This window comes from Pelobates fuscus, chromosome 3 (genome assembly GCF_036172605.1).
Source record: "Pelobates fuscus isolate aPelFus1 chromosome 3, aPelFus1.pri, whole genome shotgun sequence".
Lineage (NCBI taxonomy): Eukaryota > Metazoa > Chordata > Amphibia > Anura > Pelobatidae > Pelobates > Pelobates fuscus.
In genome coordinates this window covers 267127171-267414792 of record NC_086319.1, presented here as the reverse complement: position 1 = coordinate 267414792, position 287622 = coordinate 267127171, and the positions used below count along the sequence as shown (strand labels likewise).

At 41.9% G+C, this 287622-nt stretch overlaps 5 protein-coding genes across 6 annotated transcripts; 2 read left to right on the top strand and 3 right to left on the bottom strand.

The window, feature by feature from the left end:
* The first annotated feature begins 47216 nt into the window (after positions 1–47216).
* DPYSL2 (dihydropyrimidinase like 2) lies at positions 47217–181583 on the top strand. 2 transcript variants are annotated; one of them, XM_063448493.1, is made up of 14 exons: positions 47217–47998; positions 136781–136869; positions 141670–141854; positions 142220–142384; positions 155229–155290; positions 172323–172403; positions 173504–173572; positions 173877–173997; positions 174153–174309; positions 176475–176616; positions 177047–177217; positions 177401–177580; positions 177750–177915; positions 180181–181583. In XM_063448493.1, the coding sequence occupies exons 1-14, from the start codon at positions 47672–47674 to the stop codon at positions 180270–180272; spliced, it is 2007 nt and encodes a 668-aa protein (XP_063304563.1). In that variant the 5' UTR covers positions 47217–47671; the 3' UTR covers positions 180273–181583. The 2 variants fall into 2 exon arrangements, with proteins under 2 accessions (XP_063304563.1, XP_063304564.1); XM_063448494.1 differs by lacking the exon at positions 47217–47998 and adding an exon at positions 106053–106257.
* An 11322-nt stretch (positions 181584–192905) lies between these two features.
* Positions 192906–193844, bottom strand: LOC134601764 (olfactory receptor 1G1-like). The gene has a single exon (XM_063446264.1). The coding sequence runs from the start codon at positions 193842–193844 to the stop codon at positions 192906–192908; it is 939 nt and encodes a 312-aa protein (XP_063302334.1).
* Positions 193845–207879: 14035 nt separating this feature from the next.
* On the bottom strand, positions 207880–208806 carry LOC134601763 (olfactory receptor 1G1-like). The gene has a single exon (XM_063446263.1). The coding sequence runs from the start codon at positions 208804–208806 to the stop codon at positions 207880–207882; it is 927 nt and encodes a 308-aa protein (XP_063302333.1).
* A 58136-nt stretch (positions 208807–266942) lies between these two features.
* On the bottom strand, positions 266943–267932 carry LOC134601762 (olfactory receptor 1G1-like). The gene has a single exon (XM_063446262.1). The coding sequence runs from the start codon at positions 267930–267932 to the stop codon at positions 266943–266945; it is 990 nt and encodes a 329-aa protein (XP_063302332.1).
* Positions 267933–285283: 17351 nt separating this feature from the next.
* Positions 285284–286225, top strand: LOC134601760 (olfactory receptor 13F1-like). The gene has a single exon (XM_063446261.1). The coding sequence runs from the start codon at positions 285284–285286 to the stop codon at positions 286223–286225; it is 942 nt and encodes a 313-aa protein (XP_063302331.1).
* The last annotated feature ends 1397 nt before the right edge of the window (positions 286226–287622 follow it).

Here is a 287622-nt window from a genome sequence, read left to right as displayed (position 1 = left end):
CTCTTATTATTACCTGATTTTTTACAGGCTATGCATTGCCTACAGCCGTAAAAACCTTTCTCGTTATTAAAAATTGTTCTAGGATTTTTATTTTTCTCTCTAATAAAACTACTTACCAAGGAACTTCTTAGATTCCTAACACCTCTATGGATAAACTTAGGTTTATTTGATAAAAAGGATTTTAAAAGGGGGTCTTGTAGTAGGATTGGCCAGTATTTCGTTATAATTCTGCGTACTTGGTGGTTCTTCGTATTAAAATTACAGATAAAAGGGACTTCGTTAGTTAACATAGGATTTTTTTTCTTATAGCTTAGCATCTCTTTTCTATCTTTATTACCTATTTCTATTCTTGATAGTTCCAACTTTTGTTCATCATAGCCTTTATCCAAAAAGTCATTTTTAATTTTTGAAGATTGAATTTTATAATTCTCCAAATCTGTGCAATTGTGACGAATCCGTTGGAACTGTCCTTTTGGAGCATTCTCTAGCCAAGGAGTGTAATGACAGCTTATACGTTCTATAAAACTATTACAATCCACAGTTTTGAAGTGTTTTTTTGTTAATATTTTCCCATCTTCAATATATATATTTAAATCCAAAAAGGTTACTTCCTTATTGCTCCATGTGCTGGTTAAATTGATGCCCCATGTATTTTGATTGAGGAATTTAAGATATTCTTACAAATCCACTATACTCCCTTTCCAAATAAAGAGAATATTGTCTTGGACCAATAAAAAAAAAGAATACATTATTTTAAATTCTAAATAAAGTGGACAGAGAGGCTCTGTTAAAAGGAGGGAAAGGCAGGCGGGTTTGCCACATGAAAAGGGTGGAGAAAAAAAATAAAAATAAGCAATTAGCACTCTTATATATTTAATGATTTAGTCTACGCTCTCTAATGGATTGATAGATCCATAGCAGAATACAGTACGGTAGCTTCACAATGGATTTGCAATTTACAATTAAGATAAAAAAAGTAATGTTTTTTCCATCTCATAACCCTCCTTGCTACATCTTCTTACAAACTGCTGATAAAGAATTTCCGGAATCAATTAGAGCCCCTCGAAAATGTGGGCCCTTGGGAAAAGCCTTTTCAGCTGAAAGGAAATAGCATTAACAAAGAATGTCAAACTGTAAACATAAACTTGGCCAACAGCCACGTAATGTGGGAAAAGGATTATTGAGAAATTGATCAAATCTTCTTCTCAATGTCACATTATCTATAATAATAATAATAAATAGCGTGATATGTCCAGTCTGACACTTTATACGGTGCAGTGTGTCATGGCAAATTCTATATTCTAGATGAACTAATAAACCCACTTGCATTGGAAATCCACTCACTAACCCACTAATTAACTAATAGATACACTATTAACCCACTTACTTGGGAAATATATCCTCCTGGGGCTCTCTGCAGTGCACATTTCAAGGGACACTCTAGGTGCCAATACAACTTTAATGCATTTGATAGATTTTTGCCTAATTAATATGCTGTTCTTTTTGCAAGCTCAAATTTTTATAGTTTTTGCACAAAACTAAATAAATGTTTTGCAGAATGCTGCCATATAAGCCTGCATACTTTGACACACTGTGACATAGAAGTCTTTTTCTGGAATAGGAGGTGTTGCTAAAGAGGCATCGGGTAATAAATGCATAAGATAATACATATAGAACTGTATACAGTAGCATATTAGCAATTTACAGAGTCTCACAATTGCCAATGATAAGTGTAAAGGAGATAGTCAAATTGTTTTAAAAAGAAATGTTTACTTAAAGCGGCACTGTCAGGCCGAACTTACCATTCTTTAATTGATTCCTCTTCCCTCCCTCTCTCAGGATCTGTTCTTCATTTTTTCCTGTCTGCTCTAGTTTTCTTTAAAACATAAGACATAGTAGGGACTATTTGTCTTATGAAGGTTTCCTATGCCTTACCATCTCCGACCAGCGGAGGAGCAAAGTGTGCTTCATTTCTGGTGGTCAGAGAAATTTTCCCACAATTCTCACATTTCCTCCGTGTTCCCGCGAAGCCTCCTTTCACTTTTCCCGAACGTCCTGTCATTTAGACAGAATGCCGGCAAAACTACCGAATTGCATCCTAACAGAATGAGAACAGTTTCTCCATTCGTGTTAGGACGCAATTCGGGACTTTGTTCGTATCGGAATTTCATTTGAATAAATTAAACTCTAATCCTATTCGTGCCGTGGCTGCATCTTGCAGCCGCTTAGTAGATAACTCCCTAAATCCCAAGGTATTAGGGAGCTATCTACCAAAAGGCTGAAAGACCTAAATTGGCATTTGTAAATTTTGCACCACTCGCTATGCTGTGAGTAGAGGCATGTGTACTAAACAGTTAACAGTTAACTGTTAAAAAAACAAAACACCCTAGTATCCCCCCTCCCGAGCCCCCACCTGTGCCGCATGAGTGGGGGCTATTAAACTGAAGGCGGGTGAGGGCCCTAAATTAAAATGATACCTGTGGCGGAACCCACCTCGCCACTGGACATTGGAGGGGCCTGGCTGCCTGCCTCTTACCCGCTGACTATGGCCCCTGGAAAACTGGTACATTTAAAGATTTATATTTGGGCTTGTTATACTGTATATTGCTGCTACTGGCCCTTTTAACAGCATCTATGGACACATTGGGACTTTTGGGACTACTGTCCCTTTAAGACTGTGAAGCATATCCTAGTGTACAGCCTGTAATATTATATATGTATTTATATATGTGTTAAGTTTAACCTGGGTGATTTGTATGCAGCATTCATCTGATTGTTCGGTAGAATCACTCCATTCATTATATTGAGTGAAACTACCGAACAACCAGACCACCCAGGAATGAGTGTGCCTCCAATTACCGTTTGCAACAATGTTGCAAACGGGTAATTGGCAATCAGTGCAGTGTGGTCTGTGTCCTCTGGGTGGCCGCCATTCGGGAGCCGAACACGTGGCGGCGGCCATCTTAAACTACCGAACAGCGGTGTTTTGCCGTCGAGCGTCTGGAACTAAAATCGGACACTCGACTAGGCAAACACCGCTGAGACCTCCAGACTTCCAGGATTTCGTGGGGAAACTACCGAACGGCCCGCCGTTCGGTAGAAAGAAACTCACGAACTAGGGGATTCATGTGAATCCCCCTTAGTCTCTATAACACCAGCAATTCGTCTGTTTCATTCCCTTGTTTGTGACCGACCGCAGGGCCAAAATGCATGGAACTGTTTTCGGATACTTTACCCATGCGGTCGGTCAAATCTTTGGAAACCCATATCTGCCGAACCATTCATCCGAATGACTTGAATTTTGAGTATGTTGTCCCCCTGAATAAGGGCTTTAAAGGTGTACCCCCTGTTTTTGGGGTACATCCAGGAATTGGGGAAAAGTGTGTACTGTATAATTGGGTTAAGTGTTAATCTAAGGGGAGGAAATGTGTGGGAGGTACATCCATGTGATTGGTCAATTTCATCCTCCCCCTGGGAGTGTCCTGTATGTACCTGTTTGTGAATAAAAGCCAGGCTGGATGAGCCAGTCCAGAGTTCCTGTTTTACCCTCAAAGTGATGTGTCGTCTCATTATTGGGGGAAGGATTTATTGCATGCTGTTCCAGTTGACTGCTAGGAGCACAAGCCTATTCGTATGGTTCCTATTCAATGGTCTACAGCATTCATATGCTTGGGAGAATTTAAAGGTTTCTCGGATTCGGTGATTGTGGTGTCTGCCAGAGTGCTTGGAGTCCTCAGGAAGCGCTAGGAGCATCCATTAACGGAGGTACCCGGTCGGGGTGCCAGTGGATCCGTTACCCCCCCAAGGTGACTAGGGGTCCCCAAGCCTCTAGTCCATCCCCTCACCCCCCAAAAAAATAATATACCCGTACCTACCCCCCTTACCCTAAAAATAGTAAGGGGGGGGGGGGGGGGAATAAAATAACTAAGTACCTGTAAAATAAAATAAAACTTACTTGATGTCTTCTTTTTTCTAAAATCTTTTTTCTAAAATCTCATTTTTCAGCCCCAAAAAAGGCTAAATAAAAATCCATAATATCCGTCGAACTTGTAAAAAAATATAAAAATAAAACCCAAGCACAAAAAAAAAGAAAAACCCAAAGCTAAAAAAATAATCCATCTTCACCCATGCAGGGCACGGTGCAGACTGTGCTCCGCAGGGCGGGAAAATGCTTATAAAGCCTTCCTACACCCTGCAATTAGGCTCAGAGCGCTCTGATTGGTTGGTTTAAGCCAACCAAATCATAGTGCTCTGACAGGTAAATGAAGAGACTGACAGGTAAGTCTTTACATTTACCTGTCACAGCACTTGATTGGTTGGCTTGAAATCCAACCAATCAGAGTGCTCTGTGTCATTTTACACAGCGTGGGAAAGTTCCAAACTTTCCCGCGCTGTGTAAAATGACTCACAACACTCTGATTGGTTGCTTTCAATTTGAAATCCAACCAGAGTGCTCTGTCATTTTACACAGCGTGGGAAAGTTCTTTGAGCCCTGTGGAGCTCAGTCTGCGCTGTGCCCTCCATGGGTGAAGATGGATGAATTTTTTAGTGTCAGGTTTTCTGATTTTTTTTGCGCTCAGGTTTTTTATTAAGTTATTATAAGTTCAAAAATTATGGATTTTTATTTGGCCTTTTCTGGGACTGAAAAATGAAGATTTTAGAAAAAAGAAGATATCAAATGGTAAGTTATTTCCCCCCCCTCACTATTTTTAGGGTGAGGGGGGTAGGTAGGGGTTTATTATTTTTTTTTTGGGTGGGAGGGTGACTAGGGGCTTGGGAACCCCTAGTCACCTTGGGGGGGAAGGGTAATAATTTCATTTAGGGCCCCCACCGACCGCTCAGGGGTGGGGGCCAGGGGGGAGGCCAATTGGTCCCCCCTTATTGTTATTTAGGGCCCCACCTGCTGCTCAGTGGTGGGGGCCGGGGGGGAGGACAATAGTTCCCCCCCTCATTGTTATTTAAGGTGAGGAAAATAGGTCCCCCTCATTGTTATTTAGGGGGAGGACAATAGGTCTCCCCTCCCTCATTGTTATTGAGGGCCCCCACCCAGTGCTCAGGGGTGGGGACAATAAGTCCCCCCCATTGTTATTTAGGGCCCCCACCCGCTGCTCAGGGGTGGGAGCTGGGGGGAGGACATTAGGTCTCCCTCTCATTGTTATTTAGGTGGAGGACAATAGGTCCCCCCCTCATTGTTATTTAGGCCCCCCACCCACCGCTCAGTGGTGGGGGCTGGGAGGTAGGACAATAGGTCCCCCTCCCATTGTTATTTAGAGCCCCACCTGCCGCTCCGGGGTGGAGCCAGGCGGAGGACAATAGGTCCTCCCACATTCTCATTTATGGCCCCCACCCGTCGCTCAGGGGTGGAAGCCTGGGGTGGAGCACAATAGGTCCCCCCTCATTGTTATTTAGGGCCCCCACCCACCGCTCAGGGGTGGGAGCCCGGGGGGAGGACAATAGTTCCTCTGGAACTCACAGAGGGCCACATGGGAGAAAATGGCGCTGGGGGAGGACGAGTACTCTGACTCCTCTGGTGACTTCTACCTCTTCTAGAAGGGGCTCCGATAAATCAGCCCTTGGTGCCCAAGTCCGAAGCACCCCCAGCGACAGGAGAACCAGTAACAGGAGCCCTGCTGACCAAAATGTTCACAGAGCTCAGGCAGGACCTTGCAGCAGACCGAGCATACTTCAAAGATGCCATTGAGGGGGCCACCACAAGGCTCACCCAGCTGGAGGCCAAAACAAGCTCCCATGACACGCGCTTACACAACTTGGAACTTAAAATAGCAGATCTTTACAAGCAACAGCAGAGCACAGGAGAGAAAGTGGCGAAGAAACAACATAAAGGTTAGAGGGATACCCAACGAAATAGGGCCTACTGACCTCCCACACTATGCGAGGTGCCTAATAGCGACCCTCCTGCAGCCCAAGCAGGCCAAACTCGTAAAAATTGACGGAGTGTTCCGTTTGACTAAACCAACAAACGCACCCCCAACCGCCACAGCCGACGTTATTGTAAAATTTCAGACTCACCAAGAAAAGCCGCCGTCCTGTCAGCGAGCCGGCAGAAAACCCCTCTACCATTTGAGGACTCCCAAATTGCGTTATTCCCTGACCTCACAAGAAGCACACTAAGTTGTCGAAAAACACTGCAACCAAGCTTACAACTGCTGAGAGCTAATAACATTCAGTACCGCTGGGGCACACCGCGACTGATCACATTTACTGCCAAGGGGAAAGAAGAGGGCGAGAAGCCCTCAGGACCTAGATACTTACCTGGGCCAATTGGGCCTAAAAACCCTGCACGCAGAATCCACGACCACCGCAACCAGGTTCGACCCCACCAACGCCAAGGAATTCATAACCAGGTCATCCCGTCAAGCCACGCCAGCAGGCAACACAACCTGAAGGAATCGCACTGACCGGAGAATTCTCCACCATCTCGGATGCCACAGAGTCCGCCGCCAAAAACCTGAGACTACAAAATCATAACCACTCTAATGGTGTTCTTCATGTATACTGTTAAACACTCTAGCGTACAACCTCAGAGACAGAGACCATAAACCATACGATCACTAATGTGCTGGAGAGGATTGAAGTTTCACCCTAACCGAAACTTTTTTTTTTCTTTCTTTTTTTTTCTTCTCTATGTTGTGTTTTTGTCGTTGCTCTCCTCTTCACCCTTATTCTAGTTAGGTTAAATTTATTTTTATTTTTCTCAGAGAAGAGCACACCAGCACCACTGGGACTCCCCCCCCGACCACCTTACTTAATCCAACAGATAGGTGTATTTGATGTAGTGTATCCCCAGGGCAGGCTTTTCTTCTCCCCGGAGTAGGTACACCGAAAGGAGATAACCTGATAATAACATAACCAATGGTTAATCATAAGCCCAGGGGCTGTTCTAATATTATTGTGATATTATATTGTTGACTAACATCTTGAAAAACTCAAAACCCATGCACTGGATATCTAATATGCTTTTGTTCTTGTATGTATACCAAAGGTCATAACTCACTCTGTTTATTACATTGCCTCCGGTACATGCTAAGTGACCAAAATACAGAATGTAAAATGCAAAGCACCTGCACAGACCTGTCGGTTTAACCTGGGTTCACTGGCTTGTCTCTTATATTTACGGTTCCCTTAAAGTTAACCCATGAATAACTAAGCATTTATAATTGTGCAGATTACTTGCAATATATGAATAAATATAGTGCTGGGATCTCAAGCAACATTGTGCTAGATAGCATGTATAACCTGATTGTTCCTTGTATTCTGTTACGCCTGTCTATGTTCACTCTTGAATTTCTAATCAACAAAAAAAAAGTGCGCTGTGTCCTGCAGTACTGAAACTTGTAATTATCTATGCACTTTCAAAAATAAAGAATTAACAAAAAAAAAAAGTCAGACCATAAAACGTTTCAAAACCTTTAATGTACATTTAAACTTTTCATTATGTCAATTTTATAGGAATAGCTATTTATTTGAAGACATTACTGACCCCTAAAACCTGCTGTAATTTAGAATTACCAATGTAAACAGCATGGAATAATTCTATATCTTAAATCAAGAGCAAAGTAAACAATGGTCCATAACAGGTTATTAAATGTCAAAGTCATGCCCATAATGGGCAATTATACAATGGTCCTTTAACTTGGCATGTATACACATCAAAGCTTGTGACAGGTACTATTCTACATTTTCACTAATATTTTGTTTACTAGACGTATGAACAAAGGCTATTTGCAACAAAACATTCTTATCTGTCCCTTTTATTTGTGATTTTTACATTTATAGAATGGAACTATTTATGTACAGTGGCGTACACACAACCCATGGGGCCCCGGTGCGAAAACTGATCCGTGGGCCCCCCCCCCCCCCCGCGTGCGCTTACTCTGCGCGGGCTGGGGCCGCAACACATGGCGGCGGGCACCTGGTCGCAGGGCTGCGACCCCTGCGACCACGTTATGTACGCCAGTGCATGCATAAACACATACACTTAAAGGACCACTACAGACACCCAGATCACATCAGCTCAATGAAGTGGTCTGGGTGCCAGGTCTCTCTAGTTTTAACCCTGCAGCTGAAAACATAGCAGTTTCAGAGAAACTGCTATGTTTCACTGAGGGTTAATCCAGCCTCTAGAGGCTGTCTCATTGACAGCCGCTAGAGGATTTTCTGCGTTTCTCACTGTGAAAATCACAGTGAGAAGACGCTGAACGTCCATAGGAAAGCATTGAGTAATGCTTTCCTATTGGCGGTTTGAATGCGCGCGTGGCTCTTGCCACGCATGCGCATTCGGAGCTGAGAGGCGGATCGGGGCGGAGAGATCCCCAGCGCCAAGGGAGTCCAGCGCTGGAGAAAGGTAAGTGCTTAAGACACACACGCACACATTAACTGACAGACACACACTCAGTGACAAACATACATACACACTCACTAACAGACGCACACAGACACACACTCTAACACTAACACGCACACTCCAACACACACACTAACACACACACACTCTAATACTAACACACACACACACTCTAACACTAAGACAAACACTCTAACACTTACACACACACACTCTAACACACGCTCACACACACACTAACACAAACACACACACACACTCACTAACATACACTCACACACACACACTCACTAACATACACTAACACACTCACTAACACACACTCACTCACACACTAACTAACATACACTAACACACTCACACACACACTAACATACACTCACACTAACACACACTCACACACACACACTAACGAACATACACTCACTAACATACACACACACTAACTAACATACACTAACACACTCACACTAACACACACACACACACACACTAACACACACACACACACTAACGAACATACACTAACACACTCACTAACATACACTCACTAACATACACTCACACACACACACACACTAACATACACTAACACACTCACACAAACACACACTCACACTAACACACACTCACTAACACACACTCACTAACATACACTCACACACACACACACACTAACGAACATACACTAACACACTCACTAACACACACTCACTAACATACACTCACACACACACACACACTAACATACACTAACACACTCACACAAACACACACTCACACTAACACACACTCACTAACATACACTCTCTCACACACACACACACACACACACACGCGTTTTTTTTTTTCTATTTAATCCCCCCAGCCTCCTTACCTGTGGGAGAGCTGAGGGGATTCCCTGGGGTCCAGTGGTGTCACCCGGCGGGCAGTCAGGCTGGCGGGCGCGCGAGGGAGCACTCTCCCCTGAGTGCTCCCTCTTCAGCTCCCTCGCGCGCCGCGTACTGATGCCGGAGCCGGAAGATGACGTCATCTTCCGGCTCCGGTTTCAGTGCGGTGCGCGAGGGAGCTGAAGAGGAAGCACTCAGGGGAGAGTGCTCCCTCGCGCGCCCGCCAGCCTGACTGCCCGCCGGGTGTAAGCAGGGCCAGCCTCGGGGGGCCCGGAGGTGGCCGGCTCCTGGGCCCCCCAGGAGAAGAGGCTGGCCCAGTGAGTACATACCTGGGTCGCAGGGCGGCCGGGCCCCCTGGTGGGCCGGGCCCGGTCGCAGCCGCGACCCCTGCGACCCCGGTATGTACGCCACTGTTTATGTACTTTGTGAACTTTAGACCAAGTTATTATGTAAAAGCTTTTGTACTACCCCGCCTCCCTCTCTGTACTCCTTTACCTAAGATTATTGCACCACATACACTTTAACCCCAAGACTGTTGTCGGGGCCAACAAAACAGGGGATGGACAGGAGCTCAAACACCAGCCGAGGCCAAGGACAATGGGAGACACAAGCTTAACCAACAACCCTAAATTCCCTGGTCCAAGTCATGGCTCTAAGCCCACAAAGAAGCCTGGACCGGTGACCCATTCATAAGCCTCGCACGAAGGTCCTCTCCCTAGCCCACCTATGTGAACCACATATGGCTAACCTTTACCATCCCTTTACACCTGGAATTGAGACCCCAAATTGGGTCACCAGGAGAGAGTGGTTGGACCACGACTCAGCCCAAGAGACCATTGGTTACTTTCTTAAGTAACCATAACTGATAAAGAAAGATTGAGGAATATTGACAGAGCTTTGTACTTACACATCAGCTCATATTTACCTATCCTGGAATCATGGGTATAAAAACAGGGCTCAAGCCCATAAATAAGAAAGGCAGAGAAGGAGAGAAAAATATCTGGATTAAAAATGTGAACAATTTATTGTGCAGCAAAATTGAAGAGTGAATACTAATACAACAAATTCAAATACACAGCACAGTGTAGTCCACTATAGGTATGAAATGGTGTAAAACAAACCCCCTCGGTTGCGACTCCAAGGGGTAATTAATACCTATAAAGTGCTAAACAAGGAAAAAAAAAGTGTCCAAAGTCACCAAACTGTGGAGTTGTAAAACAATACTTATGATGCTCGATGCGTTTCGTCCCGTGATCGTCAGGACTTCCTCAAGAGCCGGGGTGCTTGAATAGGAGTCTCTAATCCCAATCTTCTTAAATACCTATTTAAAAAGATAAGAGAGTGCAAATAAAATAGAAATAAGTGTACTAAGACACTATATAACAAATGGTTAACAGTTGCCAGATACTATAAAAACCTTCCCAAGTTTCCAATATAAAATAGATAGAAATAAATAAAAACCAGGATCAGCGCAGATATTCCCTTATCAACCGAAAATAGGGAAAAAGCAACAAACAATATTTGGATCAGGTCCACAATGTTAGAGTTCAAATGTTAATATATGGAAGGATATATCCAGGTGGTTATGGAATAACAGTGGCAACACAATAGTCTGTATGTTCTGAGGTTGAAATAAATCTCATCCAATGCCACTTTGCATCCAACCTTAAATTAAAAGAGATACTAACATAGTGTAAAGTAACAATAGTTTATTCCCTTAAAACCCCCCCTAAATAAAACTCTTACAAGATAAAGTGGTGGAACTTATCGCTAAGTGCCACTACAACAACATTGGTGCAATACAGTGCACTGGTCGGAATGTATATGGTTACCGCTCCTTAATGGACTCCTGCAGACTGGTCCTGTGCACTGGAACTGATGCCCTTGAAGGAACGCCGACTTGCAAGTGCTGCTGATCACTTCCAATATTCAAAAAGCGGAATTCCCACCAAACTCAATCTACGCGTTTCACCCATTAGATCGGGCTTTCTCAAGATAGAGTGTCTGGGGGATTAGGATGAAATATGTAGAGACTTTAGAGAAAAACTCTGAAGTTCCCAAAAGGTGGGCCCACTATTTTACAAATTCTACACGTACCACATTTGAAAAAGCCTATATGAGAGTTCAACCTTTTTTTTCTGGTGAAGGTCTTATAGGACTATGCTACATTTTTGCTTTGGCAATTGATAAAATGTTTTATTTCACGAATCCCCTGTACTAAAACTTTTAAAAGTGGTCGTGTTTCTTGTCCTGAATTTGCATGTACTACAACTACCACACCTGTGGAATCCCTTCGGTTGTTGAGGTAAAAAACTATCCTCTTTTTCTTTTTTTTTTAGGAAGTACACTTGGGGCCAGAATCATTTTGAGGTTCTCAGTTTTCTTATATATGACCTTGGGTCTTGCTGGAATAATATTACGAAGGTATTTATCTTGCATTAAAATGGGCAAGTGTTTCTTAATGGCTTTCTCAATTTTAGTTGCTTTACTGTTATACTTTGGATTGTGGTATAGTCTATCAAACTGTTACAATCTGTGGGCTTAAAATAAGTTTTATTGCACACTATTCCATTGTTTACAAACAGTGTTAAATCTAGGAAGTTAATACTAGTGTCACCTACTTCTTGGGTGAAGCGTAAACCATAACTGTTAGAGTTCATGTATTCAATAAAATCCTTAAAAAGGGGTTTATCCCCTTGCCAAATAATTAAAATATCATGGATATACCTTTTCCATAGTGCCAAGTTTGCCAAAAACGGATTTTGTTGCCAGATGAACTTTGACTCCCAGTTTGCAACAAAAATATTGGCATAACTGGGGGCAAATCTGGTGCCCACGGATGTACCGCATATCTGAAGATAAGGTGTGCCCTCAAACCAAAAAGCATTTTTCTTTAAAATGAACTCAATGCATTTCAATATGAATACCATCTGTTTCTGAGACATTTGTTCATCACCGGTGAGAACTTCCTGTACAGCCCTAATCCCTTTATCATGGTGTATTATTGTATATAAGGAAGTTACATCTATAGTAGCCCAGATGTAATACTCTCTCAATTAAAGGCCCTCCATTTCTCTTATTATGTTGGCAGAATCTTTTATCTAGGAAGGTGCTTGAGATACATATTTCTGTAGATAAAAATCTATATATTCTGATAAATTACTGGTCAAAGATCCAATCCCACCAATAATTGGTCTACCAGGTGGGTTATCTAGATTTTTGTGGATCTTGGGTAGGTGGTAAAAAAATGCCAATTTTGGATTCTGAATATACAAATAATCCAGCTCCATTTTAGAGATAATCTTGAGGCCATTTTAATGGAAGCCTTTAATAAAAAGATTAGTATACCTTCAGAATATTATACCAGAAAGACCCAAGATCATATATAAGAAAACTGAGAACCTCAAAAGTTCTGAGTGTACTTCCTAAAAACAATAAGAAAAAAGAGGAACGTTTTTTACCTGTCAGGACCGGGACAGGGATCCAACACGCAGAGTACAAAGAGTAGCAGATACGTATACCGGACCTTAGAATGGCCGGACTTAACGTAATACTACGTATAGAATGGTCAGGGACAAGCCGAGGTCGAGGAAACGAGAAGACAGGTAAGCGAGAGACAAGCCGGGTCAAGGATAACAGAGAAGACAGGTAAGTAATAACAAAGCCGGGTCAGAACCAAAAGACAAGAGAATACAAGAGCACTGTGTGACTAGGCTGGCTAGAACCACGACAGGGCAATGAGCAAATGCTGAGAGCTCCCTTAAATACCCTGGTTCTAGAGACTAATCACGCCTCCGCCGAGACCTGATTCGTGTCCGGGATTTGACTGACAGGTCGGGCTAGAATAGCGTCATGACGTCGACTATTGAGCGTCACGTTACAAAAAGGCATAGTCTCTCGCGGCCGGCGTTTACATGCGCGAGGGGACCGCAAGGAACGGGAGAATCATGCCGTCTGGATGGAAAAACGTCTAAGTCTCTACCCGTCTCAGGGGTAGAGACTACAGGTACCCTGACAGTACCCCCCCTCTCAGAAACGCCCACCGGGCGGAAGGAACCGGGACGAGATGGAAAGCGGGAATGAAAAGCCCTGCGAAGACGAGGAGCATGGACATCCTCCTGTGGTACCCAGGTCCTCTCTTCTGGACCATATCCCTTCCAGTCAACCAGGTATTGGATTTTCCCCCGGGAGATTCGAGAATCGATGATGGAGTTGATTTCGTACTCCTCCTGACCCTCAACCTGAACAGAGTGAGGAGAGGAGACCTTGGAGGAGAATCTGTTACAGATCAGGGGTTTTAGCAAGGAAACATGAAAGGAATTAGGAATACGTAAGGCAGAGGGGAGCGCTAGGCGATACGCAACAGGATTAATTCGATTCAGGATCCTATAGGGTCCAATGTAGCGAGGAGCGATATTCATAGACGGTACTTTCAAACGAATGTATGTTCATCTGTGTGTATCTGTATGTATCTGTGTGTCAGTGTGCATCTGAGTGTATTGTGTGTATCTGTGTGTCTGTCAGTTTGTGTATCTGTGTGTATGTTTGTATCTGTGCGTCAGTGTGTGCACCTGAGTGTATTGTGTTTCTGTATGTGTGTGTGTATCTGTGTGTGTCTGTGTATTTATGTGTCAGTGTGTGTGTAACTGTTTGTGTATCTGTGTGACTGTGTATTTGCATGTATGTCAGTGTGTGTATCTGTGTATCTGTATGTGTATCAGTGTGAGTGTATCAGTGTGTGTGGCAGTGTATACACTACACACAAATACATGCCTGCATTGAAACACCAACATTCACATACACACATACTTCATACAAAATACAATCCTGCAAGGATGGGCAAATTGTATCCCTAGCTGGAAAAACATTCTGAGACTTGTATGACAGATGAGGATCTACATTTTGTCCACTTTACACACACTGCATCCACTACACAAACACACTGCAACCCTGAGGGCAGGTCCTGTGGGCAGGTCTTGGGGCCCAGATGTTGATCTTTATCAGGGGCCCCAAAACTTTTGATGGCAGCCCTGATCTCCACAGAGGCATGATCAGCTGTGGAGAGGTGAGTAGAATCACCTTTAATTTCTTGAGACGGGGGGACAGGGATCTAATGCCATGTTCCAGCACTATTGTGTCAGGAATGTATTTGTGTACTAGCCATTGCTGAGAACATCCCATAAGACTTCCTGTTTTGGAGATGCTCTGACCTAGTCGTCTAGTTATCACTGTTTGGCCTGTGTCAAAGTCACTGAGATCTTTTTACTTGCCCATTTTTCCTGCTTCCAGCACATGAAATTCAAGAACTGACTATTTACTTGCAGCCTTATATATCCCTCCCTTGACAGGTGCCATTGTAACAATATAATTAGTGTTATGTCTTTATGTTTGTATATTTGTAAGGGGCTTTGATTCTCACAGGGAGAAAAGCGCTATAAAAATCGCAAAATATTATATTATTATTATTATTCACATCATCTGTCAGTGGTTTTAATTTTGTGGCTTATCAGTGTATGATACATTCATTTGTCAAATATAAATTATAAGCTCTCTAGATGATTTTATCCCTGCAATGCCCAAGTAATTAAACTCGCTCTAGCAGTGGGTGCCTTATAATTCTGTGCCTACAAGCACCTGACATGTAAATCCAACCCAGCTGTCATTAACAAGATAATGTGTTTCAACCACCTTTTCAATCATTGGAGGACATTGAAGAACCTTTTCATGACTGCTGACTCCTTCGATCACCAAATCCCGTTACCCTTCCATTCCCAATAAGTAACGCAACACCATGTTAAGTGGGTAAGGGTAACGGCCACAGCTTTATTTAAACCAGCATAATCAAATACTGTCAGCTGCTGGTTTTACCCAGCAGGCAGGTACACTTTAAACTTCTTCCAGAGCCTCTTCAGCCTGTCCTTCGTCATCAACCAAATTCAGGCTGCGACTCCCCAAGCCCATCCGGGCATTATTCATTTACCAAACTTGCTGGCGCAGGAAACCCGCAGCTGTGACAAAATGAGAACAAAGAAAACACAACACAAAACAACAATTACAGAACAGAACAGTTGGGGAGGGTGGGTGGGGAAAGACACTGCCAGGCTCCCTCAGCATTGTTCACCAGTAGTCTGGTAATTTTTCCCAGAATTCCATGCTTTCAACTGTAAAAACAACTGTATCCTTTTGGTTGCTATGGCAACTCCTCAGGGCAGCAGTCATGCTCCCCCCTCCCTATTCGCTCCGGGGGTTGGCCTTGACTGCTGACTCCTTCGATCACCAAATCCCGTTACCCTTCCATTCCCAATAAGTAACGCAACACCATGTTAAGTGGGTAAGGGCAACGGCCACAGCTTTATTTAAACCAGCATAACCAAATACTGTCAGCTGCTGGTTTTACCCAGCAGACAGGTATACTTTAAACTTCTTCCAGAGCCTCTTCAGCCTGTTCTTCGTCATCAACCAAATTCAGGCTGCGACTCCCCAAGCAAGTCCGGGCATTATTCATTTACCAAACTTGCTGGCGCAGGAAACCCACCACCGCAGACCCCACCCCTACTAGAGGTAGGGGGATGCGTCCCCCAAAGCCAGCACCTGTGTCATTATTGCTTGTAACCACATTTTAAATGTATCCAAACCAACATGATTAAGATGTACCAAATCAGTATGCATAGCATTATGGTTATCTCCTTCTAGTTCAACATGAGGAATCACCAATCCACCCAAGCATTGTATGAATCGTGATATTGTCATGTTGAAGCAACATCCACCTCATTATATCCCTTTTTGCGTTGCGCGCTCTTGACCCAGGTAATAACCACCAGCGTGGATCAGCAGAATCAGCAGTATAACTGGTTCCGTCACATATAGCTGAAGCGATCTCTCCAGATAAAATTGCTGCCAGCGCAACCCCCTGATCCCACACCACCTAACATTGACCCGGTGATGAGTAATCCCAAGATCCTGGTCATACGACCTCTGGTCTACCTGACAAGCTGCCCAATAAATAAAAGAATGCCCAAGGATCCAAACATATAGAGAATATCTAGCAATAAAGAAATCAACCAAACATTAACCATACCCAGGCACCTATTAAAGGCCGAACATACAATCGAAAACCTGCTCATTCCCACCGACCCACCCTCCAAATGGAAGAGTCTGACAGACATAACCTGCTAGCCTGCAGAGTCAGACCGATGCGGAATGAATGAGTTGAATAACCACTATCATTTTTTATTTTTGTTTGGGAGTCCACTCCTAACAAGCGCAATACAGTATAATCCACTCCTAACGAGCGCAACACCAACATAAACATTCTAGTGAATAGATAATAACCCATATGCATGCACTGGAACGTAACTCCAATTATGGACGCTCCAATCCTAATCACTCTACCACTACCCGCTTGATCAGTATTAGATCGCCAAATTAGAAATTTCACTTCTTTTAAAACTAAAGAACCTCCTTCCTAAAAAGGGGTGACTGAGCTCTAGAACTCCACCAATCTGCCGACGCATAGAGTTGCATAAAAACACACAGAAAAGGCTACCCGAAACAGAATTACCTCCAATGGGAAAACATAAATACCAGGCAGGATACCTATATCTACCAGAAAGTGCACAAATACAGGATGCCCAACGACCGCCACCAGTTTACGTCTCTAACAGTGCAATAACCGCTGAACCACAAATGCTTTAGTCACATCTTCCCCTCACATGAAGTGCATTAAGATTGAAAGAGCTGACATACCCTGTTCCACTGACACGGATGTCCCTCAATGCCGCAAGTCAGAAAGAAAGGCTAAGTGGATAACAACCTACTTTCTGAAGAAGACCAACCAAATTGATCCCACACCGTCAAGTATGCTGCCCAAGACTTAGGAGACAGGGATCTCTCAATCAAGTCAGTCAAGTTCCAAAACTGAGGTTCCAGAAGAATTCAGGGCCCTCCACAAGCTTCTGCCTCTGGAGTCACTTCCTGAAATTCATCCTCCTGGAAGCGAGAAAGAGAGTCGGCAATACATTAGACACACCTGGCACCTGCACCCAAACAAATATTAAATTCCAAGCAATGCAGAACCAACCGTCGCAATAAAGCCCATCCCAGAAGAGAACCCAAAGATAACTGGTTAACGACATGAACCACACTAAGGTTTTTTGCATGGAAAAGAACCTGCTTCTTTGCCAAAGCTGAGACCCAGAGCTTGGCTGACACTACAATCGGGAATAGCACCAAAAAAGGAATCTGACCACGCCAACATCATAGCCCTCAGAAAAAGCACCAAAACCAACTGAGTTGCAGCCTCCGTAAACAGCTCAAAGGCCAAGTTAGACACTGTTTTACTGCGCAAAAATGTCTGACCATTGTAACCCACGAGGAACAAAACTCCAAACTCCCAAAAGGCAAGTAAAGTTAAAAGGTAGATGTATACCAACCACAGTCAAGGAAAGTAAGTGACTGAAAGCACGCCCCATGGGCATGACTTACAGCCAAAAATCAAATGGCCCTGTTGGGATTGTAGAATTCAAATAGCCCAATAGGGAGCCCCCTAGATATGACAACCTGAAGCTTAGTCTGTATCTAAATCCCCAGGAAGAAAAATCGTACTAGTTGGAACCCCAAAATCCGCCACAACCCTATGAAAGTGAAACAACAAGTCCATACAAACCTGAGAACCCGACTAGTGCAGAAAGAGATGGACAAACCACTACACTGTGATGAATTAGAAAACCGACAAACAAGAAGTCGTTGAGATAGTGAAGGAGGGAAGAACAGCCCGACACCCACGCCACGATCCATTCCAGCAAGGAACTGAAAAACTTAAAATATAAAAACAAGAAATCGAACAACCCATGAGAAGGCACATGTTGAAGAAAAATCACCCTGAAACTGACACCCCAACAGATGAAAACAATCAGGGTGACCTGGCAGCACCCGAAAAGCCGACTGGATATCAGACGTCGCCAACAGGGCCCCCGGGTACTACTCCACAAACCAAATCCAATGCTCGATCAAAAGAAGCGTATCGCACCCGACAGTCCTCCTTTGAAATCCCATTATGAACCGAGGACCCCGACGCATAAGACAGATTTCCTACAGCTCCACCTCCTCCCCTAGATCAGCTGCTAGGACCCCCTCCTTACCCCGAACCGAGGACAGGCTAGGCGTAACGACGCCTCCCCCGATGGAGTAAATGGGAATGCCTGAGACAGAGTGAGAGCCACGGCATCTGTCTTTCTGCCCTCAATGGCGTCCTCTCCCCAAGGAACGTAAACCTTGGATTCCGACATCGGGTGGGGTTTTCACCTCTTAAAACAACGGACAGCTGGGTGAGCCCCACCACAGTGGGAGCACTCATGCTTAAACATTAAAGAGCCAACGTTTAGGATAGTATAGTAGGGATAGTAGGTCCACATACACACCCTTAAGCATCTTTTCTCTCACCTCCAAAGACACATGTAACCCCAGGGGTGCAATGTCACAGACAGTTCCCCCTGAAGTACTCACCTCACTTGTACCTGAAGGGGGAGCCCCAGAGGGAAGCGCTGAGCCCTGCGCATGTCTGCTGCCCCAACGGTCGCTGCAGGAGCCGACCGGCCAAGCGCTAAGCACAGCAATTACACCAAGTCTCCTTGACCCTCCCCCACTAGCCCTTAGTCCCCCCTAATTCCTGCCAAGCGCAAGCGCACTCCAACTCACGGTTCAGGAGAAGGGGTCTCTCTATCCCAGGCTATAATTCCGGTCCTTCTTGCTGTGAGGGTTCTGCAGTCTGCCTACCTGCTGTTCTGCCAGTGGAGCGGAGGCTCACACCCCAGGGAGTTCCAGTCCATCCATGCCAGGCATGTGGAGGGGAATCCTGCGTCCCTCCCTGGTGCTCCTTGGCCTCCGGTCCAGAAGCTAGTGAGATCCTCCACCAGCACGTCACCACCCGCTGGCCTGCTCCACTTCTCCTCCGATTCCCCAGTCCAAGGAGTTCTGTGAATTCCGGATTCGACGGGGGCCTGTGACGTCTGCGTTGCGAGATTTGCAGACGTCACGTACGAGCCCCCCAAGTTCCGGCGAGAGGCGCTCCGCCTCTTCCTGCGTGCAGCTGCACACGCCAACGTCACTTCCACAGCCACCGGAAGAGAAGGGTGAGGACTGTGGGACCTCACCTTGCCTCCGGCGCCATCTTGGGGACCGCCATCTTGCTGCCCAGGCCCAGCCCGGCCAGGCTCCCTCAGCATTGTTCACCAGTAGTCTGGTAATTTTTCCCTGAATTCCATGCTTTCAACTGTAAAACCAACTGTATCCTTTTGGTTGCTATGCCAACTCCTCAGGGCAGCAGTCATGCTCCCCCCTCCCTATTCGCTCCGGGGGTTGGCCTATCTTAACTCTTTAAACTCCTGCCTTCTAAGATGACAATGCTACTTTGTTCAATTAGATTCAATAAAGTTTAGTCATTCAGGCTTTAGATGTTGATAGTAGTTTGTTTATCCTGTGTGGCTTCTCCTCATGAGCCAAAACGTGGTGTTGGTAGATGTTTAAAAGATAATCAGTAAACAAATTAGCAATCTGCTCCTCACACAGTACCTTTCAGTGATATATAGCTACAGGTTTAGGGACCATTGAAATATTAAATGATTGTCTCAAGTAGAACTTGAAATACTCTGAAATATAATAGATTATTAATTAAGGGTGGTAAACTGGGGCTCTGTTTACAAACTATGCTTAATCCTTTAATTTTATAATGGGCTTTTTCATATGCAGTTCTTTATTTTAGAAATATAGATTTAGGTTCTCATCATTACTCTGTCTGATTTTTTTTATTTTATTTATTTTTTAAATAGAAAAAAGTTTTTTTTTTTTTATTTTTATTTTTTTTACAATTTCATTTAAAAAAGTTCTCTATTTACTTTTGCAAATGTGTATAGTCATGTAGACAGTGGCTCTAGAGTTGCACACCTTGCCAGATGCTGTGCGGAGTGTGATAACGTTATCTTGTACGCTGTGTGATAGAACACACCCTGCCTGATATTATCCATGTACACACTGTTATACATCCTCCTTGTGCTATGGGAGAGAGCAGAGTCCCAGGATTGGCTAGCTGTTCAGTGGTCTGACAGCAGATGTCACTGCGTCTGGGTCATTCTTGCTTTCTCCAGGCTTCCCTTAGCTGTGTTCTCTTATGCTAATGTATTTAGCTGCAAAAGAGGGCATCTGCTATAAATCTGGCCTCCCCTGTGCGTGTCTGACAAAGCTCATGTGGCATTAGGTTACAATAGAGGAGGCCTCAGATCTCCATGAGATCACTCCTCATCTCTCTGTATATTTGCATTAATCTAGAGTTACCAGACCACATCTTTTAATGAGAACACACGCAAAGCATAAATCAGTCTACACCGTTTAGGAACATTACTTAAAACACACATCAACATGCTGCCATGGAGACTTTTTATTGTGATATTGAGTAAGCAACAAAAAAGCTTGGAATTCCTCTTTGGTGAACTATTTTTTCGATGACCAGAGAGTTACGTTGGAATATATTTTAAAGTGCCAGGCTAGTAATGTAATTTTTAAAAAAAATCTTTTTATTATAAGCAACTTGTTTTACACATACACAGCACTTTAGCAGAGCAAAAAGATGAATAAAAGTTATCTTGGGGATGTAATGCTTTTTACCATCATCCACATTTTTTGTGGCACTTAAAAGGCTGTGATTTGCTTCTTTCTTATGACTTATACAGACACTGCATTATATACAAAAATATGTCAAAATAAAAACACATTCAATGTTCCTGCTGCTGCTACATATTTCCAGGCAAGTAGTAGTTGCAGCATAAGATTTACCTGCACCAGTAGGTGGCTCCGGCCTCTCATTCTAGTCTGCTGGGTCAGAACTTGTCCCGGATAAGATACATTCAGGGTTATCCACTAGACTCAGAACTACTGGGAATGCAAAGTTAATTTAAAGTGAACTGACAGCTGAATGGAGAAATTGTCTAGTTTGGCTATTTATGCCTTGAATTTGAAATTCACTTTGAATTAACAACAATTCTCACTTTAGTGAATAACCCTGTGAATAAGTAAATAACAGAAATCATGTGGTTGTTATTAGCAGAGGGAGGGGTACCAAGGTGCAGATTTTTATGCTCTCTGAGTAAGACCCCTCTATACCCTCTATATAAGGTATATCCCTCTAAATTCATAACCCTCTTAAAACACACCTTATCCTTTAAACACCTCACTCTTTTACCACTAAAGCAGATTGAGCAGAGAGGGATTGTCTTGGGACACACATAAAATATATAATTAATTTATATAATAAAACTTCACACTCTCTTTTCTTAATTCTGATATTTCATTTGTTTAGTAGATAACTCCCTTATTTGTTACACTTATGTGGGATTGCCATATTTAAGGATACCAAATTAGAGAACTATCTACTAAACACATACACATGTATGTACATATACACATAACCACAGATATACACATACACACACAATTGGAGACCTGGACACACATACACACACAGACCTAGACACACACACCCAATCACAGACATACACACGCACACATACAACCACAGACCTATACACACAATCACAGACAAACACATACACAAAATCACACATACTCACATATACGCTTAATCACACATATAATCACAGACCTACACACACACACACACACACAATCACAGACACACAATCACATACATACACAAATCACATTCATAGACACACAGTCATTAAGTAATTAAGAGGTCCACCCAGCCTCCACTCTGGGATCCTCTCTCTGGTGACCAGTGGTTGCTGCTGTGATGGGATCACTGTGTTGTTCCTGCACATATCCCTTGCGCGCTCAGATGTAATGCCGATGCCCGGATGATGTCATATCCCAGCTGCCGGCTCAATGCAGGGTGCGGATGGGAGCTGTGCAGAAAGAGCACAGTAAGTAATGGGCTCTTTGCCTCCATCACCGTCCGGTCCTGTCCGCCCATTCCAGGTTGGTTCCCTGGTGTTACATATTCAGGGACACCAGGGAACTATCTCTAGCAAGTACACCATGGGCACATCATTAAAAATGTTCATGTGTGCTGAGTAATTTCATGGCACTAGAGCCATGTACAAAGATATAGCTTCACATTTATTGTTCATAATTAAATTCCATTCACAACATGATAATATCAAAAAGTATTCAAATGGTCCTGGTCTTTCTCCCACACCTTATACATGTTGTGTACCTAGATGCCCTTATTCATAGGTAGATCCTTACAAGAACAAATATAATTTTAAATACAGGGAGTGCAGAATTATTAGGCAAGTTGTATTTTTGAGGATTAATTTTATTATTGAACAACAACCATGTTCTCAATGAACCCAAAAAACTCATTAATATCAAAGCAGAATATTTTTGGAAGTAGTTTTTAGTTTGTTTTTAGTTATAGCTATTTTAGGGGGATATCTGTGTGTGCAGGTGACTATTACTGTGCATAATTATTAGGCAACTTAACAAAAAACAAATATATACCCATTTCAATTATTTATTTTTACCAGTGAAACCAATATAACATCTCAACATTCACAAATATACATTTCTGACATTCAAAAACATAACAAAAACAAATCAGTGACCAATATAGCCACCTTTCTTTGCAAGGACACTCAAAAGCCTGCCATCCATGTATTCTGTCAGTGTTTTGATCTGTTCACCATCAACATTGCGTGCAGCAGCAACCACAGCCTCCCAGACACTGTTCAGAGAGGTGTACTGTTTTCCCTCCTTGTAAATCTCACATTTGATGATGGACCACAGGTTCTCAATGGGGTTCAGATCAGGTGAACAAGGAGGCCATGTCATTAGATTTTCTTCTTTTATACCCTTTCTTGCCAGCCACGCTGTGGAGTACTTGGACGCGTGTGATGGAGCATTGTCCTGCATGAAAATCATGTTTTTCTTGAAGGATGCAGACTTCTTCCTGTACCACTGCTTGAAGAAGGTGTCTTCCAGAAACTGGGAGTTAAGCTTGACTCCATCCTCAACCCGAAAAGGCCCCACAAGCTCATCTTTGATGATACCAGCCCAAACCAGTACTCCACCTCCACCTTGCTGGCGCCTGAGTCGGACTTGAGCTCTCTGCCCTTTACCAATCCATCCATCTGGCCCATCAAGACTCACTCTCATTTCATCAGTCCATAAAACCTTAGAAAAATCAGTCTTGAGATATTTCTTGGCCCAGTCTTGACGTTTCAGCTTGTGTGTCTTGTTCAGTGGTGGTCGACTTTCATCCTTTCTTACCTTGGCCATGTCTCTGAGTATTGCACACCTTGTACTTTCGGGCACTCCAGTGATGTTGCAGCTCTGAAATATGGCCAAACTGTTGGCAAGTGGCATCTTGGCAGCTGCACGCTTGACTTTTGTCAGTTCATGGGCAGTTATTTTGCGCCTTGGTTTTTCCACACGCTTCTTGCGACCCTGTTGACTATTTTGAATGAAACGCTTGATTGTTCCATGATCACGCTTCAGAAGCTTTGCAATTTTAAGAGTGCTGCATCCCTCTGCAAGATATCTCACTATTTTTAACTTTTCTGAGCCTGTCAAGTCCTTCTTTTGACCCATTTTGCCAAAGGAAAGGAGGTTGCCTAATAATTATGCACACCTGATATAGGGTGTTGATGTCATTAGACCACACCCCTTCTCATTACAGAGATGCACATCACCTAATATGCTTAATTGGTAGTAGGCTTTCGAGCCTATACAGCTTGGAGTAAGACAACATGCATAAAGAGGATGATGTGGTCAAAATACTCATTTGCCTAATAATTCTGCACGCAGTGTAGTGCAAGTGAAAAACCTTTCGCTAATTAAAAAACCTTGGTAGTCACAGCAATACCATACTATGTTCCAACGCTATAGGCAAGGATAACCATAGGGTTAAAGGGGAATAGACTAACACTTCTAAATAAAAAAGAATACAAAGAAAGGTTAACAAATTTAAACCTATTTAGTTTAGAAAAACGTCGCCTGAGAGGGGATATGATAACATTATACAAATATATTCGGGGCCAATACAAACCATTGTGTGGAAATCTATTCACAAACCGGACTTTACATAGGACACGAGGCCATGCGTTTAGACTGGAAGAAAGAAGATTTCGTCTAATGCAAAGGAAAGGTTTTTTTACTGTAAGAACAATCAGGATGTGGAATTCTCTGCCTGAAGAAGTGGTTTTATCAGAGTCCATACAGATGTTCAAACAGCTACTAGATGCATACTTGCAAAGACAGAATATTCAAGGATATAATCTTTCAATGTAGGGTAATAACTGCTTGATTCAAGGATAAATCTGACTGCCATTCTGGGGTCAAGAAGGAATTTTTTGTCCTAGCTTGTTGCAAAATTGTGCTTCAAACTGGGTTTTTTTTTTTGTTTTGCCTTTTGGATCAACAGCAAAAAAAACAAATGTGAGGAAGGCTGAACTTGATGGACGCAAGTCTCTTTTTAGCTATCTAACTATGTAACTATGTAACTATGTAACAAAATAAATATAATAAACCAACCAATGAAAATTACCTACTTAATGTGAAATGCCTAAAAAATTAAAAAAATAATGATATTAGTGAAAACGTCAATACAGAAAATAAATATGTAATACAAAGTGGTTTAATTATAGATATTAAAGGGACACTCCAGGCACCAAAACAACTTATTCTAAATGAGGTTGTTATGGTGCCAACAGGCTCCTGAAGACACTCTTTTTTTTCCTCACGAGTTAACCCCTAAGTTGCCTTTAGCAGCGAAGTCCACTCCCCCCCCCCCCCCCAAGGCGGCATCCGGCTTTTGGTTTAGAGCAGTCAGCTGATGCACTCAGCCAATTAGTGACTTCCCATTCACTAAACTGGCTTGGAAACGTAGCCAGTTTTGTGAATGGAAAAGTTTGAGCATAGCTAAATCAGGCCACATGTTTTACAATTCCTGCTATTTACTGTAAATGGTAGAGAACAAGTAGGAAGGACTGGCACTCCAAAAGTTATAGCTGGGTGCATGCTACCAGAGACTCCTTACTAGAAACAGCATAGAAATAATTTTTTTAAAAAACTTGTAACCAGTCTTGTAATATTAGGAGACATTTATTCCACCAAAGGGGAGCCAGCAACCTTTCAACCTTTGAAGGTCTCTGGCAAACACCAAGGTTGATGGTTGGTTGATATCACTGACAAAGCTCAGGCTGCTAGGTGAGTAGCCATAATGTACGAGGTTTCCGTGGTAGCTCCTGTAAGTCCCTTGGAGCACAGAGAAGGAACAGATGCATTAGCAAGTTCAAGTCTGTATCCAAAGTCAGGGACCAGGCATTATGTTCCTGTTACTGTAATTATTTGGTAGGCACACCTCCTTTAATATGTAAAAATGTGTTCTATGTATGAGTATAATTATATCTTTATTATTTCATGTTTCTCCATTAGCTAATAAACCTGAAGATGGTAAAGAAAATTGGATCAGAATTACACAGATGATTCACTGCAGTAATGAACTGCCCATCGTTCATATAATATTACTTAGAATTATGCATGTCTGAGATTGCCATGGAAACAGTGACTTTTTTTTGCCTAGTCTCCCTATAAAAATAACACTATGGAGAGTTAGTGTTATCATCAGTAGCATATATAAACCCTTGTCACTTATGTTATGTTAGTACTGAGATAATTTACAAGAAAAGGTATGCCATTGCTGGTTGGGGTTTTATTCATTTAACAGTGAGTTGTGCTGAGTTAACAGAGTTATAACATTTACAAAATAGAATTATCGGGGTTATTTACTTCAGACTGAACTATACCTTATAGGGCAAACCACCTGGCGGTATATGGGAACATTCAAACTGCAAAATCAAGACATCCTTCACACTATTCAACAATGTCCAGATTTTTGCAATTCAAAAATAAAAAGCCTGTGGGGGTCAATAAGACCACCATGTTATTATGTTATTATTATAAGAGAAGTTGTGGCAGGTGTTGGAATATCTACTGAACTTTTAAAACTAGCAACTGGGAAGCCAATGCTGTTAAGTAATGCGGGTAGTGGGGATGATCACTGTCCTCCTCCTTGCCCCAACCAGTGTTCTGTGGTTGGGGGCTATTATAATATAGGGCTCCTTGGTCCCAAACTATTGGTGACAAGTAATGGTCCCTAATTAAAATGTATTATTATTTATTGGCCTCTCTCAATAACTGTAAAAAAAACACATTTACCTTTAGAAGTCTTCTTTCTTTAGTCCTAAAAAAAGCCATGAAACATTATATTCCAACGGTACTATTAAAATAAAAAAGAACATAAAAAGTGACCATACAAACTCTCATGTACCTAGGGTTGCAAGGGGTTCTTATTTTCTTGGGTGTGAATTCTACCATGGGCATTAGTTGTGTTCCTAACTTGCATACACTTTACGTTTTTGAAACAATGTTTAAAAGGGACTTTGGTCTAGGGGGAAAACAAATATTTTTTTCACTCAATCCACCTATTTTTGTTGACATGAGTGATATAAACTAATGGCTTACAACTGTTAGTTTTGGAGGGACGGAAGGTTGTTACCTGCAAGAAAACACCAGTGGTTATGGGGAGAGAACTTCATGGGGAATTGTAGGTACTATTCATCAAGCTATTGAATGCTAATGACCCTCTTCAAGTATAAATACCGGTATCTAGCTGCAATAGGTGTGTTCTGTCTAATCCCTACATGTAGTTATCACTGGCTATGAGTCATCCTCAAAAGCAATATGATAACAGGGGCGCTCAGCTGAAGTACAAGCAGCCTTTACACAAACCATGCAAAAAAAGTGACGAAAAAAGAAAACTACAAACAAGTGATACCTGCAGGAGGTCAGTTTTTACACAAAGAGGGCTTACCCTGGATTGACTCCCTGAAAGTAGATTACCACAGAAAAATAGCAACTGTTTTCCCTACAGGTACTATAACAAACAAACAATTAGTTTAAGCAAGTGTCTGAAATCTTTCCATGAGAACAGGTTTCACAATGGCACAATGCCTTTCACTAAACAAATAATGAGGAGCACCAGCATGGAATGACAGGGCAATCTTCGGAACCACCCAGGATTTCATCATAGAATCCGATGCGCGCAGGCTCAGCTGGGGTACGCATTGTGGTCTCACCTCTACAGATGGAAAATGGTCCTCACACTCCTGGCAGGGTTGTTCGCCCTTCAAAACCTCCTCGGGGGCACAACCAATTGTTCCATCTTGCTTCTCATGGACAATATCTCGGCGGTCTGCTACGTCAACCATCTGGGTGGCACGAGATCCTCGATACTAACGAACCTAGAGAAAGAGTTTTAGCACTTCTGCCTGGATCGCAACATATCTGTACAAGCGGAATACCTTCTGGGTTTATCCAACATTGTAGTAGATTGGAATTCCAGACATCTGCAAGACAACAGTGCCTGGTGACTGAACCACACAATATTCCTGCAGTTCGAACAACGTTGGGACCTGATGCATAACGACCTCTTTGCCTCCTGGTTGAATTCTCAACTCCCGTCATTCTTCAGCTGGAGACCTGACCCAGACGCCCTGGCGGTGGAAGCCTTCCTCCAACATTGGCCGAACAAACGACTCATTTCCTCCCTTCTCTCTACTGGCTCGCTCCCTAATACTTCTAAAATTCTCCCAAGCATCACCGGTCCTGATAGCGCCGTTCTGGACGGCACTGCCTTGGTTCCCTTTGCTCATGGAAATGTCTATCGACCTTCCCAGACTAATCCCTGGATCCATGAACCTACTATTGGATCCCGGGGCATCTCAGACTTCTGGCGTGGCTCCTCTCCGGGGATCTTGGGTCGTGCCGAATGTTTCACAAGCAACTCTTGACTTATGGACAGGAGCTTGAGCTCCAGGAACAAGAAGAACCTATACTCATGCCTGGAACACATGGAGTGGTTGGTGAAAAAAATGCTCCCAAGCATCACCGGTCCTGATAGCGCCATTCTGGACGGCACTGCCCTGGTTCCCTTTGCTCATGGAAATGTCTATCGACCTTCCCAGACTAATCCCTGGATCCATGAACCTACTATTGGATCCCGGGGCATCTCAGACTTCTGGCGTGGCTCCTCTCCGGGGATCTTGGGTCGTGCCGAATGTTTCACAAGCAACTCTTGACTTATTGACAGGAGCTTGAGCTCCAGGAACAAGAAGAACCTATAATCATGCCTGGAACACATGGAGTGGTTGGTGCATGGAACAACATGTGGATCCCATATGTGCTTCTGTAAACCATATCTTGAGTTTCCTTACTGCCCTGTATGACCAAGGTTTGGCCTATCGCACGATAAATGTATATAGATCGTCGATCTCAGCTGGTCACAACGGAATGGATGGTTTCCAGGCTGGGAAACACTTGTTGGTCTGTCACCTTCTGCGAGGCATTAGATTTGCTCGTGCACCCCAACCCCGATACACGGCTCTGTGAAACGTCAACCTAGTTCTTCATCTGTTGGAGGATTGGCCTATGAACCCGAACCTTATGCTCAGACAAATATCTGCAAAATTGGCAATGCTCTTGTGTTTAATGTCCTGCAAAACGGTGTCAGATGTCCGAGCTCTGGATATCGACGCTATCGATGTTCCTTCACTCCGACCTTTGTTTTGTTTAATATCACCAGACGTACGAAAATGAAGATTACTTAAGTCTTCTACCCCTCTTTTCCTCATAATGTTAATCTCTGCCCGGTGGCATGCCTCCAGGAGTATGAACTACAGACTCAGTCATTCAGGAACCCAACACACCACAACTTGTTCCTGGCTCTGAAAAAACCTCATCAACCAGTATCCACGGTGACTTGGCCAGCTGGGTGAAATGGATAATGTTGTCTGCTAACATTGACACATCAATTTATGGAGCTCATTCTACCAGAGGTGCTATGACTTCAAAAGCATTCACATTGGGTTGTAGACTTGAGGACCTTCTCCGCACAGCTGATTAGTCTTGAGAATCGACGTTCAAAGATTACTATTTTCGTCCAGCAGAATACATCTCTTCTATGGTTATTTCAAAGCTTTAAACTAGCCTAATATGAGCCTCTGTGTCCTTTAATAAAATTACCAGATTTTACTAATTACATGACGTAAAGTCAGGATTTTATTAAGGACATGTAGGTGAGTATTAGCCCACCCAGAAGACAGGTAAGTCTTATGTTTTGTCTTCCCACCCAGTTTTCGACATCATGCATAGTTTTGACTTGACTTTAGTTTGGGTTACCGAATACTTAGAATCATTTTGTCTTTTGCTGGACTCATGTGACATGTTCAGTTTTATATGTTTTAATTGTCACAGATACAAATGTACGACATCAGTATTTGAACATATTTTACCACCTGTTTCTCTGTCTCTTACAGCTTGAACCTTTACAATAGGTTAATCAGGACCGTTTTTCTTCCCATTGCAAGAAAGAGGAGTGACTTAGGGTCACATGGAAGTATATGGAATGAGGACTGCTCCCATAGGTTGAATATGTTATATGGTTAACCCTTTAAGGGTATTTGTTTTTGATTTCTTTCAATATCTTAATATTCTTTATTTTCTGCTGAGGAATAAAGAAAGAGATAAAAGCCTAATACTCACCAAAGTGTCCTTAATAAAATCATGACTTTACGTCATGTAATTAGTAAAATCTGGTAATTTTCACTGTTTTATTTCATAACATACATTCCAGAGAAGTGACAGTTCCCCTTTAATGTCAAAGTCTCTAAGAAACGTAATCCAAAAAAAACAACAAAAAAACATAGAATAGAAGTGTGTGTGTCTAGTCAATTCATGTGGCAAATGAAACAGTTTAATGTCTATGTGAGATACTTTCTTCCTTTCTACGTGGGGTAAGTAGATATATATGGATACTTCAATGTATGATATAAATGGTAACACTCTCACCAAATGTAGTCGTTAGTTGTCCAGTGTCCTTATAACATTGTTAAGTCAGTTATGTCTGCTGGTATAGTCCTTTCAGATATGACTGAGTCAATTATCCCAGCATCAAACACTGCATTCTGAAGTCACAGGTGGAGTTCTCAACTATAGGCAGCTACGCATAAAGAAGCTAAGCCCTTCAAAGGCCTGGTTTTCTCAATGCTCCACTAGCTGATATGTGAAAGAATCAGAGTCTGCTGAAAAGGTTAGTAGAAAAGCTTATTTAATTTTCTTATTGGGCCAGGAATGTACTACTGTGTTCCATGAGAGAAATCCCTTGCAAGGTGTGCAAAGGCAGGTTAGCTTACCACAAAACATGTCCATTGCTTTTCATGATGCAGTGGAGAAGTCATAACAAATGCATCAGTAAAACCACTAGACTGTCTTAGTAGACCCTGCTAAAGTTTCCCATCATAGAATCCAGGAGCACAAAACGAAGTATGCAGCAAAACACATTTGGTTTTTAAAGTAAACCTTTTGGCACAGACAGCCTTCTTGTAGAAAAGTAAATTTGACTATGTAGTGATAGCTATTACCTGGTTCCTCTAATGCAGGTATCTTCTGGTGCTTTGACTATGTCAAATAACTAAGAAATACATGTTGAGTCTCATGATGACCCTTGTCATTCACTGCTGCAACTCTCATTGTAGTGTTACCAAACCGAATTAATCTATCTCATGTAATGTTACCGAATCTGAATTAAAGTTAAATGTTAAACATATATTATGTGATGATACAGGTGAGAATGTGGAAATCTTATGGGTAGAAATTTGCATATGGGGAAACAGTGGGCATTCATTAATAGTCGTAATATGTTACAAACCACTAAACATTAATACATATAGGGAAGGACAACTGCTATCTCAAATTAATAAGACTAGCACCTGGGTAATTCCCTAATACCAGGAGATTTTCATTATGCAGAATTTGACTGGGCCAGAGGGACTAGTAGTACAGACAAGGGAAACAGTTTTTTGAATCTGTTCAATGACACTTTTAAATCTCAGTTAGTAGAGGTACCAACTAGAAGAGATGTTTCAAAAAACAAACAGAAGGGAAGTGTTGGTCATCTAAAAAACAGAAATTGTAACACGGCAGCAAACAATTACAAATAACCATTATCATGGAGATTAATTTAACACCACAAAAAAATAAAAAAATAAAATAGAAACAGCCAAAATATAGTGGCGCCAAATATATTCACTCAGCACTGTCTGTAATAAAAACTTTCTATATGCAGGATAAAATGCACCAAGTATATACAGAGAATGTCATTACATATAAACAAGAGTAATGAATCCGGAGAAAAGGAAATCCATCAGAAAATGCAGGCTGGATCCCAGTAGAGTATATCAGAACCCACCTAAAATAAAGATAAAAATTCTATTTATCCAATAAAAGACCCAGTCCCCTAAAAGTGTTTGAAAAGATAGTACATACTATAAAACTAGTATATAAACTGTAACGGACCGTTTCGCTCAGCAGAGGATAAAAACCGTTTAGGCGATAATCCCCTTTCCCATAGACCCACAGCTACTGCAAGCACCAATCTCCCGAACTGCAAACTGTACGAATCTTCCAACTCCCGAACTGGAAACACACGAACCCTGGAATAGCTGAACAGGAAAAGCATACAATCCGCTTACACTCCTGGCAGTCAGCATACAATCCAATTCCCCCAATAACAAGACGACACTTCGTTTTGAGGGTCAAGCAGAATCTGAGGTGCTGGCACACCCAGCCTGGTTTTTATTGCGGTTGTTACAAATACAGGTCTGCCCACAGGGAGGTATAAAACAACCACTCACACATCAGTTACATCCCACATATTCCCTCCCCTTATCCTGAGAAGAAACTCAATTATACATACAGTTAAAACATACTTTCTACCCAACTTTCATAACTCTAAAACCATACATCACATTCACATAAAAATACATATCCACAATCAATCCATTCAGGGGAACAACATATTAAAAAATGGCATGAATCAGACCAGGGGTTCAAAAGTTAGTAAAGTATCTTTTAAAACCCCTGCCAGCATGCCTTTCCGGCTCAGACCGGTTTTACAGAGCCCTCTCTCCTGGAGACAATGGAGAAGTAATCCAATTACCTCCCAGGATAGAGACAGACTCCATTGAGCACATGGGGACACAAAGACAGTAAAACACTTTAACCCCTTAAGGACCAAACTTCTGGAATAAAAGGCAATCATGACGTGTCTCACATGTCATGTGTCCTTAAGGGGTTAAAATACATAAAGTCACCTTTTACACATAACACACAGACATTTCACATATCCCCAGATAGCTGGGATCTGAGCGCACAAAACTATCGAATAGCGCGCAGATCCTATTCACACAGTTCAATTGCCATGGAGCCGAAGTCTTTAACTACACGAATGGGCTCCCTGGCATAGCTATCTGCTATCTACCACAACCAGAGGACATAGTCTGAAATTAGAAGGACAAAGGTTTAAAAACAATATCAGGAAGTATTACTTTACTGAGAAGGTAGTGGATGCATGGAATAGCCTTCCAGCTGAAGTGGTAGAGGTTAACACAGTAAAGGAATTTAAGCATGCGTGGGATAGGCATAAGGCTATCCTAACTATAAGATAATGCCAGGGACTAATGAAAGTATTTAGAAAACTGGGCAGACTAGATGGGCCGAATGGTTCTTATCTGCCGTCACATTCTATGTTTCTATGTTTCTATCTGGGTTAACACATTCACATAAAGTCGGGTCCATAGTCCAAAGGCAAGAGGCGGGTAAGCAGCCCCCTCCAAGGACGTGGCGAGGTCGGTTTCGCCACACTTCTCCCCTTTACCCCCCAGACTAACAGGGTATCTGACCTCCTGCCTTTCAGTGCCCTGGTTAGCCCAGCAACCCACCCACGAAGCACAAACAGCAGTACCTCCCACCCACAATAAATGTTTACTCCACCTGGATAAAGTAGCAGCTTGTCCAGGTCCAGGTTCCTCACCACGGCTGTGCGGGGAGCTGGTAGACTGCCTTGGTGGGTTGCTGAGTGGGCAGAGACCAGCGGTACTCTGCCCTGGTGCAAGCGCTACCACTGAAGTAGCCTGATTGGAGCCTGGTTGTGGAAGGAGGAGACCGACCATCTCCCCTCTGGGTACACAGCTCTGGGGCTGGGGGACAGGACCGACCGTCCCTACCCCTTGTGCTGCAAGTGCAGAGACTACGGTCCCATCTGCACTGTTGGGGGGTGTAACATCTCTCCTTGGTGGGTTAGGCTGCCGCTGGAGAGAGGGTGTAACAAGCTCATCTCCCTGACACTCTCTCTGCTGGTGGAGAGGGGGACCAGCTGTCTCCCCTTTCAATATTTTGTCCTGCTGCTGGGGTGCGAGACTGACGGTCTCTGTTCCCTGCAGGACACTCTGCCGCTGGGGAGGAAGGACGGCACCTTTTGCTCCCTGGGGTACACACTGCTGCTGGGGAGGAACTCTATTGAGCACATGAGGACACAAAGACAGTAAAACACTTTAAAATACATAAAGTCACCTTTTACACATAACACACAGACATTTCACATATCCCAGATAGCTGGGATCTGAGCGCACAAAACTACAGAATAGCGCGCAGATCCTATTCACACAGTTCAATTGCCATGGAGCCGAAGTCTTTAACTACATGAATGGGCTCCCTGGCATAGCTATCTGGGTTAACACATTCACATAAAGTTGGGTCCATAGTCCAAAGGCAAGAGGTGGGCAAGCAGCCCCCTCCAAGGACACGTGGCGAGGTCGGTTTCGCCACATAAACCAAGTATGAATAAGCGCTCAATATCAATCAGAGGCTAGCAGCAATTCACCAACAAGGTGTTCCTTCACCCTTGTGAAATAAATAGTGAAAACAAAATGTAGGAGGTGATCAGCACTTAAAATAAATATATATTCATACGATACAAATGCTGCTTCTAGTATATAAAGCTATGGGTATAGGACAAGAGACAAATTATGTTGCAGTACTATTGGTGATAATTGGAAGGAGTATAGATAAGCAAATTGCACACTCATACTTTTTAGAGCTGTCTCAGCTCTATTTGTTCATTTATTTATTTATAAAATATTTTACCAGGAAAGATACATTGAGATTTCTCTCGTTTTCAAGTATTTAGAAGGTATGGATGGAATAATCCCCGTCTATGGAAATAAGTGGAGGGTCTTTAGGGCTTGGATTCAGAGTTATGCAGGCATCAGGTAAAAGAAACACAAGAGAAAATCCAATGGTATAGTATGTACAGGTAAATGGTATATTGGAGGAAAATATCCTACTTACGTAACCCAGTGCAATGACCTGCTCTGGTGTGAAGAGCGTGAGGTGGAACAATCCCCACCTATGGATATATGGAGGAACCTAAAGGATGATGAAGGCTGTATGAAGGATATACTCCACAGGTAAGTATATAAAATATAAATATTACCTTATTGTATAAAAAAGCTGGAAACAACAGCTATATTAATAAAAACAAACAAGTATAAAAAAACAAATGTGGGTATAGGAGGCCTCACTTGACGTGTTTCGGAGTAGCTTTATCAAATGTGGATGGTATTCTGTTGAAAAACTGCTTTTTATATGTTCCCGGTAGTGATGTACCGAACGGTTCGCAGCCGAATAGTTCCTGGCGAACATAGAGTGTTCGCATTCGCCACGGCGGGCGAACATATGCGCGGTTCGATCCGCCCCCTATTCGTCATCATTGAGTAAACTTTGACCCTGTGCCTCACAGTCAGCAGACACATTCGAGCCAATCAGCAGCAGACCCTCCCTTCCAGACCCTCCCACCTCCTGGACAGCATCCATTTTACATTCATTGTGAAGCTGCATTCTTAGTGAGAGGAGGGACAGTGTAGCTGCTGCTGATTTGATAGGGAAATTGATAGCTAGGCTAGTGTATTTAGTGTCCACTACAGTCCTGAAGGACTTATCTGATCTCTGCTGTAGGGACAGCACCCCAAAAATCCCTTTTAGGGCTAGAACATCAGTCTGCTTTTTTTTCCTGTGTAATCTAATTGCAGTTGCCTGCCTGCCAGCTTCTGTGTCAGGCTCACAGTGGATACTGTGCCCACTTGCCCAGTGCCACCACTCATATCTGGTGTCACAATAGCTTGCATTTAAAAACAAAAACAGTTTTTTCACTGTTATAGATTGAATAGCAGTTAGTTGTCTTCAAGCGTGTGTGTCAGGCCTACAGCGTCTACTCTGCGAACCTCTGCCAGTGCACAGTGCCACTCATATCTGGTGTCACAATAGCGTGCATTTAAAAACAAAAAAATTGTTTTCACTGTAATAGATTGAATAGCAGTTAGTTGTCTGCAAGCGTCTGTGTGTCAGGCCAACAGCGTGTACTCTGCCAACCTCTGCCAGTGCACAGTGCCACTCATATCTGGTGTCACAATAGCGTGCATTTAAAAACATTTTTTTTTCACTGTTATAGATTGAATAGCAGTTAGTTGTCTTCATGCGGGTGTGTCAGGCCTACAGCGTGTACTCTGCCAACCTCTGCCAGTGCACAGTGCCACTCATATCTGGTGTCACAATAGCTTGCATTTAAAAACAAAAAAGTTTTTGACTGTAATATAATAGCAGTCAGTGTCCTTCATAAGTGTGTGTCAGGCCTACAGCGTGTACTCTGCCAACCTCTGCCAGTGCACAGTGCCACTCACATATGGCGTCACAATAGCGTGCATTTAAAAACAAAAAATGTTTTTGACTGTAATATAATAGCAGTCAGTGTCCTTCATAAGTGTGTGTCAGGCCTACAGCGTGTACTCTGCCAACCTCTGCCAGTGCACAGTGCCACTCATATCTGGTGTCACAATAGCTTGCATTTAAAAACAAAAAACGTTTTTGACTGTTATCTAATAGCAGTCAGTGTCCTACAAGCGGGTGTCAGGCCTACAGCGTGTACTCTGCCAACCTCTGCCAGTGCACAGTGCCACTCATATCTGGTGTCACAAAAGCTTGCATTTAAAAACAAAAAAAAGCTTTTGACTGTAATATAATAGCAGTCAGTGTCCTTCATAAATGTGTGTCAGGCCTACAGCGTATACTCTGCCAACCTCTGCCAGTGCACAGTGCCACTCTTATCTGGTGTCGCAATAGATTGCATTTAAAAACCCCAAAACTTTTTTCACTGTTATATATTGAATAGCAGTTAGTTGTCTGCAAGCGGGTGTCAGGCCTACAGCGTGTACTTTGCCAACCTCTGCCAGTGCACAGTGCCACTCAGATCTGGTGTCACAATAGCTTGCATTTAAAAACAAAAAAGTTTTTGACTGTAATATAATAGCAGTCAGTGTCCTTCATAAGTGTGTGTCAGGCCTACAGCGTGTACTCTGCCAACCTCTGCCAGTGCACAGTGCCACTCTTATCTGGCGTCGCAATAGAGTGTCAGGCCTACAGCGTGTACTCTGCCAACCTCTGCCAGTGTACAGTGCCACTCATATCTGGTGTCACAATAGCTTGCATTTAAAATAAAAAAAATTTGACTGTATTATAATAGCAGTCAGTGTCCTTCATAAGTGTGTGTCAGGCCTACAGCGTGTTCTCTGCCAACCTCTGCCAGTGCACAGTGCCACTCATATCTGGTGTCACAATAGCGTGCATTTAAAACCCAAAAACTTTTTTCACTGTTATAGATTGAATAGCAGTTAGTTGTCTGCAAGCGGGTGTCAGGCCTACAGCGTGTACTCTGCCAACCTCTGCCAGTGCACAGTGCCACTCATATCTGGTGTCACAATAGCGTGCATTTAAAACCCCAAAACTTTTTTCACTGTTATAGATTGAATAGCAGTTAGTTGTCTGCAAGCGGGTGTGTCAGGCCTACAGCGTCTACTCTGCCAACCTCTGCCAACCTCTGCCAGTGCACAATGCTACTCATATCTGGTGTCACAATAGCTTGCATTTAAAAACCAAAAAAAATTTTTGACTGTAATATAATAGCAGTCAGTGTCCTTCATAAGTGTGTGTCAGGCCTACAGCGTGTACTCTGCCAACCTCTGCCAGTGCACAGTGCCACTCTTATCTGGTGTCGCAATAGATTGCATTTAAAAACCAAAAAACTTTTTTCACTGTTATAGATTGAAAAGCAGTTAGTTGTCTGCAAGCGGGTGTCAGGCCTACAGCGTGTACTCTGCCAACCTCTGCCAGTGCACAGTGCCACTCATATCTGGTGTCACAATAGCGTGCATTTAAAAAAACCAAAACTTTTTTACACTGTTATAGATTGAATAGTAGTTAGTTGTCTTTATGCGTGTGTGTCAGGCCTACACCGTGTACTCTGCCAACCTCTGCTACTGCACAGTGCCACTCATATCTGGTCTCACAATAGCGTGCATTTAAAAACAAAAAAACTTTTTTCACTGTTATAGATTGAATAGCAGTTAGTTGTCTTCAAGCGGGTGTGTCAGGCCTACAGCGTGTACTCTGCCAACCTCTGCCACTGCACAGTGCCACTCATATCTGGCCTCACAGTAGCTTGCATAGTACCACTAATCCAAAAAAAAATGACAGGCAGAGGCAGGCCACCCCGCAGGGGCCGTCGTGGTCGTGGTGCTGTGATTCCCTTTTGCCCTAGAATAATGCCCAGTTTTCAGAGGCCACGTACCCTGAACTTGAAAAGTTCTGAGGACATAGTTGACTGGCTAACACAGGACACCCAATCTTCTGACAAACCTAGTCAGTCGCACCGAAGGCACCATCAGCGACATCATACCATTTGTTTTCTTCCTGGAGCGTGCCCTGCGAAGAGTGCTGGATCAGGCCGTAGATGAGCGTGAAGAGGAAGAGTTGTGGTCACCATCACCACCAGAAACAGCCTTATCAGCATCGCTTGCTGGACCTGCGGCAACGCTGGAAGAGGATTGTGGGGAAGAGGAGGAATGTGGCTTTGAGGAGGAGGAGGAAGACCAACCACAACAGGCATCCCAGGGTGCTCGTTGTCACCTATCTGGTACCCGTGGTGTTGTACGTGGCTGGGGGGAAGAACATACCTTCATTGAGATCACTGAGGAGGAGGAACGGGAAATGAGTAGCTCGGCATCCAACCTTGTGCAAATGGGGTCTTTCATGCTGTCATGCCTGTTGAGGGACCCTCGTATAAAAAGGCTGAAGGAGAACGACCTGTACTGGGTGTCCACGCTACTAGACCCCCGGTATAAGTAGAAAGTGGCTGAAATATTACCAAATTACAACAATTAAAAATTATGCTTTACACAGCGTATAAGGGTGATGTCACAGCACAACGGGAATCTAACAGGGGAAGAGGTGAAAGTAATCCTCCTCCTCCCACGACCACGCCGGCAAGTGACCCTATGTAGGAGGAACAGTCCCTATTCTGCTCTGTGTCAGTGTGTATCAGGGTCCCTGAGGACAGGTGTCAATCCATATCTGCCAAGTGACCCTATGTAGGGGTATCAGTCCCTATTCTGCTCTGTGTCAGTGTGTATCAGGGTCTCTGAGGACAGGTGTCAATCCATATCTGCCAAGTGACCCTATTAAAGGGGAACAGTCCCTATTCTGCTCTGTGTCAGTGTGTATCAGGGTCTCTGAGGACAGGTGTCAATCCATATGTCAAGGTGTCAATATGTCATATGTCAGGTGTCAATCCTGGTAGGGATCAACCGATTATCGGTTTTACCGATATAATCAGCCGATATTTGGTATTTTCTGCAATATCGGTATCGGCCAATAAAGGTACCGCTATTGCCGATAATACCTCCTAGAAACACCGGGCTCATTACCAGTCCGGCGGTCCTGAGGGAGCCGGCAGCAAGCTGTTACTTACCTCTCAGCAGCTCCTCCAGCTCCCCAGTGTAAATCTCGCGAGACTTGCAGCCATCAGAGTGTTGCCATGGGTTACCATGGCAACTCTCCACGTGGCACGCAGGCCGCAAGAGTTACACTGGGGAGCTGGAGGAGCTGCTGAGAGGTAAGTAACAGCTTGCTGCCGGCCCCCCCACTGCTCAGCCCATACCGCTGGACCACCAGGGATAAACATTTCCCCCCTCCCTGGCCAGACAACAAGCAGGGAGGGGGGACAACATTTTTTAAACATAAACATTAAAAATTAAAATAAAATATAAACATTAAAAATTTAAATAAAAAATGCCTTTCCACTCTCCCCCATTTTACACAAATCACATCCCTTCAGGAAAAGACACACACTCTGCATTATATACACACACTACACACTCTGTATATAATGCAGAGTGTGTAGTGTGTGTATATAGTGTAGTGTGTGTATATAATGTAGTGTGTATATAATGTAATGTAATGTAGTGTGTTTGTATATAATGCACACACTACACATTCTGCATTATATACACACACACACTACACTACATTATATTAAATACACACACTACACACTGTATTCATTATATACACACACTATACAAACACACTGCATTCACTTTACGCACACTACACACACTGCATTCACTATACGTACACTACACACACTGCATTCACTATACACACATTACACACACTGCGTTTGCTATACACAATGCACTCACTTTACGCACACCACACACACACACACTGCATTCACTTTACACACCACACACTACATTCACTATACACACACTACACAAACACACACACTCTGCATTCATTATATACACACTACACAAACAGTCACTGCATTAACTATACACACTACACAAACACACCCTGCATTCATTATATACACACTACACAAATACACACAGCTCCACTGTCTAAACACACTGTATCCACTGCATGTGGCTTGTATATTTTGTGCATTTACCTTTAGAAATAGTTTATTTTTTCAAAATGGTAAATGCACAGAATATTGGCAAGTTATCGGCTATCGGCCTGAAAGTTAACAGATTATCGGTATCGGCTCTAAAAAATCAATATCGGCCGATCCCTAGTTCCCGAGTAGCAATATAGCGGGTTCCGGTATTCATACAGCAATTTCCGTTTTTCAGAAGGTTGATGAAATAGGTCCAGGTTCCTGGATTGAAGGTAATTGGACATCGCAAGAAGTGATGTGTACAGAAGTCTTTTGAGCGCCATTTTGGTTAAGGGCAATAGTCCGTTTTATATGCAATTATGCCGAAAAGGGGAAATCATGACTATTGAAGAAAACTATGCATAGTACATATACCATACAATCACAGGCTCACAGTGAGAAATCATTTCAATAAATAGATAATTGTATGGGTAAAAAAACGGAATGTGTGCCATTATATCAGCAGTTATGTGGCTACTGGCAATAAAGGCTAAATATATTCTAGATGATTAAAAACATACAAATAATTTTTTAGAGAGGGCTAACTAGAATATCTTCAATTTGCAACATTCCATTTTTTCATCCATATATAGTGTATATATTATGGACATTGCTGTATGAATACTGGAACCCGCTATATTGCTACCCGGGAAAATATTAAAAGCCGTCTTTCAACAGAACGCCATCCACTTTTGATAAAGCTACAGCGAAACGCGGCAGGTTTTAAGTAAGGACTCCTATACCCACAGTTTTTTTTATACTTATTTGTTTTAATTAATATAGCTGTTATTTCCAGCTTTTTTATACAATTAAGTAATACATGTTTTTGTATATATACTTACCTGTATCCTTCATACAGCCTTTATCATCCTTTCGGTTCCTCCATATATCCATAGGTGGGGATTGTTCCACCTCACGCTCTTCACACCAGAGCAGGCCATTGCTCTGGGCTATGTAAGTAGGATATTTTCCTCCAATATACCTGTACATACTACACCATTGGATTTTCTCTTGTGTTTCTTTTACATGATGCCTGCATAACTCTGAATCCAAGCCCTAAAGACCCTCCACTTATTTCCATAGATGGGTATTATTCCGTCCATACCTTCTAAATAGAGCCGAGACAGCTCTAAAAAGTGTGAGTGTGCAATTTGCTCATCTATACTCCTTCCAATTATCACCAATTGTACTGCACAAATATTTGTCTCTTGTCTTATACCCATAGCTTTATATACTAGAAGCAGCATCTGTACCGTATGTAAAAATATACATTTATTTTAGGTGCTGATCACCTTCTACATTTTGTTTATACTATAAAACTAGACAGGATAATATGGTCTGAACATGATTCAATTCTCTACAGAGGGATTTGGATAAATTTGAGGACTGAGCAAGCAAGTGGCAGATGAGATTCAATACACATAAATCAAAGTCATGCATTTTGAAGTAACCCACAAGCAAAGTATACCTTAAATGGGGTTGAGTTATGGATAACCTTAAATGAAAAAGACTTGGGAACAATTATAGATAACAAACTAGGCAACAATGATCATCTGCTGTTGCAAAGTCTAGAAAGATGCTGCCATGTATAAAAAGGGGTATTGATTCACATGATCAAAATATAATTTTGCCTCTGTACTAATCAATGGTAAGATCCCAACCTTAAACATGTGGTGCTATTTTATTTTTTAAAAAGGGCCTAGGTGTGTTTTTTTTTTTTTTTTTTTAGGCCGGTTGGGGGTGGAGGACAAAATACTGGAGGATATACTTAATCTATACATGAACACATTGTTGATCCAAGGAGAAATCTGATTGCTATTATGAACTCATGAAGATTTATTTTTCCATTTTTGTGGCAGAATTGCCCATCACTTCAAACTAGGTTGTTGCCCTATTTTGGATCAACAGCACAAAAAGATAAGTTTTAACGGTTGAACTTGATGGACTTGAGTATTAGTTCAACCTAGATCAACTATGTATGCATGGGGGCTTTGATTTGTGAGTAGATGTCAGCAATTGCTATGTATATCACAGGAGTTGTTCTCCACCACCTTAATATGGCCAATCATATTACAATAAATAGCCATATATAACTTTAGTGACAGGCACAGTAATTTTTTTTTATTTGAGCGTGCCTCATGGTGTACTCCTTCAGTAAGAATAGTAAGAATAATTATTTAAATTTAGACTATGTTACATACATGACCAAGAAAGAATGGGGAACTTGTTGGTGTGCTGCAGGACCCTGGGTGAGTTAACCCTAAATATCAATTACACAAAAACACAAAAGTGTCTAATGGGCTATAAAGCCAGGAAGGCACAACAAGAGGTCCCTTTTAATAACCAAAAGAAATAATAAAGACACATAATTTTATCAGATACAAACACAGGGACTATCAAAAGAAAAAAGTAAAAGTAAAAAAAAAAACATTAAAAAAGCCTGTGCGGCTTTACGGGTAATAAGAGAGGGAAAGAGGGTAGGGCCATTTCTTATGTTTGCTACTTTGCCACTTTGTATGGAACATAAATTATGCCCAGTTTCTCTGAGGAGGAGAAAATCTAATTTATTGTCATCTCACATTCATAAACAGATCCCCTGATATAGCAAGTTCTAACTTTGTATCCAGAGTTCTCTGTTCTCAGTCTCTTCTCCGTGACTGACCTGATAGACATAAGAAAATCAGCCCATATCTAAATAAATAAGATACCGTAGATACATTTTCAGATTTGATTTTAGGTCAGTATCATGGTGGAACTCTTCTTGGAAGATAGCCCCAACCCATTAATTGATTGTTTAAATTGTTTACAGATGATTCACATCATTATTTTTTAAAGGTTTTCCTGTTGTAAGGTACTCCCATGAATACATATTTGATAAATGTTGAAAATAAATTGAGTTCAGTCTTTTATACATTCCTTTTTTTACCTGTTGATCAAAAAGAAGGTGATGAACCCAACTTAAAGTGATTTCCAATTGTGTTGCAAATACATGAAAATTCCTTTATAACTTCAAGGTTGCAAGAATATTTCTCTTTGGCTCAACAAGCTATTAATACGACATAGAATAACAGTTATAATCTTTAATATCCTAAAATTAATATATATTCTAAAAGATATACAGAATATGAAAAATAGCATGTTGAGTTAAATAATTTCTAATGTTTTTTATTGTTTTTACTCTACATAACACTTTCTTCTGCTGTAGACAAAATCTTCTTTTGTTGTATCTCAATTGATTAACTCTTGTCCTTTGTACAGTCTTGTTAATGAACAAGTCGCCAGATAGCTGATTGTGCAGGCCCTGCATACACATTTGTTTAATGTAATAAATACATTTTACAACTAATGCTGGCCATAGCAACTTGCAATGTAGCCTTCAGTAATACTTGCAAAATATTTTTTTTAAATCCCGTAAAGTTCAACAAGATGAAATTTTCCCGATAAAGCTATTTTTCTGCCCGATGTTCTGCACAGTGCTAATATTTTTTTGCACTGAAAAAAAAACCAACCAAACTTGATGTCTTTCAGAAGGAAGTAGAGGCTTATCCTAAAAATGATTTGCTTTTTTTTTTTTGCAAATAACTTTGGCAAACTCTATATAACATCTGGCCTAATGTATGTCAAACCGGGGTCTCAGTTTCCTTTTACAAGAAAACCAATGTTATTGTGTTTGTATTCATCTACAATCTGTAGTGCCATCAGATATCAATGACACATTCTGCTTAATATGTCTTCTGATATGGAGCTACAACTTTCTTCGCATGGAATTCTGTCTAGTTCTTCATTCCTGTTGTAAACATGAGAGTTTTACTTTGTGATGAAGACGTTTTGTCTTTTATTCTCTACTTTCCAGTCTTTATGTTTATTTGTAGAACCACTTGCTAGCGTAATCAGTCATAGCCAGTTTCTATAAAATATTTACCAAAGTGATAACCAGTGTTGTCAGAACTGTCTTAATCACACTAACTATTGAATTCTGTTTTACAAGGGAATGCTCCAAACTCCCGAACTGCATACAAAATAGCACTTCAAACTCCCGAACCGGAACCTCACGAATAGCTGCTAGCAGACGAACAGGAAAAGCACCCAAGCGGCTTACACTCCTGGCAATCAGTCTCTAACAGCATATAGTAAATCCCCCCAAAGACGAGACAGAGCTCCGTGTTGAGGGTCAAGCAGTGGTCTGTTTATTGTGGGCTACCTGCCCGGTATTTATGCAGGTCTCCCACCTGGTGGACACTCCCCTAGGGGACCAAATGGGAGACTGTGACAAGGACATTGTAACAACCAATCACAGAGTTACACACATAGCCATTCCCCTTTAATTACCCAGGACCCTCTTCTCTGCCTGGGAGACAATTGTGAAGTAATTCAATTATCTCCCAGGACAGAGCCTAAACGCCATTTTAGGTGACAATGACAAAAAGCATAAAAATACATAACTGTACAATATTATACTATAATACAGGCATTTAACGTGTCCCCAGATAGCTGGGATCCGAGTGCACAAAACTACCGAATAGCGTGCAGATCCTATGCATACAGTTCAATCGCCGTGGAGTCAAAGTGTTCACATAGTCTGTTCTCCATACGAATAGACTCCACGGGATGGCTATCTGGGGTATGGCTTTTCATGTCAAAAGTACCGAATACAGGGATGTTCGTGAGCTTTCTACCGCACGAGAAGGGAGGTCGGCGGCTTCAGCGGTGTTCGTGACAAATAGTGTTCGTTTCTAGTTCCATAGAATCCTCACCGAACACCACTGGTCTTTTGCGTGTTTAAAATGGCCGCTGCCACGTGTTCGGCAAACGAACAAAGGCCACCCAGTATTCGTCAATTAAGCTGCGGTTAACCGCAGCTTCTGGGAGGTAAATTGCCGACACACTCCAGCTCCCAGGTGGTCCAGTCATTCGTGCATTAGGTCGGTCGATTGAATCTACCGACCGCCGGGCAGAAAGGCACGAACAAGCCTTTTCTGCAGGCAAAAGGAATACTTTTAAACATTGGGCCATAGTCCAGAGGCAACAGGCGGGCAACCAGGCTCCTCCAATGCAATGTGAGAGATTGGTCTCGTCACATGGTTAAACATGCCTCTATTGGTTGTAATACTGACAGCCTCTGGAGGCTGACGATGCAGCACATAGAAAGCATTAGTTTCAAAGCTTTCCTATCAGAAACCATGGATGCGTGCGCAGCACTTGCTGTGCATGCACATTAGGCTTCCAATGCCCTCTACGAGGAGCATTGGATTGGACTAACACCTGTGGAAGCCATGCCTCCTTGATGACATCACAGGAGGTGGGGAGGTGAGAAGTGATTAGAGAATTTAGATGCAGGAAAAAGTAGGAGTATTTTTTTATTTTTTTATTAATGTTATTGAAAAAAGAGACCTGGGGGGTGAATCTGTATATAACTAGGAACTGGGGCAATGCAGTGTTAGGAAAACAGGTTTGCATTCCTAACGTTATATTGCTCCTCTGGGGACATTACCTCATAATTATTTCTTATATATGTTCCACGTTATACACTAATCATCACAAAGAAAATGTGTTATAAAACGGAGTATGACTCAGCTTTGCAGTGCTTAGATATCCCCTTGCATGGACAAGGGAATGGTTTTGCAAGGAATATTTATTATAATCTCTAAATTACTTTGATCGATTTTAAAGGTAAATAAATGTAAGCAATGGTGCAGCTACAAAAAAAATGCCTGCACATACTAAGGATGTATTATCAAACTTGGATAAAAAGACGAGTCGTGTTCAGCAAATCTCCTGTTTGCAGAAAAATTATTGTAAAGTGCTGTGGAATAAGTTGTTGGCATTTAAATACCAATAATAATAATAATTACTGAGTTTGTCCAAGCTGAGCATCTGCTAAAATTTATAGGACTTTAGCAAGTGAATAAAAGGATATCTTTCTAGGGAAAGGCTCCACTTGTTCACTATTGGTGTAGCAGATATACATAGGTCTTTGTTACTCTGCAGATTCTATGGACCAATAGTATTACTTTGGAAACCCCTGTTCGAAGTTCATAATAACTAGTCACAACAGTTAAAAATCATATCTCCTGAGGATACCATATATCTCTAAGGGGAAAGTTATATCTATTTCAATATAGAATTCTGTCTTTGGCTAACCTGCTCTAATTAATAAATGTATCTGAATGCTTGGCAGTCAATAGTTGATCATTTCCAGTAAGAATCCATATTGCATTGTGCCATTTGCCTGCTAAAATACTTATACCATCAAATCCAAAATATAGAAGAGACTGACATGTATATTTAGAGAAAGCTTTGGGGAATGTCACGTTATATACACAGTAGGTCTGTAACAATTGCTATATAGATGGCAGAAAGCCTGGTATGCATGCAGGAGTCAAGGAGTACAAAGGTTTTAACTCATTGATGTCCATGTCACATCCCCCTCTCTTCTCGCAGTGGATGCTGATTCTACGCTTGCTGTTCCTGGCAGGATCCACATGTCACCTCGGAAAGGCAGCTATGTGTGGTGCTGAAAGGACAGCGCCTACATGGTAATGCAAGCAAACCAGATCCCCCACCCGCCCTTCCTCTCCGTGCCGCATACTAAGAGCCCCAGCCCACGGTACTGCTCAATCCTGCTCACAACATTCTATTGTCAATGTCCATTCATTGAATCATAATGCACCTCAGAACCAGCATACAGCCCAGAACCAACATTGCAGCCGAGACCCAGTATGCAATCCACACCCACGCTGAGCCCAGATCTAGCATGCAATGCAGAACCAGCATGCAGCCAAGACCCAACATCCTACCAATCATTCTAGAACAGTGTAGAACACATATTTTAGATGTAGTCTGCAACAATGTAATATAATTAATCTATCTTCTATCTATCTATCTATCTATGAATCTATCTAGTATATATCTATCTATCATGAATCTATCAATCTGTCTTTCTGATGTCTGTCTTTCTATCTCTATCTGTCTCATTGTCTATCACCTATTCAATTTAATTTAAAATATGCATATATTTACACCTTATAGCATTACCATTGGCTTTCAATATAGCCATTTACCTAATTCAGATAGAAGCAATGATGATGATGCATTTTACAATCCCACCCCGGAACATTTTACCGTATTGCTTTTCTGCATAGAGACACAAGGGCAAGTTACACACACAGGCACAGCTGACACAGCGTTGCCTCCACACACACACCCCCACCCACCCACACACACACACACACACACACACCCTATTTGAATCTTTCTCATAGGAACCTCACTCTCTTCACCTGCAGCCAACAAAAACACCAACATTCATTCTGCAACTTGCAGGATCCATGCTGAATGATTTATTTGCCAGATGCCTATTCACATCACTTCCGGATCCATCTCCCATTCTGCTGCAGAACCCCCTCCCTGCCCTTTAATTCTGTGAAGTTGGAGGAGCAGGCGGTGTGCTCCAGTGATCAGTGAGGAGGGTCTCAGCACAACCTTTAACTGGTTATAGAGAAGACCCAGCATGGTGTGAGGAGCAGTCAGTTCTATTGTTCGCTCTTAACCTGCAGTGCCTTCTCCTCCCACCTCATCACAGTCCTCCCCCTGCAGCTTTATTTTCCCCCCTTTATTTTTTTTTTTTTATCTTTTATTTCTCTGAATTAACTAGTCCATCCCTAGGGGCTCGGGATGGCTGACAAGAAGCAACCTGGCCGACAGAATGAAGGGGAGGAGGTCCCAGCTTTCTTCAAGAACATGGGTTCAGGGAGTCCCAAACCCAGGCAGAAATTCTGTGGAATGTTCTGCCCTGTGGAAGGATCGTCTGAGAACAAAACCATAGATTTTGATTCTCTGTCGCTGGGGAGAGGGTCTGGTAAAATCATTGCCCAGCAGAAGGACGTGGCTGGCACCCAACAGCCAGGTCCCAGAACTGGAGAGACACCAAATGGATTCGGGAGGAAGATAGAAATCAAGTGCCCACAAGGAAAGGAAGCCCTTCAGTATCTCAATGATAAGGTGAGTTATCACAGTGAATAGGGGATGTGACTGACAAGCCATAGAGAAGTAGGGTGGGTAGAACTTTAACCCTTTACTTTACACCTTCAGATACTATAGTGGGATCATCTTCCTCAGAGTGAACAAAGTTGATATGTCTCTATACTAGCAATAGGAGCATTGCAATGAACCTCTTTGTGTCTGCAATCTTTATTCTAACCATGTCCTGTTGTACCTGTCAGAGGCTGATGACACATTGTTCTTTATTTCTTCTTCTACATATTGTGAGGATGTGCCTGCTTGAGCATAGGTGAATCAGGTGCTAAATCATCTTACTGGTCTGTTTTTGCACAGCTAAAAAAAAAAAATAAGCAAATTTAGAATTATGCCCATGATAATATATGTGTTAATGTAGCCCTTGACTACATCTGGACATTAGCTATTTTCCCAAGGACCCCACCCTATACATGGAGTTTAAATACAGTGAAAATTTGACAGTTATGTCCATCTTCATGTTATGACTAGACAAAAAAGGCACTGATATGTTGAGTTTTTCCATATAAAGACCAAAGGATATCCTCTCACTTGCACATGATTGACGTGCCAATGACAATGACATAAAATTATGTTATGTGACTATATAGCTATACAAGACATGTCTATTGCATTATTATACTAAATCTTAATTTGAATAAAGTTGTTTTTTAATAGTCAACTCCATGATAAGCCCACATTTGTACATGTTGGCAAATTCTACAGTTAGAATAGAATGAAGTCATAAAGTTTTGGCTGTGGGTGTCTTGGGTGGGGTGACATAACTTCTTCTTGTGTATAGTCCTCTATATTTTATAAGAAGAGAATTACTTTTTAGTGTCAGGAATTAAGTCAGTATTAAGTCTGTTGAGTCATTTTTATTTGTTAAGAAGGGATGTACAGAATTCTGTGAAGACCTAAAATGGCAGAATTATGAGATTGCAATTGTATCTTAAGAGTATTTCACAAGGTATTCATTAAGGTAAATGTACAACCTACATATGGTAAACCTACTGGTATCAACTTACAAACTAAACTCAATGTTTGCATATATCATTCCTATTCATTGGAGCGGTTGGAAATACAGTGGCACCTGTTGTGAGCAGAAGCTCTTGAGAGGATCTGTCTTACCTTAGGCAAACCTTTTCCAAGTTCATCTATATAAAAAAAAAAATCACAGTCTACATGGCAGCACAGTTTACAACAGTGGATCCGTTAAACTCACACACGAATTCAGTCAGTGTTGCTCTTTATTTAGCTAGCTTAATTTGTTCCTAAAATTAGTATTTCTATGTAGGCCACAATGTATCCTCTTCTTCTCAGTTTGATGATGAGACTTGTTTGAAATTCAAAATAAATTCAAACGGAATTCCACATTTAAGGAAAAAGTACCCAATCTGAAAAAAAATTCTCCAAGTCAGTTAATCTTCCAGTTTGGCTATGTTTGCCTAAAATGTTGAAGTCCTGACAATTTGCACTTTAGTAAATAAACCTGCTGTCTGTAGTTCATAGTGTATGAGAAGGAAAACATAAATGTATGGCTATGGACCAGGAGCTCACACAGAAAACTAAAAATGTGTACGCATACAGGTGAAGGAAATAAAGAATAAAGGGCTCACTACAGGCAACAAAGGATTCTATATTATTATTTTTCAAGATAGACTGAATACCACATGACTTTTCTTTGTATCACTCCCCATAGTTTACAATTTTCATTTTAGTTAAAGGGAAATTATAGTGCCAGGAAAAGAAAGTTGTTTTCCTGGCACTACAACACCCTATATTGCTCCCCTCCTTTGCTCCCCCCCCCACCCCCCTTGTGGTGCAGAAGGGGTTAAAAACGCCTACTGCCGCCTACCTGATTCCAATACAGATTCACCTTGGTGCTGATTCAGGCTCCGCCTCTGCTCCTTCCCTTCCAACGTCAGCCAGTGGCGGAGACCTAATGTGCATGCACGGCGAGTGCCGTGCTCACATTAGGACTTCCCCCGTGGAAAAGCAATTTTATAATGCTTTTCTATGGGTTTTTGGGTGATGCTGGAGATCCTCATGCATAGGGTAAGGACATCCATCGTCAGTTAGGCGACCAAAAGTCGCCTAACAACCCGGAATTTCCTTTAGTGGCTCTCTGGTAGACAGCCACTAGAGGTGGAGTTTACCCTCCAAGTCAATTATTGCAGTTCTTCAAAAACTGCAATAATTATCATTGCACGGTTAAGGGACCTGGGACACTTCACCCAGACCACTGCCATGAACTTATTTGGTCTGGGTGCCTATAAAGTCCCTTTAATGTATCTTGTACTATGTCATAAATGTATCTTTAAATTAAAAATGTACCTGCAAAATGAATTCACTTTTTAGATATGACAGAATAAGTGTGACATATGAGGTGCATCAGATATTGAAATGAATAGGAGCTTCAAGGGACTGCCTTAGGCTTTCAGGTGTCCTGTACAAAATGTATGAGTGACGCCCCTCCCCATTGTCAGTGTAAGTGTTAGTGTTAACTAATCCATTGCTTTCCGGATAGAATGGACTTGAAGTTATGTGAGAAAAACACCTTGCATTGGCTAATGCTTTGGCTAATGCTTTAAATTTGCTGGATACATAATGGGGGCCATTGTCTGATATGACTGTCTCTGTCTGGGATCCCATGTCTTGCAAAGACAACCTTTAACTTATGTATTACAACAGCGGATGACATGCTGTGAAGCTTGTCAAGCTCTACATATCTCCTGTAGTAATCAACAAATTTGAGATAATCAATATTGTGCCAGGTGAATAAGTCAGTAGCCACTATTTGCCATGGTACCGTCTGATGTCGCTAATAATAGGCTCTCTAAAGTTGGAGGTACAGTATGTAAGGCATATATCAATGCCTTGGTGGCTGTTATGTATGTGTGACAGCATGTCAGGACGAAGGCTTGAGGGAATGACAATGTACTCACCTTTAAAGATTATGCCATATAGGTATGAAATTTCATCTCGGCGATTCCAGGATTTCAAGACATTTTGGGGTGATTTATTTTTGTCATCAGGCCAACAATTTTGTATATTGTCCTTAAGTATTTGAAACTGTGGGTTCCTTTCAGTCTGAGTTTTGATTTCTTCTATCTTTGGGTGACTGACAGGAAGACTGCTGTATACAGTGTACACTTTTATGTCCATACCGTCACTGAGGCTTGAGTCATAGTCAGATAATGACTTTCTGGACAGCGTGTCTACAGCTGGAATGTCTTTGACTGGATAGTGAGTGATAGTGAAGTCATACCTCTGGAGCTGTAGAATCCTTCTTTGCAGTTGTGGAGGACTAAATGTCATGGGTTTGAACATTATGGACTCTAAGGATTAATGATCACTTTTCATGAGGATATGACGTCCATAGATATAGTGATGAAAACTCTTGAAGCCAAACAGTATGGCAAAAAGTTATTTCAATTTGCAAGTAGTTAATTTCATTTTCAGTGAGTGATTTTGATGCATACACAATAGGTCTTCCATATTGCAGCAATACCACTTCAAGTCCATACTTGGAAACATCAACTTGCAGTTTTTGTTCTTTCTGAGGATTAAAATAGCCTAACACTGGTAGTGCTTTTTACTGGGACTTTCATTTGGCGGTATTGTTATTTTGTGTATATGCTGTGGTGCTTTGCTGCTTTTAATTTTGGCCATTATTGCAGTACCATACCACGCTGTATTTTATACATATATCTGCCTATTTTTGTCCTATATTATTAATATTTTAATATAATATTTCATCAATTAATAAACCCTTATTTACTCTTGAATTCGTGGAGTCTGGGTCTTCAACTGAAAATTATCGAAAGCCTGAATAGGCACCCGAGAGCGAAGTACATAGAGCCTAAGAGGCTCCATCCTTGTGAGTTCAATCCTCATATGATACAATTGTTTGTTTTTACCTATATGGAAAACACTATGTATGTCTCATTTGTTTTACAGATGTAACCACCATATCTATATCTGCAATAGGTGGTATATCCTTTTTACTCTGTATATTTTTCTAAGTGGGTGTGAATTATTTTAATTGTTTCACTTTACCTTTAGGTGTTAAGGGATTACACCTTTCTGTCACACTTACTTTTATTGTCTATTTTAAGTTGGAAGCGCCTACACAACTATACACCTTGTGTATATTTTGTTTGACATTTTGAGAGGTAGTTGACCATGCCTTGTACTGTCTCAAGTTCACATTAGTCTTTCGGTGACTTTATGTCTCTCACCGCAGGGATTTTAGCAGGAGCAGGTTTTATTCCATAAGTTGTGAAGAGATGCCTAAATTAACAGACTTCTGTGGCACAAATTATGTTTTTTTTCTGGGTTAAGCCTGACACTAGTGATGTCGCGGACATAAAATTTTCCATTCGCGAACGGCGAATGCGAACTTCCGCAAATGTTCGCGAACGTGCGAACCGAGCGAACCGCCATAGACTTCAATAGGCAGGCGAATTTTAAAACCCACAGGGACTCTTTCTGGCCACAATAGTGATGGAAAAGTTGTTTCAAGGGGGCTAACACCTGGACTGTGGCATGCCGGAGGGGGGTCCATGGCAAAACTCCCATGGAAAATTACATAGTTGATGCAGAGTCTGGTTTTAATCCATAAAGGGCATAAATCACCTAACATTCCTAAGTTGTTTGGAATAACGTGCTTTAAAACATCAGGTATGATGTTGTATTGATCAGGTAGTGTAAGGGTTACGCCCGCTTCATAGTGACAGACTAAACTCCCCATTTAACGCACCGCAAACAGTCCATTTCCACAACCGAAAACTCCCCATTTGCACAAGGTTGGATACCAAGCTAGCCATGTCCCGTTCCTTGTCCTCACTGATGTCATTAAAGGTCTCTTCCTCCACCCAGCCACGTAAAACACCAAGGCTCCCCAAAAGGTGACAACAAGCCTCATGTATTTTTTGTTTTAAATGTACACTACTGTTACACCAGATATATGAGTTGAACTGGTGTGACACTGTGCCTGTAACGAAAATATAACCCAACACGCAGAATTAAACTAAACAGAAGACAACAGAGGGGAGATACGTCTACCGGACCTAGAGTGGCCGGACTCGACGTAAAGGAGGGAGATACAGAGTCAGGAGCGATCCGAGGTCAAGGGCACAAAGAGACAGCGTAAACTAGGACTAGCCGGGGTCTGGTACACAGTACCGGCCGGCAAACAGAACAGATAAGGATAAAGAGATAACGTAGTCAGAAACAAAGCCAAGGTCAAGTACGAAGGAACACAACTGAACACAACAAGCGCTAAAGGGAACTGAAACAGAAACCATGATAGGGCAAGGAACTAAGGGAAAAAGGTTAGTATATATGCCTAAACATCTATTTTTATTGGTCCCTGTCACATCTACGCCCAAAAAGATAAGTGTATGGGGAGTGTGGCATGACAGGGACCAATGGGAGGCCTTTGCCAATTTAGGCTCCCACTGTCCCTTTAAGAGTGCGTCTGAGACCCGCGGCACGCTTTTAGAGTCAGGCTTCTCGCGGTCACTGCCCGCCTTCCTGTTGCAGCCGTCAGATGAGCCGCGCGCGGCTCTTGCAGCAGTAGAGCCGCGCGCGGCTTGAACAGAGGACCCCGGCCGGCCCCTGGAAAGGGTAAGTACCACTACAGTACCCCCCCCCCCCCTGAGGACACGCCCTCCGGGTGGGGAGGGCCAGGCCGGGCAGGAAAATGAGAATGGAAGGAACGCACAAGGTGAGGAGCGTAAACACCATCAGCGGAAATCCAACTGTGCTCCTCAGGCTCATAGCCCTTCCAATGCACCAGGTATTGAAGTCGACCTCTAAGGAAACGAGAGTCAAGAACGGCAGAAACTTTGAATTCCTCATGACCCTCCACAGAGACAGGAGGGGGAGGAGGAGTATGCCGGGTATAGCGGTTGCGTACGTAAGGCTTCAACAATGAAGTGTGAAAGACATTAGGAATACGCAGATTCTTAGGAAGACCCAAGGCATACGAAACAGGATTAACCTTATGCAAAACACGATAAGGACCAATAAAGTGGGGAGCCAATTTCATAGAAGGCACCCGGAGGCGAATATTTCGCGTGGAAAGCAAAACCCTGTCCCCCACGACATAAGAAGGAGCCGCCCTGCGGTATTTGTCAGCCTGCACCTTCTGGCGAGCAGCGGAATCCACCAAAGAATACTGAAGCTGCTCCCAAATATTACGCAAACCAGCCAAATGCTCATCCAGAACTGGCATGCCCTGTGAGGAGAAAGCAGCAGGAAGAACAACGGGATGCTGGCCATAGACAACGTAAAAATGACTTTTGCCGGAAGAATCATGAGTAGCGTTATTCCGAGCAAACTCAGCCCAAGGAAGAAGGTCAGCCCAATTGTTCTGATGGTGGGATACGAAACAACGAAGGTACTGCTCCAGAGATTGATTGGCATGTTCAGCAGCTCCATTAGACTGGGGGTGGTAAGCGGAAGAAAAAGAGAGAAATACCCATTTCCGAACAAAGAGCTTTCCAGAACCTGGAAATAAATTGGCTACCCCTATCGGATACAATAGATACGGGAATACCATGCAACCGAAACACCTCTCTAGCGAAGATAAGTGCCAGTTCCCTAAACGTGGGCAGCTTGCGAAGAGACACAAAGTGAGCCATCTTGGAAAACCGATCTACTATCATTAGGATAACAGTGTTACCATTCGAAGGGGGTAATTCAACAATAAAATCCATGGACAGGTTAGACCAAGGTCTCTCGGGAACGGGTAACGGATGCAACAGCCCACAAGGAACTCTACGAGAAGATTTCATACAGGCACAAGTAGTACAAGCACCTATATAGTCGGTGCCATCCTTGCGCAAGGAATCCCACCAAAAATACTGAGAAACAGCTGACATAGTTTTGGAAATACCAGGATGTCCAGCAGTCTTAGTGTCATGATACAACGACAGAATATCCCGTCTCTCGAGAACATCAACGAATAGTTTATTAGTAGACCTCTCGCTAGGTGCCATGCTTTGTTTCGCTTGTATGGTCTGTATGATGGACGAGGAAATAGACAAAATAGTAGTAGCTATTATCCTGTCTGGGGGAATGACAGGAGTAACATCAATCTCCTGTTTGTCAGCAGTTTCGAACTGTCTGGACAGAGCGTCTGCTTTAGTGTTGCGATCACCTGGCCTATAGGTGATAATATAAATTGAAATGGGACAAAAACAGTGACCACCTAGCCTGCCTAGAAGACAATATTTTAGCCTCACTAAGGTAGGATAGGTTCTTGTGATCCGTTAATATGAGGATGGGATCCTTAGTTCCTTCTAACAAATGTCTCCATTCTTTGAATGCTAAAATAATAGCAAGGAGTTCGCGATTACCCACATCTTAATTCTTTTCTGCTTTGGACATTTGTTTAGAAAAGAAGCCACAAGGATGCAATGGCTTTTCAGGTGACTCTCTTTGGGATAAGACAGCAACTACCCCAATATCGGAAGCATCAACTTCAAGAATATAGGGCAGTGAGGGGACAGGATGCTGTAAAATAGGTGCAGATGCGAACGTAGTTTTAAGAAATTCAAAAGCCTGAAGTGCCTCGGGAGACCAGACACGAGTATTGCCATCCTTTTTTGTCATACGGGTGATAGGCGCTACAATAGAGGAAAAACCTTTAATAAAGCGTCTATAATAGTTAGAGAAACCAAGAAAACGCTAAATGGCTTTCAAACCTTGTGGTAGAGGCCATTCCATGACAGCAGAAAGTTTCTGGGGATCCATACGAAAACCTTTAGCGGAAATCAAATATCCCAAAAACTGGACTTCGGATTGGTCGAATAGACATTTTTCTAGTTTACAATAAAGACCATTAGCAAAAAGGGTCTTCAGAACTGTTGTAACATGTCTGTGATGAGTGTGTAAATCTGTAGAGTATATTAATATGTCATCCAAGTACACAATTACAAATGTGTGAATAAAGTCTCTTAGGATGTCATTAATACATTCTTGAAATACTGCTGGGGCATTACATAGACCAAATGGCACAACAGTATACTCGTAATGGCCAGATCTAGTGTTGAATGCCGTCTTCCATTCGTGGTCTTTCTTAATACGTATTAAAATTGTATGCACCTCTAAGATCCAATTTAGTGAATACAGTAGCATGTTTTAGCCTGTCAAACAATTCCGTGATTAAAGGTATAGGGTATGCATTTTTGATGGTGATTTTATTTAGACCTCTATAATCGATACACGGTCTTAAATCACCTTCTTTCTTCGATACAAAGAAGAACCCTGCTCCAGCCGGAGAAGAGGATCTTCTAATAAACACCTTTTCTAGTGATTCCTTAATATACTCCTCCATGACACGGTTTTCTTGAACAGATAAAGGGTACACCCTGCCCTTTGGAGGTATCGTGCCAGGCAATAAATCGATAGCACAATCGTAGGGTCTGTGAGGCGGTAATTTGTCAGCCTCCCTTTTATCGAAGACAGTCTTGAGAAATAAGTACTGATGGGGTATTACAGTAGACAAAGGAGGAGTAGTAGGAACATTAATAGAATTCAAAGGGGTGACTTCAACAGTACAAGACTTGTGGCAGGCTTCGCTCCATGATTTTATTTGCCTTGACTCCCAGTCGAAAATGGGATTGTGAGCACGTAACCATGGGTACCCTAACACGACGTGAGAAGAGGGAGAGGTGATGACCTGGAACTGAATGGTTTCAAAGTGTAAAACCCCTGTATACATGTGTAACGGTACAGTTTCATGAGTAACAACTGGAGAACTTAATGGTCTACCATCTATGGCCTCAACGGCCAAGGGTATCTCCTTCTCTTTGATGGGAATGTTGTATTTCTTAACAAAACCAGAGTCTATGAAATTTTCAGCTGCTCCGAAATCAACCAGGGCGTGTATGTGTTCAGCTATGCAACTCTCTCCCATATGCAAAGAAACAGGGAGAAGCAAACGGTTAGGAGGCAATTTAGGAGACTTAGATATCACACCCAAGGCCAGTCCCCTATAAGGTCTTAGGTGCGAGAGTTTTCCGGAAGCAAAGGACATTCCTTTACCATATTGTCTCTCCTACCACAGTATAGGCAGAGTCCGTCCCTTCTCCTATGTAATATTTCAGTATCAGAGAGTTTGGCAACCCCTAATTGCATGGGTTCCTCCTCAGATACTTTAACACTCAGATTTATCAACTCTGGGGTTAATAGGTGTAACAAAACGTCTATTCCTGTTTTTAGTATATTACCTGTCACGAATCCTGTTATCTATATCAATGAGGTAGTCAATAAGGTCCTCTAATCCAATAGGAAGCTCCCTAGCTGCTACCTCATCCAATATAGTGTCAGATAAACCTTCCATAAATGCAGTAGTTAACCCATTGTTGGTCCAATCTACCTGTGAAGCAAGGGTACGAAACTGAATAGCATAATCAGCCACAGACCTAGAACCCTGTTTAATTCTCATTAATGCTCTAATGCAGCATTTTTTTACCTTTTCGTTGTGTCAAAAGTTCTACGAAAAGCCGTAAGGAAACTATTGAAATCATGCACCATAGGTCCATTAGCCTCCCAAATAGGATTTGCCCACTCAAGAGCTTTATCGGTTAGTTGGTGCATAAGGAACCCCACCTTAGACCTTTCTGTGGCAAAGGAACGTGGATACATCTCAAAGTGGAATTCTATTTGATTCATGAAACCTCTGCATGTCTTAGAGTCCCCTCCATACCTAGGAGGAGTTGTTAAATGGGCCGAAGTATTAGGCAAAGTAGATACTTCAGGAAGAAGAGGTGTAGGAGGGTTAGGTGTGGTTGCTGGAATAGTTCTAGATAAGAGCGTCTGGAGAGCCTGGGCTATCTGATCCATACGGTGATCCTGCTCTACAAATCTAGCCTCATGAGATGCCATCTGCGGGGTCCATGGCCCTATTGCAATGTAACGAAAATATACCCCAACACGCAGAATTCAACTAAACAGAAGACAACACAGAGGGGAGATACGTCTACCGGACCTAGAGTGGCCGGACTCGACGTAAAGGAGGGAGATACAGAGTCAGGAGCGATCCGAGGTCAAGGGCACAAAGAGACTGCCTAAACTAGGACTAGCCGGGGTCTGGTACACAGTAAACAGTAAGCCGGCAAACAGAACAAATAAGGATAAAGAGATAACGTAGTCAGAAACAAAGCCAAGGTCAAGTACGAAGGAACACAACTGAACACAACAAGCGCTAAAGGGAACTGAAACAGAAACCACGATAGGGCAAGGAACTAAGGGAAAAAGGTGAGTAAATATGCCTAAACATCTATTTTGATTGGTCCCTGTCACATCCACTCCCCCAAAAGGTAAGTGTATGGGGAGTGTGGTATGACAGGGACCAATGGGAGGCCTTTGCCAATTTAGGCTCCCACTGTCCCTTTAAAAGCACACCCGAGACCCACGGCGCGCTCTTAGAGTCAGGTGGGACACGTGACCGCTTCTCGCGGTCACTGCCCGCCTTCCTGCAGCAGCCATCGGATGAGCCGCACGCGGCTCGTGCAGCAGCAGAGCCGCGCGCGGCTTGAACAGAGGACCCCGGCCGGCCCCTGGAAAGGGTAAGTACCGCTACAGTGCTCTGGCAGGCCCTGTAACGCACACGTGTGAAGGAAACTGACTGCTATTATTTCACAGTCAAATTTCTAGTTTTTTTTTTAATGTACACTACTGTTACACCAGATATGAGTTGCACTGGTGTGACACTGTGCCCTGGCAGACCCTGAAACGCACACGTGTGAAGGAAACTGACTGCTATTATATTACAGTCAAAAAAGTTTTTTGTTTTTTTTTTAAATGCAAGCTATTGTAACACCAGATATGAGTGGTGGCACTGGGACCACCTTAAAAATATTGGATATCGCTAAAAATCATGATCACTATATACTTTCTCTACAAACCTCTTTATCCCATCTAGAACTAGTGCCCAGTTAAAATACTTGACTCTTACTTACCCACACTCAGTCATGCCACACACATTTCACCACTACTGTCACTGAATCCCTCTGACTACGGCTAAATTCATCTTCTACATCAGAACACTACTCCTAAGATTGGGTTGTATCCATGTCTCGGGTCTTTCATTTAGAATAGGGGCAGCTTCGGTCTCCTTCAACACTGACACTCCAGTGCATAGTATTAAAAGATTGGGCAGATGGTAATCCTCAGTCTACAACCGATATATTCCGCATCCCGAGAAAGAAATGAGGAAAGCTTTTAAAAGTTTGGCTTTGTAAATTTGATGCAATAAGTGTGTTTTTCTTTAATACCTTTTCACCCTCTTTGCATGAACCCGATTTACATATATTACTAATATGTTTCTGAACATATATATTATATTATTCACTCACTCACTCACTCTCTGGGCCGGCCTAAGACATCATGCTGCCTAGGTCCATCGATATATTACTATGGGGGATAATGTATAATAAACACAGGTTACTGTCTATGGGGGGGGGGGGGGGGATAATGTATAATAAACACAGGTTACTGGCTATGGAGGATAATGTATAATAAACATGAACACAAAAAAAAAAAAACACAAAAAAAAAATGAATGCAGCTTCAGAATTAATCTAAATTGTATGCTGTCTAGGAGGTGGGAGGGAGGGTCTGCTGCTGATTGGCTGGAATGTGTCTGCTGACTGTGAGGTACAGGGTCAAAGTTTACTCAATGATGACGAATAGGGGGCGGACCGAACATCGCATATGTTCGCCGTCCGTGGCAAACGCGAACACGCTATGTTCGCCAGGAACTATTCGCCAGCGAACCGTTCGGGACATCACTTCCTGACACCTCTTTTTTCTGGAAAGCTGTAACACAGTGGCAAGGTTTTGATCATGCTCTGCTCTGGTTTTCCCGTAGATGAGAAAGGATGATGTTTGAGCCTGTATCGCCTGAACACTGTTTAAAAATAGTGAGTTTGGAGGATTCTTCAGTGAGCTAATAGCCCAATATCCATATCTAGCATCTAGGACACTAAAGTACTGAGCACCTGCTAGCTTGGGTGTTATATATTCAAGAATAGGTAAAGGATAATGAGGTCATTTGATTTCCCTATTGAGATCCGTTAGATCTAGACATACCCATACTTTTCCTGTACGTGGCTTCTCAGCAATAACCATGATGACACTCTGACTTTATATGCTTTCGAGTTCTTATTTAAGGCGCTGTGTAATGTGAGAGGGATGTGTCTCTGTGGGTGCACTATTGTTGCTGCCTGTGAGTTTAAGTGTATGGTACACTCTCCAGGGAAAACCGATTTCTTTGAAGATGTCTGCGAAGTTCTCCATCATGGTATATCACTAGGAATGCTTGCGACAGATAGTAACAGTTTAATGAGGCAAAAATCTATGCTGCTTTTTAGGTCTATGACAGAAGGTGCTCTCTTGTTGATGATATAGAATGTCAGGAACATTTGAGCGTCTTTGTGCTGGCATTTCAGGTCACATTTGCCTTTAACTGCCAAGCATTCACTACCGTAGCCATATACAGTTGTAATGAAAATTATTCAACCTCCATTGAAAATCTGGTTTAATGTCAAAATGTACAGACTTTTAGCTGTTTGCAATGAACAAATCAAACAAAAGCAACTGAAATAGCTCAAAACAATGAATGCTTCAAGTGGTTTCCCCTAATTCAACTGAAAATGTAACTTAGAATGACTTCCCCAGTCTCAAAATTATTCAACCCCCGAATAGAATCCCTCACAACAGAACATATATGCAAAACAGGTGTTGTCTCAAACACACCTAATGCAGCTAATTAAGGGCTTTATTATTTGCACAAAGTGTACTTGAGCTGGAACACTTGAACTACCTGAACTGGCTAGGGGTTTTCTTGAATGTCATGTTTGACTGCATGTTAGAAATATGATGATAAGTCAAAACAATGGCCCACAACGTTAAGAGAAGAGATCATCAACCTTCACAAAAAAGGAACAGGATACAAAAAGATAGCAATGCACTGAATGTTTGAAGAGACACTGTTAGAAGCATAGTTTGCAAGTTCAAAGTTGAAGGAACAGTGGTTTACTACCTGGACTGGACAGAAAAAGGAAGCTATCAATGGCTGCAATCAGATTTCTGAGATAACAGGTTGTAAAAATAGAATGACTGCGCACTGAAGTTTCAGTGAGCATGGTAAGACCTGTACTAAATGCAGAACGTTTCCATACCACTACTGAACCAAAAGCACAAGAAAATAAATCAGTATGCTCAAAATCATATAGAGGAGCCACAGCAGTTTGGGGATTCTGTTCTGTTGAACGATGTAACAAAACTGGAACTTTTCGGCCCAATGGATCAACGGTTTGTCTGGAGGAAGAAGAATTAAGCATACTCTGAAGAGAACACTCTGCCTACAGTTAAGCATGATGGTGGCTCATTGGTGCTCTGGGGCTGCTTTGCATCCTCTGGCACTGGAAACCTGCAGCATGTGGAAGGCGAGATTAATTTATTGAATTTAAGGAAATCCTAAGAGAAAACATCATGCTGTTTGTGAGGAAGCTGAAACTTGGGTATCATTGGACCAACAAGATAATGATTTCAAGCATACCTCAAATTCCACCAAGGCTTGGTTTCAGAAGAAGCCCTGAAAGATTCTATCTTTAACTCCGTAGAAAATCTCTGGTGGGATTTGAAGTAGGTGGTTGCAGCACGCAAATCCAAGAATATTACTAAACTGGAGGCCACTGCTCATGAGCAATGGGCTAAGATTCCTCAGGAACACTGCCAGAAGCTGGCTATGCACCTTGTTTGCAGCAAGTCATAACAGCAAAGTACTCTACTTTGAGCTCTACTAAGTAGTAAAGATGCTTGCCATGAAGAGATTGAATAATTTTGAGACTGGTTGGCACATTGCTGGAAGTCTGGAAGTCTGTAATTTTGAGAATAAAATTCTTTTCAATGGGAAATACATAATTTTGATTACAACTATATGGGGTGAGGTGCCAGTCACACAGTGCATTTGGTTTTCAGCTTATTGTATTTGTATAGGGGAATGTTAGCTGAGGATCCAGTGTCTATCTTAAAATGTATTTCAATTGGTTTTGGACCAGCTTGAAAACTGGCAAAACATAAATTTTACTTACCGTAAATTTCTTTTTCCTGAAGATTAGAGGCAGTGCTTATACCCATGGGATTTAATCTAGAGGGATAAAAAACAGGCAGGCAATCTCCAAAACTTTTCAAGGACCTCCCCCAATTAACCTTTGGCCTTATAAATAGCTTCCTATTCAACACATCCCCAGAAAATACAAAAGCCGACCAACCATACCACTCTGACTATGAACAAATATGGGGGGGAAGTAAGCACTGCCTCTAATCTTCAGGAAAAAGAAATTTACGGTAAGTAAAATTGATGTTTTTCCCTTCAGATTAGAGGCAGTGCTTATACCAATGGGATCTCCAAAAGCAATCCCTTAGGGCGGGACTCAAGTCTCACTGCAAAAAATCTGCAACCAAAGTTGCATCTACCAAGAACAACAGACCAAAGTGAGTGAAGAGAACACCTCGTGGCTGTTATGAGAACAAGAGAACGTATAGCAGAAACCCTCAGGCAACCGATCTGAACATAACTGATCGAAGGAGCCTCAAAGGCGGTAGATGAGAAAACTCTAACGAATGCAGACATTTAAGGAAACGTAGACAAAAACTAAACGCCCAGGCAGTGGAATTAGACTTCCAAGACCCTAGAACGCTGTTGGGAAAAGTTAGAAAAATAGTGTTAGATGGAAGATAGAGAAAACTAACTAATCCAATCTAACTCCACTTTCTCCTGCCAAAAACAGAAACTTGAAGTCCTTTCCAAAATAATTTGGGCGACTACCCCCAAAGACTGAAGACTCAAATCAGCAGAGAACAAATCCCAAAAGAAGATCCCTTGCGGAAAAGATTCCCTGAAGATAGGAACAAACCACAAAGAGCCTAGCAGAAACTGGTGATCTGGAGACCAACCTCTAAATATCAACTGATAACCGAAATTCGACCTTGAGGGGCTCTGGCTTTAAACCATATGCAAAGCCCATCCGAAGAAGAAAGAAGAGATTAAAACTCTGAAGCGGACGCCTGTTTTACTAAGGACCAATATCCTAAAAAACAACACCTTCCATACCTGGAATACATCTTGGAACAAGATCAATTTATAGTAAAAGAACTTGTTAATAATTTCCTGAGACAAAACCTTATCCTTCAGTATCTGGAATACATAAACCAGGTAGTCAGATTGAATTACAACAATTTTGAGAAGCGGTACCCTTGAGAATTCCAGGATGACTATATACAGTTACGGTCCCCAAAGATACCTGTGGAACATATATGATGAATGGTGAAACAGCTACTTGCCACCAAGGTAGGAAGACTTTCATTCTCACCTTTCCCATCCTATAGGATCTTGGGAAATAGGGAACCAGGAGGAAACTATAGGTTAGACTGGAATACACAAAATAGAAAAGGAAACCAAAGCTTACGGCTCTGTCCAAGCTTGAAAACACTTCATGCTGTATGATCTAGAAGTCCCAGTTCCATAACTGGAAAATCAAATTCTTACTATTGTTAGAGTGAAGATTAAGGAGTCTGAACCAATCTGCTTTGTATTAAATGTTGACTACGTAATGTTACAGCTAAACAGAGGAATATTAAGTTCTATGCATAAGTGAACAGATCTAAGAAAAACTAATCCAAGCAAATCCAGGAACAAGATTTTTCAAACAAGATGACCTTGTATGTACATAATTGCTACCGAATGTGGAACTATCTGACCAGATCCGGATAAGAAAATACCTGGTCTTTATCTGAAAGGCAAAGAGCTATCCAGCTAGCCTTCAGTCCTATGTAGTCGGATAAGATTTGACAAATTATCTCAGCTAAATTCCCTATCTCCCTATGAGAACCTAGCTGAGACCTGAAACATCAGACGTAAAATTGTGGACGATCGATTTGAGAACTAGAACCAAAGAAAGAATCGACTGGCATCCTTTATTTCTGCCTGGTTCAGAAAGGAATGACCGAAGAATAGGATTTTACTGCAAAATCTTATTAGTAACCATAACTGGCCACTGAAGGACCTGTAAACAGTACTATACCTAAAGAAGCTGAAGAGACCAAGCAGGTTCTTACAAGACAGGAACCAATATTATTTCCCAAGAATCTGTCTACTGAAGAAGCAGAGAGATTTCAGGTGTTAATGCCAGAGATAACCACAATTTTTCCCTCAGGGAATTACCATTCTCTGAGAGTCAAGACCCTTGTCAAAATATTTACACCTGAACTGTTCCTTGACAAACACCAGAACCGCACACTTCCTGAAAGGGGAATTATTTATCAGAAGATTGATTAGCATCCACCTGTATGCTGTCGAAACACCCTAACCTTTAGGGCTGGTGTACAAATTCATTAGATGCCCCTGAGGAAGCAGAATTGTAGAGATTCAACAAATTTATGGATGGCAATATTTTGTATAGTGAGAGCATCTCAAGCGGCAATTGCCATAAGCATTTTCTTAAAAAACATTTACTTAAAAACTGAAAAATGCAGACAAACCTAGGCAGAAAACCATCTCAGTCATATCGTGTCTATTTGCAGGGAACAAATTGAAACTGGTGGAATTTACTTACGGCACCTGAGGTTCCTAGTTGGTCTCCCATACAAGTACTAACCAGGCCCCAGACTGGATGGCTTCTGAGATCTGACCAAATCAGGCATTTACAGACTGGTATGGTCGTAGACTACACCATGATCCATAGGTTTGCAGCTGTACTAGAATTTTCTTCAAGCCCAATAACATGAGGAAGAAATAATTTCTCATGAAGACTAGTTCATACAGGTTACCAACTTTAATGGCGGAAGCGAGACTGATTACATAGATATACAGTCAGAATAAGACAATACCCTAGATTTAACACAGTAAAGGAATTTAAAGGGACACTCCAGGCACCCAGACCACTTCTGCTCATTGGAGTGGTCTGGGTGCCAACTCCCACTACCCTTAACCCTGCAAGTGTAATTATTGCAGTTTTTCATAAACTGCAATAATTACATTGCAGGGTTAACTCCACCTCTAGTGGCTGTCTACTAGACAGCCACTAGAGGTCACTTCCTGGGTTCTAGCACGCTGTGTGAGGACCTCCAGCGTTGCTCAAAACCCCATAGGAAAGCATTGAAATGATTTTTCAATGCTTTCCTATGGGGAGACGTAATGCGCATGCGCGGCATTTCCGCGCATGCGCATTAGGTCTCCTCGGCCGGTGGGCGAGATCAGTCTCGCCCACCGGCCGACGCAATCACAAGGAGGAGCGTCGCGGAGGTGGAGACAGCGGCGAGGGACATCGACGCTGTCCCAGGTAAGTGACTGAAGGGGTTTTCACCCCTTCAGTAACCGGGGATTGGTGGGTGGGAGGGAGAGGGACCCTCCAGTGCCAGAAAAATGGATCGTTTTTCTGGCACTGGAGTTTCCCTTTAAGCATGCGTGGGATAGGCATAAGGCTATCCTAACTATAAGATAAGGCCAGAGACTAATGAAAGTATTTAGAAAACTGGACAGACTAGATGGGACGAAAGGTTCTTATCTGTCGTCACATCCTATGTTTCTATCCAGGCTTTCCATAGCCGTAATTGGGAAGCAAAGGCTAGAACAGAAAGAATATCTATAAACTGTACTACAACCTGTTTGATGCAGGCTCTGCAGAATCAATAGCAGAAGAAGTACTTTAAAATTGGAATACCAAACAACAGCCTTACCTGCTATAGGCTTTCATTAGCCGCATTTGGGTAAAACAATGTATGAAAATTGAATATAGACATTTAAAAGCGTATACCCATATGTGTGTTATGCACGTTTAATAGAGCAAAGTGCTCCGTCCCAATGTTTATTGTATGCTTGTTAATGCCCCTGTTTGAAGGAAATTAACTTGTCGGGAGTGTTATATCATCTGTGATATGGAATACAACTGTACCCGGAAACATGAGTGTAGTGAACAATGACTGGCTGCTGAATAACCTAATGTGTGAAACTTGGGCCTTTTGGGTCCCCCAATATGCTTAAAAAAATTATATAAGACCTAAACTTTTTTTGCAGATATTTTTGTGTAAGAGTGACAATGGAACACACATATTTTTGAGCCAACACACCTAGCTCTGGTATTAATAGCTGCAGGGTTCGTAGAGGTGACCCTTCCCATTCTTGTTGCCACTTATCTTCTCGATGTATCCTATGGAGTGACTCAAAGGAGCAAATACATATAGTAGTATTAGAGTAGAGTAGTAGTAGTATTAGAGTATAGAGTAGTTTTATAAAATATATTTAAAACAGGGTACTCGCAAGTAAAGAGCCTCTAGATAAGGCTCACTTTCAACACTTGTATTGCTAAGGGCCATACCACCTTCTTTAGCAGGATGTAGGAACCAAGTAGTAAAGTCATGCATTAAGTGCAATAATTTATAATATACAAACAAATATTATATAAAATAACTATAAATTATTCCAGAACACGTTTCACCTCAGGCTTTATCAACTGGGTATATATATCCTATGGTGAGGCTCCTGTTTTTATACCCCCTTAATAGGGGGGTAATTAGGGCCAAACGTGTGCATTCCAAGCCTCCTTTTAATTTTTTTCGGGTTCCTCTATGACACGGAATCATTGGGGTCAAACGCGCGCAATCTACTGGTTCACCGGAAGTGCATTGCATTTCATGTCCCCATTTCATTCCCCTTCCGTACTCCTCGGTGACGTGGAGGTCGCATCTGTTTCTAATTCATCGCGTCACTTCTTTGTCAATTTTCTTCCAATACATACGATACAAAAAAAAAACATTTAGCTGCTGAGGCCAATTTCTGTCTCTATGCATCTCCCTTCTTACATAACTTACAGCAACCTTTGTAGTTCATATTTCAAGGTTGCATTTCAGTTACCAACGAGGTGGCGGGAGGCATCCGTTGGCTACCCTTAAATTGTAAGTGAGATTGCAAAATCACAGGAGAATCTGTAAAAAAATATTGTTTTTGGCTTTTTATCATGCCTGGCCTAAATATGTGTTCTCCTGCACTGTAAAAAAACGTGAAGTACAAAAATAGGGAAAAAGTAAGTAATGAAACAACGGTCAGTCTGACCATGGCTATAAATAAATAAAAAGGGAATAAACCAGTTGAATAGTTTTTTTTGTCCTTTACACGTTATCAGTCATCTGCACAAGTGTTAAATTTCTTCACTAATAAAATCATGTGTACACTTTATAGTTTTTACTTTAATTTGCTTTGCAACATGAAATGTACTACCTAAATTACCAGCTTATTGAAGAGCACATTTTGTTGCCATTCCAATTATTTAAAGGGATACGCTAAGCACTAAAATAACCTTTGGTTACTGAAAAACACACAAAAATATGGTTACGTGCTAAAAGAGTACTGGTGGATGCAGGGCCGGCCTTTGGTGATCAGGCGCCCTGTGCGAGCCCATCTCGTGGCGCCCCCCTCCTTCAGCAAAACCCCTGATCCTTCTACAATAACCCTGTTCCGCCTACTACAAAACCCTTCCACAAAACCCCTGCCCCATTTCTACAAAAACCCTACCCCCCTTTTTTACAAAACCCCTGCTCCCCTTTTACCAAAACCCCTGCCCCCCTTCTGCAAAGTTCCTTCTCCCCCTTTAACAAAACACATGCTATCATTATATATCATTCTATATGTCTACTATGCAGCAATGTACACAGTGGTGTATTCTGGTTTTGTGCTGCCCCCCGCGCCACCCCCTCCCAACCCTTCCCCCCTGCCCCGCCTTCTAAATACACACACACACATTCACTGCCAGATACACATACACTAGCTAACAGACATACACACTCACTAACAGACAAACACACACTCACTAACAGACACACACACTAACACACACACACACACTACCAGACAAACACACTCTCACTCACTAACAGACCCACACTCACTCACTAACATACACACACACTCACTAACAGACAAACACACACTCACTAACAGACACACACACACACACACACTAACAGATACACACACACTAACAGACACACACACTAACAGACACACACTAACAGACACACACACACTCACATTAACACACTCACTTTTTAAAAAAATTTAAACCCCCCCAGCCTTCTTACCTTTGGGAATGCTGGGGGGGAGGGGGTTCTCCCTCTCCCTGGGGTCTAGTGGGCCCATTTGAGGATGTGCGGTGTGTGGTCATGGTTTATATAGAGGCTCTAATAAAAGTGAGTGCACCCTTTCTACCTATTTTATAGACTCATAAAATCGAAAGGTTCGTACCCAATATAGTGTATATTCATGCTTTTGTTTCATATATTTGGACTACCCACCAAGACCACACACCGCACATCCTCAAGCGGGGATTGTACCACTTAAGCGCTTTCCATTGAAGCTATTTATTAGCTCCATTTCCTGTAAGTGTATCTCTTTTTACTCCATCCTCTATTTGTAGAATATGCAATACTATATTCCCTCCTATTATCCTCTGATTTCTCATTGCATATATCTAGGGTAGCTTAATGAAGCAGTTTTGGTGTATATATTATGGCTCTGCAGTGTCAGGGCTTCATTTCTTGCCTTATAGCCCTAGTCACATGTCCCCTGGCTGTAACTCACACAACCTCCATAAAATAAAGCTTTTATTTTCAACTATTACAGAACAGTGTGTTTACTTTAGAAATTCTTATCTCCTGCTCTGTTAATTGAAATGTACTCATACATAGGAAGCTGTTGCAGGCTCTAGCAAACAATTGACAGAGCAGGAGACAATAACTTCTAAATTAAACACACTGTGCAACAAAGTAACCTACAAAATTTGAGAGCTATTTTAGGGAGTGTGTAGGGAGGCTGAGTCACATCCAAGAATGATATGGTTATGGCTGCATAAATAATTAGATTTAACTCCTAAATGACAGAAAGCTGAGATTTGAGACTGTAGGGGCATGATCTATACACCCAATCCACTTCATCGTGTTAGTTGCTTTGGTGCATGGAGTGTTCCTTGAACGTCTGGCTGACATTAAAGGAACACTTCCAAACTGTAAATGAAGCTTCAAAGATCATATCATTCAAGAGTCAGGGAGAGGGGAGGAGTGAATGAGTTCTACCATATGTCTCTTAGTATTACATTAGTATTACAGAGATTGCTATCATTTTTTAAATAGCTTTTCTTTTGTGGAAATATATGATTTAATTGTACTTAGTATATGTGGGCATTATGCTCAAATTCATACATTATTTTTATATTCTGTTGCCATTTCTGGTGACCTGAACTGCTAGTAATGTCATCAGGGTCCTAACAAATAAATATAGGCATTGTATTTGACCATATACATGGTTCGATTTTTTTGTCTCACCTACTGTATGTAAGAAAAATTATAGTTTTGCTTTATATATGTCAAACCCTTATGAAATATTGTAAGATAAAGGATACGGTATGCTGTCTAAAGCTTTTCATTACCCAAACATTAATTACACAGATATTTCTATAAACGATGAAGTAATAAAAGGAAAATAAATGTGTAAAACTGCATAATTTATATATTTAGAGTTGTGTGAACAGCAATCTGTAAACAAAATTGCTGTTTTATCATATGTTTATGTACTAACTATACCACCCATGTTTCAAGTAAGTGTTTTGTTAAGATTTTTGTAACAATACATTGCTTGATAATGAAGGTTAACAGTCTGTGTAAAAGTGTTTCCAAACTTTGTTTTCCTGGTAAGAAAAACCCAAACATATTATTTTAGATTTCAAGGAAAGTGTATAAATAAGAACTTGATTAGTACTAAAATATTATAAAGAAAAATATATTTCTATATAGCTCTTACCTATTCCCAAGCTATTTCTTTCTAAAACTCATGGCAGAGACTTATTTCTTATTAATAACAAAGTGGTCCAAAGTGACAGGCAATTTGCTTTTCTAGCATGTTAGGGCTATCCCTTACTAGAATTAATATTTAATTTGCAAAACAGAATCTGTGAATCATAAAACCATTGTCCTCTACATGCTGCACAAAACCTTCCTGAAAAACCATTATCGCTCCCACTAGGCTCTACTGTACTTGATAATATAATGAACAACTATTAACTCAAATCTACAGACGATATATGGGCTTCCATATAATAAAAAATATGTGATATCAATTTATTAGGCCAATCTCCACTGAATATACACACTATGGAGCTGAGTGAGAGTGCCCATAGAAAATGTATATTTAATTATTTAAAAATAATACTAATAATAAAAAAGAATACACAACATTTGTTCCTCATTTGCAGCAGGTGCAGTGATTGACAAATGCAGGATGTAACTACCTTCTGCAGTGATGAAGGAAACAGTTAATGCTCATGCAATCATGCTGTTTTGCATATAACCCATGATTCCTATGAAACATTACAGATATCATGGCTCGGGAGAATAAATATTCTTAGAGCATACCTGTTACCTAGGTTGGAGTACCTTTTTTCACACTATTCCTCTTAGAGTACCCAGGAAGCTGTTATTTCAATTTCATAATCTATTTCTATCATACATCTGGGGAGATAAGAATCCTAGTATTGCGTTCACAGTAATGACAACATGGTTAGCTGCTTGGGGGTCAATCCTTTCTCAAAGTTTTATTTATACATGATACTGTGATGTTCGCTCACTTTCTTGAATGGGAAATAGAAACCCAAAAATGAAACCTTGGTATGCTTATGAGAAAAAAGCCTGTGGTAATCCTTATCCTCCTCTCCTCTTTGGGTCGACAACATTTTTTTAAAAAAAAAACTTGAACATCGATAATCCAGTCATACTTCAGGTCTTTTATTCTATAGAACCAATACAGAAGTCTTTTCTTTTTCTTGTAATCAAATCTCAATACAAGCTCCCTTAGCCGCCTTGAAACTATATATCAACAAATATCAACAAATATAATAAGATCTGGGCAGAATGGTTTATGGCGTATATATAACCCTGGCATTGACGCATTCTCATCTTGTCATAATAATTACATAGTTACGTAGTTACATAGCTGAAAAGAGACTTGCGTCCATCAAGTTCAGCCTTCCTCACATTTGTTTTTTGCTGTTGATCCAAAAGAAGGCAAAAAACCCAGTTTGAAGCACTTTCAATTTTGCAACAAGCTAGGAAAAAAAATCCTTCTTGACCCCAGAATGGCAGTCAGATTTATCCTTGGATCAAGCAGTTATTACCCTACATTGAATATTAAAAGCACACTATAGGGGGGCACTATAGGGTACTATAGTGATTGGTATACAATTTTGTATTTCTAACCTATAGTTTATCTTTAATGTTAGATTGCTCCCCTATATGACTATTAGCTCTGAAGTTAGCTCGGCTGGATGAGCCTGTGATCCCTGTCCTCTTCACATTTCTCCATGTTTTATTTGAAATAAGCAATACCTTGTATATTAGATCATAACTTCTGCTTTTCTTTATTCTATATTTATATGAATGTAATGTAATGGCTTGTAATGTGATATTTATACATTTTTTTACATTGTTTTTAACATAAAAAAAGTCAGAAAAGTAGTGAGAGAATATAAAATATACACTCGCAGGGTCAACTGAGGGAGCAACCCCCGCCAGTCTTAGGTAGCAGTGGAAGCTATATCCAAGAAAACAGATATTATAGTAGCTTTGTGGCAAGTCATTAAAGGATCACTATAGGGTCAGGAACACAAACATGTATTCCTTACCCTATAGTATTAAAACCACCATCTAGCCTCCTAGGACCCTCATGCCTCCATAAATATAGCAACATCTTACTGTATTCAAGCATGGAGCTGTAGATCTGCATGCTGTTTGCCTCAGAAAAACAAGCTGTCTGCTGACATCATCAGAAGTGGTGACCTGATCCAATCAAAATGCTTTCCCATAGGATTGGCTGAGACTGACAAGGAGGCAGATCAGGGGCAGAGCCAGCATGATTCAAACACAGCCCTGGCCAATCAGCATCTCCTCATAGAGATGAATTGAATCAATGAATCTCTATGAGGAAAGTTCAGTGTCTGCATGCAGAGGGAGGAGATACTGAATGTTTTGATGCATTTTAGGCAGCCATGACCCAGGAAGGATCTCTAACAGCCATCTGAGGAGTGACCAGTGAAGTTATCACTAGGCTGTAATGTAAACACTGCATTTTCTCTGAAAAGACAGTGTTTACAGCAAAAAGCCTATAGGTAATGATTCTACTAACCAGAACAAATTCAATAAGCTGTAGTTGTTCTGGTGACTATAGTGTCCCTTTAACCCCTTAAGGACACATGACATGTGTGACATGTCATGATTCCCTTTTATTCCAGAAGTTTGGTCCTTAAGGGGTTAATCTATGCAATGAGTTGATCCATATTTCTGTTGCCTTCCCATGTAGAATGTTGTGCAATTCTGCATTGGAAGGCAATGCAAATTAGTTCAATGCTGGGTCAATGCTCTTCTGTCTGCTAAGGCAAGCTTTTTTCATTAATTTAGTTTAAAGTCGTTAAATTATTTGTTTATCTCACACAAATCAAACTGATGTGATTGAGTTTTTGTTTTTGAGATTGCATGGCATCTGTACAGTATTCCTTAGGAAGCTATGACAGAAATGTGAATATATCATAAATCTTCACACAGCTTTCACTAGGAAACTTAAACAGACCTGTATGCATTGCACAAACATTGGCAATAGGTTTGTTTACATTTTTTTTCTCCACCATAGCCATTACGAATAGTTCCTTCAGAGTACTAAAGACAATTTAGAGGATTTGGAGTTAGTCAATTAAAGTAGGGTGCTAATAAACCTTTTAAGGCTGGTAGGGCATTTGAGGAATTATGTAAGGCTGGAATGGAATTTAAGAAACGTTGCAAGGGTAAGTTTAAAGGGACGCTCTCACCCAGACCACTTCCTCTCATACAATTTGGCTCCATGAAGCGACACTGCATGTCTTCACGTTTTGCATGAGAATGTCCAGCATCAGAGAAAACCCAATTTTCTTTCCACAAAATGGGTCATATATTCTTCTCAGCCCTTTGTTTACACCTCCTGCTTTATACTAGATCTTTTGCATAACCATCCTTTATAGACAAGATTCACATTTACCTTCTCACTTTATCTGCATCTGGATTTTTCTAAGCATTATCTATTATACATCTATCTTCCTTCTTCACACCCTCAGCTCCAATATATCCTCTTTTTAAGTGCTCTCCTACTTACATTTTCTTTTGCTTGTAACAGTTTGTGATACCTCCTCTCAATAAAAATGTCTCTAATTACCAAGCCTGTTTTCTCTCATCTATTTAGTTCCTAGTAGTGATGTCCCGAACGGTTCGCTGGCGAATAGTTCCTGGCGAACATCGCTTGTTCGCGTTTGCCACGGATGGCGAACATATGCACTGTTCGGTCCGCCCCCTATTCATCATCATTGAGTAAACTTTGACCCTGTACCTCACAGTCAGCAGACACATTCCAGTCAATCAGCAGCAGACCCTCCCTCCCAGACCCTCCCACCTCCTGGACAGCATCCATTTTACATTCATTGTGGAGCTGCATTCTTAGTGAGAGGAGGGACAGTGTAGCTGCTGCTGATTTGATAGGGACATTGATAGCTAGGCTAGTGTATTCAGTGTCCACTACAGTCCTGAAGGACTCATCTGATCTCTGCTGTAAGGACAGCACCCCAAAAAGCCCTTTTTAGGGCTAGAACATCAGTCTGCTTTTTTTTTTTCTGTGTAATGTAATTGCAGTTGCCTGCCTGCCAGCCTGTGTGTCAGGCTCACAGCATATACTGTGCCCACTTGCCCAGTGCCACCACTCACTCACTGGTGTCACAATAGCTTGCATTTAAAAAAAACAAAAACTTTTTTGACTGTAATATAATAGCAGTCAGTTTCCTTCACTAGTGTGCATTTCAGGGCCTGCCCAGTGCCACCACTCACTCACTGGTGTCCCAATAGCTTAATTTAAAAAACAAAAACAAAACTTTTTTGACTGTAATATAATAGCAGTCAGTTTCCTTCACGCGTGTGCGTTTCAGGGCCTGCCAGGGCACAGTGTCACACCAGTGCAACTCGTATCTGGTGTAACAGTAGTGTACATTTAAAAAAAAAAAAAAAAAATTGACTGTAATAGATTGAATAGCAGTTAGTTGTCTGCCAGCGTGTGTGTCAGGCTCACAGCGTATACTGTGTCCACTTGCCCAGTGCCACCACTCATATCTGGTGTCACAATAGTTTGCATTTAACAAAAAAAAAAATTTTTGGACTGTAATATAATAACAGTCAGTTTCCTTCACGAGTGTGCGTTTCAGGGCCTGCCCAGTGCCACCACTCACTCACGGGTGTCCCAATAGCTTGCAATTAAAAAAAAAACTAAACTTTTTTGACTGTAATATAATAGCAGTCAGTTTCCTTCACTAGTGTGCGTTTCAGGGCCTGCCCAGTGCCACCACTCATTCACTGGTGTCACAATAGCTTGCATTTAAAAAAAACAAAACTTTTTTGACTGTAATATAATAGCAGTCAGTTTCCTTCACGCGTGTGCGTTTCAGGGCCTGCCCAGTGCCACCACTTACTCACTGGTGTCACAATAGCTTGCATTTAAAAAAAACAAAACTTTTTTGACTGTAATATAATAGCAGTCAGTTTCCTTCACGCGTGTGCGTTTCAGGGACTGCCAGGGCACAGTGTCACACCAGTGCAACTCATATCTGGTGTAACAGTAGTGTACATTTAAAAAAAAAAAATGTTGACTGTAATAGATTGAATAGCAGTTAGTTGTCTGCCAGCGTGTGTGTCAGGCTCACAGCGTATACTGTGCCCACTTGCCCAGTGCAACCACTCATATCTCGTGTCACAATAGCTTGCATTTAACAAAAAAAATAACTTTTTGGACTGTAATATAATAGCAGTCAGTTTCCTTCACGAGTTTGCATTTCAGGGCCTGCCCAGTGCCACCACTCACTCAGTGGTGTCACAATAGCTTGCATTTAACAAAAAAAAAAAACCTTTTGGACTGTAATATAATAGCAGCCAGTTTCCTTCACGCGTGTGCGTTTCAGGGCCTGCCAGGGCACAGTGTCACACCAGTGCAACTCATATCTGGTGTAACAGTAGTGTACATTTTTTAAAAAAAATACAATTTTGACTGTAATAGATTGAATAGCAGTTAGTTGACTGCAAGCGTGTGTGTCAGGCCCACAGCGTGTACTCTGCCAACTTCTGCCACTGCACAGTGCCACTCATATCTGTTGTCACAGTAGCTTGCACGCATAGTACCACTAATCAAAAAAAAAATGACAGGCAGAGGCAGGCCACCCCGCAGGCGCCATCGTGGTCTTGGTGCTGTGATTCCCTTTGGCCCTAGAATAATGCCCAGTGTTCAGAGGCCACGTACCCTGAACTCGAAAAGTTCTGAGGACATAGTTGACTGGCTAACACAAGACACCCAATCTTCTACAGCTTCCGCTCGGAACCTTGATGCACCATCCTCCTCCAGCTTAGCTTCGGGCACCTCTCAAGTTACCACTCGCCCGCCTGCCGCCACCACCAACACTAGCACCACAGCAGCTTCACTTGGTATGTCAGAGGAGTTATTTACACATCAGTTGGAAGAAATGAGTGATGCACAAGCATTATTGCCAGAGGATGTAGATAACAGGGATATCTCTCAGTCAGGCAGCATTACACACATGGACGTACGGTGTGATGATGAGGATGTTGTACCCGCTGCTGCTTCCTTTGCTGAGTTGTCAGATACAAGTGAAGCGGTTGATAATGATGATGCGTCCGTGGATGTCACGTGGGTGCCCGCTAGAAGAGAAGAACAGGGGGAAAGTTCAGATGGGGAGACAGAGAGGAGGAGGAGGAGACGAGTTGGAAGCAGGGGGAGGTCGTCGCAAGGAGCTAGTGGCACAGTCAGAGAGCATGCATCAGCACCCGGGGTAAGCCAGACAGCACACCAATCAACTCATGCTGTTGCCACCACCAGAATGCCGTCATTGCAGAGCTAAGCAGTGTGGCATTTTTTTGTGTGTCTGCCTCTGACAACAGCGATGCCATTTGCAACCTGTGCCAAAAGAAACTGAGTCGTGGGAAGTCCAACACCCACCTAGGTACAACTGCTTTGCGAAGGCACATGATCGCACATCACAAACGCCTATGGGATCAACACATGAGTACAAGCAACACACAAACTCAAAGCCGCCATCCTCCTGCTGGTCCAGCATCTTCAGCCACGTTAACCACTGCTGTCCTCCGTGCCCCCTCTCAACCATCCGCCCCTCCGTCTCTCGCCTTGAGCAGTTCCTACTCATCTGCCCACAGTCAGGTGTCTGTCAAGGACATGTTTGAGCGTAAGAAGCCAATGTCACAAAGTCACCCCTTTGCCCGGCGTCTGACAGCTGGCTTGACTGAACTCTTAGCCCGCCAGCTTTTACCATACAAGCTGGTGGAGTCTGAGGCGTTCCAAAAATTTGTAGCTATTGGGACACGGCAGTGGAAGGTACCCGGCCGAAATTTCTTTGCACAAAAGGCAATCCCCAACCTGTACTCGATTGTGCAAAAGGAAGTAATGGCATGTCTGGCACACAGTGTTAGGGCAAGGGTCCATCTGACCACTGATACCTGGTCTGCAAAGCATGGTCAGGGCAGGTATATCACCTACACTGCACATTGGGTAAACCTGCTGACGGCTGCCAAGCATGGAATGCGTGGCTCTGCAGAGGAGTTGGTGACACCGCCACGACTTGCAGGCAGGCTTGCTGCCACCTCCTCTACTCCTCCTACTCCATCCTCTTCCATAACCTCCTCGGCTGAGTCCTCTTCTGCTGCTGCGTCTTGCTCCACATCAACGGCACCCCAAGCTCCCCAGGTACTATTCCACATCCCGGATATGGCAGTGTCACGCCGTCTTGGGGTTGACTTGCCTGAAAGCAGAGAGTCACACCGGACCAGCAGTCCTGTCTGCCCTGAACGCACAGTGGATCAGTGGCTGACTCCACACCAACTGGAAATCAGCAAAGTGGTTTGTGACAACGGAAGAAATTTGTTGGCGGCATTGCATTTGGGCAAGTTGACACATGTGCCGTGCATGGCACATGTGTGTAATCTGATCGTACAACACTTTGTGCATAAGTACCAGTCCAGGAAGGTGTGTGGCCATTTCAGGCATTCCTACACGGCCATGGCGCACTTTTCAGATATCCAGCGGCGAAAAAACGTGCCAGTGAGGCGCTTGATTTGCGACAGCCTGACATTCAACACTCCTAATGTTCGACCGCCTGCTCCAACAAGAAAAAGCCGTTAACGAGTATTTGTATGACTGGGGTGCTAGGACAGCCTCTGCGGAGCTGGGATTTTTTTTGCCACGTTACTGGACGCTCATGCGCAATGCCTGTAGGCTCATGCGTCCTTTTGAGGAGGTGACATACCTAGTCAGTCGCACCGAAAGCACCATTAGCGAAATCATACCATTTGTTTTCTTCATGGAGCATGCTCTGCGAAGAGTGCTGGATCAGGCCGTAGATGAGCGTGAAGAGGAAGAGTTGTGGTCACCATCACCACCAGAAACAGCCTTATCAGCATCGCTTGCTGGACCTGCGGCAACGCTGGAAGAGGATTGTGAGGAAGAGGAGTCAGAGGAGGAATGTGGCTTTGAGGAGGAGGAGGAAGACCAACCACAACAGGCATCCCAGGGTGCTCGTTGTCACCTATCTGGTACCGTGGTGTTGTACGTGGCTGGGGGGAAGAACATACCTTCAGTGAGATCACTGAGGACGAGGAACAGGACATGAGTAGCTCGGCATCCAACCTTGTGCAAATGGGGTCTTTCATGCTGTCGTGCCTGTTGAGGGACCCTCGTATAAAAAGGCTGAAGGAGAATGACCTGTACTGGGTGTCCACGCTACTAGACCCCCGGTATAAGCAGAAAGTGCCTGAAATGTTACCGAATTACGGCAAGTCGGAAAGGATGCAGCAATTCCAAAATCAATTAAAAAGTATGCTTTAAACAGCTTATAAGGGTGATGTCACAGCACAACGGGAATCTAACAGGGGAAGAGGTGAAAGTAATCCTCCTCCTCCTATGACCACGCCGGCAAGGACAGGACGCTTTACAGACGTGTTGTTGATGGAGGACATGCAGAGCATTTTAAGTCCTACGCATCGCCACAGCCCTTCGGGGTCCACCCTCAGAGAACGACTCGACCGACAGGTAGCAGACTACCTCGCCTTAACTGCAGATATCGACACTCTGAGGAGCGATGAACCCCTTGACTACTGGGTGTGCAGGCTTGACCTGTGGCCTGAGCTATCCCAATTTGCGATAGAACTTCTGGCCTGCACCGCTTCAAGTGTCCTGTCAGAAAGGACCTTCAGTGCAGCAGGAGGTATTGTCACTGAGAAGAGAAGTCGCCTAGGTCAAAAAAGTCTAGATTACCTCCCCTTTTAAAGATGAATGAGGGATGGATCCCGAAGGGACTGACAGTGGGCGATACATTCGACTAAAAAAGGCCTGATGAGGGGGACGTAACAGGGTGTCGCGGCTGCCGGCCCGCCGCGTGATATTTAAATCCCTAGCTCACACCAGTACCTTGCCCTGTCGTGGTTTCCTATTCCTGGTTTCCTGAGAGTGCTTTATCATTGTGAATCTTATTTCCTGGTATCCTGATCTTGGCTTTTCCCTGGTTATTCTGAATTCTGGTTTCCCTGACTTGGCTTGTGTAAACGGTATTGTGTATTTTCTGGCTTCCTTGACCTCGGCTTTCCCTTTGACCATTCTCTGTCTCTAGTGTATTAGTCCGGCCATTCTAAGGTCCGGTTTACGCTCTGTCCTTTTATTCTCCTTTTCTTGCCTATGTATATGTTTACATAGTTTCTGCATGCTGGAACACACTAGTAGTCGTGACATTGGAATTAAACTGATAAGAATAGTACTACTTAACACACAGTGCGCCAAATTTGAAGTAGGAGGACCGACCAAGCATCTTTTTCCATCTCCCAGTTCCTAAAATCGATGCCATATACACGTCCCCTGATAGAGGACGTAACAGGGATTAAACTGATAAGAATAGTACTACTTAACACACCACTCCTATCTGGTGGCACATTAGATTGCACGCACAGTGCCCCAAATTTGAAGTAGGAGGACCGACCAAGCATCTTTTTCCATCTCCCGGTTCCTAAAATTGTTGCCATATATACGCCCCCTGATAGGGGACGTAACAGGGAATAAAATGATAAGAATAGTACTACTTAACACACCACTCCTATCTGGTGGCACATTAGATTGCACGCGCAGTGCCTCAAATTTGAAGTAGGAGGACTGACCAAGCATCTTTTTCCATCTCCCGGGTCCTAAAATCGATGCCATATACACGTCCCCTGATAGGGGACGTAACAGGGATTAAACTGATAGGAGTGGTGTGTTAAGTAGTACTATTCCTATCTGGTAGCACATTAGATTGCACGCGCAGTGCCCCAAATTTGAAGTAGGAGGACCGACCAAGCATCTTTTCCATCTCCCGGTTCCTAAAATCGATGCCTTATACACGTCCCCTGATAGGGGACGTAACAGGGATTAAACTGATAAGAATAGTACTACTTAACACACCACTCCTATCTGGTGGCACACTAGATTGCACGCGCAGTGCCCCAAATTTGAAGTAGGAAGACCGACCAAGCATCTTTTTCCATCTCCCAGTTCCTAAAATCGATGTCATATACACGTCCCCTGATAGGGGACGTAACAGGGATTAAACTGATAAGAATAGTACTACTTAACACACCACTCCTATCTGGTGGCACACTAGATTGCACGCGCAGTGCCCCAAATTTTAAGTAGGAAGACCGACCAAGCATCTTTTTCCATCTCCCGGGTCCTAAAATCGATACCATATACACGTCCGCTGATAGGGGACGTAACAGGGATTAAGCTGATAGGAATAGTACTACTTAACACACCACTCCTATCTGGTAGCACATTAGATTGCACGCGCAGTGCCCCAAATTTGAAGTAGGAGGACCGACCAAGCATCTTTTCCATCTCCCGGTTCCTAAAATCGATGCCATATACACATCCCCTGATAGGGGACGTAACAGGGATTAAACTGATAAGAATAGTACTACTTAACACACCACTCCTATCTGGTGGCACATTAGATTGCACGCGCAGTGCCCCAAATTTGAAGTAGGAGGACCGACCAAGCATCTTTTTCCATCTCCCGGTTCCTAAAATCGATGCCATATATACGTCCCCTGATAGGGGACGTAACAGGGATTAAACTGATAGGAATAGTACTACTTAACACACCACTCCTATCTGGTGGCACATTAGATTGCACACGCAGTGCCCCAAATTTGAAGTAGGAAGACCGACCAAGCATCTTTTTCCATCTCCCGGGTCCTAAAATCGATACCATATACACGTCCGCTGATAGGGAACGTAACATGGATTAAACTGATAGGAATAGTACTACTTAACACACCACTCCTATCTGGTAGCACATTAGATTGCACGCGCAGTGCCCCAAATTTGAAGTAGGAGGACCGACCAAGCATCTTTTTCCATCTCCCGGTTCCTAAAATCGATGCCATATACACTTCCCCTGATAGGGGACGTAACAGGGATTAAACTGATAGGAATAGTACTACTTAACACACCACTCCTATCTGGTGGCACATTAGATTGCACGCGCAGTGCCCCAAATTTGAAGTAGGAGAACCGACCAAGCATCTTTTCCATCTCCCGGTTCCTAAAATCGATGCCATATACACGTCCCCTGATAGGGGACGTAACAGGGATTAAACTGATAAGAATAGTACTACTTAGCACACCACTCCTATCTGGTGGCACATTAGATTGCACGTGCAGTGCCCCAAATTTGAAGTAGGAGGACCGACCAAGCATCTTTTTCCATCTCCCGGTTCCTAAAATCGATGCCATATACACGTCCCCTGATAGGGGACGTAACAGGGATTAAACTGATAGGAATAGTACTACTTAACACACCACTCCTATCTGGTGGCACATTAGATTGCACGCGCAGTGCCCCAAATTTGAAGTAGGAGGACCGACCAAGCATCTTTTTCCATCTCCCGGTTCCTAAAATCTATGCCATATACACGTCCCCTGATAGAGGACGTAACAGGGATTAAACTGATAAGAATAGTACTACTTAACACACCACTCCTATCTGGTGGCATATTAGATTGCACGCGCAGTGCCCCAAATTTGAAGTAGGAGGACCGACCAAGCATCTTTTTCCATCTCCCGGTTCCTAAAATCGATGCCATATACACGTCCCCTGATAGGGGACGTAACAGGGATTAAACTGATAAGAATAGTACTACTTAACACACCACTCCTATCTGGTGGCACATTAGATTGCACGCGCAGTGCCCCAAATTTGAAGTAGGAGGACCGACCAAGCATCTTTTTCCATCTCCCGGTTCCTAAAATCGATGCCATATACACGTCCCCTGATATTGGACGTAACAGTGATTAAACTGATAAGAATAGTACTATTTAACACACCACTCCTATTTGGTGGCACATTAGATTGCACGCGCAGTGCCCCAAATTTGAAGTAGGAGGACCGACCAAGCATCTTTTTCCATCTCCTAAAATTCCTAAAATCTATGTCATATACACGTCCCCTGATAGGGGACGTAACAGGTATTAAACTGATAGGAATAGTACTACTTAACACACCTTATAATAATGCAGAGAGAGGCAACACAGAGAGAGGAGTCTGAAGAAGAGGAGTCAGAGGAGGAAGGTGGCTTTGAGGAGGTGGAAGAGCAAACACAGCAGGCGTCCCAGGGGGCTTGTTGTCACCTTTCGGGGACCCTTGGTGTTGTACGTGGCTGGTTGGAGGAAGAGACCTTCAATGACATCATTGAGGAAAAGGAACGGGACATGGCTAGCTTGGTATCCAACCTTGTGCAAATGGGGAGTTTGCGGTTGTGCAAATGGACTGTTTGCGGTTGTTTGCGGTGCGTTAAACGGGGAATTTGGTATGTCACTGTGAAGCCATGGATCCCCCTCCTGCATGCCACAGTCCAGGTGTTAGTCCCCTTGAAACATCTATTCCATCACTATTGTGGCCAGAAAGAGTCCCTGTGGGTTTTAAAATTCGCCTGCCCATTGAAGTCTATGGCGGTTCGCCCATTCGCGAACATTTGCGGAAGTTCGCGTTTGCCATTCGCGAACCGAAAATTTTATGTTCGCGGCATCCCTAGTTCCTAGCGTTTGCACAGCCCAATCTAAGTGATCCTCTGAATTTGGTTAAAACATGCACCTGAAATTGCTCCACTAATTCTTTGCATTTCTGTAAATTCTGACACTGTGACCCACACGCTTCCTCTTTTTACCTTTCATGAACTCCGTCTTGGTTGCATTTTTCTTTCCTTAGAATTTTATTATCACCTGTATGCAAATAATACATCTCTCTTCCCTAGGTTTAGTCTTTTTCTGCTTCGGCCATTTAACTAATGCAGTTGTCGTCATACATTTGCATTTATGATGTGGTTAACATAATACACTTGGGTTTGTGATCAATATTACCATAGTGTCATATTTAAAGTAAACTGTGAAAATTTGGTATCTGGGGCCCATGCAATGCCCCTGCTTTGCTGTCAAATCAAAGTTACAAGAAAAACACCCATTGGTCATTATATACCCAAACACTATTTTTCTAATGACACCACACAAGCAAGATATAATCTGTGTAGTGTGACAGAATTCTCTTTTTAGGTTTAGCTACAAAAAAACACCTTTCTTGTCAGATGTTGTTAGTGCTTACACTTGATTCCTGTATGTTTTGGAATTAAATTTAACCTGGGTCTCTACAAAGCTCTTGGGGCACTGGTAGCAGCACATTCAGTCGGTGTGGTACTTGCTCTGCTGCCAAGCTTCCAGTCTGTCTATGGTCCCTCATCTTCCTCATGCAGTCCAGGAACAGGGCAGGGGAAGCAGCATATGGAAAATTTGCCCTTGTGCTGCCCTCCTCTTCTGAAAGCCTGCGGTCCAGAGGCAGGGTCTTGAGAAAAAGTAAAAAATATTTAAAATTACCTTGTAAAAGTAAAAATATTTAAAATTCATTTAAAATGCTCCTCCCCTCACCCTTGGCCTTTGGGGGTCAATATAACCACATATTAGTATAAGGGAGTTTTATTTCTCCCTCCTGCCTCTACCTGCCATTTTGTGAGTGGGGGCATGTTTACTAAATAGCGAGCAGCCAGTGGCTTAGAGTAGGGCCTGCCGAGAATGTGGCAGGCTTATGCAATGTCTGATCATATAATGTAACTAAACCCCTATTATTTGTTACCTAGGTGAGGTGTTTTTAAATAAAACTATTTAGGATTTGAAATCATTGTTTAGTTAATAAGCGAGTGCGCTGGTTTTTGCATTTTGTATTTTGGTCCCAGCAGCACCCTACAATGTATGCATGTACAGGTGAGTGCAGCCCTCCTGGTTTTGTTTATAAATATATAATCTGCCAAATGAAGCCAGCACTCAAGGACTTGTAAAAAATGAAAAAGGTTTTAACCCCTTCAGGACGGAGTCAATAGTACACGTTCTGATCAAAACAAAACGTAAACAAAAACTGGAATTTGCGCTATATGTCTGTTCAACCGTAATTCACCTCTTTCATATTAAATGCACCCACACTTATTATATATCATTTTGTTCGGGAGAAACAGGGCTTTCACTTTCATATAAAATATTTGTATATGAAACAATTTATTATGAATAAAATAAAAAAAAACTGTGAGAAATTTTAATTTTTTTTTTACATTTGTAGTTCCGCCTCACATTTTAGCTGTAAATGTCATAATACTGTTAGGTTTTACTGCAACAAAATGCACATATTTGTAATCAGCAATGTCTCACGAGTACAACAGTACCCCCCATTAACAGGTTTTATGGTGTTTTGGAAAGTTACAGGGTCAAATATAGAACGTTCCATTTTCAAATTGAAATTTGCCAGATTAGTAATGTTACCTTTGTGACGGTGTGGTAGCCCAGGAATGAGAATTACCCCCATAATGGCATACCATTTGAAAAAGTAGACAACCCAAGGTATTGAACGTGGGGTATGTTTAGTTTTTTTTAGTAGCCACTTAGTCACAAACACTGGCCAAAGTTAGCGTTCATATTTGTTTTTGTGTGAAAAAAGCAAAAAACGAATATTTGGCCAGTGTTTGTGACTAAGTGGCTACTAAAAATGACTGGACATACCCCATTTGCAATACCTTGGGTTGTCTACTTTTGCAAATGGTATGCCATCATGGGGGTAATTCTTATTCCTGGGCTACCATACTGTCTCAAAGGCAACCTAACTAATCTGGCAAATTTCAATGTCAAAAAAATGAAATGCAAGCCTTATATGTGACTCTCTAACTTTCCAAAACACCATAAAACCTGTACATGGGGGGACTGTTATTCTCGGGAGATTTCACTAAACACAAATATTAGTGTTTTAAAACAGTAAAACATATTACAACAATAATATAGTCCATAAAAGTGCTGTTTGTTTGCAAAAAATGCAAAAAACTTCACTTTTACTTAAAATATCATCGTTGTAATACAATTTACCAGTTTTAAACACTAATATTTGAGTTCAGCGAAGTCTCCCGAGTAAAACAGTACCCCCTATATACAGGTTTTATGGTGTCTTGGAGAGTTACAGGGTCAAATATAGTGCTTGCGAATTTAATTCTCTGCACTTTCTCCCTGTGTTGTCAGGCATGTCAATCAAATTTTAATTAATCAAATGACATAATTATGTTAAAAAATTACTTAAATATACACGTAGAATTTTAATATATATGCATTTATAGGTATATAAATTCTACGTGTATACTAATGTAATCTTTTATGTAATTATATGTATTTATCTCTATATATATATTTGCGGTTATTTGTATTTTATATATAGATAGATATATATAGAATGTCATTCTAAGTGTATTCTGTTTCCAATATATATATATTAATAACAAAATACAGTTAGAATGAAATTACATATGAATATTTAATTTATTTTATATTTTGTTTCAATATTTTATTTATTTATTTAATTATTTTATTTATTTATTATTGTAATTATACGTATATATATATAATATATATATGTAGATCTATTATATATATAATATATATACATATTATATATATGTAACGTCATTCTAAGTGTATTTTAATACTAATATATGTACTTATATTAGTATTAACAACGAAGAACGAGTGCACTCAAGAGGACTTAGTAGCAAACGTGCCAGTGATAGGTTCAACGTTTCAGTCCTCGCAGGACTTTTATCAAGACAATCAAAAGGCGGGTAAACAGTGTTTAAATATGGTAAAAACAAATTTCAATTGGAGAGTGAAAACGAGGTTGTGATGTCACCAGTGACGATTTAAAGTCAAAGTTCAACAAGCATACCTAGACAGGTTTAACCCATTCCGGTGAAGTAACTAGAAATATAGACAAGAGCTATAAAGCAATCTAACAACATTATAGTTCTAAGTGTTAAGAAGTGATTAGACCGTACATTCGGTCCAAATCTAGAGTGTCTGTGCTCATATATGCATGTGAACAGAATAGAGAAATACAAAATTTAAAAACAAAATTTAAAAACAAGGAAAATAAACTCGAAGGGCCTCGCAGAGTGGTTAGTCTACTAAAGATCTGTTTTATGGAAAATCCAATAGCAAAGAACCGTGTGGTACGTCATCAAAGAGCATATTGAAAAGCATATTAAAGATAAGCTTAGTCAGTCCATGGAATGGATAACCACAGTATCATACAGATTAAAACCTTTTTAGTATACAGATACAAATGTTACTGTCTGGGATAACCTCTGCGCCAATGTAGCAAATTTTTAATACTAACTTAATAAAAATGAAGATAACAATAACTGCATCATTCTATCTTTTGGGGAAGAAACAATTCTGAGGGTTAATCTCATTTAGCCCCCCTGGGGACAGTGTTCCCAATGTAAAAATCCAGTAGGCTTCTCTCTGGAGAAGTAAATTATCCCAATCACCTCCTCGTCTTGGAGCCGGGACTTGTTCAATACCCATAAATTTAAGGGTTGGTAATGTATGTCCCGCTGTAAGGAAATGTCTAGCTATAGGCGTAGTTGCTGTGCCGCTGGACAATGCAATCCTAATGGTTGATCTGTGACCCCTCATGCGTTCTCGAAGGTCATTTGAGGTCTTGCCGATGTACATAAGACCGCAAGGGCATGTAATGCGGTATACAACATGTGTGGTAGTACACAAAATACGTTGACGTATTTTATATTCTTTGCCAGAGTGGGGATGAAAAAAAGATTTCCCTGGAGTCATGTTGTTGCAAGCTGTACGTTTTAAACATCGGTAGCAACCAACATTGTAGTGTTCAACTTGTTTCAGCTCATGTGTATCAGTATGTACAAGGTAATCCTTCAGATTTTTATTCCTCCTATAGCTCATGATCGGGGCTTGCTTGAATATAGCCGGCAGTGTGCTATCTTTTTGGAGTATCTCACAATTTTTCCGAATCATTTTTGAGAAACTCAAGGATTGTGAATGGAAAGTTTGTGGAAAGGTTAGTCTGGGTGATTTACTGCTTGTCGATGGTCCATCCGTGTGGCGCTGCAGTGCTTTCAAATATGCTCGATCCAGGGTATACTTGGAATAACCCCTTTGGATAAATTTCTCAAACATTTCTTGAATTTGAACAGCAGTTCTATTGGGATCCGAGTTGTTCCTCATCACCCTAATGAACTGTGATACTGGGAGTGATTTGATCAGATTGGGTGGATGATGACTAGTTGCGTGTAGTAATGTATTACGGTCAGATGTTTTAGCAAACAGTGTATACCCCAATTTGTTGTCTTCAATGAAAATGCGTAAATCCAGGAAATCCATATGGTTGTCACTGATCTGATATGTGAGTCTAACCGGAGAGTCCAAAGTGTTGAGTGAATTTAGCATGTCCAGAAATAATGATTCCTCTCCAACCCAAATAATAAACACATCGTCGATGTATCTGAGATATTTCAGGATATGGTTACTGTATTTTTGTAAGATATACTTCTGTTCATATACATGCATGTATGCATTCGCATACATGGGTGCCATAGGGGCACCCATGGATGTCCCCGAGACTTGAATGTAGAAAGAATTTTCGAATCTAAAATAATTCAACGTTAAACATAATTCCAGCAATTCCAAGATGTATTCAATTGGGGGTTCAATCTTCTCTCGACATTGCAAAAGTACCTGTCGCATGGATTGTATTCCCTCGTAGTGAGGGATGATGGTGTACAAACTGCACACATCTATGGCTGCCAGCAAGACCCCTTGTGGAGGGAGTTCAATGGACCTCAGAGCAGTGATGACTTGGGCAGTGTCTTTGACATATGTAGGTAATGTCATAACTGGTGTTTTAAATTTAGAGTCGAGCCATCTTCCAATGGGTTCAAGGAGACCCCCAATGGCCGAAACAATTGGGCGACCCGGTGGTAATTCTAAGTTTTTGTGAACTTTCGGGAGTGTGTAAATGATAGGGCATCTTGGATGGGTTTCAAACAGATATTCATATTCTGATGTAGTCAAGAAACCAGCTTCCAGCCCCCTCTGTAGAGTCTGTTGTATGCTTCTACCAAATTCCTTAGAGGGGTCGGTGTTGGAATATTTGTAAACCGTAGTGTCGGACAGTTGTTTAAGGATTTCATCCCTATAATTTTCAAACTTTTGAAGGACGATAGCACCACCCTTATCCGCCGATCGTATAACGATTGACTTATCATTAGCTAGACTGTGTAGAGCTTCTCTCTCCATTTTGGTAATGTTGGATCTGACAATGTTATCACTAGTTGTCATCTGCATCGTTTCTGTTTTTAGACAATGAGAAAATGTTTTTAATGTTGCATTAACGGCTGGGGGGTCAAACACACTGCGTAGTCTGAACCGTTCAGGATTTATCTTGTTCAGCTGGTCATCCCCTTGTTGTTGTTTGAAGAAATCTACCAAGCGGAGTTTCCTGTTAAATTTAAATTGATCGATTTCCCACTGAAATTTATCAACCCTAGACGTGGGGACAAATGATAAGCCCCTCTGTAGTAACATAATCTCCGTGTCAGTAAGAACTCTGTCAGATAAGTTGATGATGGGATTGTCTAATGTCTCCGTGGTGGTCGTCCTCTGTGACCAGTGCCTCTTCCCTTTCTGCCCCCTCCTGGTGTAATAGTGATGTTTGGGGGGTGCTCTGTTCTGGATTGACTCCTGGTAGTTGGTTCTCGTGTGAGTCCAAGGCCTGGTCCTAAAAAAGGTGAAGATGAGGACGAATCAATTTGCGATCTCTCCCTCTGAGCACTTTTTGGTTCAGAGTCAGACGCCGATTCTCCTGATGTGAAGTCAACTGTAGGAGCAAACGGTTTTCTAATGCGGGCTCTATATGGCCTGTATGTAGTTTTAGTGTTGTCTCCTGACAACCACCGGTAGACTCTGTGCTCTGAATAATCCGCTTGGACTTTGACCAATTTCTCTCTTTTAAATCTAATGAGATCGTTCTTGTATAGTTGCAAATCTTCAGTGAGTTTCTGAATTAACGCATCACAATTAGGTGCTGCTATGGTAGTAGAATGTAATACTTCGTAATCAGAAATTTTAAATTTAATGATTTTTAATTCACGACCTACCTCCTCGATGACGACTAACATCAGATCCAATGAACACTTATTGAGAATGCCAATCCACTTGCGACAGACTTCAGGGTTGTTTCTTCCTATGGTTGGAACGTTTTTAATCCTGAAGCCTCTTGGAATTTTTTTCATACGGTAATAGTCCGATAGATAGGTAGCATGAAGTTCCAGATTGATTTGTCTTTGTTTAAGTTTCTTTAAATCTCTTACGATGTCTCGTGGTTCCGAGGAGATAGGTAAGTCCGAGTCAGATTGAGGCCAAAGAATGGCCGCTGCTTCAGCTTCCGAGAATTGTAAAACTTCAGCGTGATCCGCAAATGCTCCTGCTCTGCTGAGAAATTCCTCCATGGATAAAATCCTTGTGAGTTCGTCACTCTCTTAGGTCTGGTGCGTGAGGTGAGCCTTGGCAAACAGACTCATGTGGAAATACAAATATCGAGAACTCCGCACTCAATGTACCGGTCTTGTGCTCGCCTCGGTGCTGCCTCAGCCGTCAATATGTACAACGAAGAACGAGTGCACTCAAGAGGACTTAGTAGAAAGTAATGTGTTTATTCACAAACGTGCCAGTGATAGGTTCAACGTTTCAGTCCTCGCAGGACTTTTATCAAGACAATCAAAAGGCGGGTAAACAGTGTTTAAATATGGTAAAAACAAATTTCAATTGGAGAGTGAAAACGAGGTTGTGATGTCACCAGTGACGATTTAAAGTCAAAGTTCAACAAGCATACCTAGACAGGTTTAACCCATTCCGGTGAAGTAACTAGAAATATAGACAAGAGCTATAAAGCAATCTAACAACATTATAGTTCTAAGTGTTAAGAAGTGATTAGACCGTACATTCGGTCCAAATCTAGAGTGTCTGTGCTCATATATGCATGTGAACAGAATAGAGAAATACAAAATTTAAAAACAAAATTTAAAAACAAGGAAAATAAACTCGAAGGGCCTCGCAGAGTGGTTAGTCTACTAAAGATCTGTTTTATGGAAAATCCAATAGCAAAGAACCGTGTGGTACGTCATCAAAGAGCATATTGAAAAGCATATTAAAGATAAGCTTAGCCAGTCCATGGAATGGATAACCACAGTATCATACAGATTATAACCTTTTTAGTATACAGATACAAATGTTACTGTCTGTGATAACCTCTGCGCCAATGTAGCAAATTTTTAATACTAACTTAATAAAAATGAAGATAACAATAACTGCATCATTCTATCTTTTGGGGATGAAACAGTTCAGAGGGTTAATCTCATTTAGCCCCCCTGGGGACAGTGTGCCCAATGTAAAAATCCAGTAGGCTTCTCTCTGGAGAAGTAAATTATCCCAATCACCTCCTCGTCTTGGAGCCGGGACTTGTTCAATACCCATAAATTTAAGGGTTGGTAATGTATGTCCCGCTGTAAGGAAATGTCTAGCTATAGGCGTAGTTGCTGTGCCGCTGGACAATGCAATCCTAATGGTTGATCTGTGACCCCTCATGCGTTCTCGAAGGTCATTTGAGGTCTTGCCGATGTACATAAGACCGCAAGGGCATGTAATGCGGTATACAACATGTGTGGTAGTACACAAAATACGTTGACGTATTTTATATTCTTTGCCAGAGTGGGGATGAAATTAAGATTTCCCTGGAGTCATGTTGTTGCAAGCTGTACATTTTAAACATCGGTAGCAACCAACATTGTAGTGTTCAACTTGTTTCAGCTCATGTGTATCAGTATGTACAAGGTAATCCTTCAGATTTTTATTCCTCCTATAGCTCATGATCGGGGCTTGCTTGAATATAGCCGGCAGTGTGCTATCTTTTTGGAGTATCTCACAATTTTTCCGAATCATTTTTGAGAAACTCAAGGATTGTGAATGGAAAGTTTGTGGAAAGGTTAGTCTGGGTGATTTACTGCTTGTCGATGGTCCATCCGTGTAGCGCTGCAGTGCTTTCAAATATGCTCGATCCAGGGTATACTTGGAATAACCCCTTTGGATAAATTTCTCAAACATTTCTTGAATTTGAACAGCAGTTCTATTGGGATCCGAGTTGTTCCTCATCACCCTAATGAACTGTGATACTGGGAGTGATTTGATCAGATTGGGTGGATGATGACTAGTTGCGTGTAGTAATGTATTACGGTCAGATGTTTTAGCAAACAGTGTATACCCCAATTTGTTGTCTTCAATGAAAATGCGTAAATCCAGGAAATCCATATGGTTGTCACTGATCTGATATGTGAGTCTAACCGGAGAGTCCAAAGTGTTGAGTGAATTTAGCATGTCCAGAAATAATGATTCCTCTCCAACCCAAATAATAAACACATCGTCGATGTATCTGAGATATTTCAGGATATGGTTACTGTATTTTTGTAAGATATACTTCTGTTCATATACATGCATGTATGCATTCGCATACATGGGTGCCATAGGGGCACCCATGGATGTCCCCGAGACTTGAATATAGAAAGATATTTCGAATCTAAAATAATTCAACGTTAAACATAATTCCAGCAATTCCAAGATGTATTCAATTGGGGGTTCAATCTTCTCTCGACATTGCAAAAGTACCTGTCGCATGGATTGTATTCCCTCGTAGTGAGGGATGATGGTGTACAAACTGCACACATCTATGGCTGCCAGCAAGACCCCTTGTGGAGGGAGTTCAATGGACCTCAGAGCAGTGATGACTTGGGCAGTGTCTTTGACATATGTAGGTAATGTCATAACTGGTGTTTTAAATTTAGAGTCGAGCCATCTTCCAATGGGTTCAAGGAGACCCCCAATGGCCGAAACAATTGGGCGACCCGGTGGTAATTCTAAGTTTTTGTGAACTTTCGGGAGTGTGTAAATGATAGGGCATCTTGGATGGGTTTCAAACAGATATTCATATTCTGATGTAGTCAAGAAACCAGCTTCCAGCCCCCTCTGTAGAGTCTGTTGTATGCTTCTACCAAATTCCTTAGAGGGGTCGGTGTTGGAATATTTGTAAACCGTAGTGTCGGACAGTTGTTTAAGGATTTCATCCCTATAATTTTCAAACTTTTGAAGGACGATAGCACCACCCTTATCCGCCGATCGTATAACGATTGACTTATCATTAGCTAGACTGTGTAGAGCTTCTCTCTCCATTTTGGTAATGTTGGATCTGACAATGTTATCACTAGTTGTCATCTGCATCGTTTCTGTTTTTAGACAATGAGAAAATGTTTCTAATGTTGCATTAACGGCTGGGGGGTCAAACACACTGCGTAGTCTGAACCGTTCAGGATTTATCTTGTTCAGCTGGTCATCCCCTTGTTGTTGTTTGAAGAAATCTACCAAGCGGAGTTTCCTGTTAAATTTAAATTGATCGATTTCCCACTGAAATTTATCAACCCTAGACGTGGGGACAAATGATAAGCCCCTCTGTAGTAACATAATCTCCGTGTCAGTAAGAACTCTGTCAGATAAGTTGATGATGGGATTGTCTAATGTCTCCGTGGTGGTCGTCCTCTGTGACCAGTGCCTCTTCCCTTTCTGCCCCCTCCTGGTGTAATAGTGATGTTTGGGGGGTGCTCTGTTCTGGATTGACTCCTGGTAGTTGGTTCTCGTGTGAGTCCAAGGCCTGGTTCTAAAAAAGGTGAAGATGAGGACGAATCAATTTGCGATCTCTCCCTCTGAGCACTTTTTGGTTCAGAGTCAGACGCCGATTCTCCTGATGTGAAGTCAACTGTAGGAGCAAACGGTTTTCTAATGCGGGCTCTATATGGCCTGTATGTAGTTTTAGTGTTGTCTCCTGACAACCACCGGTAGACTCTGTGCTCTGAATAATCCGCTTGGACTTTGACCAATTTCTCTCTTTTAAATCTAATGAGATCGTTCTTGTATAGTTGCAAATCTTCAGTGAGTTTCTGAATTAACGCATCACAATTAGGTGCTGCTATGGTAGTAGAATGTAATACTTCGTAATCAGAAATTTTAAATTTAATGATTTTTAATTCACGACCTACCTCCTCGATGACGACTAACATCAGATCCAATGAACACTTATTGAGAATGCCAATCCACTTGCGACAGACTTCAGGGTTGTTTCTTCCTATGGTTGGAACGTTTTTAATCCTGAAGCCTCTTGGAATTTTTTTCATACGGTAATAGTCCGATAGATAGGTAGCATGAAGTTCCAGATCGATTTGTCTTTGTTTAAGTTTCTTTAAATCTCTTACGATGTCTCGTGGTTCCGAGGAGATAGGTAAGTCCGAGTCAGATTGAGGCCAAAGAATGGCCGCTGCTTCAGCTTCCGAGAATTGTAAAACTTCAGCGTGATCCGCAAATGCTCCTGCTCTGCTGAGAAATTCCTCCATGGATAAAATCCTTGTGAGTTCGTCACTCTCTTAGGTCTGGTGCGTGAGGTGAGCCTTGGCAAACAGACTCATGTGGAAATACAAATATCGAGAACTCCGCACTCAATGTACCGGTCTTGTGCTCGCCTCGGTGCTGCCTCAGCCGTCAATATGTACAACGAAGAACGAGTGCACTCAAGAGGACTTAGTAGAAAGTAATGTGTTTATTCACAAACGTGCCAGTGATAGGTTCAACGTTTCAGTCCTCGCAGGACTTTTATCAAGACAATCAAAAGGCGGGTAAACAGTGTTTAAATATGGTAAAAACAAATTTCAATTGGAGAGTGAAAACGAGGTTGTGATGTCACCAGTGACGATTTAAAGTCAAAGTTCAACAAGCATACCTAGACAGGTTTAACCCATTCCGGTGAAGTAACTAGAAATATAGACAAGAGCTATAAAGCAATCTAACAACATTATAGTTCTAAGTGTTAAGAAGTGATTAGACCGTACATTCGGTCCAAATCTAGAGTGTCTGTGCTCATATATGCATGTGAACAGAATAGAGAAATACAAAATTTAAAAACAAAATTTAAAAACAAGGAAAATAAACTCGAAGGGCCTCGCAGAGTGGTTAGTCTACTAAAGATCTGTTTTATGGAAAATCCAATAGCAAAGAACCGTGTGGTACGTCATCAAAGAGCATATTGAAAAGCATATTAAAGATAAGCTTAGCCAGTCCATGGAATGGATAACCACAGTATCATACAGATTATAACCTTTTTAGTATACAGATACAAATGTTACTGTCTGGGATAACCTCTGCGCCAATGTAGCAAATTTTTAATACTAACTTAATAAAAATGAAGATAACAATAACTGCATCATTCTATCTTTTGGGGATGAAACAGTTCAGAGGGTTAATCTCATTTAGCCCCCCTGGGGACAGTGTTCCCAATGTAAAAATCCAGTAGGCTTCTCTCTGGAGAAGTAAATTATCCCAATCACCTCCTCGTCTTGGAGCCGGGACTTGTTCAATACCCATAAATTTAAGGGTTGGTAATGTATGTCCCGCTGTAAGGAAATGTCTAGCTATAGGCGTAGTTGCTGTGCCGCTGGACAATGCAATCCTAATGGTTGATCTGTGACCCCTCATGCGTTCTCGAAGGTCATTTGAGGTCTTGCCGATGTACATAAGACCGCAAGGGCATGTAATGCGGTATACAACATGTGTGGTAGTACACAAAATACGTTGACGTATTTTATATTCTTTGCCAGAGTGGGGATGAAATTAAGATTTCCCTGGAGTCATGTTGTTGCAAGCTGTACATTTTAAACATCGGTAGCAACCAACATTGTAGTGTTCAACTTGTTTCAGCTCATGTGTATCAGTATGTACAAGGTAATCCTTCAGATTTTTATTCCTCCTATAGCTCATGATCGGGGCTTGCTTGAATATAGCCGGCAGTGTGCTATCTTTTTGGAGTATCTCACAATTTTTCCGAATCATTTTTGAGAAACTCAAGGATTGTGAATGGAAAGTTTGTGGAAAGGTTAGTCTGGGTGATTTACTGCTTGTCGATGGTCCATCCGTGTAGCGCTGCAGTGCTTTCAAATATGCTCGATCCAGGGTATACTTGGAATAACCCCTTTGGATAAATTTCTCAAACATTTCTTGAATTTGAACAGCAGTTCTATTGGGATCCGAGTTGTTCCTCATCACCCTAATGAACTGTGATACTGGGAGTGATTTGATCAGATTGGGTGGATGATGACTAGTTGCGTGTAGTAATGTATTACGGTCAGATGTTTTAGCAAACAGTGTATACCCCAATTTGTTGTCTTCAATGAAAATGCGTAAATCCAGGAAATCCATATGGTTGTCACTGATCTGATATGTGAGTCTAACCGGAGAGTCCAAAGTGTTGAGTGAATTTAGCATGTCCAGAAATAATGATTCCTCTCCAACCCAAATAATAAACACATCGTCGATGTATCTGAGATATTTCAGGATATGGTTACTGTATTTTTGTAAGATATACTTCTGTTCATATACATGCATGTATGCATTCGCATACATGGGTGCCATAGGGGCACCCATGGATGTCCCCGAGACTTGAATGTAGAAAGAATTTTCGAATCTAAAATAATTCAACGTTAAACATAATTCCAGCAATTCCAAGATGTATTCAATTGGGGGTTCAATCTTCTCTCGACATTGCAAAAGTACCTGTCGCATGGATTGTATTCCCTCGTAGTGAGGGATGATGGTGTACAAACTGCACACATCTATGGCTGCCAGCAAGACCCCTTGTGGAGGGAGTTCAATGGACCTCAGAGCAGTGATGACTTGGGCAGTGTCTTTGACATATGTAGGTAATGTCATAACTGGTGTTTTAAATTTAGAGTCGAGCCATCTTCCAATGGGTTCAAGGAGACCCCCAATGGCCGAAACAATTGGGCGACCCGGTGGTAATTCTAAGTTTTTGTGAACTTTCGGGAGTGTGTAAATGATAGGGCATCTTGGATGGGTTTCAAACAGATATTCATATTCTGATGTAGTCAAGAAACCAGCTTCCAGCCCCCTCTGTAGAGTCTGTTGTATGCTTCTACCAAATTCCTTAGAGGGGTCGGTGTTGGAATATTTGTAAACCGTAGTGTCGGACAGATGTTTAAGGATTTCATCCCTATAATTTTCAAACTTTTGAAGGACGATAGCACCACCCTTATCCGCCGATCGTATAACGATTGACTTATCATTAGCTAGACTGTGTAGAGCTTCTCTCTCCATTTTGGTAATGTTGGATCTGACAATGTTATCACTAGTTGTCATCTGCATCGTTTCTGTTTTTAGACAATGAGAAAATGTTTTTAATGTTGCATTAACGGCTGGGGGGTCAAACACACTGCGTAGTCTGAACCGTTCAGGATTTATCTTGTTCAGCTGGTCATCCCCTTGTTGTTGTTTGAAGAAATCTACCAAGCGGAGTTTCCTGTTAAATTTAAATTGATCGATTTCCCACTGAAATTTATCAACCCTAGACGTGGGGACAAATGATAAGCCCCTCTGTAGTAACATAATCTCCGTGTCAGTAAGAACTCTGTCAGATAAGTTGATGATGGGATTGTCTAATGTCTCCGTGGTGGTCGTCCTCTGTGACCAGTGCCTCTTCCCTTTCTGCCCCCTCCTGGTGTAATAGTGATGTTTGGGGGGTGCTCTGTTCTGGATTGACTCCTGGTAGTTGGTTCTCGTGTGAGTCCAAGGCCTGGTTCTAAAAAAGGTGAAGATGAGGACGAATCAATTTGCGATCTCTCCCTCTGAGCACTTTTTGGTTCAGAGTCAGACGCCGATTCTCCTGATGTGAAGTCAACTGTAGGAGCAAACGGTTTTCTAATGCGGGCTCTATATGGCCTGTATGTAGTTTTAGTGTTGTCTCCTGACAACCACCGGTAGACTCTGTGCTCTGAATAATCCGCTTGGACTTTGACCAATTTCTCTCTTTTAAATCTAATGAGATCGTTCTTGTATAGTTGCAAATCTTCAGTGAGTTTCTGAATTAACGCATCACAATTAGGTGCTGCTATGGTAGTAGAATGTAATACTTCGTAATCAGAAATTTTAAATTTAATGATTTTTAATTCACGACCTACCTCCTCGATGACGACTAACATCAGATCCAATGAACACTTATTGAGAATGCCAATCCACTTGCGACAGACTTCAGGGTTGTTTCTTCCTATGGTTGGAACGTTTTTAATCCTGAAGCCTCTTGGAATTTTTTTCATACGGTAATAGTCCGATAGATAGGTAGCATGAAGTTCCAGATCGATTTGTCTTTGTTTAAGTTTCTTTAAATCTCTTACGATGTCTCGTGGTTCCGAGGAGATAGGTAAGTCCGAGTCAGATTGAGGCCAAAGAATGGCCGCTGCTTCAGCTTCCGAGAATTGTAAAACTTCAGCGTGATCCGCAAATGCTCCTGCTCTGCTGAGAAATTCCTCCATGGATAAAATCCTTGTGAGTTCGTCACTCTCTTAGGTCTGGTGCGTGAGGTGAGCCTTGGCAAACAGACTCATGTGGAAATACAAATATCGAGAACTCCGCACTCAATGTACCGGTCTTGTGCTCGCCTCGGTGCTGCCTCAGCCGTCAATATGTACAACGAAGAACGAGTGCACTCAAGAGGACTTAGTAGAAAGTAATGTGTTTATTCACAAACGTGCCAGTGATAGGTTCAACGTTTCAGTCCTCGCAGGACTTTTATCAAGACAATCAAAAGGCGGGTAAACAGTGTTTAAATATGGTAAAAACAAATTTCAATTGGAGAGTGAAAACGAGGTTGTGATGTCACCAGTGACGATTTAAAGTCAAAGTTCAACAAGCATACCTAGACAGGTTTAACCCATTCCGGTGAAGTAACTAGAAATATAGACAAGAGCTATAAAGCAATCTAACAACATTATAGTTCTAAGTGTTAAGAAGTGATTAGACCGTACATTCGGTCCAAATCTAGAGTGTCTGTGCTCATATATGCATGTGAACAGAATAGAGAAATACAAAATTTAAAAACAAAATTTAAAAACAAGGAAAATAAACTCGAAGGGCTTTTGCAATGTCGAGAGAAGATTGAACCCCCAATTGAATACATCTTGGAATTGCTGGAATTATGTTTAACGTTGAATTATTTTAGATTCGAAAATTCTTTCTACATTCAAGTCTCGGGGACATCCATGGGTGCCCCTATGGCACCCATGTATGCGAATGCATACATGCATGTATATGAACAGAAGTATATCTTACAAAAATACAGTAACCATATCCTGAAATATCTCAGATACATCGACGATGTGTTTATTATTTGGGTTGGAGAGGAATCATTATTTCTGGACATGCTAAATTCACTCAACACTTTGGACTCTCCGGTTAGACTCACATATCAGATCAGTGACAACCATATGGATTTCCTGGATTTACGCATTTTCATTGAAGACAACAAATTGGGGTATACACTGTTTGCTAAAACATCTGACCGTAATACATTACTACACGCAACTAGTCATCATCCACCCAATCTGATCAAATCACTCCCAGTATCACAGTTCATTAGGGTGATGAGGAACAACTCGGATCCCAATAGAACTGCTGTTCAAATTCAAGAAATGTTTGAGAAATTTATCCAAAGGGGTTATTCCAAGTATACCCTGGATCGAGCATATTTGAAAGCACTGCAGCGCTACACGGATGGACCATCGACAAGCAGTAAATCACCCAGACTAACCTTTCCACAAACTTTCCATTCACAATCCTTGAGTTTCTCAAAAATGATTCGGAAAAATTGTGAGATACTCCAAAAAGATAGCACACTGCCGGCTATATTCAAGCAAGCCCCGATCATGAGCTATAGGAGGAATAAAAATCTGAAGGATTACCTTGTACATACTGATACACATGAGCTGAAACAAGTTGAACACTACAATGTTGGTTGCTACCGATGTTTAAAATGTACAGCTTGCAACAACATGACTCCAGGGAAATCTTTTTTTCATCCCCACTCTGGCAAAGAATATAAAATACGTCAACGTATTTTGTGTACTACCACACATGTTGTATACCGCATTACATGCCCTTGCGGTCTTATGTACATCGGCAAGACCTCAAATGACCTTCGAGAACGCATGAGGGGTCACAGATCAACCATTAGGATTGCATTGTCCAGCGGCACAGCAACTACGCCTATAGCTAGACATTTCCTTACAGCGGGACATACATTACCAACCCTTAAATTTATGGGTATTGAACAAGTCCCGGCTCCAAGACGAGGAGGTGATTGGGATAATTTACTTCTCCAGAGAGAAGCCTACTGGATTTTTACATTGGGAACACTGTCCCCAGGGGGGCTAAATGAGATTAACCCTCTGAACTGTTTCATCCCCAAAAGATAGAATGATGCAGTTATTGTTATCTTCATTTTTATTAAGTTAGTATTAAAAATTTGCTACATTGGCGCAGAGGTTATCCCAGACAGTAACATTTGTATCTGTATACTAAAAAGGTTATAATCTGTATGATACTGTGGTTATCCATTCCATGGACTGGCTAAGCTTATCTTTAATATGCTTTTCAATATGCTCTTTGATGACGTACCACACGGTTCTTTGCTATTGGATTTTCCATAAAACAGATCTTTAGTAGACTAACCACTCTGCGAGGCCCTTCGAGTTTATTTTCCTTGTTTTTAAATTTTGTTTTTAAATTTTGTATTTCTCTATTCTGTTCACATGCATATATGAGCACAGACACTCTAGATTTGGACCGAATGTACGGTCTAATCACTTCTTAACACTTAGAACTATAATGTTGTTAGATTGCTTTATAGCTCTTGTCTATATTTCTAGTTACTTCACCGGAATGGGTTAAACCTGTCTAGGTATGCTTGTTGAACTTTGACTTTAAATCGTCACTGGTGACATCACAACCTCGTTTTCACTCTCCAATTGAAATTTGTTTTTACCATATTTAAACACTGTTTACCCGCCTTTTGATTGTCTTGATAAAAGTCCTGCGAGGACTGAAACGTTGAACCTATCACTGGCACGTTTGTGAATAAACACATTACTTTCTACTAAGTCCTCTTGAGTGCACTCGTTCTTCGTTGTACATATTGACGGCTGAGGCAGCACCGAGGCGAGCACAAGACCGGTACATTGAGTGCGGAGTTCTCGATATTTATATTAGTATTAAAATACACTATGTATGACGTTAAATATATATAATATACATATATATTATATATATAATATATATACATATATTATATATATATATATAAATATATTTATTTTATTTTCAAACATGTTTAATACTTTTTTTTTTACACTACCTACCAGCAGGGGGACTGTCTAAAATATTAGACAGTCCCCCTGCTGGCAGATCCATAGCCAGCTATAGGGGGCCATGTGATCGCTCTTTGAGAGCGATCACATGGCCCCCGGGGGCCTCATTTGCCGGAGGGGGGCTGCCTGGGCTCTCAGACAGCCCCCCAGAAGAGGATCGCGGCGGGGTGAGTACCTCCTAGCTCCTGGGGCTGCAAGCCGCTACGGCGTTCTATGCCGCCGCAACGGCTTTAAAGCCCTTTAAAGCCGCGACGGCATAGAACGCCGTAACGGCGTTAAGGGGTTAATCCATAGAATCAACGTTTCAGTTTACATCAGCAAACTTTCATCACGACATCAAATCCTATATATATTTATTTTTTGGTGTGTCTTTTTTGTGATTGGTTCCTTTTTATATTTTAATAGTTTGTCGCGCCCTTTTAGATTTTTATGTGGCCTTTTTTTGGGGCTGAAGACATCTAATGGTAAGTATTAATTTTGTTATTATGCAGGTATTTAGTTTACTGAATCCCTTCACTATTATTAAAATGAGGCTGGTAGGTTCGGTATTTTCCTTTTGGGGGGGGTAACTTGTGACCAGGGCCGGACTGGGAAAAAAATTTGTCCCGGGCATTTTTCAATCAATCACAGCGCCCCCCACCTCCCCCTCCCCCTGAGAAGGGGGCGAGGCCAGAGAGTGTGTGTTTTGTCATGACTAATGACAAGCACGCCCCCTCTCAAAGTGAGCATGTTGGTTCAATGCGCAGAGCCCAGCTGAAGAGCTCTAGCATGAGAAAAAGGCCCTGTATTTGTTCTGTGCAGCGCAAGCAAATTTAATAAAATGCTTGAGCTGTGTTTGCTTTTAACTTGTCTCTGGTGTCTCCATAAGTGGGATACCAGAAGACAAAAGGGCCAGGCAAGTGTATTGTGCATGTGTTTGGAGCCTGCTTGTGGGATTGCGTGTGTGTGGAGTGAGCTGATTGTGGTGTGGTATGTGTGGCTAGGGGCTGTAGAGTTTGTGTGTGTATAGGGGGCATAGTGTTTATAGGGGAGGTAGCGAGTGTGTGCATACGGGCTATAGTGTGTGTATATAGGTGACAAGGTGTGTAGGGGTTGTAGAGAGTGTGTGTTTAGAGAATGTTGTATGTGTTTGCTTACAAGGAATGTAGTGTGTGTGTAGAGGATTCAGAGTGTATATTTTAGGTCTGGACGTATTGGGTATATCTGTGAAGGGTGCAGCATGTGTGTGAGGGGTGCAGTGTGTGTGTGTAAGAGGGGTGCTGTGTGTGTGAGGGTTTTCTTATCTGCCGTCACATTCTATGTTTCTAATTGTCTTTGCCTGTTAACTCACTGAGGGTTAATTTATATATTATATGTGTGTTTGTGCTGTATATGTGTAAGAGTGTGCTGTGTGTGAGAGTGTGCTGTGTGTGTGAGGGTGGTGTGTGTTGGAGGGAGCTGTGTGTGTATCTGAGGGTGCTGTGTGTGTGTGTGAGGGTGCTGTATGTGTATCTGAGGACGCTGTGTGTGTATGAGGGTGCTGTGTGTGTGAGGGTGCTGTGTGTGTATCTGAAGGTGTTGTGTGTGTTTTTGAGGGTTCTGTGTGTGTGTATGAGGGTTCTGTGTGTGTGTTTGAGGGTGATATGTGTGTATGAGGGCAGTGGCGTACACACAACCCATGGGGCCCCGGTGCGCAAACTGATCCGGTGGCCCCCCCGCGCTTACGGCTGCGACCCCTGTGACCGCGGTATGTACGCCAGTGCATGCAGATACACATACACTTAAAGGACCACTACAGACACCCAGATCACATCAGCTCAATGAAGTGGTCTGGGTGCCAGGTCCCTCTAGTTTTAACCCTGTAGCTGAAAACATAGCAATCCAGCTTCCGCGATTCTCACTATGAAAATCACAGTGAGAAGACGCTGAACGTCCATAGGAAGGCATTGAGTAATGCTTTCCTATGGGCGGTTTGAATGCGCACGCGGCTCTTGCCACGCATACGCATTCGGAGCTGAGAGGCAGATCGGGGCGGAGGGATCCCCAGCGCCAAGGGAGTCCAGCGCTAGAGAAAGGTAAGTGCTGAAGACACACACACTCTCACGAACAGACGCATACACACTAGCTAACAGACACACACACACACACTCTCTCACGAACAGACGCATACACACTAGCTAATATACACACACATTTACTGACAGACACACACTCAGTGACAGACATACATACACACTCACTGACAGACAGACACATACACACTCACTTACAAAACACACACTCACTAACAGACGCACACAAACTAACACACTCAGTAACACACACACAGTAACACACTCACTGACACACACAAACTAACACACTCACTGACACAAAAACTAACACTAACACACACACAATCTCTAACACTAACACACACTCTAACACTAACACACACACACTTTAAAAAAAAAAAAAATCACATACATTGTTAGATTCTCAGACATACTCATCTTAAGATGAGTGCTTAGTGGTCCAGTTGGCCAGCGGCATCGTAGTGGGCATTTTAACAAATGGAAGCCTGTACAACTCGTAGGCTGAAGCACTGGAGGATGCATTATAACAGATATCAGTTTCTCCCAGCATTACTAAGGAGATGCTCTAACACTGGCAGCTGAGGGCTCAGATGAGGAGCATGTTTGAAGGGGAAAGTATAGAGTATTTCATTATATTGCCACTCTCTGGCTTTTACACTGCACTACCATGCACAGTAGCATACTAAAAGGAGTCGGAATCTGCCTCCTGTTACCAGTGCAAGACCTGCCTGCTCTGCAGATCCCATTTAACAGATCACTAAGCGGGCAGAGAAGGAGCTGCTGGAATTAGTCAGTGCTCTGGCTGCACAGCTACCCTGCTGCTGTGTATGATTGCTGGGGTATAACATCATCCCAACCTGGGCATCAGTTCAGAACTGCAGGGAGCTGTGCAATCAGTGCAGAGATTGATCCCAGCAGTAAACTACCAAACCAGACACCAGGGATAAAATCCAAATAGTAAACAATTGTGTGTGAGTTTATGAATATGATTATAGGTAGGGGTGTGTGTGTATATATGAATGTGAGTATGTGTGAAAATGTGTGTATGTGCATAGGAATGTGAGTGTATGTGTATGAATTTGAGTATGTGTCTATAAAAGTGTGTGTTCATAGGAATGTTTGTGTGTGAGTATGCATTTAAATGTTAGTGCATATGATTGTTCTTTCCCTAACAAGAGAGAGAGAAAGACAACACAAAATCTACTGTTCTATGGAGGATGACAATATAAATTTCTGTCCTGGGTGTCAGATAAGCCAAATATGCCTATGGCCTTACGCTGGATCACTTGCTGTCAAAAGTGGTATTTGAGGTAAGATTGCATATGGTGAGGGGAATAAAGGGCAGGGCGGGAATATTTTTGTCTGCTTACTGTAGTAGCCCTGTGCAGAGTACCTGCATGAAGCTTTTTGGTGACTTCTAGGGATACAAGAGAAAAACTTGGGATAGCAGGTCAGGGATCTAAGTCTGGTTTCGATGACCTGTCTGACTGCATTGTGGCAACATCCAGGCTGTTTTTCAGAGGTTGGGCTAGGCCCCTTACTTCCAGTGAAGGTACATTTTAATGCTTCAGCATACTAAGCGATTTTGGACAATGATATGCTTCCAACTTTGTAGGAACAGTTTGGGAAGTGTCCTTTTCTATTCTAGCATGACCATGCCCCGGTGCACAAAGCAAGGTTATTAAAGACATGGTTGGATGAGGCTTGTTTGGAATAACTTGACTGGCCTGGACAGAGCCCTGAACTCAACGCACATCTAACACCATTAGGATGATCTAGAATGGAGATTGTGAGCCAGGTCTTCTGCTCCAACATCATTACCTGACCTCACATGCAACAGGACAATGATCCTAAGCACACCAGAAAATCTACAACAAAATGGCTGAAAAGAAGAGAATCAAGGTGTTGCAGAGGCCCAGTGAAAGTCCAGACCTGAACCCAGTTGTAATGCTGTGGCGAGACCTTAAGAGAGATGTTCATAAACAAATGCCAGCAAACCTCAATGAACTGAAGCAATGTTGTAAAGAAAAGTGAGTCAAAATTCCTTCAAAACAATTTGAGATGTACAAATAGAATAGGGGATAATCTGTTAAATACAGAATGAATAAAATAACATAGCGTTTAACTGTGTGAAAGTAAGTGACAATATGTTAGTTACAATTGGCCACTTGGGGAAGTTACAATTTGCCAACCTGGGGAAGTTCCCAGGTGTAAAACAGCCTTAAGTCAAATTTCTCCTCCAATATCCACTGTATTTTCTCATCTTCACACTCCCATTAGTAGGTTGGAATATGTAACTCAAGAGAAAATATACAGAAAAAAATGTAGTGCACTTCCAGAATATAATAAAAAGGAATTTAATAACTTACATATAAGCATAAAACTATTTGTTTGTCACCACTAGGCGTCCTACGCGTTTCGTCCCGAAATCGGACTTCCTCAGGGACTTAGTGAACAAATAACAGCAAAGATTCCAATACAATATTCATTCTGTATTTAGCAGATTATCCCCTATTCTATTTGTACATATTCTGTTGAAGACAAAAGGAAGTGTTTGGGGACCTATCTGGATACTTCACCTGACACAGGGAAGTTCCGGTCTGCTTAAAATTATACACCTTTCTCACTGGGTTTGTGTTCACATACCTTGTTTGTTTTTTGTAAAACAATTTGAGAGACTGATAAAGTCATACAGGACATGATTACTTGAAGTTGTTGCTGCTAAAGGTGGCTATTGAATCACAAGGTGTACTTCGTTTTTCACACTTGGCTTCTCCATTTTCGCTTTATTTTTTGTTAAATTGTTTCTGTGTTGGGGAAACCAGGCAGTGTTTAGGCAGATTTCCCAATACAGAAACAATAAAATTATACAATTATATATATATATATATATATATATATATATATATATATATATATATATATATATATATATATATATATATATATATATATAGATCACATAACTCGAAAGGGGACTGCTTGGGTTATCATGCAAGTCCCCTGATCACCTTTGGAGTGGAGAGCAAGTATCCAGGCCAGGGAAAGGGACAGATCATTATGGTGTTCTATGCCACCCTATCAATGTTAAAGCCCTCCATTTGTAAGAAGGCATAGCATGCCCTTAGATCGGGAAGGTATTAACATTGTTACACGTCCCTGGCTGTCAATCAGAAAACTGGTCATATTACTTAATGATTTGTTTAGCTTAGTGAAGCTAACCTCAAAATGGCAGAAATTGCTGAGAGCACCTGCTTGGCAAACACTTCTCATTGAACTGCATTGGGAGTCTGTGACTGGACAGCCATAGAAAGTCTGGGCTTAGGAAAAGGACCTGCAAAGGCTGCAGTCAACAGATCTACAGCTTTGGCTTGTTGTTTTCAGATATAACCTCTGTGAAAAATGCATAATTAAATGCATGCATTCTTTCATTGTGGGTATTTATATATAATAAACAGTGATTTTATTTATTTGTATTTGGACAGTAGAGTGTCCCTTTAACATAATATGTACTAGGATTTCTGGAGTTTTGCGGCTAACAGACCATAATTTGGTGATTTCTTTCTGCTAGTGGTGCATGGAGCTAAGAGATCAAATTATGCATTTTTATTGTATACAGCATACCCAGTTTTCACCATGCAGCATTAGCTGTTTTGGTATTGATGAATATTTATTAATGAAAAATAGGCAATGTGAGATACAATGCTGTGAGCTGTCAGCACAGTCTGTGTGACTCCAGCTCTGTTTAATAACAGACTGACAATGCCTGGCCCCTATTCAATGCCAGCAGTGGTGTCCCTGCCTGGGAATGAATGCAGCCAGTGTACAGTTATGTGCTATTGTCAGGCTGGCCTTGTAGTTTTTGCAGTGTAATTTCCAGCTCTCCTCTCAGCACTGGATTGCAGCGCATCAATCTCAGCCCCACTGCATTGCAGTCGTAGAGCCATTCCCTGGAGCCCCGCCCACCAACCAGGCTCCTGATTTGCATAGCGGCTCCGTCCCAGCCAATCAGAGCCGCTGGAGTCTGTTGCCTCGGATGAGGACAGGGAGTGGCGCTACGCATGCGCGGTAGGGCAGCTGCGAGTCTTTTATTGCAGCCTGGGCAGAGGAAGATCGGGGGCAGCGCATCCTCTTCATCCTCCTCCTTCTCTTACTCCTCTACACCCTCCGACCACAGCAGCGCCACACAGCCGCCAGCCCCCCGCCCTGCTCCAAGGGGAGACCTGCAGACATGTCGTACCAGGGCAAGAAGAACATCCCCCGCATCACTGTGAGTAGTCTCCCCCATCTGGCAGGCAGCACTGAGGACCATACCTACCTCGCAGCTCTGAGAGTGGAGGGCGGTATCTGGATTCCAGCTGTGATGGCTGGGGACCATAAGCTCACACAATGCTCAGCCAGCTCTCTGGTGACCTAGAGTGCCGGAGGATGGCTGTCCTTGGCATTGCCAGCTGGGAAGGCTTGTTGGCTTGAGATGCTGGAGCCTTGGCAAGCTGGGCATCACTGGAAGTGCATGTAACTAGCTAGCCCTCCTGGCTTTATCTGGGTGTATTAGAAGGGGTACATGGGTGCTGTGCTGTATTGTGGAAGATGTGCTGTGTTATGGAAGATGCTGTTTTTGTGGAAGATGCTGTGCTGTGTTATGGAGGTTGTTGTGCCATGAGGGTGCTGTGTTGTGAAAGATACTGTTCTGTTCTATGGAGGTTACTGTGCCATGTTATGGAGGATGCTTTGCTGTTATAGATGGTACTGTTTTGTAAAAGATGCTGTTCCATGTTATGTAGGTTGTTTTGCTATGGAGAGTGCTCTGTTGTGGAAGATGCTGTTCTGTGTTATGGAGGTTGTTGTGTTATGGAGGGTGCTGTGCAGACAGGGATGTAGGTGTGTCATTGTTTGCATGGTGACAGAATGCTTTTATTATTTTGTAGATCCAGGTTCTCCCTTTTTACAAACACATGCATCCCTCCTTCCAGCCTGCATATGGAAAGCAGGGGCTCTACAACGGATAGTGAGCAGAGCATGGGCTGGGTCAGGTTGCCTAGGGATTCTGTATCTCGATTGAGGACGGGTTCTAGAACGTTAATCTTTACAGTTATGGATGGGTTGTGATTTGTGTGTTACTATGTATACAGTTATGGATGGGTTGTGATTTGTGTGTTACTATGTATACAGTTATGTATGGGTTGTGATATGTGTGTTACTATGTATACAGTTATGGATGGGTTGTGATTTGTGTGTTACTATGTATACAGTTATGGATGGGTTGTGATTTGTGTGTTACTATGTATACAGTTATGTATGGGTTGTGATATGTGTGTTACTATGTATACAGTTATGGATGGGTTGTGATTTGTGTGTTACTATGTATACAGTTATGGATGGGTTGTGATTTGTGTGTTACAATGTATACAGTTATGGATGGGTTGTGATTTGTGTGTTAGCCTGTATATAGTTAAGGTCAGGATGGGTTGTGATTTGTGTGTTACTATTTATACAGTTATGGATGGGTTGTGATGTGTGTGTGTTACTATGTATACAGTTATGGATGGGTTGTGATGTGTGTGTTACTATGTATACAGTTAAGGATAGGTTGTGATTTGTGTGTTAATATGTATACAGTTATGGATGGGTTGTGATGTGTGTGTTACTATGTATACAGTTATGCATGGGTTGTGATTTGTGTGTTACTATGTATACAGTTATGGATGGGTTGTGATTTGTGTGTTAGCCTGTATATAGTTAAGGATGGGTTGCAAAGCTTGCATGGTGTGTTTGTATGCTGTAGAGTGTGATATTGGTATCCTATACACTATGATGCTCTGCACTTTCTATATTGGAGTAGTAAATGTGTGGTATATAGAGTGGATAATGCTGGTGTGCAAATTAGTAGTGTACGATGCATAAAGAATATATTCTGCAGGATAATAGCACACTTTTTTTTGTTCATGGTTCAGAATATCAGATTATGATGTGTAGTTTGCAGAGTTTGCCATAAGTTAATGACAAGTCACAGGTGGATGTTAATTACACTGATTAAAGTGTGTGGATTGTATGTATGTGCAGATCCATTCTTGCTAGTATCAATAATTGATTTGTTTACTTGATGTAGTCATTACAATTGCACTGAATAATATGCAGTCTATATGAGGGTTATGTAACCACACTGGATCTGTGCTTGGATTTTATACCAAGCTACCAGTGCCCCTTCAGCTGGTCAGCTGTGATTTACAGTACATACAAACTTCTTATAATTGTTGATAATATATCAACAATAAGATGCTGTAGACTAGGGATACAGGGATTTCAATGTGTCATTTTTAGAAAAAAATACAGTGCCTGGTGAGGTTGTGATGAATTGAGATAATAATGTATTGGTGTACTGAGCATCCCTGTGTGCAGATTAGTTTTGTGTGTACACTTGACATTATTACATGCAAATGTCTGATTAGTGATGAACAAGTGAGGTTGTTCTGATTAAGGAAGCTGTAGTCTTACAGTTATCATATCATAAGGCAAAAGCAGTGTCTCTGATGACAGTGATGCAATCTGCCATTTGTAATATAGGCACTAATGTACCAGTAATACAATGTACTCTGAGCATTATTCTCTGCCTGTCCAGGTACAACTTGATCTCTACCTGGCACAGGTCGGCTTTATTCTTTGCAAGTTTCAGGTAGGTAGTACTCTGTGTCTGTCACAGATTGTCTTTCACAGGTGGGCACTATTCCTTATCTGTTTAAGGTATATGTGCTCACCACAGATACACAGCTTTTATTGGCATGCATTGCTTCTTCCTGTCACAATGTTCTCTCTGCCTTTCACAGGTTAGTGTCTTCCTCTTACAACATGAAAATAATAATGCCCTCGGCATTGGCAGGCTATTAATGGTGCTCTCTGACCCACGTGTTTCTTCATAAAAACACAGTCTTTACTTTTTCCCTTAAGCCCAAATAATAACAAATCATAAACATTTAAAGTGGATTCATGCACAAATATAAAACACAGAATCACAATGTCTGCATATTGACCAGACAGTGATTCTGTCTTTTGGATTTGCACACCAATCCATTTTAAATATTTGTAGTGGTGCCATCTGCCACGCATGAGTGCCTGGCTTCTGTAAAATGTAGTGTTTTCTCTCTGCCATTTTGATGGTTGGCAGTGCGTACTGTCACAAAGACTGCCTTCCCAACATTTGCAGTGCTCTCTGCCTATCACCTTGCATATTGCAATGTGTTTGACAGATGTCTGCTTCCTGCCAATTAATCTTGTGCATTTACATTTGAAATAAAGACAGCTGAGGGAAAGAGTGTGAACACAAGGACAACCAATAGCCAATGTTTGGGACAGCTCAGGACAGAACTGTTGCAACAATACACTTTCATGGTTCTTGTTCCTATGGCAACCATTGCTGCCCGCTGAGAGATGTGCAGGATAGAGACCCTGTGTGTTCTTAACTGGAGTAATCTGGAGCATGTAATTTTTCTGGAGCATTCCAGCAAAGCAGCTAATAATTGGTCTGGCTGTGTATTTCATTGTGTGTGAAAATGGCTACCATTTGCCTAGGAAATGTAAAATGCAGATGACAGGGCGGTAAAAGAATCAAATACTATATTAGTGGAGGCTACATGAATTACATATATCAAATAGGAAAATCTAATTCTCAAAAAGCATATCTTTTTAATGGCAAAGTAAAGAGGAAATGAGTAGTTTCGGGAAAGTGTCATTAAAAACGAGTGCCCTCAACACCTTTCAGTGACTACTGTTGCTAATGACAGAATTACTCAAATTTGTGCCACTAATATACAAGTTATTATGGAAGAATGGGTAATGGGGTGGGCTGAGCCGGCATATTTATCATTTTGCTGATTTAGTCATCTTCTTTCTCATTCACAGGTCTTGATATAAATCTAAGAGGTCAGTGTTCTTTGAAGTTCTAGTACAGAAATAAAGCTCCAAAGCATTCTTCCAAAGTCCACAGATGCTGAATGTAGTGGAAAAATAAAGCTATTTTATTGCACTCGAGGCAGCTCTCAGGTACCTGGGAACCCAGTTACCCGTTGAAACCAAGGTACTTAATTGGGATCAAATATTTAGTATTTGAACCAATAATCACTACTGGAGGCTAAGAAATCTTTGGAAGATGCAGCTTCCCACCACAGGTCTATTCTTCTGAGGGTTGTTCAGATGGTAATGTCTAAGAATTTCCCGTAAATGACCTTTCAAGAGCCAGTTATATTGGGAATTGGCATGTTGGACCCAAGCATGTACCCAAGATAAAAAGAACAGTCTGATACGTCGGTATCATTTTTATGACACTGTAGACCCTACCAGCATTACTCAATTGTTTTCCCTCTAGTTCATCAGATTTTTATTTTTACTGATGATGTTTTTGCTATCAGTCTGTATGTAAGAAAAACATTGACATTCATATTAGGGCCTTCCATAGATAAGGATTTTTTTTAACATCTGTAATTTCCTAGACCATTAGGACCCTAAACCTAAGGTGGGCTGGTCAACAAGCCCCATCTTAGCAATCATTTCATAGGACACCTGTATTTTTTTTCCCCTTCCCCTACTTAGTTATCAAGTTATACAATGTTATATACATCCCTGTTTGGGCCTCTAATGCTATTTAGCAAGTCATACATTTAGCTTTAAAAATGAAGGGGTCCTATGTGTTCTTTTGGGAGTATAAAACAAAGTTTGTTGACTGATAATATGCATGCCATACTCTGCTCTTTCTAAAAAAGGTGTAGGGATATAATGTTAAATTCCCATCTCTTTAATGTGTTACACAGTAAGTAGAATAAGGAAGCATTGAATACATCTTGCTCTCTCCTAAAGGGCCACTCTCCACTCTCACCTCCAGTTCTGCTACTTTCCCACCGTGTCTATTTGCGGCCTCTCTCAATACCCCACATCCTCTAGGCTGTAAGCTCATTTGAGCAGGGTCCTCAACTACCTATTTTCCTGTTACATTTTGTTATTGTCTCATTTTGTCAATTCCCCTCTTATTGTAAAGCGCTGCGGAATAAGCTGGATCTAGGTAAATACCAATAATAATAATACTGGTATCTGTGGCATTATCCTCCTTCTTCCATATGCACTATGCAACTGGTTGAAACTAGGCAACTGGTTGAAATATTTGTTTTGTTTTAGCAGATTATTTATCACATGCTCTTTAATTAATACATATTAATAAAAATAAAGATAGTGAAGACTATGTAAGGGTTAAGAAGTTCTTATGGAGTTAATATGAATATTTCTAGTCACTTGAATGTAAGCTATTCAAGTCATTTTGACAGTACTCCTTGGTTAAGGAAAAGTATTGACATATTGCATTGCAGAAGGGAAAATGTAGCATTTGTTTTGCTTTATTGTCAGATTTGCAAGCCAGACATATCTGTAATCCTAAATTTGGATGTTGGAGTCATATCTGCCTGACTTGTTGGGCTTGTCAAATGTATATCAGTGCACTTGTGCACCATTAATCAGTGTTTTAGTGAATTCATGTATATTGTGTTGTATTGCATTTATTATTGTCAAGATGCCATACATGAGTCACTGCAAAGGAAGGTGTAGACTGCTGTCTGATGTTACACTAAAGATATCCATGTCCATATGATAAGCCAGTGACAACAAATGTAGTATTATATTGGTTACTTTATCCTCAAAATATTAGAAATGTTATGTCTACTTATGTAGTTAGTGTATTGTATTAAAACAGTCAAATTATTGCAATAAATATTTAGAACCAATTATTTTTATACTGTAGGGTGAAAAATGTAACTTTTTCCATCCAGAATTAGAAAGCCATTTACTTGTTTTGGCCCTGGTAGTGTTGCATATTTGTAACATTTGGATGAAATTGACAAGAACAAAGAATGCAATCAAAGAAAATAAACTGAGCAATACACAAACAAACTAACAAAAAACAGAGTGCAAGAGAATAATGAGGACGGATAAAAGTTCAAATAGCTTGAGCTTCAGTGGATCCCGCACAGTTCTCATGCAGGTTTTAGCTTATCTTGTGCCTTTAGAGAGAGAATGACACAAGATAAGCTAAAACCAGCCTGAGAGGGATCAGAGTGATCCCTCCCAAAGCGGCGGTTTAAATCCAAAATACAAGTCAGCTCCTTCTGCACAAGAGATCAGCAACCCCAGACCATCATTTCAGCCTTGTTGGGCCTCATCAGTGAGGAATAGCCAAAAAAAAGCTCTAGGCACAGTGAGCAAGGGATCCACGTGTAGATTACCCTTTTACTGTTTTTCCAGATGGAGCCGGCTTGCATTTTGGATGCTGTTTTGGTTGGGATCAGTCTGATATGCAAATGGTTTAGGGCCTCTCTGTAATGGCACACGATAAGCGAAAACCAGCCTGAGAACATTCCAGTATTCTCTTGCACACTGTTTTTCTGCTCTTCCTAAGGTAAAAGGTAATCCATACATGGACTCCTTTCTCACTGTGCCTAGAGGGGAACTGGCTTTACTTTACTGAAGGCTGAAACGTTAGTTTGTGGTTGCTGTATCTCTGGTGCAGAGTTCTGGGCTGCCTAAGTCATGTTTGACGGGGTGTACACAATTAGCCCCTGGCACACACATAAAAATAACTCTAGATGTGCAGTGTTTTAAGCAGAAACACCGAACATCCAGACTCCTACCACCATGACCACTTCAAATCATTGTGGTCTTAGTGATTGGAGTAACCCTTTAAATTAGAGTGTTACTCTCAAAAGAAAAAGGAAAAAACCCTCAGCCCCCTAGCTCCACCTGATTGGTTTCCAATTTCCAAAACAAAGATGCCCTGACCTAAAACACCTGTTCTAAATCGCTCAGTGAGATTCCAGTACTGATGTGTACATAATTCAACCGTGAGTGGAAGTTATTTATTAAAAGTAATAAATGGGAAATGGTTGCATAAGGAAATGGAAATCTCCTCCTGCTCATTTTATTGAATATTGAAAGATAATAAGATTCAGCTTTTTTCTAAATTTCACACGTGAAAGTGCCAAATTAGAAACTAGGCTATATTTGACATGATACATGTGCTTACTAATTCTCTAAAGAGTTAGCAGAGTGAAAAGATTGGAATACAGTTATCAGCCAATTATTGGTTTCAGTGAGAGAGGAGGTAAAAAAGATTTAGAAAAATGTGCAAAAAGGCAGACGATTTGTTCTGTCTTACCATTTATTTACACATTATTTTGTGTTTACAAAAGTGAAATATCTGGTAAATCTTGTGTGGTGTCTCTTGTACAGCAATGAGACTAAATGCAAATAATTGCATAAACATTACATTCAGTAGTTCTTTATGTTATATTCTCTAAATTATATCTACAGTGTGCCTCACTGCTCAACAGTTTGATTCTGAGAAATGATAGCGTAACTATTACTTTGTGATGAAGAGGGAAACAAAGAAATCAAATAGAAATTTTAAACAAGTATTTTTTTTTTAATTTCAGCACTGTGATGTACCAGGGGTTTATTATAATGCAATAAATGAAGACTGTAATTGTGACAGATTCTGCACAATAGAGCACTGTAATACGCAGTATAATATGGCACAGTATGTTAAAGGACCACTATAGTGCCAGGAAAACAAACACCCTCAGGGTCCCCCTCCCGCCCGGCTCTGGAAAGGGGAAAAGGGGTAAAACTTACCTTTTTCCAGCGCTGGGCGGGGAGCTCTCTGCCTCCGATCCTCCTCCGTTCCGCCCCGTCGGCTGAATGCGCACGCGCGGCAAGAGCTGCGCACGCATTCAGCCGGTCGCATAGGAAAGCATTATCAATGCTTTCCTATAGACGCTTGCGTGCTCTCACTGTGATTTTCACAGTGAGAATCACGCAAGCGCCTCTAGCGGCTGTCAATGAGACAGCTGCTAGAGGCTTTGGGAAAGGCTTAACCCATTTATAAACATAGCAGTTTCTCTGAAACTGCTATGTTTATAAAAAAAAATGGGTTAACCCTAGCTGGACATGGCACCCAGACCACTTCATTAAGCTGAAGTGGTCTGGGTGCCTAGAGTGGTCCTTTAACTGCAATTTTGAATTCACCTCTAACAGTGAATATGACTTTTTCCTTTCAAAATGAGCTAAGTTTAAAATCAAGTGCACGTCCTATCCTGGCACTGTCATAACTCTCATTCCTTGTGCTCAAACATATGTAGTGATCCTAATTTTAAGCACTTGGAAGCAGAAATCTTTGAAGTGATGGTGCGTTATGCAGAGTTATTCACTAAATTGTGAATTGTCGTAAATTTCAAATTTAAGGAGAAGGAGTCCGAACTGGATGTATAATTGACTTGGAGAAGTTTTCCATTTAGAATGTTTTGGCTTTAAAATTGAATTCCCGACAATGCTCACTCTTGTGAACAATCCTGACATATTGTGTGGCTCTGCGTTGATGGTAAACACTTGATGGAGCTTATTCACTAAACCAGGAAATATAAAGAATCTAAAAGGAAACTCTCTCACCTCTGGAATTTACACCTTTGAATAAACCATTGAAAATCACTAATAACAAGTGTTTTACTTTTTTCTTCATGAGAAGGCCCAAAGTCAGGGCAAACATTGTAAATGAAAAGATATAGAAACATTACAGGTTATGTATAAAACCTGTCACATTGCACTTTCACATTTGTGCCAGTTTTGTGCGTTATTCATTTATATATTAAAACCATTATTCCTATCTCAACACTGTCTTTACATTTGGTTAACAACTCATTTATCATATAATAGGTGTAAAATTAATAACTAATTTCACTCTGAATTATGAAAAAAAACAAACATAGCAGTTGGTGCTGAACTGTTAGGGTTAAAGCCTTGAATTGTACAGTGTAAACATATGCAAATATTTTAAAAGCGAACAAAACCAATGGCAATATATAACTTTTTCTCTTCTACTCTTGAGAGAAATTATATTTTTCCTGTTGCAACTGACTCTAAATTTAGTGGTTTTTTTTAGCTTGAAAGATGATACAATGTAGTGCTGAGGTGAAGATAGTTTTGCATGTCCTTTCATGAAAGAGCTATGTAGAGATAATGAAATGATAAGGCAGAAATCATACTAGTCAAGAATAATAGTTAGTATTTAGAAGACTGGTAAAATTATGGTAAGGTCATTGAATACTTTTCCAGCAACCTACTTCTCTATACCTACTTATACCCTTTGTGTCGCTATACTCCACTCGCTCTAGCATGTAAGCTCACTGAGCAGTGCCCTCAAGCCCTCTGTTCCTGTGCGTCCAACTTGTTTGGTTACAATTACATGTGTGTTAGTCCACCCATTGTACAACGCTATGGAACTTGTTGACGCTTTATCAATAATAAAATAATATTAATAATTTTTGAATGTAAATTAGAACCCATCAACAGTTCTGCCATCATAAACCTTTGGGCCTCTTAAAATATAGCCTTCCCCCCCATTAGCAGATGTCTTTACTTCTATCACCCCCTTAGCTCATGTCTCCCCATATTCCACCCTCCATTTCAGCAGCTCTTCCCATTTTTGTATTCTCTCAAGTTTTGTCTCGTATGTCCCACCCTCCCCCTGAGCCTGTTTTTTCTTCCCAATCCTCCTCTCCTGATTCTGGCTGCTGCTACTAATATGCTGCTGTTTTTTTTGTTACTTATTATAAAAAAGTATTAAATAAATATATTTATACCTGCTTCAGAGTGTTTTATGTCTATGGTCTGATAATGCAAGATGATTTTACATTTGTATAACTATATAGTTAAAAGACCACTATATGCACCCAGACCACTTCAGCTCATTGAAGTGGTCTTGGTGGCTGGTCCCCCTAGTTTTAACCCTGCAGCTGAAAACATAGCAGTTTCAGAGAAACAGCCTCTAGAGGCCGCTTTCGCGATTAACAGTGAGGAAATCGGATGCTGGAAGTCCTCACAGAGTCCAGCGTTAAATAAGATCCCCACAGGAAAGTATTGAGTAATGCTTTCCTATGGGTGGGTTTGAATGCGCGTGCGCGCCTCTGGCCACGCTGCACATTCGGCTCCACTCAGGAGCTTATGACGGCGGAGGAGAGGGAGCCCGGCGCTGGATTAAGGTAAGTAGCTGAAGGGAGAGGTGCCCCCGAGGGAGGGGGGCACTCCAAGACCCTATTGTGCCAGGAAAACAGGTTTGTTTTCATGGCACTGTAAGATCCCTTTAAATGTATTCCCTACTTCTATCAATGAAGACACCACATACCAATTTGATGAGCAGTTTAAAGCAAATTATTATTTGGTTACATTTCAAGGGTATGGGAAAGACTGGTGTATGGTGTTCTTTATAAATTAATATCTAAATCTTTAATTTGGAAGGTTAAATTTCACTTTTATTTCTGTGGAATTAAATGTTATTGTTTACTCATTTTATTGACCTTGCAAGAAAGTACAAGGTCATGTATGAAACCTGCCCTGTTAATAGGTATTAGAGATACTGCAGCTGGAACATTAACCAATTATCTAACTCAACAAATGCATATATCAGGTTTTAAAGTTGTTTTTGAGGATAGACAACTAGCCCTTAGCTATTCTGTGCCTGGGAAGTCTGTTCTATTAGTGCAAAGGGTAATAAAACAAATTAAAACACCTGCTTAAGAAGGAAGGCTGGGTGAAGTCAGGGCAACTATTGATTCCATATTGACCTTAATTAAATAAGCCTACAGATTTAAAACCATGGCCTGTCACATAATACCACAAAGTGGCCCCTCAAAATCTGTGACTACCCTGGTTGTTTAAAGCTCCAGTACAGGTTCAAGACGAGTGAGCTTAAAAACTGCCTACCCATGTAAACCAGTGAAATCGCTTTCTTTACCAACAAAATTATGTTTCCTATTTACTTTTATCTGGAGTGATCTCCATTACAAAAACAAAAATGCTGCAGATATAACCCAACCATCTTGCTCGTACATCCCAGGGGGGAGTTTATGCCTCTTTCTGCTCCTCCTTTGGGCTGTTTGTCTCAACTAGTCCCCATTACCCTTGGCGTTCTGTGATAGATCCTGTGCCTATAAATCCACTCATAAACCATGAATAGAACTAACAGTATACACGTGCTTGCAGCTTTAAAAGCAGTTCCATTGAAGGGACAATCTAATATGCATAATGTGGTGGTCTTATTGCAGAAACCCTATCCTTACATTCTGACATTTGTAAACATTGCTGTTGGCGAGAAATGATAATTTGCAAATTAAAATGGTTTTAATGGCTTTAGCTTAGCTATTTTGGCCTAATATTTGAATTTTCCCTGGTGAATTTCAACCCAGTTTAGTGAATAACATTCATCTGCTAGGGACTGACCAGGCATTTAAAATGTCAAACTCTCTGGTTATGACAAGTCACAACTTAGTGGATAACAATCCTAGAGCTGTGCTTTAGTATATATCAACATTTAAGTCAAAGGGTGTATTGACTTTATTGTTCATAAACTACATGTAATTTTACATATTATTATTATTATTTTAATATTTATATAGCGCCAGCAAATTCCTTAGCGCTGTACATACATATTACCCTACACATTATTGGGTGCTTTGATGTCTTTTTCAGTTTCTCTTGCAGAGATCTAGTCAAGCATGCTAATGGACGTTAGCGTGCCATAAGGATCTTTGCAGGACTGGTGAAGGAACACTGTGGGCACCATAACGACCTCATAGCAATTAAGTTGTCATGGTGCTCGGAGTGTTCCTTTAAGAAGCTAAGTACCACTTAGTTTTTGGTTTGATTTTGCTATAATAATTTTGGAACCTTTTCTTAGTTCAGGCAATTAAATTAAGGGTATGTTCTTTAAAGGGGAAGTATCACCATAAGTGAAATTACAATTCACTTTCTGAAAGATTTTACCTTTTGTAAACTATTTAATTCCCCTACTTTAACCCTTTGTGTCACTATACCCCACTCCCTCTAGCATGTAAGCTCATTGAGCAGGGCCCTCAACCCCCTCTGTTCCTGTACGTCCAGTGGTCTGATCTCAATTATGTGTCTGTTAGTCCACCCATTGTACAGCGCTACGGAATTTGTTGGCACTATATAAATAATAAAATAATAATAATAATAATAGTGTTACTGTTATTTTTGGGAAATGCAGAATTATAGGACTGCCATCAAATATCTGATGTAGAAAATTTCAAAATGATAAAGAACCCCAGATACTCAGTATCTTTTATCCCAGTGACTCTTTTATTCCACCCAAAGCACAAGCAATGCTTTGTTAAACCTGATGTCACAGAAGTGGTTATAAATAGTGATCGTTAACAATATGTGAGCAGGAAGAGGCAGAGTCTTGTAGAAGCAACACATGGCAAAGTTATTTGACTGTCAGAATATTAAGTGTTGAAGGGAATTCTAGATGTTTTTCTTTCATTTTTTTTACTTTATGTATTTTGCTTGTGTTGACGCATACTCTGTACTTAGCACACAAATAAGTAGTAGATGCTCAGAAAGACATAATAATGGATAACCTCTATGAAGATGTGTCGAACGTTGCAGTATAGAAATATATAGAAAGCGTGAACGAAACCAAACCAAAGAAATTGTAGCCAAGGCACTGCACATGTGAACAATGTATAGAGCAAAGCTTTTTATAACCATCAAGAGGAGAAAGCATGCCTCTTTCAAGGATTACATCAAGACCACATATTGCTCACCCATCAGCTAAGCAGCATGCCAAGGATTAATTAGATTGCAACAGGTGAGTACAGAAGAGAGTTATCGCAAGGTAGCCAGTGACTAGTCCACCTTCAGGCTTGACAAATACCTCATTTGGGGTTGACATCTTGCCAGGTCTACACTTTGGAATAATGTCTGCATACATTTAACTAAAAAAAAACCAAAGAGTAGAGTCAGCGCTAATCTGTTAGGAAAAGGAAAAAGGCAGCAGTCACAGACAAGGACTCCCTCACGTGTCCTTGGAGTAAATCGACTTTAAATAAATTAAAGTCCTAGTTAGGATAGTGATGGTAAAACGGAGTTCAATAGAGTAGAACTTGGATCCTATTATTGGTCTCTGGAGTTGTGAGGTTCTGCTCCTCGCAGTATCCAAATATATAGGAGAGGGCGATGAATGATGAAAAGGATGATGATGCAGGGTGATCCAAGAAGTGTCAACATGTAAAAATAGGAGAGGTCTTACAGTGGCAGAGCTTAATCCAGCTCTGGTGTGGATAGCTTTCAGCGGTATTATCCCCGCTTGTAGGATATATACGGTGAGTGTCCTCTTCTATGCAGTAACAGAGGGCCAAGTGGGAGATGAAAATAAAAACAATAATGGTGCAGTATGTTCCAAAAGTTGAGTAAGAGATGTTAAAATATAGTAGATACACTCACATTGGGTAGAGCTTCTACTAGCTCTAGTGTTGTAGGCACACAGCGGTATAATCCCCGCTTCTCTAACTAACTACATGCCCCACAACACCGAGCGTTATACATTTGAGTTATACATTTAACTCAAGGCTTGACAAATTGGCTTAAAAAATATACGTGTTAGCTAAAAAGGTTAGGAGCCAGTTTTTTAAACAAAGCTTTATTTTCAATGACAAAAATATAATTCTTTAAGGGACACTGTAGTCACCAGGTCCACTACAGCTTAATGTAGTGGTTCTGGTGTCTATAGCATGTTTCTGCAGGCTTTTCATTGGTGCCTAGAAATTGATTCAGTGCATCTGTATGCGCTGATTAGCGCATATGCAAAAGCCTATGGGGAAGCATTGGCTTTGCTCAGATAATCGAAATTGATCTGCCAGTGGTAGGCAATGTAATAGAGCAGCAGGAAATGCTAGTAGAATGCTGGGTTGTATAGGGAGGGGCTTTAGCAGTAGAAAGAGAGAAGTGCTCATTAGAGATGTCCCGAACAGTTCGCCGGGAACTATTTGCCGGCGAACATAGCTTGTTCGCGGTCGCCGCGGCGGGCGAGCATATGCGATGTTCGGTCCGCCCCCTATTCGTCATCATTGAGTAAATTTTGACCCTGTACCTCACAGTCAGCAGACACATTCCAGCTAATCAGCAGCAGACCCTCCCTCCCAGACCCTTCCACCTCCATGACGAATAGGGGGCGGACCGAACATCGCATATGTTCGCCCGCCGTGGCGACCGCGAACAAGCTATGTTCGCCAGCGAACAGTTCCCGGCGAACTGTTCGGGACATCTCTAGTGCTCATGCCATTGTACCGATCACTGGTAAGACCTCACTTGGAGTATTCTACGCAGTACTGAAGACTATGTCTTCAGAAGGATATTGATACTTTGGAAGGAGGCCAGAGGAAGGATACTAAACTGGTTCATAGATTGCAGGATAAAACTTACAAGGAAAGGTTAAAGGATCTTAACATGTATAGCTTGGAGGAAAGACGAGACAGGGGGGATATGATAAAAACATTTAAATACATAAAGGGAATCAACACAGTAAAGGAGGAGACTTTATGTAAAAGAAGGAAAACTACCACAACAAGAGGACATAGTCTTAAATTAGAGGGGCAAAGGTTTAAAAATAATTTCAGGAAGTATTACTTTACAGAGAGGGTAGTGGATGCATGGAATAGCCTTCCAGCTGAAGTGGTAGAGGTTAACACAGTAAAGGAGTTTAAGCATGCGTGGAATAGGAATAAGGCTATCCTAACTATATGATAAGGCCAGGGACTAATGAAAGTATTTAGAAAATTGGGCAGACTAGATGGGCCAAATGGTTCTTATCTGCTGTCTAATTCTATGTTTCTATATTACTTACTGACAGACACACACAATCACTGACAGACAGACACATTGATTTGACACACACACGCTGATACTCACACACTCGGTATCTCACACATTCACAAGTGATTGTTATTATTGTATTTAATTTAAATTTTAGTCCACCCAGCTTCCCGATTTTTGGGAGAGCTTGAGTGGATCCTTTCCCTGGGGTCCAGTGGGGCTGCTGTAATCTTCAGGTTTAACTTGCTCTGCTCCCTCGCATGCTGTTTAGTGATGCCAGGGCTGGAGTGGCATCATACCCCGGCTCTCAGCATCACCACAGGGCGCATGAGGGAGCAGAGCAAGAAGAGCTTGAAGATTGCAGCTCTCTGCTCAGCTCAATTTTTTGTGGAAAAAGTAATTTACTGCCAGTTGGTACCTGTTCTGGTCAGTACTACATCAGTATCAATACCCAGAATGTCACACAATGTATGCTAGATATTCTTGGATTGAGCTGTGAATATTGACTTTGGTGCATTGTTTTATCAGGAGTGCTGTCAGTATTGAATGTGGTATATTCATATGCCATGGAGTGTATTGCTATAGGTTATAACTCTAATTTTATGTCAGGACAGGAGGCTTCATATTGCTTTACCTTCTTTACTGAAAACCTCCAGCAGCAAAGAAACAGTTAACAAAACTTTTCAAAACAACCAATCAGAACAAACAGGCATCAGTATAAACCCACTGGAACAGACCCTCCCACTTCCTCTTTCTTTGCTGCTGCCTCCAGGTGAGCACTCACCAACTCAGAGTTGTCTCTGCTCTGGGTTGTATTTCTCTTGATTTGGTACTTTGCACTGTTTGATTTGACTGTGTTTACTTTCTGACTTGGGGTTACTGAGGTGGCCCCTGCTGCCCCACCTCGGGGTCCTGAGTGTGGGGGTTGTTATTTTTTCTGGCCTGCCCTTACTCTGGGTTTCCCCTGGGGCTCCCCTCAGACCATCCGCCTTGCGGTTCGGTCCGGCGGTACCCTCTCGGTATTCCAGCCTCTCCCTCCCTACCCCCCTCTCCCTTCACCTGTCTGCGGTCTCCGACCGCGTTTCTCACCGCGACCTCCCTCGCGCAGCCGTCCGCGAGGTAGGCCGCACTCGTTTTGCGGCCGCGGCGGCCATTTTGTTGGAGCCGCGGCGGCCATCTTGCCGGGGCCGCGTGGTCTCCGGGCGCCCTCTCTTTCATCGGACCTCGGTCCCCCTCAGCCCCCCTGCCCCTGGTCTTTTACCTCCTCGGTCTCTGCACCCCTGGTGGTTGTGACTTCACAGCTGACCGGGGTGTGCAGACTGCTGCATGTTAAACAATCCATGTACTGTTTTTTACTGTGCCTGCTACACTGTATGCTGCAACTGTGGTTTTCCTTCCCTAACAGGTGGATTTTCTTCCCCAGGTGCCCCTTATAGCCTGCCATTATAGGGGTGACCCCCCTTTCTATATTATTGGGACTCAGTCCCTGCCTAATCTGCCCTATACTGGGCTATCCTACCGTGCTGTAGCACTGCTTTGGGCTGGGTGACCCCCTCCCTATTGTCCAATTTGCCTGGACCCTGGGCATAAACTGAGGGTGACCCCCTCCTATTGCATTGTATATGCTAGTGCTTGCTGGGTGACCCCCTCTTGCACGCTGGGTGACCCCCAGCTGGCCATATTGAGGTACCTCACTGATTGTGCCTTTCCTCTGTTTCAGTGATATTAAACATGGCTGAAGAATCTGGCTCCCACACCCCTGAAGCCCTCCAGGCATGGCTATACACCGCCTTGGCGGATTCTTTGCCCAAGGCTCTTGCGGCCTTCCACGGGGACGCCTTGCCCACACCTACGGGTTCCACACCCGGTCCTGCTGGCGCACGGGACTCCGACTCTGGGGGTTCCCTGCGCTCAGCGGACGTATGCACCATACGGAAGAGGCCTTGGAAAGCCCCTGGCCCCCCCACAGACAAGGGCAAGATGCCCACCAAGTTGGCCAGACTGGGTGCCGAATCGGACGACCACCCTGACATAGGGTCGCTCGCTGGGGAACCCGAATTCGATACCCTGGATGAATACCGGGCCGACGGATCGGGCCCCACGTCACCTGGCGAAGACGCCCCTGGCCACTCTTCACGATATGTACGAGAGACGGTGCTGAGCTCTCCACGACCGGGCTCGCTAAAAGCCTCTGCCGCCCACGCCGACGACCCCGGCGAAATCTTGGACCCCTCGGGCCTACCGCTCTTCGACCCACGTCTCCTCAAGCATCCTCGCTCGGCAGAGTGGACTCCCCCGGACCACATCGCAGAATTCCTCCGCTACTGGCTACGTCGCCCGTTGGATAAAGAGGTCAGGGCGAAGCTCCGGGCCGAATGCCCGCGCCCAACGCTGCCAGATAAGGTAGCTAATACACCTGATTTTGATCTGGTTTTCGCTACCTTTTTGAATAGGTCGGGGAAGGACCCCCGCAAGGGCCTGGAACAGGGCTTGCGCTCCACCCAAGACAAGCTCCTCGACATTAGCGGCCCGCTGACCCAGATTTTCCTCATGGCCGACGATACTCTACAAGGCGGACCAGCGGTTGACGCATACCTCCTCCGCGAGTGGGCACAGAGAGCAATTTGCCTCCTGGGGAATGCCAATGCGGCGATGAACTCAGAACGCCGTAAAGCGGCACTCTATAAACTGGATGGGAAATTGACCGACCTAGCCCCCAAAGAACTGGGCCCGGAGGCCAAAGGCCTACTGTTCGGTGACGCCTTCATGAAGGAACTGAACCGGCACGTGTCCATCTACACGTCTCTGAATAAGGCGCAACAATCCCTCCGCAGAGTTTTCCGTGCTGGGGATCGTTTTTCCTCCAGAGCTGGTCGGCAGAGGGGTCGCGCCACCAGCAGAGCTGCCTTCATGGGCAACAGGCCCCGCATCTCGGAGTCCTTCTCCTCCTCCTCCTCCCGGTACCAGTACCGTCCTTTGTTCTCCCGAGGATCAACCAGAGGCCGCGGAGCCTCCTCCACACGGGCGAGATACGCCTCAGGTAAGAGTCTTACCTTATTTACCACACTTACCCATTGCGGGCAGACTATCTCACTTTTCTCCGCAGTGGGGGGCCATCACGGGAGACCCGTGGGTTCTGCAAACCGTGTCCGGCTTCAGGATCGACTTCGTGTCAACCCCGATCCAGACCTCTGCCCCACGGCCTATCCATATGGACAGAGAGGCGTCCGCTCTGGTCCATTCAGAAATTCACGCCCTGCTGGGCAAGGGCGTGGTGGAGAGGGCGCCGGGCCCGCCTCGCTTCCTGAGCAATATCTTCCTGGTAAGGAAGAAATCAGGGGACTTCCGCCCTGTAATCAACCTACGCGCCCTCAATGGATATGTCGTCTACCGACATTTCAAGATGGAAGGCATCCATCTCCTCAGGGATCTGCTTCGCGAGAACGACTGGTTCACACGCTTAGACCTGAAGGACGCGTACCTCACGGTCCCTGTCCACCAGGAGGACAGGTGCTTTCTCCAGTTCATTTGGCGGAAGCGCGTGTGGCAGTTCACGTGCCTCCCATTCGGCCTCAGCTCGGCTCCCTGGTGTTTCACCAAGCTGCTGAAACCGGTCATGTCGACGCTGAGGGCCAGGGGGATCAGATCGATCGTCTATCTGGACGATATCCTGTTGATGGCACAAGATCCCGACATCCTGCGCCAGCAGACGGCTTTCACTACCCGCCTGCTCCAGGACTTAGGTTTCGTCATCAATGTGGAGAAGTCGGAACTGAACCCCTCGCAGTCGGTCCAGTTTCTCGGGTTCGTCGTGGACTCGGTTCGGACTCTACTCCGCCTCCCAGTATCCAAGGTGGCTGCCATCAGGAAGGACATCAGACGCCTTCTTCGCAATCCGAGAATCACCCTGCGGGACCTGGCCAGGACGATAGGACTACTCTCGTCCTCCATTCAGGCCATCTTCCCGGGCCCCCTACATTATCAGGCCCTCCAACGTCTGAAGACTCGTTACCTTCGGTCGTCCACCTCCTACGGCCAGATTGTATCGCTGTCGGACGAAGCCCGCCTGGAATTGCACTGGTGGCTTCGACACATGGAGGCGTGGAACGGCAGGGCAATCTTCGGGACAAGACCGGACTTCGTCCTGGAATCGGACGCCAGCTGCCTAGGCTGGGGCGCCACTTGCGATGGCGTGGCGACAGGCGGTCTCTGGACCCCGGACGAAAAAGCCCTCCACATCAACTGCCTGGAGCTGATTGCGGGGATGTTCGCCATTCGCAGTTTCACCAAAGGGATGAGTCATTGCTCCCTACTTCTTCGCATGGACAACGTCTCAGCTGTCCGATACATAAATCGACTGGGAGGTTCCCGATCCAAACTGCTGTCAGACCTCACGAAGGATCTGTACCAATATTGTCTGGACAGACAGCTGTCGAGGACAACCTCGTTGCGGACTGGTTCTCCCGCCACTGGAGGGACTCCAGCGACTGGCGACTGCAACCCCGGGTGTTTCAGAAGTTGGACCTCGTGCGTGGCCCCCTCCATCTGGACCTATTCGCATCCAGGGCGAATCGACAGACGGAACTATTCTTCAGCTGGCTCCCGGATCCCCTCAGCATGGCGGTGGACGCATTCCTTCAATCATGGCCCCCTTCAGGGGCATATGCGTTTCCCCCCTTCTCCATGATCCTTCGGACGCTACATCGACTCAAGCTTCTGAAGGTGTCGATCGTACTGGTGACACCTCTCTGGAGAAGTCAACCATGGTTCCCTCTCCTACTAGAACTATCGTGCAGGGACCCGCTGGTACTACCAGCCTCCAGATTTCTCCTCGAGGACCCGATGGGGAACCCACACCCGTTGATGTTGGAAGATCGTCTAACCCTGGTGGCCTGGACCGTTTCCGGGGATCTTGGGATGTGTCGGGACTATCGGCTACAGCTAGAGAATTACTCTGGGACTCTTGGGCCCCTGGCACCAGAAGATCATATTTACATGCCTGGCGCTCCTGGCATGGCTGGTGTTTGGAGAGACGTTTGGATCCCTTTACGGCCCCTGTTCTAGCCATCTTGAACTTCCTGGCGGAATTGTTTTCGCAAGGTAAGTCTTATAGGACTGTCAATGTTTTCCGCTCAGCTATCTCGGCGGCCCATGTCCCTTTCCAGGGCTCTGGTGTTGGTAGGGAACCCTCGGTCTGCAGACTACTCCGAGGTGTGAGGCTTTCGAGACCCCCTGCTTCGCGCTACTCCTCGTTCTGGGACGTATCGATCGTATTACGCTTCCTCGAGGAATGGCCTGATAACGGGGATCTTTCCTTACGCCAGCTTTCAGCCAAGCTGGCTCTCCTGCTATGCCTCGTATCCTTTCGTCGGGTCTCGGATGTCCGGGCCTTTGACGTAGAATCCTTTTCGTTCTCCCCAGATGGTGTCTCTGTCTCTATTTCCCGCAGGACGAAATCTAATTCGTCTTCAGTGTCTTATCCCTACTTTCCCGATAGACCACGCCTCTGCGTGGCACGCTGTTTACGGACATATATATCCGTGACCTCGTTGTGTCGGCCCTCCGCCCATGGTCAGCTATTGATCTCCTACGTTCGACCGTTCGGGGCGGTGTCTGCACCCACGATCGCTCGTTGGATTCGATGGCTCCTCTCATCGGCGGGCGTGGCGAGTTCTTTTGGGGCTCACTCGGTTCGGGGTGCTGCAGCGTCAGCAGCTCTTGAAGCCGGTGGGTCTCTCGGGGATATTCTCAACGCTGCAGACTGGTCTAGGGAATCGACTTTTCGTACTTTTTATTTTCGTCCGTGCCCGCATGTTTCTTCTGTTTTTATGTCTGGACGTTAAAATTGCAATATGAAGCCTCCTGTCCTGACATAAAATTAGGGATTATTCTAGCCTCGGTGAGGGAATAATCTAAATTTTATTAAAGACAGGAGGCGAATATTTCCCACCCTTATGGTTTTTTTCCCACCCTATATGGGAGTGGTTTTGACTTTATGTTAATCTAGGTTTCGATGTACATTACATTATGTATGGTCCGAATTGTATTTAATAAACTTTTGGTGTCTACTATTGGCGTTCAGTGTCGATTTATTTATCAGTTTGCAGTCTATTTTTGCACTGCCCGTATAGGATATGACATTCTGCCAAGACAGTTTACTTTCACGATGTTTCTTTTCTTTTAGTGTGACATAACTTGCTCCGAACATGACGGTTTTTCATCGAAGCAGACCGGATACAGTTTTCGTTTGGTCTTCATGCTCTCCTGCTCGACCTCATCAAAGAAAGAGGAAGTGGGAGGGTCTGTTCCAGTGGTTTTATACTGATGCCTGTTTGTTCTGATTGGTTGTTTTGAAAAGTTTTGTTAACTGTTTCTTTGCTGCTGGAGGTTTTCAGTAAAGAAGGTAAAGCAATATTTGCCTCCTGTCTTTAATAAAATTTAGATTATTCCCTCACCGAGGCTAGAATAATCCCTAATTTTGTGACATCTTAAAGGGATCCTACAGTGCCAGGAAAACAAACCTTTTTTCCTGGCACTATAGGGTTATTAGGTCCCCCCCTCCCTCGGAGCCCCCCTCACGCTGAGCTGAACCCCCCCCCCCCCTTCAGCCACTTACCTTAGTCTGGTGACCTCTCCTCCCCCTGCCGACGTCAGCTCCCAAGTGAAGCCGAATGCACATGCGCGGCCAGAGCTGTGTGCGCATTCAAACTGCCCATAGGAAAGCATTACTCCATGCTCTCCTATGGACGTCCAATGTGAGTTCAATGCGATTTTCACACTGAGAATAGCGGAAACGGCCTCTAGTGGCTGTCAGGTAGACAGCCACTAGAGGCTGGATTAACCCTCAGTGTAAACATAGCAGTTTCTCTGAAACTGATATGTTTTCAGCTGCAGGGTGAAAACTAAGGGGAACTGGCACCCAGACCACTTCATTGAGCTGAAGTGGTCTGGGTGCCTATAGTGGTCCTTTAATGAGGCCACACAAACTGTCAGTGAGACATCCATCCATACCAGGCTGATGTGGCTGTTTTTTTGTTTTTTTTTACACAAGCCTGCATCTTGTTTCAACCTCCCAATGTATGAAGTGCAAAATAATACATACATACATTAATAATCTTTTATTTTCAATAAAAACACTAGCAGTTTGGCAACTAAAATTATTTTAATAAAGAAATGCCATCTCTGCATCCCTGCATGACATGGTGTGAACTGCAAATGCATAATTTAAACATGGTAGAACTTCACACAATCTCTGCTGCTCTCTGTCAGTAGATTGTAAGCTTGTTTGAACACTCTTAATCAACATTTGATAATATTTGCTTTATATTATTTTTACTATGTATTGTGATTTGTTCTGTTTCCCATTGGACAGTGCTGTGAAATTGATTGGTGTTCTCTAAATATAAATTGTAGTTTTGCTACTGACAGACCCGTATTGCATAATATTGTTTACAGAATTATTGATGGAAATGTCCGCCCAAACTGTGTCTAAGAAATTTCCCTCGGAAATCCATCAACGTGTCTTGTGCTGCATTTCATTTAAGGCTGCTCTTGGATTCTTCTATTTGTTGCTTGGTTTCTAGCGGTAACCAGACATTGGGTTTGTGGCCCACATGTGACTCACACACAAAGTAGCAGTTCCTGTGAAGAACTGGCATAGATTTCCCACTTGACTATGTCTGGGGAGGGCTGTCCCACTGGAAACCCACACCCTGGCAATGCCCTGGCAACTGCTATACAGTGACTCCTTTCCTCCAAAAGAGAACTAAAAGCAGGCAACAAGCATGTCTTTGTTTCGATATACAAAGTATCAAACAGCATCAGGGTCTCTACCAGGCTGTATTTGTAGAACTGTCTTCTCAGAAGCATAATCTTACTTTGTGTGCACCATTCTGTAACATCTTGTAGGCATGGTGGGCTCCTGAAGAAATGTAATCATAGATGAAAGGCCCCTTCTTGTGTCCTGGTGTTGTATCAGGACCATGGGTTTTGTTGAGCTGGGGTGAATTTGGTCATTTAGATATTTTCCTGTAGGTGTATGTTATTGCTAGCTAGTGGTTTTTGTGACTAAAAGACACAACTGATTTATTTGTAAATCACTGGCAGGTTTCATTGTACTGTTAAGTAAAATACAAATTAAACCATTTCTTTTGTTTTCAGATTTTAATATTTTTCATCATGCAAAATGTTTTTTTAAAATTATATATATATATATATATATATATATATATATATATATAGTGTAGATTGGATTAGCTGTATTAGTCCAGTAGACAAGATGCCAAATTGGCTATATATATATATATATATATATATATATATATATATATATATATATATATATAAAATAATTTTTTTAAGACAGGTCTTTTCAGTAGGAGAGAAGGGAACTACCGTCCTATTCTTTAAGTGTTAAATAGTTTTTTATTCCATTGTCTGCATATTTCCTATATTTTCAAAAGCAATTGAATTGATTTCTTGTCAGGTTTCACATTCTTTTCCCAAAATTTTAATGTCATCATTTCAGGAATTGAGAGTTAAAGGCAAACTAAAAATACAACAATTAATTATTTTAATAATAGTTTTTGAATGAAGATGTGGTGTAGACAAAAGACATACAATGAAGAAAATTGCTACAATTGGAGCTATCACCATGGAAACAGTAAAAGGTTTTTACTGTTATAGTGTGCAATGGCAAACCTTGGAATGACTGTGTGTACCCTAGTTGTTTTTATTAATGACACTCTAAGCACCAAAACAACTTTAGCTTAATGAAACCAGTTTGGTATGTATATCCATAGTAGTCAGGGCTCGAGTCCTGCAGGAACGCATGGGAACGGCGTTCCTGCACTTTTTCCAAAGCAGGAACGCCGTTCCCGTTCCCAGTCCTGCAGGACCGGCCCTGCTACCTGCACACAGGGCCCATCACACGCTGTGTTTCCTCTCCAGCTCTAACTCTCGCGAGACCCGCGGCTGTCAGAGCGTTACCATGGCAACGCTCCGCACAGGCGAGTCTCGCGAGAGTTAGAGCTGGAGAGGAAACACAGCGTGTGATGGGACCTGTGTGCAGCGGCTGGCTCCCCCACCGGACCACCAGGTGATCTCCCCCCTCCCTGACAAGGTAAGAAGCAGGGAGGGGGGAATAAACTAAAAAAATACACACATAAAGTTTAAAAAAAAAAAATGCTCCCCTCCCTATCATCCTGCACACACACACACACACACACACATCATCCAACACACACACACACACGCACACACACACACACACACACACACACACACACATCATCCAGCACACACACACACACATCATCCAGCACACACACACACACACATCATCCAGCACACACACACACACACATCATCCAGCACACACACACACATCATCCAGCACACACACACACATCATCCAGCACACACACACACATCATCCAGCACACACACACACACATCATCCAGCACACACACACACACACATCATCCAGCACACACACACACACACATCATCCAGCACACACACACACATCATCCAGCACACACACACACATCATCCAGCACACACACACACATCATCCAGCACACACACACACACATCATCCAGCACACACACACACACATCATCCAGCACACACACACACACACATCATCCAGCACACACACACACATCATCCAGCACACACACACACATCATCCAGCACACACACACACATCATCCAGCACACACACACACACATCATCCAGCACACACACACACACACATCATCCAGCACACACACACACACATCATCCAGCACACACACACACACATCATCCAGCACACACACACACACACATCATCCAGCGCACACACATCCTCCAGCGCACACACATCATCCAGCGCACACACACACACACACACATCATCCAGCACACACACACACACATCATCCAGCACACACACACACATCATCCAGCACACACACACAAACACACACACACACACACACACATCATCCAGCACACACACACACACATCATCCAGCACACACACACACACATCATCCAACACACACACACACACACACATCATCCAGCACACACACACACACATCATCCAGCGCACACACATCCTCCAGCGCACACACATCATCCAGCACACACACACACACATCATCCAGCACACACACACACACATCATCCAGCACACACACACACACACATCATCCAGCGCACACACATCCTCCAGCGCACACACATCATCCAGCGCACACACACACACACACACATCATCCAGCACACACACACACACACATCATCCAGCACACACACACACACATCATCCAGCACACACACACAAACACACACACACACACACACATCATCCAGCACACACACACACACATCATCCAGCACACACACACACACATCATCCAGCACACACACACACACATCATCCAACACACACACACACACACACACATCATCCAGCACACACACACACACATCATCCAGCGCACACACATCCTCCAGCGCACACACATCATCCAGCGCACACACACACACACACACACACATCATCCAGCACACACACACACATCATCCAGCACACACACACACACACACCATCCAACACACACACACACACACATCATCCAGCACACACACACACACACACATCATCCAGAGCACACACACACACATCATCCAGCACACACACACACACCATCCAGCACACACACACACACACACACACACACACACACACACATCATCCAGCACACACACACACACACACACACACACACATCATCCAGAGCACACACACACACATCATCCAGAGCACACACACACATCATCCAGCACACACACACACATCATCCAGCACACACACACACACACATCATCCAGCACACACACACACATCATCCAGAGCACACACACACACATCATCCAGAGCACACACACACATCATCCAGAGCACACACACATCATCCAGCACACACACACACACATCATCCAGCGCGCACACACACCATCCAGCGCACACACGCACACACATCATCCAGCGCACACACACACACATAATCCAACACACACACACCATCCAGCACACACACACACATCATCCAACACACTCACACACATCATCCAACACACTCACACATAATCCAACACACACACTCACACATAATCCAACACACACACACACAAATAATCCAACACACACACATCATCCAACACACACACACACACCATCCAGCGCGCGCACACACACGCACACACACCATCCAGCACACACACACACATCATCCAGCACACACACACTGCATTCATTATACACAATCTGCACTAATTACAAACACACTACATTCATTATACACACTCTGCACTCATTACAAACACACTACATTCACTATACACACTGCACTCACTACACACACACACACTACATTCACTATACACACTTTGCACTCACTGCAAACACACTACATTCATTATACACACTGCACTTACTACACACACTACATTCATTATACACATTATGCATTCACTACAAACACACTACATTAATTATACACACTATGCACTCACTACAAACACACTACATTAATTATACACACTATGCACTCACTACAAACACACTGCATTCATTATACACACTGCACTTACTACACACACTACATTCATTATACACATTATGCACTCACTACAAACACACTACATTAATTATACACACTATGCACTCACTACAAACACACTGCATTCATTATACACACTCTGCACTCACTACAAACACACTACATTCACTATACACACTTTGCACTCACTGCAAACACACTACATTCATTATACACACTGCACTTACTACACACACTACATTCATTATACACATTATGCACTCACTACAAACACACTGCATTCATTATACACACACTGCACTCACTACAAACACACTCTGCACTCACTACAAACACACTACATTCATTATACACAATCTGCACTCACTACAAACACACTGCATTCATTATACACACACTGCACTCACAACACAAACACTACATTCATTATACACACTCTGCACTCACAACACAAACACTACATTTATTATACACACTCTGCACTCACTACAAACACTACATTCATTATACACACTCTGCACTCACTACAAACACACTACATTTATTACACACATCACTCACTACAAACACACTGCATTTATTATTCATACTCTGCATTCACTACAAACACACTACATTAATTATACACACACTGCACTATATGCATAGGAGTGTAAAAAAGGGGGAGGGGCGGGAATCTTGGGTGAGTTCCCACACTTTTTTCCCCAGGACTTGACCCCTGATAGTAGTGCTCTGATACAATGAAACCAGAGCTTGTGAGAGCCATTACATGAGGTCTCAGTGTCCACACTAGACAACAAGTATCTGAATGATGTCCTCCCGACCAAGGGTCAATGGAGGAAGGAAGGAATAGACTGTACATTTTTTTATATAATAAAATATATTATACTATATTATACAAATTTAAGCTCCATCCCCCTCCACACACTGCTGCCCATATCCCATATGCCCATATCCCATAATAAATGCCCTACATATACAAATTTGAATTCCCAGCACATACATAATACATTCCCTAAATATACTGCATCCTATGTCTCATACTACATACACAATTCATTCCTTACATACACTTCAACATCATATCCTACACACACAGACACACACACACACAGCATCACCAGCAAACCACATCACACTCTATACACACACACTGCATACCCTATACACACCCTACTTCCCATATACAGACCTATTCACTTCCCCCTGCACACTTAAACACATATACTACACACACTTAATCCCCCACACTGTTTGTCTGACTGTGTTTGTCTCTGTGTACATGTCTGTATGTACCTGTCTGTGACTGTCTCTACCTGTGTTTATCCGTTGGTGCCTGTGTATGCCTGTCTGTGTCAGTGGTGTATCCGGGGGGGGGGGGGCAACGGGGCAATTACCCCCTTCCCCCAGAGCCGATGCTCTCCCCCAGATTAACATAGGGGCTGATGGAGCTGCAGCTCCAGGCCCAGGCCCATGGAATAGGCCCATTTAAAAAAAAAAAAAAGTAAAAAAAAAAAGTAATATTTTTTTTTTTTTTTTACTTTTATTTATTTTATTTTTTTGTTACACCCTACTCTTAGGTTTTCCTCCTGACTGGTGTTTTACTGACCCAGCGGTATTTGAGGCTGCCTGGCCGTGCCAGTATTGCAGTAATATCGCAATACAAATGCAGATATTTTTCTCAGTATAAACAGAGATTACTCTGCAATACCAGCGCCGGCCAATAGGGCTCAGTGTGTGTGGAGAGAGGCAGGGATAGGAAGTTACAGCATATCCCCCCCCTGCTTCTCTCTACTCACTGATCCGCGGGGGAGCAGCTACACAGCACAGAGAGTTCAGACAGCAGCTCCCAGCCTGCAGAGACAGCCTACAGCTTAGGGAAGTGGGGGGTGAGGGGAAAGGCTGCAGGGAGACATTGGGACACTGAGACACTAAGGGACACTGGGAGACCTGGGGACACAGACACTTGGAGACACCGAGAAACATGGGGGCACTGAGACACTAGGGGACACATGGGGACACTGATACACTATGGGACACTGAGAGACTAGGGGACCATGTGAGACAGAGACATTGAGAGACACATTGGGACATAGAGACACTAATGACACAGTGCCTCCATGTCTTCCAGTGTCCCCATGGCTCCCAGTGTCCCCATGTTTACCAATGTCCACATGTCTCCCAGCAAGTGTCCCTAGTGTCTCAGTTTCCCCATGTCTCTCAGTATCCGTAGTGTCCCCATGTCTCCCAGTGTCCCCAAATGTTTCAGTGTCCCCATGTCTCCCGGTGTTCCCAAGTGTCTGTGTCCCCATGCCTCCCAGCCAGTGTCCCTAGTGTCTCAGTGTCCTCTAGTCTCCCAGTGTTTGTGTTCCCATGTTTCACAGTGTCCCTAGTGTCTTAGTGTCCCCAAATGTCTGTGTCCCCATGTCGCTGTGTCCCTAGTGTCTGTGTCTCCATGTCTCCCAGTGTCCCCATGTCTCACTGTGTCCCCATGTCTCTGTGTCCCTTAGTATTCTAGTGACACAGTACGCACTGAGACATGGGGACACTGGGAGCAATGAGGACACAGACACTGGGAGACTAGTGGACTGGGTGACATGGGGACACTGATACTGTGATACATAGGGACACTGATGCCAGGCTGGCCTTCCAATTCTTTGGGCAGACATGCCCCCTTTTTGGGCATTTTCGCTCCTTTTGGCAGTTCTAGTCATGTGATTTGTGTCAGTGGCCCACCCTTTTACACCACCCATTGACTTCCTGCTTCACTGGACACTTCTGTTAGGGGGAATGGATTTACTTGAAAGATGAAAGCATTAATTAGAGAGAGATTAGCATATTTTAAGAGAATCTGCATTTTCTTATAGCTGCATCCTATGAGTTTCCCTCTGGCACCATCTCCACCAGATACATAACGCTTGATATGTATGACTGTTTTAGTGTTTTTGGTCGATAAGATTCTATAATTAGGCCCCTCATAATTCTCAGCACCAGGCCCACTGGGCTCTTAATCTGGCCCTGCCTGCAGGGCCGGTGCTATGCAAGCACCAGCCCTGCTTTGTGCCTTCACGGACCGGAGGGGAGATCTCACCGGTCCGCTGGCACATTGCTGGGCGGCCGGCACAGGAGGGAGAGGAGACCCGGGAGCCCTAGCTTGCAGCTCCGCCGGGTCCCCTCTCGCGAGCACGGAGCGTTGCCGCGGTTACCATGGCAACGCTACGTTCTCGCAAGAGTGAACTCTAGCCCAGGAGGTGGGCAAAGGTAAGAAGGGAGGGAGGGGGGGGGGGTACTATTTATAAGATAAGAGCAATTCCAAATAAGTTCTCCCCCACACACACACTGCACCCCCATACACACAGTGCTCCCCCACAAAAACACTGCACCCTCATACACACACTGGCCCCCTACACACAGTGTTCCCACTGCACCACATATATACACTGCACTCCCATGCACACACTACACCACTCACACGAACACACACTGCCCCTCCTACAGACAGTGCTCCCACTGCACCCCCATACACACACTGTCCCACATACATACACACACACACACACACCTACCTACCTACCTAGAGGCCCTATCCCCATACTACAGCCCATATCCTGGCAGACCCCAGGTAAATTGTCAAACTGTTCTTAAACGGTTTGACTATTTACTCTGGGAGGTCACCACGGCACTCCTGGCACCATAATCACTACAGAGAGCTGTAGTGGTTATTGTGCCTGGATTGTTTCTTTAAATTATCTATGAGTGCCCCTCCCGAGATAAGGCTCTGGAAATCTGCCAGTGGTCAGTGTATATGTGTACTGGTACTTCTTGTCTGTGTGCTTGTGCATGTCTGTATGTGTCTGCCGTCTGTGTCTTATGTGTAAATGTATTTGCCTGTGTGTCTATCAGTAATTGTAAGTGTACCAAGAGGCCTGTTAAGTGGTGGAATTGTGGATGGGCCAGGGGTGGGGCTTAAGAAAGGGGTCATCAAATTATTTTTGGGCTCATGTCCCAGGTGTTTTTTTACCCTAGCAATACTTATAAGTTGCTGAAAATAATAAAATAATACAGTGGTTATATGTATTAATTTGGTTCTACTTTAGCATTTGAATTTCCTGTGTCATTCGTTGAATATTCCTGTTCAGTATTGCAGTGGGTTGTGGGTATTTGTCTACAGATGATGCATGGCACCGATGATTATCTTTCAGTGTTATTTTAGACAATATTTATGTCTTAAATCTAGCTGGTTAATCGCTTTGCAAATAGCTGAATAAATCCGAGTATGTTACTAATAAGAAATAATGTGCTGACTGATTATATTGTTTTTATTAGAACTTGAGGGATATTCTGTAGTCAGTCAGGTTACAGCATTTTCATGCAATTACTGTCTCTATATTCTGATTCATAGACATTATTTGGAATGTGGGTGCTTAACTCTAGTGAATGAAAGTATATTAACAATTTTGAAATTTTATTTTTCAGAGTGATCGACTTTTGATTAAAGGAGGTAAAATAGTAAATGATGACCAGTCTTTCCACGCTGACATTTATATGGAAGATGGACTAATTAAGTAAGTACTTCATTGCTATATTGTCTACTTACTGATTTTGCACGGTTACGTGGTTAGGTGAAGACTGTGCGCTTGTTGCAGATCTATTTCCATCATTTTTATACCAGTTTATGTCTGCCTATTAATTTGAGTGGCAATAAGACTCGGAGTCCCCTCAGTTAATTATATGCACGTTGAAAGATATTAACAAAAAATATATTTAATAGAAATATGGGGAAAGGTTCTACAAGTGAAACAATCATCACAGAGAGGAAGAATTTCCTGGTCATTTCCACTTCACACCTAGTTGAACTATTCCACTGTACAGCGCTATGGAATCTGATGGCGCTATATAAATAATAAAATAATAATAATATTAATAACTAGGTGTATAGTTTGCTGAGATAGTGACTGCCTCTGACATGATGGTCATTCTTGCCATTTAGCATGAAAGCAAAGGGTTACTTGGCATTTATTGTCTCCTATTAATCTCTGTGGGAGTCATTAACAATATCATCAACTGCTGATTATATTGAACACAAGAAAAAAGGTAGGCACCATAACCACTTTAATGGCCCGCCTTACTAATAAATGGTTTATAAATGGTATACTCCCCGGTTTAAAGCCCAGCCTGAAGCCTGGCCTCTAATGACAGTATGGTTGAGGCAGAGCTGTGATCTACTTCGTGCTATACCAGGGTTTGCAGGCAGTGACTTGGTGAGTCACTGTCCCAGTTCCTTGTATGAATTGGTTTGGTGTGAAGGGGGAAGCATAACTCAGCAATATCAGTATTGGAAGCTGTGCTTCAGGCAGCCTGGGATCGAGAATATCTACTAAAAGGTAAGTACACTGTGTAGTAGTGATGCTGGACTGACTCCCATGGACTCCAGGCACCATAGCCACTTTAATCAATTGAAGTGGTTATGGTGCCTGCAATGTTCCTTTAGATGTTAAGTTTTGTACCATGGAAACAGCTGGTAATGATAATGATTATGAGAGCCATTTTAATGATTATTGGCATGTCGTTAAATGATTTGCAATAAGCATGGAAACAAGCCTACGGTTTTTATTTACAGTTTCACAAAAGATGTACATACATATCAGAATGCAAAGAACCACATTGTATGAAGTAGAGAAAGAAGCAGAAAAAGAATGGTGGGGATACAAGTAGAAGAAAAGAATGGGGGTGAGAAATTCCCTGGGATTACTTAAAATGTGTAGCAGGTTTTAATCCAGAATTTCAACAGGAACATGCAAGGCCAATTATCAGTCCAGTTAGCCACCATACAGAGCTGTGCTGTTTCCAGTGTTAGTCTGAGCAATGTATGAATATTAGAAGACTATTGACTTGTGCATTCGGTTTTGCCCGAATTTATCTGAATATAGGCCAGTCATCAGTTCAGCTGAATTCTGTATGTCTGATGCACCATACGGTTGTAAAGCCAAGCAAAAAACTAGCACAATGGATGAGCATGTTTGTTTGCTTCAGGATTTGAAGTTCTATCCGTGGCACTAAAAAAGGAGATCATTTATGAGAAAAAAAAGATGACTGATGGCTTAGGGACATATATATATACATTTATATATATATAATTATAAAAGTATATATCAATTTATTTTCCTGATCCTCCTCTATTTTCCTCTGTTGGTTACTATTTCTCACTTAATCTGTGAACCAAATGACAGAAAAATGCGCATATCAGTGCACTGCAAAATATATGTGTAATATTTAGATTATGTAGATATCTTTATTAGCCCATATTTGTGTACCAAAAAAAACAAAAAACAATGACCTTATTGAGGAGTGCGGTAACTCATACGGTAAGTTAGTATTTTCAGTATGAGTCATTCCATTCCTTTTTTGGTGAAGAAACTGGTGTGTGAGGATGTGCATTGGTATAACAGGGTAGAGTCACAACTGAAACCAGTAGGGGTCATGAGATGACTATGCCAACTGATTTCCATCTGTCACAGGGATTCCAGGAGGTAGCCACCTGGCCACCTTATGGCCCACTGAGGCAGGTGCACACACACTAAGGCAGAGTAGCACCTACATAACCGGACGGTTGGTGCCTACTCTGCCAAGTACAGTGCCTGATGGGGGAGAATAGAGTAGGGCGGTAAGGAATGCTTATATCTCTGCTCTTCCTCCTTTCTTTTGCATGCTCTGCGGTGATGCCAGATGCCGATATATGACATCACGCCAGCCCTGACATTACTAAGCGGCGTGTGAGAGAGAAGTGAGGAACAGCAGGAATATTAAAGCAGCCATTGGGCCCCAGTTAAAAGATCCCAACTAAAGCCCAAGAAAAGCACATAAACCAGTTGGAATTAAATACACTCAGAAAAAAAATAATTAATTTGTGAGTGTGAAAATATTTATAGGTGAGTGTGTCAGTATCAGTGAGTAGTTGTCTGTCAGTGTGTTTGTGTATGTCATTGTGTGTCTGTCAGTGAGAATGTGTGTGTCTGTTCATGAAAGTGTCTGTTATATAAACCGTGTGTGCCAATGACTGTGTGTCTGTCAGCGAGTGTATGTCACTGTATGTGTATAATGTATGAGCCAATGATTGTGTTTGTGATGCTTGTGACTGTATCAGTCATTGAATGTGTACTGGTGAGGGCGAAAGGGTTGGCCCTTCTCTGACTCTTGTGCTGGGGCCCTGTGATGCCCCTGCCTGAAATATTACCAGATCTGTAAGTAGTTGTATAAGTTTTATTAAGCATGTACTAATTACATTTTGGGTTTTTCACTGCAGAGATAATTATCTCATATGGAGTAAATTTGTTGCAGTGCCAGTGTATTCTTGTAGCAGACAGCAATGAATGAAACTCAACTTACCAAATGACTTCACATTTTCCTTTAACACTGTCATTTGCAGTTAAATGATGCATTTTAATATTTAATAAATCCTGAGAAATGTTTTTAATGCTAATCTGAAGCTTTGATAATACTGCACTCTTATTTGGGTTTTTTAGTCCCTTGTCCAGAAGGTTATTACAAATAAATGAATTTAGAAAGCAACAGCAACATTTTAGCAGTAGCAACACCAGTTTAGATGTACTGTTATGTAACTTTGAAATTTACATGTACTGGTGAAAAGGGAAACTGGTCCTTTCTCTCATGTGAATCTGTGAGCTTTAGGGCTCTATTCCATAAGGAACATTCATGCAGCAGAACATAACTAGCAATATGAGAGAGTTTAGTATGGTCCCTAATTATATGTTTACGGATGTCAGGCCTTATCAGATATGCTTCCTCGAATAGAGGAGTCTTCAGGGGACATTCTGATGTCTACACACAGGGAATAAGTGCTGGTTTAACGCACGGATTTCCAAATAGATGGAATACAACAATTGGATAATGTGATTTAACTTGAATGCACCGGTCGTGCCTTATTTTTGCTATCCTTTCCCTCTTGGCCTCTCCGAAGCTTTCTTGCACTCCCCCTGGACTCCATTTATATTCAGAGTATGACCTAATGCATTTTTCTTTCTTCACAAATTAAATTGTGTCTTGTACCATATTTGTTTTTAAATAACTAAGGAAAGTCACGCTTTTGGTGAATCTATCAGCTCTAACAGAAAAGTCAAACTGTTTCACGCATAAACTCGTCTTGTCTTGTTTGCAACACCTATAAAATCAATATTATATTATGCATGGAATAACCTAGGAAGCGATATATTCAAATATCAGAAATGGGAAAACTGGAGTACACATCTGAGCAATGATCAATTTTAATTCCAATCCATGCATTAACTCCGTTCCTTTCCCCCTATAAGCACTAGGGATTAAGTTGCAGCCTGTTGCTAAGGGAACTAAGAACAGTGCAGTGGAAATGAAAAAAGTAAGTATACTAATTTGCATGTTTTGCTAGGCCCGGATTTTAAAATATAACTTCCATTCACAGCAATTCTGAAACAGCCTTTAAGAATTGCTGTGACTGGAAGTTGTATTCATTTTTTTTTTTTAAATTGCTGTCAATATCTTCAGAAGACAACCAGCAGTCAGGGCAGAGGAACATGCAGAATTGTTGTGAGACTTTTGTTTTGTTATGTGAGGCCACCCATGTTATCCTTGACGTATTCCTTTAAGCACTTTCCGCTAATGACACTTTCTGAAACTGTTCAGAAATGAGTCTGTAATAAACACCCCTCTCTGCGTTGTGTACTTATTTCCCCGATGCATTTTGAAGGCAGTGTATATTAAAAGTTGTGGATTTTATAAAAAATGTGTTTGAAACTTGATGAGCTGTTAATTAAAGGAACATGCCAAGAACTATATATAACCACTACATTCCACTGTAACGGTTATGGTGCTAGGAGTGCCTAGCTAGTAAGTAGTCAAATAATTTGCAAATTCCAAATTTTTCCAAGTTCTTCAGTGTGCTGGTCAAATCCTCGTGTGTAGTTCATTTGAACTAACTTTACAAGAGGCTTCATTCAGCACCTGGCAGATGACAGGTACATTATTAAAACATTTGCAAGCAATTTGACTTCTTACCATAGGAGTGCGCCAAGTCACTCCTGGGACCATAACCACTTAATGGTTATGGTTCTTGGAGTGTTCCCTTATAAAAAAGGGATCTGATGATAAACATAGTTTGGATTACATTATGGGCTCCGTTAATAAAGATCAAAATGTTCAATTATGCCTGCTTCGTTTTTGGGGTGTCTTTTTTGGTGCTATTTGTTTTTTTTTTGCTATATTGTATTTATAGTATACATGAATAAGGCATATACGAATTTATGTTTAGTAGTTGCTGCTTTATGCTTTCAATGTTTCGCTCTATTAATGGATCTTTCTTGAATCTTTTCTAGGCAGATCGGTGAGAACCTGATTGTGCCAGGAGGTGTGAAAACAATTGAGGCTCATGGCAGGATGGTGATGCCAGGTGGCATAGATGTTCATACCTGCTTCCAGAAGCTCTGTAATGGAATGGTTTCAGTTGATGACTTCTATCAGGGGACTAGGGCAGCACTGGCTGGAGGAACCACAATGATCAGTAAGTGATAACTTCTTTATGACAAACATGTCTTCTCATTAAACTTTTTCAGCAGTACACTTTGACTTCAGAAATTATTATCATATTACATTTCAATTTCAAAGCAGCAATGCAGTTGCATTTACTAAACTATTATTATAAATTAACTTAAAGCTTACTGTAGTGCTCATGCATTGGGGGTAATTGCTGTATTTGCATATGACACAGAACCACTGCTTACTTGTTGAACACAGTGGTTAATATATATAGCCTACGATCAGTAGATGAGTATTCCTCCTAAGTAGAATATATATAATGTTTTTTTTAGATTGCCTGGGTCATAGACAGATTTATGAATAACTGCATCTCACCCTCCACCTATTTAGTTGATCGTGTTGTGCCAGAGCCTGGAACCAGCCTACTTAGTGCTTTTGACCAATGGCGAGAATGGGCAGACAGCAAATCCTGCTGTGACTATTCCTTGCATGTAGACATTACTGAATGGCACAAAGGAGTGCAAGAAGAGATGGAGGCTCTGGTTAAAGATCATGGTGAGTAGTTCCAGTCTTAAATTAATAAAGTAACAGATTAGGCCAGTGGTTCTCAACCTTTTTTCACTTGTGTACTTCTTGGCAGCCCATATCCATAAAATGTGCCGCTTGTATTAGCAGAATGTTTGTAATTAATATAGTTGCCATAAGTTCGAATTTTAAAAAATATATATTTATTATATTTATGTATCTGCATGTGTCAGTGTTTGTGTCTGTATCTGTATGTGTGTCAGTGTTTGTATCTGTGTGTCTGTATCTGTATGTGTGTCAGTATTTGTATCTGTGTGTCTGCGTGTGTCAAACAATTACACACATACTGACACATACAACCAAAAAATACAAAGGATAGAGCTGTAGATCTAAGAAAACAGAACATATTATAGCATGATACAGTATAAAGTGCAGTTAAATGCCCAGTTATATGCTCTGGCAGAATTACACTAAAAGAATGAAGACTGGTATTCTCACTCGCACTCTTCATTCTGTGAGTGTAATTCTGTCAATAATACCAATCTTCGTACTGTGAGTGTAATTAATAACTGCACTTTATACTGTATCACACTATTATACTTTTTTTTTGGTAGATCTACAGCTGTTTCCTCTGTATTTGTGGTTTTATTTGCTGTTGAAAGGATACTTTCTAGGATATCATTAGAGGAAGCTGTATATATTCTAAAATAAGTTACAAAAATTACCACACTTGTCACAGATTGGTATGTGTGTGGTTTGTATTTCTGTGTCTATTACACACACTGACACACATGCAGATATGCTAACACAAAGATACAAACACTGCCACACATGCAGATGCACAGAAACACAGATACAAATACTGTCACACATGCATATACGCAGACATACATATACAATTACTGCTATACTAAACTGGTTGGTACCTGGGTAAACTGGTTGGTACCCCCAGGCAGGGCCGCCATCAGGGGGTGACAACCATGACGGTTGTCACGGGCCCGGCGGCCCTGGGGGGCCCGGACTGCTCTGGCAGTCCTGTGCCCCACTTTCCCTCTCTGCACACATAGATAGCGAATATCGCTATCTATTTGTGCAGCCGCGGGCTCCCTGTTACCGCAGAGGGGGCCCAGCACACAGCTTCTCCTCTTCTCTCTTCTAATAACTCTCGCGAGACCTGGTTGCCATGGCAACGCTCCGTGGGTCTCGCGAGAGTTATTGGTGGCAATGAGCTGAAAGTGAAAAAGATGTGTGCTGGGCCCCCTCTGCGGTAACTGGGGGCCGGGGGCCCTTCGTGCCACCGGACCACCAAGGATGGAATCTCCCCCCTCCCTGGACACAGGTAAGAAGCAGGGAGGGGGGAGAAACATTTAATTAATTTAATATACAATGATAAAATTAATTTAAAAATGCCACTTTCCCCACCCCTCCCCCTCCACCGATTGCACGTTTACACACACACACTGCATCCACTACACTGACACACACTGTATCCACTACACTGACACACACTGCATCCACTACACTGACACACACTGCATCCACTACACTGACACACACTCTGCATTCACTACACTGACACACACTCTGCATCCACAACACTAACACACACTGCATCCACTACACTGACACACACTCTGCATTCACTACACTGACACACACACACTGCATCCACTACACTGACACACACTATGCATCCACTACACTGACACACACACTGCATTCACTACACTGATACACACTCTGCATTCACTACACTGAAACACACTCTGCATTCATTACACTGACACACACTGCATTCATTACACTGACACACACTGCATCCACTACACTGACACACACACTGCATTCACTACACTGACACACACACTGCATCCACTACACTGACACACACTGCATCCACTACACTAACACACACACTGCATCCACTACACTGACACACACTGCATCCACTACACTGACACACACTGCACCCACTACACTGACACACACACACTGCATTCACTACACTGACACACACTCTGCATTCACTACACTGACACACACTCTGCATCCACTACACTGACACACACACTGCATTCACTACACTGACACACACTCTGCATTCACTACACTGACACACACTCTGCATCCACTACACTGACACACACACTGCATTCACTACACTGACACACACACTGCATACACTACACTGACACACACACTGCATTCACTACACTGACACACACTCTGCATTCACTACACTGACACACACTCTGCATCCACTACACTGACACACACTGCATCCACTACACTGGTACACACACTGCATTCACTACACTGACACACACACTGCATACACTACACTCACACACACACTGCATACACTGCACTGACACACACTGCATACACTAGTACAACACACACTGCATACACTAATACAACACACACTGCATACACTAATACAACACACTCTGCATACACTACCCTGACACACACTCTGCATACACTAGTACAACACACACTCTGCATTCACTACACACTAACACACACACACACTGCATCCACTACACTGACACACTCTGCATTCACTGCACTAACACACACACTACATTCATTACACTGACACACACTCTGCATTCACTACACACTAACACACACTGCATTCACTACACTAACACACACTGCATTCATTACACACTTACACACACTACATTCACTACACTGACACACACTCTGCATTAACTATACACACAGCATCCACTACACAAACATCCTGTATTCACAGTACACACACTACATCCACCACACATTGAAACACTCTGCATTCACTATACACAGACACTGCGTCTAATACACACCCTACATCCACTACAGACACTGCATCCACTAAATACAATGCATCTAGTACACACAAACACACACACTACATCCACTACTCAAACACACTCTGCATTCAGTATACACACTGCATCCACTACACAAACACACACTCTGCATTCACTGCACAAACAGTATCTAATACACACAGACACTACATCCATTACACACATTTCACTTCCACTATACACACCACATTCAGTCCCGCATCATTGTCAGCGGACTAGGTAGGGCGTGGGCGGGCCCGGGGGCCCCAGACCTTGTGCTTTGTCAGGGGCCCCAAAATTTCTGATGGCGGCCCTGCCCCCAGGTGTACGTGTAACAGAGGTTGGAAACTGCTTGATTAGGCAGTTACAGTCCCATGTACCCTTTCTTTTAGAAATATGGTGGATGTTTATCAAAGAGTTGCCAACATTATTACAACTAATATTTGGAAATATTTGACACATTTTGTTAAATTTGTCAGATGTTTTAATCTGTAGCTTCTTTTGCATCCTCTCATTTTGAATATGCTGTACAACAGTATACAGGGAGTGCTGAATAAAAAAGTGATATAAGAAATAAACAACAACTTTATTACACTGTTTTGTTCTTTAAAATTTCTGTGTGCAAAATAAAATTATTCAAAATAGTGTAAAACCTTAAAGGATTCTGGCGACCAATCTCTTATTCTCAGGCTAATGGTGATGAATGCTGTTTACCTATCAATCAAAATTTTTCACAGTGTGTTATCGCTTTAAAAACATCCAATATAAAACATAAGAAATATTACTCGCAGTCGCAGGCCTGGAGCCGATCAATTGGCTCTGTAGATAAACACTCTGTGGTTGAGGACCACACCGTCTACTTTGCAATTCAGGTACTTAATGGCCAATATATATTAAACTATATACTTTATTAAAACATAAAATTTAAATAATACAATACAAATATATACAGGTAAATGTGCAAAGTCCCAGAGACGTGTTTTGCCAATAGATCTTCAATCAGGTGAGATGTCGTAGCAGCTCAAAGTCCCTCCATTTATAGGTCCATAATTGGGTGAAATATCGTTATGTGCTTCCATTATTTGTTCCTTCCCTCATTCCTGAGAGGAGCGGGAGCGCCACGTTTCAAGCCTCATAACCATGATGCTTGGTACTCGTGACATCATATCATCTACTTACACTTTTTTAAGTTAGCACTCTACTGTATATTGTTGTATAGTAAATAGTTTGTTGTGTGTTTTCAGCTGTGAGTTACACATCGCTGTGTGTAGTAGCCAGATTACTAATTGGTTTTATACAAAGTTTAATTGAAATTCACTTGCACTTTCTAAAATAGCGCTCTTGCTATTTTATTTATTTTATGTTTAAATATGCACCATTGTTTTGTGATGCAAGACGTTGATCAATTTTTCCGCCACTTTTATCACAAACTTTTCTTTTTTTTTCCTCCAATCTATATGTATTTTTTTTAAATTATTTTGATTAAATTGTTTTCTTTATATGACATGTACAAATAACATACAATTTGGTTAATTTGAATTTGATAATGTCTATAAGTTAAACATATATCAGACATATAAGTACAAACATTTATCAAACAACATATATCGCATTGAGTGTATCTCACAGTGAATCGGCGGGTTCTAATGGCTTTTATCCTTTACTCTATCTAAACAATATAAATTTCTTGTACAGGGGACTCCAGTGATATTAATTTCTTAATCAGATCTTTCATCTCTACATTGTCTTGTTCATTAATATTTGAGTGTTCATTAATTGCCAGCTCCATTCGGAATTGAAATAATAATTGGTTTATTATATTTTTCCATATTGGGACGTTTTTAGTTTTCCAGTTTCTGGCTATTAGAACTTTAAAAGCTACAAAACAATGTATAATGAAATTTCTTTCCATATTTTTTACTTAGGCAATCTCAAATGTAACAAAGCTACCTCTGGCACAATCCTAAATCTATATTCTATAAGTTTATATATAAGAACAAAAATATTTTTCCATGGCATCTTTATTTCAGTACAACTCCACCAGATATGTATGTATGAACCTCTATTCTTTTCACACCTCCAGCAGAAATCACTTGACAAAGTAAACATTCTAGCTATCCTTGAATGTACCAGATACCACTTGTTAATAAGTTTATATTGAGTCTCCTGCAGGCTTATACAATGAATAGCATTCCTTGTCTCTATTAATGATTTATACCATTCTATATTTGTGATTTGAATATTTACGGTAATTCATTTTCCCATTTTACTAAAGCATTCATTTGATCCTAATTTTTGTTCATTTTCATTTAGAACTTTATGAACTTTATTTTGGTAATAAATACAACGTAAATCCTCATTTATTCCTGTTTTACTAAATCTTAAATGTTGCTTCAATGTATACTTTACTCTTAGATAGTTAAAAAGCTCAGATGAAGGGAGATTAAACTCTACTGTTAAATCCAAAAATGATTTTATTTTAGAATTTTCTATTATGTGGTCTATAGTTGTAATATTACATTTTTTCCAGTTTGTTAAGGCTAGATTTTCCAAGTTGGCCTCCAGTACCTCCAATGGCATAAAGCTAAAAATTGTTCCCTTAATATCTAGGAATTTTTTAGCAGAATCCCAAGTCTCATTTAAATGTTTTTTAAAATATAATTTTCAATATTAGATAGGGATTTATGATAAGAATTCCATATTATTTGAAATGCATTAGATTTATTCAGACTATTCGTTTCCATCACATACCAGTTTTTCTTAAATTCTGTATCCAGAGATTATATATATGAGTAACTATACTTGCAAAATAGTTATACTTAATATTAGGGAAATTTAGACCACCTTTCTCTTTTTTTCTAGAAAGTAATGGGAGATTTAATCTTGCTTGTTTCCCCTTCCAAATATATTGATTAAAACTCCTTTGTATCACCTTTAACCAACTATCTGGAATTTTGAGTGTGAGCATTTGACGTAAATAAAGCTATTTCGGTAATAGATTGCATTATTATATTAGCTCTACCTATCCACGATACTTACACATTTTTCCAGTCCTTCAGGGTATGATTTGTGGCTTTTAATAATTTCAAAGATTAATTTCCATACAAGTTTGAATTTTTTTTGCTTTTGTCACTCCTAGATAGTTTATTACTTTTTTAGACCATACAAAGCCATACATGGAATTAATTTAATTTTGTATCTCTGTTGTTAAATTACAGCCCATACTTATTGATTTCTCTATGTTAATATTAAAATTAGAGCCTTCATTCAGTAAACTCTGCCATTAAATGTTCCAATGACTTAATTGGACCTGTTAGTGTGATCAATGTATCATCTACATATAGGTTTATATTTGATTCTAGTGATTGTAATACAACACCTTTAATATTTTTATTTTCCCTAATCCTACATGCAAATGGTTCTAAAGAAATTATATAGGGCAATAGGTAAAGTGGACACCCTTGATGTGTTCCATTCAGTAGTGGGAACCAGTCAGAATAGATGTTTTGTCCTTCAGAATATTCAGTAAACTCTGCCATTAAATGTTCCAATGACTTAATTGGACCTGTTAGTGTGATCAATGTATCATCTACATATAGGTTTATATTTGATTCTAGTGATTGTAATACAACACCTTTAATATTTTTATTTCCCATAATCCTACATGCAAATGTTTCTAAAGAAATTATATAGAGCAATAGGGAAAGTGGACACCCTTGATGTGTTCCATTCAATAGTGGGAACCAGTCAGAATAGATGTTTTGTCCTACAACTCTGGCTGAAGGTGATTTATAGCCTTGTGCATCCACCCATCTATGCCTACTTTTTTTAAAGTCAGACTCAAATATTCCCAGCCGACCCTGTTGAAGGCCTTCTCTGCATCCACCGACAGGGTCAGCAAGGGAAGGCGAGTTCTATTTACTAGATACAAAATGTTCAAAATCTTTCTAGAGTTCATATTAGCTGTTCTATTTGGAATAAACCTAACCTGATCAGGATGTATAATGTTGTCTATGACCTTCTTAAGTCTGCCTGCCAGTATTGATGCATATAACTTCAGGTCATTATTAATTAAGAATGAGATGGGCCTATAATTTTCCATTTTGTAGGACACTTGCACTGCTTCAATATTGGTATTATATTGGCTCTTAATAATTCATCTGGAAATGTTCCTGTTTGTGTTGCTTCATTAAACATTCCTATCAAATGAGGAAGAAAAATATTGCTAAATTTCTTATACAAAAGACCAGTATATCCGTCTGGTCCTGGAGTTTTTTGTCTTTTCAATCTTTGTATTGCTCTAGCTAATTCCTCTTCTTTAATGCTCTTATTTAAAGTTTTTGTTTGGGTTTTGGACAGTTTTGGGAGTGTACTAGTCTGAAGATATTTCTCTATTAATTCTTTATCTCCATTTTTTTAATTATATAATGAGCTATAAAAGGATTTAAAAGCTTGTGCTATTAAAGTTGGATTATATATTGGTCTATTATTTTCTATAATTTTTGAAATTCAATTATTAGCCTTTTGATTTTGTAGCCTATTTGAAAGAAGTCTGTTCGCCTTATTATTATTGTTATAATAGGCTAATTTTTAATTTAGACAAATTAATAACAATTTTTTCTCTAAGTTTTAGATTTATTTTTTTTCTTGTATTTTAATTAGATCAGATAATTTGTCATAAGAGGGATTCATTTTATTTTCTTTAGAAATACCATAACATTTTATATACAGTTCAGATAGCGATAAGCCACTTTTATATTCATTTCCACTTTCAATTTAATAAAATAACCCCTTATAACTGATTTAAATGTGCACCAATTATTGGTCCATGATGTATCCTCTGTTTTTTTAGTTTCAAATACATTTTTAATCCATTTAGCCACTATTTCTTTGCTTTTCTAAATTTTTAACAGAAAATAATTTAATTTCTAAGTCGATCTTTTGCCTTTTCCATATTCATCCTTCAATTCTGAATATTGATAAATAATCTCAACTTTTAAATATGGTGAGAATAGTATTACAACCCCATTTTATTTTTTATCTGGATTTAAAGCACTAAATAATAAAGGAAAATGTGTACCTCCTAAAGATATTATTTGTTTCTTTTCCAGTGGGTTTCCTGCAAGAAAGCAATGTCAATATGCTCTTTTATCAAAAAGTTTTGAACTATGGATCTCTTTTGTGGGGAGTTTAATCCCTGTACATTGATCAATGCTAATCTAACCATTCTTTAATAAGGAATCTCGCCGATCCACCGTGACCCTCTATGCGACAATACAAAGACGTAGTACAAAAAAACCAACACGTATTTTCACCTCTCCATAGAGATGAAAGTGGATAAAAATGCCGTCCATAAGGAAAAAGGAACTCCGCACCCTTTGCTGGTTCCATCCAAAATAAATTTAAATACCCCAATTTCGTTATACCATCATTTATAGTGACGTTCAGAAGGCGGTAGGGGAAGCATTCTTACTCCAAAATTTTGAGACCTATTTAACATGTTTGTCTCTACCAATTTCGTCTTAGTCTAGTCTTATTCTAAGCTCTTAATTATATTCCTTTTACCCAGATTTACTTTATCCATCCTCCCCCACCGCCCCATATGTGCTTACTCAAAGTGCGTGGGAGGGGAAGAAGAGAGAGAGGGGACATTTCAAAAATAGGGAAACATTCCTAATTTAGTAATAGCAAACTATCAGTACAGAATAGTACAATAACAATTTTACTTTACTTATTCATTTAAATGCATTGCCACTCTTCTGTTGTTCATTATATTTCAAAGTTTGCATATAAAAAAATACAAAATAATAGTAATAAAATAAATAAATAAAAATAAAAAATAAAAAATTGTCTAAGTGAAATACCATACATAATAGATTATTTATTCTAGTGTTTAATATCTTCTATTCCACTTTTACAACCATATGTTTGTGTGCTTTTTCAATCATGCATCATTGATAATTTATTACAGTGACATTTTTATATTCTCAGAAATTAGTGTATTCTTTAAAAAAAAAAAAAATTATGTGTCTCCCCACCATCTTCCCCCACTCACTCAGTGCCTCACGCCGGGAGGTATAGGGGAACGAGAGAGAGGGCACACCACGTTCCCCATTTAGTGACAACAAATTATTAGTGCAATATAATATAACACCATATTTTGCAAATGAATTATTTAAGTGCATTGCCACTCATATCTTCTGTTACTTATTAATATTTTTTTCCTTCTTTCTCCCTTCCCTTTCCTGTGTCGGTTTTATAATTTTAACATTTATATATTCCCCTAAAATAGTGTCTAAGTGTAATTATGTATTCTAGTGTTTAATAATATCTATTCCACTTTTACAACCACTTAAATTGTTTAGGTGTTTTACCAATCATGATTTATTAATTATTTATTACAGTATCACTTTTATGTCCCCAAAAACCTTGGTGTGTCATCACCCCATATCCCCCGCCATCCCAGCACATTGCGCCAGGATCGAGAGGGGAGAGAGAAAGAGGACACACCCAAATCATCTAAGCACTTCAAAAAGTGTGCAGATGCAAACCCCCCTCCCCCCCAAAAAATATAATCTTAAATTCTTCTTGAATTCCAGTGCCCAGAAATAGAAAGGAAAATTAAAAAAAAAATGTTTTTAAATAAAATTAATTTCTCAGCTTTCATTTATCTGTCAAGACTTTCAATAGAATCAAACATGTTGTTTTTCCATTCCAAAAATCTCTTAAAGAGTCCGGGAAGCCCCATCTGAATTTGACATTGTTCTGTTTCAATATGGGGATTTTTGCAGTAAAAGTGTTACGCCATCTTCTTGTTTGATAGGAGAGATCTTGCAATATTATAATGTTCTTAAATTCTGAGCTTTTTGTTGGGTGCTCTCTTTACACTTTTAATAATTTCTCTTTAAAGAAATGGACCAAAAACTTCACCATTACATCTCTTGGTTTTGATTCATCTATATATTTTGTTTTTTGTAAATGGTGTATTCTCTCAATATGATCGTCTTGATCTTTATTCTAAATCATTTATTTTCAGATCCATATTTTTAACTCTCAACTCTAGCTGTAATATATTTTATGCAGCTTTTTTTTAAGATCTTGCTCAAAGGAATTGATTTTCTATTCCAATGTGGTTTATCTGTCTACTACTTTGTTAATTTCTTGTTTGATTTCTTTGGAGTTTTTGTTAATCTCAAGCATTAATGTTTGCAATTGATTTACCATATTTTGCTTTATGAATTCTTTTAAATTTTCTGGAGTTTCATCCTCTTGATCTTCTCTGGGTAACATTATAGATATTTTGGATGTATCGTTTTCTGATGAATCTTCATCATTTATTAATTGGAGGAAAAAAGTCTGATAATCTTTTCTCTGATTTTTCAGCTTTAACATTTTTCATTTCCTTTTTCCTTTCAGTTGATGTTTTTTTTGTGTCCATTATTGGGTTTCTCCTCCGTTTCCTCTCTCTTTTCCCCTAGTTTTTTTGAGCTTCGTTATTTCCAACTCAAATTTAATAATGTTGTTTTTTTTTTTTTTTAGTGTAGTATGATTCCTTTAAATTTGATCCTTTTAATTGAGCTGTCCATTTAGAGAGAGCAGAGGAGTGAAGAAAAAAAAAAGAAAAAGGGAAAAACAATAACGAAAGGTAGCAAAAAAGTAACAGTAAGGGAATATATCCTCCCCACTTTATATAACCTTTCTCTTTTCTTTTTTTTTTTTTTTTTTCTCTCCTCTGTAATTTTTCCATTACTCACAGTTCCTTTGCTTTCTGGTCTCAAACCCGATTGAGAGATAAGAGGGATCTCCCTTAATTCTCAGCACATATAATAAGCAGGTTGCCAACCTCCAGTCTCACGCACTCCCACTGCCTGAACCCGGGCTCCTGTCCTCCACTCACCGCCTACAATGGCATTTTCAGCTTGGCGTCTTCCTTATCCTGCTCCACCTCCTCCCGCCTGCCAGCGTGACGACCTTTACGTCTTGACACTGTGGGACAGTCCTTCGCTGCAATCTATATGTATTTTATGGTCTTCTGAAAAGATTTAGTATAAATAGAATTGGCACTTTTCAGATAACTTTAACAAATACAAACAAAATAATGACCATATTACTTTAATGAAATATACTCCAAGATGCTGTGTGAGGTATATAATAAGGTAGCACAAGATGGCAAATACACTTTTATAAAGTGTATTTGATAAATTTTTACATTTCGTCTGTGCAATTCATTTTTTTGTTAATTCGTTTGCACCCTCCTTGTAATAATTAAAAATACAAATCCTTTCTCCTGCCCCTACCTGCTGTGCCTCATGTAGGTGCATGTCGCCAGTCTTTTTTTTCTTTTTTATAACAGTGAGCAGCAACTATAAATCCAATAAAGGAGGATCTGGCACAGGTCTCCCATGCCTCCATGGTGGGGCACCTAATAAAATAATTAACCTGGGTGAAATAGTGTCTCACCGCCATGCCTCACCAGTTGGGGGCTTATCAAATAAATGGGGGACCTAGTGCCCCAGTGCCCCACGAGTGGGAGCTATTAAAATAAACCTAGTGGGGGCTAGTAAATTAAATGAATGGGGGGGGGGGGATATAGTGTCCTTCCAACCCCCACCCATTGGCAGCAGGTGGGGCCCTAAATAACAGGAGGGTGGACCTATTGTCCCCTTCAGCCTCCACCCTTTGTTAATAGGCAGAGGACCTAAAAATTAAAGGGGTAGACCTATTTTCCTTCCAGCCCCCACCCATTGGTGGCGCGTGGGGCCCTAAATAATAAAAAGATCCAAATGAAACATAATTCATCTTCACCCTGCAAGGGCTCCATGCAGACTGAGCTTGCAAGGAAAGCCTTATAAAGCTTTCCCACGCCATGCAGTTTGATTTAGAGTGCTCTGATTGTTTGACTTAAGCCAATCATTTATAGTGCTCTGACCATTAAATCATCAGACTTGCTTGACACTGTGTCCACCCCAGTTAATTATTTCATTAGGTGCTGCACAATGGGGGCATGAGGGACCTGTGTCAGGAGTCCGTTTATTGGATTTGCTGCTGGACAGCAATAGCTAGTCTTTTTTATAATAACACTGTCTGTTCGCTATTTAGTAGACATACCCCTACTCACGGCACAGCAGTTAGGGCAGTAGGAAGGATTTCACCTCTCTTATTTACTAATACTTTCTATTTTTTAATTAGTATTAGTAAAGTTGTCTGAAAGACCAAAATTACAAAAAGAAAGGACTTTTTGTAGTTTGTACCTTTCTGCTTCTTAGTAGATAGATCCCCAATCCTTGTCGAATTGCCATAAGGATACCAAAAAGGAGTTATCTACTAAATAGCTCTTTAATTTGGTACCCATAAGTATGGCAATCCCACAAGGGTATGGATTTAGGGAGTTATCTACTAAACAGCTGCAAGATGTATGCTGCAGGGATTGGAATTTAATTTGTCCAAATGAAATCCCGAAATGAAAATAATGACTGAATTTTGTCCGAAAACCAATGAACAAATGGACTAGTTTTGGACTAAACAATTTTTTTCTTACTCAACTGTCCATGTGCCTTTCTTACATAAAACCTTCCATGATTGGCACCCTGTATCCTACAAGAACTGACACCAGGATTTTCAATATTCTGTTTGCTTATTCCATATATTCAGCTAATATGTTTTTGTGAGGTCTAGAAAATAAGATTAAATGTAGAAGTACACACATCTGTCCTTGAATTGAGTACCTGCATCTTTACTCGCTGTCAATCATTGTTAAAATTACTTTTCTGTCATATCTGTTCCTGCATTGTGTAACCTGGCTGTACCTGGACGGTACTGGGCTGTGATGTAATTTGCTAAATCTGTAAGATACATTTTAAAAGAAAATGGAACATAATTTTTATGGCTTGTTCAATGGTGTAATTTTCTGAGAAATGACACCATTGGCAGCGCCACAATCTGCCAGGGGTTGCCAAATGACGAATGTCCTACAGCATTCCCTGATGGTGTATTTATATAGAATCTTTTTTCTTTGACCTATTTCTCTGCAGGTATCAATTCATTCTTGGTGTATATGGCCTACAAGGACCAGTACCAACTCACTGACTCTCAGGTATGTAGAGCTCAGGATTGCACAGTGGTAAAGTTTAGTTCATTATGAACTCCTTCAGATGATGTATAAATGATACTTACTTTCTTATGTTCTGCAAGATACCTGTAATTTCTTTCCGCATTTTCCTATTATTTTATTTAATTCCTTGAAATATTACAAAGGCTATTGTCCAAGTTTTGAACCAAAACACAAGGTTGTCTTTCACAACTTTGACTATTTATAATTTTTTTTTAAAACAATCAGGGCTTTCATTTCACATAAAATATTTCTATATGAAACATAAATTGTTATAGCATTTTTCACTGTATATATCATCACCCCTTATTTCATAATTCCGTTCAGCAATGCCCCACAAGTGCCACAATACCCATAATGAACAGGTTTAGCACCTTAAAAGTGGAGGCAATTGTCTATGTTCTGAACAAAAGCTACACCTAGAATGTGTTTGTTCCACCATGATTTAAAGGACCACTCTAGTGCCAGGAAAGCATACTTGTTTTCCTGGCACTAGAGTGCCCTGAGGGTGCCCCCACCCTCAGGGACCCCCTCCCGCCCGGCTCTGGAAAGGGGAAAAGGGTTAAAACTTACCTTTTTCCAGCGCTGGGCGGGGAGCTCTCCTCCTCTCCGCCTCTGTTCCTCCCCGTCGGCTGAATGCACACGCGCGGCAAGAGCTGCGCGCGCATTCAGCCGGTCGCATAGGAAAGCATTCATAATGCTTTCCTATGGACGCTTGCGTGCTCTCACTGTGATTTTCACAGTGAGAATCACGCAAGCGCCTCTAGCGGCTGTCAGTGAGACAGCCACTAGAGGAAAAAGGGGAAGGCTTAACTAATTGATAAACATAGCAGTTTCTCTGAAACTGCTATGTTTATAAAAAAATTAGTTAACCCTAGCTGGACCTGGCACCCATACCACTTCATTAAGCTGAAGTGGTCTGGGTGCCTAGAGTGGTCCTTTAAGGGTTTCTTTTTAAGTGCCGCATACTTTTTATACACTGATCAGTAACAACATTAAAACATCTGACAGGTGAAGTGAATAACATTGAATATATTGTTACAATGGAATCTATCAAGGGGGATATATTATGCAGCAAGTCAACAGTCTGTTCTTGAATTTAAAGTGCTGGTAGAAGGAAAAATGGGCAAGTAACTTTGGTCAAGAAGGAAAAGATGCAAGTGACTTTGACAAGGGCCAAATAGTGATGGCTAGATGACTGGGTTAGAGCATCTCCAAAACAGCAAGTCTTATGGGGTGTTCCCGGTATGCAGTGGTTAGTAACCTACCAAAAGTGGTGCAAGAAATGACAACAAGTGAACCAGCAGCAGGATCGTGTGCGCCCAAGGCTCATGGATGCACGTGGGAAGCAAATACTAGCCCATCTGGTCTGATCACACAGACGAGCTACTGGAGCTCAAATTGCTAACAAACATAATAGAAAGGTGTCAAAACATACAGTGCATTGCAATTTGCTGCACTTGGAACTGCATAGACCCATGATAACCCCTGTCCACTGCCGAAAGTGCCTTCAATAGGGATGTGAGCATCAGAACTAAACCATTTTGCAATGGAAGAAGGCTGCCTGGTTTAAGGAATCATGTTTTCATTTAGATCAGGTGGATTGCCTGGTGCGTGTGCATCGTTTACCTTGGAAAGAGAGGGCAGCAGGATGTACTATAGGAAGGAGCCAGGTTTGCTAAAGCAGTTTTATGCTCTGGGCAATGTTTTGCTGGGATACCTTTGGTCTTGGAATTCATGTGGATGTTACTTTGACCCCTAACAACTACCTAGAGATTGTTCCAGAACATTCACATCCCTTCATGTCACTGGTTTTCCCTGATGGATGTGGCCTCTTTTGGGAGGATAATGCAACTTGCCACACTACAATTATTGCTTAGGAATGGTTTGAGGAACATAATAAAGTGTTGCCTTGGCCTCCAAATTCCCCAGATCCCACACCTCGCAACTTGCAGACTTAAAGGATCTGCTGCTCATGTCTTGTTGCCTGATATCACAGGACACGTTCAGAGGTCTTGTGGAGTCCGTGCCTCACAAGAGCTGTTATGGCAGCACAGGGGGACCTACACAATATTATGCAGGTGGTTTTAAAGTTGTGGCTGATCATTGTATACAGTTTTTTATAGGACAAAAGGGGTTTTCTTTTACTATCCTATATATATATATATATATATATATATAGCTTACACAACATTAAGTATGAATAAAATGTTAAATATAGGAGCAATAAAAAATAATGCATTTTTCAATTTTTTTCTTATAATACATTTTACACATTCAGTGCAACTAGGGAAAAATAACTAAAAATAAATTTGCATAGTTAACGCTAACCCTCTACCAACACCCCCCCCTAACGCTATACAAACCTACCCCTAATCATATTCTTACACTTACGCTAACTTTATATCTACCCTACCCTTACCCTAACTTAAACCCGACATTATCCTTACATTATCCTTACCTGTAAAACAGCATTAATTCAACCCAGCATTAACCCTTACCACACTGACCCTAACACTAAACCGACAATTAACCTACCTTTATCTTTTATGTAGCCCCCCATCTTTTGGCTGCTTTAGGTATTACCTGTAATAATATGTGAAACATTATTTTCTAGATGATTACACTGTGAGTGATGCTGGGCAGTTGGCAAAGCCTAGCCGCAATCACAGTAAGCTTGAGGGCATGCAGGAAGACCCTGTCAAAGTCTCTGTTCAGACCCTGGGCGTCTCCCTTGAGGAGCTGCAAGATGAGAATTGAAATGACTGAACGCTCACTTTAAACTTTGCATGCAGCTCATTGATCAGCCTGGCATCACTAAATTTGGCCCCAGCTGACAGAGAAGAACCAGGGGTATTGATCGATACCTGGGTTTTCTTGGCGAGAGCTGCGATTTAACCTTGATCACACTATGATCTAGCTATAGGGATTGACACGCATATTTAAAAAGCTGCATGCAACACTTACTTTAAACACTGCATACAACTCTTCTGTCAGTCTGTCAGTCCAAACATGGCCCCAGCTGACAGAGGGGAACCTTTCCTCATGTGTGCAATGGTTTAAAACTATTCACACCGCATTGCTGTCTGTGGGGATTTAAATCCGACTTCTTGTGTGGGTGGGTGCGTTTGGAGTATGTTGGTTGGTGGGTTGGTTACCTGCAGTGTTGTTTGAGTGTCTTGAAAGGTGCGGTAGTGTTTGGGGATAGTGAATGTGTGAAATAGGGGCTGTAGTATGGGTTTTTGGAAACATTGGGAATGTGTGTGGGAAGTCAGAGTCTGTAGGGTGTGTGGTTGGTATAAAGACATAGAGGATAGGAGTTGTAGTATGAGGAATAGGAAATAGCAGTTTCATTGTGTGTGTTCATGTTTGTGTGCTGGATAGTGGTTGTAGTGTGTGTGTCTTGGAGATAGAAGCTGTAGCTTTTGTGCACATAAAGCTATAGTTAGTATTTGCTGGTGGGTATAGTCTCGTAGTGTGTGGTGAACAATTTCTGTAGTGTGTGTGTGTGTGTGTTTGCATTTGTGTGGAGAGGCTGCATTTGGTGTTATATCATGTTGGAGACTTTTTGTGTGGTTATAAATGAGGGGAAGCTGCTTGTGGTTTTCTTTGTGGGGAACGTTACCTGTCGTTGTATGTGCTTGTGTAGGGAGGTTTGTGATAATGGGCTTGTATGTGGCAGGACACTGCTTGTAAGGTTATGTATGTGTGTCCCAACAGAGGCTGCAGCGTGTGTGTGCTTGGATATAAGGCTGTATTATGTGTGTTGGCAGACAAGTAATGTAGTGTGTGGAGGTATAGGGACTGTAGAGTGGGTGTGCATAGGCAATAGGGGTTGTAGTGTTAACACAGGGGATTGAGCTGCAATGTGTGTTTGTGTAGGATATAGGAATTGTAGTGCGTGCCTGTGGGGCATATGGGTTGGTGGGGTGCTTTAGGAGGTGTTGAGAAGTGAATAGAGTTGCACTGCATTGGGGGCAGAAGTGGGGATGGGGCTGTTTGTGGTGTAGTGTGTGTGTGCTTGGATAGAGATGGGAGACTGTCCTTTGTGTGTATGTGAATAGGGTCTCTAGTGTATGTGTGTGGGTCATAGGGTATGTAGTGTGAAGCGGAGGTATGGAAGCTGTAGAGTATTTATACATGAAAGATAGGGGTTGTAGCGTGTGCACATGGGGCTGCAATATGTGTGGGTGGCATGTAGAGGTAGTAGTGTGTGTACATGGGTGATGAGTCTGTAGTGTCTGTGTGTGAGTTGTGATATAGGAGCTACTGTGTGTGTGTGCTTAGGGGTTGTAAAAAGAGGTTGTAAAAAGAGTTGTAGTGTAGGGGGTAGATGCTGTAATGTGTAAGTTGTGGAGATAATGGCAGTAGTAATATTTTTATGTGTGGGGGGGGGGCATATTAAATTAATACAAGTTTATTCCTCCTTCCCTCTGGTTTACCTTTGGCAAAGGAATGGGAGACCCTGATCCCTTTTGGTCCGGTGGTTGAGACACCGGCTCAGCACCTCCAGCGAGCAGAGACTACTTGAAAAAACTGAATTGTCTATTTGGCTATCAAAAGAAATAATTTAAAAAAATCACAGTTTATTGAATACAATTATAAATACAGGGACTATGCAAAAGAAAATAGAAAGAACCAATAAAAAAGCCAATAAGGCTTGGTGGGTAATGAGGGATTGTAAGTAGGGGATCACTTAAAGGACCACTCTAGGCACCCAGACCACTTCAGCTTAATGAAGTGGTCTGGGTGCCAGGTCCAGCTAGCTTTTACCCTTTTTTTTTATAAACATAGCAGTTTCAGAGAAACTGCTATGTTTATACTGAGGATTAAGCCAGCCTCCTGAGCCTCTAGTGGCTGTCTCATTGACAGCCGCTAGAGGCGCTTGCGTGCTTCTCACTGTGAAAATCACAGTGAGAGCACGCAAGCGTCCATAGGAAAGCATTATGAATGCTCTCCTATGCGACCGGCTGAATGCGAGCGCGGCTCCTGCCGCGCATGCGCATTCAGCCGATGACGTCGCGAGGAAGAAGAGGAGGAGGAGGAAAGCTCCCCGCCCGGCGCTGGAGAAAGAGGTAAGTTTAACCCCTTCCTCCCCCCAGAGCCCGGCGGGAGTGGGTCCCTGAGGGTAGGGGCACCCTCAGGGCACTCTAGTGCCAGGAAAACGAGTATGTTTTCCTGGCACTAGAGTGGTCCTTTAAGTGAATTAGCAGCACCGAAACGCGTGTTGGGCTATTCCTTTTTTTGCCACTTTGCACATTTTCACTATCACCTATTATGCATGTTAGATTATAAGAGAATTGGCTGTATGAGGGGGAGATTTCCTTGGTACCGTAGAAGATTGCAATATATAGGAGACTTACGAACAGACTTGGACAACCTGTAGAATGTGCAATTTTATTATTTAGCAATCTTTAGGAAGTCAGTACTATTGTATAGACCGTTTATTGTCAGTGACATTAAGGACCACTATAGGCACCCAGACCACTTCAGCTTAATGAAGTGGTCTGGGTGCCAGGTCCAGCTAGGTTTAACCCTTTTTTTATAAACATAGCAGTTTCAGAGAGGGTTTATAATAGGGTTAATCCAGCCTGTAGTGGCTGTCTCATTGACAGGCGCTAGAGGGCTTCCGCGCTTCTCACTGTGAATGCTTTCCTATGGACTGGCTGAATGCGCGCGCGGCTCTTGCACCCTCAGGGGGCACCCTCAGGGCACTATAGTGCCAGGAAAACGAGTATGTTTTCCTGGCACTATAGGGGTCCTTTAAGCCATATATAGACAGTGGTAGTAATCACATGGATGCTGTTTGTTTCCAATTTTTACATAGACATGTCCTTACATATTTGCTACCAGATAAGGGTTAATTCTGGATTGTTATAGCAAGGGCTCTTGCTAACAGGGTGTGTATCTAGCCACTTCGTTTCAAGTGGGCTGATAATTATTTAACCCCTTAACAACCACTTCCAGTTGCTCTAAGGGTATTGCAGTGATGCCTTGATGTCGAGGCATCCTGCGATACCCCTCCCGACTGCCGGGCCCCCGAGTTATTGCTCCCCCAGGAGAGATCACTTCCAGGTTTCCCCACGTGGCGCCTAGCAGTGTAGCAGAGCATCGAATGATCTGCCTGTGTGCTCAGTAAAATATAAAATTAAAAATAAATAAGTAATAGAAAAAATATAAAATCCCCCCTTCCCTCCATCTCCATTCCCATTCACTTACCCGATCCCCGCCGTTCCCCCACCGGTGATCGGTGTCCCTCTCCGTCTGGGGGGACTGTCTGACAGCCCAGACAATTCCCCCCTCTGCAAATTAGGACCCCACAGGCCATGGGATTGCTCTGAAAGAGCAGTCACATGGCCGCAGTAGGCGTCCATAGTGTTGCCTGCAGGGGGACTGCCTGAACGGACAGGCAGTCCCCCTGCTGGTGAAAAAGTTAAAACATTGTTTTCAAATAAACAAAATTAAGTTAATTAAAAAAAAAAAATATATATATATATATATATATATATACATTATATAAAACGTCATACTAAGTGTATTTTTTTAATAATATATACATATATTAATATAAAAATACCCTTAGAGTAAAATTACGCATGTATATAATATATATATATATATATATATATATATATGTATATATATATATATATATATATATATATATATATATATAAACTATATATATATTGTGTATATATATATTATTATAAAAAATAAATAATTAAAAATAAATGTAAAAATAATTCAAAAAATGTATATATATATGTATATGTAATTTTATTCTAACTGTATTTTGATATTAATATATATATATATATTTTTTTTTTCATATCAAAATACAGGTAGAATGAAATTATATATATATATATATATATGTATGTATATATAAATAAATAAAAATAATACAAAATATACATATGTCAATATACATAATTACATAAACAATTTCAGAAATATACACGTAGACTCCAAATATATAAATATGTGTATATATTTAAATTCTACGTGCATGTACCGTATAAACTCGAGTATAAGCCGACCTGAATATAAGCCGAGGCTCCTAATTTTACCCCAAAAAACTGGGAAAACGTATTGACTCGAGTATAAGACTAGGGTGGGAAATGCAGCAGCTACTGGTAAATTTCTAAATAAAATTAGATCCTAAAAAATTATATTAATTGAATATTTATTTACAGTGTGTGTATATAATGAATGCACTGTGTGTGTATGAATGCACTGTGTGTGTATGAATGCAGTGTGTGTATGAATGCAGTGTGTGTATGAGTGCAGCGTGTGTATATGAGTGCAGCGTGTGTATGAGTACAGTGTGTGTGTATGAGTGCAGTGTGTGTGTGTGTGTGTGTGTTGCAGAGCCTTGGTGGGGGGTGGGCAATTTTATTATAATTATTTTAATAATTTGTTTTATTATTATTTGTTATTATTATTTTTTTCGTCCCCCCTCCCTGCTTGATACATGGCAGGGAGGGGGTCAGCTCACAGTGTAAGTCTCGCGAGAGCCGCACTATGACCCCACGGCTCTCGCGAGACTTACACTGGGGGCTGACCGAGGTGCTGAACGGACCGGCACGGAGGTGGAGGGAGCTGACAGGAGCTGCAAGAGAGGTAAGTAAACACTCTACAGTCCCCACAGCCCCCAGTCTGTATTATGGCAATGTAAATTGCCATAATACAGACATTGACTCGAGTAAAAATGTGCTGAAAAACTCGACTTATACTCGAGTATATACGGTAAGTGGAAAACTGGAGTACGCACTCTCCAAATAAGGTATTTTAGCCTTTAGGTATCATTGTACTCAGGAGATGTTGCTGAACACATATTGGGGTGTTCTTTGGCAGTAACCTTTAAAGTTCTCAGTACATGTATTCTTAAATTGCTATGTGTGTGAAAAAAATCACTAATTATTATTTTTGTTTTTTATTTGGCATAGGTTGATGATAAAATGGTTGCATGAAAAGAGTCAAAATACACCAAGTTTAATAGATTAGGTTGTCTTCTTCTAAAAAATATATACATGTGAAGGGTTATTCAGGGATTCCTGACAGATATCAGTGTTACAATGTAGTTAATTTTGAAAAACAATGGTTAGGAAATGGTTGTACTTATTGCACTATGACTTGCAAAACAAAGCTAAGAACATGTGAACATTGGGGTATTTCTAAACTCAGGACAAAATTTAGAAACTATTTAGCATGGGTGTTTTTTGGTGGCTGTAGATGCGTAACAGATTTTGGGGGTCAAAGTTAGAAAAGGTGTGTTTTTTAATTTTTTCATCATATTTTATAATTTTCTTATAGTAAATTATACAATATGATGAAGATAATGGTATCTTTATAAAGAACATTGAACGGTGAGAATAACGGTATATAATATGTGTGGGAACAGTAAATAAGTAAGAGGAAAATTACAGCTAAACACAAACATCGCAGAAATGTAAAAAGAGCCCTGGTCCCAAACGGTAAGAAAATTGAAAAGCGGTTTGGTCACTAACAGGTTAAATGCTGGATCTGTCTAAAAAGTGAACAGCCTGTTTTTTTTCAGCAAGGATTTAAGCCATTCTGATTCAGGGTGTGTTGCTAGCTACTTTGTTTCAAGTGGGCTGATAATTATTTAAATGCTGTTTTTGTCTAAAAAGTGAACAGCCTGTTGGGCCTTTCATAGCCAAATAGACACTTCAGTTTTTTTTATTATTGCCTTATAGGGCTAACCCCTCTAGGTTCCTATAACACACCACCAAGTCCCTTAAATGGATGTCTCTTTCTTATGGCACAGACTACTTGCCTTTGCCAGTGCATGGAATGGACAAGTGCTACAGTGGCAACCTGTGACAGTTGTCGTATACAAGTCCTGTTGCTATGCATGTGTTCTGTACCCACTGGAGGTTCAGTCTGCAAGCTCCCCAAACTCCTCTATATTCAAGTGGGTTGGCTGATGATGGTGAAATATAATCTTCCCACTGGCCGTGGATCTCCCTCTCAGGTAGCGCCCTCTCAATGGCTGAAAAAAGAGACCCTCTCATCTCCCCTGTCAGTCTTGGCTCATGGTCATTGCAGCCTATCAGGCATTTACCTGATTTGCCTGATGGCCAGTCTGGGCTTGCATATACATATTCCCAGACAAACACACACAGACACACACACGTACATACTCCAAGACAGACTGGCATACACCTCTTTAGTAGCAATATATATATATATATATATATATATATATATATATATATAAATATATATATAAAATAGAGAAATAATACCGGCACTCTAGGTCTTCCAGAAATTCGTTGATTTATTGTGAGTCAATCCAGAGGGTCAACGTTTCAGCTCCTGCTTGGAGCTTTCATCAGGACATATAAAAATCATATCATAAAATGACAGGCTTATATAGGACTAGAAATCATTAAACACTCACCAAAATACAGCTGTTGCTTGTTGTCTCCAATGCACAGCGTCTAATCGGCTCTATTGCGCATGCGCGCCGTTTTAGGAATCACTTCCTCGTTCCAGGTCAGCTGGGGTCCTCCACGTGACCCGGCTGCGTCACGTTGCCATGGTGACCGTAGTTAGTTCTACGATCCGGCGCAACATTGTGTTTCCGCCTGCCGGGGGGGGGAGAATTACTCCTTCTTTCAGTGGAGGATGCACCCTAAGACCGGACTGGGGATATGTTTTAATAGCCGAGATCGTCGTGCATAGGGGCAAAAGAAATGCATGCATGGGATAGAAAGCTCAAATAAACTAACAGTTTAACAAAGTGTTATATTCTATAATAATTATATACACTGTACTCCTATTCAATGGAGCTCTATATCTGTATATATATGTGTTATTAATTACAATCAAAATTCTCTCTAGTAATGTAATGTATGCATATATTATGTGCATAAACATATATGTAGTATATGGTAGAGTATAATGTATACTCCACAATTAAAAGTGATAGTGCCTAATAATACATCATAGGGTAGAATATATACTCCACATCTAAAGTGATAATATTTAATAATCTATCTCACTGTATTGGAAAAAGTGATAAAGAATAATCCAAATAACATGACAATGATCAAAACAAAGTGTCAAAATAAATCCTAATTAAAGTGTCACGAGTATCTATACGTGAGAGAGCTGTGAAAATATTTACAATTTATGTTTCTTACTACCATGTAGATGCTATTTCTAGATAAAATAGGTTAGTGTCTAATGATAACTTTGTACATACTATTAGCATGGCAAGGTATAATTAAAAGAAATAGTATAGAGGCCCCTTATTCTCTCGCAAAGAGCAGTCTCTGTTTTTCCTATATAGCTTAGTCCACAGGGACATGTAAGCTTATAGATCACAAACTCAGTGCGACAATGTATTCGATGGGATATTTTATAAACCTTACCCGTATGTGGGTGGGCAAAGGTTTTGGCTGGAATAATGTGACCACAGGTCACGCATCCCAGACATCTTACACAGCCATAGTTCTTCTTTGTCACCGCTGTTGGATTGTAGCAGTGGATCGGATCTGTCTTTACCAACATTTCTCTTAGGTTTTTATTCTTCTTAAAGCAAAACATGGGTTGTTGTGTCAGTTGCTTGGGTAGAGTCTGATCTTGTTTCAGCATATTCCAATTTTTTAAGATGGACTTGGTTACCTCTTGACTTGCACTGTGTAGCTTCATCGGAAATACCATCCTTGTATTACGTTCTTTATCCGGTTTTTCCATTTTCTTGTTGAATTGTGTCCTTGTTGAATTGAGGACACAATTCAACAAGAAAATGGAAAAACCGGATAAAGAACGTAATACAAGGATGGTATTTCCAATGAAGCTACACACTGCAAGTCAAGACCAAGTCCATCTTAAAAAATTGGAATATGCTGAAACATGATCAGACTCTACCCAAGCAACTGACACAACAACCCATGTTTTGCTTTAAGAAGAATAAAAACCTAAGAGAAAAGTTGGTAAAGACAGATCCGATCCACTGCTACAATCCAACAGCGGTGACAAAGAAGAACTATGGCTGTGTAAGATGTCTGGGATGCGTGACCTGTGGTCACATTATTCCAGCCAAAACCTTTGCCCACCCACATATGGGTAAGGTTTATAAAATATCCCATCGAATACATTGTCGCACTGAGTTTGTGATCTATAAGCTTACATGTCCCTGTGGACTAAGCTATATAGGAAAAACAGAGACTGCTCTTTGCGAGAGAATAAGGGGCCATAGGTCAAGCATCCGTCTAGCCTATCGTGATGGCAAGACGGATAAGCCTGTGGCCAGACATTTCTTAGAAAAACAACATCAACTTTCTTCATTGAGATGTTTGGCCATAGTCCATGTTCCAGAAATGGCTAGAGGTGGTAACAGAGGTAAACTCTTGCTACAGCGAGAGACATTCTGGACATTGGAACTTAACACATTATCTCCTAAAGGCCTCAACGAAAAATGTTCCTTTAGCCCGTTTCTGTAAATATTGCTTTCTTGTTACTATAAGTGATCATTAAGATATAGAGTAATGGTATTATACACATCATCATGTTAATACCTCTTTTTCTTTTTCATTGTCTCCCCTCTATACTATTTCTTTTAATTATACCTTGCCATGCTAATAGTATGTACAAAGTTATCATTAGACACTAACCTATTTTATCTAGAAATAGCATCTACATGGTAGTAAGAAACATAAATTGTAAATATTTTCACAGCTCTCTCACGTATAGATACTCGTGACACTTTAATTAGGATTTATTTTGACACTTTGTTTTGATCATTGTCATGTTATTTGGATTATTCTTTATCACTTTTTCCAATACAGTGAGATAGATTATTAAATATTATCACTTTAGATGTGGAGTATATATTCTACCCTATGATGTATTATTAGGCACTATCACTTTAATTGTGGAGTATACATTATACTCTACCATATACTACATATATGTTTATGCACATAATATATACATACATTACATTACTAGAGAGAATTTTGATTGTAATTAATAACACATATATATACAGATATAGAGCTCCATTGAATAGGAGTACAGTGTATATAATTATTATAGAATATAACACTTTGTTAAACTGTTAGTTTATTTGAGCTTTCTATCCCATGCATGCATTTCTTTTGCCTCTATGCACGACGATCTCGGCAATTAAAACATATCCCCAGTCCGGTCTTAGGGTGCATCCTCCACTGAAAGAAGGAGTAATTCTCCCCCCCGGCAGGCGGAAACACAATGTTGCGCCGGATCGTAGAACTAACTACGGTCACCATGGCAACGTGACGCAGCCGGGTCACGTGGAGGACGCCAGCTGACCTGGAACGAGGAAGTGATTCCTAAAACGGCACGCATGCGCAATAGAGCCGATTAGACGCCGTGCATCGGAGACAACAAGCAACAGCTGTATTTTGGTGAGTGTTTAATGATTTCTAGTCCTATATAAGCCTGTCATTTTATGATATGATTTTTATATGTCCTGATGAAAGCTCCAAGCAGGATAAATAAATCAACGAATTTCTGGAAGACCTAGAGTGCCGGTATTATTTCTCTATTTTCTATGTATCATATTTTGACTGCGCACCAGGCAATATTCTCATAGTTGGAGTGCTGGAATACCCAATTCTTGTATATATATATATATTATTTTAGCCCCCCTCCGGCTTCCCTCATTTCTAGGGAAAGTGGTATTCTACCTTCTTACAGTAAGCTGTAAGACACAACATCCTCCTAAGCTGTTGTGAAAGAGTAAGGGGAGCTTAAGAACTTTTTCAGCCCACTATTAGGAGCTGTTGCTATATCCTAAACTTTACATTCACAGTGCCACATTCTCTTGCCATCACAGCTCACAGGTTGGGAGCTACAGGAAATATCAAAATCTCTCATCCAAAAATTGCAGATATGTTGATAATAATAGTCGGTGCTGCATATGAGGATCGGGTACATGAAACCAAAGTTCTAACCTAATTTTAATATGGAAGATAAATGTACTAGCTGCATACCTTAACGGCTTCAACTGCTTCAATGGCTGTTTCCCCAAATTATGTACTATTCAGGATACTGCTAATGAGGCACATGTGCGTGAAAAGGTGGATATGCTTAACAAGTAGTGATGTCCCGAACGGTTCGCTGGCGAATAGTTCCTGGCGAACATAACTTGTTCGCGTTCGCCATGGATGGGAACATATGCGATGTTCGGTCCGCCCCCTATTCGTCATCATTGAGTAAACTTTGACCCTTTACCTCACAGTCAGCAGACACATTCCAGCCAATCAGCAGCAGACTCTACCTCCCAGGCCCTCCCACCTCCTAGACAGCATACAATTTAGATTAATTCTGAAGCTGCATTCTTTTTTTTTTTTTTTTTTAGACAGAAGTGTGTTATATTTGAGCATGCTAGGCTGAACGTGCGTATATCATGGCTAGTTGCACTGAGGGTATGAGTATATAGCAGTACATTGTTTTGAAAGATGGCTGTCATGTTTAGCTTGCACGTTATAAACTGTGTATTTATATTAGCAGCTCCACCACTAGTTATAAATCAAGTGTGTCGCCCCATGAGATGAGACTAGTGAATAACATAATACATGAATGGTTAAGGTAAAGGCATGTAAGGAACTACGACAATAAACTCTTTAGGAGGTTAAATAATCACATGTTTAAACGCTTGCTACTTTACGATTAGTTAATGTGCAGAGAGCAGTTCATGTGATCAAAGGCATGGTGTGGAGGATCGGCTATAGTGGGACATGCTTGGCAGGCTGCTGTTTACTGCTTGTGCTCATCTGATCCCATCTGGGCGCCAGGTGCAGACCCTGGGAGTCCCTGATACCTGGAACAACAAAGGCAAGTCTCTGGCTGAGTGCCGGGTTCGCGGCTTGAGGTGGTGGAAGCTTGTTTTGTCTGGTGGTCGGATCTGTCCCGGTGGTGCTTCACGTCCGGTGCGGGATTGTGGTGGGTTAAGGTGGAGGCGAGTGCTTGACGTGGGGCAGGCTCTGCATTTCTGTTTGTGCATCCGGTCCCGTCTTCGACGCCTTTTGCGTTGGTGGATTTTAATGGGGACTGCTTCGCTTAGCTGTGGTGGAGCTTGTTGGGGCTGTGGTGGAGCTTGTTGGGGCTTCCTGCTTGTTATTTGCTTCCAAAATTGATTAAAGAGTCTATCCAGCTTAGACTCAATATCCTGCCATGCTATGCTGGTACCAGGAGGACACGCGGCTGCCGCCATATTGGGAGAGTCGCAGATGAGTATGTCAGCCTGGGCGGCTGTGCTCTGTGCGTCCATTAGCTCCAGACAGCCTCTCAGGGGTGGACCGGGATAACCCCCACCGGTCCGAGGGGGGGGGGGGGGTAATGGAGCTCCTGCCGGGAAGTAGCTGCTCCTTGGCATCCCAGGATCGGGAGATCGGTTGCCTCTCCCGCCCGGTAAGCACCAGGCCACACTTGCCACGCGGAGGTAAGTAAGACTCTGTCAAGTTGCTGACCGCTATTAAGCATGTCGGGTTGGTCAGGTAGGAGCAACATTGCTGGGTCATCCCCTTCTGGGGTGAAATTCGCTTGTTGATAGCTGCTTAAAGTGAGATATTGAGGGAGATCACACGAAGTGAGTCTTTCCTCCATGACAGCTAGGCCCCGCCCCCCGGAAGATGCATTCTTAGTGAGAGGAGGGACAGTGTAGCTGCTGCTGATTTAATAGGGAAATCGATAGCTAGGCTAGTGTATTCAGTGTCCACTACAGTCCTGAAGGACTCATCTGATATCTGCTGTAAGGACAGCACCCCAAAAAGCCCTTTTTAGGGCTAGAACATCAGTCTGCTTTTTTTTTTCCTGTGTAATCTAATTGCAGTTGCCTGCCTGCCAGCGTGTGTGTCAGGCTCACAGCGTATACTGTGCCCACTTGCCCAGTGCCACCACTCATATCTGGTGTCACAATAGCTTGCATTTAAAAAAAAAATAACTTTTTTGACTGTAATACAATAGCAGTCAGTTTCCTTCACACGTGTGCGTTTCAGTGCCTGCCAGGGCACAGTGTCACACCAGTGCAACTCATATCTGGTGTAACAGTAGTGTACATAAAAAAAAAAAAAACTAGAAATTTGAATGTGAAATAATAGCAGTCAGTTTCCTTCACTCGTGTGCGTCTCAGGGCCTACCAGGGCACAGTGTCACACCAGTGCAACTCATATCTGGTAGTACATTTAAAAAAAAAATACTGGGGCTTGTTGTCACCTTTCGGGGACCCTTGGTGTTGTACGTGGCTGGGTGGAGGAAGAGACCGTCAATGACATCAGTGAGGACAAGGAACGGGACATGGCTAGCTTGGTATCCAACCTTGTGCAAATGGGGAGTTTGCGGTTGTGCAAATGGACTGTTTGCAGTTTTTTGCGGTGCGTTAAACGGGGAGCTTGGTCTGTCACTGTGAAGCGGGCATAACCCTTACACTACCTGATCGATACAACATCATACCTGAGGTTTTATGGCACGTTATTCCAAACAATTTAGGAATGTTAGGTGATTTATGCCCTTTATGGATTAAAACCAGACTCTGCATCAACTATGTAATTTTCCATGGGAGTTTTGCCATGGATCCCCCTCCGGCATGCCACAGTCCAGGTGTTAGTCCCCTTGAAACAACTTTTCCATCACTATTGTGGCCAGAAAGAGTCACTGTGGGTTTTAAAATTTGCCTGCCTATTGAAGTCTATGGCGGTTCGCCCGGTTCGCCCGTTTGCGAACAGTTGCGGAAGTTCGCGTTCGCCGTTTGCGAACAGAAAATTTTATGTTCGCGACATCACTATTAACAAGTAGTGCCTGATCTGGAGCTGGATTGAAAATATAAAGACTTAAGATCCACACACAAGACATGCATTTCTTAGTAGTAATGCACAAAATAAAGCTACACACATAAAATGTAGTTTCAGATCTTTTAAGGCCACTTAAAATCATCTATCTCCAGGACCAAATATAATGATTTTGTCACCCAATGGCCCACCACTGTGTAAAGTACCCCAGTATTTTGGGGTCATTACCTAGTTTTATAATGGGGGATAAGACTGAACCTGCTACTACAAGTTCATCTTAATTGGTAACAGCTCCTAAAACAATGAATATCTTATATACACATTTGCTTTAGTAGCCGTTATAGTAATACCTTCTTTTCAGCGTTTCAGTGTTTATCCCTCCCTGCAATTGACCCTGCTTGGGAACTCTTTCCTAAGTAGAGCAACCCTCTGCCAATGACTCCATCACATTGTTTTCATTGCAAGCGCATTATCATCAGAAGAGTTATTTCAGTCACTGCATTCCTATTTAACACTAGCAAACACAAAATGTGCTTACTAAAGTATTATCACAGCAACTAGAGCTGTAGTTGCTGTCACAGAGAGCTGGGAGGGTTCTCAAGCTCTCCACTGTAACTCGATTTTTTTGGCAAACACTTTAATTTACTGGTAAGGTGGAAAGAGCATGTGTTTAAATAGATTTATAAAAAAAAAAAGCAAAACATTTAATAACTATTCTGCTAACACAATGCATAGATGATTTTTGTACTTAGTTTTTAACTAAATTTTGTATGTTCCATGACAAGTCCATTTTAAAGTGTTCCAAGAGGATCTCCTTCAATTTACATACTTCTCAAGCCACTTATTATAGAGCAACCAGGTGTGGATTGGGGTCCTTGACTCAAAGAGCCTGATCAGGACATAAAATATACATAGAACAAAATAGGGATTAAGTAAACTGTAAATTGCATAAACTGGGCAAGATTTGCAGGGGTTTCAACTGTGATTTATGGAAGTCATATGTGGAACATGCTACTGAGTTATAAACTGGTGCCCCAATTATTAATTGTGCTTATTTATGTCTACTTGCTCTGTCTCCACATTATAATCTGGTGTACTGTGTCATTATTCCTGATACATTGTTCTCTTTTGTCATTTTACTATTTTGCTCCATTCTCACATCTTGTACAACAGAGGAAACCTAGATAAAGTTTTCTTATTATTGACAGATATACGAGGTGTTCAGTGTGATCCGGGACATTGGAGCTGTAGCACAGGTCCACGCAGAAAATGGGGATGTTGTAACTGAGGTAAGAATTTGCTGGTGGTTCTTATATCCTCTAGTGATTATTATTATTTTTTATTGTAGTGTTGCACAACTGGAAACTATCCAACCACTGTTTATATTCAGAAAGAAGTCATCATAGTTCTGTGCAAACAAGCTTACGATGTAGAGAAAGTTGGGTATAGTTTCAATGGTAAAAGTGCAATTTGTCCAGAAGGACGGCTAGACTGGAAGGTGTACAGTTTACATCTAACTGATTACAATACTTATCTTATTATCTTTTCTTGATACATGCAGTAGCTGTAACTTAAGAGGGTACATTTGGTTAATTAATAACTTCAATTGTTAGGTGATAAGCTTCTCTAAAGATGTGGTTTTTAGGATTTGCAAGTAATAAAAGATTATACAAGTCCTTTATACCTGTAAGCATGTTACGAAAAATAACAAAATATACATATACATTTTGTTTGCATAATGCATAGATAACATTAGGGACTCTATGACAAGGAATGGTTATGTTTCTTGTGCCAGATTCTCTTTAGTTAATAAACAAAACCCCAAAAGTGTAAATTTAGGAAGGTGTCACTTTTCAGCAAAGTCTACTTCTGACTTTTATTGTCGTCTGTGATGTCCAGTCTTCATGTACATATTCAATGTGAATTCTCTGTGTCTGGGATAACGTTTACCTGCCATTGCCAAGGTATTGGATCTTTATGGCTGTTAGGTGATGTTAACTGCATTTCTATCTCAAGACATGTATCAAAGCATTAGATTTTTGTAAGTTGGTTTGTGTGTGTTGGGTGTTGGATCTCTGTGGGCACTGAGCATCAAGTCTCGTGTTATTGATTCTCTGTGATTATCAGGTCTTTTGGTGTTGGCTCTTTATGTACATCGTGTCTGGGTATTGCTTATTAGGTATTAGATATTATTTATAGATAAATCTCCACTTAACTACAATTGCAAATTAACTGCTTACTATCTCAAATATATTTCTGTGACATTTGTTCTGTATGAGTTTGCCATCATTTTGTGTTTATTATGACAGAATTTGGTTGTTTTGTTATGGGTGTGTTCAATATTGATTCTAATTGTGAGGACTTTTATGTTATATCATTCTTGTTCCAGGAGCAACAGCGAATCCTTGAACAAGGGATCACTGGCCCTGAGGGACATGTCTTGAGTCGACCGGAAGAAGTGAGTAAGACTTTACATTCTTAACCTTTTCACTGGGCTTTGAGAACCTAAGATGCAAAACTTGCCAAAAAATCAAGCTTCCCAGTTGTGCTTGAGTCTTTTGGAAAGTCGTAGCTGCAGCACTGTCTCAGTTAACTGGAAAACAAGGAATTGTTGGAAACTGACCAAAGAATTTAAAAGTTTTAGGCCAATATTAAGAAATTGGAACAATTATCTAACCCAGTTATTTTTCATATACACTTTGAAATTCATTGATGATATCTTTACACATCATTGTGATTCGCATGGTCCTCCTTTTCTGTAGGTTGAAGCAGAAGCTGTAAACCGCTCTATCACTATTGCTAACCAGACCAACTGCCCTCTCTATGTGACCAAGGTTATGAGCAAGAGCTCTGCAGAGGTCATCGCACAGTCCAGGAAGAAAGGTGTGTAAGGGAACATTTAAGGGTCAGGAATAATGAGTAATTGGAATGAATGTTCAACACATTGTGTAAGATAAATGTCTCTGTGAATTCTACTTAAATTACATAAATGAATGATATGGATGTGTTTTAAGAGGCAAGTGTATATGTTCTCACAGGCGCTGTGGTCTATGGAGAACCAATCACTGCTAGTTTGGGCACTGATGGCACTCATTACTGGAGTAAAAACTGGGCCAAGGCAGCAGCCTTTGTCACCTCTCCCCCTCTTAGCCCTGATCCAAGTACTCCTGATTTCCTCAACTCTCTGTTGTCCTGGTGAGTATTGTATCAGATATATTTTGAGAAATCTGCTACTGTGCTAACTAAAGTGACAATAACCACCTTATTGGTGTAGACATAGTATGCATGGAGTCTATGAAGGTACAAAAATGGCTACAAGTACATTAAAAAGCAATACAATTGCAAATAGTAAAACAAAAAACAAAGAAAAAACTGAGCTAACAAATGTAGATAAAGTAAATGTTAATATATATATCCTTATTGGATATTCCAACAGAGAGAATTCCCCTTTGGTATACACACAGTGTCAGATCTGGAAAAGAGCACAGCAAAACATAGTGCTTTCCATAAAAACAGATACTTTATTGTGCATAAAATTGAAGACTTACAGAAATCCAGGTATAAACAGGCACGTCGGGAGTACAACTCCTTAAGCAGTAATGTCCATGGTAGGAAACAGTTCTCATGCTGGCATCGAATTGAACCTGCAGTTGATGAATTCCCGTTCCAGCAGCATGAAGTGATGTTATGCCTCTGATGAAGTAGGAATCACCTACGAAATGCATTAGGATTTATCTATTGACATTTACTTTATCTACATTTTGTTGTTCTGTTTTTTTGTAGCTATTTGCAATTGTATTGCTCTTCAGTGTGCTTTCAGCTACTGCTGTACCTTTGTTTCTATTAAATGCTGAGCAGTCACTTTATTAACCGTTGAGCTTTTTTGTTTTATTTCCACTTCTGTTTCTTTAATTCTTCCCACATTGTATCTATGTTTATAATAGTCGTCGTATTTTAATTAAATATATATATATATATATTATCAGATAGTGAAATGAAACCCCCTGCCTTAGAATAATGTATTCCAACGATTGGTGCTTTTTTTAACCTCTGTATAGCATGGCTAAATCTTGTTACACATTGATTGTCTTTGTCTGACATTAAAGGGACACTATAGTCACCTGAACAACTTCAGCTTAATGAGTTTGTTCAGGTGAGTGCTACAGCTCCCTGCAGCCTTTTTCTTGTAAGCACTGTATTTTCATAGAAAATACAGTGTTTACATTGGAAGCCTGGAACACCTCTTGTTGCAGTCAATCAGACGGCCACCAGAGGGACTTCCGAGTTCAGAAGCCCTAAAAAGGCTTCATTCACGTCTGACGTATTCACGCATGGGTGAATACTTCAGACGTGCTATCAGCACACAAAGCACTGTGAATGCGCTTTGTGTGCTGATGCAGTCAGCACTCCGTGGGAATGGCTTGAGCTGACAGGCTGAAGACCGAAGAGGAGGAGGGGAGGATTCAAACTGTGTAAGTAAACTTATTTAGTGAGTGTGGGTGGGTGACTGACGGTGAGTGGGTGAGGATGGATGATATGGATGGATGGATGGATGATGGGAGTGGATGGATATGGATGATGAGAGTGGATGGATTTGGATATGGATGATGGGAGTGGATGGATGGATATGGAAGATGGGAGTGGATGGATATGGATGATGGGAGTGGGTGGATTTGGGTATGGCTAATGATGATGGGAGTGGATGGATATGGATGATGGGAATGGATGGATATGGATTGGGATTGATGGAGAGAGAGAGTGTGTGTATGTCTTTAATTTTTACTACTTGTGTGTTTGCATAGAAACACTATATATAGAGATATCTCTGTATATAGTGTTTCTATGCAAACACACATTTTGGCTGAGGAGGGGGGCGGGTTAAGAAAGCAAGCTGAGCTGTCAGTCAGACAGCTCAGCTCGCGAACGCGCATTCCACGCACATGCGCGATAGAGGCGCTGAGTGTCTTCATAGGGCGGCATTCAATGACGCTCTATGAAGAACGCGATTGGTGCAGCGCGAAGTCGCGCATGCGCACCACATCGCGATGACGCTTCTCAAGGACAAGCATCCTATTGTGCCCCGCGATTTCTTCATTTTGACGAAAAAGGGGGCGCGGCATGGCTGGGAACTCAGCGCTGGAATGGAGGTAAGTTTCTAATATAAAAAAGCCTCGAAAATTAATTTTATTTGCTGGAAGTTCATATAAAAGCAAGAAGAAAGGCTGGGGGACCTGTCTTTCTTGCTTTTATATGTAGACTATAGAGTCCCTTTAAGTGTTCTCATTGTTACTTTGTAGAGTAGAAAGTATTTATTTTGAAAGGGAACTCCTGAGGTTAATATTTGTCTCCCCATCTCCCAGCGGTGATCTACAGGTTAGCGGAAGTGCCCACTGCACCTTTAATACAGCTCAGAAAGCTGTCGGAAAAGACAATTTCACACTAATTCCCGAGGGAACCAATGGAGCCGAGGAGAGAATGAGCGTCGTGTGGGACCGAGCTGTGGTGCGTACAGAGTGCCAAGCTTGAGAAGAAAAGTTTGGTGTGGTGGGGAAAAACATCAGAGGTATAGGATTGTGTTTAAGGGTTCACGTTTAAAAAATAAATTATATTTTGGATGGGAGAACGCAAATGAGGACATAATACATACAAAGAGTTCCAATTAATTCTCAGTCAAGCTTTCAAATACATATTACACTTTATGTCCAGACAGACTCAGAAGCTTTCTTAATTGGTCAAAGGATCTAGATTAGATTAGTAGGTCAAGATTAGATAATTTTTTTAACTGACATTATGTATCTGCTGTCCATTTTTATATTACTTTTATGAAATTTAGGTCATGTTGCATTGGTCAGGGGTGAAAAAAGGGACAAGTCTTACTATTAATGTGAGAAGAGCAGTTGCAGCTCAAGTATTTTGACTGATCTTTCCCTAGGTAACTGGAAAGATGGATGAAAATCAATTTGTGGCTGTCACCAGCACTAATGCTGCCAAGATCTTTAACTTGTATCCAAGAAAAGGACGCATTGCAGTAGGTTCGGATGCGGATCTGGTGATATGGGACCCCGACAGTGTGAGGACAATATCTGCCAAGACACACAACAGTGTAAGTGCTGGAAAACTATGTATTTTTTTTTAATAGGCATTAAAAGTAAAATAAAAACACCTACTGTGACATTTGTATCAATCTAAATTAGATGTATTTGTGCCAGAAAGTCAGAAGGTCTAGCATTTCTGTGACTTTTTGACCTATTATTCTCTCTGTCTCTCTCTCTGTATCACAATGCAGGCATTGGAGTATAATATCTTTGAAGGAATGGAGTGTCGAGGAAGTCCTCTTGTGGTGATAAGCCAGGGCAAAATTGTACTCGAGGATGGGAATCTTCATACTACTGAGGGATCAGGACGATACATTCCCAGGAAACCTTTTCCAGACTTTGTGTACAAACGAATCAAGGCCCGGAGCAGGGTGAGTCTTTAGGAAGTAATTTGCATGATTAAAAAAATAAAGCTTCATGGTACTTATAAGTTGTAAGGTGGTCTTGGTGGCCTTGCACGATGTACAGATTTTAATTTGGGAATCAATTCTCTGTATATTGAAAGACATTACTCAATAATATAAATGTAATTGTCTGCAGCTTGCTGAGCTGCGCGGAGTCCCACGTGGATTGTATGATGGCCCTGTTTGCGAAGTCTCAGTGACCCCAAAAGCAGTTACACCTGCATCTTCTGCCAAGACATCCCCTGCCAAACAACCAGCACAGCCAATAAGGAACCTGCATCAGTCAGGATTCAGCCTGTCAGGTAAATAGCTTCACTTTAATACCAACCTCAAGGTAACATGCTGCAGTTTTGCATTTCACAGATCATATGGTTACACCTCGCATATAATGTTGTTTTCCATGCTAATCTTCCCAGCACAAAATTTTAACTAATTGTCCTACTGCTGACCATTTAGACTATCCATTTAACCTACTAATATTCTTATCTCAATGTGACACTTTCCACTTTTTGGAAATGTGAGCTCGCCATTTATCCAAACCAATGTGAACAACCACATCCAAATCTGAATATCAATTTCCATACTTTGCCCCAAAGGGAGAAAAACAGTTTTGAAGAGAAATAAATGCAGAGATTCCACCACTAGCCTGGTTCTGTAGAACATTTGTATTAAAATTAGTTTTGAGCAGGCAGTGTGAGCAGTAATCAAGATTAATGACCCATTGCCCGGGTATAAAGGGCCCAGTGGCTAAATCTTCAAATATTATTATAAGGGAGCAAAACCTTTTTTTTCCGAGTTTTAAAAATGGGATCTTAAAAATGTTGGAGACCGGTGCTCTACAAAGTAATATCATCTTAGTTTATTTGGGCAAGTACGGTGTGAAATTTATGAAAAAATCACAATCTAAATTTCATAATTTTTTATTTTTTTTTGCTGGTAATGCCAACAAAGGCCTTGATTTATTATTGTTGAAGAAGCTTTTCAAATGATTTAACATTTTGGGATACACATTTAAAATGAGTTCATATTCAGAAAAATATTTTAACTTTGAATATTTTAACATTTTGAATATTAAATATTTTGAAAAGCTTATCCAACATTGGCCTCGATTTAATATTGTTTGATAAGCTATCCAAATGATTTAATATTATTGGTAAACTTCTAAAATGATTTTTAAAAAAATATTAAAGTATCAAAATCAATATCAATCAATATAAAAATATTACAAAAAATATTTTTCAGAATGTTAAATAAATTTTACAAAGTTTATCTTAGTTATCTAAAAAATTTAAATCATTTGGAAAGCTTATGCCACAATATGAAATTGAGATCCAAAAAGTCAGAAAATGTTATTTTCATAAAACTTGGTTTAAACTGTGAAGTCACTCTTAATTTCACAATGCGAATATGATAAGCACACATTGCACGGTGAACTCCTTAAGGACTGAGACAATTGTCCAACTTCTGAACCAATAATAGAATATTTATGTTCCATCGTAATTTCAGGGTTTCTCTTTAAGTGCATACATATATATTGTTTTTAAGGGAAAGAAGAATTTGGATGTTAACCTATTTAATGGAAGACAACCCTATATCAACCCACCCCAAACCTTATATGAATCCGGCCTCTAATACTACACGTACTCTAACTCTAAACATACACCTACCCTAACCTTACTCCTGACCTTAATCTTAAACTATTCCTAACCCTAATCGGAGGAGAGATTTCCCTGCTGAAACAGTAGGCAGCATTCTGTGATCGCCATCTACTGGATAATTTTTAGCATGACATAAAATCTCCCTCTCATGCGATCACTATGTGTTTGGATATGGGCACCTAGCAAAACCCAGAACTCAAAATTTGCAGGAGGGCATTCAGGGGACCTTGCCAGGGTCTTTTCAGACTCTGGGTGTCCCCCTCAAATGGGATGTCTCAGAATCACTGCGGCTGAGCGTGATTGTAGATATTTAAATCCCATTTACCAGGCTGTATGCAGACCTTGCTTTGAGCGCTGCATACAACTAATTTTGCAGTCTGGCCCCAGCTAACAGAGAGGAACCACAGATATTAATAGACACCTGAGTCTGAGGGTTACAGAAAGTCAAGTGCATTGATGATACTAATAGGTGACAGGTGTGTCATTAACCTGTTTTATGGACATTGAAATGTTGGCGTGTGTTTTTTTTAAGGTACCTCTTTTTGAGGTACAATGCACATGTGTATTTATTCTATTAATTATTTTACTATAGTTTAGTTACAGTGCTTACTTGTTCTTTAACGGTAGTAATTGATTAGTGAGGAATCACTATTTAACATTGCTTGTACACATCACAAAGTGATTAGAGGTTTTGTTCTTTGATGTTTTAAGATTTCGATAGTCCCTTTAAAGTGTCTGTAACTCCTCTTCGGTAGGATTGTCATTGCTGAAAGTTAACTGTTTAATGTTGGGCATATGAATGAATCCAGCTCTATATTCATAGTCCATTTTCCTAAATAATCACCTTTGAACATTCTTTTCCAAGATGTTTTCTTTTGTATCACCTAAAGAATTCCATGTTTCTTGCAGGAGCCCAGGTTGATGACAATATCCCTCGGCGTACTACACAGCGCATAGTAGCGCCACCTGGGGGCCGTGCCAACATCACCAGCCTCGGCTAATTTCTTCCTCCTCCTTCTTCTACCTCTGCCCCAGGATTCCGCTCCTTTTTCAAGTTGAATGAGTCCAAAAGGGTTACCAGTTCCTGACATTTGTTATAGTCTTGTGGGGAGTGACTTCTCTAGGAACAAAAATCAGACTGACAAGGAGACGCTTACTAACATCTAACATATATATTTATATATGTTCGTGGTTACATTCGTACATATATATTTATATTGAAATGCAGTTAGTTACTCTGACCTATACATAACGGTACATACAGTTAAAGTTATGTATCAGTTTGTATGTTTACATGTGTGTAAATAAATATATATAAATGCATATATTAATGTACACACGCACACAATCTTCTGACTTATAGTTTGGAGAATTCAAGAAAGCTGCAAGGTCTGTATTCCTAGGGCAACTTCAACCCGCTTCCCCATGTCCTCCCGCTTAACTCCATACAACTTCTGGATCCCTTAATGTCCCCTGGTCCTGCAGAGGATGGTGACAGTTTAGATATGCCAAGGCCTTTCCACATAACACATACGTTATAAATCAAGTTAACGTTTAAGGCTAAAATAATGGGATTAGAATGCATCATTAGCAAACAAAAAATAATCTTATTTGCACATAATTTCCCAAAGAGAGACGTAACATTCCGTAGATCTTATTAAGTTTGAACAGCTGTCCCCAAGTTGTTGAGATGAGTTTCCAGGTACTAATTTTTAATTTTACAGTTTGCTTCACACGTTGGTAATAGACTAACAAATAAAGGGAGAAATGTGGATGGAAGATGAGTGCAAGACATGGCCAGATCTTTACCATGTTTTCTACAGCAATGGCAAACAAGTTGTAACTATTTAACTCTTAACTGCACTGAAGTCTTCATATTGCGTTTAAATATCTTCCATGTTCTTCCATATCTGTTCTTGTCTAACAATGTGTAGTACTCATTGTGCATATCCTACAGCTGCAAAGAATGTAGCTAAGGTGACTCCTGAAGGCCGAAATTTCCAGCAGATGAAGATGTCATGGGTTGAAGCAGGATTATAAGGGGATCCCGGTGCTGATATTCCAGGGTAGATGTTACATTCAACCCATTTTTAACCTATTGTGGGATTTGTGGTTGTGTACCTGAGTGCAGGAGGTGTTGTACTAATGCTTTTAAATGTGTGTAGAATGAAAATGTGCTCTCTCTTTCTCTCTATTCCTCTCCGATGTCTTAAATAGCAAAGAGATAAGTCTTGTGTCTTCTTCCCATAAACACTTTGTGTTCTGATTTCTTACCACAGAATCCACTAATAAACGGTTGTGCTTTCAAACTGCGACTTTCTTATGCCTTTTACTGGATTTGCATTAAGAAATACGACAAAGAAAAAACAAATAAAAGTGGCTGCAAGACACATATTGAGCCCAATATAATATTTAAAACATTTTGGTGGATGTGTCTACATAATCATCAGGATATATCTAATCACATCAATGATACATTTGAATCTAAAAAGAAAAAGAAAAAAAAAAGTTAAAATAATTGAACAATTTAATTAAATTCAATTTGGCTTTGTGTTAACTTGTTTTTAGAAATATATGTATAGATTAAGGAAAATGTTTTTGGAGCAGGGTTAACAACCTCCCCAGCTTTTGTTGGTTGACATTTTCCATAATTCTTTCTTGCCAGCAGCCAGCCACTTGTTCCAGAAGAAAGGCCATGTAGTTCAGTTACAATGGGAAAAAAAAGTTTTTCTAGTCCTGCTTTTAAAGGGCTGTGCTCGCATTTAAATTAAGATTTTCATTCATTTTATCATAGTTCTGCCTGAGAACACCCTGTCTGTCTTGCTGATGTAGACACTGAATCATGTTTTTACATTTACCAACTAAATATAGCCAGGGAGAAAACTTCAGGAATGTAGGCAGAAGTCTTTGTTCTTTTATAGTGTACACACTAACACCAATATTGGTGCACACAAACCTGTAAGTGTTCACATAGTACATACCAAATATAAAAGCTAACACAGCTCCCTGGTCATGAACTGTATGGCTTAAAAAACAAGGTAAAAAGGTGCACTGTATCTTTAAATACTATACAGTGTGGGTGTTGTGCAACACAGTGCAAATACCAGTGCACTATAAGGTGCTAAAAAAAAATGTAATAATACACAAATAAATTGGAGTGCAAAAATAACAAGTGCACAAAGTGATACGTATATTACAAACTTACTAATAATCTTTAAAATTGGAGTTCCATAGTATTCTCCCAGACATAAATAATGCATAAAAATACAAAGATAAAATATATAGTGTGATATTGTAACACTTATGATATAGAATTAGTAAATGAAATAAACTCACAAGGAGAGAGCAGTAAAAGTCTGCTCTAACTTGAATAGCTTGTGTCCAAAACCCAGGACTGGAGTATAGCAGTCTGTATCTGTGTGTGTGTAGTATGTGTATCTCTGTGTAGTGTGTGTATATTTGTATGTGTGTAGTGTGTGTGTGTGTCTGTATGTCTGTGTATCTGCATGCGTGGCAGTGAGTGTATCTGTATGTGTATGTGTGTCAGTGTGTAAGTCTGTATCTGCAAGTGTATCAGTGTGTATATCAGTGTGTCTGGGCATCTGTATATGTGTCAGTGTTTGATACATATACTGACACACATTCAGATGCAAAGACAAACATACAGTTGCATAGACAGACTGATACACATGCAGATGAACAGATACACAGATACAAACATTGCCACACATGCAGATACATAGACAAACAAATACAATCACTGATACAGATACAAACACTAACACACATGCAGATACACAGACACAGTGTAAAGGTAAGTGTATTGGCTGCAGTATACACACAGACACACGCTACATCCCCAGCACACACATAGACATGCATTACATCCCCAGCACACACCCTACATCTCCACCACACAAAGACACTACATCCCCAGCAGACATACACAGACACACACTGCATCCCCAGCACACACACAGACACAGAACATCCCCAGCACAAACACACAGGCACACTTTTCACCCCAGCACACACAGACACACACTACGTACCCAGCACACACAAACACACACTGCACCCCCAGCACACACACCATCCCCAGCACACACATAGACACACAGTTCATCCACATCACACATACAGACACACACTTCATCCCCAACACACACACAAACATGCACTTCATCCCCAGCACACACATACTTCACCCACAGCACACACACAGAGACACTTCATCCCCATCAGACACACAGACACACACTTCATCCCCATCACACACACAGACACACACTTCATCCCCAGTACACACACACAGACACTTCATCCCCAGCACACACACACACACACACTTCATCCCCAGCACGCACACATACACACACGTTATCCCTTGTACACACAGATACACACTTCACACTCATCACACACTTCATCCTTAGCACACACTTAGACACAATCTTCATCCACAGCACACACTTCACTCACAGCACCCACATAGGCACACACTTCACTCCCAGCACACACACAGACACACATTTAATGCCCAGCACACACATATAGAGACACTAAACTTGCTGGAGCATATCTATTTTTTTAAGGTGAGGAGGGGGGGGGGGGGGGGGAGCAGGATTTCATCTTTGGACGCAGACAGGAGACAGCACAATGTCTTGGGCTGGCCCTGTCCGTTAGTATGAGTATTTTGATTGTAACTAAATTATTAGAATTTAATGGCCAATTATAATATCAAGTGCAAACTAGAATAACCATTTGTAGAGAAAACAGCTGATTTTAATGCTAGATAACTGATAAAAAGCTGCTTCCTGTCAGACCTACCACCCTGGTAAAGGATACAAAAAATAATCTACCATGGTTTGCTTGGCCACGCTACATGTAGCAATTGGCAGGATAGTGAGCTCTGTGCGTATAAGGCACACATCTTTAGATTGAAGGTGGTTCCATTCTACTTACTAAATAAATATAATATGGAGTTGATACAAATGCATCCAGCTCTGTAAGTAGCACACACAGGAGGTGTGCAACATGATTGTAAAACAGTGACCACTAGTGTTACATATATTAAATAATTTTAGTTAATATAAGTAGCTAAATAGTAAATAAATGCACGTCAATCTATGTGGAAACAAGCTGATATTAAATAATCATTATAAACAAAATCCATTTTCCTCCATTGTCAATGGGGCTTCCAAATCCATCTTAAATACCTTAAAATCTAAGGGCAATGTGCAAAAGTGGAGAGCAGGAAGCTTGGCATCTTGGACAAAAACATGCCAGATTTGAATGACCACATGCCAAGTTAACTTAGCTATGCTTAGCAAATGCACATAATGTCATGGGGATTGTACCCCAACTTACAGGAATGGCAAATCCCACAAACAAAGGTTATAGATAGACGCCTTAGAGTGGCCAGACTTAACGTAAGAAAGATAAAGACAAAGTCAGTAACAGCCAAGGTCAGGAATATAGAAATACGGACAAACAGAATAACACACACAGATACACAGACATACAGATACACACACAAATGCAGAAATGACACTACATACATACAGATACAGACACACAAAAATATACATTCAGGTCAAAATTTTAGCCACTCTCCAGTTTCCTACCTTTTGGGTGCAGGACGATGGCTTCTGCTGGCTGAGACTGTTGGGAATTAGGGGCTTGCCCGCCTTCTCTGTCTTCTGTGAGGCTAGCTCTGCGTCAGTTGGGAGTAAGTGACAGACTCTCACTTACTCCCAGCACTCCCTGCCGATAAGAAGGAGGCTGGTCACTCTTTTAACCCCTTAAGGACACATGACGTGTGACATGTCATGATTCCCTTTTATTCCATAAGTTTGGACCTTAAGGGGTTAAAGCGCCAAAGCGCACAGCCGGGCCCCTGAATACATGTGTCTATTGGAAGGCTTTAAGGTCATGGACTACCTGAGGCGCCCTTCACCCTGTGGTTCCCAACCTGTGCGGTGCAGCCGCACCAGTGCTAGACCTGCTATTACTGATTTTATGACACATACCATAAGTTGGGAACAGCTTAGTTGTGATATACTCTGGCTCTAATAGTTCTAAAAGCAAGATAAATGGGTATAGTCAGGGTCTAACAGGTTAGAGGGCCATTGGAGTGGGAATGCTCCCAAAACACCATTTAATAAATAACAATTGGTTACAATTTCTATAATTTCCTATGCAGTGATTTTGCTCTGATCAGCAACATTTTCTGTTTGGCATTGTGACTGAGATATAAAATTAGAAAATACACAATTAGTAAGTAACGTGTTTGGCTTAATGGATACGTTATGCTCTTTTGCGTAGATTAGGAGAAAAACCTACTTAAAAAATAGTTTTTCCCCAACCTCAGTCAATGCCTACAATGCACAAAGGCCGTATGCATTGACTGGCAACGAAGAGCAGAAAACACTATGGTCACTTTCACCATATTTTGCCAATCCAGACAAAATCCCAAATTTAGTGATAGAATACATCTACAGGCATATGAGATAAATTCATTTCTGTACGATTTATATTTATCTGCAGCATTTGTATCGATATTGTACCAATTGTTATACAAAATCTTTATAAAATATATTTTTACAGTTAATGCTAAACGGTGGTGGGCAAATATGCCAGAAATTCCAAAAAATATTCTTGTACTTTGTGACACATAAATATGGTTCTTAAGGGCTCAACATGATGTGTGTATTGTTACATAGTGGTAATTTATTCTTTAGTCTTCAATAAAGGCCAACCTTAGTCAAATCCCTTTATATCATGACATTCTTTTCATGCCATTGATCCTTAAGAGTCATACTGATAAAAAGGCTTAATCAGGTGCCATCTGGTGGTACAGTAGCATATTGCAGGCACAATATTGTTCTTTTACCTATAATAAACAACTGCCATCTAGTGATAACATGTCTATACTTCAGGTATTACTGCATTTCACATTAGAACCCTGAGCAATATAGATTCTGTCTCTGAATTGTGACTATTGTTAATGATCATCTAGATTGTGATCAAATGTCACACAGATGGAATAACATGATGAATACTTTTAAAAAAAAAATGTATTGGGAGTGCAGCATTTCCATAGCCAATTAATTTTTATTTGTATTCTGATGTTTTATTCTTGTTTTTCTTTTTTTCCTTGCTTTTACTTTGTTTTGTTTATAATCAACCCTACAGGTATAGACATGTATATTATGCAGAAGTTATGAATAGTTTCAAATATCAAATTCCAATTGCAGTGTGATATAAGGTACTGTTAATTTCAATTCAAAACACTATATACACTATAAACACTACATACAATGTACACTTTTTTTTATATATGTATGTGATTTAAACTGTGCAAATATTAATACATTTTAAAATGAAAAACAAAAACAAAAAAACAATCAATTAAACAAACAAACAAAACAAAAAACCCACACCTACCATGCCAGAGACAGGGGCATGTCTATTGCACAGCGAGCAGTCAGTGGATGCTTGCTATCATAAAAATGACTGGCAGCAATTAGTCACTAAAGCATTGAAGGTCCAATTAATAAATGTAAAAAAAGCAGGAGAGACACAGAGTCCCCCCGTAACCTCGTGGCCAGATGGTGGGGACTATTAAATAAAATCAACAAAGGGTGGTGGGGGCTGTAGATATAATAGCCTGGGATCAGGGCTGGGGGGAACATTATGTACTTGCTTTGATTAATAATTAAATTATATCCCCCACCTGCAGCCTATTGGTGGGACTAGGAAGGAGTAGGTCCACCCCGCCATTAATCGGTGGAGACTTGGGTGAAAACTAGGTCCTCCTGTGTTATTAACAATATAGCTCTTATCTGCTACCTATGGGTGAGGGCTAGGGTGAAAATTAGGTCCCACTAAGCTATTAATATTAGAGCTCCACCAGTCACTTGTGGTGGGGGCTAGGGAGGACTTTAGCACCTCCTGAGTTAATATTAGAGCTTCTACACACCATTCTCACCCATGTCCATAAAATCCCTTTCATTCACAGATTCCCACAGCATGGCAATATATAAACATGATGTGTTAAAAAGAAAATATGCGCCCAAGAGCACGTGTACATAGGGTGTATTATATATGCTCAAGTAAATTATGGTTCAACTTTTTACAAGTCTCTTGTTTCCACTGGAGTTCAGCCTCAACGATATTACCACTATATTACCATCCCTGTCTTCTATCCCTTAGTCTTGTGCTCTAGTTTGTTAAACCACAAACACAAGCAAGATACACATTTCCTGTGGTTTCATCCAGTCATGCTATTTGGCTGTCCAGCAGGTTGATGGATGTTAGTATTTTGTGTATTTGAGTAAGCTATATTGAACACAAGATTTTTTTTTTTTTTTTTTAATAATAGGCAAGCTTGCCTGTTAGCAGGTTCTCTTACCTTTCATGGAGAGAAATAACCAGTGTATGCTCATTGTATGCAAGGATTTGGAAGGATAATGAGGAATACATAATTTTCAATTAGAGGACCACTATAGGACCACTATAGGCACCCAGACCACTTCAGCTTAATGAAGTGGTCTGGGTGCCAGGTCCATCTAGGGTTAACCCTGCCTGCTATGTTTACATCAGGGTTAATCCAACCTCTAGTGGCTGTCTCATTGACAGCCGCTAGAGGCACTTCCGCGCTTCTCACTGTGATTTCCACAGTGAGAAGATGCCAGCGTCCATAGGAAAGCATTGTGAATGCTTTCCTATGGACTGTCTAAATGCGCGCGCGGCTCTTGTCGTGCATGCGCATTCAGCCGATGACGTCGGAAGGAGGAGGAGAGTCCCAGCGCCGAGGGAGACCGGCGCTGGAGAAAGGTAAGATTTTAACCCCTTCCTCCCCCTTCAGCCCGGTATTTGTTTTCCTGGCACAAAAGTGGTCCTTTAAGTTGTTGCTAGATGTCTATATTCTGTTCTGATGACTCTATATGATATGACTGCATTTTTTTCCATTGAATTGGCATGCTTTCTTGAAATATTCAGCAATCTTTTGTTCCTCAGACTATACACTAATTGGGTTAACATTGGGACAACAACTACTAATAATAAAAAAGGGAATTGTGGGTACACTCAGAACATGCATTTCTTAGCTATGGTGCTGTACAAAATACAGATTAAGGAACAATGAATAACGCCGCCTTCCCCACACACACTCACACACACACACACACACACACACAACAAACAAACAAACAAACAAACATAGATTTATATTTTACAAGGCTACTTTAAATCACCTATATTATTTTGTGTGTGTGTGTGTGTGTGCATAGTTCCATAAACTTTGTTTTCTATATAATAATAATACAGCAGTGGTGAGATTGGAGGTACATACTGATAAAGTCTTGAGTTGGCCATTATGTTCACTAAGAAATTAGTGTAAGAGGAAGTAATGTTATAAATGTATATTTAAATTGCATTAACGTCACAATTATTTTCTGATGGCAGAGGAAATTGTTGATTTCATGATAATAACATGGATGGAACCCTGCGTGCGTCAATGAAAATAGCCGTCATTGGCCTTGGATGTCAGCATAAAAGATCAACAGCAGCATAGAACAACAGTAAAGAAATATTGTTGAGTAACACAGCCATGAAAAAAGATTCTGAGGCCTTGTGCTACTGCAATAGACAGCACACCAGTTTGGAAAGGGAGAAATATAAGCAATGCTTACAATGAAGAAAGCAATCCTATGTAGAAGACCTACATAGGATTGTGCAGTTGATGCACACAAATTACAAGTATAACAATGATTACATTTCCAAGAACAACCAACAGATACATCAGTAAAATCTCAAGGAAATAAATGTTTTTAGATATAGAATTAGTTTTCACTATTCTCATATGATATAGATTTATCATGTTAACCTGGTTATTTGATTTATCAATTGTTTCAAGTAGAACTTAAGTCAAAGAGAGAAAAGGAAAGGTTGTGGGACCATGTTGTCACAATTATACATATAAGCTAAAAAAACAAAAATCAGAACCATGAATATTTTATGACAGTGTCCATACTGAACACTATATGTTAAAGGGGCATTCTAAGTACCAAAACAACTTAATTTAATTTAATTTAATTAAACAGTTTTGGTGTGTAGATCATGCCCATGCAGGCTCACTGATCAATTCTCTACCATTTAGGAATTAAATCACTTTATTTTCTGTTTATGCATGATCTATACACAAAGAATGTCCCTTTAATTTTAGAAAAACCCTTGAAAAATTATGTGCTCCCTGGGTTTCCACAACAGGCAGATGTTTGCGACCCTGGTAGTTCCACCACTGATGTTATGTCCCCTCCTCTCTTTCCATAAACAGTGTGCTGCTGATGCTCTTCAGTATCTCAATGAAGTCACAGCCCGAAACAAGTACGTGCTGCACAGCTTGGTATTTAAAGGCATACTCTAGGCACCAAAACAATATTAACTTGATGAAGCAGTTACAGTTGTGCTCAAAAGTTTGCATACTGGGGCGTGGCCGAGACACTGAAGGGAGCAGACGCATGTCGGACTAGATCCCGCTGCGAATTCAGCAAACGCATGCTAAACGGCATTTTCTCACCCTCACACCACCGCAGACCGGGCCCAATAACACCCAAGATGGGCAAAAAGATGAAAAAAACTCAGAACCCCCGCGGGGGAGGGCTCCAGAAGCATCTGTGACCTGCTACAGCAACCGCGGCCTAGACCCAAAATGGCGTCGCCGGCGGACTCGACCTGCCCCTCTTCCTCCGATGAAATCCTCGATGTCCCCGATTACATCCCGAGATCGGAGGGCCCAAAGGTATCCTTACTGCAGGGTGACCCTCAAGCCCCAGCTACCAAGGGCGATATTCAAGCCCTGCTGAACAACATCAGAACTTTCTTTAACGCAGACCTAGACATCATCAGGGAAGACATCTCTATGGTCACGGCGAGAGTGAGAGGTGCAAAGGAGTCTGTTTCCGCCATAGCCCAACACCAAACAAGCGAAGCAGAGCAGCTTCTGCAGCTTCAGACCGCACAACATTCCACCCAACTTCAACTAGAGGCGATGGAAGACGCGAGAAGGCGCACAAACCTCAAGATTAGAGGCATTGCAGAATCGGTAGATGACCAAGAACTGCCGCATTTCATACGCCGCCTACTCGCAGCATTATTGCAACAACAAACTGCCAAAAACATACAATTAGATGGCTGCTACAGACTAGCCACTTCAGCTAGAGCCCCGGCAGGGGTACCTCGAGATGTGATGGTACGTTTCCTTATGCTCAGAGACAAAATGGCGGTCCAACGAGAGACTAGAAACAAAGCACCTTACCTCTTCGAAGAAATGCAGCTTCACTTCCTACAGGACCTATGCCGCTCCACTCTTACTTGGAGAAGATCCCTCCAACGGGTCAGGCAAGCACTGAGATCAACAGGAATCACCTACAAGTGGGGACCCTCACAAACCCTGATAGCTACGAAGGACAGCCGCAACTACACTATCTCCTCGGCGGACGAGACTACAGCCTTCCTGCAAAAGCTGGGCATAGCACAGCCTGAGACAAGCATCATGAGACACACAGACACTTGGGACGTTTCCACGATAGTCCAGTTTACCCCCCGAGCTGGGACTGACACAGGCTGAAACCGCAGAGGACGCTTGGTGGCGAGAGAGTCGCAGACCGAAAACCGCAGCGTAATGTTGCACAAATGTTTTGTTAAATTAGGCGTTGAACCCTTCAGTTTAATTGTTTAGTCCTGACAGTACCAGGCCGCTATCTGTAACACCTTACCGCCCCCCCACCCCTCCCCACCTGCGCTCAGGGGTTACTGAGTGACACTTCACAATACATGTAGTAAATGTTAATAATACTGCTTATAGACAGCCCTTAAAGTTCCTGACTTATATGTTAGCATACGCATTCCTTCAAGGTTTTAAACATCACACACTGGCTGCATACACACCCCTTACATGTTTTAGTAGCCCTGTAGCACCAGCAAATGTACTCCGCATACATTGTTAAAGTCGTACACTGCCGACATACTTCACACCTAAATGTTCTCAAACCAGAAGCTACAGCCACCCATGCTCATATGATTATATACTATCAACACGCGTTATTAGTACCCTTTTCACATGTTACTATAGGCATGCCACATCAGCACAGATATTCCTTAACTGCTCTTAAAGCGGCACATTATCAACGGTATAATCCTTAAATGCTTCTAAGTCACGTATTATCTGAAACAGCAACTGTTTTCATTATTGCTTATGTTTGTAGGCTGTTTTATTTCCATGTTTCTCCTTTTATTTTTTAACTCATGTAACATCAGCACCGTGCTACTTACATTTTTGTACAGTCGGCCATCCTCAACATATATAAGCCTTATGTATTCTTAAAAATTCATATGTTAACAGCGTATAACTTCCTCAAATGTTATAACTGTAATGTCAGCATGCATATTCCTTTTCATTTTGCCTTAAAAAAAAAAACGGTGCAGCTTCTTATAACATGTTACTGGATCTTTTACTCGAAATGTTTTGATGAGATGTTTATAACGTGTCGTTGTAACAATCTGACGCTATGCGCACCACAAAAATAAAGAATTGAAAAAAAAAAGTTTGCATACTGTTGTGGTCGTGACTTAAATATGAATATTAATCTCTTAATACATAATAATTAAGCAATACGGAACAACATTAATATTTTTATAGTTCATGGTATTATGGTTGAATATGTGGATAGAAAATACACAAAACGTTGTAATATTAAATGTATATTTAATATAACTATAATAAATAAACAGATGCTAGCAGAATGTCAATTTACCACAATAATTATACAATACAAAACTACAACATATTACTTACAAAAGGTTGCTAAATATTATACAAAAGGCTATTACAGTTGCTATATGTTACAGTGGATTCATATTACTTACAAGGCCCCAGCCCTTTGGCTGGGGTTAAGTCAGAGCTGGTACTACATCTTAGGTCCAGTCAGGTACAGGCAAAAAGAGACAGAGTTTCTCATACATCTGGTTTTTATTCAGTGTAAGTAGGCTGGCCTGTGATGTCACTGCCAGAAGCACATGTCTTCCTACACACTGCCCCTAGTGGTGCCTCCAAAGCATTACACTAAATATGCTTTCTTTATGATGTAAAGTCATTAATTAATAGATAACATTACAAACCACCCTTTGACTTATGTTATAAAACAAGCATTTATAAAACCAGTACATTTTGAATCTTCCCCATTTTAACACTACCTACCCTACAACAAAACCCACCTTTTGAAGAACGATACCCATTTACCCATTAATTATTACCCATTCGCATTTTATTGCTTATATAAATGTTCACCATTGAGCACATGCATTACCAGTTGGGAAACCTTGGCCTAAAGCAGGCACATACCCACCCTTATAATAATGAACAACTCAAACCATGTTTTCTTAGATTAACCAATGAAATTGTGTTCATGTGAGGATGTGTTTTGGAGCTTAGTATAGCATTAGACACGACAAACCTATAACACCTGTGAAGATAATCTGTCTTTAGATTTATCCTGACATGTCTTCAGAACTCCTCAATTACATTATTCCCTTAGTATATATGTTATGTTATGTTATATGTTACAAACTTAAATTATATTTCTATAAACATTGGTTAGTTTCTTGATAGCTCCCATAACCTCGTTGTTCCTAAGACTATACACCAATGGGTTTAACATTGGCACCACAGCTACATAAAGCATTGTAAACACCTTGTTTTGCTCTTGAAAATTGTCTGAATGTGGCTTCAAATACAAGGAGATACCAGGGCCATAGAATAAAAGGACAGTGGTGAAATGGGAAGTGCAGCGGGAGAATGCTCTGAGTCGTCCATTTGATGATTGGACCTTTAAGATAGTGGAGACAATGTAACCATAAGAAATTATAGTGAGTAAGAATGGTAAGAAAGCTATAAATATGTCTTCAAAAATGAGTAATATTTCCCTGCTTGATGTGTCAGTAGAGGTAATACTTAGCAATGCTTTCAGCTCACAGAAGAAATGGTTGATCTCATGAAAATAACAGAATGATAGCATAGATGTGAGCACAATAAGTAACAGTGAGTTCAATAAACTGATGAGCCAAGAACATGTTGCAATTGCAATACATACTTGTTTGTTCATAATCATAGGGTATTGCAAGGGGATACAAATTGCCACATAGCGGTCATAAGCCATGGATGTCAGTATAAAGATCTCTGTGGCTGTGCAGAACAGATAGAAATATGTTTGAGTAATGCAACCCTGATAAGAGATCCTGTGGTCATGTGTTAAAGTGATAGACAACAGCATAGGGAGGGTGTTCGAAACATATGTAATATCAACAACAGAGAGGTTACACAAGAAGAAGTACATTGGCGTGTGTAGCTGGGACACACTTATTACAAGTCCAACAATAATCATGTTTCCAAGAACTGCCACTAAGTACATGAATAAAATCCCAAGGAACTGCACAGTTTCAATAGATGCAGAAGCAGAAAATGCTAGGATGTAGAATTCATTTTCACTGCTGTTTTTACAATCATTCATCTTGTAAGTCTGCAGAAAATACATTTACAAGATACTTATTGAAACATTTAAAGCTTCCTAAATGGTTGAACAATCAAGTGATTTATAGAGAACAGGTAAAATTATTAAGAGCTGACCCTCTAAGGGACCTTACTTTTCAGTTTTTATTACTTATTTTAAGTTATGGGTAGGCCAAAAGGTTTATATTACTTTAATCAAAACTTCAACCAATGGCGTAACTACAGTGGTTGCAGTGGTTGCGGCAGCAGGTGTTCATGAGGAGGGGCTGTACTGTCGACCCCTGCTGATGCTGCATAACTTTAGGGCTGGTGCATGGCTGCACCGGCCTGGGGCCTGCAGTCGCCGGGTGGCTGGCAGGAGCGGAGCGCACAGCACAGCGCTTCCCTCATGCCAGTGACTGCATGTAGTGTGGCCGAGCTGACCGCAGATATAGGATCTTCTGTATCCTCTATGCGGTCTGACAGGAAGTGTGCTCTGTGAGCACTTCCTGTCAGAAACAGAAGATTTTCCACCCGCGATCCGCTCTACCACACAACAGCCATAAAAAGGGCTGGGCAGGGAATGAGATACATGGAGGGGCTGGGGGAGAGAATGAGACAGATGGAGGGGTGCACAGTAACCAAACACCATATCCACCACAGTGCATTATACCATGGATTGGTGCTACTGTGTTTAATATTGATGGTTATTATGCCTGTATATGAAGGTTATGTTCCCATTATTTTGTTATTTTTAGAGGGCTGCATTCCCAGGAACACTATCAGGTTCCTTAATACTTTTAGGCAATCTTCTTCACTATTTTATAAATCAATTTTTTTTATCAACTTCCTACTGTATGCAACGTAAATGGTATCAATGTGCCTACGTAAATATATCATATCCTGTCTCCTGTCTTTTTATCCTTTTATCCTCCAAAAATGTATATAAAAATATTTTGAAAAGTAGCTAATTAAAATTGCAAATTGCAAGAGGCATTATTAATTTAAATATTTAGCACAACTATTGTTTGAGCTAGTCTTTTTCAGAAAATTGGTCTAGATTTATTTTTATTTTATCTTACACACTGTGCTGGGCACACTGGGGAAAATATACCCACCCATATGCTGATGGTGAGGGCTATGTAATAATTCCAACTAGAGCAAATATAACATTGTGACATTGTGGCCGGGGGTTATTAAAACAATAGGGGTGGATATGCAATTGTTACCCCCAAAAGAGAGTCTTAAGTCTCCGTGAACTATCTCCCAAGCCATTCACTACCTCCATTTAAAATATACTTAACTAATAATTCTAATACCTGTAAAGTATAATAAAAAAAGCGTTACCTACAGAATTTGTTACTTCTGGTTGCTCACTAATTAGTAGATGTGTTCCACCTTCTTTCTAGCAGGCAAGCAGCTTAGATTTTTAAAATTCTGGCTCTGACTTTAATCCAGGATCTTGATTTTAGCTGTCAGGCAGTATTACATTTCAGAGTCACTCATGTAGGGACAGACTGACAGCAATCTGGGGCCCAGGGCCCCCTTGAAGTCCAATACATTCACAAATATACATGGTTTATTCAAGAAAGAATATAATACAATAAATTGAAAACTAAATTACTCATTTTGAAAAATTCTACTCTATAGTTACAATTTGGCTATTTTATCCTGAATTTTGCTATTCTGTTTTCAGTTAACATTTAGTGAATTAACACTACTGGGAAAATACAGGGGGTTGTACACTATCTGTACAGACATCTCAGGCACATTCTTGATTTGAGGTTTATCTCCAGATAACAACATGCTGATTGCTACACGAGTGGTCAGAAGATCAAGAAATACTTTTTAGAATACCTACCATTAAAACTTATATAAACCAATATATGGGGCCACTATTACTTTTCTCTTACCGGAGGGCATAACTTTCATCATACAAAAAAGAGGTATAATATATACCAATTTAATTCAAATTTCAGATTTTAAAAATATAACTAGCTCTCACTGCTCATACAATTTCCAAGTAACGTAATTTTTATTATTAGAGGTATGATTACTAAATACCAACAGTGTCATTCACTAAATTGAGAATTGTTGGGAAATCAAAGTGAATGTAGTCTTGCCTCTCAGAATTTTATTTTTTCTTGGGAGTTTTTCCAACCTATAGAAGGAATTTTAACAACCACTACAAAAGCTGTTTTGTTTATATTTGATTGATTTGAAATGACAACTTAACACTGGTGAAGTTAAAATTTAATTGACCTAACTGAATGTGACTTTCATAAATAGCTGAATGGGATATGTCTTTAGAACACTCCCCTTAATCCCTAAAAAAACAACACGGTGCAGCTCTTTTGTAAGGGGGGGGGGGGAGGTGGGGGAAAGTAATATATCTGCTAATGTTTAGCTTAATGAACCAGTTTTGGTGTATAGATCATACATATGCAGTCTCATTGCTCAATTCTCTGTTATTTTTATGCAGCCCTAGGAACAGCTAGCCAGGCTGCCACTCACACAGCCACTGTGAATAAAAAAAAAAAAAGTAATTTTTTTACATCACAGTGTGTTTACTTTAGAAGTTCTTCCCTGCTATGTTTGAACTCTAATTAACACAGATGAGGCTGCTGTAGGTTCTAGCAAGGAATTAAAAGAGCACAAGAAAATTCTAAAATTACATTCAGAATTAAACATACTGTAAAATAAGAAAAGCTAGGACATTTGGGATATATTTCAGGAGGTTGAGTCTCGACCAGGGGAGGCAAGGCTAGTGCTAAATAGATTGCATGGGGCATGATCTGTAAACCAAAACCACTTGTGCTAAATTTGCTTTGATGCTTTTACCTTTTTGATGTTTTTAAAATGATATTTCAACCCTACTTTAGGTTCTCATTCTAGCCTATGCCCCATCATAGTTCTTGTTTTCAGAAAATACATTCTGTTAGTTTCCTGTGTACATTAGTTTCATGTAAGGACTGGCAAGGGGGAGGGGGAAGAGGAGCAAGGAGGCAAATAATCCACATGCCTATAGGATAGAGAGGATTTTGGGCAGCTGCCTCACAACACAATTCTAAACTAAATCCTGCAACTGTATTCTGTTAATATTATTGCATTCTAGCTGTTGCAATATTAGCATTAAACATTTAATACAAAGTTTGGTCCCATATTGGCTGTTTGTTTGCAAACGGCCACCAGACCAAATATAGCCAGCCCTCCCCTGACTATTTCTTACCCATCTGGTCCTTAATAGTTTAAATTATTATTTTAGCTTAGATATTTGTCACTTAGCTATACATAGGCCAATATCTCAACTAATATTTTGCTATTTTCAGTATAATCATTATAATTTAGATATTTAGATGCCTATGTGTATGTCATTCTATAATTTTACAAAATGGTATCATATGTACTTTCTTTAGAAATATGATAATGAAATTTAAAGTTACAATCTCACTTTATTTACATATCTATGTAGGATATCTGATATATTAAATACTTATTTTTACCAAGACGATTAAAAAAGTAAAAGGCATTTTCCCAGGTTAATCTTTTTACTTTTACTTCTAAATATTTTGATTTGACTTGCACTTATCGCATAAACCGTTAATGTGATGCGGTACAAGAATTTAAGTTATATTATTATTATCACCATTTATATAGTGCCAACATATTCAGTAGCGATCAGTAAACAGTATACAGAGCTGTCAATAATATTAACATGCTCCAATCTGTAGTGGAGTTGTAAAAATTATTATTAATTTACAATTGTGTTTCTTCTCACCTGAATAATTTCAAAAGGAAGATTTTTTTCAATTTTATCCATAATCAGTTTTATATGAATATGTGACTTTAATTATTAAAGGCATGTTTATGTAAATAATTAGGCAAGATTACTCTGTCAATGAACTAAATGAAACTGTCCTACCAATATTTATTACCTTTTTATGTTATCAATCATATTTTACTTAACAATTCAAAGAAAGAAAAAATCATACCTGTTAACGCTGCATGTGTTTTTAAAGTACACATATCCTTTCTTTTTCAAACTAAGGAATAAGTCATATAAAGAGTTTATATTCCTATGAGATGTTGCCTCTATGGAATATTAACTCTTTGGCGTTTTTGTAATGAGTAAAGTGATAGTGAATCATTTTGTCTAGTAAATGCTTTATTAAATTACACTATTTGGTGCTGTTTTACAACAATGTAGTCCATGCTGTACAAATCTGTGTATTTACTTGCACCTGTAAAATAACCATAAATATGTGATACTACCTATTTACTATTTCTTTACTAACAAATAAGCAACATTCCATTGGAATTACATTTAAAACACCAAGTCTGAAAGTTAAAAAAATATTCCCATTATGTTGTATGTTAACATTGCATGCTGGTTGTGTTAGTGTGATGATTTGTGGTGTCTTCTCATACCTTAAGTTGGGTCCAGTGATAAAAATGCAGGGTTTGCTATTCAGTAAACAGAGCAAATATTTACTCTGCTAAGAGAATCCAGGCTCAAATGTATTACTAGAGTATATGCACCAGAATTGTGGTATTATCACAGGCTTCTATGAGGCACAGGTGTCTTGTGCCTTCCTTAACACACATCTTCAACTGCTCTCTCTTCTGGCGTTGTCCCTGCTGACCTTAACATGCCACTCTAGTACCTATCCTGAAAAAAACATCTCTTGACCCGTCCTCCCCCTCTAACTATCGTTCCATATCCTGCTCCCTTTTTCCTCAAAGCTTCTGGAAAGACTTGTCTTTACCTGTACGTCTCACTTTCTCAATTCCAACACTCTCCTTGACCCTCTTCAATCTGGCTTCCGCTCTCTCCATTCTACTGAGACTGCTCTTGTCAAAGTTATTAACGACCTAATCGCAGCTAAATCCAAAGGCCACTATACTAATTCTTCTTGACCTCTCTGCTGCCTTTGACACAGTTGATCATGCTCTCCTTCTTCAAACTCTTCAATTGCTCGGTCCCTGTGACTCTGTCCTCTCGTGGGTTTTCCTCTTATCTCTCCTAACGCTCATTCACCCTCATCCTGTCTCGGTTGGAGTCCCCCAAGGCTCTGTCCTTGGTCCCCTTCTATTTTCTCTTTAAACTGCCTCTCTTGGCAAACTTATTACCTCATTTGGATTCCACTACCACCTTAAGCTGATAATACCCAGATATATCTCTCCTCCCCGGACCTCTGCCCTGTGGTCCTGCAACGTGTCACTGCTTGCCTTTCTTCCATCTCTGACTGGATGTCCTCCAGCTTTCTGAAATTCAATCTCTCTAAAATTGAGCTCCTTGTCTTTCATCCTCCTAATACTGATCCTCCTCTTTTGCTCTCCCTTCAAGTTAGTGGTATCTACATAAGTCCATCCCTGCAAGCTCGCTGTCTTGGCGTCATACTTGATTCTGGCCTCACCTTTGATCCTCACATCCAATATGTTGCCAAATCCCGTAGATTCCATCTTAAAAACATAGCTCGCATCTGCTCCTTTCTTACACAAAATGCTTCCAAGAAGCTTGTCCATGCTCTAGTAATTTCCCGCATGGATTATTGCAACCCTCTCCTAATTGGTCTTCCCAAAAGCCGTAGTGTCCAGCTGCAGTCTGTAATGAATGCTGCCGCCAGACTGATTTTCCTCTCTAGTCGGTCCTTTCACAAGTCACCCCTCTGTCAGTCCTTACATTGGCTTCCTGTATCCTATATGAGTCAATTCAAAGTTTTAACCCATACCTATAAAGCACTGAACAATTATAGCCCCTCTTATATCTCTTCACAGATCCATAGGTATGCCCATTCTCGGTCTCTCCACTCTGCTCGTGACCTTCTCCTGTCCGCTGCTTGCACCAACACAGCCAACTCACGCTTGCAGGACTTCTTGCGGGCGGCTCCCTTCTTATGGAATAGCCATCAGACTCTCCCCTAGTCTTCAATCATTTAAGAAGTGCCTTAAAACCCAACTCTTTAGCAAAGCTTATGGTCTCCCAGAGTAACTTCTACCTCACATACCTGTCTCTTGCTCTCTCCTCAAGGGCAGCACTTTAGTCTCTCCTCCAGCTCTGCATCACTCCCACCTTATTTGATTGCTATTTCCTGCCCTAATGAGCTATATAAATGGCAATAATAATAATAATAATATTAATACGAGCAAGCCTATCAGAATCTCTTGCATTGGTGTCTGAGCTCAGTAAAACTTTGGCCTTGATTTAATATTGTTGGATACGCTTTCAAATTATATTTTTGGATAATTGTTTTGAAATGATTTTTTCAAATTTTTAAAACATAAGAAATATATCAACATATCAAAAATATATAAAGAAAATATTTAAAAATATATAAAGAAAATATTTTTCTATTAAATGATTATAAATATTTATCCAAAAATATTAAAGGGACACTATAGTCACCAAAACAACTTTAGCTCAATGAAGCAGTTTTAGAAACATAAAATGTGATGGCAGATAAGAACCATTTAGCCAATCTAGTCTGCCCAATTTCCTAAATACTCACATTAATCCCTGGCCTTATATTATATCTAGGATAGCCTTATGCCTATCCCATGCATGCTTAACCCCTTAAGGACCGGCCTGTTTTTGCGATGTTTGTACGTTAATGACCAGAGCAGTTTTAACACTTTTGTGGTGTTTGTGTTTAGCTGTAATTTTCCGCTCTCTCATTTACGGTTCCCATACAAGTTATATATTGTTTTTTTCAAGACAAGAAGGGCTTTCTTTACATACCATTATTTGTATTATGTCATATATTGTATTTAAAAAAATAATAAAATATGGTGAAATATTTAAAAAAAAACATGTTTTTGGACTTTTACTTGAAAAATCTTTTACTTATCTACAAAAGCTAATGAAAAAAACTGCTAAATAGATTCAAAATTCTGTCCCGAGTTTAAAAACACCCAGTGTTTACATGCTTTATTGCTTTTTTTTGCAAGTTATAGGCCTATAAATACAAGTAGGAAATTGCTGTTTCAATATATATATATTTTAAATGTATCAATAGTGACATTGTAACACCGTTATCTGTCATAAATCCCCGAAACACACCTAACATGTACATATTTTTTTAAAGTAGACAACCCAGGGTATTCAAAATGGGGTATGTCCAGTCTTTTTTAGTAGCCACCTAGTCACAAACACTGGCCAAAGTTAGCATTTATATTTGTTTGTGTGTTAAAAATGCAAAAAAACACTAACTTTGGCCGGTGTTTGTGACTAAGTGGCTACTAAAAAAGGCTGAACATACCCCATTTGCAATACCTTGGGTTGTCTTCTTTTGCAAATGGTATGCCATCATGGGGCTAATTCTCATTCCTTGGCTACCATACGCTTTTAAAGGCAACCAAACCAATCTGACAAATTTCAATAAAAAAAAAAAAGTAAAATCAAGCCTTATATTTGACCCTGTAACTTTCACAAACACTATAAACCCTCTACATGTGGGGTACTGTTATACTCAGGAGACTTCGCTGAACACAAATATTAGTGTATCAGAACAGTGAAATATATCACAGCAATAATATCCTCAGTGAAAGTGCTGTTTGTGTGTGAAAAATGCACAAAACTTCACTTTCACTGACAATATCATCGCTGTGATATGTTTTACTGTTTTGAAACACTAATATTTGTGTTCAGCGAAGTCTCCCGAGTAAAACAGTACCCCCATGTACAGGTTTTAGGGTGTCATAGAAAGTTACAGGGTTAAACACAGTGCTAGCAAATTAAATTATCTGGACTTTCGGCCTGGGTTGGCAGGCAGGTCCCTCAAATTGCAATCATTAAAATTACTTAATTAGGTAAAAATATTACATAAATACGCACGTAGAATTTTAATATATATACATATTTATATATTTGATGTCTACGTGTATATTTATGAAATTATTTATGTAATTATGTATGTGGACATATGGATATTTCGTATTATTTTTATTTATTTATTTATACATAGATATATATATCATTACATTCTAAGTGTATTTTGATATAAATATATATATATCAATATCAAAATACTGTTAGAATAAAATTGCATATATATATATATAATTTTTTTTTAAATATTACAAATTATTTTTATTTTTTGTTATTTATTTTTATTAACATATTATTTGTATTTTATAATAATATATATATACCATATATATAGTTATTATATATATTGTATATATTCGTGTGTAATTTAAATATAAGTGTATTTTTATATTAATATACGTATATATAAATATAAAAATACACTTAATATGACATTATATATACATGATATATATACCTATATTATATATAGGTATATATAGATATAATACATGTATATATATCATATATATATACACATATTATTATTTTTTTTACACTGATTGATTTTATTTCACTTTATTTTATGATTTTACAGATGCAGGGAGACTGCCTGTCAGCACAGACAGTCCCCCTGCAGGCAGACACATGGACCCCTATTGCGGTCATGTGATCGAGTGATCACGTCGCCATGGGGTCTTGATCTGCCGAGGGGAGACTACCCGGGCAGACAGGCAACCCCCCTGGACCGGGAGGAGAGCTGATCGCCGCCGTGGGACCGACGGCGATCAGGTAAGTAGCCCCAGACCGTTATGACGGTTCAGGACCGTCAGCGGTCCAAACGCACGTTTTACCGCTGACGGTCCTGAACCGTCAGCGGTCCTGAACCGTCAGCGGTCCTGAAGGGGTTAAACTCCATCGCTGTGTTTACCTCTACCACTTAAGCTAGAAGGCTATTCTATGCATCCATTACCCTCTTAGTAAAGTAATACTTCCTGATATTTATTTTAAACCTTTGCCCTTCATATTTATGACTGTCCTGTTGTGGTAATTCCCAACATTCCCGACTTTGCCAGAACAGTCTCGTTTCTTATGTCCTGCTCTGTCAAATTTTGGTATGTCTTGACATTATTACTGCTTATGAACCATATGTGTGAGTGACATACACAGTCTAAAACAGGAGAATTGAACTCCAGGCACCCAGTATTTGTACCAGGGAAGTTGGAAAATCTCCTGGGGTCAATGAATGCATGTGACTCTGCTCATTTTTGTTACAGGAGCCAACTGAAGAAAATTGTCAAGCATGCACATGTCTGCAGGCTCAGAATGGAAGTTGGAATTCAATTTACACTTGGCAAAGTAAATTGCAAACCTTTATCAAAATATCAATTAGTTACCAAGGTTATATGTTTAGAATCAGCATATAGGGTGCTAGCCAGACAGTGTTACAATATATTTATTATCAGCACTTACACTATATGGACAAAAGTAGTGAGACACACAAATGTATTATTGAATTCAGGTGTTTCAATCGGACCCATTACCAGGTGTATAAAATCAAGCACCTAGCCATGCTGTCTACCTTTACAAACATTTGTAAAATAAATTGGTCATTCTGAAGAGCTCAGTGAATTCAAGTGTGGTGATAGGATGCCACCTTTACAATAAGTCCATTTGTGAACTTTTATCCCTGCTAGTTATTCTATGGTTAACTGTATATTAACAGACTATGAAATATTGTCTGTTAATGTAATTTGTGTATTGCATTAAGGACCTGCTGGCCTTGCAAAGATGGTATTGTCAATGTCAAAAGGGGTTAATTTGATTGTATGGAGGTCAAAAGGTGTTACATCTATTTAAAGCTGGAACCCCCACAGAGGTCAGATGACAGAAGGGGTAGTGTGAATGGCATAGGAATGTGAAAAAGATTTTACCATATGGATGTGAATTAATCAAGGCACTGCAAGGTGTGAGATTCTACACTTGAAAAGTCTGATGCCTGGCTTCAGCCATTTGGCCTGTACCTTTTTTTCATTGATGAGGGGATTTCTTTGATTTGTTAATGATCATTAGCCTTGTGTTTAAGTATCATATCCAAAAGAAAGATGAATAAATACCCACATAATAATAATGAAGCCTCATTTTTATTATATTTAGAATGGGACAAACATCATCTTCTAAACAAGCCCAAACATGAATGGCATAACGTAACTACATGGGAAGGGATTGTGGTCCTTTATATTGGGTCACGAGTATGGAGTGTGACATCTTTTTATCTACTGGGGGGATTTGTATGATTTTTGAGAGTGTTTATGTTTAAAGTATGCTGAGTTTAAATATGTAATTTTTATGGAGATTGGATGTATGGTTTTAGTTAGAGGGTATGTGGAAAAACTGTATTTTTACTGTCTGTGATAATTATGTTAAACCATTGTGTAACATAATTGTGTCACAGGCAGAGGGGAGGATTTTGTGTGTAAATGCTGGGAGTGTCTTTTGAAATGTACGTGTATGATTGGTTATTTTGTAACACCCTGTGGGTGGTCCTACCTAAGGGAAACTGTCATAAAAGAAGGTTCTTTTGGTGCCATTAAACAGACCACTGCTTGACTCTCAACACGGAGCTCTGTCTCGTTTTTGGGGGGATTCACTGTATGCTGTTAGAGACTGATTGCCAGGAGTGTAAGCTGATTATCTGCTTTTCTTGTTCGTCTGCTAGCAGCTATTGGTGAGGTTCCAGTTCGGGAGGTGGAGTGCTATTTTGTATCCAGTTCGGGAGTTTGGGTTTCTGCAGTAGCTGTGCCTGTGTCTCTGGAAGGGGAAAATCTACTAAACGGCAGTTTACCCCTTTTTAAATTATTTTTATTTTAAGCACAAAACAAGTCAGGCACAGTTCCACAATGATGAGAAGCTTACAGTTGCCTACGCAGAGGCCTATTATTTTGTGACAGTATAGCGAATTATTGTCATCAGGCATTAAATCTTCTGTAATTACATTTATGACTGTACCAAGTCTTATAACTCTATAAATTCACCAGCATCAAATGAAGCCTGTAAGTAATCTGGTGTCGGCATGTGCCAGCAAGTAACTTGGTAAGAGGCGGGCCGTGCGGCTCGTAGCTGTGTATGTTAGCGGGGCTTAATGATCATGTGATTCCAATTGCCAATATATGCGACCATGTAAACGTGTTGCAGGCATTTCATTTAATGCAGCATAAGATATAATATAGTTTGGCTCTAACAGATTTCAGGGATGTGCTGTAGGTAATGGGTATTAAGGCATGATGTTCTGAAGTTAATGTGCGTGATGGGTTAACATTCGAGTAAGCCTGCTGCCTTCACGGTGTATAGATGACCCTTGTTATTACAACTTTTTTAAACTCTTGCGCTTTGCAACATCAGGGAACCCAGTGCATTATGTCGCAGTATCTCAGTTGTGCAGTGATTTTAAGTAAATCTGTGGCCAGTGCACAGGACGCTGATAAGCGTGGTAAGATATAGCCTGAGTATGTAGGTTTAAGATTTACACTGGGGCATTGATGTGCGTTACGTAATGGTTCCAGTCTGCATAGGGCTAATGTGTGCGTCAAACTTTATGCTTAAAAAAAAAAAAAAAAAGAAATACTAAGTGCTATAATAATTATCAGAGCGTCTGGAGCAAGAGCTCTGTATATATGAAACAAAATGGAGGCAATAACATCCTATAATGCTTCAATCTGAAGTAAACTGTAGCTGATCATGCAATACATGTAATGAAGTATATAGGCAAACTAATGCAGTGTTGAAAGAAATGGCCATCATATAATAAAAGGGCTGATGTATGCCTTAGCTATTGATGCGATACTGGTAAAGGAATGCATAAACAGACAAATTATATTAATTGTACATGGGTTCCCATAAATTGGTGACAAATGAACTCAACAGTTATATGTACACAACATGCATATTAAACCGTGACATAAATGGATGGCTGTGCAACAGTTGATTTCTGGCTTAACAACCTCGATGCACAATGCATGTGTGCCCTGGAACCCAGGGCAAGGACCCTGGATGCATTCAGCTGTATGCTGTTGTGGTGTAGCATGTCACGCAAGAGAATAATAAGGTGTATCTTTATCCAAATCCTTTGAGGATAAAAAAGGTGAGTCACTTCGCTGGAGATGGTGTTTTAGCGCCCGGTGTGTGGAGACTGTCCAGCTTGGCTTTGTCGTTTTCCTGGGTGGTATAGGCATAACTGGTTTATAGGTTTAGGGTATAGATGATGGGCAGGTAGTCCACAGCCGAGTCCTCCCGGCGCCCCCATCATGGCAAACCCCCCTCTGTTCCCCCCCAAGGTATGCTCCTGTCTGTCAGCGAGAGGCTCCACTGCACTGCACTGAAAGTTCGTGGGTCACCTGTCCCCTGCACCTCCCCAGCTCCTGCGGAACCTCAGTGGAGCTCCAGCCTCGCTGCGCCTCGCCCTGCTCCGGTCTCATGCATGGCACCGGTGCGCCCCCCCCCCCCGGCCACCGGTCCGCCGGGGGGGGCGCACGCCCCGGCCCCACAGGGCTCACAGAGCTGGGGGCTATTTCCCCTGGACCCACCACCAAATCCAGGAGTTAGGGCCAGCTCCTCGTCTACCAGTTTGCCGCCTAGCAGGGTCCATCCGTGGGATCCTTCAAGCCGGGGGGGCCGAGGTGTCTCAGCGCGGTCCCCTGCAGCATGTGCGTCAGCCATCTTGTCTCTGTGCGGGAAGGGGCATTTTGCCGTGTGGGCCTCCCTCTCCAGCCTCCGAAGGTTGGTCTCATGGGCTGGGATCACCCCCACTGGCCGGGGGGGGAAGCGGGGCAGGGACGATTTCCCTGTCTCACCCGCTGTCACCTCGTTCCGCTGCCTCTGCTTACCACGCGGGTGTATGGGCCTCGTGTGTCTGCCGTGCTCCAAGTATGCTGCCGGCGCGGCGTATGACACACCGCCGTGCTCCTGGGCTTTTTGGTGGGGTCTCGGGTCTGCATTTTAAGTGTTTTTTGGTGGCTCAGAGCCGGAGCTGGCATGAATGACTGCCGCTTAGCTCGGCGGCCCGGCCCCGCCCCCTTTACCCCTTTTTATGCCTGGGGGGTGCCGTTACATCTACTATAAATTATTGTAATGGATTTTATATGTCTATATTTATATTTTGATATAATAAATATCTAAAAAGACAAAACCTTATTGCTTCCAAGACAATCCTTATTTTATATTGTATTCACAATTATTTATATATTTTAAATAGAGGATCTCTTACTAACTATATAAAATTATGACTAAGATATATGTATGGTTAGCCCTGCTAAGTTCTATGCTTTAAGACATTATAGTGGTAAATAGGGGAACCAGCTGCGGTTACAGTGGTATATCTTCAATGAAACTGAAATATGCCAAGTACTTGCTTGGGGTCAAGATCTAATTTTGAAGTAAGTCACCATCATTTTTGCCAGCGACCCCCTGGGCAGAAGTTTTACTTTGAAAACCTGAGTAAGTGATTTAGGACTTGTGTTATTTGATCCCTTTTGTTTGTATCTGTTGTTGGTATAAATAATTTGTTTATCATCTATTTTTTGTATGCACTGTGACTATTTGTTTTTCTCATAATAAATATTCCTTTATTAAGTTTTGCCTTTGCCTGGTAAAAGAATCACGTTACCTGAAGAGACTAGTTAATATTTTGCGATTCCTTAGATATTGTGCTAAGTTGTATTTGGTGGGTTTTTATTATTGATTTACCTGGGGGACCAAGGCACCCCATTTAAAAATTGTCTTAGTGGTGGCAGCTTTAAAATAGTAATAGTTTTATTATTATGTTTAAGTGTGGGTGGTGTTGAGGGGGATTTTATCATTATTTACAGTCTAGTGCAGACAAATAGTGAACTTTAACACTTTAACCACCACAACTACATCACGCACACTCTTGAAGTAGGTTGCGTTCATGGCAAAATGTGTTTTTGGAAAGTGGAAGCATTTAAGAACAGCAGAAACTCGGCCACAAAGCGGAAGACCACATAAAGTCAGAGTGGTGTCACTAAGTGCTGATTCCATAACTGAACAGTTCCAAACTGGAGGAATTTAGATTTACCCATTATAATGTTGTTAGGCCATCTCTATATCTTGTTGTAACAACTGCTTCAATATGCATATAGCATAACAACATGATCACAAATGGGTTATAATTAAAATAAAGTCTATTATATTAATTACATGATTTATTTTTGAGAAACATTTTACTTCTTCATCCTTATCCCTTGATGTTGAATATTTTTCTGATAGATCCCAAGACCTCTTTGTTTCTCAGGCTATACACCAATGGGTTTAACATAGGGACAATGGCCACATAAAGCAATGAGATTGTCTTGTTATGTTCTTGAGAATTGTTAGACTCTGGCATCAGGTACAGGGAGATACCAGCACCATAAAATAGTGCAACAGTGGTGAGATGGGAGGTGCATCCCGAGAAAGCCTTGAGTTTTCCATCTCTAGATCGGATGTTCAATATGGTGGCAATGATATACACATAAGAAATAACAGTGACTATGAATGGAAGAAATACCATAAATGGATACTCACAAAAAAGTAGTGTTTCCCTGCTTGATATATCACTAGAAGAGAGCCTCATCATTGTTTTCAGCTCACAGAAGAAATGGTTGATTTCATGAGAATAACAGAATGATAACATGGATGTGAGCACTGCATACAAAAGTGAATTCAACATCCCAATAAGCCAGGCACATGTGGCCATTGTAATACATACTATTTTTTTCATGATCATAGAGTATTGCAAGGGAAAACAAATTGCTATATAGCGGTCGTAGGCCATGGATGTCAGTATAAAAACCTCAGCATCAACACAGAGCAAAAAGAAATATTGTTGAGTAACACAGCCATGAAAAGAGATGCTGTGGTCTTGTGTTAATGTGATGGAGAGAAGTTTGGGAAGCGTGGTAGAAATATAAACAATGTCTATAATGGAAAGATTACATAAGAAGAAGTACATTGGGTTGTGCAGCTGATCGACACAGATGACAAGTATAACAATAATTAAGTTTCCAAGAACAGTCACCAGGTACATCAGTAGAATCCCAAGGAAAGTAAAGTATTTAAAATTAGATGAGAAAAATGCTAAGATGTAGAATTTTTTCTCACTACTGTTGTAACATTCATTCATCATGTTAACATGGAGATAGAGAGAGATGATTATCTAAATGCATCAGATGTTGTAATTAGAACACAAGTCTAAAATAGACAGATAAAGGACTAATAATCGAGAGACCGTAAAACCCATCAACCTGATCTATAAATCTTTTGTAAGGTGTTGGAGCAATTGGACATATCTAAGTCTGAATTAGATAAAAATATCAGAACTTAAACGAGTTATTTGAAGGAGACCACAGTAAACACTTTAACATTTTTTTTCATACATTTCTTGATATGTTTTTGTATATAATGGGTTACTCAAACAATTTTTAAATAATCTTTTCTTAAATCTTGAATGCACTATTGGGAAACATTATTAGGTCCCTCCACTTAAAAACCTGCAAAATAAGGCAATAACTTACCTGGAATCCAGCAAGAAGTGAAGCTCCCTGTGGTGGTTTTACCACCACATCCAATGTCACTGTGGTCCTCGTGTGGTCCAATCAAATGATCCCAAGAAAACCATTCTCACTGGTTCAGAGTATACACATACTCTAAGCTGTGTCAGGGATCAAGAGAGGGGGAATAGATAAGAGAGGGAGGTTATATATATCAAGACTTTATTTGAAATATGGGAAGTCTGGGACAGCAGTGAGGGCTCAAATGAGATAGGGAGGGAAAAGAGAGTGAGGCTTTCTTTTGCAGGTGTGCAAGGGTGTTGTTTGTGATGATAACAGACATTCTTTAGCCATTCCTGAGGAAGTCCCGATATGACGAAATGCGTAGGACTTGTTATTGTATATTCATTTTTTTTATGTTGTTTGTTTTTACCTGCATATGCCACTTTGGGAATACTTCCTGCTTTTTGCTGGAGTCCTGGATACCACCTTCCATGTGGAAATATGCTGATTGTCATTTGACTTCTTGTAAGTGCATTTTTACCAGATACATTTGTTTGTGCATATTATACAAAAGTAACACATTTATTTGGTACAAATGCACTTACAAGAAGTCAAATGACAATCAGCATATCTCCACATGGAAGGTGGTATCCAGGACTCCAGTGAAAACACCGTTTTGGAGTGTAAGCAGGAACAGAATGAACTGAGGCTTTATTGTTTCTTATATACACATTTTCCGACAAGGTTACCACCCACGTGGACCTTGTGGTACACAGGACACAAAGTTACAACAGTCAGTCAACACAATACAGTACAGTCAGACACTCCCAGCTAATGCACACAAACCCTCCCCTCTGCCTGTGATATAATTACTAAACCCAATGGGCTAACTTAATTATCCCAGGCAGAAAATATACAGTTTTTACCCAAAACACAGAAACACCACAAAACAATCCTACATCCCTGGATAGCCCTGATTTGGGTGAACAGCATATCCAAAGATCACCCAGATCAGAGCAGGGGTTCAACAGTTTTATGGAAGTCATATTTGACTGACGGCAAGCATGGCTTTCATGCCCAAAACAGTTCCACAGATTTAGGCTGTGCGGCCGGTCTATCTTCTCCTCTATCCTGGAGATAATTGGCTTAATCGGCTGTGGTAAGCCAATTATCTCTAAGTCCAAAAACTGTTACAAAACTATATAAAAATACATAACTCATATAATACAATGTTTAACCTATATGTTCAACATATCCCCAGATAGCTTGGATCTGAGCGCTCAATATGTTCGAAAAGCGCTCAGATCCCACGAATACAGTTGGATCGCCATGGAGTTAAAGAATTGCAAGGGCTGATGAGAGATTGAGGAGGGACAAAGCAGCCAGTTTGACCTGGTATGGCAGTGTACCTGGGACAACGCCCTGCTGAAGAACAAAAGGACAGGAAAAAGGGGGAGGGGAACAGGCACATTTCCCCATCGAATTAAAGGGGCAGAAAACGTGTTTTAAAAATCCAATAGACTGCTTAAATGGCAATTCACTCCAGGGGCCATAGTCACAGGGCAAGAGGCTTGCAAACATGCCCCTCCAAAAACCAGTGGTGAGGTCCCTTTCGCCAGTATGTGTATATGCACGTGTCTGTGTATCTATGTGTGTATCTGTCTGTATGTGTATGTGTGTTTCTGTGTGTGTATCTGTCTGTATTTGTATATGCATGTGTGTCTGTGAATCTGTGTATATCTGTCTATATGTGTAGCTGTGTGTCTGTATGTGTCTCTGTCTGTATGTATATCTGTGTGTGTTTATCTTTCTGTTTATGTTTCTTTGTGTCTATCTGTCTTTATGTGTATATGCATGTGTGTCTGTGTATCTGTGTGTGCATCTGTCTATATGTGTATCTGTGTGTCTGTATGTGTCTCATTCTGTAAGCATTTCTGCCTGTATGTGTGTCTGTATGTGTGTCAGTGTGTGTCCCTCTGTATCTGTGTGTGTCAATGTTTGCATCTATATGAGTGTCATCCTGTGTATCTGAATGTTTAGCTGTGTACCTGCATGTGTGTCAGTGTGTCTGTATGTGTATCTCTTGGTATGTGTGTCTGTATATCTGCATGTGTGTCAGTGTGTGCCTCTGTGTATCTGTGTGTGTCTGTGTATCTGTATGTGTGTCTGTGTATGTATTTGTATGTGTGTTATTGTGTGTATTTGTATATATGTCAGAGTGTGTTTGTCTGTTTATCTGTATGTGTGTGTCTGCATGTTTGTCAGTAAGTGTATCTGTGTGTCTGTATGTGTGCCAGTGTGTATCTGAGTATGCACCTGTGTGCCTGTCTTTTGTATTTCTGTGTATTTGGATGTCTGTACCTGTGTATGTCTGAGCCTGAGTATGTGTGTACCTGTATTTGTGCCAGTGTTTGTGTAACGGCACCCCCAGGCATAAAAGGGTTAAACCGCCGTTTAGTAGATCTTCCCTTCCAGAGACACAGGCACAGCTACTGTAGACACCAATACACCGAACCGGAGAAACATATGAATGCTCTCAAACATATGAATGCTGCAAACAGTTTAATTGATACACTTTTATGAAGAAGTGGGTTTTTAATGATTTTTTTGAAGGAGTAGAGACTGGGTGAGCATCTAACAGAGGAGGGAAGCGAGTTCCACAGGAACGGTGCAGCCCTCAAGAAGTCTTGAAGGCGAGCATCAGAGGTGGGAGTACGAACAGAAGATAGACGTAAGTCTTCAGCAGATCATAAGGGCCTAGACGTGACATACTTGTGTATTAGGGAGGATAGATAGGTGGGAGCAGCATTATGTAGAAATATGAAAGCAAGAACCTGAATTTTAAATTGAGCCCTGTATCTTACAGGAAGCCAGTGTAGGGACTGACAGAAGGGTGAGACGTGGGAGGTGCAGGAGGACAGAAAGATGAGCCTCGCCGCCGCATTCATTATGGACTGCAATGGCGCAAGTTGGGAGCACGTAAGACCACTGAGAAGCAGATTACAGTAGTCAAGGCAAGAAAGGACAGTTGAATGGACTAGCACCTTAGTCGCATCTGGCGTTAAGTAGGGTTGGATGCGCGCAATGTTTTTGAGATGGAAACAACAGGATTTGGAGATAGACTGAACATGAGGCTTGAAGGAGAGGTCGGAGTCAAAGAGAACACATAGGCAGTGAGCCTGTGTGGTGGAGCTGATGGGAGGCAGTTGACTTGGAGGGAGACAGACACAGGAGTAACACTTAGTAACTTCACACTTAATAACACTTCATAATGACATAATGAATTATACAGAATTTTTCATTTACTGAGATATATTTGTGATTGGCATTAACATTTGTTGTAGAATCTGTTTACAAACTACAGCTTTTGAACAGCATTTTTTTAATAGAACAAATACTTTAGAAATGTTTGGTTTCATTGATATCTGACTAGGAATATGTTTATTTCTTCTTTCTTTCTTTCTTTCTTTCTTTCTCTGTTTCTTTCTTTCTCTCTTTTTTGATCAATTCTTAGCGACTGAGAATTCCACACTAATCCTACACTAATGCAGTCAGATTTTTCTCTGGAATATAACACCAACAACAAAACAATACATATTTAGGCCCACAGGTGGATTATTGTTTTTATTACCATTTTTCTAGATTAATCCAACTTTCTAGTTATTATCTAAACCTTGATAATATAATCAGACATTAGAAGAGCAGGAATTACTAATGCAATTGGATGGGCTCTTACTAATGCTATGATCTTTAGCAGTATAGCTTGTTACTTTCCTTTTCCAGCTGAAGATTTCATTTTCTAGTAGGTTAATTCAGTTAAAGGGACACTATAGACACAACACAACTTCAGCTTAATGAAGTGTTTTTTGTGTACAGATCATGCCCTTGCAGTCTCACTTGCAACCCTAGTCACACTTCCAAGCATGTGACTTGCATAATCTTCCTGAACACTTCCTGTAAAGAGACATCTAATGTCTAAGCTTCCTTTATTTCACATTCTGTTTAATTTAAAATTTCTTATATGTTGCTCTCTTAATAGCCTTCTAGAGCCAGCAGGAGCCTCCTGTGTGTGATTAAAGTTCAATTGACACAGTAGGAGATTCCAGCTTCCTAAGCAAGTTAACATCTGATTAAAACATTTATTTTCTGCAGGCAATGTGAGTCACAGTCAGGGGAGGCTGTGATGCTAGGGCTGCATGAACAGAAACAAAAGTGACTTAGCTCCTAAATAAAAGATAATGAAACTAAAGTCAAAGACTTTTTACAATTTGTTACTATATTTAGTTATGAAATATGCATATTAATCAACACAGTAAAGGAGGAGACTATATTTAAAAGAAGAAAAACTACCAAAACAAGAGGACAGTCTTAAATTAGAGAGGCAAAGGTTTAAAAATAATATCAGGAAGTATTACTTTACTGAGAGGGTAGTGGATGCATGGAATGGCCTTCCAGTTGAAGTGCTAGAGGTTTGCACAGTGAGGAAGTTTAAGCATGCATGGGATAGGTATAAGGCTATCCTAGACTTAAGATAAGGCTAGGGACAAGAAGAGCCAGAGAGGTGAAACGCGAGTCAGGGGAAACACCGGCGCTATCCATGAGTCACTGCACCATCAGTGACTGCACATTGAAATAGACTTCCAGCAATCTCCAGCTTCTGTAGCTCTACTACCTAGTTAAGCTCTGATACGTGCGGACAGCCACTTTGCTGCACTTTCATAAGCAAATGAGGATACTAGGAGCTGACAGTTTATTCTGATATTTAATCAGCAATTTTAGCCACTTTTTAGTGTAATTGGTGAGCAGGGTTTTTGCACTCTCTGCTTCCTAGGCAGGATTTCTGGCGGGATTTGCAGGCTTTATTTAAGGGGTGCCCTCGAAGGCACAAGCACTTAGGGACTTTGAGAATTACTCAGGAATTTCTACACTATTGTTGTCTTAAACCCACACTATCTCTGTGATATATATTCCTGCATAGTGATATCAGTTCTCCCTCCCACACAACAATATATGGTCTGAGACACCAACAGGTATACAGTTTACTTTTTATTGACAAAACAATACTCTGAGAACAGGGTGTTATATACTACTTTGTACTCGAGACTGTAATATTGTGCCACCAGGCAAATTATTTTACCGCTTCACCTGTAGCGGGTTCACTTTTTGGATTGAAATAATCCCTGCAATTACACTATCTCCGTATTAACGGAGACGAGCTAGGACAAGTTATACTAATTAGTGTTCTTAATGTGTGCTCTTGTGGTTTTACCTTTTTAGTATTAAAAGTTAAGTTTTATATTTAAAGTGGAACACACTAATTGTACCACTGACTGTCCCCCTCCCTTTTAAGGGATTTACACTCTTCAGGACACTCTATCATAATTCCTTTTCTCCTGTTTTTTTGTCTCTTCTTGTTGTTTAGTGGTAACAGTAGTTTCATTTAAACAATAATCTTGAGCTTAAAATAGAGTGGTGTCATGCGTGTCTATTTAAATGGTGTTGTAACAACAGTAAAAAAGAGGTAGGGTACACATAATAGTAATAACAGTAGTGACAATAATAGAGTTGTCTTGAACATAGAACAAGTTGGTATAATGTAGAAGCATGTCTCGTTTAAAAACTGTTTCACTAACCATGCGAAATGAGCAGAATGCTTATAATAGTAGTGATCGCAGTAACATTTAAACAGTATTCTAGAGCATATAACAAGTTGACTTTACGTAGGGGTATTTGGCTTATGTGGAAGGTATTATACCAGCAGTGAAAAGTGAAAAAGGTTCATATCTCTTCAGGTTGTCGAGGGTTGGCCATCGCGGTTGGTCCTCCTGTGGCATGTTGGTGGTGTGGGTAAGGCCAGGTTTTTAGAGCCCCGTGTCGGGCAGGTGGCCTCCAGAGGGGCAGGTTTTGTTGGTGGCTATGTGTGTGAGGCTCAATTCCCCCCAAGGTGCCTCTGTCGTGTTGCCTATTGGCAGTATTCGTCCTGATGTAGTCAAGCCCGTCTCCCTGTCCCGAGTGGAGGGCATGGTGGAGACTGAGCCAAGAGGGATCGTGATTCAAAAAGGAGTGGCGGTTAGGAAATTGAGAGGATGAAGGGAGGAGAGGGAGCGAGAGAAATAAAAAAGGGGAGAGGGTAGAATGGAGGGTGCATCAAAGAAAAAGGAGGGGAAGGAGGGGAGGAAGAAAAATAAAAAGGAAAAAAAGGGGAAAAAATTATAAAAAAAGGGGGCTGGGAGGACCAGGTGTGGGTGGTCCGCCACCATCTGCCTCTCCCGTTTCTCCAGTGATTTAGGTTGGGAGGTTGTATTCTAGGATCCAAGGGTCCCAGATTTTGTACAAGTGTATTGTGGTGTTATGTACTTTGGCAGAAGGTTTGTCCATCTCTACTGTGTCTTTGATTTTGCCCACCACCGCTTATAAGCATTGCTGTTTTTTTTTTCTTTTTTCTTTTATTTCAGACAGTACCCGCCAGTAGATTTCTGCTGCAGATCCTGTAACTCAGGCCTTGGTACATAAGTCATCATCAATGCTTTCCCTTTTATCTCATTTTCCTTTCTCACTTTTTTCCTTCCTAATAAGTCCACATGACTTATTAAAGTGTATATAACATAGATCCAAAGAAAAAGCACCCCATAAAAAAAAAAAAAAAAATACATACAAACACAAAGATGGTGACAAATTATCTATCTATTGGTCCTCTATAGTGTTCCTATATTAATACTTGGATTAGCTTTGTTATTACTTTTGCTTTATTCTCCTTTTATTTCCTGATTTATTTGTTGGATTAAGTTACACAGTCAGCTTATTTAGCCATTTATCTATATCAACAATCTTTTTTTTCTTCAGATTTCTATTTACACCTCCTTCCATTTTTAACTGTAGGATTAGCTGGTTTTTTATTGTTTCCCAGTTTGGTAATGTCTTGGTTCTCCATCTTCTAGATATAGAAATCTTTGCCGCTATTAAGGCATGAGTAAGGAAATATTGCAGATCAGTGTTGTATTGGCTAAAATTTAGATGTAATATACACATTTCCGGAGAGAAGGGGATTTTAGTTCCAGTTATTTCTTGAATTTTACTAATAAACAATTTCCAAATTTCTTCTATCAGAGGACAGCTCCACCAAATATGTAACGAGTCTCCTACTGCTTTATCACACCTCCAACAGATGTTTGAACTGTTCGGATCTATTTTATTCAGACGGCTAGGGACCAGATAGAGTCTATTTATTATCTTAAAATGTAACTCTACTGTTTTAATTAGCAAAAACATGTGCATTTTATAATTATTCCCATTTTGATCAATAAATCACTTGTTCAATCATAGTTTACTTCACAAAATATAAATGAAAATCTTACCTCATCAGATGTGTACAATAATGCTGTCCTTTCTCTTTCATGCGGAATACATAATATAAAGCAGTTTGGAATCCTATGAGGTGTTGCCTGTATGGAATACCTGTGTTATGGCAACTCTCTAGTGTAAGGGACAGTGAATTCTTAGTGCACTTTTAATATATTAAAACAGTAAGAAAACAAAATCATTGTTTGTATAAATATATGTTTTTACTTTAACCTTATAAATATTACTAACCACATAATTTCTCGCATCTCTTTACTTATACAATAGTAACTAGTGATGTACCGAACTCTTCGCCAGCGAATAGTTCCCGGCGAACATAGCGTGTTCGCGTTCGCCACCGCGGGCGAACACATGGGCGGTTCGATCCGCCCCCTATTCGTCATCATTGAGCAAACTTTGACCCTGTGACTCACGGTCAGCAGACACATTCCAGCAAATTAGCAGCAGACCCTCCCTTCCACACCCTCCCACCTCCCTCCCAGCATCCATTTTAGATTCATTCTGAAGCTGCATGCTTAGTGAGAGGAGGGAAAGTGTAGCTGCTGTTCATTAGATAGGGAAATTGATAGCTAGGCTAGGGTATTCAGTGTCCACTACAGTCCTGAAGGACTCATCTGATCTCTGCTGTAAGAACAGCACCCCAAAAAGCCCTTTTTAGGGCTAGAACATCAGTCTGCTTTTTTTTTCTGTGTAATGTAATTGCAGTTGCCTGCCTGCCAGCTTCTGTGTCAGGCTCACAGTGCATACTGTGCCCATTTGCCCAGTTCCACCACTCATATCTGGTGTCACAATAGCTTAAGCTTGACATTTAAAAATTATTTTTTTTTCACTGTAATAGATTGAAGAGCAATTAGTTGTCTGCCAGCTTCTGTGTCAGGCTCAGTGGATACTGTGCCCATTTGCCCAGTTCCACCACTCATATCTGGTGTCACAATAGCTTAAGCTTGACATTTAAAAAGAAAACAATTTTTTTCACTGTAATAGATTGAAGAGCAGCTAGTTGTCTGCCAGCTTCTGTGTCAGGCTCAGTGGATACTGTGCCCATTTGCTCAGTGCCACCACTCATATCTGGTGTCACAATAGCTTAAGCTTGACATTTAAAAATAACATTTTTTTTCCCACTGTAATAGATTGAATAGCAGTTAGTTGTCTGCAAGCGTCTGGGTGTCAGGCCTTCAGCGTGTGCTCTGCCAACCTCTGCAAGTGTACTTTGCCACTCATATCTGGTGTCTCTATAGCGTGCTTTTACAAAGAAAAAAAGGTTTTCAGTGTAAGCTAATAGCAGTCAGTGTCCTTAAAGCGGGTGTGTCAGGCCTTCAGCGTGTGCTCTGCAGACCTCTGCCAGTGTACTTTGCCAGTTGCCACTCATATCTGGTGTCTCTATAGTGTGCTTTTACAAAGAAAAAAGTTTTTCAGTGTAAGCTAATAGCAGTCAGTGTCCTTAAAGCGTGTGTGTCAGTCCTTCAGTGTGTGCTCTGCAGACCTCTGCCAGTGTACTTTGCCAGTTGCCACTCATATCTGGTGTCTCTATAGCGTGCTTTTACAAAGAAAAAAGTTTTTCAGTGTAAGCTAATAGCAGTCAGTGTCCTTAAAGCGGGAGTCAGGCCTTCAGCGTGTGCTCTGCCAACCTCAGCAAGTGTAATTTGCCACTCATATCTGGTGTCTCTATAGCGTGCATTTAAAACCAAAAAACTTTTTTCACTGTAATAGATTGAAGAGCAGTTAGCTGTCTGCAAGCTTCTGGGTGTCAGGCCTTCAGTGTGTGCTCTGCCAACCTCAGCAAGTGTAATTTTCCACTCATGTCTGGTGTCTCTATAGCGTGCATTTAAAACCAAAAAACTTTTTTCACTGTAATAGATTGAAGAGCAGTTAGTTGTCTGCCAGCTTCTGTGTCAGGCTCAGTGGATACTGTGCCCATTTGCCCAGTGCCACCACTCATATCTGGTGTCACAATAGCTTAAGCTTGACATTTAAAAAGAACATTTTTTTTCACTGTAATAGATTGAAGAGCAGTTAGTTGTCTGCCAGATTCTGTGTCAGGCTCAGTGGATACTGTGCCCATTTGCCTGTGCCACCACTCATATCTGGTGTCACAATAGCTTAAGCTTGACATTTAAAAATATTTTTTTTTTCATTCTAATAGATTGAATAGCAGTTAGCTGTCTGCAAGCGTCTGGGTGTCAGGCCTTCAGCGTGTGCTCTGCCAACCTCTGCAAGTGTACTTTGCCACTCATATCTGGTGTCTCTATAGTGTGCTTTTACAAAGAAAAAAAGTTTTTCAGTGTAAGCAAATAGCAGTCAGTGTCCTTAAAGCGGGTGTGTTAGGCCTTCAGCGTGTGCTCTGCAGACCTCTGCCAGTGTACTTTGCCAGTTGCCACTCATATCAGGTGTCTCTATAGCGTGCTTTTACAAAGAAAAAAAGTTTTTCAGTGTAAGCTTATAGCAGTCAGTGTCCTTAAAGCGGGTGTCAGGCCTTCAGTGTGTGCTCTGCCAACCTCAGCAAGTGTAATTTGCCACTCATATCTGGTGTCACATAGTGATGTCGCGAACCCGAAATTTTCGGTTCGCGAATGGCGAACGGGAACTTCCGCAAACGTTCGCGAACCGGCGAACCGGGCGAACCGCCATTGACTTCAATGGACAGGCGAATTTTAAAACCCACAGGGACTCTTTCTGGCCACAAAAGTGATGGAAAAGTTGTTTCAAGGGGACTAACACCTTGACTGTGGCATGCCGGAGGGGGATCCATGGCAAAACTCCCATGGAAAATTACACAGTTGATGCAGAGTCTGGTTTTAATCCATAAAGGGCAGAAATCACCTAACATTCCTAAATCGCAATGAATATGCATTGACACCTGACATATGACATATTGACACCTTGACATATGGATTGATACCTGTCCTCAGAGACCCTGATGCACACGGACACAGAGCAGAATAGGGACTGTTCCCCTAACATAGGGTCACTTGGCAGGTAAGGATTAACACCGGTCCTCAAAGCCCCTGATACACATTGACACAGAGCAGAATAGAGACTGTTCCCCGTCCTCAGAGACCATGATACACACTGACAAAGAGCAGAATAGAGACTGTTCCCCGTCATCAAAGCCCCTGATACACACGGACAAAGAGCAGAATAGAGACTGTTCCCCGTCCGCAAAGCCTCTGATACACACTGACACAGAGCTGAATAGAGACTGTTCCCCGTCCTCAAAGCCCCTGATACACACTGACACAGAGCAGAATAGAGACTGTTCCCCATCCTCAGAGACCATGATACACACTGACAAAGAGCAGAATAGAGACCGGGGGTCTAGTAGCGTGGACACCCAGCAAGGTCGTTCTCCTTAAGCCTTTTTGTACGAGGGTCCCTCAACAGGCACGACAGCATGAAAGACCACATTTGCACAAGGTTGGATGCCGAGCTATTCATTTCCCGTTCCTCCTCCTCACACAGAGTAGAATAGAGACTGTTCCCCGTCCTCAGAGACCATGATACACACTGACAAAGAGCAGAATAGAGACTGTTCCCTGTCCTCAAAGCCCCTGATACACACTGACAAAGAGCGGAATAGAGACTGTTCCCCCTACATAGGGTCACTTGGCAGGTATGGATTGACACCGGTCCTCAAAGCCCCTGATACACACTGACACAGAGCAGAATAGAGACTGTTCCCCGTCCTCAAAGCCCCTGATACACACTGACACAGAGCAGAATAGAGACTGTTCCCCGTCCTCAGAGACCATGATACACACTGACAAAGAGCAGAATAGAGACCGGGGGTCTAGTAGCGTGGACACCCAGCACAGGTCGTTCTTCTTAAGCCTTTTTGTACGAGGGTCCCTCAACAGGCACGACAGCATGAAAGACCACATTTGCACAAGGTTGGATGCCGAGCTATTCATTTCCCGTTCCTCCTCCTCACACAGAGTAGAATAGAGACTGTTCCCCGTCCTCAGAGACCATGATACACACTGACAAAGAGCAGAATAGAGACTGTTCCCTGTCCTCAAAGCCCCTGATACACACTGACAAAGAGCGGAATAGAGACTGTTCCCCCTACATAGGGTCACTTGGCAGGTATGGATTGACACCGGTCCTCAAAGCCCCTGATACACACTGACACAGAGCAGAATAGAGACTGTTCCCCGTCCTCAAAGCCCCTGATACACACTGACACAGTGCAGAATAGAGACTGTTCCCCGTCCTCAGAGACCATGATACACACTGACAAAGAGCAGAATAGAGACCGGGGGTCTAGTAGCGTGGACACCCAGCACAGGTCGTTCTTCTTAAGCCTTTTTGTACGAGGGTCCCTCAACAGGCACGACAGCATGAAAGACCACATTTGCACAAGGTTGGATGCCGAGCTATTCATTTCCCGTTCCTCCTCCTCACACAGAGTAGAATAGAGACTGTTCCCCGTCCTCAGAGACCATGATACACACTGACAAAGAGCAGAATAGAGACTGTTCCCCGTCCTCAAAGCCCCTGATACACACTGACAAAGAGCGGAATAGAGACTGTTCCCCCTACATAGGGTCACTTGGCAGGTATGGATTGACACCGGTCCTCAAAGCCCCTGATACACACTGACACAGAGCAGAATAGAGACTGTTCCCCGTCCTCAAAGTCCCTGATACACACTGACACAGAGCAGAATAGAGACTGTTCCCCGTCCTCAAATCCCCTGATACATACTGACACAGAGCAGAATAGAGACTGTTCCCCGTCCTCAGAAACCATGATACACACTGACACAGAGCAGAATAGAGACTGTTCCCAGTCCTCAAAGCCCCTGATACACACTGACACAGAGCAGAATAGAGACTGTTCCCCGTCCTCAAAGCCCCTGATACACACTGACACAGAGCAGAATAGAGACTGTTCCCAGTCCTCAGAGACCATGATACACACTGACACAGAGCAGAATAGAGACTGTTCCCCGTCCTCAAAGCCCCTGATACACACTGACACAGAGCAGAATAGAGACTGTTCCCCGTCCTCAGAGACCATGATACACACTGACAAAGAGCAGAATAGAGACTGTTCCCCGTCCTCAAAGCCCCTGATACCCACTTACACAGAGCAGAATAGAGACTGTTCCCCATCCTCAAAGCCCCTGATACACACTGACAAAGAGCAGAATAGAGACCGGGGGTCTAGTAGCGTGGACACACAGCACAGGTCGCTCTCCTTCAGCCTTTTTATACGAGGGTCCCTCAACAGGCACGACAGCATGAAAGACCACATTTGCACAAGGTTGGATGCCGAGCTACTCATTTCCCGTTCCTCCTCCTCACACAGAGTAGAATAGAGACTGTTCCCCGTCCTCAGAGACCATGATACACACTGACAAAGAGCAGAATAGAGACTGTTCCCCGTCCTCAAAGCCCCTGATACACACTGACAAAGAGCGGAATAGAGACTGTTCCCCCTACATAGGGTCACTTGGCAGGTATGGATTGACACCGGTCCTCAAAGCCCCTGATACACACTGACACAGAGCAGAATAGAGACTGTTCCCCGTCCTCAGAGACCATGATACACACTGACAAAGAGCAGAATAGAGACTGTTCCCCGTCCTCAAAGCCCCTGATACACACTGACACAGAATAGAATAGAGACTGTTCCTCCTACATAGGGTCACTTGGCAGATCTGGATTGACACCTGTCCTCAGAGACCCTGATACACACTGACACAGAGCAGAATGGGGAATATTCACTGTGACGAGAGCAATCTCGCCACATTGCATTGGAGAAGCCTGGCTGCCCGCCTCCTGCCTTTGGACTATGGCCCTGGGAGATTGGGCCCTTTAAAAACAGTATTTGGCCATACCAGAGTGTATGTCACTCATTCTGGCCCTTTAAATACAGTGGGGTCATTCAGTACTTGCCCTGTGTGAACGGTGATACCCCAGATAGCTATGCCATGGAGCCCATTCATATAATGAAAGACTATGGGAAAGACTTTAGCTCCATGGCAATTGAACTGTGTGAATAGGATCTGAGCGCTATTCGGTAGTTTTGTGCGCTCAGATCCCAGCTATCTGGGGATATGTGAAATGTCTGTGTGTTATGTGTAAAAGGTGACTTTATGTATTTTTAAAGAATTTTATGTCTTTCTGTAACCATGTGGTTAATGGAGTCTGCCTCTAGCCCTGGATAATTGGATTACTTTCCCCTTTGTCTCCAGGATGGCCTCTGTAAAACCTGCTTAAACCAGATTGCAATGCTGCCAGTAAGGGACAAAATATACTTTTACTAACTTTTGAACCCCTGGTCTGATTCATGCCATTTTTTAATATGTTGTTCCCCTGAATGGATTGATTGTGAATATGTATTTTTTATGTGAATGTGATGTATGGTTTTAGAGTTATGAATGTTAGGTAAAAAGTATGTTAAACTGTAAATGTTCTGGCCAGCAGATAATTGAGCTATGTATATTGCTAAAACTCAATTATCTAGCCTGGCCCAGAGGAGGAGTTTTGTGTTGCATAAATTGTGAGTTCTGTGTGCCAGTAAATCAGTCTTGTTCCAGCATTAAGCCTTGGCTCATGTGTGGATTATTTGGCGAGACCAGCAAGTTATTACTCTGTGGATTACTTGGTGATTTTATTTTATGGGAAGAAGGGAATGCTTGACGGAGTAACGGATTGTACCGACACAACTGGTGGCAAGCGGCGGGATTTTCCCTTCTTTTTCCCGGCACAGAGGATTCAAGGAAAGCACTGGTATATAGTGCATGGAGGGCAACGCTAGCACTCGTGCAGCGACCCTGGCTTCGGAGGAACTCAAGGGATAGAGCTAGCTACGGGCAGCATCCCTATCCACTGCAACATGGAAGAGGAGTTTCGCTGGAGGTTGCAGCAGCACTTGACCCAACAGGATGGGCCTGTATCAGAGGAATGCATACTGGACTGGAGAGATGCCACTCGTAAGGAGTTGTGGTACGATGCCCTGGAAGAGGTACAGCGGCGGCGGGGAGAGAGTCTTCCCAGTGACGAGCAGCGGTTCCAGGTACTCGTGGCCCTGCGCTTCCCTTTGCTAGGGGAGCGACCCTTGGATGAATGGGTGATGAAACTCTGGGATTTAATTTGGAAGGAGTTGGGGGGCGGAGCTTGAACTCTGAGCTGAGCGGACGCGTGCTGTATGAGCTCCCGACCGATAGATGGGTTTTTTCGGGGAATAACACAGTAATCTCCCAGCGACTGATGCCACACTGGGCTAAATAGTCAGGACACACGGCGACGAACCGGCAGGTACCTTTTTCAAAAGCCTACGGTACCGCTAACCGCGGCTGCAAGTTGAGGCCTGCAGACGGCTAGGGGGGGGAAGGACGGCCGACTTCCCCGCCGACTGGTGCGACCAGCAGATACATTCTACTCCTACCCCCCCCTCTGGACCGGTGGGGGTTATCCCGGTCCCCGCTGGCCGTCACCCCGAAGCCCCTCTGGAAATAGAGTCATCGCACGCGGCGGAGCCGCGCCCTTGATGACGGCCCGGCGGCACACCACAGCAATGGACACAAGCACCAAGCCAGCCACTTGGCCCCTGAATGCTTTCGATCGGCAGTGTCAGAGCTTCTGGGCGATACTATGCAACCGAGGTCTAACCCTCAAACAAGCGGTGAGAACGGTAGCCCCCTGGGTCCGCCCGGTCACCCGGCGCCGATACTATGGGCCTCTTCCTCAAATCCCCAAAATGGCCACCCAGCAATGCAGAACACAGCGACCGACAAAACGGCCAGGGGAACCACAAGACACTCATGCCGACACTCAAACCCATTGCAACTGGAACATCGAACTAACTCAACAAACGTGTACCTTACAGGAAACTAGAAAGGCGGGAAAGAAGAGACTGACAACCCGACACAAATCTCGACTCAGCAGACCCAGACCAGCGATGAGTCCTCTTACCCCCAAACAGGGACTCTGCAGTCTCACCACACTCCGGAAGACCAGCACCCACCATGTGAAGAACCCACACAAAAGACCGCGGAGACATACAGCGGAATCTTGCAGAGCTCCCACAGCACCTCCGAGAACTCATCCTCAAGTAATTGACCTGCCTCGCACACTGACGACGAAAGTGGCTCAGAACCAGACACCTCTTCCAACTGCAACACTCCTGCACAAGCGGGGTATAGGCTGAACTGACCACACCAACAAGGCACCAGACCCCCCACTGCGGGATGCAGGCAGGTCGGGGGAAGGGTACACAAGCCCTACACACTCGCACTGAGACTCTCTCACGCAGACACCGTTGATCTAGTTGCCTAAAACGCACTCCTTACATGGCTTTGAGCAACTCCTTTATAATGTGGTATATTCATTTATATACTGACCAGTGCACTGTTATACAAATATGGTTCACTCATATAGCCAGCGTGTAGCCTAATATAAAGTGCTTGCTTACTGTTACCCACTCATGTGGACTGCTTCCCCTACTCCCACTCAGATAATATAAACATGTAAAACTACCTAACAATAGATAGTAAATAACCATAAGCTTGTTTTCTTACTAACAACACAGCATGACTTAACTTAGCCTGTGGCTGGAATAGCATGTTAAATCATACTCACGTTTCACTTTTAGTATGCCTATTTACGCTAGCATGTTATGACCTAAAAATAATGTTTAACAGCCTGTTATTTTCATGATTATACAAACCATAATATAAAATGAGGCTATGTGATATTCAGGGATGATGTAAATCGCACTGTATTATACCCGTACTGTACAACACTCTATCGTCTCCCTTTTTCTATTCTGTACCCTATATAATTTTATGCCTCAATAAAAAAGAGATTGACAAAAAAAAAAAAATTAAAAAAAATTTGGAAGGAGTTGTGGCTGGATGCATCCAGGGCCGATGCAAGGATTTTTGCCGCCCTAGGCAAAAGTAAAGTTTGCCGCCCCCCCCCCCCATATGACATCACAATGCCCCATGTTAACTAACGCAAGTGCTGCAGTGCCGCCGTGTTTACATTAAAAGGCCTGCAGGGACAGGCTATAGACACCAGAACCACTACATTAAGCTGCAGTGGTTCTGGTGACTAAAGTGTCCCTTTAATGTGAGGTAAATTAGAGATTAGAGTCACGAATAATAAATATACTAGATTGCCTACTTACAATCAGATGAGGATGGTGATGGGCTCTAGCTGCAGTCTGGCTCCACTCGTCTGGTGTAGAACAGGCTCTCTGGAGGCTGTTTGTGTTCTGGGAGAACGGAAAGCAGCTCCATTTTTTTAAAGGCCCTTTACACAGCTCATGGTCTGGGCCCCAGGGTCCACCTTCATGTTCCACCAAATAGTTTGTTCACAGGAGTAGGGGATGTCCTGATATGTTATACAGTGCTTTACAGAAATATAAAGAAATACAGTAAAACCAGTGGGATACACAAATATAGAAATAAACCAAGAGTTCCTCATACACCTTAGTGAGTACCCTTCGCCCTCACAATAAACAAAATATACATACAATGTAAGGTGGAGTTTCTTCTTGTTTACAATAGATAACAATTAAAATGGGATTTCTTCTTATTAAAAATAGATACCCTAGAGATAAAACACAGAAGGACACATCATAGTGCAATATTGTCTGAATGTTCTATAAATATCAGGGAAATGTGTGAAAATAAACTCACAAAGCGAGAGCCTATGGAATAAGGCTCAATCTTCCAGCATTGTGGGATTAAGGTTCCCACTCCCTTCTTTATGCTGCCTGAAGGTGATGGGTAATATGATGTCCTCTCACAGGTTAGTACAGGAGGTGATAGTACAAATCAGTACAGGAGGTAATAAATAGAATGATGTCCTCTCACTGGTTGGTACAAATAGTATAAAGTGCTTTATTAATAAAGTGCACAAGTAAAATATAAAAAATAAGACCTTACAGTTGTAGGCAGTCTTATAGAGATAGTCTCTAGTAGCAAAACGCGTTTCTCCTCTTGATGAGGCTTCCTCAGTTGCTGTAGATTCTTGCTGTGGGTGTTCTTCCTTTGTAGTACAAATTTCGCGCCGTTTTCCCGGCTCAATTATTCAATCGTGGCGTTTTTACTTCCGCGTTCCACGAGTGGAACGCATAGATACAGTCATTTCCGGTTTCGGCATATGCGTTCCAACAGTGGAACGCATGCATTCCGGTTCCGGTTTCCGTGTATACAGGCATAGCTCTGCATCCTGTTCGGTCTCATTCTCCGATATCAGTCCATGGAGGATAATTATTGATGAGCAATAAAGTAAATATTAAAAAGAAAAGCATGATTAAGAAAAAAACAGATGCCTATTAAAATACAATCAAGTGCAATAGAGAAAAGTATTACTCCTGTGGAAATGCAAGACATCAAGGGGTTTCTATGTGAATCTTATTTTTAAAAGAAGAAAGGATATAAGAATAAAAATAAAGATAAAATAAAATAAAATAAAACAGCCCCTAAATAGATAAAAAGTCATTTAAAACTATTAGAAATAGATGGTTCAAACATAATAGTGACACTGAATATTTAAAAGATACTCTGTATATTTAAAAATGGGTTGACTAAAAAATGGGAGACTTTTTATGGAAAAGATGTTAATCGTGTAAAAATTACTAAATATTTAAAAATGGCAAACCTCAAAATCTGAATTAAGACCATGGGGGATGAGGGTTTTAAAGGTATATATGAATTTCATTTCTTCTTTCCCTAATGTTTTAATGTAATTACCCCCTCTCCAATCCCTTTTTACTTCTTTAATTGCACAGAAGAACAAGTTCTCCGGATTTTGGTTATGAATATCCTTAAAATGTTGCGATACGCTGTGTGTTTCCAGGCCATTTTTAATGTTGCGGATGTGTTCGGCAATTCTAGTTTTTAAAGGTCTGATGGTTCTCCCCACATACAGCAGATTACAAGGACATTTTAAAATATATATAATACCTTTGGAGTGACACGTGAGGTGGTCTTTGACAATATATGGTTTCTGAATGATACCTTCTAAATCTTCAAGGTGTCTCCTTGTCTGTTTCGTTATTCTGCATGGGAGGCATGTACCGCAACCATAAAATCCTTTAAGATCCTGAATAAAATGTTTGGGTTTTGTAGGGTTTAGGTGACTCTTGACTAATATATTTTTAACATTTCTGGCTCCTCTATATGTAATCCTAGGTTTTGGTGGTAAAATTTTGTGTAAAATAGGGTCGTCTTTTAGTAGGTGCCAATATTTATTTATAGTCTTATGTATACGCTTGTTATGTCCGTTGAAATTACAGATAAAGGGAACTTCGTTAGTATCAGTTCTCGTTCTCTTTGGTTTATATTGTATAAGTTGATTCCATTTTAATTTACCTACATCTTCTAAATCTTGATTCAAGGTGGTTTTGTTATATCCCTTTTCCATGAACTGCTGTTTAATGTAGTGGGCCTGTTCTAAATAATCGCTATCTAATTTGCAATTGCGGCGAATTCTTAAAAATTGGCTCCTAGGGGCATTCTGTAGCCAAGGGTTATGATGGCAACTACTGGTATCGATATAACTATTGGCGTCCACTGGTTTGAAATAATTTTTGGTGACTATCATGGCATCTTGAATTCTGATGTCGAGATCTAAAAAATTAATGTGGTGGGTACTATAGGTGCTAGTTAAATTGATACCATAGTCGTTAGTATTGAGGTATGCAATAAATTCTATTAAGGTCTCTGTAGTGCCGGTCCATATAAAAAAGATATCATCTATGAAACGGCAATAGGACACCAAACTCGCCCCCCATGGATGCCCTTGAAGTACAGATGCCTCTTCCCAGAATGACATGAAGAGGTTGGCATAGCTTGGGGCGAATTTGGTGCCCATCGCCGTTCCACAGATTTGCAGATAAAAAGTGTTCTCAAACCAAAAATAATTGTGGGTTAAAATAAGTAAAATACCTTCTAAAATGTATTGGATTTGTTCTTCTTTAAAATCAGATTGTGGAACGCGGAAGTAAAAACGCCACGATTGAATAATTGAGCCGGGAAAACGGCGCGAAATTTGTACTACAAAGGAAGAACACCCACAGCAAGAATCTACAGCAACTGAGGAAGCCTCATCAAGAGGAGAAACGCGTTGTGCTACTAGAGACTATCTCTATAAGACTGCCTACAACTGTAAGGTCTTATTTTTTATATTTTACTTGTGCACTTTATTAATAAAGCACTTTATACTATTTGTACCAACCAGTGAGAGGACATCATTCTATTTATTACCTCCTGTACTGATTTGTACTATCACCTCCTGTACTAACCTGTGAGAGGACATCATATTACCCATCACCTTCAGGCAGCATAAAGAAGGGAGTGGGAACCTTAATCCCACAACGCTGGAAGATTGAGCCTTATTCCATAGGCTCTCGCTTTGTGAGTTTATTTTCACACATTTCCCTGATATTTATAGAACATTCAGACAATATTGCACTATGATGTGTCCTTCTGTGTTTTATCTCTAGGGTATCTATTTTTAATAAGAAGAAATCCCATTTTAATTGTTATCTATTGTAAACAAGAAGAAACTCCACCTTACATTGTATGTAGATGTCCTGATATGTGTGTAAGGAATGCATTGTGTGAATCTGTGTTTGTATGTGTAAGGGCTGCAATGTGTGTTTCTGTGTATGTACGGGATGCAGTGTGTGCGTCTGTAAGGGGTGCATTGAGTGTGTGTAAGGGGTGCATTGAGTGTGTGTAAGGAATGAATTGTGTGTTTCTGTGTGTGTAAGGGATGCATTGTATGTAAGGGTTGAATTGCTGTGTGTGTGTGTCTGTGTGTGTAATGCATTGTGTGTTTTTCTGTGTGCAAGGGGTGCATTGTGTGTTTGTGATGGATGTCAATCTCTCCCCGCCTCCCTTGTCACTCTCTTCTCCCCCTCTCCCTCCCTCGTCACTCTCTTCTCTCCCCCCCTCATCACTCTCTTCTCTCCCCCCCTTGTCCCTCTCTTCTCTCCCCCCTTGTCCCTCTCTTCTCCCACCTTGTCCCTCTCTTCTCCCCCCCTTGTCCCTCTCTTCTCCCCCCTTGTCCCTCTCTTCTCCCCCTCTTGTCCCTCTCTTCTCCCCCCTCCCTTGTCACTCTCTTCTCCCCTGCATGTCCCTCTCTTCTCCCCCCTCCCTTGTCACTCTCTTCTCCCCTCCCCACTCTCATTACCCCTCCTAACCCCGTCAATTACTTCCCCCCCACCTTGTCAATTTATTCCCCCCCCTTTCAATTTATTCCCCCCACCCTGCCTGTCCATTTATTCCCCCACCCTCCCTGTCCACTTATCCCCCCTCCCTGTCCATTATTCCCCCCCTCCCTGTCCATTTATTCCCCCCTGTCCATTTATTCCCCCCCCTCTCCATTTATTTCTCCTCCCCCCTCCCTCTCCATTTATTTCCCCCCTCCCTCCCTCTCCATTTATTTATCCTGCCCCCCCTCCCCCTCTCCATTTATTCCCCCCCTCCCTCTCCATTTATTTCTCCTCCCCCCTCCCTCTCCATTTATTTCCCCCCTCCCTCCCTCTCCATTTATCCCCCCTCCCTCCCTCTCCATTTATTTCTCCTGCCCCCCTCCCCCCTCTCCATTTATTCCCCCCCTCTCCATTTATTTCTCCCCCCTCCCTCTCCATTTATTTCTCCCCCCCCCTCCCTCTCCATTTATTTCTCCCCCCTCCATTTATTTCTCCCCCCTCCATTTATTTCACCCCCCCTCCCTCCCTCTCCATTTATTTCTCCCCCCTCCATTTATTTCTCCCCCCTCCATTTATTTCACCCCCCCTCCCGCCCTCTCCATTTATTTCCCCCCCTCCCTTTATTCCCCCCACCCTCCCCTACCTATGCTGTAGCGTGGCCGAGCTCTGTACTGTCCGCGGGTACAGGGAGCTTTTGTTTCCTGTACCCGGCCGGACTAAAAGGAAGTGAACACTCAGTGACAAATGCTCCCTGTACCGGCGGTCATACAGGGCTCGGCCACGCTACAGTGAGGGAGTGACAGGAGGGAGCGCTGAGCGCTTCCCTCCTGTCAGCTCCTCTCTTCATGCTGCGCCCGGGCGGTGCGCCCTTATGGACGCACCAGCCCGGGCAAAGCTGCAGCCACCTGAGGCGCTCTACAGAGCGCTCGGGCGGCTGCAGCATTAGGGGGCGCCCTAGGCGGCTGCCTAGTCCGCCTTAATGGTAGCGCTGGCCCTGGATGCATCTTACCGGGCACTAAAGTGGTACGCCACCCAGCACAACCCCTGGATGACTAACCACTATCTGCCGGAGGGAGAGGATTATAATAGCCCAGGCTTACTGTGGGAGGCCTTTGAGGAGGGCGATGACTTTGGATGCCCCGCAAAATATCGGTTCTGGGACATCCACAACATCAGGGAAACCCTGCTGGATCTTCCCCGAGCAGACGACCTGGGGCCAGACCTGATTCACCTGGTCACAATGGAGTGGGAGCTAGAGCAGAGCTACCGATGTCTGCTCAGCCTAACACAGCCACCAGGTATACCACCAGGAGTAGGAACAGGCGGTCCTGCTCCCCAGCGGCAGTGCATCGCACAGGTAGAGGAGACAACCGGTCTCTCTTCCCAGCGGCAGCCTGAGTTCCAGGAGGAGGTGATGGTGGATCCCTCCACCGTACAGAAACCAGCGTCCTGGGGAGGGGAGGCAACCGGCCTCCCTCTCCTCCACCAGCCAGAGGTACCTGAGGTAGTGGACCTCATAGATTTGCCCTGGATGGCAGGTGGAGATGGGACCGAGGTCTCTCCACCGGCCCTACAGGGATGCTGGGTACCTGGCCCAGATCCCCAGCGGCAGTGTAAAGTGCAGGGAGATGAGAGCAGGGTCCTCCCTCCCCAGCGGCAGGCTGAGTTACAGGGGGCAGAGGTAGTAGTTCCTGCCCTCCAGCAGCAGAGTGATATGCCGGGAAGGCAGTGTGAAGTCCAGGGAGAGGAGAGCAGTGTCCTCCCTCCCCAGCAGCAGCATAATTTTTTGGGAATTGGGAGCCCAGTCTCCATTCCCCAGCGGCAGAGTATCCTACAGGGAATAGAGAGCCCAGTCTCCTTTCTCCAGCATCAGGACTCTGTATTAGGAGCAGAGACAGTCGGTCTCCCTCCCCCGTGGCTGGAAGTATATATGGGAGAGGAGCTTGTTACCCCCTCTCCCCAGCGGAAGCTTAACATACCAGGGGGAGACAGTAAGCCCCACACCTGTGCAGATGGGACCGTGGTCTCTGCACTTCCGGCCCAGGGGGTAGGGACGGTCGGTCCTGCCCCCCCCCCGACAGGGCTGTTTAGCCAAAGGGGAGACAGTCGGTCTCCAGCAGCAGAGCTGTGTAACTAAAGGGGAGACAGTCGGTCTCCAGCAGCAGAGCGGTGCAGCTAAAGGGGAGACAGTCGGTCTCCAGCAACCAGGCTTCAACCAGACTACTCCCGTGGTAGTTCTGGCATCCGGGCAGAGTACCACTGGTCTCTGCCCACTCAGCAACCCACCAAGGCAGCCTACCAGTCTACCACACAGCCATGGTGAGGCATCTGGACATGGACAAATTTCTCCTCTACCCAGGTGTAGTAACCAGTTATTGTGGGTGGGCTGTATTGCTGTTTCTGTTTTGTGGGTGGGCTGCTGGACTAACAAGGGCACTGACCGGCAGGAGGTCAGATACCCTGTTAGTCTGTTTGGAAAAGGGGACAGATGTGATGAGAGCAATCTCGCCACATTGCATTGGAGAAACCTGGCTGCCCGCCTCCTGCCTTTGGACTATGGCCCTGGGAAATTGGGCCCTTTAAAAACAGTATTCGGCCATACCAGAGTGTATGTCACTCATTCTGGCCCTTTAAATACAGTGGGGTCATTCAGTACTTGCCCTGTGTGAACGGTGATACCCCAGATAGCTATGCCATGGAGCCCATGGAGTTTTGTGTGCCAGTAAATCAGTCTTGTTCCAGCATTAAGCCTTGGCTCATGTGTGGATTATTTGGCGAGACCAGCAAGTTATTACTCTGTGGATTACTTGGTGATTTTATTTTATGGGAAGAAGGGAATGCTTGACGGAGTAACGGATTGTACCGTCACATTCACTAAATGCCAAACATTGTTATATAGGGGAATATTCAGTAAATAAGGATAAGGTGGGGGACCTACTGTCCTTCCCCCCGGCCCCCACCCCTGCGCGGTGGGTGGGGGGCATAAATCACAATGGGGGGGACCTACTGTCCTCCCCCCCGCCCCCACCCGAGAGCGGTGGGTGGGGGCCATAAAGATAATGAGGGGGGGACCTACTGTATGATGTTGTATCGATCAGGTAGTGTAAGGGTTACGCCCGCTTCACAGTGACAGACCAAACTCCCCGTTTAACGCACCGCAAACAACCGCAAACAGTCCATTTGCACAAGGTTGGATACCAAGCTAGCCATGTCCCATCCTCACTGATGTCATTGAAGGTCTCTTCCTCCACCCAGCCACATACAACACCAAGGGTCCCCGAAAGATGACAACAAGACCCCTGGGACGCCTGCTGTGTTTTGTCTTCCACCTCCTCAAAGCCACCTTCCTCCTCTGACTCCTCTTCTTCAGACTCCTCTCTCTGCGTTGCCTCTCTCTGCGTTATTATAAGGTATGTTAAGTAGTACTATTTTTATCAGTTTAATACCTGTTGCGTCTCCTATCAGTGGATGTGTATATTGCAGCGATTTTTGGAACAGGGAGATGGAAAAAGATGCTTGGTCGGTCCTCCTACTTCAAATTTGGGGCACTGCGCGTGCAATCTAATGTGCCACCAGATAGGAGTGGTGTGTTAAGTAGTACTATTCTTATCAGTTTAATACCTGTTGCGTCTCCTATCAGTGGACGTGTATATGGCAGCGATTTTTGGAACAGGGAGATGGAAAAAGATGCTTGGTCGGTCCTCCTACTTCAAATTTGGGGCACTGCGCGTGCAATCTAATGTGCCACCAGATAGGAGTGGTGTGTTAAGTAGTACTATTCTTATCAGTTTAATACCTGTTGCGTCTCCTATCAGTGGACGTGTATATGGCAGCGATTTTTGGAACCGCACACCTGGGACCCGAGCAAGGTCACCTCGTTCAACAGGCTACAACATTTGTCCCTGGAAACCTAGCCTGGACATCATGCACAACTTGAATGGAAAATGGGACTAACAGGTCAACCCTGCTTACGGAGACTCTCTATCCTGACAACCCCGACCCACACGTGTTGTATAGAGAAAGCATGCGAATCTAGAACAATGCCCAAGAAACCGCTTTCACTCATGTATGCAATTCTAAATAATCCTACCCAACAGCCACCACCGCAGCGAGACAAATTCAGAGAGGCATGGCATAAGGATTTGAGTACAGTCTTCTCAGAAGAACAATGGAACCAAGCCTTCATAGCCCATAAAGGTAGATCCAGATGCGCATCCCACCTAGAGCTAATGCGCAAGATACAATATAGGTGGTACTTGGTACCAACTAGACTAGCGACCATATATCCCAACACCTCGAGACTTTGCTGGAGATGTTTAATAGAGTAGGGCACAATGCTCCACATCTGGTGGGCCTGCTCGGCCATCAGAGGATACTGGAAGGCAGTTGAGGGGGTGATACAAGGGGCACTGGTCACGAGAACCAACCTGAGACCAGAAAATGCCCTACTCTTCATCTCGATTGACCCATTCCCAAAAGCACATGCCGACCTAACATATCATATTTTGATTGCTGCCAACTTATTAATAGCCAGAGGGTGGAAACAACAACAGCCACCGGAGAGATCTAGCCTTCTCCAACAGATCTCCCTAAACCTAGCATATGAAACAAAAACCTGCCAGCGGCTACACCCCCCATACCACATAGTGGAAGCCAGGAACATATGGGAGGCGTATCTGAGGAAGGAGGAGGAGGAGGGGGTCGTGTTAGAACAATAACATATCACATATTTATATACACGAAGGATGAATAGTACCACTCCTAAGACCTAACTGCTCTGACGCAGAGAGACAACGACTCCAAACACCATGGTACAACAGTCAACATTGAGGTATACCAAGCTGAGGTTAAACAATCTACAGGGCATAACGGAACAAACACCCACATTGTACATAGTTAAGTAGTTAGATAAGGGAATAGACCCGGTGACCGCACACAGCGTGCTAACTAAGAAGGAGACAAAGGGAGATGAGGGGCTTCCGACGTCTATTTCCCCCGTTCTTCTTCCCCAATCGTAGCCTGTCCCCAGGTTTCCCCCTTCCCATACCCCGGACCAAACCCAGGTTTAGGAGAGAAAGACAACCCTGACATGGTACTAGACCGAAGGCACAAGGGCAGCGGAAAAACTCCCACGAGAATGAATATCCAGTTTGCTCTTGAATGTATAAGATGTGAATAAGATCGATGTACCTTAACCGCTTACCCTCCCTTTTTTCCTTTCTGTATCCCGAACAAGTTCTCTGATAAAATAAAAATTGTCAGATTCATGTTCTTGTGCCCCACAGTTCAAATTAACATTCAAATGACAATTCATGACAGATCACACAAGTGAATAGCCCTGCCAACGTAGTCTGAGAATTGTTTTGTTATCTAAGAAGAAATAGAAATGCAAGAGCAGAATAGAGACTGTTCCCCGTCCTCAGAGACCGTGATACACACTGACACAGAGCAGAATAGAGACTGTTCCCCATCCTCAAAGCCCCTGATACACACTGACAAAGAGCAGAATAGAGACTGTTCCCCCTACATAGGGTCACTTGGCAGATATGGATTGACACCTGTCCTCAAAGCCCCTGATACACACTGACACAGAGCAGAATAGAGACTGTTCCCCGTCCTCAGAGACCATGATACACACTGACAAAGAGCAGAATAGAGACTGTTCCCCCTACATAGGGTCACTTGGCAGATATGGATTGACACCTGTCCTCAAAGCCCCTGATACACACTGACACAGAGCAGAATAGAGACTGTTCCCCGTCCTCAGAGACCATGATACACACTGCTGTAGCAGCGGCCAGAAAAATTGATGTTTGTTTCACAGGCAGAAAGTGCCCTAAAACATGGCAGCTTGAACCCTAGTTGGTGGCGGATAAGTCACGCAAGTCAACCGGCATTCAGAGCTAAAATACAGCAGCGTGTGGACCATTTTTAGCCCAAGGCAGCTCATCTCATCAGGCCTTTTTTAATTGAATGTATCGCCCAGTGTCCGTCCCTTCGGGATCCATCCCTCATTCATCTTAATAAAGGTGAGGTAATCTATACTTTTTTGACCTAGGCGACTTCTCTTCTCAGTGACAATACCTCCTGCTGCACTGAAGGTCCTTTCTGACAGGACACTTGAAGCGGGGCAGGCCAGAAGTTCTATCGCAAATTGGGATAGCTCAGGCCACAGGTCAAGCCTGCACACCCAGTAGTCAAGGGGTTCATCGCTCCTCAGAGTGTCGATATCTGCAGTTAAGGCGAGGTAGTCTGCTACCTGTCGGTCGAGTCGCTCTCTGAGGGTGGATCCCGGAGGGCTGTGGCGATGCGTAGGACTTAAAAAGGTCCGCATGTCCTCCATCAACAACACGTCTTTAAAGCGTCCTGTCCTTGCCGGCGTGGTCGTGGGAGGAGGAGGAGGAGGATGACTTCCACCTCTCCCCCTGTTAGATTCCCGTTGTGCTGTGACATCACCCTTATACGCTGTGTAAAGCATACTTTTTAATTTATTTTGCAAATGCTGCATCCTTTCCGACTTGTTGTAATTGGGTAACATTTCCGCCACTTTCTGCTTATACCGGGGGTCTAGTAGCGTGGACACCCAGTACAGGTCGTTCTCCTTCAGCCTTTTTATACGAGGGTCCCTCAACAGGCACGACAGCATGAAAGACCCCATTTGCACAAGGTTGGATGCCAAGCTACTCATTTCCTCCTCCTCACTGATGTCAATGAAGGTATGTTCTTCCCCCCAGCCACGTACAACACCACGGGTACCAGATAGGTGACAATGAGCACCCTGGAATGCCTGTTGTGGTTGGTCTTCCTCCTCCTCCTCCTCAAAGCCACATTCCTCCTCTGACTCCTCTTCCTCACAATCCTCTTCCAGCGTTGCCGCAGGTCCAGAAAGCGATGCTGATAAGGCTGTTTCTGGTGGTGATGGTGACCACAACTCTTCCTCTTCCTCTTCACGCTCATCTACGGCCTGATCCAGCACTCTTCGCAGGGCACGCTCCAGGAAGAAAACAAATGGTATGATGTTGCTGATGGTGCCTTCGGTGCGACTGACTAGGTTTGTCACCGCCTCAAAAGGACGCATGAGCCTACAGGCATTGCGCATGAGCGTCCAGTAACGTGGCAAAAAAATTCCCAGCTCCCCAGAGGCTGTCCTAGCACCCCGGTCATACAAATATTCATTAGAAGCTTTTTCTTGTTGGAGCAGGCGGTCGAACATTAGGAGTGTTGAATTCCAACGTGTCGGGCTGTCGCAAATCAAGCGCCTCACTGGCATGTTGTTTCGCCACTGGATATTGGCAAAGTGAGCCATGGCCGTGTAGGAACGCCTGAAATGGCCACACACCTTCCTGGCCTGCTTCAGAACGTCCTGTAAGCCTGTGTACTTATGCACAAAGCGTTGTACGATCAGATTACACACATGTGCCATGCACGGCACATGTGTCAACTTGCCCAACTTCAATGACACTAACAAATTTTTTCCGTTGTCACAAACCACTTTGCCGATATCCAGTTGCTGCGGAGTCAGCCACTTTTCCACCTGTGCGTTCAGGGCGGACAGGAGTGCTTGTCCGGTGTGACTCTCTGCTTTCAAGCAAGTCAAACCCAAGACGGCGTGACACTGCCGTATCCGGGATGTGGAATAGTACCTGGGGAGCTGGGGGGGTGCCGTTGATGTGGAGCAAGACGCAGCAGCAGAAGAGGACTCAGCCGAGGAGGTTATGGAAGAGGATGGAGTAGGAGGAGTAGAGGAGGTGGCAGCAGGATTGCCTGCAAGTCGTGGCGGTGTCACCAACTCCTCTGCAGAGCCATGCATTCCATGCTTGGCAGCAGTCAGCAGGTTTACCCAATGCGCAGTGCAGGGGATATACCTGCCCTGACCATGCTTTGCAGACCAGGTATCAGTGGTCAGATGGACCCTTGCCCCAACACTGTGTGCCAGACATGCCATTACTTCCTTTTGCACAAACGAGTACAGGTTGGGGATTGCCTTTTGTGAAAATAGCTACAAAATTTTGAACGCCTCAGACTCCTCCAGCTTGTATGGTAAAAGCTGGCGGGCTAATAGTTCGGACAAGCCAGCTGTCAGACGCTGGGCAAGGGGGTGACTTTCTGACATTGGCTTCTTATGCTCAAACATGTCCTTGACAGACACATGACTGTGGGCAGATGAGCGGGAACTGCTCAAGGCGGGAGACGGAGTGGCGGATGGTTAAGAGGGGGCAAGGAGGACAGCAGTGGTTGACGTGGCTGAAGATGCTGGACCAGGAGGAGGATGGTGGCTTAGAGTAGGGGTGCTGCTTGTACTCATGTGTTGATCCCATAGCAAAGCAGTTGTACCTAGGTGGGTGTTGGACTTCCCACGACTCAGTTTCTTTTGGCACAGGTTGCAAATGGCATCGCTGTTGTCAGAGGCAGACACACAAAAAAAATTCCACACTGCTGAGCTCTGCAATGACGGCATTCTGGTGGTGGACACAGCATGCGTTGATTGGCGTGCTGTCGGGCTGACCCCGGGTGCCAATGCATGCTGTCTGACTGTGCCACTAGCTCCTTGCGACGACCTCCCCCTGCTTCCAACTCGTCTCCTCCTCCTCTCTGTCTCCCCATCTGAACTTTCGCCCTGTTCTTCTTCTTGCCGAGCGGGCACCCACGTGACATCCATGGACACATCGTCATCATCAACCGCTTCACTTGTATCTGACAACTCAGCAAAGGAAGCAGAAGCGGGTACAACATCATCATCATCACACCGTACGTCCATGTGTGTAATGCTGCCTGCCTGAGACATATCCCTGTTATCTACATCCTATGGCAATAATGGTTGCGCATCACTCATTTCTTCAAACAGATGTGTGAATAACTCCTCTGCATACCAAGTAAAGCGGCTGTGGTGCTAGTTTTGGTGGTGGCGGCAGGCGGGTGAGTGGTATCTTGAGAGGTGCCTGAAGCTAAGCTGGAGGAGGATGGTGCGTCAAGGTTCCGAGCAGAGGCTGTAGAAGATTGGGTGTCCTGTGTTAGCCAGTCAACTATGTCCTTTAGAACTTTTCAAGTGCCCATTATTCTAGGGCCAAAGGGAATCACTGCACCACGACCACGATGGCCCCTGCGGGGTGGCCTGCCTCTGCCTGTCATTTTTTGGGCGATTAGTGGTACTATGCGTGCAAGCTACTGTGAGACCAGATATGAGTGGCAATGTGCAATGGCAGAGGTCTGCAGAGTACACGCTGTAGGCCTGACACACACTTATGAAGGACACTTACTGCTATTATATTACAGTCAAAAACTTTTTTGGTTTCAAATGCAAGCTATTGTGACACCAGATATGAGTGGCACTGTGCACTGGCAGAGGTTGGCAGAGTACACGCTGTAGGCCTGACAACCGCTTGAAGAAAACTAACTGCTCTGCAATCTATTACAGTGAAAAAAGTTTTTTGGTTTTAAATGCACGCTATAGAGACACCAGATATGAGTGGCAAATTACACTTGCTGAGGTTGGCAGAGCACACGCTGAAGGCCTGACACCCAGACGCTTGCAGACAACTAACTGCTATTCGCTTACAGTGAAACACTTTTTTTGTTTTTAAAGGCACGCTATAGTCACACCAGATATGAGTGGTGGCACTGGGCAAATGGGCACAGTATCCACTGAGCCTGACACAGAAGCTGGCAGACAACTAACTGCTCTTCAATCTATTACAGTGAAAAAAGTTTTTGGGTTTTTAATGCACGCTATAGAGACACCAGATATGAGTGGCAAATTACACTTGCTGAGGTTGGCAGAGCACACGCTGAAGGGCTGACACCCAGACGCTTGCAGACAACTAACTGCTATTAGCTTACAGTGAAACACGTTTTTTGTTTTTAAAGGCACGCTATAGTCACACCAGATATGAGTGGTGGCACTGGGCAAATGGGCACAGTATCCACTGAGCCTGACACAGAAACTGGCAGACAACTAACTGCTCTTCAATCTATTACAGTGAAAAAAGTTTTTGGGTTTTAAATGCAAGCTATAGAGACACCAGATATGAGTGGCAAATTACACTTGCTGAGGTTGGCAGAGCACACGCTGAAGGCCTGACACCCAGACGCTTGCAGACAACTAACTGCAATTCGCTTACAGTGAAACTTTTTTTTGTTTTTAAAGGCACGCTATGGTCACACCAGATATGAGTGGTGGCACTGGGCAAATGGGCACAGTATCCACTGAGCCTGACACAGAAGCTGGCAGGCAACTAACTGCTATTCAATCTATTACAGTGAAACATTTTTTTTTCTTTTTAAATGTCAAGCATAAGCTATTGTGAAAACAGATATGAGTGGTGGCACTGGGCAAATGGGCACAGTATCCACTGAGCCTGACACAGAAGCTGGCAGACAACTAACTGCTCTTCTTCAATCTATTACAGTGAAAAACTTTTTTTGGTTTTAAATGCAAGCTTAATCTATTGTGACACCAGCAGTGAGTGAGTGGTGGCACTGGGCAAATGGGCACAGTATGCACTGTGAGCCTGACACAGAAGCTTGCAGGCAGGCAACTGCAATTACATTACACAACAAAAAAAGCAGACTTATGTTCTAGCCCTAAAAAGGGCTTTTTGGGGTGCTGTTCTTACAGCACAGATCAGATGAGTCCTTCAGGATTGTAGTGGACACTGAATACCCTAGCTTAGCTTTCAATTTCCCTATCTAATTAGCAGCAGCTACACTTTCCCTCCTCTCACTGAGCATGCAGCTTCAGAATGAATCTAAAATGGATGCTGGGAGGGAGGTGGGAGGGTGTGGAAGGGAGGGTCTGCTGCTGATTTGCTGGAATGTGTCTGCTGACCGTGAGGCACAGGGTCAAAGTTTGCTCAATGATGACGAATAGGGGGCAGATCGAACCGCCCATGTGTTCGCCTGCGGTGGCGAACGCGAACACGCTATGTTCGCCAGGAACTATTCGCCAGTGAACAGTTCGGTACATCACTAGTGTCACAATAGCGTGCCTTTACAAAGAAAAAACTTTTTTCACTGTTATAGATTGAATAGCAGTTACTTGTCTTCAAGTGGGTGTGTCAGGCCTACAGCGTGTACTCTGCAGACCTCTGACATTGCACATTGCCACTCATATCTTGTGTCACAATAGCGTGCATTTAAAACCAAAACACTTTTTTCACCGTTATAGATTGAATAGCAGTTACTTGTCTTTAAGCAGGTGTGTCAGGCCTACAGCGTGTACTCTGCAGACCTCTGCCATTGCACATTGCCACTCATATCTGGTGTCACAATAGCGTGCATTTAAAACCAAAAAACTTTTTTCACTGTTATAGATTGAATAGCAGTTAGTTGTCTTCAAGCAGGTGTGTCAGGCCTACAGCGTGTACTCTGCAGACCTCTGCCAGTGCACATTGCCACTCATATCTGGTGTCACAATAACGTGCATTTAAAACCAAAAAACTTTTTTCACTGTTATAGATTGAATAGCAGTTAGTTGTCTTCAAGCGGGTGTGTCAGGCCTACAGCGTGTACTCTGCCAACCTCTGCCACTGCACAGTGCCACTCATATATGGTCTATGTCTCAGACAGGCAGCATTACACACATGGACGTACGGTGTGATGATGATGATGTTGTACCCGCTGCTGCTTCCTTTGCTGAGTTGTCAGATACAAGTGAAGCGGTTGATGATGACGATGTGTCCATGGATGTCACGTGGGTGCCCGTTAGAAGAGAAGAAGAACAGGGGGAAAGTACAGATGGGGAGACAGAGAGGAGGAGGAGACGAGTTGGAAGCAGGGGGAGGTCGTCGCAAGGAGCTAGTGGCATATTCAGACAGCATGCATCGGCACTCGGGGTCAGCCCGACAGCACGCCAATTAACGCATGCTGTGTCCACTACCAGAATGCCGTCATTGCAGAGCTCAGCAGTGTAGCATTTTTTTTGTGTGTCTGCCTCTGACAACAGCGATGCCATTTGCAACCTGTGCCAAAAGAAACTGAGTAGTGGGAAGTCCAACACCCACCTAGATACAATTGCTTTGCGTAGGCACATGATCGCACATCACAAACGCCTATGGGATCAACACATGAGTACAAGCAGCACACAAACTCAAAGCCGCCATCCTCCTCATGGTCCAGCATCTTCAGCCACGTCAACCACTGCTGTCCTCCTTGCCCCCTCTCAACCATCCGCCACTCCGTCTCTCGCCTTGAGCAGTTCCTGCTCATCTGCCCACAGTCAGGTGTCTGTCAAGGACATGTTTGAGCATAAGAAGCCAATGTCACAAAGTCACCCCCTTGCCCAGCGTCTGACAGTTGGCTTGTCCGAACTATTAGCCCGCCAGCATTTTTCGTTGATATGCATTTTTATTTCTTCTTAGATAACAAAAAAATTCTGAGACGACATTGGCAGGGCTATTCACTTGTGTGATCTGTCATGAATTGTAATTTGAATGTTAATTTGAACTGTGGGGCACAAGAACTTGAATCGAAAACATCTTTAAGCCAACTATGTTTTCACTAAGCTTAGTGAATAACTAACATTAACGAGTCGGATTAAACGCACTCTGCACTCGAGGTATGATCTGTTTAAATGACCCCACTCGGGCCCTAAATGGTAAAACGTTTCACATGGGCATACGAAAGGTAGACATGGCAATTAAAATCAGAAAATATGTCAAACATTTTTAGACATACTGGAAATTAGTACACCAATACCATTAAGCACTGTACTTTCTGTACTTTCAGGATTCATGTTTGCACGTTTTTTTAAAGAATTTGCCAGGAATCTATTTTTGAAGTTGGTCCCCTCCTCTTGACATGATCAATCACCTGAGAGTCTCCGTAAGCAGGGTTGACCTGTTAGTCCCGTTTTCCATTCAAGTTGTGCATGATGTCCCGGCTAGGTTTCTAGGGACAAATGTTGGATCCTCGGCGTTGCCCCAATATGGAGGGAGCATGGAGTTTGTTGGAGGCTTCGATGTGAGTAGCGAGTCCGGGGGGAGACCCAGTTGCCCGAGGATTCCCTCTGCCTCCTGCATGTTGCGTACGGTATGCCTGGCGTACGCATGGCGACTTCTCGCTTCAGTAGTTAGGACACGCCCCCCTAGGCCGCCAGCTTTTACCATACAAGTTGGTGGAGTCTGAGGCGTTCAAAAAATTTGTAGCTATTGGGACACCGCAAAGGAAGGTACCCGGACGAAATTTATTTTCAAAAAAGGCAATCCCCAACCTGTACTCGATTGTGCAAAAGGAAGTAATGGCATGTCTGGCACACAGTGTTGGGGCAAGGGTCCATCTGACCACTGATACCTGGTCTGCAAAGCATGGTCAGGGCAGGTGTATCAACTACACTGCGCATTGGGTAAACCTGCTGACGGCTGCCAAGCATGGAATGCGTGGCTCTGCAGAGGAGTTGGTGACACCGCCACGACTTGCAGGCAGGCCTACTGCCACCTCCTCTACTCCTCCTACTCCATCCTCTTCCATAAGCTCCTCAGCTGAGTCCTCTTCTACTGCTGCGTCTTGCTCCACATCAACGGCACCCCCCCCGCTCCCCAGGTGCTATTCCACATCCCTATTCTGCAGTGTGTCAGTGTGTATCATGGTCTCTGAGGACAGGTGTGAATCCATATCTGCCAAGTGACCCTATGTATGGGGTAACAGTCTCTATCCTGCTCTGTGTCAGTGTGTATCATGGTCTCTGAGGACAGGTGTTAATCCATATCTGCCAAGTGACCCAATGTAGGGGGAACAGTCTCTATTCTGCTCTGTGTCAGTGTGTATCATGGGCTCTAAGGACAGGTGTCAATCCATACCTGCCAAGTGACCCTATTGTAACGGATCACCTGGCACCCCGACTGGGTACCTCCGTTGATGGATGCTCCTAGCACTTCTTGAGGATTCCAAGCACTCTAGCCGACAACAGAACCACCGCAGGACGAACCTCTCTCCCTTCCAGAGCAAAGCAGGAACGAGCTCTTAAAAGAGCTTAGGAGTGATTATAGCAAGGGAATATGCAGAGCATAGCAATCCCTTGTAGCAGATTCCCCCAATAAGAGACAGGACTCCAAATTGAGGGTGAAGTAGAACTGACAAAATCTTTATTTTACTTGGGACTAGCCCATTTGGTCATTACATTAACATTGCTGTGAAAACTCAATAAAATTACAAACAGTCAAATCATAGCAGGCAACATTCAGTGACTTATTATAACATAATTACATATTTATAAATAGGTGGGGAAGACCATAATTAACACAAATGTCTCTCCTGCATGCAGAATTAGCGATATGCAAATCTACCCGAATATGCAAATTACCAGTCTTGCTATTCAGGTAGTGCATATTACTGTTGCTACCAACAGAGGGCACTACACAAGCTCCATAGCCAAATCCACCTAAGGGGTAGCAATCCTCAGCAGTACAGGAGAGCAGGCAATACATCTCAGGGGCCATAGTCACATGGCAGGAGGCTGGCAATCAGTCTTCTCCAATGCCCAGTGGCAAGGCTGGTACCGCCACATTTCTCCCCTTTTCCAAACAGACTAACAGGGTATCTGACCTCCTGCCGGTCAGTGCCCTGGTAAGTCCAGCAACCCACCCACAAAGCACAAACAGTAATACAGCCTACCCACAATACATGGTTACTACACCTGGGTAAAAGATTAGCTCGTCCATGTCCAGGTGCCTCAACAAGGCTGTGTGGGGTACTGATAGGCTGCCTTGGTGGGTTGCTGAGTGCCAGCGCTACCACGGGAGTAGCCTGGTTGGAGCCATGCTGAAAAGAAGAGTTGGTAGGCTCCTCTCTCGGGATCTGGGGCTGCTGCTGGAGGGGGAGACCGACTGTCTCCCCTTTGGTTACATAGTCCTGCTGCTGGAGGGGGAGACCGACTGTCTCCCCTTTGGCTAAACAGCCCTGCTGCTGGTGGACAGGACCGACTGTCCCTACCCCTAGTGGTGCATGTGCAGAGACCACGGTCCCATCTGCACTGTTGTGGAGCTTACTGTCTCCCCTTGGTGGGTTAAGCTGCTGCTGGGGAGAGGGGGTAACAAGCTCCTCTCCCATACATACTTTCAGCTGCTGGGGAGAGGGGGTAAAAAGCTCCTCTCCCATACATACTTTCAGCCGCTGGGGAGAGAGACTAACTGTCTCCTCTCCTAATGACACACACTGCTGCTGGGGAGGAAGGACGACACCTTCAGCTCCCTGTAACACACACTGCCGCTGGGGAGGAAGGACTGCACCTTCGGCTCCCTGAGACTCACTGGACTGCTGGGGAGAGGGACCAACTGTCTCCTCTCCTAAGGACACACACTGCCGCTTGGGAGGAAGGACTGCACCTTCGGCTCCCTGAGACTCACTGGACTGCTGGGAAGAGGGACCAACTGTCTCCTCTCCTAAGGACACACACTGCCGCTGGGGAGGAAGGACGGCACCTTCAGCTCCCTGGGATACATACTGCCGCTGGGGATCTGGGCCGACTGCCCAGCATCCCTGTAGGGCCGGTAGAGAGACCTCGGTCCCATCTCCACCTGCCAGCTGGGTGTCTTCCCAGGACAAGTCAATAAGATCTTCCATCTCTGGTGCTGGTTGGGACATATGTGGTACAGTACCAAGGTCCCCTGATAACAGGCTTGGTTGCTGGGGAGGAAGAACTAAACTCAATGCTTCCGGTGGCATACAGTCAATAAGCCCCATCATGTCAGAGACAGGCGGCGTTATACATTGGAATAGGCAAACATAATCCTGTTCTAGTTCCCACTCCCGGTTGGCAAGAAAAGATAGATCTGGCTGAATGGCATCGATCTCCGGAAGGTCCCAGTTGTCTGCCCGCTCAGCTCGGATGGACCAGAAGCGAGCAATGTCGGTGTCTCCGAACCAGAGACTAGTTTCAATAGTATCCCACAACAAACCAGGGCCATCGTAGTCTTCCCCCTCAATACACTTGTACTCGATCAGCCATGGGTAGAGGTGGTAAGCATGCCACCGCAGGGCCCGATAGGAATCATCCAGCCACACCTCAGTCTCAACTAGCGTCTCCAGTTCGCTTACCCATTCCTCTGAGGGCTGGTTTCCCAATAATGGCATCCGCAGCTCTAGTTGTTCTGCTTGGCGCTGGTTAGTGGTCAGGATTTCCTCGAACCGGAAGGGTCGAATTTCGTCGATGTCCTCCTTCCAGAGATCGGTACGAAGCGCCACCCTCCACTCTGTCTCTTTTTCCTCTGGGATAGGATACTCCATACTGCGCATCACATCCTGTAGTCGCTGCTGGAGCCTGGCATCAAAGGGAGATACTGCACGGCCTTCCATCTCTGAAGTAGTGCTGGTTTTCCCAAGGCTAGGAAGCCATCCCACCGCTGCCACCAATGTAACGGATCACCTGGCACCCCGACTGGGTACCTCCGTTGATGGATGCTCCTAGCACTTCTTGAGGATTCCAAGCACTCTAGCCGACAACAGAACCACCGCAGGACGAACCTCTCTTCCTTCCAGAGCAAAGCAGGAACGAGCTCTTAAAAGAGCTTAGGAGTGATTATAGCAAGGGAATATGCAGAGCATAGCAATCCCTTGTAGCAGATTCCCCCAATAAGAGACAGGACTCCAAATTGAGGGTGAAGTAGAACTGACAAAATCTTTATTTTACTTGGGACTAGCCCATTTGGTCATTACATTAACATTGCTGTGAAAACTCAATAAAATTACAAACAGTCAAATCATAGCAGGCAACATTCAGTGACTTATTATAACATAATTACATATTTATAAATAGGTGGGGAAGACCATAATTAACACAAATGTCTCTCCTGCATGCAGAATTAGCGATATGCAAATCTACCCGAATATGCAAATTACCAGTCTTGCTATTCAGGTAGTGCATATTACTGTTGCTACCAACAGAGGGCACTACACAAGCTCCATAGCCAAATCCACCTAAGGGGTAGCAATCCTCAGCAGTACAGGAGAGCAGGCAATACATCTCAGGGGCCATAGTCACATGGCAGGAGGCTGGCAATCAGTCTTCTCCAATGCCCAGTGGCAAGGCTGGTACCGCCACACCTATGTAGGGGGGACAGTCTCTATTCTGCTCTGTGTCAGTATGTATCATGGGCTCTGAGGACAGGTGTCAATCCATATCTGCCAAGTGACCCTATGTAGGGGGAACAGTCCCTATTCTGCTCTGTGTCAGTGTGTATCAGGGGCTTTGAGGACAGGTGTCAATCCATATCTGCCAAGTGACCCTATGTAGGGGGAACAGTCTCTATTCTGCTCTGTGTCAGTGTAAATCATGGGCTCTGAGGACAGGTGTAAATCCATACCTGCCAAGTGACCCTATGTAGTGGTAACAGTCTCTATTCTGCTCTGTGTCAGTGTGTATCATGGGCTCTGAGGACAGGTGTCAATCCATATCTGCCAAGTGACCCTATGTAGGGGGAACAGTCCCTATTCTGCTCTGTGTCAGTGCGTATCAGGGGATTTGAGGACAGGTGTTAATCCATATCTGCCAAGTGACCCTATGTAGGGGTAACAGTCTCTATTCTGCTCCGTGTCAGTGTGTATCATGGGCTCTGAGGACAGGTGTCAATCCATATCTGCCAAGTGACCCTATGTAAGGGTAACAGTCTCTATTCTGCTCTGTGTCAGTGTGTATCAGGGGCTTTGAGGACAGGTGTCAATCCATATCTGCCAAGTGACCCTATGTAGAGGGAATAGTCCCTATTCTGCTCTGTGTGAGGAGGAGGAACAGGAAATGAGTAGCTCGGCATCCAACCTTGTGCAAATGGGGTCTTTCATGCTGTCGTGCCTGTTGAGGGACCCTTGTATAAAAAGGCTGAAGGAGAACGACCTGTGCTGGGTGTCCACGCTACTAGACCCCCGGAATAAGCAGACAGTGGTGGAAATGTTACCGAATTACAAGTCGGAAAGGATGCAGCATTTGCAAAATAAATTAAAAAAGTATGCTTTACACAGCGTATAAGGGTGATGTCACAGCACAACGGGAATCTAACAGGGGAAGAGGTGGAAGGCATCCTCCTCCTCCCACGACCACGCCATATCTGCCAAGTGACCCTATGTAGGGGGAACAGTCCCTATTCTGCTCTGTGTCAGTGTGTATCAGGGGCTTTGAGGACAGGTGTCAATCCATATCTTCCAAGTGACCCTATGTAGGGGGAACAGTCTCTATTCTGCTCTGTGTCAGTGTGTATCATGGTCTCTGAGGACAGGTGTCAATCCATACCTGCCAAGTGACCCTATGTAGGGGTAACAGTCTCTATTCTGCTCTGTGTCAGTGTGTATCAGGGGCTTTGAGGACAGGTGTCAATCCATTTGTCAAGGTGTCAATATGTCATATGTCAGGTGTCAATCCATATCCATTGCGATTTAAGAATGTTAGGTGATTTCTGCCGTTTATGGATTAAAACCAGACTCTGCATCAACTGTGTAATTTTCCATGGGAGTTTTGCCATGGATCCCCCTCCGGCATGCCACAGTCCAGGTGTTAGTCCCCTTGAAACAACTTTTCCATCACTTTTGTGGCCAGAAAGAGTCCCTGTGGGTTTTAAAATTCGCCTGCCCATTGAAGTCAATGGCGGTTCGCCCGGTTCGCCGGTTCGCGAACGTTTGCGGAAGTTCCCGTTCGCCATTCGAGAACCGAAAATTTTGTGTTCGCGACATCACGAATAGTAACATTATATTAAAGGTCCATTCACAACATTACATATGAGACCTAAAGATCCATTGTCACTTTTGCTTGTTTGCATTTGTTTCAAAGATCTTTTAAAGGTGACATATCTGCTTTCAAAGTTGTACCCAGGGTGGAGCAGTAAGATAAATATTATTACCTAATTATTTTCCTCCGTATTCTGTTTAATTTGCTGACAGCTCTTAGCAGCTTCATGTTTGCCTCTTACAAAATAGGGTGTCTATAGAAGGTCTTGCAAGAAAAAAGGACAAATCGTTTGTGCATAGTTTTTTGGTTTTAAATGCACGCTATAGAGACACCAGATATGAGTGGCAAATTACACTTGCTGAGGTTGGCAGAGCACACGCTGAAGGCCTGACACCCAGACGCTTGCAGACAACTAACTGCTATTAGCTTACAGTGAAACAATTTTTTTGTTTTTAAAGGCACGCTATAGTCACACCAGATATGAGTGGTGGCACTGGGAAAATGGGCACAGTATCCACTGAGCCTGACACAGAAGCTGGCAGGCAACTAACTGCTCTTCAATCTATTACAGTGAAAAAGGTTTTTTGGTTTTAAATGCACGCTATAGAGACACCAGATATGAGTGGCAAATTACACTTGCTGAGGTTGGCAGAGCACACGCTGAAGGCCTGACACCCAGACGCTTGCAGACAACTAACTGCTATTAGCTTACAGTGAAACACTTTTTTTGCTTTTAAAGGCACGCTATAGTCACACCAGATATGAGTGGTGGCACTGGGCAAATGGGCACAGTATCCACTGAGCCTGACACAGAAGCTGGCAGACAACTAACTGCTCTTCAATCTATTACAGTGAAAACAGTTATTTGGTTTTAAATGCACGCTATAGAGACACCAGATATGAGTGGCAAATTACACTTGCTGAGGTTGGCAGAGCACACGCTGAAGACCTGACACCCAGACGCATGAAGACAACTAACTGCTATTAGCTTACAGTGAAACACTTTTTTTGTTTTTAAAGGCACGTTATAGTCACACCAGATATGAGTGGTGGCACTGGGCAAATGGGCACAGTATCCACTGAGCCTGACAAGAAACTGGCAGACAACTAACTGCTCTTCAATCTATTACAGTGAAAAAGGGTTTTTGGTTTTAAATGCACGCTATAGAGACACCAGATATGAGTGGCAAATTACACTTGCTGAGGTTGGCAGAGCACACGCTGAAGGCCTGACACCCAGACGCTTGCAGACAACTAACTGCTATTAGCTTACAGTGAAACACTTTTTTTGTTTTTAAAGGCACACTATAGTCACACCAGATATGAGTGGTGGCACTGGGCAAATGGGCACAGTATCCACTGAGCCTGACACAGAAGCTGGCAGACAACTAACTGCTCTTCTTCAATCTATTACAGTGAAAAACTTTTTTTTGGTTTTAAATGCAAGCTTAAGCTATTGTGACCCCAGCTTTGAGTGAGTGGTGGCACTGGGCAAATGGGCACAGTATGCACTGTGAGCCTGACACAGAAGCTTGCAGGCAGGCAACTGCAATTACATTACACAAAAAAAAAAAAGCAGACTGATGTTCTAACCCTAAAAAGGGCTTTTTGGGGTGCTGTTCTTACAGCAGAGATCAGATGAGTCTTTCAGGATTGTAGTGGACACTGAATACCCTAGCCTAGCTATCAATTTCCCTATCTAATCAGCAGCAGCTACACTTTCCCTCCTCTCACTGAGCATGCAGCTTCAGAATGAATCTAAAATGGATGCTGGGAGGGAGGTGAGAGGGTGTGGAAGGGAGGGTCTGCTGCTGATTTGCTGGAATGTGTCTGCTGACCGTGAGGCACAGGATCAAAGTTTGCTCAATGATGATGAATAGGGGGCGGATCGAACCGCCCATGTGTTCGCCCGCGGCGGCGAACGCGAACACGGTATGTTCGCCAGGAACTATTCGCCAGCGAACAGTTCGGTACATCACTATTTGTGCACATTAGACGTGTACATTAGTTTTCAAATACACTGTGCATACAAATTTTGCCAAATCTATGGGTTGTCTTCATTCTGTAACTCTGAAGTTCCAAATTGACATATCACAAATAAATTAACCAGAAAATGGATGAGCTGTTTTTTTAAAATGTGTAATTCAGAGTTCAGTCATGGCAACAAAAAGAAAAAGCTGATTTTTTTGAGAAAATAAAAACAATTATTGATGGTTGGGGGCAGCAACTAAACACTTAAAGTTATTCATTATAAAAAATAATTAAAAATGACCAATAGAAGGGGAAAAAGGAGGAGCAGTTAAAAAAAATACATTTAAATATGTATATATTATCTATTTAATAAGTATACAATATATACATAAAGGACATACACAATATATACATACAGGACATAACAATCATCTGTTCCTTAGCAAATCTCAAAATTAGGTAAATACAACAACAACATTTATAAAATTGAATGCTTTTATAGTGATTTTTCTATCTTTTTTAATCTTCTATTAATGAAAACTGTGGAGGAGCAGCAGCAGCAGGAGTCATTTTAACTTGAAAAAGGGGGATATTTTCAAAAAAAGTAAAGGAAAAATGTAGAGTGCAATTGAATATCCACTCACCCTGAGAAGAATAAAACTTTCCCATACATTTACTGTGTAGCATGAGTGACTGTCCTTCAGTGTGGAAAAAACAGTAGACATGTGCAATTCGTTTCGGGCCGAATATGTATTCAGACAAATTACGGGCAATTCGGACATTCGCATACTTCCGAATGTCCGAATTGCCAAAGTTCCGAATTGACAAAGTGCCAAATTACCGAGGTCCCGAAGTTCCGAAATTACCGAAGTGCTGAAGTTCCGAAGTTGCCGAAGTTCCGAAGTGCCGAATTGCCGAAGTTCCGAAGCACAGTTTTGCCTAAGTACTAATATACTTACCCAGTGGAAGAAGAAGAATGTTACACTGTATACAATTTTAAATAAAAAGTATACAAACATAGCCAGGATTCAGCTGTAAGCATTTGCAACACTTGCAACAATCAAGTAACATACATTCATATAAAATGTAAGTTACTTGGCCAGTCAATGTAATGACAGGTATGACTAAGTAGATATCTCCCTAATTCCCACGGTATTAGGGAGCTATCTACTAAAAGGCTGAAAGACCTAAATTGGTCTTTCAGCCAAATTTACCAATACTAAGTAAAGATTACTTAGTATTAGTAAATTATTCCCGTACTCGCTATACCACGAGTAGGGGCATGTCTAGTAAACAGTGAGCAGCCTGTGGCTGCTCACTGTAAAAAAAACAAAAACACGTTCCCCTCTCCCCCTCCTAACCTGAAGGGGGGACCTATTGCCCCCCCTCGGTCCCCACTCCTGAATGGCGGGTGGGGGCCCTAAAGTAAAATAAGGGGGGGACATATCGTCCTCCCCCCGACCCCCACCCATAAGCGGTGGGTGGGGGCCCTAAAGTAAAGTAATGGGGGGGAACCTATTGTCCTCCCCCCCATCCCCCACCCCTGAGCGGTGGGCCCTAAATCAGAATGGGGGGGGACCTAATGTCCTGCCCCCTGCCCCCCACCCCTGAGCGGTGGGTGGGGGCCCTAAGTAAAGTTAAAAATTATTTCAGCCTGGTTTTATCCCTGGGCGTTTGCGTATTGGCATGGTTGCTTGGGTGACATGTGCGCTTGTGCAGATGGGCGACTTAGTGCGCATGTGTGATCTGCTTAGTTACAGGATGCACTTGTGCGCTTCACTTAGTTACAGAGACATTCTTACGCAGACATCCCTCCCACGTGAGTTAATACATAATTAGTCGCGTTCAATGCAGAAATAATAGGAATTTTTTCTCGGCCTTTGAAAACACTCTGTATTATTGATTATTTTTGATACACCTGTTCCACACATCTGACACTTCTCATTTATGGATAAGTGACACCTGATTGTATAACTTTGATTGATTTTTAATTGACTTTTATTGATTAATTGATTTGTTAATCACTTATGTCCTTATAAATTGTATTTAATGTGTGTTGTTGGTAGTTTGACAAAGACCAGGCTTGTTGCTTTGGCTGTGGGTTTAATAAATTGCCTGTTTGTTTAATTTCTGGAGTGCCTGGACCTTTTTTCTTCTGGGAGATAATTGAGTTAGGAATCCCAAAACAGTTCCATAGAAAGTGGGGCAACAGCTGGTCTAGGTTTGGGAGTTCCTGTACGAATACTGTCAAAGGTATCATCTTGCTTCTAGGGAATGAAGGCTCCCTCTGGTTGATGGTCTCTTTCTCCCAAAGAGCGCTCTCCTAGCTGGTCCGGGGTTGGAGCAGGTAGGGGAAGAGTTTCCCCCGATGTTTGCGAGGTTGTCTATCTGGAAAGGGGTTCCAGGTGCTCTATGACCACATCCTGCTACCTGTGTTCGGGAAACAAAATGGCTGCCATTCCTTCGACCATGTGCGTTCAGGTATGCAAATTGGTGGCCATCCAGGGGAAGCACTAATTAATTGGTTCCTTTGTGGTTAACACATAAGGGGGTGCTTGGTGTTCGAGTGTTATAACAAGTTGCAGGGGGGTTCCTGTTCGGGAGCCGAACCAGGTCGGCTTGGGCAAGAAAACTGCCGCACAGCTCCCCCTTAACTACAAGCAGGCATACGCAGTCTAATCCCCACGGATCGACTTATGGATGTCTGAGGGAGTACCCACAGATCACTTTCCTAGTTCTGTTTGACGTTATAACCTGTCAGTGTTTCCATTCTGCTTACCAGGTTGATAATGGAACATAAAGTCATATGGCTGCAAGGCTAGACTCCAACTTAATAGCCTAGTGTTGTCCCCAGCAACCCGGTTAAGCCATATCAATGGGTTGTGATTGTTGAGTAGGGTAAATTATTGTCCATAAATGTAGGGCTGAAGTTTCTTAAGTGTTTACACCACCGCAATTCACCCCTTCTCGATGGCATTGTAGCTCACCTCCCTTGGTAGTAACTTTCTGCTGAGGTAGGCTACGGGATGTTCTCCGCCATCGTCACCTACCTGGCTCAGCACTGCTCCCAATACAAACATAGAGGCGTCTGTGTGAATAAGAAAGAATTTAGTTGGATTAGGAACGGCCAGGATGGGTGCATTTACTAGGGCTTTCTTAAGCTCCTAGAATGCTTGCTCGCAATCTAGGGTCCAGTTTACTTGCCGGGGTAAGTCTTTTCGGGTCAGGTCAGTTAGGGGTTTGGCTAGGGTGCTGTAATTAGGGACAACTTTTCTGTAATAACCTGCTGTCCCTAAGAAAGCCATTACTTTTTCGTGCGGGGAAGAGGCCAGTTAGCTGCTGCATCAATTTTCACTGGTTCAGGTTTTTGTTTTCCGCAACTTACTCAGTACCCTTGATACTGAACCTCTGCCATTCCGATAACACTTGCTGGGCTTTAAGGTGAACCCTGCTTCTCGGATTTTAGTCCCTACATCTACTAAATGGTCTTTCCAGGTGTCACTAAACACCGCAATGTTGTCCTGGTATGTACAAGCATAATCCTGGAGGCCATCTAGAGCCGGTTCAGCATCCTCGGAAGTGTCGCCGTCGCATTCTTCATTCTGAACGGCATGACCCTGAATTGGTATAGACCGAACAGAGTGATGAATGCAGACTTTGGGATAGCGCCCACAGCTAAAGGAATTTACCAGTACCCTTTGCACAAGTCAATTGTGGTGATGTACTGGCCACAAGCCATTCTGTCTACTAACTCGTCTATACGTGGCATGGGATAAGCGTCCGAAACCGCCTTGTCATTCAGCCTCCAGTAGTCTATGCAAAACCTTGTTTCACCCATCTAATTTTGGGACGAGGACCACCAGGGAGGCCCAAGGACTCTTAGACGCTTCTATTGCACCTAATCGGAGCATCTCTTTAATCTCCTGCCTCATATTTTCCTGAACAGCCTCTGGTATTCTGTACGGAGTTTGCAGACGAGGTTGTTGTTCTGGAGTTTCTACTCTGTGGGTGGCTAGAGGGGTGAACACTGGCAGATTGGAGAAGGTGTCCCTCTTCACGGCTAACATCTGCTGAGCTTGCTTACCTTCCTCGCTGGTTAATCGGGCTCCTAGTTGGACCTTATCAATGGACCCTGCCTGGTTCCTTTGCTGTTAACACATAAGTGGGTGGTCGGTGTTCAAGTGTTATAACAAGTTGCATGGGGCTCCCTGTTCGGGAGCCAAACCAGGTGGGTTTGGGTAAGAAAACTCCAGAACGTAATAAAATTCCAACAATCCCAAAAACAGTGCACTCCGCCACAACTGCTACTATGAATGGCATTTGAAAAAAAGTTGAACAGTAGCAACAGAAGTAATTTAATCTGAAAAATAAAATGGGATTTGAAAAAAAAATTTCAATTAATTGAAAGGAAAAGTAATTGGAGAATTGGCAACCCACTAACCCCTTCTTCCTTGAGAAGAACAAAGCTTTCAGACACCATCCAGTCAGAATGTCCATCCTTTGTTTTTTTAATAAATCTATGTTCTATCAGATAATATTTACCTTTTTTTCCCTGGAGCTAGCGGTGTAGTCACACTGTCAGCTGTACAGGGTGAAACCACTACAATGAAAACTTACATTTTATTACTAACTCATAAAAAAAAAACATCTTACTAACAAAATTAAGAATTTAATTTATTGAACAAAAATGGGATAGCATCACAACATACTACTTACAACAACTCAGCCTTAAACTGAGTATTTCTGCAAAAATCAAGTTTAAACAATAAGAATGAAACAGGCTGCAATGCAGTCTTAATGATGGAACGACCAGTAGTGACATGAAATGCATTAATTTCCCAGTTTTATTTAGTTGTTTTTTTAACCCCCCCCCCCCCTCTTTTTTCATACCCAGAGCAGAGATGCGTTAGTTACAACCCCTATCACTGCTGCTTATTATGGTGGTCATGCCATGTTCATAATATTGTAATAAATCTGCACTACAAGGATAATTAATCCCCTTGTTATCTTATTTATAGAAGCTCCTAAAGTAGATGTTCTGCAGCAGCTGAGGTTTTTCTATGCATTGACTGGTTTGTTGAGGAAACCCAGATGAAATGATGTTTAAACCTTTTCCCTCCATTTTTATTGCTACTGCTTCAAGCTTTATGAGTTTTTTACAATAAATTTTTAATGAATAGAAATGTTAATAATAAACATGCATAATGTTAAAGATACCAGACAGGGGTGTCTATTGTTACCATTATTGTTCATTTTAGCTATGGAACCCCTTCCTGAGACCATACACAGGACAAGTGAAAAAGGAGTTAAAATAGGTGATGGTGTTCATAAGGTGGGCCTATTCGCTGATGATGTGATTTTATCTCTTGGAGACCCAGAATAATCTTTGGGCCCATTGATGGACATATTACTCGAATTTGGAAAAATATCATATTATAAAATAAATTCTCATAAAACTCAAGCATTATCATTTCATATTCCAAGGCCTGTGTTGGAAACATTGATGGAGGGATACCAGTTTGATTAGAGAAAGTAATTTCTTTCTTATTTAAGAATTAATTGGACCAAGAACCTGTCAAACATGCATTAATTTACCCTCACCAAGTTGTGGCCAGAACTTAAAAAAAAAGATGGTCTGAACTTGAGTTATCCTGGTTAGAGAGGATAGCTTCTATCATAATGAATAGTCTCCCTAAAGTCTTATATTATATTTATATATACCTTTAAATGTCCCCTTGTCTTTTTTTAAGAAGATACATTCAGATCTTCTTGGATTTATCTGGAGGAACAGAATGTGCAGAGTTAAATTAGTGGTTCTACAGAACTTGAAGAGTTGGGGAGGCCTTGGGGTGCCGGGTTTAAAAAAAACAAAACTATTATGCAGCCAACGCAGCAGCTGCTATTAAATTACATTTTATTTAGATTCACATAAACCAATATGGTTAGAGATGGAAACAGAAAAATTACACCCATACTCTATTAAAGAATTAATTTGGCTCCCTATTTCTAAAATACCTAAATTATCTACAATGTTTCTATCAACGAAAATGTCATTAAAAGCTTGGGACGTATTGTTTAAAACTTAAAAACACAACTTGTCTTGGTCAAGAGCTATGCCACTTTCTATCCTTAATCATTATTATCCACAATTAGATTTGACTGATTGGCGCTCCAAATTCATAAACAATATTGATAGTTCGTTCAACAATGATTTGCTAATGTCATTTGAAAAATGTAAAATGAAATGTAATTTGGACTATAGTTGGGTCCCCCGGTACTCTGCAATTACTGAGGTCTTACAAGAGCAATTTGACATCCCCAACCCTGACCACAAATTTGAAAAATAAAAAATGTCAAACCTTGAAAAAATGTATTTCTTTTATCCAAATAACAAATATATGATCTCCTTATGTTATTATTATTTTATTTTTTCAGTCCAATATCCAAAACCAGATTATTTCTAGCCTGGAAAAAAGATTTTGATCTGCAATGGGACCTGGAGGAATAGCTTATATTCACATTATCTCTCAAAGGGATCCCGCAGTGTTTCAACCATATAGAATATCACTACAAAATTATATACCAATGGCACCTGGCCCCTTCCAGACTTCATAAAATGAACACAAAATATGCAGATAGGTGTTGGAGGGGTTGTGGAGGCCTTGGTTTTCTTTCACATATATGGTGGCACTGTGCAAAATTGCAGCCGTTCTGGCAGAGAATACATTCACTGATTAAAAAGATAGATACATCAATTATAACATTCTATCCAGAGGTGGATTTATTCAAAAATCTCCCTAAGACATCAAGTAAATAAGATAGAATTATGGTAGGCCACATTTTTATTGCGGCCGCGTCGATCATTACTTGTTATTGGAAGTCGACTACTTTACCATCACGTAAGGAAGCACTGATTTCAGTGCTCGATATCAATAGGTATGAACTGGCGTTGCGGCAACCCTCGTCTCCAAAAATAAATTTGCAGTTTAATTGGGATGCCTGGGAAAATGATATAAGTAAAGAGTTTCTCCTGTAGACAATTCCACACACAGTGTTACATATTGATATTCTATATATTTAGACATATAATTGGTTATATTACTCTCTGTATTAAATTGTGACAGGAACAAATCCACTATTTTATTATTATACATTTGGATACTACCCGTCCCCTCCCTTCTTTAAAAAAATTTTTGATCATTATTTTTTTTACCTTCTTATTTCTACTCGTTTCTATTGTTAAATGTTGATTTCTTTATATACCACATTAATGTGAAATTTGTTTTTTAAAATACTGTTCAATAAAAATAGTTTGAAAAGAAGCTCCATAAATCTTCTTTTCATTGGCCTAGAAGTACTATAGTCCACAGAGATAAGAATACGTAAACCAAAAAAGAAATATTGCACCTAAACCGGTGGACCACAGTATGTTGGTGAGAAGTAAAATAGGAGACAGAAAATGGACTAGAAGGAGAAATATATCTGCAAGTGGTACATCTAGTAGAGTTACAACTGTATTTACAAGGTGTAGACTGAACAAAACGGGGTATGGTCATCAATTCCCTGATCTTGGTTGGTGTTAGCAGATTTTTTTTTTATTTTTTATTTTTCAAATTAAGTATTTTTATTTTGTTAGCACAACAATAGGAGGCAGTTACATCGTGATAGAAAAGCGTGTGGTTGCCTACGCAGAGGCCAACATTGCATAGTAAGTATACAGTTATAATCCGTAAATAATTACAAGCTTCTCCATGTGATATAGGTCTAGAGCATGTCAGGCCGCAGTATTATTACATATACCAAACACAACCTTGTACAGTGGAATCAGCTCCAAAGTGTTTCCAGCTATGAACGAGAGTTCCGTGCCATAGTTTGCGCTTATAACTTTGCGGCCCGTTCAGGAGGTGTGTGTGGTGGACCCGGGAGTCCCAACCTAGGGTGTTATCTGAGGTTATATTGGGGCGTTCAGGCCCCTGTGGTGTCGGTAGTCGTTGGTAAAACGGGGCCTGGGTTCAGGTAGGGTCTATACTACCAGCTGATGGATTGGCCCTTTCAGCCCTATCCCGTTCCTTCGTCTGTTGTGGGGGACCCTCGGGTCATTCGTGCTCAGCTGGTCATGCCCCACCTTATGCTTGTGGGTCTTGTTATGTCTGTCCATATGTCTTTCTTAAGTCCTTGAGGTGTTTTATACTAGCCTTTGTCGTCAAGTGTCAATATGCGTAGTGTAACAGTGATCGGAGGTTCTTGTGTGGCTCCGCCTGTTAGTCAGTCAGTCGTCCGTCGGTATGGGGTATGGGAAGGAACAGTGGGGGGGGGAAGAAAGAAATAGGGGTAGGGGGGTCCCAGATCTGCTGTCGGGGGCTGGTGGTCGAATATGAGTTCCTAGTGCGAGTATGCACGGCCTAGTCTGTCGTCGAGGATGTCTGGGGGCCTTGGTTCTGTCGGGGTCCCCCTAGTGTGTCTAGGAATTCATCCTTTGAGGTTGTCAGGATCCAATGCGTCCACGTGTCTAGGTATCTCTGTGTCCTATCCGTGGCCTTCAGGTATAAGTCCTCCGTCACCCTGAGGTCCTCCATTTTTGCAAACCATTGCCTAAGGGTAGGTGGCTCCTTGTCTCTCCAGTGTAGGGGGATAAGTTGTTTAGCAATGTTTAGTATTCTTATGGTCATTGATCGTTTGTAAGTGTTGCTAGGTACCGTGTTGTGATGTAGGAGCATAGCTGCTGGTTTAAAGGGCGGAGGGTTGTCTGTAAATTTCTGTATTATTTTATATATTCCCTGCCAGAAGGGTTGTATCTTCTTGCATGACCACCAAATGTGTAGGTGTGTCCCCGTCTCTGTCCCGCAGCGCCAGCAGTGTGCGGCGTGTTCCGGGTACATGTCATGTAGGGTGTCCGGGGTGCGATACCATTGTGTAAGCAACTTGTATGCGCTCTCTTGGTATCTACTGAAGACCGCACAGTGATGCGTCAGTGTGCATATTTTGTCCCATTCCCCATCATTCAGTTTGAGGTTCAGAGCTGTTTCCCATTTCCCTTTAAACCGAGGAGTTTCTGTTGGGATCTGTCTCTGTAGTAGGCCGTACAGTTTAGATATCCCGTGCGGGAGCGGTTCCGGATCGAGGCATAGCTGCTTGAATTCCGTAGGGGGGCGCCGTAGTGCCCTACCCTGGGGTAGGGTCTGAAGGTAGCTTGTCAGTTGCGCGTACGTAAACGTCTGTAAGAAGGACGGAGGTTGCCCGTCTGTGAGATCCCTAAGGGTCTTTCGTCCCGCCGGTGATTGGATGTGGTGTAGCCTAGGCAGTCGGTCCGGGAGGATGCATCTGAGGGTTAGAGGTGCAAGTCCTGGTGGGAAGTCTGAGTTGTGTGTCAAGGGGAGTAGGGGAGACGGGTAGGGGGTCAGGCCTGTTTTGTCGGCTATGTTGTGCCAGACTTGTAGTGTGTTCCGCACATAGATGGGTGTCCCGTCTCTCCTCCCTCTGGGCAGCCAGGGGGCCAGTGCTATGGGGATCTGTAGGTCTGCCTCGTCCACCAACTTCCACTGTTTGTGGACGTTTGGTTTTGACCATTCCACTATCCTGAGAAGGTGGCAAGCTGTGTAATATAGGTGGAAATCTGGTAGTGCCATGCCACCCTTATCCCTGGGTTGTGTGAGTTGAGAGAATTTTAACCTAGACTTCTTCCCGTTCCATACGTATTCTCTCATAGTCTTGTGTAGGGCCGCGAAAAATGTTCTGGGGATACGTACAGGGATTGTCTGCATCAAGTATAATAGTCTTGGCAGAAAATTCATCTTAATAACCTGGACCCGGCCGAACCAGGAGATGTGGGGGTATGACCATTCCCCGGCATCTCTCTTAAGTACGGCCAGCATTTGGGTGAAATTTGCTGTGAAGAGGTCCGTGTCTTTTCTCGTAAGCCAGATGCCCAGGTACCTAATTCTAGAGTCTGCCCATTGGAACGAGAAACTCGTGCGGAGATGTGCTTCTCGTTGTTGGGGTATGGATATGTTAAGGATATACGATTTAGAAAAATTAATTTTCATATTTGAGATTTCTCCGTAGTCGCGGAAGGCTTTAATGATGTTTGGGAGGGTGAGTTCAGGTTTAGTGACAAAGAAGAGAAGGTCGTCGGCGTATGCCGCGACCTTGTGTTGTGTGGTGCCCTTGGTCAGTCCTGTGATGTCTCGGTTAGTCCTAATCGCAGATTTTTAAGGTTAAAACATTTCCCAAGAGGTACTCTAGGGGACTATGGTAATGTAAGGTGCAACCAAGGGTTCCTAATAAAGAATGGCCAATGTTTATATGAAGTAATCAGAATTTCATTGTAAACCAATAGAATTTAGTAACAAAATAAAAGTCCTTCTTTTATTTTTTTATGTTTCCTTTTTATTGTAAGGTGCACACATGACACAGGTACATAGGTACAAAGGAAAACAACATGTTGAGATACATGCAGTTATACAGTAAGTAACGATATATACTGTACTCCGAAAGTTGGAGGACATAAGTAATTCTGCATATTTGCTATTCAGAACCTGGACATCATCAGCCTCTTGGTGGGGACCTGCAGTTATGTACAGTGGTTTGGAGCTATGAGGCATGTTGCATTCTGGAAGTTGCAGGAGACCATTGCATCTCTACAGTTCTTATACCTTTACATATTGAGGTACTCTCAAGAAATAGAGCACAATTGTTATTTTAAAACCAGCAATGCCAACACATTTGGTGTGCACCTGGGTATATGTGAGCTAGTTTCTGGGGGGTGAGGAACCATCTCATCCACATTTTAAAATCTGTCTCTATGTGATCCAAAGAGTGCGTAGCTTTTTTCACTTGCATCACGGCTATAAGTCATCTACTCGGCTTGATGCTATCCAAGCTCCCTTTCCTATTGGACCATGTAGCCCATTTTTAGAGGCCTGTGCAGCTCTAATAATCATCGGTAGCATAGTGAGAGTGGCTTAGTAAGAGTTGGGCATCCTAGATACATTGTATCAAATGCGCTCAGTTGTCGACTATCTACAGTGGTCAGTCCAGTACCTCCCAAAATATGTTTTACAGATCAGTATGTAAAAAGCTCACTGCAAGGCAGTAGGTGGATTTGCTGTAGGTCAGGAAAGTGTTGTATCTATACATCGTCTATCAACTATGTCACTTTGACAATACCTCTCTCTGTCCATTGGTCCAGTGGTAAGCCTTGCGTTCAATATTTTAAGTGGTCTAGAGAGGCATACATGCTCATGGGTTTTGTCACCATTTTGGGGGCCCATTTTATCCAAGCACGGAGAGATACCTTTGTGGGTGATAGTAAGCTTATTTGCCGGGGATGGAATTGGGCAGAGACCCAGATCAGGTCCATTATTGAGTGTGGTGCACTGATTGCATTTTCTAACTGATGCCACAGCGGGGTCATTGGCATCGATATAAGTCTTGCTGTCTGTGCCAGGATGGTAGCTAGGTAATATTTAGAGATGTTGGGTACCCCTATACCACCCCATCCCATATGCAAGCTTATGCTTGACAGAGACACCCTTGGTGGTTTCTTTTTCCATATGTGTGTATTCAGTAGGTGTTGGAATTGTGTCAATATCGTTTTGGGGACTTTAATTGCTAGGGTTATGAAAATGAACATAACTTGTGGAAGAACAATCCTTTTAATTACATTTAATCCGACCCAGCCATGAGGAGTTTTTGTCTCCCCAGCTCTCCAGAATCGGCGTGAGTTTCGGCAGTAGTTGGCTGTGGTTATGTTTTAATATGATATGTTTGGAGGGTGCTAATTGCATTCCTAAATAAGTAAGTGTGTCTTTCCTCCATTCAAATGGGTAAAGTGCCCGCAATTCAGTAAGGTGAGGGTGCGGTATGTTAACAGGGAGTACCTGCGTTTTAGCTGAAGAAGCCTTTGAAGAGGCGAAATGTGTAAAGTGGGACTCCTTGAGCATATTTTTATTGTTCTTATTGCTTTTTGTTTGGTTAATAAATAGTGTATTTTATATTTATATTTACACTTTTATTTTTCCATTCTATACTTCCTGGTACCATCATATTCCTAGGTGGGGATTATACTACCAGCGCTGTATATACCAGAGCAAGTTCTACTCTGGTAAATGTGAGTACGTTATACTATTTATCTCACTTTATATTTACTAATATTTATTTCATCATTGGAGCATTTTTTTCTGTATTTACTCCTATATATGTATTGCACACTGCACTTCATGTGTGCCATCTCGACGCCTATACCAGCACATATCCTTAAACGGGGATTGTTCCGTCCATGCACTGAAACAGCTGAGCTCTAAGATAGCTCAATTAAATGTGAGTGTAATCCCATAAGATCACATGTCACTCACTTATTGTATATACTGTATTGCACCATTATTGTCTTTTCTGCTCTTTTGAGGTCAAATGCGTATATAACTTCAAAATACTTGTGTACGTATCAAGTTTTGTATATACTCTCTGGGCGCGGATTCTTTCCTTCCCTTTTCTGCGTTTTAGCTGCATTGTTTTTATAGTAGGATACTTGTCCGTAATTGTGCAGGAGAGTCAGAAGTGGTGGGGGGAGTCATTGGGTTTCATAAGAAATAGAAGTACATCGTCTGCAAACAGGGCTATTTTTTGGGAGCCAATTGGTGATGGTACCCCAGTTATAGCTTGATCAGTTTGGATTGTGTAGATCAAGGGGGTTTAAAAATAAGGGGCGGAAAGGGGCAAGGGGCGAGTACTATTGGTAAGGTCAAAGCGACAGGATTTGAAGCCAGAGCTCATCACTACAGCTTTAGGGGATGAGTACAGGGAGAGAAGGCCATGTGTAAATTTAGTTGTGAATTTTAATTTTTGTAGAACTTCAGTCATGTATCCCTATTGGAGACGGTCAAAGGCCTTCTCAGCATCTAGGGCGAGTACTAATCCTTGGGTTCTGTCATTAGTCATGAGTTCTAATATGTCCAGTGCTTGTCTGGTATTGTCTTCTAGCTGATGTCCTGAAACAAAGCCTGCATGTTCAAGGGAAATAAGCTCAGGAAGCAGGGGACATATCCTGTTTGCCAGGACCTTAGCAAACAACTTTGTGTCCGCATTTAATAGAGATATCGGGCGCTATTTTGCGCAGGAATTCATTGGCTTGCCCGGTTTCGGGATTGTGACAATAGTGGCTTCTACCATTTTGGTGATATATGACCTGTCTCTAAAATGTAGTTGAACAGGGCTGTCAGATGTGGAAGTAGTTGCTAAATGAACACCTTGTAGCAATAGGTAGAGAAGCTGTCAGGGCCTGGGCCTTTATGTCATGGAGTGGCTTGTAATGCCTTAGCTATTTTGTCCTCAGCGATTGGCCTGTCCACTTCTGTTGACTGGTTGCTGGAGAACTGGGGGAGCCCCACCCTATTGAGGAAAGCTAGGATTTTGGCCTGCGATGGCTGATGTTGAGGGGAGTCAGAGGAGAGGTTATACAGCGATTTGTAGAATGCCGCAAACTCATCTACTATCATTTTTGGGTTGGTCAATTTAGCTCACGTCTTGTCCAAAAGATAGGGTATCCTCATTTGGGATTTTCTTCTTTTAATTGTAAGGTCAGTAGTTTCCCTGCTCTGTTCCCCTGCCTATAATAATCATTTTTAAACTTACGGATCAGTCTCCAATTGCTGCATTTGGTGAGCTTCCATTCTACTGGACACAGTAGGCAAATTTTTGTGCTGGTCCTCTATCACTTTCAGATCTTTCAGGAGTTTTTTATTTTTTTTTCAAACGTTTACATCGCAGTCATGTACCGTGTTAGATCAGTCGACCCCGAACTACTGCCTTTTGGGTAAGCCAGGTTGTAGGGAGAGTCGTATTTGTGTATCGGTTATCCACAAAGAAATTTGGAAGCATTCTTCGTACTTCTGCTGCCTGTTCTTTGTGGTCTAAGAGGAACTCTTGAGTCGCCAAGTTCCCCTTCCCCTAATTGGATGTAGCGTAGTAAAAGTGGTCAGGAGGGGTGCATGGTCCGACCAAGTGATGGGGCAATAGTAACCTTGTGTCCAAGGTTTTTGCGTCAACTTGGCACATGTCTATGCAAACGCATTGGTTAAGGAACTTCGAATAGAAGGTGTAGTCCCTAGTAGCTGGGTATAGTGAGTGCCATGTGTCGTGTAGGCCATGAGTGTGCAGAAAAGCTGATAGCTTTGCGCTGAGGGGTGTGGAGCAGGAGTGGGAGCCTGGGTCTCCGGATCTGTCTAGTTCAGGGTCCAACACAAAGTTAAAATCATCACAAATAAGCATTTGTCCCTGCTTTAACGTGTCTAGTTTGTTCAAAGCTTTTCTAATAAAGTCATACTGGTTGGTGTTGGGGGCATATAGGTTGGCTATAGTCACTGGGATATCGTTGTGTAGTCCCACCCATATAAGGAGACATCCGTCATTAGTTTTGTACTCTTTCCCACAGTGAAAAGTCCAGTCCGAATGGAACAGTATGCTAACACCTCTGGTTTTGTTGGGTGCTAGTGCATAGTAGCATAGTTGGTACCTAGATGAGGAGAATTTTGGGGGGGTTTTGACGGAGAAGTGGGTCTCCTGAATGCAAGCAATAGATGCGTTTGACTCATGCATCTGGGGAAAAGCGAGTTCGTAGGTTTTGTACTCCAGCTTCCTAGTCTTTCTGCCAGGTGCACAGCTGCACAATGTACACCAAAAGATAAGTAGCCGGCACTCAAGGTTTTGTAAGGTGAAATAATATTTTCAAAATCCAAAGATCTCACAGTCAACATTTCAGTTCATCTAATAGAACTTTCTTCAGGACATAACAAGGAAAAACTAAATCACTATATATAAGAAGAAACAAACTTACCAAACCCTGATCACCTGTGTGTGAGCGTCTGGCCTTCCTCCATGTGCCTGCGTGCCATGTAGCACCTCCCCCCATGATGTCATGCCGTGCCGTGCTTGCAGACCCATTACCATAGTGATGTATGTAAACTAACAATGATATCTGTCATGGATACCACAAATGTGATTGTGACTGTAAATCCACAATATTAAAGCCCCAAATACCACAGGGCAAATGAAAACTAAGTATGTAAGAAAGTGGTAAAAGATCAATATGTTATCAGTGCTCGATCGATCAATGATTGCTGTGCAGAGCAGTAGACTCTGATTGTCATACAGAAATAAAGTGCTGAGTGTGTAATAGGACCAAAGCGCTGAGTGTGTAATAGGACCATATTAGACGGTATTAATCATCAGTGCCGTGTGGCATATTCCATATAACGGTAAAGTGTACATGGAAATAAAGTGAAACTAGTGTTAGTGCAAATCACTGCATTTACAGAAGAAAGTGAAAAGTGCAAAACGTGAATGAACAGTATGTATAGACCAGCCAATGAAAAAAAGATTGAATCTTTACATTGCTAAATAACCACTTAATATATAGTGTATAAAGTGCAGTACCAATAATAATAATAATAATAATAATAATAATAATAATAATAATAATAAATACCCAAGTGCATCATGTATATTAGGAAAATATTACTATTCTAGTACAATGTATATTTTCAATAAAATTTATTTCACATAATTAATTGAAACTATAGTTTAAGTATAAAAGGGTGTTGAACAATGGCTAAAGGAAGGAAGAAATAACAATAATATACATATAAAATGATCCAATGACCACAACATATGAATATGATGGAACAGTGTACATAACTAAATATATATCCATGTCACTGAATTAAACAGTAACATCACTTAATTCCAAGAGTAGTAGGTACTGTGAAAGGATACATATTAAAATGAAAAAGAAGACCCAGCTTGTAAGACCCACAATGTCCAGAACAGCATCATTCTCTTTAAAAATGGTGATATCTTTTCAACCATATTTTTCTTTTCCATTTGGCAAAAGACTCCATAATAACAAGTGGGGGAATATATACATTAAATAAAAGGCATGAAGGTCAGTTTTTCATTTAGGCCTAAAGGTTCAATAATGTTCAACTCTTGGATCCAAAATGTTTCCCTTTGAAACCATCGGTTTGCTCTGTCTCTGCCACGTCTGGAGATAGGACGTGATCAATGGCCACACACTTTAAAGAAGCCAATGGGTGTTTATGTTCCAAAAAGTGTCTCACCACTGCTTTATCTGTGTGGTCATCCCTTATTGCAGCCCTAATACTGGATCTATGTCCCCTAATTTCTTCACACAGAACTGTTTCTGTCTTCCCTATGTAATTTAAACCACCGGGACATGAAAGTTTGTAAATCACATGATCTGTTTTGCAGGTGATTCTGTGTTTGATGTCATACTTTTTCTTTGTGTGAGGATAATCAAAGAATTTAGTGGGAACTAGATGGCCACATGTGACAAAGCCCAAGCATCTCATACATCCCAAGTTAAGGACTTTTTTCTGAGCCAGTTCTTCCACTTCCCACTCATTGTTCGCACATGAAATATTATACTTACTTATTGATTTTAGTGACTTCACTTTATTTTGTTTTAGGCTACTAATCACATACTGCATAAGTTGTTATATTCAAAATGTTCTTTGATTGTACAAATGTGAGTATTACATTACACAAGTGAAATATAAAGATTTGGCCATTTTTAATTGATTTATTTTATATTGATTCCTAATTGTTTTTAATATTGTTCCTGACAATATCTTTGTCTCTTTTTGTATGTGTTACACCCATTTGGTGAACTATTTTTTTCACAGCTTTTAGAACCTCTTTGTTCCTCAATGCATAAACTAATGGATTTAACATCGGAACCAGAGCAACATACAGCATTGACAGCAACTTATCTTGCTCCTGAGAATGTTCAGAGGTTGGTTTCATATTCAGAACAATAGAGGTTACACAGAATATTATCACAACAGTCAGATGGGAAGAGCAGCTAGAAAATATCTTGAGTCTTCCTGCAGAGGTGCGGATCTTTAGAATTGTAGAAATAATATATACATAAGATATCAGAATCATTAGAAATGGCACATATCCCCAAAGTGCACCCTCAACAGTCATTATTGTTCGAATATTTGTGAAATCACTGCAGGACAGAGACATCATAGTTTTAACATCGCAAAACAGATGATTGATTTCCTTGTTATTGCAAAATGATAAATTAGATATTAGCACAGAGTACATAATTGAATTTAAAGAACCAAGAAGCCATGATACAGAAGCCATTATTGTGCATAATTTTTTGTTCATTATAAAAGAATAATGTAGGGGAATACAAATGGCCACATATCGGTCATAGGCCATAGAGGCCAAAAGGAAAAACTCTGTGCTGACACAGCATACAAATACAAACATCTGTGTAATGCATCCAGCAAAAGATATTTTGGTATTGTATGTTGCAGTGATGGCCATCAGTTTTGGCAGAATAGACGTTACATAAAGAATATCTTGGACAGATAGATTACAAAGAAAAAAGTACATTGGAGTGTGTAGATGTGGCACAAGACATACAAGTAGACTAATAGTCATGTTGCCAAGAGTAGCAAGAAGAAACAGCAACAAGGTCCCAATAAAAAACACCATCTGGAGATCACCATATCTGGAAAAAGCTATAAGGTTAAAATCTCTCTGTAAGGTTCTGTTGTGACCAATATCACTCATGCTGGTGTCTGTGAAGAATAAAGTATGTAAAAATGTCAAGATATCAATCGATCTACTAAGTAAATTATTGCATTCACAATAACTCCCTTACCTTCATTACTGATTAGAATGAACAAAAGGACAAACAATTGGCCTACAATTAAATTAAAAACAAACAGCACAATAAACAGTTGAGGGGAAAAATATGAAAAAAACAAAGAAAATCTAAGAAGGAAGCAAATTACAAGTATGAATACAAAAGACAACAATGAAATGTGTCAATATGGTAGTCATGTTACATATTACAACTATTAAATTAAACATGCTTTTGGGTTTCCCACTGTGTTTTCTGCTTTCTTTTTTAATTTGTCAGATGGTTAATCACAAAAAGCCAACATTTGATGCAGCAAACCCATTTGAAACAGAGCTAAATAGATTATGAATAAAATGCAAAAACTATCATAAAAATATGAATAAGTCAACACAAACAGTCTGCACAGTGCAATAAATAAAAAAAATAAAAAATGTGATGTGCCTTTTCTCTTTACCTTAGGTTCAAGGGGACGTTTTAATAAAATGATAGTGATTCCCTTTAAAGCTAGGTAGCATTTTCTCTCATTCTTCTTTAAAAAAATATATATATTTTAACACAAGCCACACAAATAACTTAAAGGGGAACTTTCACTTCCCATGATTTTAATAAATATTTATCTTATCCCTATAGTTAATAACTACATGTTTGGGAGGTGTGAAAAGCAAATTTAATGTAGGAATCCACCGATCTTAACCTGCAACTGAGTGCTTTCATCTTTTTTTCCTCAGTCAATCACTCTGTCATTTGCACCTTGCAGTCACCATAGAGAAATTATAAAGAAAAGAGGAGAAATTAAAGTATGTTTCTATTTGCAATATTAGCCCTGGCTTTGTCTTTTCTGAACTGAATTATTTGCTAAATCTTAAATTTAAAAGAAATCAGAGAATCACATGAAAAAAAAAAAAAACTTGACACAAGTTATAGGTGATTTTCAACGTTTTATTCAATGGAGTAAATTCCAGAGAAATTACAGTTCCTCTCTATGGTTAACATATCTATGCTAGAAACAAACAAAAAAAAATTACTGTACACCTTTTCCTATAACTTACTGCAAAATATATATTTTTTTACCTATAATAGATATATAGCGAACAGAAAGTAAGACTCTCAAAAAAAGTCTTATATAGTGAACTTTCAGGTGAATCAATTACATCTAGGATATTGACGATATCTAGAGTAAAAAAAAATATTCAAAAAAAGGAATACCATATAATTTGAGGATGGGATGAAAATCACAATACAGCATAAATGAAAAATTCAAATCATAACTATGTTCCAAAAGGTTCATAACATAAACATAAATGTGTTGACAGTAACTTAATGTTCTTTGAAGTACTCATCCACACTGGCCATTTCTATGGAGGCCTAAACTTTACTAAATTCTAATGCATAATATTGTATACTCACTCATACACACTATACATTATAATGAGAAACTGTTAAATATCCATATCGCAGTGTGCATTTCCATGGGGCTCTACTTAACAGTCACACAGTATGTATTACTGCACAGCTCTGTATGACACAGTGAACACTACCATGTAGCTCTGTAATACATTGATATGCATTGCATATTACTGAAAAGACATGTATTCTACTAAAAAAAACACTAGACATTCCTGTTAGGTCTTGAAACAGACACACATTAATACATACATTCATACATTAATTACTGTGTCCAAATTACATCTATCTATTTAGATATTGCATCAAAATCAAAAGACAGGAATATAGTGCAACAATACGTTAATCATACATTAAAATTGGTTTGACTGGTTTCAATTGATCTTCTAAGCCCTAAAAGTTATTTCTGACTCATTAGCTTGAATAAAAGTAAGCAACTTGGAATATGCCTATAATGATTGCCTACCTCTACTATAGTGGGTGACAAGAAATCCTTGTTTTCTTTTTTCTTTTTTTTTATTGAAACTGGAAAGCATATAAAGACTTTATAAGACAACAGGGACATAATCCCAACAGACCAAGTGCGAGTATTGCACAGAGAGCTCAATTAGAAAATATTAGGATTTTCAAAGACACACAGATATAGTGTTCTAGAATATATTTTAACCCCTTAAGGACACATGACATGTGTGACATATCATGATTCCCTTTTATTCCAGAAGATTGGTCCTTAAGGGGTTAAACTGAATTTAAAACAGACATTGACATAAATACGTATTACATGTTAAATTTGACACAAATATACTACTGTTGCTAAAACATTTTGTAATGACCAAGTACTTAAGGAATTAGGATGTAGTCATCTTGGCAGTACACTTAAAGGGACATTGTGGGCAGGGCCGGCCTTAGGGGTGTGCGAGCTGTGCGGCCGCACAGGGCGCCATGTAGCAGAGGGCGCCGTGCGGCCGCACAGCCGGCCGGGATTTAAAAAAAAAAAAAAAAAAAAAAAATTAAAAAAAATTTGCAGCGGGGGCGGAGCTTACCGTGCGGCGGGGGCGGAGCTAAAAGCGCCGGAAAACTGCTGCAGGGGAAGCAGGAAGGAGTCCCTGCTTCCCCACCAAACAGTCAACAGGAGCTGCACTGCCTCCACAATGAACTCAACAGGTAACTGTGTGATTGTCAGGTGAGTGTGACTCTCTGCCTGTGTTAATTACTGTCTGTGTGTGTATGACTGTCTGCCTCTGTGTGTCTGTGTGTATGACTGTCTGCCTGTGTGTGTGTGTGTGTAAGACTGTCTGCCTGTGTGTGTCTGTGTGTGTGTTTATGACTGTCTGCCTGTGTGTGTCTGTGTGTGTGTGTATGACTGTCTGCCTGTGTGTGTGTGTATGACTGTCTGCCTGTGTGTGTCTGTGTGTGTGTGTATGACTGTCTGCCTCTGTGTCTGTGTGTATGACTGTGTGTGTCTGTGTGTATTACTGTCTGCCTCTGTGTGTGTCTGTGTGTATTACTGTCTGTGTCTGTGTGTATGACTGACTGTCTGCCTGTGTGTGTGTGTATGACTGTCTGCCTGTGTGTGTGTGTGTATGACTGTCTGCCTGTGTGTGTCTGTGTGTGTGTGTATGACTGTCTGCCTCTGTGTGTCTGTGTGTATGACTGTGTGTGTCTGTGTGTATTACTGTCTGCCTCTGTGTGTGTCTGTGTGTATTACTGTCTGTGTCTGTGTGTATGACTGACTGTCTGCCTGTGTGTGTCTGTGTGTGTGTATGACTGCCACTGTGTGTCTGTGTGTATTACTGTCTGCCTCTGTGTGTGTGTCTGTGTGTATTACTGTCTGCCTCTGTGTGTGTGATTGTGTGTATGACTGCTTCTGTGTGTATGACTGCTTCTGTGTGTATGACTGCTTCTGTGTGTATGACTGCCTCTGTGTGTATGGCTGTCTGCCTCTGTGTGTATGGCTGTCTGCCTGTGTGTGTCTGTGTGTATGACTGTCTGTCTGTGTGTGTCTGTGTGTATGACTGGCTGCGTGTTTGTCTGTGTGTATGACTGTCTGCGTGTGTGTGTGTGTGTGTGTGTGTATGACTGTCTGCCTCTGTGTGTGTGTATTACTGTCTGTGTCTGTGTGTATGACTGACTGTCTGCCTGTGTGTGTGTGAGACTGTCTGCCTTTGTGTGTCTGTGTGTGTGTGTATGACTGTCTTCCTGTGTGTGTGTATGGCCGTCTGACTCTGTGTGTGTGTGTGTGTGTGTGTCACATACAACCAATACACGCATATCACACACTGTTAATACACCCATTACAAATATCACACATAGCATACATATCACACACCGTCATCACACCTACTATCACATACACAGACAACACAAACATTACAGCATACATGGATGACGGGGGGAGGGGGGGGCGCTGTGAAGATTTTTCGCACAGGGCGTCTAAATGCCTAAGGCCGGCCCTGATTGTGGGCACTAAAACCATTTAATCCTTTTGAATTGGCTATAGAATAAAGTCCCCTGGCACTGTCCTTCCATTCAGTGTTAAAGGGACACTATAAGCACCCAGACCATTTAATCTCATTGAAGTGGTCTGGGTACAGTGCTGTCTGTTTAATCCTGCAATGTAAAACATTTAATTTTCTGATTACATTACATAGTTAATTCCACCTCTAGTGGTTGCCTTCAAGAGGCACAGTTTTAACCCTTTTTCACCAAAGGGAGGGAACAATTATGTTAGGAACAGAACAATGTATTGTTCCTTTAAACCATTTCAGAGCAGTTTAACATTAAGTAAGTGGCCCGGACATCCACAGATAGTCCTCCACTTGCAATGGGCGGTCAGATGACTCTCTCGGCCAGTTCTAGCTGCTCACCGCTGCACAGGTTAATGTTTACTCATTAGCACAAGCAGCGTTTAAGGATGGACTGCTGGGAACTCTGAATGGAAGAATGGTGCCATGAGTGCCCAGATACTATGAGCTTTTAAATGAGTTTCAGCAGTTATCGTACCTACAGTGATCCTCTAATGTTATGACCAGCCTGGACTCAGTGGAGACCACAACCTAAAAGTTAAAGGAAAACTATAGGCTAGGAATAAAAAATATATATTCCTAGCCTACTGTGCCCCCCTCGCTTACAGCTGCCCCCATAGTGAAAAAGGTGTTTAAAACCCTTTCATCACTTAACTGAATACAACACGATGTCCTTCGGTGCTGAGTCAGGCTCCACCTTTGCTCCTTCTTCCCCGACGTCATCCAACCTAAGCACATGCATGGCGAGCTTCACATTCACATTAGGATAACCACATACGGAAGCGTTGAATCAATGCTTTTCTATAGGATTTTAATTGATGCTAGTTGTTATGAGGACGTCCAGCTTCAGTTAGGTGACCAAAAGTCGGCTAACGGCCCGGAAGCACCTATAGTGGCAGGTACCGAGTTAACTCTGCAAGGTTATTATTGCAGCTTCCTAATAACTGCAATAGTAAACATTGCAACCATTGGTAATGGTTACTCTCAATGGCAGATATGACCTAGCATTGGACATCCTGTTCCTTGACAAGTTATATTCCACTTGAGTGCTCCAGTTGGCCTATTTGTGTGTCCTCTCATTATCATCACATGTACCTTTGTTCCCAGAATGTTCATTACATTATTCATGCACCGAATAGTTAATTTTATTGCAAGACATGGAGGCTCTTATTGCATATCCCTTTCTTTACTGTCCACCAATAGCAGCAAAGAACACAGACAGAATGAAAAAACAATGCATACATAATAACATAGACCACTCGCTGACCAAGTCCCAGTATAATAGTAGGCACCTCCATAAGACCTTCCACTTTCTTTGCTGCTCCACAGTCAGATAAGTATTATTTTCTCTCTTCTGTGTGTTTATTTGTGAATTGATTGTGATTGTGCATTGGTTTTCTTGTTTGTTACAGACTCTTGTACTTTGTTATTGCTGGGTTCAGGGTCTCAGACCAGCTAAGGGGTCACTCCCCTGTACTTTTGCGGTTGCTTCTTTTCTAGCCCCTGTCTTTTCCCATTTCTCTTTGCTCTGCCTCTGCTGGAGTTTTTTGTACTGTTTTCCTCCTGCCTAGAATTTTCTTCTACTTCTCCGTCTTTTCTATCGGTTTTTACAAGTTTCTTACCTACCTTTTGTGCTCCCCGGGTCCCTGGCTGTTTTTGGCGCCATTTGGCAGCTTTTCGCACCGCCATTGAGCTCCATTAAGCTGCTTTGGGGCTTACGTTTACGGGGCAGTTTTTATTCATGCGAACGCCAGAGTCAATTGGTTCGTGGTCGCATTTAGTTCGCAAATGCTTTTCATAGTTTGTGAAATTGTGTGCAAGAGTACAAGAGAGCGACTCTGATTCGGAAATCGGGTCTAGTGAGGAGGCTGGCGCAGTGTCTAATAGCGATTCTGAGAGAGATTCAGCTGAGTTGGGCTTTGACCTCTTTTCCTCCGCTCAGGCGGAGATGATCGGAGGCTATCTTGGGGCTGCTCCTCATGGATCCGTTGGGTGAGCCATTGTTTGATCTAGATGAGCTTCACCATCTGAGGTCAGTCAAGTGGCTCTCAGCGGACCATGTGGCTCACTACCTGGAAACCTGGGTGTGGCACCCACTCAGCAAAGCAACCCGAAACAAACTAAGGGCAGAGTGTCCCAGGCCTGTGGTGCCTAATAAAGTGTCTGACACCCCAGAGGTAAACCCTAAGCTGACCCAGTTTCTGGCAAAATTGGGTTGGAACCCACGCAAAGGGCTGGACTCTGCACTTAGATCGTGCCAGGACAAAAATATATTTGGCCCTCTGGCCAAACTGTTTGACTTTGCGGAAGATGCCAGAGCTGAAAGCCACATCCACCTTCTGAGGGATCTCCTCCTATTTAGGGATTGGTTGTCGAAACTGGATTTGAAGAATGCGTACCTGACGGTTCTGGTGGCCGAACCTTCTTGTTGGAAGGACAGAATTTGGTGCTTTACATTTCTTCCTTTTGGTCTCTCCTCGGTGCCTTGGTGCTTCACAAACCTGCTATGCATGGTGATGGCCTGGTTACGCAGTCAGGACGACATACGGCTCAGGAACTTTCCACCCTGATGCAGCATCTGAATTGGACCGTGGATCTACTTTCCCAACTGGGTTTCATCATCAACTGGGAGAAGTCCTGCCTGACCTCATCCAGGAGCATGAGGTTTCTGGGGTTCCTTGTGGATTCGGAGGAGGAATCGTTGAGCCTCCCGTCTGCCAAGATTTGGACGATCCGCAAGGAGCTTTGCAGGGCGCTCCTTCGCCCCCAGATCACCCTATGTCATTTTGCATGGCTCATTGGCCTGTTGGCCTTGTCGATTCAATCGGTGTTTCCGGACCATCTTCACTACAAGGCCCTTCAGCGTTTGAAGATTGCTCACCTACGCGAGGGCGCTTCTTACGCGGACTTGGTTACAATGGATGTCAAAACGCGGGACAAACTATAATGGTGGATCCTAAACCTGTCTGCATGGAACAGCAGGTGCGGATTGCAACTAGAATTCACCATAGACTTGGACGTGAGTCTCCACAGCTGGGGTGCGCACTGCGATGGTGTGTCGACGGGAGGTTGTTGGTTGGACTCTGAGTCCCGGCTCCACATCAACGCATTGGAACTCCTGGCTGGCTCCGTTGCGATCTGGAGTTTTGCAAGGTGTGACGAACTGAACCTCGTCAAGGATGCTTGGAGGGGCCTGCTAGCCAGCCTCTTGCCAAAATACTACAGGCCAAGTCAACGACTGTAAAGACCCATGGACCAAAACCGTAAATAGCTCTTATAAGAGCTGTTCCTGCTACGCTCTCTGGAGTAGGAGAGGTTCACCCACTGGAAGCTGGATCCCTCTGCCTCTCCCCTCCCTCGGTCCCCCTGCACCCAGTAAATAAATACTTACCTTATCCTAGCGCCGATGTCCCTCTGTGCTGGCTTAAAGCTCCGCCACCTTCCTCTGTCCCGCGACGAGCTAATGCACTTGGGCAAAGAATGCAGCGCACATTAGACCTCCCCATAGGAAAGCATTGAATCAATGCTTTCCTATGGGGGAAAATCTGACACTGGAGGTCCTCATGCAGAGCATGAGGACATCCAGCGTCAGATAACGCACTAAATGTCTGTTTAGATTCCGGAAGCGCCCCCCAGCAGCCGCTAGGGGATGCTTCCGGTCCCAGTTAGAGCTGCAATGTAAACATTGCAGTTCTTTGAAACTGCAATGTTTACCATTGCAGGACTAAGTGCAAAAGGGACACAGCACCCTGACCACTGTAATTAGCTGAAGTGGTCTGGTTGCCTATGGTGTCCCTTTAAGTGCTTTTCTCCCACTGGTAGCACTAGTACACGGTGGGCTAAAAGTAAAAAAAAACCTTGGCCGTGCAATATTTAATGATGTGATAGCAGGCCAGCTTTTGCTTGCTGGCCACTACATTGAAAAAGCAAAATAAAAAAATAAAAGCTAATGGATACAATAAGACCCCCATATTACTATGAGGTTTAAAATGTCTCTATACTTTCCACCTGCGGTTTTGGTATATCTACTAAAAGTTGAAATCTGCCAACTGGACAGTCATCACAGCTCAGTCTCTTCAAAGACGCCAATTTCATGGGATGTAGCTTGTTAAACAATGGAGGGGCTATGTACCCCCCTGTCCTCACCCATGTGCTTTTGATGGGGATCATTAAAATAAATCATGGTGTGTGGACAGATTACTGTCCAGACTCATACACTCCTGCCCTCACTGTTCCTGGTCAGTGGGTTTTGGCTATTATCATCAGTGGCAAGTGGGGGGCTAATTATAATATTAAAGGGTGGACAACCTAGTGGTCTCACCCCAGGCTTCCACCCATGGGTACCGGTAGAACCATAATTACAATTTAAAGTGTGGAGGACATACCCTTGCCATTCCCCAGTTACAAGCATATCACCCTCTCTCCATCTGGGTGGCTGGAGATCCCCAATCCCCTGCACACCGCTCATTAAAATTAATTAACCCTACCTGTGCCCCCTCATTCTAATGAGGAGGGAGACAATAAAATAATACCTATATAAAAAAAAGTTATACTTACCATCAGAAGTCTTCTTTCCTCTTACTTAATAACTAATAAAAAATAAAAAACCTGAATCCCCAAAAAAAGAAAAAAATTAAAAATTGGAAACTGTGACACAATAAAATTAATGCTTCTTTTCCCAGCATAGGTCTAATCACCGAGTTCTTCATCTGCTTGGCTTCCTCCATTTCACTGAGAGCCCAGCCATTCCCTGTGATGGCCGTCACTGAGTACCATGCCCATTTTCTATTCATGTGTTTTCCCATTGTATTATGTGTTCTCCTTTGTATTTCTATGTCTTTAATGTATTGTGCCTGTATATGCAGCTGTGGGTCAACACAGGGGGGTGAAATGTATTGCTCTGTGCCTCTCCCCTCCTTCCTTTTGTGAATGTAGTGTCTGCCTGTACCTCTCCTCCCTTCCCCCTCCCTTTTCCTGTCCTGTTTTCCTGTCCCTGTTGTTTTGTGTTGGAGACCTCATGTAGGGGTCTGTGTCTGTAAAACCATGTGTAACAAAATAAACTGATTCATTCCTGTGGTACCTCCAGAGCTGTGTGTTGTGTCCAGTTACTGATGGGAAAATGGACGCCTGCTTGTTGTAAGGTTTCCTGAATAGTTGAAGGAAGGGAATTAGCAGAGGTAACCGGTCTGGTTACCAGGGGTCCGCTACAGTGTATATTTCAGTAAGAGTGTGTGTATGTGTGTTAATGAGATTGTGTAAGTGTTTGTATACTTCAGTAGGTGTGTGTTAGTGTATAAGTGACACTGTGTGTGTATACTTCAGTAAGTGTGTGCTAGTGAGAGTGTGTAAGTGACATTGTGTGTATACTTCAGTAAGTGTGTGTTAGTCAGAGTGTGTGACATTGTGTGTGTATACTTTAGAAAATAATGAGGGGGGACCCTTGTCTAAATACCTGTTAAAAAAATAGACTTACCATTTGATGTCTTCTTTCTTCTAAAATCTTATTTTTTCAGGCCCAAAAAAGGCCAAATAAAAATCCAGAATAACCAATGCACTTAAAAAAAAAAAAGAAAAAAAAAAAGCGCAAAAAAAAAAAATCGATCTTCATCCATGAGGGCTCCGCGCAGACTGAGCTCTGCAGGGCAGGGGAAGGCTTATAAAGCCTTGCCCCGTACTGCAATTAGGCTAAGAGCACTCTGATTGGTGGGTTTAAGCCATCCAATCAGAGTGCTCTGACAGGTAAATGAAGAGACTGACAGGTAAGTCTCTACATTTACCTGTCACAGCACTCTGATTGGTTGGCTTGAAATCCACCAATCAGAGTGCTTTGTGTCAAATTACACAGCGTGGGAAAGTTCTTTGGAATTTTCCCACGCAGTGTAAAATGACACAGAGTACTTTGATTGGCTGGATTTCAAGCTAACCAATCAGAGTGCTCTGTGTCATTTTGCACAGCGTGGGAAAATTCCAAAGAACTTTCCCACGCTGTGTAAAATGACAACCAACCCAATTTTTATTTATGGCCACCACCCACCGCTCTGGAGTGGGGGCCGGGGGGAGGACATTATGTCCCCCCCAATTTTTATTTATGGACCTCACCCGCCGTGCATGGGTGGGGGCTGGGAGGGAGGACATTATGTCCCCTCCCAATTTTTATTTATGGCCCCCACCCACCGTGCAGGGGTGGGGGCCGGGGGGGACATTAGGTCCCCACCCAATTTTTATTTATGACCCCCACCCACCGCTCAGGGGTGGGGGCCAGGGGAGAGGACAGTAGGTGTCCCCCCTTATTGTTATTTAAGGCCCCCACCCAATTTTTATTTATGGCCACCACCCACCGCTCTGGAGTGGGGGCCGGGGGGAGGACATTATGTCCCCCCCAATTTTTATTTATGGCCCTCACCCGCCGTGCATGGGTGGGGGCCGGGAGGGAGGACATTATGTCCCCTCCCAATTTTTATTTATGGCCCCCACCCGCCGTGCCGGAGTGGGGGCCGAAGGAGAGGACAGTAGGTGTCCCCCCTTATTGTTAGTTAAGGCCCCCATCGGCCGTTCAGGGGTGGGGGCCGGGGGGAGGACATTAGGTACCCCCCAATTTTTATTTATGGCCCCCACCCACCACTCAGGGGTGTGGGCCGGTGGGGAGGACAGTAGGTCCCCCCCTTATTGTTATTTAGGGCACCCACCCACTGCACAGGGGTGGGGGCCGGGGGGAGGACATTAGATCCCCCAATTTTTATTTATGGCCCCCACCCACTGCTCAGGGGTGGGGGCCAGGGGAGGACATTAGGTCCCCCCCAATTTTTATTTATGGCCCCCACCCACTGCTCAGGGGTGGGGGCCTGGGGGAGGACAATAGGTCCCCCCCAATTCTTATTTATGGCCCCCACCCACCACTCAGGGATGTGGGCCGGGGGGGAGGACAGAAGGTCCCCCCTTCTTGTTATTTAGAGCCCCCACCCACTGCGCAGGGGTGGGAGCCGGGGGGAGGACATTAGATCCCCCGATTTTTATTTATGGTCCCCACCCAGTGCTCAGGGGTGGGGGCCGGGGGAAGGACATTAGGTCCCCCCCCAATTTTTATTTATGGCCCTCAGGGGTGGGGGCCGGGGGATGACAATAGGTCCCCCCTTATTGTTATTTAGGGCCCCCATCCACCGTGCAGGGGTGGGGCCCGAGGGGGAGGACAGTAGGTCCCCCCCTTATTGTTATTTAGGGCCCCCACGAACTGCTCAGGGGTGGGTGCCAGGGGGGGCAATTGGGGGCAATTTTTTTTTAACAGTGGGCAGCCGCAGGCTGCTCACTGTTTAATAGACATGCCCCTACTAGCTGGGTCACATGCTGCACTGGCCAATCACAGTCATGCCATTAGTAGGCATGGCTGTGATGGCTTCTAAGGGCACACGAGTCAAACACTTGTTGATTGGCTACCCTGCAGCCTTTCAAAACGTGTCATTAAATCGCCGAACACTGAACTCCAACCCGAACATACAGTGATATGTCCATGTTCAGGTCCGGGGTCCAAAAAACATAATGTTTGGTACGACCATTCTACTCATAACTTTACTCTACTCATAACTTCTCCTGACTGATCCAGGACTACCACCCACACTGAAATATGTAGGGATGTGCCTAGGCAAAAAACGTTGGTTTGGTTCATCACTTCCGAAATTCGGGACTTCGGCAATTTGGGACTTTGGCAATTCGGCACTTCGGCACTTCGGTTCGGTACTTCCGAAATTCAGGACTTCGGCATTTCGGCACTTCAGCACTGCAGTTAGGTTCAGCATTTCTGAAATTCGGGACTTCGGCACATCAGGACTTCGGCACATCGGGACTTTAAGAATTTGGGACTTTGGCATTTCGGGATTTCGGCTCGTCGGGAATTCAAGACTTCAGCAATTCGCTAACCCTACCCCCAACCCTACCCCTAACCCTACCCCTAACCCTTACTCGAACCCTACCCCTAACCCTACCTCTACACCTAACCCTAACATTTTCCCTAAGCCATAACCCTAATCCTAACTCTACCCCTACCTCTAACACTACCCCTAAATCTGATCCTACCCCTAACTCTACCCCTACCCCTAACCCTACCCTTAACCCATAATCCTTAGAGGAAGGTTGGGGTAAAGGTTAGGTGTAGGGGTAAGGGTAGGGTTAGGTTTAGATTCCTGTCATCATTCCCTTAATTTTACCTCCCTCTCCTGTTTTGCCACTTTTCAGAAATCCGAAGCACTTCGGCACTTCCGAAATTCGGCACTTCGCCAATTCGGTTCGGCAATTCAGCAATTCGGGACTTCTGCAATTCGGTTCGGTTCAGCACTTCCGAAATTCACCACTTCAGCAATTTGGGACTTTGGCAATTTGGCATTTCGTGACTTCGGCAATTCGGTTCAATTCAGCACTTCCGCACTTTCGAAATTCGGCACTTCGGCAATTTTGACATACGAAAGCATCCGAATGTCTGAATTTCTGAGCAATAATCACTGAGGGAAAGGAAACCCTTTACAGCGACACTCAGGCCTCCTGCGTGTAGGCTGGCACACAATGACACAGTGATTATTTTTAATTAAGAAATGAATATGAAAAAGCTTTTAGTATCAAGCACTTAAAGACAGAAAAAAAGGAAGATAATGGCTTCTTCAAGTATGGGAAGTGTAAAGGGTGTATAAATATTGGGTGTAGTTTCACTAGGGGTAAGAAAGGATAAACTATTAAAATAAAGAATTTTAATTACTGTAATTTATTCTAAATGATGTATTTATTACATACATCAACATACCAGTATGTCCCTATGCACTGCAATTTGCCCACAATATTCTTGGAAGCATTTTTCATAATTTGAAAATCCCCCATGGGATTGATTATAGGCGTATCTTTGAATTATAATTTGCTAAGACACCCACGTGTGTTTAGAAGCAATGCCAAAACCAAGAGACATGTATGATTGGGCAATGATTGTGTTCTACAAAGTTTTGTGCATGTACCGGAGATTGCAGGATGAAGTGGAAATACAGTAAATCGTAGAATGACATGCCCACCTAATAAGAAATAAAAATCAATAAATTTGATTGCAAAAGAGAAAATGTAATGGCGTTTAGAATGTGGGAATTGTACAGAATATACATAACTGCTCCGGGGACCTTCAGGTTACATAGTTACATAGTTACATAGGCTAAAAAAAGACATGTGTCCATCAAGATCAGCCTTCCCTACATTTGTTTTTTGCTGTTGATCCAAAAGAAGGAAAAAAAACAGTTTGAAGAACTTCCAATTTTGCAACAAACTAGGAAAAAAATTCCCTCTTGACCCCAGAATGGCAATCAGATTTATATTTGGATCAAGAAGCGATTACCCTACAGTTTCAAAATTTTTATCATTGAACATTATATTTTTGCAAGCATGCATCTAGTTGCTCTTTAAACATTTGTACGGACTCTGATAAAACCACTTCTTCAGGCAGAGAATTCCACAACCTTATTGTTCTTATGGTAAGCAAAGCCTTTCCTTTGCCATAGACTAAATCTTCTTTCTTCCCGTCTAAAAGCATGACCTTGTATCCTGTGTAAAGTCCCATTTGAGAATAGATTTCCACACAATGGTTTTATGTGGCCCCAGATATATTTGCATAATTTTATCATATCCCCTCTGAGGCGACGTTTTTCTAAACTAAAAAGGTTTACATTTGTTAACCTTTCTTCATAGCTAATATGTTCCATTACTTTTAATACTTATGTAGCCTGTCTCGGCACTTTTTCTAGTGTCATAATATCCTTCTTTAGAACATGTGCCCAAAATTGCACATATTCAAGATGTGGTCTTACCAGTGATTTATAAAAAAAAAAAAAAAAAGGCAAAATTATATTTTCATCCTGAGAATTAATGCAAATTTTCATGCATGACAATCCCGGCCTTAGCTATTGCTGATTGACATTGCACATTGTTGCATAGTTTGTTGTCTATAACAATTTCAAATCCTTCTAGTGTATTATTATCCCTAATCTCCTTCTATTAAGGGTATAAGTTGCTTAACTTTAACTGAAGTGCATAGCTTTGCATTTTTCTACATTCAATTTCATCTGCCATTTGAGTGCCCAGTCCCCCAGTCTATCTAAATCCCTCTGCAGCAAAGTAATATCTTGCTCACATTGTTTTACTTTACAGAGTTTTGTGTCTTCTGCAAACACTGAAACATGACTCTCAATGCTTTTTTCAAGATCATTTATAAACATGTTAAATAGAAAGGGTCCCAGAACAGAACACTCAGGGAAACCACTTGCTACCTCTGTCCAGCTTGAAAGTTTACCATTAATGACAAATCTCTTTACTCTATTTTTAAGCCAATGTTCTACCAAATAACAAGAATTTTCATCTAGACCAATTTCTTTGAGTTTGAACATGTATCTATTGTGTGGAACTGTATCAAATGCCTTGGAAAAGTCCAAATAGATCACATCCACTGAAACACCCTGATTTATACTTCTACTTACTTCTTCGTAGAATGCAATCAAGTTAGTTTGACATGACCTATGCATCATAAAACCATGCTATTTTTTTGGCTGATAACCACGTTCTTCTCAAGGGATTCTTGAATGTTATCCCTTAATAACCTTTCAAATAGTTTCCCAGCCACAGAAGTTATGTGCACAGGTCTAAAATTTCCAAGGATAATGAATCCTTTTTGAATATAGAATCCACATCTGCCTTCCTCCGTTCTTCTGGTACACTTCCTGAAAGAAAAGAATCTTGAAAGATTCACTTATTTCCACAATTAGTTCCTTAAGTGCTCGTGGATGAATACCATCAGGTGCTGGAGCTTTGTTTGTATTGCTTATATTAACTTTCTTTTGTTGCTGCAGCACCTTGTCAATTAAATTTTTTCTGCAAGTTTTTTGCAGCAATCATTTGCATATCTATTGCCAAAAGAAATGTGTCAAACTGGTATTTTTGTTTTAAAGGTTTTTTTTTTTTGTCTTACATTATTTGTGAAATGCTTTCTGGAAAGCTGCAGATCTTATCATCGACACCAGCAGGTATAAATTATATGTTGTGATATGCTGTTTGTGAGTGAATTTGTGAGTACATTTCTTTTTTTTTTTAAACTGTTCATCTGCAAAACTACTTGCAGATCATTATTCACAGTACATCACTAATAAGGAAAATAGAATGTTTTGAGCGGATATCACTTGAGAATTTATTGGGATGATGAGCGCTATAAATATTAAAGGGACACACTATACAGTTGCAATGGTAGTCATCAGTCACTAAGGTCAGTAAGGAATTATCAAGCATAAAAGGTGGTAATAATTCTCAAGTTTAAAATATAATTTTGCATCTTTATAAATTAGTGGTAAGACCACACCTTCAATATGCTGTGCTATTTCATGCAGAGCCTGGAGATGCTGAACTTATGTGTAGCACACCATGCAGTACTGAAATATCAAGCACCTCTATCTATATGACTGCCACTAGAGGCAGCATGTGACAAGAGCAATCTCGCCACATTGCATTGGAGAAGCCTGGTTGCCCGCCTGCTGCCTTTGGACTATGGCCCTGGGAGATTGGGCCCTTTAAAAACCGTATTCGGCCCTAACAGAGTGCATGTCACTCATTCTGGCCCTTTAAATACAGTGGGGTCATTCGGTTCTTGCCCTGTGTGAGCGGTGATACCCCAGATAGCTATGCCATGGAGCTCATTCATATAATGAAAGACTATGGGAAAGACTTTAGCTCCATGGCAATTGAACTGTATGTGTGTGGTCTGAGCGCCATTCAATAATATGCTCTCAGACCTAAGCTATCTGGGGATATGTTGCATGTATATGTTTTATGTAGTAATTGTGGCATTGTGTAGTTTTATGTCTTTTTGCAACCATGTGCTCAATGGAGTCTGCCTCTATCCCTGGATATAATTGGATTATTTTCCCATTGTCTCCAGGAAAGAGGGCTCTGTAAAACCGGTCTGAGCCAGATAGCCATGCTGCCAGCCAGGCCCCAAAATATATTTTACTAACTTTTGAACCCCTGGTCTGATTCATGCCATTTTTTAATATGTTTTCCCCTGAATGGATTGATTGTGAATATGTAATTATGTTTTATGTGAATGTGATGTATGGTTTTAGAGTTATGAAAGTTGGGTAGAAAGTATGTTTAACTGTATGTATAATTGAGTTTCCTCTCAGGATAAGGGGAGGAAATATGTGGGATGTAACTGATTTGTGATTGGTTGTTTTATACCTCACGGTGGGCGGTCCTGTATTTGAAAAGACTGTAATAAAAACCAGGCTGGGTGTGCCAGCACCTCAGACCACTGCTTGACCCTCAACACGGAGCCCTGTCTCGTTCTTGGGGGGTATTCACTGTATGCTGTTGGAGACTGATTGCCAGGAGTGTAAGCTGATGTATGCTTTTCCTGTTCGTCTGCTAGCAGCTATTCGTGAGGTTCCAGTTTGGAGGGCTATTTTGTATCCAGTTCGGGAGTTTGGTGTTCTGCAGTAGCTGTGCCTGTCTCTCAGAAAGGGGCATATCGCCTAAACGGATTGTAACCCCTTGTCTGCTGAAACGGTCCGTAACACAGCATTTATATTGAAAAGCTTGTTAGGACAGGCTATAGACACTAGAATCACAATATTAAGCAATAGTGGTTGTGATAATTATGGTGTTCCTTTAATTAAACCTCTCCAGTAATTATATATTCCAATTTTTTGTCTAATGCTGTACATTTCTTTTGGGACCAGATCCCAAAAGCCTTATGAACCTGCATATAAATCAAAGACTTAAAATCTAAAAGTCAAGAAAGCCTCTTTAGTGACAAGAACAGATTCCAGGTCACATGGACGCTATTCATAAAACATCATTTAGCCTTAAATGGGAAAATTCAGTATTTAAAACAGCATCAGCAGATTCTGGTCCTTCAAACTTGAAACCCATCACTATTATTAATCTATTAATTCCATTCATCGAACCATAAAACATGTTCAGCATTTTATATGAAGATTAAAGGTTGATATTAACAAAATTGCTGCTCCTGCAATGTGCCACACAAAGTTACTTCAAAATGAACATCAAGTGGGAAATCCACTGAGCATTAAGAAATTCTACATTCTCAGGGATTCCTTATCAAGCATTTAAAAATTAAACAAGTTGGAAAATTCTGTTTTAGAAATTTTGTTTTTACCTGTTAAATATGGTCTATGTACAGACTAAAATAAGAATGCAGATGTTGAAGTTAGTTCAACCTGTCTGCCTAGTGATGGAAAATAAAAGGATTTTTATTTACATGTATTTTTGCAAATGGATACATTGTTAGTTGTGTATGCACATGTGTTATTTTTCTCTAAGAAGACATGAGTGGGAATGAAGAGAACACAACATCATGGATGTATTTCCACATACTGGCATTTTCTAAATGTGTTGAATGTCAGCTAGTGCTTTTCATGGGGGTTGCAATGATGTATCTTTTATCTACACTTGGAAACATTGTGATTGTTATAGTTGTGTGTCTTAAGTCTCATCTCCACACTCCAATGTACTTCTTCCTATGTAACCTGTCAGTCCAGGACATTTTGTATGTGTCGACCATCTTACCAAAGCTGTTAGTAATTACACTTACAGGTGACACCAGAATATATTTTCAGTGCTGCATCACACAAATGTTTGTGTTTGCATTCTGCGTTGGTACAGAATTTTTCCTGCTAACTGCCATGTCTTATGATCGTTATGTGGCTATTTGTGTCTCATTGCACTATCCATTAATAATGAGTAAGAAAGTATGTATAATGTTGGCTTCTGTCTGTTGGTTTCTTGGTGCCTTGAATTCATTGATGCATTCTTTGATCATGTCTAATTTATCATTTTGCAACATGAGAGAAATCAATCATGTTTTTTGTGACGTGAAAACAATGTTGAGAATGTCTTGTAGTGACACCAACAACATCCAGATATTAATAATTGTAGAAGGTATTCTCTTTGGGTTTCTTCCTTTCTGCTTGATTATTACTTCCTACGTGTTCATTATAATTTCCATCTTAAAGGTCCGTAACTCAGAAGGCAGAGTCAAAGCCCTTTCCAGCTGTTCGTCTCACATCATAGTGGTTATTTTATTTTTTATAACCTTCCTAAGTTTGAATTTAAAACCAGAGTCACAATCAGTGCTTTCCCAGGAAAATGAGAAATTGCTTTCCCTGCTCTACATTGGTTTGGTTCCATTGTTAAACCCACTGGTTTATAGCTTGAGAAATAAAGAAGTCTTAGTAGCCATGAAAAAACTAATTTCAAAATTATTTTAAACTTTTATGGGCTTATGAAATAGGCCAGGCATTGCATGACATAAAGTGACAGAACTAACCTGTAATCTTCAAAAGGGTTACCATGTCCAATTCAATGTTTTGAAGTAGTCATGGTTCTTCGAGTCTGTATGTGCAACGTTTCAGGGATATTGAAAATTTCTGCTGGAGTTATAAATCCACCTCTGGCAGCATCATTAGTACACCATTAACCAACCTAGAACTAATGTTCCAGGCTGGCTAATGTCAATTCTGTGCTTATTTTTATGCAGAGAGGGTCAGTCATTGGCTGAGAATGCTCAGTTGATGTTCTCAGCCAATGAATGACTGGTGGTATCGACATCCAGCTTCTGCAGGTCTGAAGTTCACATGGCTCATCACTTGACAAGGACCCAGGTAAGAGGGCAAACCATTTCAAAACAGTTTTTCCAATTTACCACGCATTGGCATTAGGGTTCTCCTGGCATCATAAACACTACAGCGTTATGATGCTTAGAGTAACCCTTTATGGGATGATACATTTCCTGACTCATTAAAAAAAGGATAAGATAGCTAAATAAATAGTACTTAAGAGTAATGCACTTGTTGATATACTTATGACAATCTTTTAAATATGGTGCATACTATTCTAATTGTAAACAAAATATCCTGTTTATAACAAGTCAACTGTCGCTAGGCTTTCAACAGACCATATATGCTTATTATGCTTATAATGCTGGATATAAAAAAATAGATTTATTTATTTTATTATTGCATCGATTTTTTTTCTGAAGTACTCTGTAAGTGGTAGATTAACAAAGATTGTAGACAAATGTGGTATAAATGTATCAAGGCCAGCCTTGCAAAATGCAAAAAAAGCACAATTATATACAATAGTTTACAGTCCAAAGGAGAAAATATTTTTTTTTAGTTTATTTTTATTAATTTATTATATCTTAGTTGTCAACTCCTCACAATTAACTATTGAGTGCATACAATCTATAAAATATATATCTGCAATGCATTGAGTATCTAATCCTTTGTTTATCTTTCTAGTTTGTACACTATAACTAAAAAAATATAAAATATGTATGTCATAAAGTAGTCTATTTTAAAGAGGCAGAGAACAAGTAGAAAGAGATAAATCAGCATAATGTGCACCATCCTGGTGTGAATATTGTTTGGAAGAATTTCACCGAGCACAGTGGTTACATTAGTCTCACTATACATAACAAAACATAACAAAACATCAGCAGCTGTTGCTCTCTGTATTCCATGTGTCTTGTATACAAAATAAACACAGTAGAATTCTTGTTTCTTTAAAAACAGTCTGCTTTTATTGAAACACTCACATATAAAATGGTGAAAAAATACTAACATGGAGATGATGGTGTTGTGCATCATGTGACCTGAATAGGAGG

What these genes read in the sequence shown, in the direction of transcription:
- DPYSL2 (XM_063448493.1), top strand. Translation starts at nt 47,672, where the DNA reads ATGGCTGACAAGAAGCAACCTGGCCGACAGAATGAAGGGGAGGAGGTC. An exon ending in GGCTCTGGTTAAAGATCATG is followed by an intron (nt 142,385 to 155,228) that starts GTGAGTAGTTCC and finishes ATTTCTCTGCAG; the next exon opens with GTATCAATTCATTCTTGGTG. An exon ending in GAATCAAGGCCCGGAGCAGG is followed by an intron (nt 177,581 to 177,749) that starts GTGAGTCTTTAG and finishes AATTGTCTGCAG; the next exon opens with CTTGCTGAGCTGCGCGGAGT.
- LOC134601764 (XM_063446264.1), bottom strand. Translation starts at nt 193,844, where the DNA reads ATGAATGATTGTAAAAACAGCAGTGAAAATGAATTCTACATCCTAGCA.
- LOC134601763 (XM_063446263.1), bottom strand. Translation starts at nt 208,806, where the DNA reads ATGAATGAATGTTACAACAGTAGTGAGAAAAAATTCTACATCTTAGCA.
- LOC134601762 (XM_063446262.1), bottom strand. Translation starts at nt 267,932, where the DNA reads ATGAGTGATATTGGTCACAACAGAACCTTACAGAGAGATTTTAACCTT.
- LOC134601760 (XM_063446261.1), top strand. Translation starts at nt 285,284, where the DNA reads ATGAGTGGGAATGAAGAGAACACAACATCATGGATGTATTTCCACATA.